At 39.4% G+C, this 288,358-nt stretch overlaps 3 protein-coding genes across 5 annotated transcripts; 2 read left to right on the top strand and 1 right to left on the bottom strand.

The window, feature by feature from the left end:
• The first annotated feature begins 10,752 nt into the window (after positions 1-10,752).
• On the top strand, positions 10,753-113,598 carry LOC136874282 (uncharacterized). Of its 2 annotated transcripts, none has more exons than XM_067147913.2 (3): positions 10,753-10,886; positions 88,742-88,871; positions 113,039-113,598. In XM_067147913.2, the coding sequence occupies exons 2-3, from the start codon at positions 88,745-88,747 to the stop codon at positions 113,347-113,349; spliced, it is 438 nt and encodes a 145-aa protein (XP_067004014.1). In that variant the 5' UTR covers positions 10,753-10,886; positions 88,742-88,744; the 3' UTR covers positions 113,350-113,598. The 2 variants fall into 2 exon arrangements, with proteins under 2 accessions (XP_067004014.1, XP_067004013.1); XM_067147912.2 differs by lacking the exon at positions 10,753-10,886 and adding an exon at positions 76,906-77,064.
• A 7,075-nt stretch (positions 113,599-120,673) lies between these two features.
• Rrp4 (exosome complex component Rrp4) lies at positions 120,674-152,147 on the top strand. 2 transcript variants are annotated; one of them, XM_067146812.2, is made up of 6 exons: positions 120,674-120,987; positions 125,473-125,716; positions 132,427-132,561; positions 138,597-138,773; positions 148,769-148,897; positions 152,025-152,147. In XM_067146812.2, the coding sequence occupies exons 1-6, from the start codon at positions 120,842-120,844 to the stop codon at positions 152,106-152,108; spliced, it is 915 nt and encodes a 304-aa protein (XP_067002913.1). In that variant the 5' UTR covers positions 120,674-120,841; the 3' UTR covers positions 152,109-152,147. The 2 variants fall into 2 exon arrangements, with proteins under 2 accessions (XP_067002913.1, XP_067002914.1); XM_067146813.2 differs by lacking the exon at positions 138,597-138,773.
• Positions 152,148-184,921: 32,774 nt separating this feature from the next.
• On the bottom strand, positions 184,922-282,219 carry Nulp1 (Nuclear localized protein 1). The gene is made up of 10 exons (XM_067146811.2): positions 281,929-282,219; positions 276,912-277,100; positions 259,730-259,935; positions 246,295-246,380; positions 240,990-241,117; positions 240,673-240,866; positions 239,466-239,894; positions 229,858-230,107; positions 210,848-211,029; positions 184,922-185,300 (listed from the first exon to the last, which is right to left on the bottom strand). The coding sequence occupies exons 1-10, from the start codon at positions 282,070-282,072 to the stop codon at positions 185,117-185,119; spliced, it is 1,992 nt and encodes a 663-aa protein (XP_067002912.2). The 5' UTR covers positions 282,073-282,219; the 3' UTR covers positions 184,922-185,116.
• Positions 282,220-288,358: the final 6,139 nt, after the last annotated feature.

Below are 288,358 nucleotides of genomic sequence, written 5' to 3'. Positions count from 1 at the left end.
TAGATTAGGTACCATCTCGGCATTTGCCTGGAGGAGAAGTGGAAAACCACGGAAAACCACTTCCAGGATACCTTTCCTGACGCCAGCCCAGTGTGAAAGGAACTGTTCACTACTGTGCATCGTGTTCATTGTAGTCGTAATTATTTATGTTATGTGAACAGGGTGATTAGACAGCCCCATTTTCAGACCATTGTCCGGAGATCCGCGTGGATTATTTAAAAAACCGAAATGTCCTCCTTTTTTATTGAATCTGTTTATTTTGGGGTAATCTGTTTTACTGCGTTTTTAAAGTATTCTTCATTATGCGACGGCATCATCGATATCGTACCACTTTTCAAATATCGTGGGCGAGATACTGGTCATTCTCCCCTGTTGTATCCCGACGCAATGTCTCACGCTACAGGACAATGAGTGTCAGGCGCTAGACAAAAGTCTGCTTTCGCCTAGCCTGTTTTATATACCAGCTGTACGGATGAAACAATTCATTTAAACTGTAAGCGGCTGCATAACTCACTAACAAAATATAAAAGTGCAATAAATTACCTTGATAAAACAATGTTCTTGTGTTTAAAAAATAGGGCCGCCAACAGGCAGTTTCGAACCTGCATTCTTGCAGTCTGTAGTCTGTTGACAACCGTATATGTAGGCCTATGTACTGTTAATTGTATTTTATTAATTTAAGAATTTGGTTTATTACCGTCTTAAAATACACGGAAGCGGAGTGAATTGGCGCGTGAACTTATATATTGGAAAGCGCCGCGGCCATTTTTAATTGGCAAAAGCCAAAGATTCCTGCGGGCAAGGGAAGTATTTCATCTGGAAAATCTTGACAATTAATAGATTTCCGTTGACTTTTAAAGAAATGCAAGATGTTTGCTGTACTATTGAGACGATTTGGAAGACTGAATGAATATATACATACAATATTGTTAAAAAACGGAGATATTGGACACAAATGTAAAACCACGTATCACCCCTCACCCCTTTAAATTCGGAATTTTTAAAATTTCTTTTAAAATAGTATTTATAATATATGAAAATAAATATCTGAATGAATATAAGTACAATATTTTTCACAGAAACTGAGAAAATCAACAAAAATAAAATTACATTTCACCCCTTTAAAATAGGAATAGGCTAAATTCATACAAGGCGACGACCATAGGAAACTGGGAAAAGACCAAGAAGGAGAAGAAGTATTGAAACAAGTTATGTAAAAAACAAATTCCCGCGTCGTATTGTCGCTATCAAGAAACAGCGTATTGACTTGAATGTATTTAGAGAAGTAACGGATAACGCCCCGCCCCACCTCTAGCACTGGTTAAGTCAATAGGAGAGTTAATACTTTGATTATAATCAGGGCCCAGATTTTGATGGCCTAAAATTAAAAAAGTGACCTAAATTCTGACCTAAAAATTTCAGAATTTGCCTTAAAATGTGTGAGAAAATTACTCAAAAATATCAAGGAAAGCAGCAAGATTTGTAACAGGGGATTTCAGGAGAAAGAGTAGTGTATCAGAAATGTTAAAGGAACTTGGGTGGGAAACTTTAAGTAAGAAAAGGGAGAAAACTAGACTTACAGGATTATATAGAGCCTATACAAGAGAAGAAGCATGGGGAGATATCCGTGAGAGGCTTCAATTGGAAAATAATTATATCGACAGGACCGACCACAAATATAAAATTAGAAGGAATTTTAGCAGAAGCGATTGGGGTAAATTTTCATTCATTAGGAAGGGTGTGAAGGAGTGGAACAGTTTATCAGGGGTAGTGTTTGATCCTTTTCCAAAATCTGTACAGATATTCAAGAAGAGAATAAACAGCAACAGAGAAAATAAATGAAGTGTTAGAGGGCATTCGACCAGTACAGGTTATTGTAAATAAACAAATGTGTGTGAATAAATTAATTCCATCCCCTGGTCTAAGGAGTTTGGACAGCCAAAGTAGGGGACTGCCTGTAGGGGTGAAGTACAGTGGGGACTTCGAGGGCCCTGGGACCGTTACGGTAGCTGTTAAGGCCCTTCAGGAACTCTGAAAAGTGGTGGCAAAAGGGGCTCTGGTTAAGACGCAGCAGGTCGTTATGCTACTTAGGTTCCAGAACGGGTATTAAAAAAAGGTAAATAAATAAATAAATGCAATGTAAATATTAATCTTATACCAGTTGTATAGTATCATTTGAAGTAATTCCACATACTGTATATCAGTTGACTATATTTGTAAGTAGTACAGGAGATATTATAAGTAGAATTTTGTAAACAATATAAATTTATTAAGGATGAGCTGTGTGTTTAATAGAAAACATTGTTAGCGTAATTGTATAATATTGTATTATAGGAAAATTTTCTTCTCTTGTTAATTTAATATTTAGTGCTTGACAATAATGCATTTTAGTGTACCATTTGCCACCGAGATAGACACCTCATTTGCAAATAAAGAGATTTTGATTTGATTTGATATATTTACCTAAAATAGTAAATATTTGCTTTGTCCATGTTACCTTTAATTCGTAATGGAGTTATGGAGTCTTTGTTGTAGGTGGCTGCACATCGTTTCCATAAATAAATAAATCAGTCCTCATGGATAACAGATTTATTCACATACAGTTTTGGTACGCTTAGCGTATAAGATATATCGGTTACATCAAACAAGACACGGGACGTGATGCTCATACACACTCGACGCCGTTCCAGAGTCTATACAACCTGATGCAACGTTGCATCGTGCACGAGGGTGCGTTCTGTATATGGGGCCCCTACGGAGAAAAGTTCACAAATCGAATGGACGGGCAAAGCGAACTCGTCGTCCTGGGTGGTGATGACGCATCGGGCAAGTCAGGTGTAAAAGAAGTGCTAGATTGACTGGGTGAAGTGGGGGAAGCAGATGTTTCAGGTGTGTTGGTGCAGGTAGGAACAGCAACGTCTATTTCTATGTATGCAGGTTTCACACGGTTTGCACTCACTACTACCTTGTTTCCAATCATTAGTGTCAAAGTCTTCTCATTAAGGCTGACTGCAGGGTAAGGACCAGAGTATGGGGGTTGCAATGGAGGCTTTACATGGCCAGCTCTCAGAAAACATTGGAGGCAGTTGCCAAGTCTTTGAAGACGAATACTTTCTCTTGACTATGGCGGAAGGCAGGGACAGGTCTGAGTTCAGCCATTAACTTCCTTAGATGATTTGTAAATTCAGGAGGGTCAACTGAAGAAGAAGAACTGGGCGAAGACGTAACCATTTCTCCATGGAGGCGTAGTGGCTCCCCAAAAACTAGTTCGGTGAGGGAAGCTTTCAGATTTTCCTTTAGAACCGCACGCATGCCAAGTAACACTAGGGGTAAGGCTTTAATCCACGTTGCATTGTGACACATCAGCGAAGCTTTTAACTGTCTACGAAGACGCTCCACCATGCAGTTAGCGTAGGGGTGGTAACTGGTCGTACGGATTTTCGTTGTACCAAATTTCGTCATATGTCTGCGAAACAGGGTAGACTCGAACTGTCTTCCTTGGCTGGTAGTTATGTAGGTAGGAAGACCAAATCGGGAGATCCAACCACTTATTAGGGTATCGGCTGTTCGGCAGTGATGATGCGCATGGGCAATGCCTCTGGCCAGCAAGTAAATCTGTCGACAGCAGTGACGAGATAATGATAGCTTTGGCAAACAGATAGTGGACCAACAATGTCCAAGTGAATGTGGCTGAAACAGCCTGTAGGTGCTCCAAAATTCCCCAAACGATATATATTATGCCTCGTCACTTTATTATGTTGACATGACAGGCAAGCACGAGTTCAGGCACGAGTGTCTTTATGAATAGGTGGCCAAACAAATCTATCTGAGACTAGATGAGAAGTGGCTCGAATGCCTGAGTGACTTAACTTATGGACATTGTCAAAGAACTTGCATCGAAAGGGAAGTGCCAAGAATGGACGGGGTTTTTCAGTTGGTGTATCGCATATAATGGTAGGCGTGATGCCTGGGAGGGTTACTTTTTATAATGTCAGCGACGTACCACCACGCAATAAGGCTTCGAGTTCGTCATCGCCCGCTTGTGATAGAGCCAGCGCGGCGTTGTCATCTTCTTGCGAGATCGCTTCAAGACGGGACATTGTATCGGCGACAACGTTATCTGCATCCTTTATATGCTGAATATCAGTCGTTAACTGTGATATGAAGGACATATTAAGTTGGGCGGGCGGGGGGGGGGTAGTTTTTTCTCTGCGATGAAAAAATGCATAAAGCAGAGGCTTGTGGTCCGTATATATGGCGAAGTGCTGTGCCTCCAGTATATAGAGGAAATGCTGGAGAGCCTCGTACACAGCTAACAGTTCCCTGTAACAGGTCGGCCATGTTATCTGACGCGCTGAAAGCTTCTTGCTGAAAACGCTAGGGGCTGCCAATGATGTCCAATTTTCTGTTGCAAATATGCTCCAACTTGAGTATTTGATGCATCAGTAAAGAGACCTAGAGGCGCATCTGGCAATGGATGAGCGAGTTGAGTGGTTTGCGCTAGGCTTTCCTTGCATTCGTGGTAAGCACGTTGCACTTCTAGAGTCCAGAGAACAGGTTTAGAACCCTTAAGCTTAGATTAGGCTAGGACGTTGATCAACGGAGCTTGCAGTTCAGCCGCATGTGGTAAGAAACGTCTGTAGAAGTTGAGCATGCCCAAGAACCGACGGAGGCCCTGGACAGTCTCCGGCAGAGGATATTCCAGGGGAGACTGGATTCTCACTGGTGGAGGTTTTTTTAACCGCCCTTTGAGAGCCGATGGCCCAAGAAGGTTACCTCACTTGCACCTAATACGCAATTGGATGGATTTATGACCACACCGTAATCAGCTAATCTCTGTAAAAGTATGCAGAGATGGTACCTATGCTGTTCAGCATCCCGTAAAAACGCCAGGACATCGTCAATATATGAGAAACAGAAGTTTAAATCCCTAGTGACCTCATTGATAAAACGCTGGAAAGTTTGTCCAGCATTTCGTAACCCAAATGACATATTGGGAATTTCAAATAGACCGAAAGGTGTCCTTATGGCTTTTTTGCAAATGTCACTAGGATGAATTGGAATCTGTTGGTAGGCCTTTATAAGGTCAAACGTACTGAAAATGGTTGAAACAGCAATGTTATGGCAAAAATCTCCTATGTGTCATACCGGGTAGCGATCGGGTACTGTCCTTGCATTCAACGCCCGGTAATCGCCACATGGACACAATGAGTTGTCCCGCTTAGGTGCAAGGTGCAAGGGTGAGGACCAGGGTCTATTAGAAGGTCTCGCTGTACCTCACCTTACCATGTCTTGGAATTCTTTCTTCGCTATCTGCAATTTTTGAGGTCCCAGACGACGAGGTCGACAAAAGACCGGTGGGCCTTCGGTTGTCCTAATGTGATGTACAGTATTGTGATTAATATCACGTTGGATCCCAGGTGGGCGAGTAATGGAGTGAAAGTCACCGAGCAACATGCTAAAAGGTGAGTCGGTGGATACTGCAGCAGTCTTTACGCTGGCCTTTTCGATATAGGCTACAGATACCTTATCGCGTAGGCCAGTGGTGCCGTCGAGGATGCATATGTTACGGCCGTCAGGGAGTAAGTTATAGTAAACCAAAAAATCGGAACCAATAGTGGCTGTGCTAACATCAGCGATGAAAAATTGCCAGCGAAACTCACGACGTAAACCAAACCGGGCGAATTGGCCGTGCGGTTAGGGGCGCGCAGCTGTGAGCTTGCATCCGGGAGATAGTGGGTTCGAACCCCACTGTCGGCAGCCCTGAAGATGGTTTTCCATGGTTTTCCATTTTCACACCAGCCAAATGCTGGGGCTGTACCTTGATTAAGGCCATGGCTACTTCCTTCCAACGTCTAGCCCTTTCCTATCCCATCCCCGCCATAAGACCTATCTGTGTCGGTGCGACGTCAAGCAACGAGCAAAAACGTAAACCAAGGTTGAGGTTCAGGGGAAGACTACTATACGTCCTGATTGTACTACCATTTGCAGCGCTCAGCTCATACCCGGAGGGTTTGCAAGTGATTCCCAGAAGCTTACGCGGGAAACAGCAAAGGTCAGATCCGGTATTAATCAGAAATTTTGCTTTGGTATTCTGATCAAAAATAAACAGACGGCGGCCCGATGTAAAACAGACGACTGCCGTCTTCATTTGCTCTTCGTTCCGTTTTCCGCCTGCCAGGAACAAGGACTAGTAGGCTACATTTTACAGCTTTATCTTGGAACATTTTGTGGTTCCAACAGAGCCGGCCCTGTGGCGTAAGGGAACGGTCGCGGCTTTTAGATCTCCTCCTACTGTGACTCCTGCCTCGGGGCTGGTTACGGGCCAGGGCATCGACTTTAAGTGTCAATTTCTCCATTTGGGCAGCGAAAGTGTTCGATGCATCTGTAGCATGTACGGCCAAGTGGCTATATAGTGGTGTGACATCAGGTGAAAGTTCCAAGATCTTGTCTGCAAGCTCTGCTCTATCAGCTAGAGGCATTGACTGGGCTTTTAATATAGCCTGCAAGTGATGCGATAGTCGATGCATGAAAAGTTGTTTTGATACACTTTCGTCATGAAGTGAGCTACCAGCTAATGACTTTAAGTGACGTGAAAACTGTGATGGTTTCCTATCACCGAGTTCTTCGTCACCAAGAAGTTGGCGAACGCGCTGTTCTTCGGATACTGAAGTTCAGATTTTAGTTTTTCGTAACGTCCTTTGGCAAGGGGGTTAGTGAAAATGTCTTCTACCTCGGCTCTGACCTTGGTGTCAAGTTGTGAAATTACGTTATAAAATTTAGCCTGGTCGACCGTAATGCCTGCGAGCCTGAAATGAGTCTCAATTTGGGTGAACCAAACAGTTGGTCTGTCATACCAAACGGTGGTAACTTGGCAGAGATTTTGGCAATTAGACCAACACTGCTAGACGTAGTAACGGCACCAGCAGACTCGTGCTCCTGGAACCGTGCTAGTAATGCTTCATTCTGCTCTTGCAAAGGCTTCGGCAAAGAAATAAGTTTTTGAAGTTGTTTCTGTAAGTTGTTATTTTTCTTCCTCTAAATCTTTTGACCGATCCTCCGCCATAATCAAGATAGGCACACAACACAGGGGCAAAAAGTAAAGGAATTCTGAAAATACCGCACAATATTACAAAGAAGTAGTCAGAGGTACGACGTGTAGCTGTGTTTGTAAGTGAAAGAAGATTTGTGAGGATGAATAACACAAGAAAAAATTTACAAATAGCTTGAGACAGACTTATAAGTTAGCTGGAAACATGAAATATTATGTAGGGAGCATATGGTAAGAGATTCAAATACGTATAAACTATGATAATAAGTTAACAAAATAATCTTGTGGAGATTACACGTCGATTTAGGTTTTATATGAAGATATTAAGCATAAACCATGAGTTCCAATGTCCATTTTAAGTCTTGAGAAATGTCCATATAATGCGTTGTATGTTATGCGGTACCTGTAATGTAACAATTTAAAAACCACTGAAAGGCACGATTACGATTTATAAAGAAAGGTACAAAAATACAATCAGTTGTAATGCGTTAGTAGGCTAATATGAAGGATGTGTACATGTTTGAACAGCAAATAAGGTAAGTCTGTATTATAGAGCAGTCTGTGTCTTAGGATTTGGCGTTTGTCGAACTGGTTTCATACTCCGAAAACGTGGTAGTTCCAATGTAGTAAACAGTCTAATGCTGCTTTGAAATAAAGTATGATAACATACTGTAATCTGTGGTGAAGACGTGGTCCAAGATAGGTTATGGTATGCTCGTGTGCTCTATACACGGGGTCACCATTTATGGAGTTTTGATTGTAGGCGGCTCCACATCGTTTCCATAAATAAATCAGTTCTCATGGATAACAGATTCATTCACACAGTTTTGGTACACTTAGCGTATAAGATACATTGGTTACGCCAAACAAGACACAAATAGGTGCAATGCTCATACACACTCGACGCGGCCGAATGGCGCTCGTTCCAGAGTCTATACAACCTGATGCAATGTTGCATCGTGCACGACGGTGCGTTCTGTGCGTGGGGTGAGTTCATTCTTCCGGATGCCGCCACGGAGTGAATGCCATTAATCTGTCCTTAATAATAATAATAATAATAATAATAATAATAATAATAATAATAATAATAATAATAATAATAATAATAATAATGTCCGCCTCTGTAGTGCAGTGGTTAACATAATTAGGTTCGATTCCCGGCTCTGCCACGAAATTTGAAAAGTGGTACGAGGGCTGGAGCGGGCTCCACTCAGCCTCGGGTGGTCAAATGAGTAGATGTGGGTTCGATTCCACCTCAGCCATTCTCGAAGTGGTTTCCCGTAGTTTCCCACTTCTCCAGGCAAATGCCACGATGGTACCTAACTTAAGGCCACAGCCGCTTCTTTCCCTCTTCCTTATTTAGCCTATCGCTTCCAATCTTCCCATCCGGCACACAAGGACCCTGTTCAGAATAACAGGTGAGGCCGCCTGGACGAGGAACTGTCCTCCTCCCCAGTTGTATCCCCGACCCAAAGTCTCACGCTCCAGGACACTGCCATTGAGGCGGTAGAGGTGGGATCCCCCGCCGAGTTAGAGGGAAAAACCGACCCTGGAGCGTAAACGGATTAAGAAAGAAATAAAGAAAGAAAGAAAGAAATAATAATAATAATAATAATAATAATAATAATAATAATAATAATAATAATAATAATAATAATAATAATAATAATAATATTTTTTGCTATTGGCTTTACGTCGCACCGACACAGATAGGTCTTATGACGACGATAGGACAGGAAAGGGCTAGGAGTAGGAAGGAAGCGGCCGTGGCCTTAATTAAGGTACAGCCCCAGCATTTGCCTGGTGTGAAAATGGGACACCACGGAAAACCATCTTCAGGGCTGCCGATAGTGGGGTTCGAACCTACTATCTCCCGAATACTGGATACTGGCCGCACGTAAGCGACTGCAGCTATCGAGCTCGGTAATAATAATAATAATAATAATAATAATAATAATAATAATAATAATAATAATAATAATAATAATTGTTACACAAGGGTAGGAGAGAGGAGGATGCGGCAGACCCGAAGGACCTGGACAAATCATGACCTCAAGAGAAAATTTAAACTTTGAGTGTATTTCCAGAAGAGTTCTTTTGTTTCTTTTTTCTTTCTTAATGAACGATAGCAAGAACAACAACGGGTAACAAGAATAAATATTTGGAAAAAGTTTTAACAACGATAAGTAGTGATAATTTTATAAACCTAACTTTCAGACTCTTTTTTGTTTTTGTTTTTTTGCTAGTTGCTTTACGTCGCACCGACACAGATACGTCTTATGGCGACGATGGGACAGGAAAGGGCTAGGAGTGGGAAGGAAGTGGCCGTGGCCTTAATTAAGGTTCAGCCCCAGTATCTGCCTGGTGTGAAAATGGGAAACCACGGAAAACCATTTTCAGGGCTGCCGACAGTGGGGTTCGAACCTACTATCTCCCGAATACTGGATACTGGCCGCACTTAACTTTCAGACCTTCATTATCATCTCTGGGGAGAATGAGCTCCCAACTCCCAAGGCCTTTGCCAAGCTAAGACAAATATTTGGTACACTGTACAACCAGAAAGAGTGAACTTCAATTTTTTTTAATGCTATTTATTCGGGGCGTCGACCTAAGAAGATCTTTTGCCCCTACTTGCACCATATGTTATGAACCTGCGTGTATTTGGAAATTGCGGAAGTGTAAAGTGTTGAATGTAAGGAAAGGAACATTATGGACGACACAAACACCCAGTCCCCAGGTCAGGGATATTAATCATGTACAATTAAAAACCCCTGACCCGGCCGGGAATCGAACCCGAGGCCGCCGAGTGACGGTGGACGCGTTGCCCTCTACACCGCGGGGCCGGACAACTTCTTATTTAATAATAATGTTATTTTGTCACGTCCCTCTAGCTACTGTACTTTTGATGGTTTCAGAAATAAATGTAACGAATCGCTGAAAATGGCAAAATAATGAGGAAAAAGTGAAAAAAAAATGACTTTAAAGTAAAAATGGCAAAAAATGACGAAAAATTAATAAACATGCATTTCTGTATTTGGTCCCCCTGTGTGTGGGGGTGGTAGAATAATACCCACGCCATCCCCTGTCTGTCGTAAGAGGCGACTAAAAGGGTCCAGGGGCTCACAACTTGGTTAGCGTGGGTTGGCGACCACGGGCCTCTTAGCTGAGACCTGGCATTGCTTCCACTTACTTGTGCCAGGCTTCTCACTTTCATCTATCCTATCCGACCCCGCTTGGTCAACTCTTGCTCATTTCTGACCCCGACGGTATTAAAGCACTCGACGTCTAGGGAGTCTTTCATTTTCACGCCCTTCGTGGCCCTTGTCTTTCTTTGGCCCATACTTCCATTTTTCGAAGTGTCGGATCCCTTCAAATTCTTTTCTCTCTGATTAGTGTTATACAGAGGATGATTGCCCAATTGTACTTCCTCTTAAAACAATAATCACCACCACCGCCATCTGTATTCTGGGGGCCATAATCACGATTTATGTATTAGTTAGCAATGTGTATGATTCACGAATTAAAGGATGACATGTTATCAAAGTCCGGACTCTGGTTATGATAGATCTGAACTAGTTTTGCTGCATCGAGTGACGATATAATATTTGTCACACGATTAAAATCGGACATACGTGTCATGGTACTGCGATCCCTGTCGAGGATAAGCAGGAAATGCTCAGTTTAAGTGACAAGTTTGCATGATCGGGGCAGTTAAATTGACGGCAGAGGAGGAGAAGTCCACTTATAACCCACACTGCACTAACCATACAGAGCAGAACACACTGCGGTGACGCATCCCTTCGTGACTCCTTTCAGTGTTTCGTTCCATGAGTAGGTAAGTGATCTACAGAATTTTCTACGTCTTAAGTTGTGCTGAGTAGCTCAGACGGTAGTGCGCTGGCCTTCTGAGCCCAACTTGGCAGGTTCGATCCTGGCTCAATCGGAAGGTATTTGAAGCCTTGGCGTCTCCAAAAACCTTAAAACAATAATAATTATTATTTCGTTATGCCGATTCATAGAGCGCGTTGGAACTTGTTCATTGTCTTAATGACTTTCGCCCTCCTATTCTTACAAAATCTCTTCATGAACTCACTGTGTTGATTCTTCCGTTCTTATGACCATGCTGCTAGTTTTTACCACAAATGTGTGTTTATTTACCCAGGTCTTGAAGACTTCACGATTTTTCATTCTGTGTTCCCCGATGTTCAGTTCATTCAGGTCTCTTCTTGTTCTCTCCAGCCAATCTATTCTCCTGTTTTGGGAATTTATTACATTGAATAACCTTTTTGTGAGTCTATTATTATCCATCCTAAAAATGTGTCCAACAAATTTCAAACCCCCAGCATTGATGAAACTACCTGTGTAACTATAGAGGACTGCAGTTCGCCTTTTGATCAAAATTCCATTTTGTTGAATGGGGTCGACAATTTTTCTAGAAATGTTATGTTCTTCTTCTTTATCTGTTTACCCTCCAGGGCCGGTTTTTCCCTCGGACTCAGCCAGGGATCACACCTCTACCGCCTCAAGGGCAGTATCCTGGAGCTTCAGACTCTGGGTCGTGGGATACAACTGTGGAGGATGACCAGTAACTCGCCCAGGTGGCTTTACCTGCTATGCTGAACAGGGGCCTTGATGGGGGTGGGAACATTCGAAGGGATAGACAAGGAAGAGGGAAGGAAGCGGCCGTGGCATGAAGTTAGGTACCATTCCCGGCATTTGCCTGGAGGAGAAGTGGGAAACCACGGAAAACCACTTCCAGGATGGCTGAGGTGGGAATCGAACCCACCTCTACTCAGATGACCTGCCGAGGCTGAGTGGATCCCATTCCAGCCCTCGTACCACTTTTCAAATTTCGTGGCAGAGCCAGGAATCGAACCTGGGCCTCCGGTGGTGGCAGCTAATCACACTAACCACTACACCACAGAGGCGGACTCTTGTTTTTCTTTCTTTCTTTCTTCATCTGCTTACCCTCCAGGGTTGGTTTTTCCCTCGGACTCAGCGAGGGATCCCACCTATTCCGCCTCAAGGGCAATGTCCTAGAGCGTGAGACATTGGGTCTGGGGATACAACTGGGGAGGATGACCAGTACCTCGCCCAGGCAGCCTCACTTGCTATGCTGAACAGGGGCCTTGGTGGGGGATGGGAAGATTGGAAGGGATAGACAAGGAAGAGAGAAGGAAGCGGGCGTGGCCTTAACTTAGGAACCATCCCGGCATTTGCCTGGAGGAGAAGTGGGAAACCGTGGAAAACCACTTCCAGGATGGCGGAGCTGGGAATCGAACCCACCTCTACTCAGTTGAGCTCCCGAGGCTGAGTGGACCACCTTCCAGCCCTCGTACCACTTTCCAAATTTCGTGGCAGAGCCGGGAATCGAACCCGGGCCTCCGGGGGTGGCAGATAATCACACTAACCACTACACCACAGAGGCGGACCTCTTGCTTTTCAATATCTGCAATTTCAGAATGACCTCTTAAAATTATGGTTTCTGATGCTTAGAACTTCCGGTAGAATAACTGTTTTGTAATGTTTCAATTTATCATTACGTGACATTACTCGTTCATTGTAGTGTATTATTATTATTATTATTATTATTATTATTATTATTATTATTATTATTATTATTATTATTATTATTATTATTATTACGGTAATATCGTGAATTTGCAGAGGTGTAATAAGATGTCGGTGTGAATGGGTGGACAGAGAAAAGATCATATCATAATTTTTTTTAAACAAAATTTGAAATTGTATTTCTTTCCGTCCGCCTCTGTGGTGTAGTGGTTAGTGTGATTAGCTGCCACCCCCGGAGGTCCGAGTTCGATTCGCGGCTCTGCCATGAAATTCGAAAAGTGGTGCGAGGGCTGGAACGGGGTCCACTCAGCCTCGGGAGGTCAACTGAGTAGATGTGGGTTCGATTCCCACCTCATCCATCCTGGAAGTGGTTTTCCGTGGTTTCCCACTTCTCCTCCAGGCAAATGCCGGGGTTGTTAACTTAAGGCCATACTCGCTTCCTTCCCTCTATCCCTTCCGATCTTCCCATCCCCGCAAGGCCCCTGTTCAGCATAGCAGGTGAGCCCACGTGGGCGGGGTCCTGGTCATCCTCCCCAGTTGTATCCCCGTCCCAGAGTCTGAGCTGCAGGACACTGCCCTTGAGGCGATAGAGGTGGGATCCCTCGCGGAGTCCGAGGGAAAAACCGACCCTGGAGGGTAAATAGATAAAGAAGAAGAAGAAGTATTTCTTTCCCCCTTTTTTTTTTTTTCTGACCTTTAACTTTGTTCAATAATTTGAACGAACAACAAATAATAGTTAAATGGAAAAACAAAGAGCTCGTCAGCTCTGACCACAACAGTGAGTCAAAGTCACACATGGAGAAGGTTCTTGATACAATAGTTTACAAATGAATGACCGAGCTCGATAGCTGCAGTCGCTTAAGTGCGGTCAGTATCCAGTAATCGGTAGATAGTGGGTTCGAGCCCCACTGTCGGCAGCCCTGAAGATGGTTTTCTGTGGTTTCCCATTTTCACACCAGGCAAATGCCGGGGCTGTACCTTAATTAAGGCCACGGCCGCTTTCTTCCAATTCCTAGGCCATTCCTATCCCATCGTCGCCATAAGACTTATCTGTGTCGGTGCGACGTAAAGCAAAATAGCAAAAAAAAAAAAAAAAAAAAAAATGAATGAGTATGGAAGCTCTAAAGAATAGAGTCCTTTCAAAGGCACCAGTTTCTTATCCGAATTTGACCCTAGATCAAGTCTGAAAACAGTGTTTACTGTCATATCAGTTTGGCAGTCTATTACACCCTCGTCCATAATTAATGACACTTTAAACATAGGCAATTGGTGCCCATTCTAAATGGTCTTAGTGTTCAAAGGAAATCGGCCATGAACAAAATGCTAGGAGGCGAAGCACTTGCACTCCTTTTGAAATACACTTTGAATAGCACTTAAAATCCTATATGGGCTTATGGCCCGAAGTTACGGGGGCTAAGCCTATGCTACAGAGGGTGGCTAGATGGAGAAAAAATAGATTTTGAAAATCATAGTCAACCCCAATATTCAATGGGAATTAATAGAGGGTGAAAACTCTTTATTCCCTAAGTTACATCTTTCCCAGCAGGGATTAGAATAGAGTCCTTAGACTTGCCTGAAAATTTACATTTAAACAGCGGTATTATACTTTAGAAATTTACATTAAGGAAGAATTTTGAAATCTTCCCCTCAAGTTAACTTTTTGGAGCTATCACATTTTTAAAAGACGTCTGCCATTACATTGAGATGATGGGCCTTCCGACGACGGGCAAGACTGCCCCCGCCTCCACTAATACCGTATGCACTCTAGACTGGAGAGATGAAAAAGACCACATGCCCCAAAAGCTCGCAGCTTTTATAGCAGAGGGGAAGTTCCAGCACTCTCTAGGCAGAATGCCTCTACACACCCCCAATTATAATTGGCTACAAATATATATATACACAAATATCTGATTGGCTAATAATTTAAGGAAGAAGGAAACCGTAGTAGCGCTGACAACTTCAGCAAAAGAAAAAAATCTACAAACTCTTCAGATTAACAAACACATAGAATTGAATTTTCCCTTGAAAATTAACTGTCCGTCCTCCCACCAGAGGGGGCACATAAGTCGATAGTAGAGGAATCTGAAGATTAAAGGTCCAACTTCTTCTAATACATAATTTCAGATTGATAACACAAATGGCCTTCTAAATTGCGCTCACTTTTAATCCACGGAGAAGGTGTACCTCTAGTAAAATTATTATTATTATTATTATTATTATTATTATTATTATTATTATTATTATTATTATTATTATTATTCATGTTGTTGTTATACCGGGGGTACACCTTCTCCGTCCAGTTAAACTGCACGCCTTCTATAACGCCATCTACAACCTGTGACAATAAAGTTCGGTGAATGAAGTCAGAACGGTCGATCCGGCAACACTGGCGACACACAACGCTGCACCTCCGTAGCAGCAGGTTTTGACCACCTGCTCCCAACGTTGTTCAGTTGAGCATCGTGTGTGTGCCGTGTAAGACCTGTTTGACTCAGTGCGTGTTTAGTGCGTTGGTTCTGAACTGCGAACAGGAACATGAACGACCAAAAGATCAATGTACAGTTTTGTTTTAAGCTTGGTAAAACACCGAAAGGAAAGCATGCGATGCTGGTACGCGTTAATGAAGATCAAGCACTGTCTTTGAAGTGTGTGTACGAGTGATTCGCCCGTTTTCGAGGAGGCCGGGAAAGTGTTTCTGACAACCCCCGTAGCGGAAGACCGGCGACCGCCGTCAGTGACGAAAATATTGAGAAGGTGAGGACATTAATCACGAACGATCGGCGATTAAATGTGCGCTTGACAGCGGATGAACTGAAGATTAACCGTAAATCCGTGAGACAAATCGTTATCCAGAAGTTGGGGAAAAGGAAAACGTGTTCTCGCCTTGTGCCGCATCACTTGACTGACGATCAGAAGCAGGCATGATGAGAGGCTTCACAGAATTTTGTCGAAACGGCGGAAGCGACACCAAATTTCTTGAACTGTATTGCCACTGAGGATGAAACCTGGTGTCTCAGGTACGAATCTGAAACGAAACGGCAAAGCATGGAATGGCGTTCTCCGGGATCCCTTCGTCGGAAAAAGGTCAGAGCCAAAAAGGCATGCATCAAAACGATGCTCATCACCTTTTTCGACAGTCAAGGCATTATCCACAAGGAATTTCTACCTGAGGGAACGACGTTGACTGCTGCACGTACATTGACATTTTGACCCGTTTCATGAAACGTCTACGCAGGGTACGACCGCAGTACGCACAACAAGTTTCGTGGTTTTTTGTCCATGACAACGCTCGCCCACACACAGCCAATATCGTTAAACAGTTCATGGAAAAAAAGGGGGTGGTGCAACTTGATCATCCCCCATACTCGCCAGATGTCAATCCTCCAGACTCCTTTCAATTCCCACGACTCAAACTCGCTTTGAAAGGAAAGAGATTTGACAATATTCCTGACATCCAACGAAACGTGACGAGCCTTTTGAACACCATCCCAATGGAAGCTTTCTTGCAAAGTTTCCAGGACATTCATCGCCGATCTCAGAAGTGCATAGTTATGGGAGGGGACTATTTCGAAGGACAGTAAGGTCACTGCCGTGCATTGTTCATCTATGTTGATAGTACAGGACTATTCACCGAACTTTATTGTCACAGGTTGTACGTTATTGAACTTAAACTAACGTAATGCAACTGTTAGATGTCTCTACCAGGCGCGTATTTTCCTTGCATGCGTTATAATAACGAAGAACTGTCTGAAGTACGATTTAGGTTGTTTCAAGTCAGGTATTAACGATTTTATCTCTCAGAAGTTCAAATGTTCCGCGCAACTATACTAGTTCTGTTGCTTGACGACGTGTGGTGCTGGTGTAGTCTCGTCATCTATTCCACTCTAGAAAGAAAGAGACAGCAAATCGAGAAGTTAAGGATGTAAGGCATTCAATCTTAAAATTGCAATCGGTGGCAGACATAGTTCTGTAACCCTCCGAATGATGTTGCTGCAAGTGAAACTTGGGCAACCGAGCTCGATAGCTGCAGTCGCTTAAGTGCTGCCAGAATCCAGTATTCGGGAGATAGTAGGTTCGAACCCCACTGTCGGCAGCCCTGAAAATGGTTTTCCGTGGCTTCCCATTTTCACACCAGGCAAATGCTGGGGCTGTACCTTAATTAAGGCCACGGCCGCTTCCTTCCCACTCCTAGCCCTTTCCTGTCCCATCGTCGCCGTAAGACCTATCTGTGTCGGTGCGACGTAAAACAACTAGCAAAAGAAAAGAAACGTTTTCAGACTTTGTCACCGCATACATGTGCTATCCTCTGCCATCTGTTAGCAACTTGGAGAAAGTCGGCATGTCCAAGTTTACAGCGAACGGGTCCCACGGATTTCCCCCTAGCGAGAATCCAACGTGACGAAAATGAAATGACCGGTGCCACTGGGGTAACTTACCTCCAGTGCTTGAGTTGTGACTGACTAGTGAGTTCATTCATTGTGTGTTTTGCTGTTTCTGTGTGCTGTTCCTGTGTTATTCGTCGTTTTCGGTGTTTTATTATATTTTTTGCATTAACGACGGATGGGTCTAAAACTGATATACTATTCTAAATCTGTTTTAAAAGCCATTTATTACCCATTCGTTTGATGAAAAGATTGAAATAGTTAAAGCCGGGAGACTTCTCCCTTCCCTCGCAAATTTAAAAACAGAGAACAAGAATTGTGTTCACACGTTCAATCCAGAAACTTACAGTAAAACTGTTTTGCTCTGCGGCTCTGATTCACTAAACAAATTATTCTGTTGGCCTTGCTTATAGTTTGTTGCTGAAAATTTCCCTTTGAACAGCAAGAAACGTGGATATGGACATCTAAACAATCTGCACACTGCTAATGCGAGGCACGAGAAATCAGATTGTCACATCCACGCATGGATATCATTAGGTACCTGTGGTAAAACTAGGATAGATTTGAAGTTGGATAAGCAGAAGCAGGAAAATGTTCTAAGGCACAACGAAGCCGTTAAGAAAAATAGCGAAATTCTAAAAGAGCTGACTGCGGTGACATGCTTTTTGGGAAAGCAAGAATTACCATTCCGCGGACACAATGAGGCTAGTGAATCCAACAACAGAGGGAATTACATAGAAATAATAAAACTGTTAGCCGAATTTGATGAAAAATTAGACAGTCACTTCACAACAGCGAGTGTATTTACAGGACTCGATCAACTCATTGAGAACGATTTAATTCAAAGCATCTGCACCGTAATGACCGCTGAATTAAATATTCAGGTTGGGGAAGCTAAATTCGTAGGAATTATGATCGATGAGACTTCTGATGTTTCGAACTTTTCACAGTTACCTATTGTCCTCAGATACGTTTATAATGGTGTTGAAAGATTTGTTGGTTTCAATAATGTGAGTTCTCATGGGGCAGCCAATGCATTGATGAGACTTGCGATTGTCTGGATAACTTTGACTGCCGCGAAAAGGACGTTGCGCAAACTTTCGATGGAGCGACGGTGCTTGCAGGTCAGCTGAATGGTGTGCAAGCTAAGTTAAAAGAAGTAGGCCTAGTTCCTGAGGCTGTATTCACCCACTCCTACTGTACGCTCACAAGCTTAATTTAGTTCTCTCTCAAGCCGTGTCATGCACAAAATAATGTCGTATATTCTTTGCAACAATGAGTGGTTTTGCGACATTTTTTAGCAATTCTTCTAAGAGAACTAACCTGCTGGACAGTATCCTTTAAGAAGAGGTTTCGTAAACTAGCTCCAACAAGGTGGAAATATTAAAGCCGTTAAGTACAGACCAACGCGGAATATCGTGCTCCTCTCCAAGAGCTTTACGAAAGTATTTTGGAGGAACCTGGGAACTGGGATAACAATACGATTAATGAGGTAAGCGGGCTTCTCGCAAAGTTAATGGAATTTCAGTTCAATTTTCTTCTGAATATTTTTAGTGACATATTTTTATTGACTGATGTTACATATAACATCCTTCAATCTAAGACCCTAGACATTGCATATTGCACCAGAGAAGTGAATTCTTTACAAATTAAAGTATCTATAATGAGAAACAGTGGATTTGCTAACATCTGGGACAGAACAGAAAAGAAAGTTGATCCACCAAGGAAGAGAAGAAAGGTAGAAACTTTATTTTCGGTTAAAGTTGAGTAAGTTATAGGGGAGTTTACCTGGAAATACATGATATTATTCTAGCACATTTAAATTATCGCTTCTGCTCATTTGGAAATCTGCCCTTCATTGAAATGATGATTGTAATTTTTTTCTGACGATTTTCCTGAAGAGCAATTCAGTAAATTGATTGAAGTTTATGGAAAATATTTTTATATGGCAAGACTTAAATTGAATTGGGGGCAATGTTCACTTCCGAACAAATAAAAGATAAGACTGTGGCTCAAATCTAGAAATTCCTAGTGACCAGTGGTCTCCACAGCAGTCTTCCCAAGCTTTATAAGTTGTGCACGTTGATTACAACTATTCCCGCTACATCATCATCTGTAGAACGCTTTCGCTGCCCTAAAGCGAATAAAATATTTCGCCCGCAATTCTCAAAGTCAAAGTCGTCTCTCTGCATTAGGAATGGTGTCTATAGAAAAGGATCTTCTTGTTGAGATGAAAACTCGTGAGGACTTCTACAGTGACGTCACCAAGAAATTCTGCAAAAACAATCACAGGATCGAGTTCATCTACATGTAATTAGGGAGAGTAGAATTGAAATTTATTTAATACATTATGTTACTGTATGGCTACTAGTTACATGCCTCAGTGGAGATTCCAGGATACGCCACTGGTCAGTACCATCGGCGTAAGTACCCCCTCTGGCGTGATTAAAAACAATGAATACTTAAGGGAAAGTTGATTTTCTGCGTTGGCTAACCTTAATTTTTGAAGATTGTTTTGTTCTTGTGTCAAGGTTGTCAACACTTTTGCGCCCCTCCAACTCCTGTTTATGTCAACCAATCAGAAATTTTTGTGAATATCTTCTGTAACCAATTAAAATTGGGGCTGTGTACAGGCATCCAGCCTATCTGTAAAGAGTTCTGGAAACTTCCTCTCGAAATACGATAAAAGTTGGGCGCTTTAGAACTGTACCGTCATCTCCATCGCTCCGGTTCATTGTGTGCGGCGTGTACTTAGGGGGGAAGGGGCCGCATGTCGGCGTTCGGAAGGCCCAGCAACTCAAGGTGATGGCAGAATTTTCTTAACATGTGGCAGCTCCGGAAGATAGCTTGAGGGGAAGGTTTCAAACTTCTTTCATTCATGTAAAGTCCTAATTTCGTGATTTTCGGGTAGTCTGAGGACTCTGTTCGAATCCCTACCGGGAAATATGTAATGTAAGGGAACAAAGAGTGATTACCTTCTGTTGATTCCCATTCAACTTGGTATGGAGTGACTAAAGTTTCTAATCCTCTAAAACTCTTAACACACTCTTGGAATTTATGTTTTTCATTTAGTCACCCCCGCGTAGAATAGGCTTACCCTCTGTGTCAGTGGGCCATAAGCCCACGTAGGGTTTTAAAAACTTCTAGAAAGGGTGCAAGTGTATCGCCTCCAACCCTTTTCTTCATGGCCAATAATGTTCAACCTTTTTCTTTTTACATTAAGGCCATTTAGTATGGGCACTTATTGCCCCTGTTTATGTTCCGTAAAATATAGTGAAAAACTGTTGGGCAGAAGATAAGCCCCAAAACAGGGGTAAGTGATTGTAAATACCTTATTTGAAGATTTTCAGGTATAACCTTGTGCACTATAAGAAATGTATGCCTCTGAGAGGCTGGATTGTATTAATTTTCGAGCTCAGACTCCTAAGTTATGCAAATAAATGGAGCAAACATGCTCTTATAAAATAGTCTACCTGTTTCAGAGCTATAATGCTCATCCCTTCGTGTATTATCATGTTGATAATTCTCTCTAGCTTTGTACCTGATTGTTGGACTTTAAGTCATTGTTATTGGAGGTGATGAGCTCATTATTATATTGTTATTGATAATTCATATTTTCTATTTATCAAATTTTAAAGTAAAAAAGGATAGAATAAAATTTCAGAATTTCGTGCATTAATGCTCTGGTCAATTCCGTGTCCGCCCATTCACCCGTCTGTGACCCATGATATTTCCGTATCAATTATTATTATTATTATTATTATTATTATTATTATTATTATTATTATTATTATTATTATTATTATTATTATTATTATCATCATTTCATTCTTAATCTGTTTACCTTCCAGAGTTGGTATTTCCCTGGGACTCAGCGAGGGATCCCACCTCTACCACCTCAAGGGCACTCACATGGAGCGAGATAATTGGGTGGGGGTTACAACTGGGGAAGAGGACTATTATTATTATTATTATTATTATTATTATTATTATTATTATTATTATTATTATACCGGAGGTACAACAGCTCCGTGCATTTCAAACGAGCGCCTTTTAAAAGGCCATCCGTGAAATGAACTGTGAAACTTGCAGTGGAAAATGTTTGAACGTTTATCGGCAGATGTCTATACTGTCGACTTATGTGCTCCCTCTGCACAGTGCGTAATTTCAGGAATCTAGCCGCCATAAATCGTATCTCGGAAACTTATGGACCGCCTTACATGAAACTTAGTATGTGACTGCTATTATTGGAGATAATTAAGTGTGTGGTCAATCAAGAACAAAGAACAAATTACTACGCCAGGAATAGAATTAGTAATCTTTGTTATTTTAATCATTTTTCGTTATAGCTTTAAGAAATTAAATAGATGTTAATAGTGTGACATGCTGTTTAGTATGTTTAAAACAGATACAGGAATACATGTACTTGCCAAACAATTTATTCATTAGATGCAGTTACATCAGAATCGCTATCGTCACTGTCATTATCCCCTTCGGCAGAACCAGATACAGGAGGCTCAGACAGTAAGTTGAGAACTTCTCGTGAAAGCGGAATCAACTTCCTCCTCCTTGATTTCCCTAAGCTGGTAATATAAGGGTCCGATGATACAAGCAGTCTATAGAATTTCCTATTATCTTTATTCCTGGTCTCCTGGGCTTCCTCGGAGAGTTGAGCAATAGGCATAATACAGTATCTAATGACCTCCTGTCCATGACCCAAGAGTTTGTGCAAAGTTACAGGCATGTAGTGCGATTTGTATGTTTGTAAGTACAATTGTATAGTTTCCTTTGCGTACATGCCAAATGTCACTTTATCAATGACATACCTACACGAAAGAGTTTCTACGACGACATGTAGATGGTTTATTAAATTTATGTATACTCCAGTAATATCCGTAGAAGTGGAAGCCTCTCTGAAGAATCTTCTAGCGGTTTCCATCATTGGTATTGCCAGCACTTTGCTTCGGATATCAACCAATAGAAGCGTTTCTTCCCTGAACTTCTGTGGTGAAGTCATCTACAGTATTTATTTATTTATTGCATGTGTATTTTAGGCTTTAAATCAGTGCGTAAATGTATTGTGTTGAAAGAGAGTTATGCGATAAGCCTAGGTGCGTGATTTTTTCTTTAAGATTAATACTGTGATGTTTTGTAGTCATCTGCAGTATTTATTTATTGCGTCTGTTTTCTAGCTTTCATTGTCTAGATAAATGTATTAAATGCAATTAAATACATCCCAAAAGTGGCTCCTGTAAACCCCACGTCACCTTTAGTTCATAAAAGTAATTTGTAACTTAGTTTATTCAGCCTTTTGTCTTGAACTTACATACTGAATTTCACAAATTTATGTGCCGCCGTTTTCCCGTGATGGCGTTCAGCGGAGCCGTTTGATATGGCAACCCTGTTGTCATAAGAGCAATACTGTTTTCTTAACATGGAATGAGCTACAGTACTGGCAGGCTCATCCTGACATTGTTGTGATGCACGTCCTTCTGCAAGGCTCATTCTCTGCTCGAACCAACTTTTGTTGTACTTCAGCAATCTGTCCCTTTTTCTACTATATTTTGTCCAGCGTGATCGAATTTTAGCACACAAAATACAGACAGATTTCTTTATTGACTTGGATATATCCTCGGAACAATATTCAAAGCCTAAATGTTCAATTTCAACATTCGCAGTATCATCGTTCTGCTTATATTCCCTGCTGTTCCTCAACAGCTCGAAAAACGACCTCCAGGTTACAGTGTACATGGCTTGTGAAAAAAATTACTCTCATGGTCGCGCCTGGTCGCAGCAGAAAGTGACAGTTTTCTATTCATTAAAGTATAGATAACTCATCCAAAAGACTTTCATTGCGGAAATCAAAGGCAATCCATTTTGAAAGTCAGCTCAAATTTGTATAATTAGATAGTGCTTGGACACCGTGTACCTGAATTTTAAGTGCATATTCCGGACAACAATATAGTAATTTTCAGAAAATGCTACATGCTATATAAAATACATACCTTCGTCTAATATAATCACATTGCAAGCTAAAGAAATATTTTGTTCTGACGTCTTTACTGAGCACTCACATAATAATAACTGCGCGCTCACCTCGCCAGAATATGATGCCCTAACGGAGGAGAGCCACTTTAGGCCTTCGGTGAGAATAGATAATCAGACAGCGCGACTTTTCAATATTTAATTACTGTACCCAAGAGTCTTATAAACACGACTCACAGAAAATGTGCACCAAAGACAAGGGTTAAAAATATCATTTTTGGCCGGCTGGTTGCTAGAAATTACCCACTGTGCTCTGGTGCGAAGATGAACAATTTATTTTCAAAGTAATTTTGTGTGTAAAGGTTTCCTAAACTGAAATGTTTGTAGATTGTTTTTGGTGTTCTAAGGTTTCTAGCACTTCTACCTTTTCCCGCCGGCTTAAAAAAATTAACCAATAAGGATTTTTTATAATTTACCAATAAGAATTGTGGGTGTGTCCAGGGCTTCGGCCCAGAGTTTTCTGGAACCTTCCTCCCCGCTATAAAAGCTGGGACTTTTCGGGCCACCGAGCTTGATAGCTGCAAACTAGGAACTCTGTAGTGTTTTCATCATCATAACCATCATCTCTAAGTACGAAATAAACCCACATGAAGAATGTTTAACATTAAAATATCAATGAATTTTGTTAATAACACGCTTACTAATCATTACACTTTTTTTTCAAATTTCTTTACGTCGCACTGACACAGATAGGTCTTATGGCGACGATGGGGTAGTAAAGCACCAGAAGTGGGAAGGAAGCGGTCGTAGCCTCAATTAAGGTACAACCCCAGAATTTGCCTGGTGTGAAAATGGGATACTGAAAACCATTTTCAGGGCTGGCGACAGTGGAGTTCGAATCCACTATATCTCGAATGGAAGCTCACAGCTGCGCGGCGCCCCTAACCACTCGGTCAACTCGCTCGGTCAAATAGTACCAGCAGAAGTTATGTGGTCAACGGCCTTGTAATAATACTCAACATGGCTTAGCTGTGTTGATACTGCTACACGGCTGAAAGCAACGGGAAACTACAGCCGTAACCACCTCCCGAGGACATGCAGCTCTCTCTGTATGAATGATGTACTGATGATGGCTTCCTCCCGGGTAAAATATTCCGGAGGTAAACTAGTCCCCCATTCGGATCTCCGGGTGGGGACTACACGAGAGGGGGCGATCATCAGGAAGATGGATACTGACATTCTGCGAGTCGGAGCGTGGAATGTTAGAAGTTTGAATCGTTGTGGTAGGTTAGAGAATCTGAAAAGGGAGATGGATAGGCTAAAGTTAGATGTAGTTGGTATAAGTGAAGTACGTTGGCAGGAAGAACAGGATTTTTGGTCAGGCGACTACCGAATTATCAACACGAAATCAAACAGGGGTAATGCAGGAGTTGGTTTAATAATGAATAAGAAAATAGGGCAGCGGATAAGCTACTACGACCAGCATAGTGAAAGAATTATTGTCGCCAAGATAGACACCAAACCAATGCCCACCACAATAGTGCAGGTCTATATGCCTACTAGTTCAGCGGATGATGAAGAAATTGAAAGAATATATGAGGAGATAGAAGATTTAATACAATATGTAAAAGGTGACGAGAATCTAATTGTGATGGGAGACTGGAACGCAGTGGTAGGCCAAGGAAGAGAAGGTAGCACAGTAGGAGAATTTGGATTGGGACAAAGGAACGAAAGAGGAAGTCGGCTGGTTGAATTCTGCACTGACCATAATTTAGTCCTCGCCAATACTTGGTTCAAACACCACAAACGACGGCTGTATACGTGGACGAGACCTGGAGACACTGGAAGGTATCAAATAGACTTCATTATGATTAGGCAGAGATTCAGAAACCAGGTGTTGGATTGCAAAACTTTCCCAGGAGCAGACGTGGACTCTGACCACAACTTGTTGGTCATGAAATGCCATCTGAAGTTGAAGAAATTGAAGAAAGGAAAGAATGCAAAAAGTTGGGATCTAGACAAGTTGAAAGAAAAGAGTGTGATGGATTGTTTCAAGGAACATGTTGCACAAGGACTAAATGAAAAGGCCGAAGGAAACACAGTAGAGGAAGAGTGGAGAGTCATGAAAAATGAAGTCAGTAGGGCTGCTGAAAAAATGTTAGGAAGGAAGAAAAGATCAACTAAGAATCAGTGGATAACTCAGGAGATACTAGACCTGATTGATGAACGACGAAAATACAAGAATGCTAGAAATGAAGAGGGCAGAAAAGAATACAGGCGATTAAAGAATGAAGTGGATAGAAAGTGCAAGGTAGCTAAGGAAGAATGGCTGAAGGAGAAGTGCAAGGATGTCGAAGGCTGTATGGTCCTGGGAAAGGTAGATGCTGCATACAGGAAAATCAAAGAAACCTTTGGAGAAAGGAAATCTAGGTGCATGAATATTAAGAGCTCAGATGGAAAGCCACTTCTAGGGAAAGAAGACAAAGCAGAAAGATGGCAGGAGCATATCCAACAGTTGTATCAAGGTAACGATGTAGATAATTTTGTTCTGGAACATGAAGGGGCTGTTGATGCTGATGAAATGGGAGACCCAATTTTAAGGTCAGAGTTTGACAGAGCTGTGAGTGACCTAAATAGGAACAAGGCACCTGGAATTGATGATATTCCCTCTGAATTACTGACTGCCTTAGGAGAAACCAGCATGGTAAGGTTATTTCATTTAGTGTGCAAGATGTACGAGACAGGAGAAGTCCCATCCGATTTTCGGCAGAATGTTGTTATACCTATTCCCAAGAAAGCTGGTGCTGACAAGTGTGAAAACTACCGCACTATTAGTTTAGTATCTCATGCCTGCAAAATTTTAACACGTATTATTTACAGAAGAATGGAAAAACAAGTTGAAGTCGAGTTGGGGGAAGATCAATTTGGCTTCAGAAGAAATGTAGGAACACGTGAAGCAATCCTGACTTTACGTCTGATCTTAGAGGATCGAGTGAAGAAGGACAAGCCCACGTACATGGCGTTCGTAGATCTAGAAAAGGCATTCGATAATGTTGATTGGACCAGGCTATTTATGATTCTGAAGTTGATAGGGATCAGATACCGAGAACGAAGAATTATCTACAACCTGTATACAAATCAGTCTGCAGTGATAAGAATCGAGGGCCTTGAAAAAGAAGCAGCAATCCAGAAAGGAGTGAGGCAAGGCTGCAGTTTGTCCCCTCTCCTTTTCAATGTTTACATAGAACAGGCAGTAAAGGAAATCAAAGAGAAATTTGGAAAGGGAATCACAGTCCAAGGAGAGGAAATCAAAACCTTGAGATTTGCGGATGATATTGTTATTTTATCTGAGACTGTAGAAGATCTCGGGAAGTTGCTGAATGGTATGGATGAAGTCTTAGGTAAGGAGTACAAGATGAAAATAAATAAGTCCAAAACAAAAGTAATGGAGTGCAGTCGAACGAAGGCAGGTGATGTAGGAAATATTAGATTAGGAAACGAAGTCTTAAAGGAAGTAGATGAATATTGTTACTTGGGTAGTAAAATAACCAACGATGGCAGAAGTAAGGAGGACATAAAATGCAGACTAGCACAAGCAAGGAAGAGCTTTCTTATGAAAAGAAATTTGCTCACTTCAAACATTGATATCGGAATTAGAAAGATGTTTTTGAAGACTTTTGTGTGGAGCGTGGCATTGTATGGAAGTGAAACATGGACGATAACTAGCTCAGAAGGAAAGAGAATAGAAGCTTTTGAAATGTGGTGTTACAGAAGAATGCTGAAGGTGAGATGGATAGATCGAATCACGAATGAAGAGATACTGAATCGAATTGGTGAGAGGGGATCGATTTGGCTAAATTTGAAGAGAAGAAGAGATAGAATGATAGGACACATCTTAAGACACCCAGGACTTGTTCAGTTGGTTTTTGAAGGAAGTGTAGGTGGCAAGAACGGTAGGGGTAGACCAAGGTATGAATATGACAAACAGATTAGAGCAGATGTAGGATGCAATAGTTACGTAGAAATGAAAAGGTTAGCACAGGATAGGGTGGCATGGAGAGCTGCATCAAACCAGTCTATGGACTGATGACTCAAACAACAAATTTCGAATTGTATCCTTAATCAGCTGGTATTAGTGTTTCATAATATCGATGCTATATTTTAAAAAGACACCCGAGGATGTAAGAAGTAGTACTTGTTCGTAATATCCACGGCCCGCATTTTGATGACCTAACAAATATCGAAAATGACCTAAAATCCTCACAAAAGATTTAAAATGTGTGAAAAATGACCGAAAAATATAAAGGATTTTTTTTATTATTTTAGTCCGTTTACCGTCGAGGGTCGGTTGTTTCCTCAGATTCAGCGAAGGATCCCACCTCTACCGCCTCAAGGGCAGTCTCCTGGAACGTGAACCATTTGGTCGGGCATGAACTGTGGAGGAGGACCAGTACCTCGCCCATGAGGACTCAGCTGCTGTGGTGAAGATTGGCCTTATAGGGGATGGGAAGTTTGAAAGGGATATGTAAGGAAGAGGGAAGGAAGCGGCCGTGGCCTTAAGTTAGGTACCATCCCGGCATTTCCCTGCAGGAGAAGTGGGAAAACCACGGAAAACCACTTCGAGGATGGCTGAGGTGGGAATCGAACCCTCTCTACTCAATTGACTCCCCGAGGCTGTGTGGACCCCGTTCCAGTCCTCGGACCAAATTTCAAATTTCGTGGCAGAGCCTAGAATGGAACCCGGGCCTCCAGGAGTGGTAGCTAGTCACACTAACCACTACATCACAGAGGCGGACAGGAATACACATATTTACTCAAAATATTAAATACGTGCGTTATCCACATTACCCTTAACTCGTAATGAAGTGAATAAATTCGTAAGTGTTTTCAAATAATAATAATAATAGTAATAATAATAATAATAATAATAATAATAATAATAATAATAATAATAATAATAATAATAATAATAGATACAGAAACGCGTGACAACATAATTAGTCCTCTTTTAAAAGGCAGTTGTTACAAGCGAAATACGTGAGCATCTATCTGTCATCCACTGATATTCTGGATACTACTTGTGTGTCGCGACCCACTTGTTGCTGAATGGTAAATCTTTAACTACTGCCCCCACTCTGAAGAAATTTTCACTTCCATCTGTTTCTCTGTCCCTAAAATGTAAAATTTTGGCTCACCCAACAACCTAGCGTTTTATTTTTCGCTCGTTTCTCTGGAAGAAGTCATTTTTCTGAGTTAATGTCCAACAATCGGGCCCATCATAGTAAGAATTATTTTCCTCTTGAACTGCAATAAATCTGTCAGTACTTGGGATGTTTTCTTCACATCCCCTTCGTTCGCTGTTCACAGGTTCAAGAGAAGGTCCAAAAGAATAGTCATGTTTTCTGTTACTGCAAACTGATACAAAATATTTCACTTCTCTAACTTGTGAACCACGTGCACCCCTTGCTCCTACAAACTTGCTTGACTCGGCAGTACAAAACAAGTGTTTATACTTTTAAAATTATTTAAAAACAACGCAATAATTTAGATGTAAACATAGGCTAGTTGTTTGCTGCTACGTTGGCATTAACAGCACTTGGTGCATTATGGATACTCTTAGATTGTCCTTGGCAACAACAGTTCGTTTTCAGAAGGGTGGGGAAACCAACGGCTACTCTATTATATTCCAGTAGCCAAAAATGAGGAAGGATAAGACAAGACTGATAATTTGAGGTTGGCAGTGTACAGAATCTTCAAGCATGTGCTCGTACGCATTATATCTATAAAAACGTACTGTAACGAAAGCGGACAAATAAGCTTGATTTTAAGCCATAAGCCAACACTTCACAGGAAATAAGACAGGAATATTTCGAATAATATCCAATACATTTCTTGTTTCTTTCGAGAAAAGGGTCGCAGTCCACACAAAAAAAAGCACTGAAAACAATTACTTGCTTACAATTACCTTACGGGGAACTGAACCCGCAGAATTTCTTGTAAAGCTTTCGAATGGTCAGCCCCTTATATTAGCCTAATCTTAGCTGGTTGACACAATAAGGGAAAGTGTGGTAGAAACTAGTAATATTTCCACTTATCTCCTTAATATCACTGCTGTAAAAGATGAAGAAACTCCTTTGTTACACGTTGGAGGTGGTAATTAAGACTGCCTAAAGATTGTTCCTCCGATAGACGTCTAAAGACTCATTGTGTTGCCGCAGTTACAGTACAGTTATAACAAGCAGTCATGCACGATATGTTCACTCACAGAAACTATGGGCAATAGTACAGAAATTTCTTAAGAAATATGGTCCATATAGCTTACAGCACTGTATTTACTGGGAAAAAATTATGAGCAATATTTCTCGTATAAAGATTACATCACAGACATAATCTGAGATGAAGAATTGTGTCAGAAAAAAGGTCATGGACATACAAATGAAAGGTAACAATATTTCAAGGCGTGTCTAAAGCGGAAAGGCATTCCCGGAAGAACCGTAGGTTGCTAGTGAAAATGTTGCAACCTTGCATAACGCGCTGCTGTCCTCAAAAATACGAAAGTCACGAAAGAATCGATTCACTCATTCTATTTTCGTAGAACACATTTATGATATAGGATTTTTTTTTAATCTCAGGAAAAGTCATGAAGGCTCTAGGAGGGGTGCAAGGTAAAGGCTTCCACAAGCTGCAAGGAATTCAGTCCATTCGATAATGTACTCATTCATTCAGAATGAAATGTTCTCCCCTTAGCTGCTGGGTTCCGCAGCGGTAGCCTGAGAGCATCCATTTATTTCATTTCATTTCATTTCATTCATTCATTCATTCATTCATTCATTCATTCATTCATTCATTCATTCATTCAATCAATCAATCAATCAATCATTAATGAATGCTCTCTCCCCAGTCGGCGGCTATCCGTGACTAGGTGGGAAGAGTTTTTATTCATTTCTTCATGCACGAACACAATTCAATCATGACATAATTCATTCAGTAATTCATGCAGTCATTGATTCATTCAATTCATTCATAACGAATGTTGTAATTAATTCTAGGATAATTGTGACACAGAAGTAAGCAGTAATTCAACTTAGACAGGGTAAGATTCATGTTGTCCTAGACTTCACAACACTGTTAACGTATAGGACAAAAATTTATTATTAATTAATTTTAAAAAATGCAATTTAGAAATTCGGTGGAAATATATATAAATAAAATCGTTACGACCGTGTGTCTCTAAATTGACTATTTTGGCGGAATTTTTATTCAGTTATCCGTTTCAGGTGTAATAATGACAATTTGCATAATTTTTAGCTTTGGTGTCTGTTTGTCTGATTTCTTATAACTTGAAAACTACTGGATATATTTCTACCATTCATATTTAGAATCCACATGTCCTTGGGTAGGTTTTAGGGCAATATTGTTTCTAAATCCCTGAAATGACTGGGGGTTTATACGAAACCGAAACAGTGATTTTGCACCCCCACAAAATATACACAACCAAACTTAAGGGAAATCTATCTGCCTTAATGGAAATAAATTTCTAAAACATTTTTATTATTAGCATAACTTCGAAACGAGGATTAATAAGGGAGATATCATTAAGGGACTGTTTTTCACTCTAAGTTCGAGCGGACATTTGTTAAGCCTTTTTGTCGATTTGTCTGTTCGTCCGTTTGTTTGAGTTCTTACAACTGGGAAACTACTCTATATATTTCTACCAAACTTAATGTCTGTCCTTGGGTAGGTATTAGTGTCAATATTATTTCTAAATCTCGGATTGGTTTGGGGGTTTATACGAAGTCGAAACAGTGATTTTACCCTCCCACAAAATATACACGATCAACCTTAATGGAAAACTACCAGCCTTAATGGAAATCAATTACTAAAAATGTTTTTCTCATGTACACCTTTTCGATAGAAGGATAACACCAGGATTGGAGAGGCAGGTTATTATTCTTTGTTTTGTTATTTCGTTGTGTATAACTTCACAATGGTTGTACATTTTGCCGTTTCGCCGAGGAGGCGTGTTTAATAGGGTTTATTTGCAACTATTCAATATTTTATGTTTTATTTCAATGTTTCATGTTTTCTATTTTGCCTTTATTTGGTTTTGACTACATGCTATCTCCGTAGGGATTAAGGTTGCAAAACTGTAAATCTGGAGAAAATAAAGATACTGATACTGATAGGAGTTATCGTTAATAGATTGTTTTACAGGCTGTCATGTAATTTCAAGCTGGGTTGAATGGTTACCTAAAGAGCCAGTTTACTCTTTTCGAAGGACAGATAATAAGAGAGGTTATCATCAACGATTGGTTTCATGAATCTTCCGCCACAGTGCCACTTCCCCTTTCAGATGAACAACAATATGTAACAGAGAATTAGTTAGAATTACGCACAACTTCGGACCAGGAACCGTATCGTTATAAACACTGTGATCTACCCCATTCTCTGTCTCCACTTTGTTTAGCTTTATCGTACTTCACGTTACAGCCACGTGCTTTAGTAGAAGAATGTCAGTTTAACATGCCGTATTCAACGTTTGAATACGCGCATGTAACTTCGCATGGATTCATTAAGGAATCGTGAAATCGATCACCTATTCCCGTGCGAAGAACGGGTACATTTGCTAGTAGTTAATAAGTTTAATTGTAATGTTTAATGTTCAGTCGAACCTCCCTTCTGCGGACACCGTCGGTGCCGAGGAAGAATGTCCGTTACGAGAGGTGTCCGCTAAAACAAGTTTGTAAAAATAATCGAACATTTTAACAGCAAAGAACATCCACCGTAAATATAAGCATACACATCTTTGTTTTTATTATTCCAAGTATTTCATAGAGAGTTATTATAATGAGTGATTTTACATCATTTACAAACATTACAGCTTCGTGAAGTAATCGTGAAGCTTCGCAGCGTAAATTTTAGCACATGTTTTCTTTTCTTTTCCTTCTCAAGTTGACTACCTGAGCTCGACCTTATCAGAGACAATCCTAGTTATGAATAGAATGATGCAAGAAGGGAAGAAAATCCCCAGATAACTTGTGAGTCAACAGACTCTGGCAGCATTTCTGGGCAATTAGAATTTTCGGAATATGCCTATACACCACTAGGTAGAACTGAATTCCGATGTACCTTCTTTCCCCTTGCACTCGAAATAGTACAAACATTCAAAAAGGATTTTCTTATGTCTGAAGAATGGTTTTAAAAGAAAGGATGGCATGTGGTCCGGCGTAATAAATTGTCCTGCAACGTGTAAAGGGTCCGCTTAAGTCAAGTGGACGGGACAAATGGCGATGTCCGCTGTCCGGAGTTCGAGGTGTCCGCTTAAATGAGGCCAATTTAACACTTGTCTTATGTAAAATAAGATCGGTTCCGATGAAAATTGTCCGTATAGTGAGGTGTCCGCTGAATAATGGTGGCCGTTAGAGCAGGTTCGACTGTAGTAATAGATAAAGAAAAAGTAATAAGGAAAAGAATGCATGTATCGAAATACATTCTCGATTAAAATAAATGATTACTCCCTCCCCAATTTCAGGAAATCCGAAAATGGTGGATGGGAGTGGGATCGTAAAGAATGTGACAGGGGCCTGCCTGCCAAAATAAAAATTCACGCCCCCCCCCCCCCCCCCGAAATACAATATAAAACCTATGAATAACTAATATGAATTTAATTATAGCAGGTAGAAGTAAGGCAATATATTGTCAAGTTATATGAATAAAGGGATTATTCGTTCTTGTAAGATTAGTTTAATAGGCTTTTTGACTGTCTCAATAGTTTAACGGCTAAACTGCTGAACTGCCAACCATGAACCACTTACATGTTAGTGCTTTAATTGGTTTCATTTTTCAGTAACTTCGACCTATACTCTGCAGCCGATACCGAGGTCTCAGTTATAATAATTTATATGATTACAACACAGATAATAAAAATGTTCAAATAAAGTGCACTACACAACAAGAAAGTATCATTTTATAATTATAATATGATATTTTGGTATCAATTTTCACTGCTGCAATTATTTTTAAAGAACTGGGTGCTGGTGTTTTTGAAGAGCGTCTCGCGGTGTTGCTAGAGACTCTTTACAGCTATGTTGTGTTACACTCAAGACAATAAACTGCTGATAATGAAACTAAGTGGCAATTCCTCTACGTACAAATTGTAAACCTTGTGTTTTATTTTAAATTCATTTTCCATTTAATTTGTTCAGAGAAGATGATTACCTAGTTGTACTTCCTCTTAAAACAAAAATCACCACACCACTCTTTCGGCTGATTCTATAAAACCTGACCATTTCCATACAGAATGGCATTAGACTAGATATACAACCTGTGACGACAAAGTTCGGTGAATGAAGTCAGAACGGTCGATCCGGCAACACTGGCGACACACAACGCTGCACCTGTGTAGAAGCAGGTTTTGACCACCTGCTTCCAACGTTGTTCAGTTGAGCATCGTGTGTGTGCCGTGTAAGACCTGTTTGACACAGTGCGTGTTTAGTGCGTTGGTTCTGCACTGCGAACAGGAACATGAACGACCAAAAGATCAATGTACAGTTTTGTTTTAAGCTTGGAAAGAAACCGAAAGAAACGCATGCGATGCTGGTACGTGTTTATGATCAAGCACTGCCCTTGAAGTGTGTGTACGAGTGGTTCGCCCGTTTTTGAGGAGGCCGGGAAAGTGTTTCTGACAACCCCCGTAGCGGAAGACTGGCGACCGCCGTCAGTGACGAAAACATTGAGAAGGTGAGGACATTAATCATGAACGATCGGCGAATAAATGTGCGCATGGCAGCGGATGAACTGAAGTTTAACCGTAAATCCGTGCGACAAATCGTTACCCAGAAGTTAGGGAAAAGGAAAACGTGTTCTCGTCTTGTGCCACATCACTTGTCTAACGATCAGAAGCAGGCACGTTTGGAGGCCTCACAGGATTTTGTCGAAACGGCGGATGCGACATCGAATTTCTTGAACTGTATTGTCACTGAGGATGAAACCTGGTGTCTCAGGTACGACCCTGAAACGAAACGGCAAAGCATGGAATGGCGTTCTCCGGGATCCCCTCGTCGGAAAAAGGTCAGAGCCCAAAAGTCACGCATCAAACTCGCTTTGAAAGGAAAGAGATTTGACGATATTCCTGACATCCAACGAAACGTGACGAGGCTTTTGAACACCATCCCAATGGAAGCCTTCTTGCAAAGTTTCCAGGACATGTGTCACCGATCTCAGCAGTGCATAGTTATTGGAGGGTACTATTTCGAAGGACAGTAAAGTCACTGTCGTGCATTGTTCATCTATGTTGATAGTGCAGGACTATTCACCGAACTTTATTACCACAGGTTATATATTATTTTTTCGCAAGGAGTCTGCGGGGTCCCTTAAATGCCCAGGCCCCCCTACATTGGAGGCCCTGCAGACCCTAACGTTACGCCCCTGGATGGGAGTATTCTATTCTATTCTATTCTATTCTATTCTATTCTATTCTATTATATTCTATTCTATTCTATTCTAGTCACTAGCTAGAACCTCGCACTTGATGGGTTAGAGTAGTTTGCTCTATGCAAGACCGTCTTTGCCCCCAGGAATTAACCAGGCACTCATTTTTATGATAGGATGAGTAAACCGCAGGGCCATGAGCACGTCCGGAATTGAAAACTCGTTTCTTAAATTCTTTGATTTCCTGATGAGGAGTCGAATCCACGTCCTTCCAAGCGAACCGAGTACGCCTTTACCGCCTCGGCCAGATAGTCCATTTTATGATCCCGCTATAATAATAATAATAATAATAATAATAATAATAATAATAATAATAATAATAATAATAATAATAATAATAATAAAGACAGGGATCAGACAAGATGATCGCTTATCTTCATTACTGTTCAATCTTGTTCTAGAGAAAGTAGTCCGAATTTGGGAAAAGGAAACAAAAGGGGTTAATATCGGCAAACTAGTTGAAGATCAAATTCACATCAAATGTTTGGCCGTCGCAGATGATCTAATAATTCTATCCAATAGGCAAGAAGCAATTCAGTCCCCCGAAAAACTCCATGCAATTGCATCTAAGTATGAACTCCTAATCTCATGAGAAAACCCGATACTTGAAACGATCTCCTCGATACTTAGACAAACAACTTGTGATAACTCAGTTTGGCAAAATCCCTCAGGTAAATAATTTCAAATTAGGGGAAATCATCCCAACATCCGGACTAAATCGTGAAGTAAACAGAGAGAGAATTTCTAAATTATAAACAGCCTATAGAATCACATGGAGCAGGTACAACAAAAAATCATATCTCTTAACTCTAAATTAAAACAAAATAACATTGCATTTATGCCTGAAGCATTATACGTAACAGAAGCCTTGATGGCTGGAGGCAGATCACTAACCAAAATTATAGAAAAACAACAAAGGAAATGCATTAGGAAAATCTTTGACTCAGTATGCATAGAAGGAGTGTGGATGAAGAAGAGTTCTCCTGAATTATACCAGACTTCTGAGAAAATATCAGACACTGTTAGAAAAAGACAACTGAAATTTGATGGCCGTATTCAAAGAATGGACAATGAAAGACTTAGTAAAGTTATATTTATTATGCCTCCTCACTAGAAGTCAAGAATAATTTGATAATTAACACTGAAAAAGACCTTCAAGAAATCGGCCTAGCAGGTGGAATTATATGGGGCAGGCCTAGCTCTAGAACTCTGGTTAATAAACATCATTTTGCTGAAAAATCCAAGTTGAGAACCACCACCGCATGGAAGGAAGAACTAAAGAAGAAACAGCGAGAGGATGAAGAGATTTTCGGAAGAGAAGAAAGCAAGTTCATCTGCTAAATAAGTTCAATCGCGCTCCTTAGTTGGGCACAACGTTGTAAAAGAAAAATTATTCGTATGGCCCCTGCTACTGTGATCAGGCATTTTAATTTGACGCCAGTTACGCTCCCTGCTTGTCAGTTTCGACGTTCCGATTTACCAGATACTCTCTCGGAGAGCAATAGAACAACAGCGGTTCAGAACCAGTGCGGGCGATTTGAAGTTTGCTGAATCAGGACTTTTGATTGGTGTAGACGACATCAGGGTCAATGACCTACCAGTCCTATGCTTGCCGCGGCACTGATGAAACGATATTTGTTTATTCTTTATTACAAACTAGCAAGATACCCGTGCTTCGCTACGGTATTATACTGAAATTTATAATTGAATGCTGATTGTTTTAGATATATAATCCGCCGAAATTCGCGATCTGACTCGTTTTCTGCGAGAATCCGCCAAAATTCGCGATCTGACTCGTTTTCTAATAGATTACGGTATGTTTCCTCACATTTTTTAATCTTTCTTTCCAGCAATCGATTTCGTACTTCCCGGGCTAGGTCCAGATATTCCATCCCGTCATTTGGGTCCCTAAATCTTTGCCATCTTTTCCTATAAGCGTTTTTAATATGGATCAAATCCTTCAGGAGATCCGGCGTGGTGTCGTCTTAGGTGCCTTGGCGGTACTGAACCCGCGGCCGGACTGCATTTTTAGTCATTACCCGTCCAGGACCATTTTCCAGGGGGGTCCGCGCATTTGCCAACGGTCCAGAACATTATTATTATTATTATTATTATTATTATTATTATTATTATTATTATTATTATTATTATTATTATTATTATTAAAAGATGTTCTGAACCCCACAGCAAGCTGCAAGATCGCTACTTGGCGGTAAATTACATCTGCTGCCAGTGTCATTGTTACAATGTGACCAGCACCATCGTCGCGCGTAGGCAAGTGTGCGGGATTTCTGGCGATACCAATGACATACTTCCGTGCATTGTTGACCTTATTATAGAGGTGAACAATTTGACGGTCCATCTCATTCCTATCGTTTATTTCAAATGTGTTTAAATTTTTATTTACATGCCAGGAGGATCTACTGTAATCTAAGAACGTTCTCCGAAGGAAAAGATGGCTGTTGAAAACCAGCCCAGGAAAGATTAAAAATGATCGGTTTATGATCAGAATAAGTACATCGAAACTATATAGCCTGTTTCCAGTCATTCGACAGGGTCAGGAATGGAATGAATAAAGCCCCATCTAGCAGCGACAGCCGAAGCACACCTCTGGGGCAATGATCGTTGAATGACAAATGAAATGAAATATTGGACAGTGTTGCTGGAATGAATGATGAGAGAGAAAATCGAAGTATCCGGAGAAAAACCTGTCCCGCCTCCGTTTTGTCCAGCACGAATGTCACATGGAGTGACCGGGATTTGAACCACGGAACCCAGCTGCGAGAGGCCTCTCACCTCCTTTTACACCCCACCCCCGTTAAGTTTATTTACACCCCCCCACCCCCGCCAAAAAAAATAGAAGACGTGTTTCTTTATGTTTAAAAGATATTCCAAACATCAATGTTCACATCTGTTACATTCAGTTTTGAGATATAAGTATCCCCATAAAAATAATTCACTTTATTTTCACTTCCTTTCACACTCCCCTCCCCCCCACCCCGTAAGTGAATTTTCCGGCGAAATATACTTGTTTCCTTAATAGTAAAGGATCTTCTAAATAGTAATTATCACGACTCTAACTTCTTCAGTTTTTGATTTATGTGTCTTCATGAAAGGAATTCAACTTCTTTTCACTCCCGCCCCCCAAACGCGTTTTTCTTTGTTTAAGGAGATTCAAATACCAATTTTCACGTCCGTAACAACTTTAGTTTCTATTAGATGTATGTATTCTCATACAATTAATTCAATTAATTTTTCAATTCTTTCACCCCCCCCGCCTTCATTGGATTTTCCGAGAATACGTGTTTCTTTACTTTTAAAGCAGATTCCAAAGCAGATTTCACGTCTGTAATATCTTCATTTTTGAGATATCAGTAGCCTAATTAAAAGAATTCAACACCATTTTCAGTCACTTTTACCCCCCCCCCTTCCACCCAAGTGGTATTTCCGAAAGCTGAAAATACACGTTTCTTTATTTTTAATAGAGATAAAAATACCATTTTTCACTTCTGTAACATGTTAAGTTTTTGAGATATACTGTAGAAATTCGCTTTTTAAAATTTCACCCCTTTTTATTTCCCCTTACGTGGAGTTTCCGAAAACAAATCACCTATCTTTCTTTACATTTACATGAGATTCCAAATACCCACATTTTACGTCTATAACATTTTAAGTTTCTCAGATATTCTGTAGATATAGTCTTTCAAAAAATTCACCCCAGTTTGTCACTCCTGTTTAACCCCCATTAATTGGATTTTCCAAAAACAAAAAAAATACGTGTTTCCCTATTTTTAAAGGAGCTCCCATATACAAATTTTCAGTTCCGTAATATTTTCAGTTTCTGAGATATATGTATCCTCATTAAAAGCATTCATCCCATTATTCACCCATTTACACCCCTCCTATTGGGATTTAAAGAAAGCAAAAAATACGTGTTCTTGTATTTTTAAAGAAGATTCTAAATACCATTTTTTACATCTGTAAACTTTTTAAGTTTTAAGATGTAGACACACTCATTTTAAAAATTCATCCCCCTTTTCACCCTCCATTATTTGGATTTTCCAAAATCAAAAAAATACCTGTTTCTTTATTTTTAAAGTAAATCCCAAATACCAATTTTCAGGTCTGTAATATCTTCAGGTTCTGAAATATAAGTAGCCTCATTAAAGGCATTCAACCACTTTTTCACCCTTTTCCACCCTCCCAATTGGGATTTTCCGAAAACAAAAAAATACATGTTTCTTTATTTTTAAAGGAGATTCTAAATGCCAATTTTTACATCTTTAAACTTTAAAAGTTTTGATATATAGATAGACTCATTTTAAAAATTCACCCCCTTTTCACACCCCCCATTAATTGGATTTTCCAAAAACAAAAAAATATATATTTATTTATTTTTAAAGGAGATCTTAAACACCAATTTTCAGGTCTGTAATATCTTCAGTTTCTGAGATATAAGTATCCTCATGAAAGTCATTCAACCACGTTTTCACCCCTTTTCACCCCTCCTATTGGGATTTTCCGAAAACAAAAAAATACGTGTTTCTTTGTTTTTAATGAAGATTCTAAGTACCAATTTTTACATCTGTAAACTTTAAGAGTTTTGAGATATAGATGCACCCATTTTAAAAATTCACCCCCTTTTCACCCTCCCATTAATTGGATTTCCCCCAAACAAAAAAATACGTGTTTCTTTATTTTTAAAAGAGATCAAAAGTACCAATTTTCATGTCTGTAATATCTTCAGTTTCTGAGATATAAGTACCGGTATCCCGATTAAAGGCATTCAACCGCTTTTTCACCCTTTTGTGCCCCTCCTATTGGGATTGTCTCAAAGCAAAAAAATACGTGTTTCCTTATTTTTAAAGAAGATTCTAAATACCAATTTTCACATCTGTAAACTTTTAAAGTTTTGAGATATAGATTCACTCATTTTAAAATTTCACCCCCCTTTTCACCCCCTTAGCGACGGAATATCCAAAAATCCTCTCTTAGCGAGCACCTACATCTTAATATGAATATATCTCCAAAATTTCATTTCTTTATGTCCAGTAGTTTTGGCTCGGCGATGATGAATCAGTCAGTCAGTCAGTCAGTCAGTCAGGACAAGCTACTTTATATATATAGATTGTGTGGAACTTCATGGGGTGCTTCAGCGGACACATTACGACGCACTGGGCTTGGCCTCGTGTATTCTGCAGCTGAATACTGCTCTTCAGTATGGCTTAACAGTTGCCACGTGAAGAAAGTCGATGTACAACTTAACACCACCATGCGTATCATCTCTGGTACTCTGAAGCCTACTGCAACGCACTGGCTGCCAGTCCTGTCCCACATTGCTCCACCAAGCCTGCGACGTTCAAGAGCCCTTGTTCAAGAATATAATAAGATCATCCAATCCAACTCTACCTATCCACAGAGATGTTGCAGATCTCTGGAGACAAAGGCTGAAATCCCGTAAGCCACCAATGAAAACAGCTAAGAATCTAATGGATGCTGGTTTCAATATAAAAGAGGAATGGAAAGAGCAATGGATTATTCGTACAGCTCCGGAGTGGCCAAGCCTCTTTAATCCAAACCATGCCCCAGCTGGTTTCAGTTTGCCAAGAAGAACGTGGGCATCACTAAACAGGTTTCGCACTAATTGTGGAAGATCTGCATTCTCCCTTCACCAGTGGGACTTCAGGGACTCTCCAGCGTGTGATTGTGGTGCTTTAGTCCAGACCATGCATCATATAATGGACGAATGTCCTCTGCGTGCTTATGGTGGAGACCGGAAAGACTTTGCTGATGTCTCAGAATCCCTAGTGCAGTGGATAAACAATTTAGATATCCATGTGTAATTCTTCCCTACTTACCATGTATTCTTTGCAGGTTTTTCTTTTGTATAATATTGTATATACTTGTCCATTCTGTAAATTCCATACGCTTAATAATAATAACAAGCTGCGAACTGTTATGTAATCTAAGAAATTAAAGGTAAATCATTTCCTCACTATTGTTATATCGTAGTTTTGTTTAACGGTATAGCTTTATTTCTCGTCTCCACTTCTGTGCTATGCGGCTTCTTTGTTATGATTGTATTAAATAGAAAAGCACACAATGTGCATGAATATGCACTTATTCGCTACAAAGTATTGTGAGAGAACAAGGCCTCTTCGCGCACTCCAGGGCGTGGTAACGACCACAACATTTTTCACACCATAGGCACACACATTCATGGTTCGGTTCGTGAAAGCTAACTACAACACATGCCTTATGATGGAAACCATGGACCGCTGCACGAGTCTCTGTATGTCTGAGATCGAAGTGACTTTAGCACTAATTGTCTGTTGTCATTGCATCCGTTGTATAAAAGTTACTTCAAATTTCCGTCTTCTTCGATTTTAATTCATGTAACAGCTCTTGATATTCTTTTGTGGATTGTCGAGTCATAGTATGCCGTAGGTTCTCAAAGAAAAGTTCTTGAGTCAGGTCATATACAAGTCTTGAGGTGTGTTTGGATACGCATGGTACTCTTTTAAGAAAAGTTGCTTTCACACTTTCTATCTCTTTTAGTTCTTCCTTTTTCAGGAACGTCCACATGATTTTAATACCGTAGGTCACGATTGGTTTAATTTGAGATGGAAAAGTTTCAAGGCTGTTTTGTTCGATAGTTGAGTAAGATGACGTATGTCGTTTATTGCTACTATTGCTGCCAGTCCTTTCTTTTATGTGAGCTGCACATGTACTCCCAGTTGTCTGGAAAGTCATTCCAAGATATTTTAATGTAATTACAATTCTTAAAAGTGATCCTTCGTAACTGACAAGAGGGCATTCCCTACTCGTCACCGCCGATTTCGCTCAAATTTATAGAACATTCAGGGCTTGGCTAGAAATGAAAGTATCCGAAGTGGGAACTCGAGATGGCCAAGCGTATAGAAAATAAAAATAAAAAAGTTGACGCGGCTCTCGCACCGTATAAGCCACTTACGTTAGTGGGCACGCCGAGCAGTAGTTGGCGTAGCGGTAAGAGCTCGGACTGATAATACGATGGTCGTGGGTTCGACCCCCCCCCCGTGTGGAGACTGTTTTTCTGTCAACTTTTATATTATTCATTTTCCAATTACGCAAAGAGGTGAATAATTCATCATCATCATCATCATCTGTTTACCCTCCAGGTTCGGTTTTTCCCTCGGACTTAGCGAGGGATCCCACCTCTACCGCCTCAAGGGCAGTGTCCTGGAGCTTCAGACTCTTGGTCGGGGGATACAACTGGGGAGTATGACCAGTACCTCGCCCAGGCGGCCTCACCTGCTATGCTGAACAGGGGCCTTGTGGAGGGATGGGAAGATTGGAAGGGATAGGCAAGGAAGAGGGAAGGAAGCGGCCGTGGCCTTAAGTTAGGTACCATCCCGGCATTCGCCTGGAGGAGAAGTGGGAAACCACGGAAAACCACTTCCAGGATGGCTGAGGTGGGAATCGAACCCACCTCTACTCAGTTGACCTCCCGAGGCTGAGTGGACCCCGTTCCAGCCCTCGTACCACTTTTCAAATTTCGTGGCAGAGCCGGGAATCGAACCCGGACCTCCGGGGGTGGCAGCTAATCACGCTAACCACTACACCACAGAGGCGGCGGTGAATAATTAATTTTATTTATTTATTTATCATCATCATCATCATCTGTTTACCCTCCAGGTTCGGTTTTTCCCTCGGACTCAGCGACGGATCCCACCTCTACCGCCTCAAGGGCAGTGTCCTGGAGCTTCAGACTCTTGGTCGGAGGATACAACTGGGGAGAATGACCAGTACCTCGCCCAGGCGGCCTCACCTGCTATACTGAACAGGGGCCTTGCGGGGGATGGGAAAGATTGGAAGGGATAGACAAGGAAGAGGGAAGGAAGCGGCCGTGGCCTTAAGTTAGGTACCATCCCGGCATTCGCCTGGAGGAGAAGTGGGAAACCACGGAAAACCACTTCCAGGATGGCTGAGGTGGGAATCGAACCCACCTCTAATCAGTTGACCTCCCGAGGCTGAGTGGACCCCGTTCCAGCCCTCGTACCACTTTTCAAATTTCGTGGCAGAGCCGGGAATCGAACCCGGGCCTCCGGGGGTGGCAGCTAATCGCGCTAACCACTACACCACTGAGGCGGACTTATTTATTTATGTATACGCAAAAGGCACAGAAAAGGTAAAAAAAATTGGGATTTCATTGTCAGACTTTTTTCTACCTGTGCCAAGAATCTATTGTTTGTGTACAGCCGCCAGGAGCAACCTTCACTTAGGTGAAAACGAATATTACAGTGAAACGACTATTCGCGTTTATGGCACATTCCTCAAGGAGGGGAGATAACCAGTAGAGGAGAAAAAAAAAAAAAAGAATTTATGTTTGAACACGTCGGGAAAGTTCGCAACTCCAAATTTTCTACAATTGTGTGCTCATTAAAAAAAAACCTGACGTCCTATATGGCTTCTGCATATAAATAAATAAAATAAATTAAGCCGCCTCTGTGGTGTAGTGGTTAGCGTGATTAGCTGCCACCCCCGGAGGCCCGGGTTCGATTCCCGGCTCTGCCACGAAATTTGAAAAGTGGTACGAGGGCTGGAACGGGGTCCACTCAGCCTCGGGAGGTCAACTGAGTAGAGGTGGGTTCGATTCCCACCTCAGCCATCCTGGAAGTGGTTTTCCGTGGTTTCCCACTTCTCCTCCAGGCGAATGCCGGGATGGTACCTAACTTAAGGCCACGGCCGGTTCCTTCCCTCTTCCTTGCCTATCCCTTCCAATCTTCCCATCCCTCCACAAGGCCCCTGTTCAGCATAGCAGGTGAGGCCGCCTGGGCGAGGTACTGGTCATACTCCCCAGTTGTATCCCCCGACCAAGAGTCTGAAGCTCCAGGACACTGCCCTTGAGGCGGTAGAGGTGGGATCCCTCGCTAAGTCCGAGGGAAAAGCCGAACCTGGAGGGTAAACAGATGATGATGATGAAAATAAATGAAAAGTATAAAAATTGAGAAAAATATTCTCTACACTGGATGCCGAACCCACGACCAACGAATTTCTAGTCCAAGCTCTTACCGCTACGCCAACAACTGCTCGGCGTGCGCGCTAACGTAAGTGGCTTATACAGTGCGAGAGCCGAGGCAACATTTTTATTTTTATTTTTATTTTCTATACGCTTGGCCATCTGGAGTTCCCACTTCGGGTACTTTCATTTCTAGCCAAGCCCTGAATGTTCTATAAATTTGAGCGAAATCGGTGGTGACGAGTAGGGAATGCCCCCTTGTGAGTGTAACTGTTGGTGCTCGTCTTCCTTCCTCCCCTTCTAAAAACCATGACTCCGTCTTCTGTTCATTAATTTCTAAATTGTTTTCTTTGGACCATTTTGACAGGCTGATGATTGCTTATCCACTTCTTTCTTATTCTTGCCACATGTTCTGTGAACGTGCTTTTCCCAAACTGCTGGGATTAGCCAAACTTTACCTGTCCTTTATTACTTCGTTACGTTGTTTTGGTACATGTCCACGTTTTTAGTGCTTCTTCAACTTGAATTCCTTTCTTCCTATCCCAAACCAACGTTAAACTTACCTTTGAAGAGTATAGGTCGCGGGTCTCGAAATTATTTCATTTCTATCACAGCTGTGCTCTCATATAGTCCGAAAATTGTGATTGCTGTTCGGCCTCATTATTTCCAGTTATTATGGAAGAATAACCCAGTACGGAATGTTCCGTGGACGGGTACAAGTAATGAAAGCAATGAGCTCGAAAAGAAGAAACAAAAATGAGTACATCGAGGGAGTTGGCCGTGCGGTTAGAGACGCGCAGCTGTGAGCTTGCATTCGGGTTCGAACCTCAATGTCGTCAACCCTGAAGATGGTTTCCCATGGTTTCCCGTTTTCACACTAGGCAAGTGTTGGGGTTGCGCCTTAATTAAGTCCATAGTCCCTTCCTTCCCACCAAGCTCGATAGCTGCAGTCGCTTAGGTGCGGCCAGTATCCAGTATTCGAAATTTCGCAGAACAGTATATAACGCGTACGGTTTGACATTCGAACGTAAACCGTACATAGGGGCTGAAACCCATTAATGTAGAGGTCAAATCAAACGGTTGGCAACGCTGCTTATGGTCGGCTCTTAACTACAGTTTTATCCGATAGCTAGCTAAGTGTGCTCCCAAGCTTTCTTCCTTATGTTTTGTCGTTCACAGATCGATGGGATAGGAATGGGAAGGAAGGGGTTTTTTTTCCTTTTTTTTTTTTGACAAGTTGCTTTACGTGGCACCGACACATATAGTTCTTATCGCGACGATGGGACAGGAAAGGCCTAGGATTGGGAAGAAAGCGGCCGTGGTCCTAATTAAGTTACAGTCCCAGTATTTGCCTGATGTGAAAATGGGAAACCACGTAAAACCATCTTCAGGGCTGCCGACAGTGGGGTTCGAATCCACTATCTCCCGACACTTTATGGCACATTCAAGAATACAGCGACTTCGATCTGTGTCTGGCCTGCTTCCAGGTGGCCGAGTATTCTACCCTGTAAAACGGGGTCTAAAAGGCGTCGTTGTGCCATTATGTTGTCACGTTCACTACGAGGATACACTCCCGCATACTTTAACAGGGCAAACACGACTGAGGGAATATGGGACGCAGGCACTGGCTGTGTTTATCTTGCGGTTATGCCGCTAGTCAAACCAAGGAACACTCCTTTCCTATACAGAGCGAACATGTAAGGTTGGTAGGTGCATATGTCGTGCGATTTGCGGTCTATTTCCTGTTACCCTGCTTACTCGTAACTTATGCTTAACTTTTGGACACTAGTGTAATTTGGATAGCTTATATAAATAATTTTCTTCCCATAACATTGAATTATGTGATGTTGGAGCTATGTGTACCTGTACTGATAGTGGACAGAGTTGATGTGAACTCAAAATGGGTAAATTTTTCTCTAAAAGTTAATTTCGATGTTGTTCCAAATATACTAATGTTTATATTTTATGTTCTAAGTACACCTGGTTCGAATGCATATGTTGAAAGAGTTTTCTCAATTCTTAAAAACAAATGGAATGATGAAAGGAACAGATGTCCAGCAACTCTGATAAAGTCAGAATTTGGAGTCTCAATTTCAAATAAAGAAAAATACGGGTTTTAAACATTTTATGTAGAAAATGAAACAGCAAAATACTGTACAGTTTGTGCCTGCAATGTAACTAGAGTACAGCCATCCAGAAACCCTAATCATCATCATCATCATCATCTGTTTACCCTCCAAGGTCGGCTTTTCCCTCGGACACACAGCGAGGGATCCCACCTCTACCGCCTCAAGGGCAGTGTCCTGGAGCTTCAGACTCTTGGTCGGGGATACAACTGGGGAGAATGACCAGTACCTCGCCCAGGCGGCCTCACCTGCTATGCTGAACAGGGGCCTTGTGAGAGGATGGGAAGATTGGAAGGGATAGGCAAGGAAGAGGGAAGGAAGCGGCCGTGGCCTTATGTTAGGTACCATCCCGGCATTCGCCTGGAGGAGAAGTGGGAAACCACGGAAAACCACTTCCAGGATGGATGAGGTGGGAATCGAACCCACCTCTACTCAGTTGACCTCCCGAGGTTGAGTGGACCCCGTTCCAGCCCTCATACCACTTTTCAAATTTCGTGGCAGAGCCGGGAATCGAACCCGGGCCTCCGGGGGTGGCAGCTAATCACGCTAACCACTACACCACAGAGGCGGACGCAGAAACCCTAATCACGAGTGATAATCGGAGCATATCAGAAGTCACGAAAAGGAACCCAGTGGCAAAGAGAGTCTTCCAAAATAAAAATAAAAGCATCTGCTGGCCAACAAACATACATATATTCAAACTCGGAAGACTTTTACAAAAACCTTTGTATGGAGCGTGTTTCTGTACGGTTGCGAAAGCTGGAAGGCAGGAATAGTAAAGACTAGAGGCAATTGAAATGTGGATCTGGAGGAGGAGAATGCACAGGATAAGTTGGACTGAAATGAAGAACTCCTTAGAAAGATATGAGAAAAATGGAGTATAGTACCTGAAAAAGAAAAGTAAAATGTACTGGTCACATTCTGCGGAATGAGGAGTTCCTTTGTAACATCTTTGAAGAAGTAATTACCAGGAAAAGTGGAAGAGGACGACCAAGAATGTCTTATTTCAGGAACCTGCTTCTGAGAATGAACTGCAAGATCAACACTAAGTTGAAAAGACTGGATCACGCTAGACATCTATGGCTTAGCCTTTAGAATATGACGACCGGGCGAGTTGGCCGTGCGCGTAGAGGCGCGCGGCTGTGAGCTTGCATCCGGGAGATAGTAGGTTCGAATCCCACTATCGGCAGCCCTGAAAATGGTTTTCCGTGGTTTCCCATTTTCACACCAAGCAAATACTGGGGCTGTACCTTAATTAAGGCCACGGCCGCTTCCTTCCAACTCCTAAGCCTTTCCTATCCCATCGTCGCCATAAGACCTATCTGTGTCGGTGCGACGTAAAGCCACTAACAAAATAAATAAAAAATAGAATATGATGATGAAATTATAACTCACTTGTCAGTGTTTTCTTGAGCAAATGTCTTTATGTCATGTCGACATGACTTGTCCATTATTGGCATTTCATAACCATGCCCCTCCGCAACATACGACAAATTGATTGACATCGGTATAATTGTCAAGTTTTGGAGCCTCTTTTTAGAGATGCAGTTTAAGGGGATCTTGCAACCAGTTCGAGCTTCTAAATTGTTCCACTACTTGTTGAACGCATGTTCAAAAAGTCAACTTTCCGGATAGCCCCATATATAGAAGGTTTGTCATACGAAATTATGCTTTCATCGGCAGAGAGTTAGAGAAAGCTTCTTTGAGAGCTTTCGGAAAAGAAAGGCAGTATTTGGAGAGAATTCCACTCAACGGATGGGATAGTATTCAGATGACGGTCTCGAGCACTTAGGGTTATCGTGACACAGCTTCAATCACGTGGACTGCTTGAGCACTTCTGTAGAAGCACTGACTCATCGAAGTACGGTATCCGAGAACATAATAAGTTAATGCTCCAGAAGTTAAGTGATGTCGGCCATTACCCAATAAATGAACACCAACCACTACCAGCAGGATAGTTACAATTTCTATCCTGCCCAGCATCCACAATGTAAGGGGTTCCTTCTTTCTTTTCTGTCTTCAGCAAATCCTTGAAAGGTTGTATCAATCTCGTAAAACTTGTTCTGCCCTGTTTTGCTGTTATTCCCATCTCTGTCATATCTTTATACTTTGCATACGCTGATTATCATTCTTACTCTTGCAAACACGATTAAAAATTTGTTTTGTGAGTCTGGCAGTATCCATCATCATTATGTGGCCAAAGAACTTAACTCTCCTCTTCCTCATTGTATAAGACATTCTTTCACTTTCTTTCTTTTTTTTACAGAGGTCTGCATTCTTCCTGTGTCTAACTCCCCATTTACAGTCTTTAATGGGCCCCGATTTTTATTAGAATTGTTCTTTCCGTTATCTTTAGCTCTTCTATTTCTCCTGTTTTCATGGAGAACGTACACTCTAGATTTTATGTTATTAACATTTTTCTTCGAAAATTATATCCTAATCATTCCGTAAATTCAATCCTCAATGCCGATGTGAGGCTGGCTGCATCTTCTAACCAGGAAGTTCTAATAATGAAAACAGAAACAAAAGAAAAATATAGTTTCATGTAGCTGTCGTAAGTGTACGGATTAATGCAGGTCGGATTTCTGAGATATGCGGGTTTGTGTGTCTTACCACTGGTTTTGTGTTTAACAATCCTAATTGTCGTACATTTACGTTGACAAAGTTTACTATACAAATATTATTTAACGACAGAAAACTATTAAAACGTATTATACGCATATTGTTATTTGAGTATCAGTCCATAGACTGGTTTGATGCAGCCCTCCATGCCACCCTATTCTGTAATCTTTTCATTTCTACGTAACTACTACATCTTACATCTGCTCTAATATGCTTGTCATATTCATATCTTGGTCTATCCCTACCGTTCTTACCGTCTACGCTTCCCTCAAAGACCAATTGAACAAGTCCTGGCTGTCTTAGATGTGTCCTATCATTCTGCCTCTTCTTCTCGTCAAATTTAGCCCATCTCCTCTCGCCACTTGGGCTCTGCCATTGGTTTTTGTGGTTTTCCTATAACTGCATAACCTTTGGTGGTGCTATTTGAGGATCCAACCAGCCTCTGGGCTGATGACTTAACAGACTCCTCTCACGAATTCCATTCAGTCTTCATTCGTGATTCGATCAACCCATCTCACCTTCAGCATTCTTCTGTAACACCACATTTCAAAAGCTTCTATTCTCTTTCTTGTTGGGCTAGTTATCGTCCATGTTTCACTTCCATACAATGCTACGCTCCAGACGAAATTCTTCAAAAACATATTTCTAATTCCTATATCAATGTTCGAAGTGACCAAATTTATTTTCTAAAGAAAGGCTTTCCTTACTTGTGCTAGTCTGCATTTTATGTCCTCCTTACTTCTGCCCTCATTAGTTATTCCACTACCCAAGTAACAATATTCATCTACTTCCTTTAAGACTTCATTTCCTAATCTAGCGTCTCCTCCATCACCTGACCTCATCAGACTGCTCTCATTACTTTTATTTTGGACTTATTTATTTTCATCTTGTACTGCGTCCGCATGACTTCGTCCATACCATTCAGCAACTTCTCCAGACAAAATAAAAATATTATTGGCAAATCTCAGGGTTTTGATTTCCTCTCCTTGGATTGTGATTTTCTTTCCAAATTCCTATTTGATTTCCTTTACCGCCTGTTCTATATAAACATTGCTATTTGCTTTACGTCGCACCGACACAGATAGGTCTTATGGCGACGATGGGACAGGAAGGGCCTAGGATTGGGAAGGAAGCGGCCGTGGCCTTGATTAAGGTACAGCCCCAGCATTTTCCTGGTCTGAAAATGGGAAACCACGGAAAACCATCTTCAGGGCTGCCGAGAGTGGGGCTCGAACCCACTATCTCCCGAATACTGGACACTGGCCGCACTTAAGCGACTGCAGCTATCGAGCTCGGTATATAAACATTGAAAAGGAGGGGGGACAAAATGCAGCCTTGCCTCACTCCTATACGGATTGCTGCTTATTTTTCAAAGCCCTCTATTCTTATTACTGCAGAGTGATTTTTGTACAGATTGTAGGCGCATTATGCTGGTGCACTACAAGCATAATGATTTATATAAAGTAATTCTTTATGCAGCTTTACTACGGAAGGAATAACACATCACTTTTTTCATTAATGTGCAAAATGAGCTTGGTGCTCTTTAAATTTCTCCTTTATTAGTGGCTGAATATTTGATAAATACACCCTTTTATCAACTGCTGTGATCTGTCCTTACACTTCATTGTGTTCATTGTAGAAAAACCTACTTTGTATAAATAGAATGTAGAAAAATAAAAGAGAACTTTCACAGTCTTTGCAGAAATACCTGCAAATTTTTTACGAAGAGAAATACTGAATAATGAAATGTATCTTCGAGCTACAAATCTACGCCATGACTCAACTGACCAATTCATTTTCTTCCTGGACGTTTAATTCTGCTGATTGAAGAACAGATGGAACAAAGAGGTCCCATCACCCAGTCGGTTGAAGTCAATTGAATTGTTGGGAAATACTTCTCACCGAGCGAGGTAGCCGTGCGGTTAGGGTCACGCAGTTGTGAGCTTTCATTCGGGAGATAGTGGGCTCGAATCCCATCGTCGGCAGCCCTGATGATGGTTTTCCGTGGTTTCCCATTTTCACACAAGGGAAATGCTGGGGCTGTACTTTAACTAAGGTCATGGTCGCTACCTGGTCCTATCCTTCCGCCGTCGAAAACCTTCGATGTGTTCATGCGACATCGAACATGTAGAAAAAAACTTCTCAACATTTCTACGCAATAAATAAAAAGTGTCTGAAATTAACGTTGGGGGATTTTTGTCAAATTTGTAACACTTTGCGAGTTCAAACATGGTGGATCGAGCTCGATAGCTGCAGTCGCTTAAGTGCGGCCAGTATCCAGTGATCGGGAGATAGTGGGTTCGAACCCCACTGTTGACAGCCCTAAAGATGGTTTTCCGTGGTTTCCCATTTTCACACCAGGCAAATGCTGGGACTGTGCCTTAATTAAGGCCACGGTCGCTTCCTTCCCATTCCAGGCCTTTCCTATCCCATCGTCCCCATAAGACATATCTGTGTCGGCGCGACGTAAAGCAAATAGCAAACATGGTGGTTCTTTGTATTTATATTAATTTAATATTTGATGTACCCTGAGAAATCGTTTCTCCCGAAAAAGCTGATTTTGTCTCTTCAGGTGAGGATATCTACATTGTTTGCCTGTATGCTTTTATTCAGTGCATTCATTGTTTGGAACATCTCGGCAAGGAAAGCAATCATCTCTAAGGAAATTGGTATATTCACTTTCTTGAGACAAAAATAAGAGGACCGGGCGAGTTGGCCGTGCGGTTAGGAACGCGCAGCTGTGAGTTCGCATCCGAGAGATAGTGGGTTCGAACCCCACTGTCGGCAGCCCTGAGGATGGTTTTCCCTGGTTTCCCATTTTCACACCAGGCAAATGCTGGGGCTGTACCTTAATTAAGGCCACGGCCGCTTCCTTTCCATTCCTAGGCCTTCCCTGTCCCATAGTCGCCATAAGACCTATCTGTGTCGGTGCGACGTAGAACAACTAGCAAAATAATAATAATAATAATAATAATAATAATAATATTAATAATAATAATAATAATAATAATAATAAAAGGAAAAGTTGTTCTTTAAGTTCATACAATCTTGAGAGTACGTAACCACGAGATAGCCCTCTCACTTTTGTGTGAATAAGCAGTGTATTTAGAATCCATTAGAGAAGAAAATGATCTTGTTTTTAGGGTCGTTGCCTTTATGAAATTAACCATTTTATCACTTCCTGCAAACTTCTGAAAACTCAAGAGCAAGTATTCTTTTATGAATAAAACAGTGTGTAAATATTATTTACAGGTTATTTTGCTTTGTTAAGACCAAAAATCATTCAATCAATCAATCACTACTGCCCAGGTGGCAGATTCCCTATCTGTTGTTTTCCTAGCCTTTTCCTAAATGATTTCAAAGAAATTTATTGAACATCTCCCTTGGTAAGTTATTCCAATCCCTAACTCCCCTTCCTATAAACGAATATTTGCCCCAATTTGTCCTCTTGAATTCCAACTTTATCTTCATATTGTGATCTTTCCTACTTTTAAAGACACCATCCAAACTTATTCGTCTACTGATGTCCTCCCACGCCATCTCTCCACTGACAGCTCGGAACATACCACTTAGTCGAGCAGCTCGTCTCCTTTCTCCCAAGTCTTCCCAGCCCAACATTTTTGTAACGCTACTCTTTTGTCGGAAATCGCCCAGAACAAATCGAGCTGCTTTTCTTTGGATTTTTTCCAGTTCCTGAATCAAGTAATCCTGGTAAGGATCCCATACACTGGAACCATACTCTAGTTGGGGGTCTCACCAGAGACAAATATGCTCTCTCCTTTACATCCTTACTACAACCCCTAAATACTCTCATAACCACGTGCAGAGACCTGTACCCTTTATTTACAGTCATATTTATGTGATTACCCCAATGAAGATCTTTCCTTATATTAATACCTAGGTATTTACAATGATCCCCACAGGGAACTTTCACCCCATCCACGCAGTAATTAAAACTGAGAGGATTTTTCCTATTTGTGAAACTCACAACCTGACTTTTATCCCCGTTTATCATCATACCATTGCCTACTGTCCATCTCACAACATTATGGAGGTCATTTGGCAGTTGCTCACAATCTTGTAGCTTACTTATTACTCTGTACAGAATAACATCATCTGCGAAAAGCCTTATCTCTGATTCCACTTCTTTACACATATCATTGATACATATAAGAAAACATAAAGGTCCAATAATACTGCCTTGAGGAATTCCCCTCTTAATTTTTACAGGGACAGATAAAGCTTCACCTACTCTAATTCTCTGAAATTTTGCGGAACCTGACAAGGAGGGTGCACCATCTATGCAAATAATTAAACAAAACTGATATGATAAACCCGATACATCAAAATAGTAATTGACTAACCCCCCAAAAAACTTGATCTTTTGTTGTTTGAGAACTGTTCTACGAAGCACTCATCATGAATGAATCTAACAAATGCTATCAAATATGTTTTATCTGTGACGTCCGTAGACTCATACAACTCATACATATTAAACCTGATTGGAGTACTTCAGTGGCTTTAGACTCAGTATTTTCTGACATAGGCCTACCGTAAATGCGCCTATTAATAGTGTTTCTGAAATGGAAATTTTCACCACTTAAAAAAAAATCTTCACCAAACATTACTTTTATAATTTCAGAGCGTGCAAGTAAAATTTTAGACTCAGCTGTTGAATAGGGTTTCATATTTATGCAATTATTTCAGCCACAGCATGGCTCGCTTCTTGTGCTTTGTCAGATGTAGTGCACCTGTCCAGGGCTCTAGTGCATAACAATTTATATTGATTGGCTTATAAAGTGGCTGTAAGAATTTATTCGACGAGACCCTTGGACATTCCCTGGAATCGAAAGCCATCACCCCTACTTGAGTTTCCTTCGGCTTGCTCGAGAGCTTGGGTTCGTGGTATGTCCGGAAGGGGGCTTAAAATATTTAATTCTAAGTAAGGGGAAAGAGTCTCGGATTATCAGAGGGATACGAACACATTACTAAAGAAGGAATGCCGTCTATTTTTTTAAAAAAACACCTTTAATTAACTAAGGAAAACACTTGAAATTTCATTACAGACAGATATGCCGAAATATTTATTAACACACTACACTAATTATTAATCAGGTCTGAACTCGAATGTCCTTTTCTGTCCTTTTCTCAGACCGGCATTCATCATTTCATAACCTTTACATCATTAAGCACACTGAAAAGGGCGTCCCCTTTGAATTATTTAACACACGAAAATCTTATTATATTAAGCATTTTACACATATGTTATTTACAAGGGCATATCTTCTTACGGCGCGAGTTATATCGCCCAATTCATTCGAATCATGTTAATTGAGCTTGTTTAAATGTGCGAGTACCCTTCGAAATACATGATAGCTATGTCACAGTCTCTATGCTAATGACCTCGTCTGATTTATTACACGGAGTATTTACCCCTTATAACGCCTGTTTCATAGGGATTTACCTAGGCGTTAATACAAGTGACATTACATTTCAACGGCGTTCCTAAAAACAACAGGCATATCAACCAATAACTAATAAATTGCATCACCTAACATATAAGATACACACTGGAAGAAATAACACAACACCTTGCATTTGCTTCTCCATGCCAGAGAAGAAAAAAAAAAACAACAACAACACAGGATCTTGATACAGCTCCGATTTGTTACCACATGCGGGTAACAGTCTTCTTCGAACCCTGGGTTCTCGAGCCCAGGACTTCCATGATTTGTTACCACATGTGGGCAACATTCTTCTTCGAACCCTGGGCTTCGAGCCCAGGGCTTCCATATGTGGGGTGTACAAAAAAAAAGAATCTAAAACCCTATCCTGGTTTTTATCTTAATAATAATAATAATAACAAAGGTGGAAGGAGTTCATTCATTTGTCATACCTAGGATATGCACGACGGTGTCTTTATCTTGAATTGTGCACGTTTCGTTCCACTATATAAAGAAGGGAGAGTTGGACATCACATTTCATGCAGTGGCTAGCGAGACCCTCTCATTCCCCCCGGCCATAAACCTGTCAAGGGTTCGGCTCGCTTGTCTTTTATTTTCTTTTCCTTCACCCACATAGCAAGGCTATCCCCTTACTTGCTATATTCAAATTCTCGTATTATCGCAAAAAAAAAACCCTTCTTGCTGCAGTTCATTGACACTCTCAGCGCATTACTTTACATATGCCTTCAGCCATCTTATCCCTGTGCCGGCATTTTCCAAATGTCTCTTCTATCGGAGAACACATATATGTACACACCACTGTACTTTCAAACGAACTCACAAATCACATACCGTCCCTTCTCCCCTCATTTCCCGAAACAGTGCACATTTAACCAGAGGACTCTAGCCTTCAGAATAAAAATAAATACAATAAAAATGATTCATGGTTAATCGCATCTATAAATTCAAGTACACCCCACACTTTGTTTACTGCCGTCTTGTAGTATGCCGCCTTAATATATATACAGGAGGAACTTCTATCATCAGGTGACGTATCATCCTAAATTACTAATCAGGAAATTTGTGAGGATTCGTCGCAGTTACACTCAGCCTTGGACGATCGGATCACCTAATGAAACTTTATTCCCGTTATTTACATTACGTCACCTGTAAATTATACTAGGGCCTTATTAATTATCATGCATTATATCCCCTAATTAATAAAATGAGTGGCTCCGGCCACGAAGAAAATCTCACAGGAAAATCTTATCAACTATAATCCCTGAAACCTGCGTTATACTCAAGGTATTTACATGCAAATGAATTTTATTTCCCTACAAGTGACTAGCTATCGAGATAAATGAAAGAGTACTTATCACTACTGCGACTCGCTGCCCTCAGGGAATACATCCATCAGCTTAGGCCGTCATCGGGGCGTTGAGATCGGCAGGGTTGTCCATGGTCTTCATATTCTGGTTCGTCCGCATGCCGACTGGATCCTCAGATGTCGTTGGAAGGTCCAGAGTATACCTGACGTTTTGAAGTTACTATACAGCCGACCTCTCACCAGCCCTGAAGTTCTCGTAGGTCATACATGCAATGAGGAAGGATTATTGCGTTATGAATGCACTAAGTGTGTCGTGCATTTAAACCTGTCTCGGCTATAGATACTCATATGTATATTTAAGTATCCTAGCCCTAGATTATTAGTCGGTCCTGCAGCTCGACACCATTGCCTTCCCTTGCACACACTAGTTCTCCATAAATATTTTAGTTGACTCTAGGAGCACCACGCGCTAGACGGACGCACTCACAGGGTTTGAACATACGTGTTACTATATCTTTTTATATCGGTCATCAATCGACCCACTCCACTTCACTGATATTTAATCCAATGTGCAACTCACTGCGTTAGAGCGAATACGGCGGACACTGCCCGGTCTATAAACCAATGGCTGAATGCCAATCACTAATGTCGTCGGTTCGAATCTCACTACAACACTGTGATCGAACTATATCCTGGGCACCACGCGCCTTTCTGACACATAATCCGAATTAAAAAAAAAAAAATTCACATCCAGCTCATTACAGGCTGCATTAGAAGCATGATCAATATCTGGCTTGCAACGCACTGTCGCTCACTATAGGTTGTCACTGACTATTACATATCACTGTTCGATGAAGAATTTCCACAATGTAAAACACTAATTGTCCCTAATAACTGTTCACTCACGAATAGACATGTCGATCACACCAAAGACACAGAATGTACTGGGTTACCCTGGTCTCCTGCCTCTCGCCTATATGGTGGAACGAATTATTTCTGGAGGGGGAATCAGTCCACGCCCCCTTGTCACACCTCACTCCGGTGGCAGGTGTATTTACACTTTGAATTTAGTATCAAATTAAAGCGTGTACATCCCGCTTTTCGTTGATCATTTTTCATTGCGAATTTTTCACGGGCTCGCCTGTAATCATGAAAGCGTCATTACCAATTTAAAGTAGGTGGAGCTTGACTCCGGGGATTTTTTAGATTTCCTGGTCCTGTCAGAGCCGGGCATCTGGTCTTTCTCACTTCAAGATATTCGCTGCCTGCGCAATTCCCATTAACCTTATCATGTAGAATGGTTCTCTACATGATAAATCCCCATAAAATCCCCTCATTCATTGAAGCTGTAACTTGAAATTATCTATCGAGCATTTCCGAGTAATTAATATTGATAGCCTCGTAACAGTTGAAAGCGATACACTGGTACCACCAGATATTTAGGGGAATACGTGGGGTGATATCGTCTAGAATGTTGGGACGACTTCCTTGGGGCTGCTTCGTGGCCTCACCTCTCAGTCATGTGACATCCCGCTTGCTCCAGCTCCCTCGCTCAGAGAGAGAAAGAATTCCACTTACGGGCGCCTGTACTCCCTGTTTTCTCAATTACGCGCAACGAGAGGAGAGGCGCGTGACTCTACGGGGGGCGGCTCGCATCCCGGAACCGACAAGATTATCCCCGTTCGGCGGCTATTTGACGTAGAACCGCGCCGAAAACGGCATATTCTTTCTGCAGGATGTCTCCATATACGTATGACGAGGTCATGAACGGTCACAGTAGTACAGTAGCTTGTTTTGTAAAACTTGCGTTAGGCTTCTTGAGACAAACTATATATTAAAAGAGTTTACTAAAACAGCTTTGACAAATCCGTCCGTCCGTTCAACTGGACTGATTTTGCTTCATTTTTGTTTTATTCTTCGTAATTACCTACCGCTGAATCATAAGACATTGATAGGTCTCTAAGTTCAGCCAACTTTGAGTACCGGTAATCATACAATTAAATCATTAAATGATCACTCCAATAATTGCCGGCGAAGGCTTACCCTAACCCTAAATACAGGTTGCTAAGCGACTAACACTTTCCTTAATATTCTGATATACCGGTACGTGATTTTCTTCCTAAGTAATGTCATTGCCTGTAGCCATGTTTAATTGCTACCTGCCAAGCCAAAGAGTATACACTTCCTCTCATTACGGAGTATTCCCTGCTGGATACTCCTTGATTCTATAACCTTTCCCAGCTTCTAAATAGATTCAACAGATGACAGAGCGTTCGTAATAACTTACATACTGCTACGAGAAAAAAGTCTACGTACAAACAGACCCCGTCATGACATACACCTTAGACATTATCTGGGAACACCTATCGAAGGATAACCTAGCTACACTAGAAAGAGGGAAGGCCCTGTTATCGAGTTATCTGATCTATTTATGACTAATGCTGCGGGGCAGGCAGAACAATATGACCACGACAGGCATATGAAGACGAGTTATCTGACCTATTTATAACGAATGCTGCGAAGCAACACGCGTCATGTAGTATTGTTTGAAAATATCCCACTGGTTTACCTTTAAAGTGGTCTGTCTGTGTCCATTAGGTCATTAGCCCAGAGGCTGGTTGGATCCTCAAATAGCACCACCAAAGGTTGTGCGGTTATAAAGAAACCCCAAAACCCAATGGCAGCACCAAAATGAGGCGTACTAGGCAAGATGACGAGTGAGGTAGTTTGCTATTACTTTCCTCACTGGGTCAGAAAGTACTATTGCAGCACGACTGACCCTATGAGCAGCACCTTTCATAACACTCAGATACACTAGTCGTGCTCTGAATGTCATTACTAAGCACTACCCATACCCCAGCAACTTCCATATTGTCACAGCCATGGATGTTGACTGAGACATCAGTGGAAGCTACACTTTACTCTGGTCTGTGCCATATTTGAAAATTAGTTTTTAACTTACTTGCTTCATTTGACAGTCATCTCCAGAGATAATAAACTGATACTGCCCTACAACACTTGTACATTTACTCGTAGATGAAGAAATTTATAATAACTTTTGAAGGAAAAGTATCCGTCTGAATGTCATTACTTACGGTGAGCATGGGTGGCGATTTCGGTTAAAACAATACTTTTTTGCATTTATATCTTAATAATATTTGGAGTTTTATTTTGTGTAAGTTTCATTTAGCTTGTCCAATACGATACATATATCAAGAATGAAACACTCTACAAGAAAATTGAAAAACTCACAGATACTATGCGAAATACATTATTACGTTCATCTTCTCTGATTGAACTCTAATAGATTAACCAAACTAATCATTGACTTCTTCCGTAACCACAAAACATAACCCAACTGATTTATTATTATTATTATTATTATTATTATTATTATTATTATTATTATTATTATTGCTATTTGCTTTACGTCGCACCGACACAGATATGTCTTATGGCGACGATGGGGTAGGGAAGGCCTAGGAATTGGAAGGAAGCGACCGTGGCCTTAAATAAGGTACAGCCCCGGCATTTGCCTGGTGTGAAAATGGGAAACCACGGAAAACCATCTTCAGGGCTGCCGACAGTGGGGCTCGAACCCACTATCTCCCGATTACTGGATACTGGCCCAACTGGTTTAAAGAAACTGAACAAGGCCTAGTAGAATTTAAAAAATTACAAAAAAAATTCAACATTCGATCGAACAGCTAAAATAATAACTAAAGACGAAAATTTAAGGTTCCAAGACAAATCTACATTAAAAGCCAAAAGTGTTATCTCGGAAGACGAGAGGAAACGGAGATCAGAAAGAATGGAGATGCTTGGCAATAAGAAAAGAACAACACACGGAGAAATGTTTGATTCAATGTACCCCAAAGAAGGGTGAAACGAAAGAAGAGAAGAGATTGGCCAACTCTTAACTATTTTAAATCGTGTTGCTGTTTGCGAGCACTAACGCAGAAAATTTTTACTCTAGAAGGCTGTGCTTCGTCTTGAATTATAGCGGAAATTATGTTTCATATAGTGGCTACGTTGGTTGCCATGACATCGCTTCCTGTTTGGTATTCAGTGCGGTACCAACGTATGGAAGCACTTGTTTTGTAACTATTTTTTACCTACTGCATTATCTGAAATACGACTACATTTTCTTACAAGAATCCCATTTTCTCAGGAAATGATTTAGTTAGATCTTCGAATTGTATACTACGTATTCATAACATTATTGCGGTAATGTGGGCCTACAATGATAGAGGTATGAAAAATAATTATACCATTCAAATAATAAAAAAATCACTGAAAGCATAAGTCATTAACTTATAAAATCTTATATCTTGCTTTATACTAAAGGTATATTTGAGAAAATAGATCAGTAAGCGTACAAGATATGCATCCGTATCTTGTAAAATCGTCATTAAGTTACCTCAACCCGTTCCAGAGAAAAAGGGAAAAGAATTGATTAAATTTAACATTAGCGGTATAGTGCCTTCATACCCACTTACATTGCTTTTTAAAAACCCTTTCATCTTGGTTTGTGGTGCCACATTTGTTTCTGCAATGTATTAAAGTTATTTCCATCCATACGACCTCAGTAGTTTGGGATTAGCCCCTGTTTCGTCGGCCAAGTGCCCTATAGGTCTTTAAATTTTTTGGAGCTCAATCTTCGACTCCATTCCATTTGTACTCGGGCCGTTTATTTAACCTGTTATTTTTCACTAAGGCCCTGTAGGTTGGGCACTAGATACCTCTGTGTAATAAGATTCTAATTGTAAATAGTGCCTTGTAAGGCCAGTGATTATTAGGTTTTCATGTTATGTTGCCTTGAGTAGGCTTGGAAAACTGAGAGCACGTTAGCTCTTTTCAAGTGTTGTAAAAGCGCCTCTGGAAGGCTTGATATTGTAAGTTTGGAGCAAGTGCTCCATGTATTGAGGGATTTCTGCCCTTGAGTAAATTTGTGCTCTTTTGTAAATTTGAGCTAGGAGCTCAAGAATTGTAAAGCGAGGGGCTTGAAGCAGAGACTCTTAAACTGAATTTTCGTGTCTTGTCTAAAATTTGTCATTGTACCTGACGTTTCATTGTTATGAAAATTTGCTAAGGTTGAATTTAAGAAAATATAACCTTCAGTTTAAGTTTTAAATTCTTTTCTTGACATTGTAGTTAGACCCATTCATCCCGGCACCTTCGTTCATCTCTGCGTTCCACGGGTAACCCCGTAACTATTATTATTATTATTATTATTATTATTATTATTATTATTATTATTATTATTATTATTATTATTATTATTATTATTATTATTATTATTATTGAAATTAATAAACTTCTGTTATGGTATGTGCTTTATTTCGTATAGAGGATGAGCATAATTACAGTAATACGTCTGTTTTCAATCTGTCGCAGCACACTACGGCTCATTCCTGGCACATCGGTTGAAAAAGCCTAATGAAATAGAGAATGGCAGCAGTTATAACAAAAAGAGTAGGCCCACAGTATTGAGGGACTGCAAATAACGATAGTAATCCCTTCAAAGAGGAATAAACTGCAGCAGAAGGGACAGAGGGCATCTCAACAGTCAGTCAATGTAATGTAATAATTGATAAGTTCTAGGGACTTTCGTTACGTAGCCCAGAGGTTGAATTAATCTATATGCTTCTACTACTGACTTCATGCCCTTGTACCGGTTGTGAGTATAGTAGTATCAATTATGGGATACCATATTTTCACCTTAAAACTTGATTTTGAGTCAATGAGTCTTTCATTTTCAGAAAACTCATTAAAGTGAATTTTCACGTACGGACAGCGCGATCGCCTCTCTCTCCCCCCACCCCTCCTCCTACTCTCTCTCTCTCTGTCTCACACACACACAGTCAACCAATGCCCACCAGTATTTTTAAAAAATTCTCCGAGATCTCACTGCACCATGCGTCTGGTATTATCCGACGTGGCCAGCTTGTACCAAGCCATCAGGAGAAATCGTTCTAGAGTGTTATCGTATCATTATTCTTCAAGACAACAGCGCCCAAATGTTGCTAGGATCGTGCAAGAAGTGTTATTGAAGAAACGATGGGAGGTTCTTGACCATCACTCTACAGCCTTGACTTGTAACCTAGCGACTTCCTTTTGTACGGACCTCTCAATAAATTTCAGAGCGATGATGAACTCGAGCAGCAACAACGGTCCGACGTTTAATGAAGGAGTGTAATGCGTGTCTGAAGGTACAAGGTGACTTTTTCTCGTACGATTGTACTGTATTTTGATTACTTAAACAAGCGCACACACCAGCAGATCTTACAAGCAATACTTTCACACCATTAATCACCGGGACTGGAGCATACGGAATGGTGTTAGTAGCATCTCTCTGCCACTGCAAGAGTCAGACACTTCAAAACAAATCGATAAAAGTAACAAACTGGTTTTAGCTTACCGGTATATTAAAAAATACTGTGCACTGTAAATATTATTTCTAACCAGAAGTGTATCTAGGCTTATATTAACTTCATTGTTTTAAATCATAGGAATTTTGAATTATAAATCATATCATATGTGAAGAGTCATGAAATGAAATGAAATGGCTTATGGCTTTTAGTGCCGGGAGTGTCCGAGGACAAGTTTGGCTCGCCAGGTACAGGTCTTTTGATTTGACTCCCGTAGATGACCTGCCCGTCGGGATGGGGATGAAATGATAATGAAGACGACACATACACCCAGCCCCCGTGCCAGCGAAATTAACCAATGGTGGTTAAAACTTCCAACCCTCCCGGGAATCGAACCCGGGACCCCTGTGACCAAAGGCCAGCACGCTAACCATTTAACCATGGAGCTGGACGTGAAGAGTAATAATCCTGATAACTAAATGCTGAAGTGGCCTTTTTGAATTAGAACAATTTGATGGTGTTTTGCATCGTTAAGATTATTACTTCATCTGGTAGCTAAAGATGTTTAACTTTCCATAGTTTATTGTTCGGACTTTTTTTCTCAATATGGTTTCCCGGGAAATGCATTATGACCAAACGCCACCACCTCAAACATTAAATTAAAGTTTTGCTTCAAGTGACTAACCGCTATTTTTGAGTATGAATTCCACTTTTTTCAAGTTATATGCTGTTATCATCCACAATATTGTTTTGGAAAATTTTTAAGAACAATTTATGGTGTAATTATAACGTTTAAAACCTCCTGTTCTATTTACGTCTTAAAATTGCAGGCAATTGTGTATGAGGTATGTGAATGAATATGATCAATTAAATAGGCGCTAAAATTTTGTTGGTTGGCCATCTAACGTAAAACAGGAAAGCTAAAGGAACCGTATTAAAACATCAAAATAATGACCAAGCACCATTATCTCAGATTACGACAATATATTTATATCACTAATTTTGATACACTAATAAGAAAAACAGATTGGTTGCCCCAGTTGATTAGTATATAATGAATAATTATACACCAAGATAGAATCAACAACACCACTAGTTAAAATGGCAGAAATACTGTTCTATGGGTACATCCTCCGTATGAACAATTCAAATAAAGAATTCTGAAACTACCGAGCTCGATAGCTGTCGTCGCTTAAGTGCGGCCAGTATCCAGTATTCGGGAGATAGTAGGTTCGAACCCCACTGTCGGCAGCCCTGAAGATGGTTTTCCGCGGTTTCCCATTTTCACACCAGGCAAATGCTGGGGCTGTACCTTAATTAAGGCCACGGTCGCTTCCTTCCCACTCCTAGCCCTTCCCTGTCCCATCGTCGCCATAAGGCCTATCTGTGTCGGTGCGACGGAAAGCAACTAGCAAAAAATAATAATAATCTGAAACTTTACAAAACCAAATGCTAAAAAGTTGAGATGGTTCCAAGAATGTGAGAAAGATCTGATACAGACCATAATCTCAGAAAATAAAATCAGGAAGTGGGATGAATTAGTCAGATGGTCAAAAGCTATCATAGTTTTAAAGCGGAATCAGAACCCAGAAGATGGAAGAGGCCGCTGTCAAAAGAGCGAAAAGGCACTGATCGATGGGCTATAATACCAAAGGCGACAAACAAGATCTAGACACTCAATATGAGATTCGTGGTTAACACGTAGTACACATAAGCTCAAACCGAATGTAAAATGTATATCGTTGGCGAAGAAGCCAAACCTAGTATGCCACAAAGCTCTTCCTGTCCATTATTTCCCTTAAGACTGGTCACACCTCCCAGTCACATATGGATATGCAGTCAATCAGAACAATGTTCGTTGCGTTCATATTCCTATGCGAAAGTGTAAGGACAAATTCACCTTAAATACAGTATACTGTAGAAATGAGTACATTTGTAGCGCAAATATACATTCCTACAGTACGGTTTGGTAAGAACATTGTGACATACGAGGTTTGATTACTTCAACGACGGTGTTACGCATACCAAGTTGCTGAACATCTTTGGATAGGTTAATAGAAGGGAAGATTATGCGACTAGAATGTCGGTTTAGTGCCCCAAATTTGTTTGAATTATTTTAGTATTTTATCATTTTGTTAATGCTCACATTAATTCATTCAGTCATTTCAGAAATATCAATATATATAAATGGATTTGTGGAGGGGTATGTGTCTGTACGTCCCAACATAGCTCTGGAACACATGGAGCACGGTACACATATGACTTCGTATCTGGGAAAAACAATACTATGAAAGTAAGATACCCGTAGTACCCCTAGTGATGGGAGTGGATGATATGTAAAAATCATCGAAAACTACCGACATTAATGTCGAATCCATAGTTTTCGGGGTCGCTGTGATTAACTGTGACATTCTGGATGCCATTTAAGTCTAAGTTCACCCTCTATCGGTGTGGGGATGAAAATGAAAATGTCCAAAATGACCGAGATTACACAGTTTTCGGGGTCGCTAGGCTGATTGGTGTCAGCACCAATGACATTTGGAATCACGCACATAACATCTATGCCGGGCTGAGTGGCTTAGGCGGTTGAGGCGCTGGCCTTCTGAACCTAACTTGACAGGTTCGATCCAGGCTCAGTCCGGTGGTATTTGAAGGTGCTCAAATACGTCAGCCTCGAGTCGGTAGATTTACTGACAGGTAAACGAACTCTTGCGGGACTAAATTCCGGCACCTCGGCGTCTCCGAAAACCGTAAAAGTAGTTAGTGGGACCCAATGCCTATAATAATAACAACACTATCATTACATTACATCTATATCGCGAAGCGTAGATACGTACAGTTATCTCTTATTTTTATTATTTATTTGAAGGGATCACGTACTTCCCGGACAATCTGGGCTGCCACAAGGACAAAGTTTAAAGCGATACAAAATAAACTAAAACTCAAACAAAATTAAACACACATAATAACAACTCTACTGCCTCGGTGGTGTAGAGATTAGCGTGATTAGCTGCCACCCCCGGAGGTCCCGGTCCGATTCCAGGCTCTGCCACGAAATTTGAAAAGTGGTTCGAGGGCTAGAACGGGGTCCACTCAGCCTCGGAAAGTCAACCATCCTCGAAGTGCTTTCCCGTGGTTTGGCCACGGCAGCTTCCTTCTCTCTTCCTTATCTATCCCTTGCAATCCCCCCCCCCCCCCTCGCAAGGCCCCTGTACAGCATAGCAGGAGAGGCCGCCTGGGCGAGGTACTTGTCCTTCTCCCCAGTTGTATACCTCAACCCATCGTCTCACGCTCCAGGACACTGCTCTTGAGGAGGTAGAGATGGAATCCATCGCTGAGCCCGAGGGAAAAACCGACCCTGGAGGGTAAACAGATTAAGAAAGAAAGAAAGAAAGAAAGAAAGAAAGAAAGAAAGAATAATAAATCTTCTTCTACCGCTTTTCCCACACCTGTGGGGTTGCAGGTGAGAATTGTGTAGTACTGGCCCTGTTTTACGTCCCGATGCCCTTCCTGACGCCAACGCTTTGTGGATGGATGTAATCACTATTGTGTGTTTCTCTGGTAGTTGGTTGTGCGGTGTGCTGTGTTGTGTGAATATGAAGAGGAGATTGTTGCGAAAACACAAAAAACCAGCTCCAGAGCCAGAAGAATTAATCAGACGAGAATGCAATCCCCTAGCCTGGCTGGGAATCGAACCCGGGCTCCTCTGAACGGAAGGTCTCAACGCTGACCATTCAGACAAGGAGTCGCACATAACAATAACTCTAAAGCTACAAAATAGTTCGTAAAATATTAATCAACGTCACAGTAAAGAAATCTACAAAGCTTCACTTCACACATAAGTAACAGCCAATACAAATCCTGAAAGTAAACATACAAGAACGTTCCCGAGCAACACCGGGTACTACAGCTAGCATACGAATCCCAAGTTGACCGGTAGAATAACACCCGCGGTAATCCCCTGCCTGTCGTAAGAGGTGACTAAAAGGGCTCCCGGGGGCTCAACTTGGGAGCGTGGGTTGACGGAGACGGGACCCTCAGCTGAGACCTGGCATTACTTCCACTTACTTCTGGCAGGCTCCTCACTTTCATGTATCCTATCCGTCCTCCCTTGGCCAAGTCTTGTTCTTTTCTAACCCCGACGGTATTAGAGCACTCGAGGCCTGGGGAGTCTTTAATTTTCACGCTTAAACCTTCATTTTTAAAAGTGTCGGAACTTTTCCATTTTTCTCTCTAATTAATATTATATAGAGGATGGTCGCTTAGATGTACCTCCTGTTAACACAGTAATCAGAGGTTAGGGCGCGGATGTTTATCACATGCTATATTTTCTTCTTTATATTATTTCCTTGAAAATTACAACTTAAGCATTACGGTATTTTATATACGGTGACTATAATTAGCAATTCTTACGGGTCATTTAAAGTTATATTTGGCCTTTGCTTAATGATTTTTGACATTTCCCTGCAGTTATGATCATATTTCCCAGTGAATATTCGTATTTCGGTCATATTATTATCTTTTTTATTCCACATTCGCATACCTGCTTGCAGTCGTCTCAAAGACGGATTTTTCACATCTCCTAATTGTTTTCTATAATTTCTTACAATTATATATTTCTTAGAAATATACAGTTGCTCAAGGCTTGAGACAGCGTGGATGGGAGGTGCACGAGGAGGTTCACTGCATCTCTACCGATGACTCTAATCGGAGGGCGGACATCGTAGCCATCAACAGAGAGGACATAAAAGCGATGGTCTTAGATCCCACCATTCGCTTTGAAAGGGACCTGGATCAGGCTCGGGATGTGGACCTAGAAAAGCAAGCTATTTATATTCCATGCTTGCCTTACCTTTCATCTAAGTATAAAATACCTATCGATCGGTGGATTGTCAGAGGCCTGCTATTCGGAGCAGGAGGCGCCCTCCCTAGTCAGACATCGAACTTCCTACAAAACTTGAAAGTTCCATTCTGCGAGTTAGAAAAAATAGTAATACTGAACCCATGACCTTTGTGCCCTAAGAACATTATGCATTATATAACAATTAAACTAAAAGTGGGATTCTTGATAGCATGGATTTGACACGTGACGAGGGGGTGATTACCTTCGGTCCCACGCTCTGGGGTACGTGACGTCAACCACACGTGTCGACGGCGGAAGAATCTCAAGTAATTTTTATGAACTATTTCGAAGCGCGTGTACCCGGCGTGACCACGCCAAGTCAAAAAAATATAGTGCCTATCAAAGGAGGTCAATCATCTCACAAATCGAACCCGTAAAATTTTTAAATGTCCATGAACACTACCGTCAGAAATGTAGCAAGCATGTAGTCACTTTCAAAACTCTTGAAATTGCAGTTTAGGTAAGTCAGAAAATTTATAGAAATTTTTCTTGGCGGCAAAGGGAGAGACCTGAAGAGAGGGGGTAACTGCTATAAATATGAAGGGACGCCATGACGAAGCTTCCTTCTCCGGCATTTGTGATACAAAGCGGACGAAATTGTTGAGTTGCTCCGCGAAATCAAATCAACGAAAGTAGACTGAGTTCGACTGCAGATTTTAGCCAGTGTGGCTAAGTCTTGACTCCGTGGGGAGATAGTTTTCTTGAGAGAAATAAGTGTATCAGATAGGACGGTCAAAGTACCGAAATATTCTAATGTGATTGAGTAATTCGTGTGCGGGAATAATTGAAATCCATCGTGTGCGCCCAGCAAACAAGTGAAGGGTATTTTCTTTTTTTTTTATGCTTTATTCCAGGAAACCTGAAGAAACATAATGAGATGTACAGCCATGAATGTAAAGATGGCTAAATAAATGCCAGGGTCACAGGTGAGCCCTAAGACGAATACTGGCGTGGACATGAGGTAGGTGGCTTTCCATCTTACTACCTCTTATATCTTGTCTCGTGATTTCTTGTATTTGAATGGGGATTTACGACGCAGTGGTCACCCCTACTAAGTTTTGTAAATGTGAGGGTACGACTAAAAGAGTCATTTGTTTTATTTTCCACTTGGATAAAATTTTGAAGTCTTGCGAGTGCCATATAATGTTGTAAAAAGTTATTGAATAGGATTCCGAAGTGATATCACGTCCAATGTAGATCGTCATCCGTGTGAGTGTACTGCCTGTATTTTGTGATGTCAATGTAAGATGTTCATTCGATGTAAAATTCTTCTGTCTCCAACCTGACGTTAATAATAATAATCCATGGTCACTCATTTTCAATCGAGTGGAAGCGCGCTGTCGGGTGAGAACCTAGGGGATGAATTTGGTCACGGAGAGAAACGTTTTTCTATGCCCATTTTAAACTGTGTCTGACTGACAATAAAAGATCTAGTAGAATGTTTCAGTCATTTCTCGTAAAAATCAAGTTATTAAACACGATATCATTTATGCAAAGTTATTCGTGAGTAATGCATTGTGCGATATTAGATGTTGGGATTTCTAGCGAGGATTTTATTCCAGTTCTTTGTCGATGATAATTGTGGAGCTGGGAAACAGAGGTTAGTTTGTGAATCAGGTTGGACCTGTCATTGAAGCCGGGATACAGAGCCCGAGGAGTGTTTTATATGAGTTGAGATGAGATGTGCGAATCAGGTTAGAGTCCTGTCATTGAAGCCGGGATATGATAACCCGAGGAATATTTTATAATGTTGAGAATGGAAAGAAATTCATAGAAATCCATAGCAGTATAATAGGCAACGCGTATAATTAGTGTGGGCATCTTGAAGCATATCTGTGCATTTTGTTGGTTAGAATATCGTATTTGTTTAATCATGTCGGCAGAGTTTAAAGGGAGCAATTTGAGAAGTCAGTCAACTGTGAATAAACCAGGTGGTTCTTGTAACTGCCAAGCGAGCGAGGGGGGTGAGACACCTCCGCTATCTAACGGGACAGTGGAGTTGAGATTGTACTGTAATTCTCGGCCAGGGATATGTTAAATGCTGGATTTAGTTGAAATTTCATAGCCGGTATTGATCTAAGTATTGCGAAATACTGTAATTGGGGACGGAATGAACATTTGAAACCATGAACTTTGAGTATAAGGAACAGAGTAACCCAATTTCAGGATTGTCCAAAATATAGAGCGATGGTCGTGATGATCGATTTGTCTGCGAGGGGTGTGCAAAATTCAGTGATGACGAGATATGACATCGTAATTATATGGCGAGTTGTTTGGTTTGTACGTAGATTATTAGGATATCCAAGTGTTAATAACGGTTAGGACTAGATTAGATTTTGAGCATAATATCACGAGATGAGATATATAGCTGGACCTGAATGATGTAACAAATTCTTTTCCAGCCAGATAAACATCGCAATATTGAATTTACATCACAGCTGCGTAGAAAGTTGTGAAGAAACCAGAGTCCGCGGAGATAAAATTTACTGTTCTTTAACATTTCGATAAATCATTTAAATTTATTAAATTATTAAATTCAGTGAAACCGCATTTTGAAATAACTTTAATCAAGCGAATAACTTGGAGATGCATTCTGGAAATTTTAGTTTGTTTTTCTGGGGAATATTAACATGTAAAGTAACGATTAAGGGGACATATCCGAAGGAAATGGATTTTACTGCCACAAAGTTTGTGAGCATTGTTGTTGTTGTAATTATTGAACTTTGATTGATTGAGCAGTGAATGTGCTGGGGATAGTAAAGTGGAAACTTTGGTCATCAACCGATGTAACTTAATTGTGTTTAGCCTTCAGCCTAGAAACTTGGATGGTCAGGGGGTCATCAACCTCAGTGACTTAGATTAGGGCCATATGCCATTGTAGCATCATTTCCTTGCGGTCATCATCCACAATGACTTTAAAGTAACTTAGAAGATTAGATGTCGGTCCATGACATAGACGCAGGTCACATCGATTCAATTAAGGGTCCATGCCGTAGAACCACTGTGTGGCACACACCGATTGGACGGCCTTAATTATACTCAGAGTCCAGAGTTCGTGTTACGAGGGCTGGACCATAACGAATCACTATGATGGTACATGTGGTCTCACATGGAAGCCGAATTTAGGGATTTCCAGACTTTCCTTTCTTAAATGATTAATAATTGAGATAATGGTTTCTAGTAAGATTGCCCATCAGGCAGTTACGTTAAAGTCTCACACCAGTGTTCTGACATTTATGTAAAAATGATTGTGGTGTCCAGTGGACACAATTGACTATGACATCGTTGACAAAGTAAATTACTTCATTTCCCTGAATAAATAGGAATATTTTAAATAGACCTTTCATTCCAGTAGATAGATTAGAATTAATGAACCCTACCTTTACCTCAGCAAGTGACGAAGAACCCGAAACGACCCAAGAGACAGATCTCATGAGCTTTGCTGATAGGTAAGGAAGGTAGGTATCCCTCAATATGGACCTAAAGGGTTCATTAAAATGGCGCCCAACGTGGGGCTTCAGTCACGTAAGACAGGGCCTAAGTACATCGAGAGAAGAACTACAAGTTAAATTGGTTGACATCAGTGAAACGATGACCAATTGTAGGATTGTTATACGTTGGTCGACCATTAAAATGGCTTCCAACGTGGTGGCATCAGTCACTTAACGATGGGGCATTAGTCACGATAACGATGAGGGAACCTAAGTCACGATAACGATAAGGATATTGTGGAAAGATCGTGTACTAGAGGAAATAAGAAATAATGTTGAGGCTATGCCACATTATGGATGATAGAATCGTGCGCCAGAGTTGATAGTGAACTCGAAGAAATAGATAAACGCCCGATGAGTAAGGCTAGGAGATACCACTATGAGAATAATTTATCTACTGAGTGAAAGGTATAATTTAAGTGTGTTAGTGTAATTTCCCAAATTTTTGAATACTGGTTTGAGTGTTTTGGCTGATCACTTTGATCGAGTGAACATTGCAGTTCACGTTTTATTAAATAAAATCTTTAGAGAATGTTGCATTAACAGTGTGATGTGTTAGATAGGAGGATGTTGTGATGTTTATCGTTGTAGTCTTATTATACGCCGTTGAAGTCTCGGGCTCACCGATGACCTATCTTTTTCTGTTAAATACAGTATGTTTATGCAGGAGGGAGAATTGGCCCAAGGGCAGGTGGTCCAAATGATGAAGGACTTTATGGAGAAAATGGAGGCCGAGAGGAAGGAGTGGAAGGACTTAAGTGAGAATATTAAATCTATGAGTGTAAGGTGGAATAATAAGCTAGAGACAGTGAACAGTAAGTTAGATAGTGTAGAGGCGTGTAGGAAGGGTATGATGGAAGTCGTTCAAAATGTTGACATTAAAGTGCAGGACACTCAGGATAGTTGTAAGGAAGCTAGCGTTGATATTAGGAAGGACATTGGTGAATTTAAACATAACATTGATCAGCAGTTCATAGAAACTCGCGAGCTACATCGTGTTCTCAGGGAAAATCGGGACATAAGTAGAGGAGACCTCGATAGGCACGTCAACGGAAGTAGAGATCTACATAAGCAGTTGATGTCAGATCAAGCTGAGCCTAGGGCTAATCTGAAGACAGAGGTAGAAGAGGATATAAGAAATTTAGGTACGACTCAGGAAGAAACGCCTAGGAGTATTGAGGAGGTACAGGCAGACTTGAAGGAACCAAGTGAAAATATAAAGGCGGATGCGAAAGACTCGAACAAGAAGTTAGAAACAGTGGAGGTTATATTCGCCCGTCTACTTGAATATTTTACTAACATGGAGTCTCCTAAATCAGCGCCACAAGTAGTTACGCATGTGGAAAACCAAGTGGATGTCGTAATTCATATCCAAGAGAGTAGACCGGAAATGGATGTTTCGCAGGCAGACATACAAGAGAATAATGGGCCAGGGTTTGAAACCATACTAAACCAGAATAGTAAGAACGTGGAACAACCTAGCTACCTGTACGGAAAGTGGAATAGGCGCCGTGATTCATGTAGGAGGAACCAGGGTCGATGTCGGGAAAATTCTTACCAAAGACGCAGACGCCGTTGTGGAAATGAAGCCGATAGAAGGTGGAATAATTACAAATCCAGACATTCTGATCTATGGCATGGGTCTGAAGAGGAAAAAGCAAAACCTAAACGATTTGGTACCAATAAGAAGAAGAGGCCTAAGATAAGTAGAATTGATGAACGTTCAGACGAGGATGCCAGTGATGACGATTATAGTCCGTCAAGAAAAGATAAAGCAAATGCGAAGAAGTGTAAGCCAGCTGCTAAAATGAAGAGGATGAGGATGATGATGAAGAAGATGTGTAAACCAGCTGCTAAAACGAAGAAGATGGGGATGGTGATGAAGAAGAAGTGTAAGCCAGCTGCTAAAATGAAGAAGATGAGGAGAATGATGAAGAAGAAGTGTAAGCCAGCTACTAAAATGAAGATGATGAGGAGAATGATGAGGAAGAAGAACGGTAAACCACCAGCAAAAATGAAGAAAGTCAGTGACAACGACAGTAATGAGGACAGGGATTTGCACCCAGAAACTTCGCATTTTGATGTGAATGCAAGTTCGTCGAGAAGTTGGAAGGACAAACCACCTAACTTCCAATAAGTCAACTACAATTCACTGGAGATCTACCCCGCAACCCCGAACTCTCCAAGCAACCAAGAAATACCAGGAAGCTGAAGGCATCAACCAACATCCGCACACCAGAAGATGACCAACTGCATAAGAGAGAAGAAAGGAATTTATGTTCAAAGGTCATGTTTCATCAGACGTCAAAATTAGAAATTTCGCCATCTGGAGTACTTAAAGGAAATTCCTTGTCACTGTGCGAAAGGAATTCGTGTCTTGGGGGAAATATGAACCCATGACCTTTGTGCCCTAAGAACATTATGCATTATATAACAATTAAACTAAAAGTGGGATTCTTGATAGCATGGATTTGACACGTGACGAGGGGGTGATTACCTTCGGTCCCACGCTCTGGGGTACGTGACGTCAACCACACGTGTCGACGGCGGAAGAATCTCAAGTAATTTTTATGAACTATTTCGAAGCGCGTGTACCCGGCGTGACCACGCCAAGTCAAAAAAATATAGTGCCTATCAAAGGAGGTCAATCATCTCACAAATCGAACCCGTAAAATTTTTAAATGTCCATGAACACTACCGTCAGAAATGTAGCAAGCATGTAGTCACTTTCAAAACTCTTGAAATTGCAGTTTAGGTAAGTCAGAAAATTTATAGAAATTTTTCTTGGCGGCAAAGGGAGAGACCTGAAGAGAGGGGGTAACTGCTATAAATATGAAGGGACGCCATGACGAAGCTTCCTTCTCCGGCATTTGTGATACAAAGCGGACGAAATTGTTGAGTTGCTCCGCGAAATCAAATCAACGAAAGTAGACTGAGTTCGACTGCAGATTTTAGCCAGTGTGGCTAAGTCTTGACTCCGTGGGGAGATAGTTTTCTTGAGAGAAATAAGTGTATCAGATAGGACGGTCAAAGTACCGAAATATTCTAATGTGATTGAGTAATTCGTGTGCGGGAATAATTGAAATCCATCGTGTGCGCCCAGCAAACAAGTGAAGGGTATTTTCTTTTTTTTTATGCTTTATTCCAGGAAACCTGAAGAAACATAATGAGATGTACAGCCATGAATGTAAAGATGGCTAAATAAATGCCAGGGTCACAGGTGAGCCCTAAGACGAATACTGGCGTGGACATGAGGTAGGTGGCTTTCCATCTTACTACCTCTTATATCTTGTCTCGTGATTTCTTGTATTTGAATGGGGATTTACGACGCAGTGGTCACCCCTACTAAGTTTTGTAAATGTGAGGGTACGACTAAAAGAGTCATTTGTTTTATTTTCCACTTGGATAAAATTTTGAAGTCTTGCGAGTGCCATATAATGTTGTAAAAAGTTATTGAATAGGATTCCGAAGTGATATCACGTCCAATGTAGATCGTCATCCGTGTGAGTGTACTGCCTGTATTTTGTGATGTCAATGTAAGATGTTCATTCGATGTAAAATTCTTCTGTCTCCAACCTGACGTTAATAATAATAATCCATGGTCACTCATTTTCAATCGAGTGGAAGCGCGCTGTCGGGTGAGAACCTAGGGGATGAATTTGGTCACGGAGAGAAACGTTTTTCTATGCCCATTTTAAACTGTGTCTGACTGACAATAAAAGATCTAGTAGAATGTTTCAGTCATTTCTCGTAAAAATCAAGTTATTAAACACGATATCATTTATGCAAAGTTATTCGCGAGTAATGCATTGTGCGATATTAGATGTTGGGATTTCTAGTGAGGATTTTATTCCAGTTCTTTGTCGATGATAATTGTGGAGCTGGGAAACAGAGGTTAGTTTGTAAATCAGGTTGGACCTGTCATTGAAGCCGGGATACAGAGCCCGAGGAGTGTTTTATATGAGTTGAGATGAGATGTGCGAATCAGGTTAGAGTCCTGTCATTGAAGCCGGGATATGATAACCCGAGGAATATTTTATAATGTTGAGAATGGAAAGAAATTCATAGAAATCCATAGCAGTATAATTGGCAACGCGTATAATTAGTGTGGGCATCTTGAAGCATATCTGTGCATTTTGTTGGTTAGAATATCGTATTTGTTTAATCATGTCGGCAGAGTTTAAAGGGAGCAATTTGAGAAGTCAGTCAACTGTGAATAAACCAGGTGGTTCTTGTAACTGCCAAGCGAGCGAGGGGGGTGAGACACCTCCGCTATCTAACGGGACAGTGGAGTTGAGATTGTACTGTAATTCTCGGCCAGGGATATGTTAAATGCTGGATTTAGTTGAAATTTCATAGCCGGTATTGATCTAAGTATTGCGAAATACTGTAATTGGGGACGGAATGAACATTTGAAACCATGAACTTTGAGTATAAGGAACAGAGTAACCCAATTTCAGGATTGTCCAAAATATAGAGCGATGGTCGTGATGATCGATTTGTCTGCGAGGGGTGTGCAAAATTCAGTGATGACGAGATATGACATCGTAATTATATGGCGAGTTGTTTGGTTTGTACGTAGATTATTAGGATATCCAAGTGTTAATAACGGTTAGGACTAGATTAGATTTTGAGCATAATATCACGAGATGAGATATATAGCTGGACCTGAATGATGTAACACATTCTTTTCCAGCCAGATAAACATCGCAATATTGACTTTACATCACAGCTGCGTAGAAAGTTGTGAAGAAACCAGAGTCCGCGGAGATAAAATTTACTGTTCTTTAACATTTCGATAAATCATTTAAATTTATTAAATTATTAAATTCAGTGAAACCGCATTTTGAAATAACTTTAATCAAGCGAATAACTTGGAGATGCATTCTGGAAATTTTAGTTTGTTTTTCTGGGGAATATTAACATGTAAAGTAACGATTAAGGGGACATATCCGAAGGAAATGGATTTTACTGCCACAAAGTTTGTGAGCATTGTTGTTGTTGTAATTATTGAACTTTGATTGATTGAGCAGTGAATGTGCTGGGGATAGTAAAGTGGAAACTTTGGTCATCAACCGATGTAACTTAATTGTGTTTAGCCTTCAGCCTAGAAACTTGGATGGTCAGGGGGTCATCAACCTCAGTGACTTAGATTAGGGCCATATGCCATTGTAGCATCATTTCCTTGCGGTCATCATCCACAATGACTTTAAAGTAACTTAGAAGATTAGATGTCGGTCCATGACATAGACGCAGGTCACATCGATTCAATTAAGGGTCCATGCCGTAGAACCACTGTGTGGCACACACCGATTGGACGGCCTTAATTATACTCAGAGTCCAGAGTTCGTGTTACGAGGGCTGGACCATAACGAATCACTATGATGGTACATGTGGTCTCACATGGAAGCCGAATTTAGGGATTTCCAGACTTTCCTTTCTTAAATGATTAATAATTGAGATAATGGTTTCTAGTAAGATTGCTCATCAGGCAGTTACGTTAAAGTCTCACACCAGTGTTCTGACATTTATGTAAAAATGATTGTGGTGTCCAGTGGACACAATTGACTATGACATCGTTGACAAAGTAAATTACTTCATTTCCCTGAATAAATAGGAATATTTTAAATAGACCTTTCATTCCAGTAGATAGATTAGAATTAATGAACCCTACCTTTACCTCAGCAAGTGACGAAGAACCCGAAACGACCCAAGAGACAGATCTCATGAGCTTTGCTGATAGGTAAGGAAGGTAGGTATCCCTCAATATGGACCTAAAGGGTTCAATACAGATACTGAGGGTCACGCTGCAAATCATTCACTTCCATCTGTACTTGAGAACGTGATTGACATTTCTCCCCCACTAACCCCGGAAAAAAAAGATAACAGCTTCAACGATTAAATCTTCATTTCTTGATATCTTTAAACTCCACTGAAATTGAAACTGTATTCCGGATCCAAATGGTCACCCTCATTGGAGGACGGATGATTTATTTCTTTAATAAATCTCTCTCTGTATGTGAGTTAGGGGGGTAAGCGTTATAGAAAGAGACAGATACGTAGAAAGCGACAAAAAGATGAGCCTCAATTGAACTCTAATGACTTGAAATATTTCAAATATGCCCCCAATAACATCCTGCGATGTTGAACGGTCTCTTTCCCGTTACAAGTCAATGTGACATGAAAACAGAAGATCGTTCCCATTTGAAAACTTTAAAATGTATGTAATTTGCTATTGTAATTATTTCTGATCGCCCATCAAAATGTTACATTTATTTCATTCTGTGCAGATTCCAGAGTTACCTCTGGATTGAGTAATTAAATACATTCAAAACACTATATAATAATAACATTTACTATTATTACTTAAGCCTATTATTATTATTATTATTTTTTTTTGGTAGGGGTTTTACGTCGTACCGACACAGATAGGTCTTATGGCGACGATGGGATAGGGAAGGCCTAGGAGTTGGAAGGAAGCGGCCGTGGCCTTAATTAAGGTACAGCCCCAGCATTTGCCTGGTGTGAAAATGGGAAACCACGGAAAACCATCTTCAGGGCTGCCGATAGTGGGATTCGAACCTACTATCTCCCGGATGCAAGCTCACAGCCGCGCGCCTCTACGCGCACGGCCAACTCGCCCGGTATTATTGTTATTATTATTGAATGTGTTAGATTAAAAAAGTATGTTTTCAATATTTTAATTTAAACAGCGGCAAGATTTGGAAGATTCCGAAAATGTTACCAAAAAATGTTTGAAGTCGTATTTATTGTCATATTTTAATACTTTTTAGGTCATAAACATCCGGGTCCTAGTAATCACCGGCACCACCTCTCCAAGTTGATTGTTGTCGATTATGAAAAATGAAAAGAGAATCTTAGGATCCTCGGATTGAAAACTGGTTTAGAATTGAGTTTCATCGAAACTGGTCCAGTTGATTAGAAATTATTAGGAACCCACACACATATGTACAAGGTGTATGATGCGATGAAAGTAGGCTCTTCCTTTCCTCGTAATGAGAGTACGTAACAGAAGAAGAAAAGTGGTGGTAGAAGAAGAAGAAGAAGAGGGAGGAATATCTAGTAAGTAGAAAAACGGGGGCAGGCGGTCTTACAGTATATATAACAGGAAGGTGTGTGAGCACATGAAAGTACGCAGCAGAGAGGGAGAACACTTTTACCTCGTAGACTAGCGGCTCAGGCCTGCACCAAGCATCACTCTCTCTTTGACGACTGCAGGCGATCGACAACAGCTCTCTCGTCTCCTTGGCTCCGCGCGGCAACAAACCCACACACGACGGTGAGTATTCTGAAATAGCATATTACATTTCATTAAATATAACCAAAAAAGAACAAAACAATTCTTTTAAAATATACGGGTTCATTTGCATAAGAAATTATTGAATAATTTTAAGCTTAATTTCATCGCATAGTCAAAACCACTCAGTGATATATCTTTCGTGCCTAGGAGTTTAAGTCATGTTATATCGGGTCCTCATAGTACAAGTCACCGGTTTAATTTTCGACGGTTAGCAGAAAAAAACGATTATAAAAAATTCCATTTTCTGAAATATGTTGATGTAGGCCTATTCAATTAATTCAACAATTAACACTGTCTCTGTTTCTAAAACTTCAAAACAATGCAGCTACTTTTGACATACACTATTTAGCCCTGGCACGAAAGATATATTACAAAAAAAGAAAGAAAAAAAAGAAATGGTTCTGACTTAACCTAGCGTTGAAATCTCTGATCCGGTGATCAATCAATTTGCTATCTTCAATCATCAACAGCAATATTTTCATATTCCCGCTATGTTCAGGGTCAGGTTTACGGAGTTGGATGTTGCTACAAAATATGCGTGTTTGCATGTTCAGTAATCACCAATTTAGGATTTATTTTTAAATATTTAATAAGAGCTATAGATACTCGAAGACCCGTGTTGCTTGTGGTGGTGGTGGACATAGAAGACATATACAGTATCCCCTACCTGTTGTAACAGGCCAATATAGGGGGTAACCACCAGGGCTCTGTATTTGAGGAATTGGGTTCACTGTCATAGAGTCGCTAGCTGACTCTGGCATTGTTTTAACGTATTTGTATCAAGCTACCCACTTTTATTTTTTCTACCATACTTTGAATTTAATTTATGGAATAGTTGTTCTTCTACCTGGCCTTTTCCCAACTACACGCAGCCGGCATTAATGTGGATTAAGCTCACTCTTACAGCTGGATGCCTTTCCTGGCGCCAATATTTTGTGGAGGGATGTATTCAATATTACATGCTTCTTAGGTGGTCCGTAGTGTGATGAGTTTTATGCAAGTGAAAACTTGTATTAAGAGGAACACTTCCCCAGCCTCCGATTTGCAGGAATTAAATAAATACGGTTAAAATTCCTGGCCCGGCCGAGAATCAAACCCGGGCCCTCTGAACCGAAAGCTAGCCAAGGATCCGGACCATTTATGGAATAGCTGTTGATAATTTTAATTACCGGTAACTGAAGTTCAGAACTTCTTAATGGAGTCTTAATCACAAGAAATAACTATAGCATATAAATTCCTATATACATTCCATAATATTTATTATTTTCGACCATTATGGTTCTGTTAATAGAAAATTTGAGGCTGTGTGGATTGTTTCTCAAACCATGGTGGTGGTGGTGATTATTGACTTCTTTCACAATTTGTCTTCCATCCTACCGACACAGATAAGTCGTATGGCGACGATGGGATAGGAAAGGGCTAGGAGTGCGAAGGAAGTGGCCGTGGCCTTAGTTAAGGTACAACCCTAGCATTTTCGTGGTATGAAATTGGAAATCACGGAAAACCATCTTCAGGGCTACTGCCAGTGGGGTTCGAACCCACTATCTCCCGAATGCAAATTCACAGCTGCGAAACCCTAACCGCATGGCCAAATCTCTCGGTTGATTATTATTTAAAGAGGGAGCACAAGGGAGGGGGAACCAAAGGAAAAATAGAAGAATTCCGACCTTCGAAGAATAAAGGTATCAGCAAAAGAAAAGAAGGAGCAACGAAGGGAGTGAAAATGAAAAAAAGGCGTCCTAGACCTCGCAAACCTAATACAGTCGAGGTCGGAAGGGAACAAGTGTTGACCAAGGGAGGACGAACAGACAAGGTGGAAGTGAGGAGTTTGACACAAATAAGCGGAAATGTGCCAGGTTCAGTTAGGAGAATTGTGGTCGCCAATCCACGCTCCAAAGCTGAGAGCCCCTGCTCCTCCTTTAAGTCGCCTCTTACGAGGCTACAAGCCCATCCACAGGAGAGTCCTCAAATCATGTGCTACAATTGTTTACTACTAGCATTTTTACACGTGTCTTAGGACTTCCCGAGTTGATTGCCGTCCAAGGGAGCATATTTTGTTTACTCTGTAGGATTTTATGTCCTAATGAGAAATAACAAGATATTAAACAAATTGATCGAGTAATTTTCCAAACTGAAAGAAATTAATCGATGCATTTATTTTAGATTTTCAATAATCGAGCATAACGTTCTTGAGGTGCTGGTTGATCGTATTCAATGAACATTATTTTCATAATTTGTATCCCTCTATATAAAATACAGGGGCTGCCTGGCCGAGGCAGTAAAGGCGTTCTCGGTTCGCCCGGAAGGACGTGGGTTTGAATCCCCGTCAGGAAGTCGTAAAATTTAAGAAACGAGATTTCCACTTCCGGAGGTGCATATGGCCCTGAGGTTCACTCAGCCTACACCGAAAATGAGTACCAGGTTAATTCCTGGGGGCAAAGGCGGCCGGGCGTAGAGCTAACCCCTCTACCCCATCACGTGCCGAGGTTGCGGTTAGTGGAAGCCTTTAACTCTCCAAGGGCCTTCATGGCCTATACGGAGATGACTTTGCTTTGCTTTGCTTTGCTTGCTATATAAAATACATGTTTTGTCTGTATATTGCTCAGAATTTAAAAATAATGGTGTTTCTATAACGGTTGTGTCCACAGCAACAAGGAAATGCACGTTTTAATTGTCTGTCTATCTGTACGCGCATCACGAGGAAATGGCCAAGGAGAATTTAATGAAAATCGGTATCTAAAGTCGGGGAATAATGCGCTACAATCTAGGCTGTAAATAATTTTATTCACGCTGAGTGAAATGGTAGTTTAGGAGAAGGCCTAAAATTTAATTCTTAAATAGGCTTTCTATGTTATTAGTGGCCCTGTCGTTAAATACTACATAACTTAAGTTATAAAGAATTAAATTTCCGATAATTTATGACTTATACAGTTTTACCGTCCCGAGCATTGCTGCATGGAAATATTGTTCAATCGTGTTCACTGGTGATGGCTTTTGTCATGATTTTCATATGGTGTAAAACCGCGAGGTCATTGATCCATATCAACAAGGAAAATTGTGAAGATAATTATAAAAAATGAGAAAAATCGTAGAGGAACGATTGCTTGAAGAATAAAACCAGAGAGATTCTTGAACGAAGGAAGGGCTCCCTTTATATTAAATGTCCTAATATCACAAAGTCGGAAGAAAACTGTGAAAGGCTACAATATCGAAAGCTCATAAAACTGTTTTGTTTGTGTTTATTGTGTAAATGAGCCGAACAGCTAGGTCATTGGCGCTCATAAAACTGATTAACAATAACACTACATTGACCATCGTTTGATATTATGTTTCTCTTCTGCTGCCACTTATCTCCGATAGATGGGATTACTACTGCGTCCCGAGTAAAACATCATTCCTGAATATTGGCGGAAAGTAGCTTAGGAATTAGATAACTTTGAACATGCTATGTGATTTTCCGTCAACGATGGGTTCTACAGCTAGTTATCTTATAAATTTGAGTAGATTTTAAATTATTACTTGTTATTTTCATCTTTCTCCAAATTTCCCATATCATTTAATATTGGCTTCGTAAAAGTATGTTAATCCTTATTTTAACGTTGGAATCATCTACTGTACATTTGTTATTCTTTCTATCAAATAATTGTGTTTATCTGTGGATTGTAATGAGATCACTGGATTCCGTTCCCCACACAAAAGGTCCGCAGGCAAATTAGTTTGTTATCTTCAATGTTCAACTGCATATTTCTGATATCGTCAATGTTAGGTTTACGGAGTTGGATGTTTCTACAAATCGTTACCACTTTTGATCAACAACAAACTGCTGGTTTGTTGCTCGTCAGTTTCAGCGACTTCGGCTACAAAGCGGTAAAGACGTGTTCTAGTATTAATGCCAGTTTTCTCAAGATGTTGTGAGTTCTTTCTAACAAACAGAACTCCTTCGCTGTACATGTTAAGTCAACTAGAATGACGGAGCTTAAAATGCATAATGCAGTAGCTAGAATTTCGCCAACATGAGGATGAAATTCCACAATCCATCTTGGACAAAAGCCGATTTTCTACGGTGCTTAATTTAATACTGCAAGTGTAACTCAGACAAGTATAGAAAGTAAATCAGGACTGTCATAACAACAATAATAATACGGGAGTGTCGCTTTTTTTCCTAGAGTGATACAACATACACCACATAAGAAGGTCGCAAGCGATACTCATCTAAAGTGTGTGCTAAATTTCATAATTGCATGAATCATGCTCTTGAATAATGGGCCATTGTGCTAATGTGTGACGCGTTACGAAAGAGAGATCCATGGACAATAGAAAGCTTTGGAATAAAAATAATGGAATCATGGAGCGGAGTGAACACAAGAAGACAATGGGATGCAGTGCAATCGACAATGTCGGAGTTCAGCTTTTGAGCATTAGTGAAAGTCGTACGTAGCGCGCATACAGTAATGAGGAAGGTAGCATTCACGCCAATGATTAACACTGTCGTGTACGTTTAAGAATGAATTACAATAACGATATCTGCGCAAGAGGGAGTTCATTTATAACAATCGGGAAAATGCGTATATTAAGTGAAAGCAGCAGAAACTGTATGCGTTTAGAAGTTATAATGATTTCCCTCCACTGCAAAAAAATATGATAATAATAACCATGTGTATACGTATGATGTAAATAATTTACATGATAAATTTTTCCTGAGCTGCACAACAGTATGTCGGAGATTTTATCAATGCAGTGCAATGTTTAGGCATTTGTAGTTTAGAATGCAAATTCACTGAGGCGTGTAACGAATATACTCCACACCGAGCAACAGCTCTGATATGAGGTTTGCATAAACACTAGGGGTCCAACCTATTCGAACCTCTTCATTTTTGTTACTCTCGCTACATTATGGAAGGGCGAGGTATGCGACACTCCTATTAGCAAAATTAGTGCCTATTCCAACCTATTACTTCCTAGACATCCGGGCCCTAGTAATGATGACTGTAATTTTAAGGGGTCTAATATCCAGGTCTTTATTACAAAGCATATTATAATAATAATATAGATCAAACGTACATTCATTAATACAACAAATTCAAACCATGCTAACGAGCGAGTTGGCCACAGGGTACGTATCATCTTGCTGTAAGCTTGCATTCCGTAGACGGTGGATTCGAGCTCCAATGTCGACAACCCTGAAGATAAATTTCCGGGATTTCCTATTTCACATACCAGAACTATACCTTATATGTAGCCATGGCCATTATCTTCCCACTCCTAGAACCTTTCCTGTTCCATTGTGACCTAAATCTTATTTCGTATGTTAGTGTGGCGTATATCAAAACAAAATACCTTCCTACGATTAGCATGATTTGTGCCTTCGAGTGTAATAAAAAGTGTTGCAATTACACTTCGTAACCCAACGTGGAAACCAACGGAAAACTACCTCAATACTCATCTGGCCTAGTATACCTCAGTTCGGCTCCGCCATCAGTTTTTGCGGCTTTTCTATAACCATAAAACCTCCAGTGGTGTTATCTGATGATCCAACCAGCCTCCGAGATGCCCTAACAGACAGATAACTCATAATATAATGCTAAGGAGAAGTCAGCACTTCTCGCAAACATTAGTGGAACGTTAAAATTTTTCGTCAATTTTCAAAATAATTCTTCTGAATGGAATTCGATTATTTCATCTGTTAAAAAATCAATTTAAGAAATGTTCTGCGGTTTGATTCTAAATGTATTTGCTTCCAGGACGGAGTTCTAAAAATCATGACCCGCAGGGTGTAATGCACTCAGGGCTGATGAGATTTCCACGACACATTTTAAAATCTGAATGGAATGGGGAAGCTTTTCGAAGATCTGCGTATAAAGCAACTCTTGTTCCTATTAATGACACAACTCTTACGTTTTAAAGCAAACTTTTACCGAGTAACTTGAATTTAAACTAGGTGCTTTTCAACAGAAATTGAAAATAATCGGCTTTTTCAATGCACTTTTGTTCAGAACGGTTGTTTACTTTCGCTTTATTCACCACATATCGGAGGCAATCTCGGCTTCAAACGGGATGTATCAAATATAGCGCATTCTCAGTTCTAAGAAAACTGAAAGTTTTAGTGGCCATATAAAGTCCTGTGTTTAATGTGACATGTAGAATGGAAAGTTCGAGTAGAAAGTCAGGAACATGAAATTAAAGCTATTATTATATCTTCAAGAAATGTGTTAGTGAAATCTACGACCAGTTGTTTGTAATTAAGTTTGAACGGTCAACAAACAAATGCTCAACATATAAGGTACTCAGACTTAGATAGGTAGTTCTCAAAATAGCGAGACAAAGACTCCAATCAACATGAAAGTGACTTGCAATGCCATTAAACGAATGGTGACCATCAAGATTACTCAAAAGCTGTCCGTAAATTTAGTTACTGACCCTACAGGCGCTGTCGACTGGCCGTTGGCTTTCTGTTCCCAAGATAATGGCCTTGATATTGGCTGAAATCCTTTGCATTTAACGGATTTAAATGTGACAAACTCGTTTCAGTACATTTAATAACTTATGTGGGGGGAGATACGTATACCCCAGCGTCTGTTAAGACGAGCGAGTGGCCGCGTGGTTTGGGGCACGTACAGTAGCTGTGAGCTTGCATTCGGGAGATAGTGGGTTCGCATCCCATTGTCGGCAGGCCTGAAGATGGTCTTCCTTGGTTTCCCATTTTTACACCAGACAAATTCTGAGGCTGTACCTCAATTAAGGCCACGGCCGCTTCCTTCCTACACCTAACCCTTTCCTATCCCATCGTCGCCATGAGACCTATATGTGTCGGTGCGACGTAGCCTAAAACGAATTCTAAAAAGAAAAAGTAATTTAGAAGAGACGTTTAATATAAGACTTATTTAAACAAAAATTTAGATGCATGAATATTACCATTGTTAACTGTAAAAAAACTAGTAAGCATCTAGTTTCATGTGACTAACGATATCATAATCATAGTCACGGTACATACTGTTTTACATGGAATCCGAATCACTCAGAAGTGACTTTTCATGTCAAATATCTCACATGAAATGGCCGGGATTCGACCCGTAGCCGCCTTGGTGAGTAGCCAGTCACTATGAGTTAACTGTAAGATGAGTCTAGAGTGCATTCGTATTATCCCAGAGCGAAGACTAGGAGTAGTCAGATGTGTTTTGTTCGATATCTCTAAACATAACTGACAAATGTCTTCCGTTAGTGTTTGTTAATGCTCCGTTTATTTTCTTTTTCAAGTTACCTCTCAATAGGAGCTATTGAAGAACATGCAATAGACTGTTCTTGTAGAAAGTATTTATATTACGTTCAGACAAATATATATAGATATAAGTTTTGTGTATTATTCTTCGTCCTTCTTTGACAAATGTTGTGATTCCATTCGATAACTACCCTCTAACGTGGATTTATTGATTAACTAAACTAAAGATTGATTCATATGCCATCAAGACAATATGGCATTTTCTGACCTACAGAAGACTGACAAGACTTAACAGAGTCAAGACGACTTAACTTCGAAGAGCCCTACAAGTTTCTAAATTCGCTCCATCACGTTTAGTCAACGCCTTGACTGGAACTCCATCATTCACTGACGAGCTGATGTCATGGCACAACCTCCACCATACAGAAGCAAGTCGGAAACTCGTGAAGGAAAATAAGAGGAGAAAGGAATGAAATACCCCGCCTTCTACTCATGTCCAACCAAAACTACCGGAGTGTGGAAAGACAGCAACTTCTCACTTCACCACGTGTACACGACAACGGGTATCCACGAATTTCATTACAAAATTTGCCTGCGATATGATACGCACAACATGGATTCTCTCCGCCTTTGTTCACTATGCGGGCAGCACGGCACCCTGTATCACATGCTGGACAGCATCAAAAGAGTATTGCCCCTGAGTTTTTATGGTAACGACAAAATTTTTGTGTGAATATTAAATGTTTAATTTTCTTGCACACAGTGTGTTTTATAAAGTTATTTATTCGTTGTTTATACCGATATTTCGCCATTAAACGGTAGTAGACATTAAGAAATCACATTCATATATAAGGAAAGCAATTGATGAGAAGAGTATAGAATCATTGTTAAAGTGGTTTCTATCTACTTACTTAAATGTTCAGTGTCGAGAGCTTCGTTTCTAAGGGTCCCGTGTTCGGTTCCTGGCCCGGTCGGAGATTTTAAATGCATCTGTTTAATTCCTCTGACACGGGAATTAGGTGTTTATGTTTGTCCCAACACATTCCTCTTCATACACGCACTACACACCATACTTTTCTTTCACAATTTTTTGCTTTACTTCGCTCGACATAGATAGGTCTTATGGCGACGATAGGATAGGAAATGCCTACGAGTGGTAAGGAAGCGGCCATGGCCTTAATTAAGGTACAGTCCCAGAATTTTCCTGATGGGAAAATTGGACACCACGGAAAACCATTTTCAGGGCTGTCGACTGAGGGGTTCGAACCCACTATCTCCCGGACACATGCCATACTAACAACCACCACATTCCTCCACATAGAAGGTCAACTGGTCGTAAAATAGAGCCAAGTTCGTGTCCGCAACCCCACACAGGTATGTTAAAAGAGACAGAAGAAAGAAAGAAAGAAAGAAGAAATGGGCTTGTCCCTAATAAAATGCCTTTGTCTATCCCCTGACAGTGTGTGGGTGTGTGGTGTATATGCTGTGCATATTGTAAAAATGTAATTCTTTGCGCATAAGTAATAAAGAACTGAGAAAGAGAGAGTTCTTGAATCGAAGGACAACAGGCGTGGTGGTAAATGCAGAACGAATGACGTCATAATAATTCGATCATATCTCTGAATAGAACAAGTGTTCTAGCAAGAAAGCATATTAATTTAGTGCTGGTTATTAGAGATAGAGGACAAGGAAGGACATCCACTTTCCATGACCAGCTGCTGTGGGTGGCTCACTTGAGCAACTTTCATTTTCTGCAAATATCGCTTGCGCCTCTGCAGACTTTCACCGACATGACATCACAATTAACAAGCATTAACTATTACCGGTGACCAGTGGTTGCACTGACTTTCTAAATCAAGGTGCTCTGAGACAGGGAGAAACGATACGAAAAATGTTATAAGACAATTTCCGTGATAAATGAAACTCAAATAAACAGGATATCTGCACCAGTCTTCTCAGCCCTTATTCTTGGCTTTCTAAGCCGAGGCCGACATATTACCGTCAGATAGCTCCTCAACTGTAATCACGTAGGCTGAGTGAACCTCGAATCAGACCTGAGATCAAGTAAAAGTCCCTGGCCTGGCCGGGAATAGAAGCCAGCGCCTCCGGGTAAGAGGCAGGCACGCTACCCCTACACCGCGGGGTCAGCTCTCTATGCTAAAGTAATTGTAATCGTACAGATTATTTGTTGAAAAAGTAATTTGTAGTTGTTAATTCTCAGGTAACTGTAATCCAGCCCAATTACTCTTTCTTATACTTTTCCCTTCACTCGACATATCTACGATTACATTCTAATCACCTGCCAAAGGCTAGTCTATGCCAAAAATAATTGAAACTTTGATAGAAATGCTGTGTAAAATGGAAAGTGAATTGGTATTTTCTCCAATCAATAAAACAAAACTCATTTTTTGAGACTCATATTTTTGACGTAAATAAGTTTTATGGCTGGGGGTTATCCGAAAATTTGTGTAACGTGGTGCGACAAAATGTGTGACAGAAGTGTAACCATAGCAACCGTGCAGGCTGTGTCTTATGGCTGGTTGTCATTGGAAATTAGCAGTCGTTGATGGATGACAATGACCGGGAGACATATTTATGATTATTTGATTTTCGTAAAGGACAAAAATCGTTTCTTTCCATTTTATATATTTTTCGAGAGGTCTGTGGCTGTCCAAGGAAATTTCACTCTAATAACATACTTATTCAAGTAGAGCCGCTTTAGTAGCTGACGTGATAGCTGACGGTTAACTGTTGAGGATCCAAACAGCATTCAGACTGAGGACTCAACGTACATACAGATCGTCAAAGCCCAACAATTGTGGGATGATTCATTCAAAGTTACGGTCTCTGATCATGGATACCCACACGCACTCACACACAATCGCCTGACTTGTAATTATTTAACACACACAGTGCAAGGCCAATCATATCAAAGCATCGTTTCTTCATGTCTGTTCCCCCCTGCCAGTAATTAAGTGTAGCACTTCCTCTATGGCTGTTAACAGTCACTTCATCCGTGGTTTGAATGATACGCGATCTTTCCAATTAATTTATAAATGTTAGGTTCTTCAGTCTGCCGAAACCAATTTCCAGTAATAAATGTATAAGTGACCTGAAAAAGAAACAACTTAATTAAAATAGACTAACATGTTTCGATCTTGAAAGAACAACATCAGATTCTATCAAATCTCACTCAAATATTTAGAAAAATATAAACATTTGTTTATTTCTTTTTAAATACTTATGTACTTGAAATCTGGAACTTACCTTAATGAAGTTCTGATATCTAAAGAACTTCTACGGGACAAAATTCCGACACCCCGGGGTTTGTCAAGAATTACCATTTATTATTTTTAGAGAACTACAGGTACAGAGCTAAGTGGGACAACAAACCAAAAGAATTGCAATTACTCTGTAACCAGCCATCGGAGAAGGTATATACTCAGAAGGAAACTCTGAACAACCTCCGAAAGTTTGCCGATGGAGTTCGGCTTCACCATGTATATAAGAAAATACAGAGGTCCAATAACACTACCTTGTGGGACTCCCCTTCCCACTTAATCACTACAGGATCAGATAATGCTGAACGTACTCTACTGTAATTCTCTGAGTTCTATTCTCTAGAAATGTATCCACCCATTTAGTCACTTTTTGTCTACTCCACTAGCCCTAGGAACTGAATAAGTATTTACAAAAATATTGTTCATTATTATTTAATTGAAATGTGATGTCCGCTTTGCAATATAGTTAATATTTCTTGCAAAGAGTCTTCAAATGTAAACCCCCTTCTTGATATCAAGAGCCACAAAAATTGAAAAAAAAAATGAAAATGAAAACCTACAACCTGTTTTCCAGTCATTGACTGGGTCAGGGATGTAATAAATGAAGCAGATATAGGCTTTTTGTACGATGGGGTCGCCACTCCCAAAGTGATTTATTAATGAATGATAGATGCTACGAAATGAGAATGGAGAGTGTTGCTGGAATGAAAGATGACAGGGAAAACCGGAGTACCCGGAGAAAAACCTGCCCCTCCTCTGCTTTGTCCAGCACAAATCTCACATGGAGTGACCGGGATTTGAACCACGGTATCCAGCGGTGAGAGGCCGACGCGCTGCCGTCTGAGCCACGGAGGCTCCCCACAAAAATTGATCCCCTTAAATTTTATTCTAATCCAATAAAGAACAGATGACAATAGGAAACACTGAACTTTCATAGATAAAGCGTCGATAATATACTCATCTACAATATTTACTGAGTCGTAAAAAGACATTTTAGGAGTTATGGAAGTAGAGGACAAATGAATAGGGTGACAAAATGCGACAGTCAACAAAAATTGCGAGAAAAGGAACTCTCTTTCTCATTCTTGTGAACCAGGCTTCATGGCTGTGGATATCTAAAATAATTACCATCCTGAGAGTGTTTTCACTTTTGTTTCAGACCATGAAGTTCTTCCTGTGTTTGTCTGTGGCTGTCTTGGCCGTTTCGCTGTCTATGGCAGCGGAAGAGAAGAAGGAAACCGAGAGACCTAAGACCTTCCAGAGGCTCATCCCAGCCGACGTGTTGAGAGGTAAGTTACTGTAGAAGAAACAGAACTTACTAGTTTGCAGGGACGAGTGACTCAGACGGAAGAGCGCTGGATTTCTGCGCCCAAGTTGCCGGGTTCGATTCCGGTTCAGTCCGGTGGTATTTAAAAGTGATCAAATGAGGCAGCCTCATGCCGGTAGATTTACAGACACGTAAAAGAACTCTTGCGGCACAACCTTTTGGCACCTCTACGCCTCCAAAAGCCGTAAACGTGGTTAGTGGGACGTAAAACCAATTATTATTATTATTATTATTATTATTATTATTATTATTATTATTATTATTATTATTATTATTATTATTATTATTATATTGTTGATGATAGTAGTAGGAGTAGTAATAACAGTTTACTATTTACGGGGACGATGGGGGTATTGGTGGTAGTTTTAAGGGAAAGTACGACGAGATAATTATCTTCTCTTTAACTTTTAATTATAAAAAGAGGAATACTTCGAAGAATCAAGATAACGGCAAAAGAAATGCAAGGGTCTCGATCAGCATGGAAATGAAATACTTCCTAGATTTTGTAAATCTAATACGACTTAGATCGGAATGGAGTAACGATTCGCCCTCCTAAGTGGTGTATTCAGCTAGTAATTGTCCTCCTGTTCTCAAGACAGCAAGTTCAATCCTAGCTGAGGACGGTGATGTTTGAGGATATTTAAATTTTACAGGCCTATTTTCGCGTGTATTTTTGGCACACTAAAGAACTTCGGCTGACAAAATTCTGGTGGCCTGGTGTCTCTCAAAATTGATAGCAATTAATGAGATAAAAATGTATTATTATTATTATTATTATTATTATTATTATTATTATTATTATTATTATTATTATTATTATTATTATTATTATTATTATTACGAAATATTTTCATTATAGCTGTGACACCCAGTATTGGTATTTCGTCCTTAGACGTCAAGGTGAGGCGTGATCGAATATGGTTAGTAGCGGAAGTGAACGTGTAACAAGATTAGAAAGGACATTGGTGTAAAAGTGACGAGATACTTAGCGTGAATAACAGTCCATTGAGATCAAAGACCTTCCATTGTGCTAGTCAGTAAGAAAGTGACTCGTTCGCCTTCTCAGTAGAGCAGGAATATTAATGAACCAGCAGTGCAACATTCTAGCGCGAGAGAAAAGCGCTCCTTGCCAACAAAACAAACAAAAATGAATCAGATACTTTCTTCACCATCCACTGAGATCATCAACAGAATTGTAGGTGGAGAAAAGCTTACATGTTACAAATGGAATTATATAAAACCGATTTTTTCTTAATTCAAATTCAGGCTCCGCAGCACTCAAAATGCACGAAAATATGTAGAGTGATCGGAAACAAAGTGAATCGTGTATATATGTTTTAGAGGGTTGGTCATGCTGATAAATGGTTTGAAAGAAATAATTCGATATCCCGCATCGTTGTAAATTTATTAGTTGCTGAAGGTAGTCAATCTTTTTTTTTTTTTTTTTTTTTTTTGCTAGGGGGCTTTACGTCGTACCGACACAGATAGGTCTTATGGCGACGATGGGATAGGAAAGGCCTAGGAGTTGGAAGGAAGCGGCCGTGGCCTTAATTAAGGTACAGCCCCAGCATTTGTCTGGTGTGAAAATGGGAAACCACGGAAAACCATTTTCAGGGCTGCCGATAGTGGGATTCGAACCTACTATCTCCCGGATGCAAGCTCACAGCCGCGCGCCTCTACGCGCACGCAAGGTAGTCAATCAGATCGCTTCGAGGGCGAATTCAAATGGGCTTCACCAGGCGGTGTTTCTAAACTTAACAGAGCACGAGTCGAAGAAAAACAACTTTGCTAGGGGAGAGATTCGAATACGGGCCTCCAAGTTGATACGATCGCGCCATAACAAGTACGCTACAGTGACACCGGCTGAAACCCACGATGCGTTTGTGTTTGATGCTGATTTCTCAAGCCATACTTATATACATTCCGGGTTGAGTGGCTCAGACGGTTGGGGCGCTGGCCTTCTGACCCCGACTTGGCACGTTCGATCCTGGCTCAGTCCGCTGGTATTTGAAGGTGCTCAAATACGTCAGCCTCGTGTCGGTAGATTTACGGGCACGTAAAAGATCTCGCGTGGGACAAAATTCCGTCTCCACGGCATCACGTAAAAACAATAACATCATTATAAAGAAACAATTGCTTCGTAGAAGTAGATTTTTCAGCCTAAACTTCCCAAATGTCAACAACTTCTCTGCTTTTCCCATGGAACGGGGCGTCTACTCTAAGTAAAGGTAAATGCTTATTCGGGCCGGCAATTGGATCGCTTCGCGGGCGAATTCAAATGGACTTTGTGACCTAACTTGAGAACGGCTTGAAAGCCATGCCGAGGAATCAGCACCAAATACAAACAAATCGTAGCTTTGGTGCGATCCTATTCAAATCCCTTCCCTGACGAAGTTTATTCTTCGACTGGTGCTCTCATGCCGGTCTTAAGCCACAGTGCTGAGCACAGCCCATTGGTATTCGTCCGCGAAGTGATCTGATTGACTAAGTTCAGCAGCTGATAAAATGACAAGGGTGCGAGATATTGAATTATTTCTTTAAAATTATTTGTCAGCATGACCAAACTTCTAACGCTGATTTGCTCCGTTCACGTTGTTCCCTATCATTCTGTAGAAGCAAACAAGTCTGTCTACGGCGCGTTTTATGGAGGTTAAATCATTTTACAGGAATGGAGGGAGGGGTATTTGTTGACTTTTACTGTAGAGCATTAGTAAACGTTCCGGTTGCTTATTGTTTGTTAATGAATATAGCAGGGGCGTTATAGTAACGGCGAGTCGGTGGATATGCTCTCATTGTACGGGAAAAGTCTAAGATAATATTGGATTCTGAGAGGCAATGGCCAAACCACGACCCATTTAGAGATTTAGAATATAGACCACGTCAACATAGGGCACTACACAGTAATAATAACAGTACGGAAACTGCACTGTCTTTCTTCATTCCATCACTCGAGACTTGCACCTTTAGGGTAGATTGTCCCGCTGCATAGCTGGAACAAAGAGGTTGCCTACACATCGGGAGTTTTTACTGAAAATCTAATTATTCCAAGCACCAGTTCCTTTATGCAACCCAACTTCTCAGCTGTATGTACGTGAAGCACGCATAACATAGCATAGCAGCCGTCCCTGCCAATATTAAATCTCTGAGAAGGCTGCGAAACGAACCCATGCCTGCGATGACGACAGTTAACAATTTGCTTTCCGTCGCACCGACACAGGTAGGTCTTATGGCGACGGTGGGGTAGGAAGGGCCTAGAAGTGGGAAGTGACAATGGCCATAATTAAGGTACACTCCTGTCATTTGCCTGGTGTGAAAATGGCAAACCATGGAGAAACATCTTAAGAGCTGCCGGTAATAGGGTTCGAATCCACTATCTCCCGAATGCAAGCTGACAGCTACATGACACACACCACGGAGCAAGTTGCTCGGTTGTTAACAATAATAACCCTTAAAATAAGCAGAGGGACAGTGCTTAAGACACGCAGAACTTTCGAAATGACAGAAATTTGGTGATGTTTGGCCAGACGAAGATGAACGTAGACATACTGAAATATTAAAACTTGCCTACTTGTGGGGCAAGGGTGGCAGGAGACCAAAGCTCAGCTATAACAGTCAGATCAAAGTCGGTGTAGATATTGATAATTATGTGAATATTAAAGCGGGGGCACAGAATGATTATGATGATGATGCTTGTTGTTTAAAGGGGCCTAACATCGAGGTCATCGGCCCCTAATAGTACGAAATGGAATGTCAAATTAAAAGTTCAAAATCATCCACTGACCAAAATTTTAAAAAATGCCATGAAGGATAAATCGATGGACATGAATTTAAAACAATCAGTGGATCCGACTCAAAAACTATTATAAATAATAGTATTACTGACCAAGGGACCACTTCTAAAACACAATCCTGAATCGAGGATGCATGATGTCTAAAGGGGTCCAAAATTCAGGTCAAAGGCCACTCAGAATGGTACTTATCGCTAGGAAAGTAGAACCATGGTATACGTCATGTTGGGGTACTAATCAAAAGGAGCGAAGACTCACAGTGTTCCACACATGATGGTACTACTCGCAAGTATTGTACGTCGTACATGTAACGCTGACGTATGGTGTTTCTCACACAATGGCGCCACTCATAGCCAACGCAAACTTATGGGGTTCCTCACCTACGTGTACTAATCACGGGCAACGCCCAGACCCGTGGTGTTCCTCACATGGGTACGACTCACGGGTACTGGAAACCCACAGTAATCCACCCTCTGCTGCTACTAAGCACAAACCTATTTCGTACCTAATATAGCGGTACTACTCGCAAGTAAAGGCGACCCATGGTGTTCCCCGCGTGATGGTACTAATCAAAAGTAGTTTTATGGTTCTAAGACAAACATTCCTTGGTCGCCCCTTTTAGTCGCCTCGCAGGACAGGCAGGGGATACCGTGGGTGTATTTTTCGTCTACATCCCCCACCCACAGGGGGTAGAGAGAGAGAAAAAAGAAGAAAAAGAAGGGATCCGCCACTTCGACAAATGAAGTAACGGACGAAGAAAGGCAAGGGCCACGAAGGACTCCCTAGCCCTCGAATGCTCTAATACCGTCTGGGTCGGAAAAGAACGAGAGTTGACCAAGGGAGGTCAGACAGGATAGACGAAAGTGAGGAGCCTGGCACAAATAAGTGGAAGCAATGCCAGGACTCACCTAAGGGCCCGCAGTCCCCAACCCACGCTCCAAAGTTCAGAGCCCCTGGGGCGCCTTTTAGTCGCCTCTTACGACAGGCAAGGGATACCGCGGGTGTATTCTACATGTGCGTCCCCCGCCCGCAAGGGGTAAAGCACAGAATAGGATCTGATATAGTTGTTTTGCGATTTAATACTATAACGTCTTCCACCACTACGATCATCATCTAAAAGTTGGTGAGGACGGTTCCTACCGAGCGAGTTGGCCGTGCGGTTAGGGACTCGCAGATGTGAGCTTGCATTCGGGAGATAGTGAGTTCGAACCCCACTGTCAGCAGCCCTGAAGATGGTTTTCCGTGGTTTCCCAAATCCACACCAGGCAAATGCTGCGGCTGTATCTCAATGAAAGCCGTGATCGGTTCTTTCCCAGTCCTAACGTATCCTCGCCATAAGACCTAACTGTGTCATTGTGACGTAAAGCCCATTAAAAAAAGACGGTTCCATCAAACCAGTGCGTGGACAAGTGATCCGAACAACAATTACTATTAGTAATAAACAAGCTTAAAAGCAAGAACCTTGTTTCACGCTAATTAACTTAAATTTACCCGTATATTTCAATTTGATTCAAACAAGATATCATGATTCAAGCTAAACATGTTGTGAATTCATTCTTATAACAAAATGACGATTGATCATTGAAGAAGACAGGCTCACAAAGCTAAATAACTTCGACAGCAATTGCCATCTACGTCATAACGAACGTCCAGAAATTAGCATATGTCTCAAACTCAAGGCGACAAACGCACCATAATAGCTATGCAAGGTCAAAATTATACACCTTAACATGGTTGCGCTAATTGTTTGCATTTGAGCAGATCTGCCCTACTGATCGAATGTTAGGTGACCTTGGTTTTCATCTACGTGTCAAATCTACCATCTCATGATGTAATATTGTCTGGAGTAGAGGTACACTTAGAAAGAAATGATGTGCGAAATGATATTACAAATGACGGTAAGGATATGATGGTGGTGGTGATGATGGTGATGATAAGAAGGACGATTATAATTCTTGTGTGAAGGGGCCTAACGTCGGGGTCAATGACCCTGCTAAAAAGCCAGCATACGGCAGGCTATATTCTCAATAATTAAATTATGCATTCATTTCATTAAAAAAGATCACTAATTCTTCAAAAAAGATGCATATCATAATAAATTATGGCGGTGAGGAACACTTAGGCAAACTTCTCCTCTTAAGGAGAGTCATGACTGAAATTTCCAACTTTCGCAAGTTTCTGCTTATCACCGTCAAATTCCAACCTTCGATACAAAATCTTAAGGGAAAAGTTTGATGAAAATCGTATGTACCAATGTTATCAACCAATCTATTAATTGTATTTTACCATGCAGTTCAGAAAATGCTCCTTGCGTCACATTTTTTTAGCTGAAATTTGGTCAGCTGGTACTTAACACATATATAATTAACGGTTAACCTGCGTTTTGTTTTCAGAAAAGAAATGCAGAAGGTACAAATGTTCAAATTTCTCTTAACTCACAAAATTTGTAGAAATGGATTGCATTGCAATTTCAAAGTTAAAAAATGGTGATATTATTAACTTGAACATTAAAATGCATAGCAACATTTAATTCGTATGCATACTGGAAGATGTCCTGAAAGTTTCATCGGAATATGAGAGAAAAGTTATAGTGCTGAAAAATAAAAAAAGTGAGGAAACAGGAATTCGAGGCGTGGGTTTTCCCTTTAAATGCATGACCACTTCCTTTTTTAAATGATCCTTACGGCTTCAAAAATGGTGATAGGGTGAAAGTAATTACAAATTGTTAAAGAAGTGAACCTTTTGCAAACAAAAAAGTGAACAATCGATATATTGGAAGGAAATGGCCAAAATTTCAGTCATGATTCCCTTTAATTCTAATCGAAAGAGAAAAAGTCCAACCCTGCGAAGAATGAAGATACTGGCAAGAAAAGGGGAAGGGATACGAGGTCGGATTGCACAGTTGAAAGTAGGTAGTCCAATACAGACAGTGATCGCAATGCCTGACTCAGTTCGGGATTTGCTTCAATGGTTTAGGGTCCCAGAAGGAGGTCTTACTTTGGTCACCTATTACGGCCGGCAAGGGATATTGTAGGTGTAATCTACGCTCTCATTCACAATGGGTTCTCATTTTTTAAATTAATTAATTAATTTTATTTATTTATTTATTTATTTATTTATTTATTTATTTATTTATTTATTTATTTATTTATTTATTTATTTATTTATTTATTTATTTATTTATTTATTTATTTATTTATTTATTTATTTATTGAAGTGATAGGCATTTGAACTTTTAAACCGGAATCTACTTTAGTGAATTTTGTCTCGGAACAAAAGTATTATTTTTAGTTTTCCAGTTTCTTGGGATATCCGGCTGTCATTTATGATACCTCAGGATGAAGCTAACACTTCCAATCTATAGACATGGTGCTTCTTTGTTAAGTGGTTTAACATCGTCCTAACAAATCGAAGGTTTTCGGTGACGGAATATTGGGAAAGGACTAGAATTTGGAAGGTAGCGGTCGTTGCCTTAACTAAGGTGCAGTCCCAGAATGTGCCTAATGTCAAAATTAGAAACCACGGAAAACCATATTCAGGGCTGCCGACGGTTGTACTCGTGATGATGATATGATGCTTGTTGTTTAAAGGGGCCTAACATCGAGGTCATAGGTCCCACGGTTGGATTCGAACCCACCATCTCCCGAATGCAAGTTCGCAGCTACGCAACTCAGACCGCACGGCCAACTCGTTCGGTAGTCATAGTGTCACAAGCGAAGGAAAGGGTAACAATCATCTTGACGGTCATTGCCACAGAGTGAAAGAAAGAAAGAAAGAAAGAAAGAAAGAAAGAAAGAAAGAAAGAAAGAAAGACGTCAGTGCCTCGTAATGAAATGAAATAAATGTAAATTAAAATGCAGACCTAAGAGAACTACAAAGAAAAGCGAAACCATCTCTGTACAGGACATGAAGGCTCTTGAAGGAGCACAAGGTAAAGTTGCTCAGTAGGATGGAGTTCTTAGTCATTTACCTAGTCACATTTGCTCCTAGGAATTGATCAGGTACTCCTTTCCGTTGAAGGTTGTGTTAACCTCAATGCTATATGCCCCTCCACAAGTCTTATTTTTCGATTTCCAGTCAGGAGATCGAACCTCGTCCTTCCGGGTGAACGGAGAACTCCAACAGTACCTCGGATAGGCTGCTCTCTAAGAGAAACATAAGCAAATAAGGTTTCAACATGAGTGAATGTCGAGGGAAAGAATTCTACTGAAACCCTCTGCCTCTAACAACATACTGTTTTGTTTGCATTCTGGATGGTATCAGGTAATTTTTTTTAAATTATTTCCAGTAACCATGGTTCGTACTGTGGGTTACTATAGTCACGTCCTAATTCGTGAACCACGGACAACGGCTGAGTGGCCTAGTAAGTGGTCCTGAGAGTCGCGATACCCGTTGCTATGGAATGGAAGTGGGGCTGTCGGACATACAGTATTCTGAATCATGGCTCTCCTTGTGCTCAGGTGGCTAGGACTATACAATCCACAGAGATTCTCATTGGGACTATGTGTAAGTAAGGATAGCATCCTGCTTTACAGAATTTTCACCGTGCACGCTCACAACGTTTTAAACAAGTCCCACTTCCATTTGATAGGCGAAGGACTCCTTGGAAACAACTTGCGGAACGAAATATAATTCGATGGTGAGTTATGAATATAGAACTAAACGAGGCCAGAGAGCTAGTCACAAACAGAGGATTGTAGCGGACGCTTGCAGATTGAAGACGGGAATGTATAACAGTCTATAATGAAGATGTATATATGGCAATAGTCAAGATCTCATTTGTTGATACCATTGGGATGTTTGCTACTATGATGACGGAAAGCCGAACAAGCTTGTAAGTTTCATGCACGCGCTGGGTGATTATGGACTGAGCTGGCTGAACAAATTGGCTCGCGTTGAGTGTAACCTAGAGTTATAACTGCTCTAATTGAGTGACGTCTATGGTATTAAACAATTTGTATCGCTCAAGGTCGAGAATTGAGACCTGCTTCATAAACATCGATTTACCTTCCCACCTAATCCACGAACGCTGGATGCGACTAGGGTTTCGACATAACTGAACGCCAGCTCCTCACCAAGAATGCAAAGCAAAAGCAAAGCAAAGTCATCTCCGTACAGGCCATGAAGGCCCTTGGAGGGGTGGAAGGTAAAGGCTTCCACTATCCGTAACCTCGGCAATTGGTGGGGTAGTGTGGTTAGCTCTACGCCCGGCTGCCTTTGCCCCCAGGAATTAACCTGGTACTCATTTTTGGCGTAGGCTGAGTGAACCTCAGGGCCATGTGCACTTCCGGAAGTTGAAATCTCGTTTCTTAAATTTACGACTTCCTGACGGGGATTCTAACCCACGTCGACCAATCAACACTGATCTGCATTTAGGGCAGTCGCCCAGGTGGCAGATTCCCTATCTGTTGTTTTCCTAGCCTTTTCTTAAATGATTTCAATGACATTGGAAATTTATTGAACATCTCCCTTGGTAAGTTATTCCAATCCCTAACTCCCCTTCTAATAAATGAATATTTGCCCCAATTTTTCCTCTTGTATTATAACGTCCTTCCGGGCACCAAGAATGACAAGGTTATAATCTCGGGATATGGATATGAAATTTTCCAAGTGTGAAGTGGCGTTCCCACGGTTGTGATCATGAAACATTTCAGCTTAGAAGTTCGGCCAGTAAAGCATTTTTAGCCAAGATACAATTTTGTACGAGTTACATCTTTAAATGTGCTGCGGGTCAGTATTTCTCTGACACATGAGGATTATCGCAGGCGCAACGACCATATGTAGATTGCATTATTCTTCAGCAATTAAAAGGAAGACAAGACATTTTACTAGGTGCCTTGTTGTTTGTTGTTCCCCATTTCAACTCTCAGAAGGTGCTTTTTAATTTTGGAATAGCGCATTGTAGACCTAATAAAAAAAAGACGTCCGCCTCTGTGGTGTAGTGGGTAGTGTGATTAGCTGCCACTTCCGGAGGCCCGGGTTCGATTCCCGGCTCTGCCACAAAATTTGAAAAGTGCTACGAGGGCTGGAACGGGGTCCACTCAGCATCGGGAGGTCAGCTGAGTAGAGGTGGGTTCGATTCCCATCTCAGCCATCCTGGAAGCGGTTTTCCATGGTTTCCCCTTCTCCTCCAGGCAAATGCCGGGATGGTACCTAACTTCAGGCCACTGCCGCTTCCTTCCCACTTCCTTATCTATCCCTTCCAATCTTCCCATCCCTCCACAAGGCACCTGTTCAGCATAGCAGGTGAGACCACCTGGGCAAGGTACTGATCATACTCCCCAGTTGTATTCCCCGAACAAGAGTCTGAAGCTCCAGGACACTGCCCTTGAGGTGGTAGAGGTAGAATCCCTCGCTGAGTCCGAGAGAAAAACCGACACTGGAGGGTAAACAGATTAAGAAAAAGAAGACTAAAAAAGACTTTAAATCACCAAGGTCTTCTGAAGACCTTAGAGTTATTTGTGTTTGATTCCTATATGAACGTTATTGACTTCTTTTACGGTTTTAGGAGACGGCGAAGTTGTCCCACTGGGGTTGTTTTGTTTGATCATCTTCAAATATCATCATACTGAACTGGGATAAAACTCGCCATCAGGGGTTCAGAAATCCAACAACGCTCTGTCATCTGGGCCACTTAGTCCTGCAATTTCTATACATTCCGGATGCTTCTGATCATAGCACTTGGTTTTGTGTAGTACTGTTATGGAATTCAACAGTCTATTCCTGAACTTCGGTCGAGAAAGTTGTCTTTGAGATCCATACTGAAGAAGATTTTTGCTATAGAGTTAACAGCAAATAAAAACATTACAGCAACTACCGTAATTGCGGTTTGTACCCACACATGAAGTTCTCTCTCTCTTTCCTAGCGTCTATACTGCGGCTTCTTGGCTGCACCTCTTCTTCCTCCTCCCTTTCCCATCAAGGTCATTATGACGGACAATTGAGGAGTGTCTGTTCAAAAGGCGCTATTTCCACGTAAGGAAGTTGTAGAAAATAAATATAATAAATAATAACTAGAGGAATCGTGCTGCTCCGCAGCATTAGTTATAAATAGGTGAGATAACTCATCTTGATATGCTTGTCCTACTCATATTGTTATGCCTGCCATTTTCAATGGTTTTATGAACATTTAATAAGAAGTGCGTAATGGTATGCCGCACTTCGTAGTCAGAATTCATCCACTATGACGTCTTCATGCCGTCTGTTTAATAAAAAAAAAATCATATATTCGTTCTTTTATCCTGCAATTACTGATGTAAAGCTTGGTATTCTGTCGTGGAAGGCAATGGCATTGTTTAATCGCAGTTCTGTTTAGAACGGTTGCCTTGTGAGCTCAAGGTTAGTCTCGAAGGAGAGTGCTTTGCCCGGCAAAGAACTTTTTTATACATGGCTTTCACTCTTCAAATCAAATCAAATCAAATCAAATCAAATCAAATCAAATCAAATCAAATCAAATCAAATCAAATCAAATCAAATCAAATCAAATCAAATCAAATCAAATCAAATCAAATCAAATGAAATCAAATCAAATCAAATCAAATCAAATCAAATCCAATCAAATCAAATCAAATCAAATCAAATCAAATCAAATCAAATCAAATCAAATCAAATCAAATCAAATCAAATCAAATCAAATCAAATCAATTCAAATCAAATCAAATCAAATTAAATCAAATCAAATCAAATCAAAATACTTTGTTTGCAAATGAGGTGTCTACCTCGGTGGCAAATGGTACGCAAAAATATATTGTTCTCAAGCACTAAATTTTAAATTAAAAAGAAAAGAAGACATTTTCCTAAAATACAGTATTATACAACTTACATCAACAATGTTTCTATTAAACGCACAGCTCATCCGTAATAAATTTAATTATTTACAAAATGTTACTCATATCTTCTGTACTTACACACATAATCAACTCATATACATTATGTGGAATCACTACAAAAATACTGTACAACTGCTATAAGATTTAAATTTAACCCATTTTGCTATCTAACGTGCATTATGATCTGCTGTAACTTAACCAGAGGCCATTTTGCCACCGCTTTTCAGAGTTCCTGAAGGGCCTTCACAGCTAGTGTTACTATTGCAGCTAGGTTATCCTTCGATAGGTGTTCCCAGATAATGTCCAAGGCGTATGTCATGATGGGATCTGTTTGCACGTAGTCTTTGTTTTCTTAGCAGCATGTAAGTTATTAGGAACGCTCTGTCATCTGTTGAATATATTTGGAAGCTGGGAAAAATTAGAGAATCAAAGAGTAGGCTATCTGGCAGCGAAGAGTATTCTTCCGTAATCAGAGGAAGTGTTTACTCTCTGGCTTGACTTGACAAATAGTAATCGAACATGGCTGCATGCAATGGCATTACTAAGGATGAAAAATCACATAACTTATATCCGAATATTATCCGATTTTCGAGCTGGAGTGAAGCACCGAGGTCAACTGCAGGGAACCTTGTTCGAATGATCTCATTTTGTAAATAATTATACTGTCGATAGCGTTGCTAATTGGTATATTAACTTGTGAATGAGCAATTAAATAGATGAAAGTGTTAGTCGCTTAGCAAACTGCAAAGTACAGAATGTATTGCAGGTTAGGATAGGCCTTCGCCTGCAGTTATTGGAGTGATAATTTAATTATGTAATTGTATGATTAATCAAAGTTGGCTGAACTTAGAGACCTATCAGTGTCTTAGGATTTACCGGCAGGTAATTCCGGAAATAATGAAACAAAAATGAAGCAAATAGGTTCAGTAGAACGTACGGACGGATTTTCCAAAGCTGTTTAGTAAACTCTTTTAATATATAGATAATAATATAATAAAAGGCACATGGGACGTACCCATGATCGGATATGGTACACTTTTAAGGAATTACATCTTTCTGGTCTGGATTGCTCATGACTTTCTATAGTATTCAACTACTGCATTGCCTGTCCGACTCGTTGGCTGAACGGTCAGCGTACTGGCCTTCGGTTCAGAGGGTCCCGGGTTCGATTCCCGGCCGGGTCGGGGATTTTAACCTTAATTGGTTAATTCCAATGGCATGGGGGCTGGGTGTATGTGTTGTCTTCATCATCATTTCATCCTCATCACTACGCGCAGGTCGTCAAATAGAAAGACCTGCACCTGGCGAGCCGAACCCGTCCTGGGATATCCCGGCACTGAAAGCCATACGACATTTCATTTACTGCATTACTGCCTGTGGACGAAACACTAAAACAAAGTTTTGAAGTGGAAATAGCACCTACTGAACAGATACTCCTCCGTTCGCATCCGTGCATCCGTTCTTTGATGTGATCGAACCACCGTTTCCTTCTGGATCATAACCATATCACCTAAAAAGTGCTACCCGCATATTTTCTGTAATATACGCGACTCACATCAATTGTTTCCTGACATGCTAGAGCTTCATAAGGCTCTGGGACCAAGAGAATATTTCCACGTCGTTTCTATGGAAGGCTTGATCAACACACGCACATGAAATCAAAATGTATAACTTAATAAATTAACTCCAATAACGCCATAGTTCAATCCAGATTTCATTAGAATATCAGAATAGGCTGAGGTGGGGAGTAAAATTCAATTATTGCCCATACATACATCTTCATTATAGACCTTTTTACCTTTTCGCGTTCAGTCTGCAAGCCTTTGTGAATTCACTAAACGCCTCTATCTCAGTGGCCTCGTTTAGTTGCATACTTCTTATCTTTGAGTCTAACCATCGTCGTACGTCTTGGCCTGCCTCTACTTCTCTATAAATTTCAAGGTAGTCTAGTTATGGCAAGTCAATAGAAGTCTACTTAATACCAAAGGTCACTGGAGCTTCTATCTGCACTAGACCACAAACCGGTCGGTGAGAAAGCACATAAAAAAAGTGTTCAAGACAAAGGCATGCACGCTCACAGTTACTAGCTGTCTGCTAGCTCAGGGTGTGGTTGCTCGAGAGATAAAACCTAAATATTTTCCTCACGAAAGCTGAAATTTATTTTTCACGATGTATCTCAAAATGAAACTATATACCGTAGGCGCTTCTAAGCAAAATGTGCTGCCCCAGAGTTCAGTTAGAACTAAAGAGGTTACACAGTAGGTTAGAACCACTACCGAATGAGATGGTTGTACGGTAGACTATGAGAATGCTACTCCTTCCACAAAGTATGCACATAATAACAAGAAAATCTGAGCCCGTGGTTTTCTTCAACATTGTTCATATTCCACAAGCTGTGATCTCCAAATTTAGCTTTCTAATTTTCCACGGAAATTGTTGGTTCCAACAGTGAAAAATATACGTAGAAATTAACTCAAAGATCAAATAATATTATAAGAGTACTGGTACTGAGATATTAAACTGTTTCAGTGAAGACAGAACGTAACTTAATTCGTTTTGAGTAATCGTAATAGTATTGGGGGGAAGACAGACAGACAGATAGATAGATAGATAGATAGATAGATAGATAGATAGATCGATAGATAGATAGATAGATAGATAAATAAATAAATAGATAGATAGATGGATAGATAGATAGATACAGACTTATCTTGAAGAAATCAGGGTCAGTTTCTTACACTTAACCCGTGCGTAATTATACACGCTTTTGCAAACAATTACTGGTATTTAACAAGTGCAATTACTTGTTTAACCGATGGCATCCTATCTCCTGACGTTCGAACCGACACAAATAGGTCTTATGGCGACGATAGAATAGGAAAGGGATGTCAGTTGGAAGAAAGCGGCCTTGGCCTTTAACAAGGTACAGACTCAGAATTTACCTGGTGTGAAAATAGGAAAGCATGGAAAACCATCTTCAGGGCTGCCGACAATTGGGTTCGAAACCATTATCTCCCGAATGCAAGCTCACAGCTGCGCAACACTAACCGCACGGCCAACTCGCTCGGTGATAGATAGATAGATAGATAGATAGATAGATAGATAGATAGATAGATAGATAGATAGATAGATAGATAGATAGATAGATAGATTTCTTGACGAAATTAGAGTCAATTTCTTACACTTAATCCGTGCCTGATTTTACACGCTTTTGCTAACAAATACTGGTATTTAACAAGTGCAATTGAGCTCGATAGCTGCAGTCCCTTAGTGCGGCCAGTATCCAGTATTCGGGAGATAATGGGTTCGAAACCTACTGCCCGCAGCCCTCAAGATGTTTTTCTGTGGTTTCCCATTTTCGCACCAGGCAAATGCTGGCGCTGTACCTTAATTAAGGCCACGGCCATATCCTTCCCATTCCTAGCCTCTTCCTATCCCATCGTCACCATAAGACCTATCTGTGTCGGTGCGACGTAAAGCAATTTTTAAAAAACATTAAAAAATATAAAATAGAAACTGCAATTACTTGTTTAACCGACGGCATCCTGTCTCCTGACATTCGCACCGACACAAATAGGTCTTATGGCAACGACAGGATAGGAAAGGCATAGGAGTTTAAAGGAAGGTAATCGTGGCCTTAATTAAGGTACCGTCCCAGCTTCTTCCTGTAGTGAAAATTGGAAACCACGGAAAACCATTTTCAGAGCTGCCGACTGTGGGGTTCGAACCCACTATCTCCCGAATGTAAGCTCACAGCTGCGCAACACTAACTGCACGGACAACTCGATCGGGAATAGACAGATAGATAGGCTTCTTGACGAAATTAGAATAACTTTCGTACACTTAAACCGTGCCTGTTTTTACACGCTTTTGCTAACAAATACTGGTATTTAACAAGTGCAATTACTTGTTTAACCGATGGCATCCTATCTCCTGACGTTCGAACCGACACAAATAGGTCTTATGGCGATGATAGGATAGGAAAGGCATAGGAGTGGAAAGGAAGGTAGCCGTGGCCTTAATTAAGGTACAGCCCCAGCATCTTCCTGGTGTGAAAATGGGAAACTACGGAAAACCATTTTCAGGGCTGCTGACAGTGGGGTTCGAACCCACTATCTCTCAAATGCAAGCTCACAGCTGTGCAACACTAACCGAACGGCCAACTCTCTCGCTCCTGACGTTCTACTGTAATTCATCTTTTTTTTTTTTTTTTTTTTTTGCTAGGGGCTTTACGTCGCACCGACACAGATAGGAAAGGCCTAAGAGTTGGAAGGAAGCGGCCGTGGCCTTAATTAAGGTACAGCCCCAGCATTTGCCTGGTGTGAAAATGGGAAACCACGGAAAACCATTTTCAGGGCTGCCGATAGTGGGATTCGAACCTACTATCTCCCGGATTCATCTATTTTTAGTAATATGTCCGCACTCTTGACATTAAAGAAAAACTGGTCCATGAACTCCCTAGTGGTGACTGCTCAAAAGACCTTATTCGGCAACCAGTCATACAATATTATTATGAATAATTAATCATTGATTGATTGATTAATTAATAAAAAGGGAACGTAAGTAACAAAACATTTTAAATGTGTATGATCCTGATTAATCCACTTTCACACATAAAGCGAAGTATGGCACCTGAAGAGGATGATCAGATGCTTAACTACTACAACGTACCATTAGCTAGTAAAGAGCAGTGTTGAAACACCACTTGTAAGAGCTAAAGTTAACGAAACATTCGTCAGTGATTTTCTCATTCTCTTAAGGCACGTTGTTGTTGTTGTGTTGTTGTTTGAGCCGTCAGTCCATAGACTGGTTTGATGCTGCTCTCCATACCACCCTATCCTGTGCTAACCTGCTTGCCATATTCGTACCGTGGTACCGCCAACACTTCCCTCAAAAACCAAATGAACTAGTCCTGGGTGTCTTAAGATGTGTCCTATCATTCTATCCTTTTTTATCGTCAAATTTTGCCAACTCGATCTCCTCTCACCAATTCGATTCAGTATCTCTTCATTCATGATTCGATCTACCCATCTCACCTTCAGTATTCTTTTGTAACACCACATTTCAAAAGCTTCTATTCTCTTTATTTACTCGTATGAGCTAGTTATTGTCCATGTTTCATTTCCATACAATGCCACGTTCCAGACGAAAGTTTTTCAAAAATATCTTTCTAATTCCTATATCAATGTTCAAAGTGAGAAAATTTCTTTTCTTAAGGAAGGCCTCCCTAACTTATGCTAGTCTGCATTTTATGTTTTTCTTACTTCTGATATAGCTAGTTATTTTACTACCCAAGTAACAATATTCATCTGCTTCCTTCAATACTTAATTTCCTAATTAATATTTCCTACATCACGTGACTTCCTTCGAGTGTATTCCATTACTTTCGTTTTGGACTTATTTATTTCCATCTAGTACTCCTTCCCCAAGACTCTGTCCATACCATTCAGCAATCTCTCCAGATCTTCTGCAGTCTCAGATAAAATAACCGGCAAATCTCAGGGTTTTGATTTCCTTTCCTTGGACTGTGATTCCCTTTCTAAGTTAATCTTTGATAAGGACACGTAACTGAGCATATACGATTGTCGTTCTTGATCTGGATGCATATGATGTCTCTAAGGTCGAAAGGAGGGCACCATATCGCCACGGAAGTCTAGGAAGGATGTAATAAAAAAGTAAACTAATTAGGAGCTGCCTAGAGATTACCAAGTTATATAAAATAGTCAGTAGTTATGACACGACACGACACGACAGGAAATGCGCCTAACTTCCTAGAGTACCGTACACAGCCTGTAAATCGCTAAGAGCGGTGAAATCCACTTGCCCACCGGTACTGCAACATCACCGAGGTGAAAGTCACTGGTGCCTGCCAACTTCGTGAGCCGAAAGCTGTCAGGTAGGAAATCACCTACTGCCCGTGCCTGCCTTACTTCCGAGACCCAACACTGAACTCCCCAGATCGGCCCCCTTCGGAGAGTTTTGGGAATTGTAGATTTTCATAGTGATCTTGAGGATAATAAAGTCTTAGTTTCTAGGCTGGCCGTGAATCTCTCATAAATTTATATACATTTTCATTTTATACCTATCTTTGGTGGATTGTTAGATTTCGATTTCCATTTACTGGGATAGATTAATTATCAAGATGTAGGTTTCTGCATAGTCATAGACGAGTTTTACTAATAGGAAAAGTCCTCCCAGTTTAAATTACTGCATTGATGGGGTGAAGGTTCCTTATGGGGAACACTGTCAAGTACTAAAGTGTTAATATAAGGACAAATTTTCATTGAGGTAATCACATAAACGGGATTGTAAATAAAGGGTACAGATCTCTGTACATGATTATGAGGGTATTTAGGATTTGCAGTAAGGATGTAAAGGAGAGGGCGTATAAGTCTCTGGTAAGATACCTGTTAGAGTATGGTTCCGGTGTATAGGATCCTCATCAGGATTACTTGATATGAGAACTGGAAACAATCCAAAGAAAAGCAGCTCGATTTGCTCTGGGTGATTGCCGACAAAAGAGTAGCGTTACGAAAATGTTGCAAAGTTTGGACTGGGAAGACTTGGGAGAAAGGAGACGAGCTGCTCGACTTAAGTGGTATGTTCCGAGCTGTCAGTGGAGAGATGGCGTGGATTGGCATTAGTAGACGAATAAGTTTGGGTGGTGTTTTTAAAAGTAAGAAAGATCACAGTGTGATGATAAAATTGGAATTCAAGAGGACAAATTGCGGCAAATATACGTTTATAGGAAGAGGAGTTAGGGATTGAAATAATTTGCCAAGGGAGATGTTCAACAAATTTCCAAATTCTTTGCAAATATTTAACTGGGTAAACAACAGAATCCGCATTTTTCTTATCCTTAGGAAGACATTCAACTGTACATCCATTGATGATGATGATAATAATAATAATAATAATAATAATAATAATAATAATAATAATAATAATAATAATAATAATAATAATAATAATGTTGCCTACTCATCCCGAAGGCTGGTTCAGCTATACCATCACCTGTCAAAGATGGCCTAGACGTCACTGAAGTGGTTACGAAAGAAAAGAAGAGTGAGGTAGTTTCCCGTTATTTCCTTCACTAAGCCAGAAGTTACTAAGTTACTACATATCAGCCTGCCAGTCCCACTGAAATAAGCCCACCAACTAACCCTATGAGTGACATTTTCACACCATTCATAACAAGGACTGGCTGCATAAGGCTTTGCATTAGTAGCATCGCTCATACCTCAGTTACTTTCATATTGTCAAAACCGAGGATGAGGCTGAGACAGTTCAGTTAAAGTAACAAATTTGCTCTAGCCGATACCAGAAGACATAGTGCACTGTAAACACTAGGACTCGCCAGCAAAATAATAATAATAATAATAATAATAATAATAATAATAATAATAATAATAATAATAATAATAATAATAATAATAATAATAATAATAATAGCACTGAGCGAGTTGGCCGTGTGGTTAGGGGTGTGCAGCTGTGAGACTGGATCGGGAGATAGTGGGTTCGAAACCCAGTGTCGGCAGCCCTGAGTATGGTTTTCCGTGGTTTCCCATTTTTATTTTTTATTTATTCACGAAGCACATGATGCAGCTACACTGAGCAAATTTCACTTGCACTGTCAACAGACTATTTAACAAACGTAAACTTTCATTATAAAATATAACAAACATAACAAAATATAACAAGATCAGGTACACAGCCTACTAATAACAACTGTCCAAATCGAAAACCATGAGAATGTCCATGTTCATAGCCAAGTCGTCATGGGTCAAGATGACGGTATAATCCCTTCACATCAACTTATCTTTAAGAGACTATTTACACCCCTCTCGAATATGATTTTATTTGATGCTACATCAAGTTCTTGTCTCCTATTAATATTGTTAAAGAGTGTTGGGAGGCGGATTAGGAAAGATCGTTGAAGTATTGAGTGCTGAGTGTGGGGAATGTGGAGAAGGTCTCTGGTTCTGGTGGAGCGGGAAGGAACACGGAGAGAGAAGAGTGAGACAAGATGTTCTGAGCGGTAATGCCCATTTAAGATCCCGTGGAGGAAACTCAGGTCAGCTACCTGTCGCCTGATGTGCAGCGGTGACATATTAATTGCCATTAATACCTGCTGCGTAGACAGATTTCTGAGCTTGGGGTTTCTGTTCCTTACAATTGCATCAAAAAAGGACACTGCTCTGTCTAACTGGTTAGTATTGAAGGGGCCGGCTGTTGTCCAAATCGGAGAGCAGTAGTTTAAGAGAGGTAGAATGATCGTGAGGAAGAAGTGACGAAGAGCAATGGTGTCAGAAATTTATGTGAAGGGATAGAGAATGCCTAGTAATTTCATAGCCTTGGTTGTATATGTTTCTGTGTGGGTCTTGAATTGTAATTTTGTATCGAATATTACACCTAGGTCACGCTGTTGCGTAACTACGGTGATGGGCTTGTCGAACAGGTAATATGATGTCGGTAGAGGAGATGTTATGGTCATGTGGCTGCATTTTTTGTGGATTGAGGATAAGTTTCCAAGTACGGCACCAGTTTCACACCAAGGTAAATAATAATAAATCAAGCGGTACCTTGATTAAGACCCACTACCACTTCCTTCCCACTCTTAGCCCTTTCCTATCCCATCGTCACTGTAAGACCTATCTGTGCCAGTGCGATGTAAAGCAGCTTGTAAATAATAATAATAATAATAATAATAATAATAATAATAATAATAATAATAATAATAATAATAATAATAATAATATCGTATGGATTCGGTTGCTGATTGTAAGTACTGTACTAGGTCACACCAACGAAATTTTGCTACGATCAGTGTTACTAGAAGCGAAACATATCTTCTCATATGCGTTTTAAGATTCTTTTAGTTTAAAACAGGAACCGTATGAGCTAACGAATTTTCAGTCTTCAAAAAATCACCGAGCTTGACCAGTATTTAACTCGCGACTTAGAACACAACACTTGACCTAGGCGAAGTTGTAAGGCGTACTTGGTTCAACCGGAAGGACTTTGATTCGATTTTTCGTCACGAAGTTGTAATATTTAGAAACGAGACTTCGATTTCTGGAGAGGGACATTGTCCTAAGGATTACTCAGCCTTCAACTGAAAAGAGCACCAAGGTGGAAATGCTTATCTTTCACTCCTCTTGAGGTCCCTATGGTTTGTACAAGGGAGGATAACTCTGAAATGAAAATCCACAGTTTGTTCCCAGTCATTCGACCGCATCAGAAATGGCATGAATGAAGCCCCCATCTAGCTGCGAGAATAGGAATTGTGCCAGCTGCTGAAGCGTGTCGTACTCCTGTGGGGGCAATGGTTCATGAATGGCAGATGAAATGAAATGATACTGGAGAGTGTTGCTGGAATGAAAGTTGAAGGTTGAGTAAACCTTAGGTCCATGTCCCTCTCCAGAAGTCGAAGTCTCGTTTCTAAATATTACCCGGAGAAAAAGGTGTCCCGCCTCCGCTTTGTCCAGCACAAAGCTTACATGGAGTGACCGGGATTTGAACCGCGGAACTGAGCGGTGAGGGACCGGCCTAGCTGCCGCCTGAGTCACGGAGGCTCTACGATTACTCTTGAAATATCACTGTATTTTTAACACATCTATTGATTTTTATACAGGATCTTTTTTGAGGTAGTGACAGCTGTAGTCAATGTACTTCCATCATTTTTTCATCAAAGCTTCGCGTTAGATGAAAGGCAAATTCATTCTACCTTACATCATCGAATTCCACATTGCCCTTTAAATATTTTCTTATACTTTGACATTAGATAAGAAGAGAGAAATAATTCATAACAACTAACAGTAAATGATTGAAAGAGTTGGTTATCTAAAACGGAGGGGCTGAATTTATTCCGGCTCTGAGTCACAAACTCCATCTCGGCGGTGGTGGTGATGATTATTATTTTAAGAAGAGTACAACTAGGCAACCATCCTCTATTAACACTGATCGGACAGAAAAAATGGAAGAGATCCGACACTTCGAAAAATGAAAGTATCGGCCAAAGGAAGACAAGGACCACGAAGGGCGTGAAAATAAAAGACAACCTTGGCCTCGAATGCTCTAATACCGCCGTTCGGAAAAGAACAAGTATTGACCACGGGAGGTCGGATAGGATAGATGAAAGTGAGGAGCCTAGCGTAAATAAACTCCACCTCCCAGATGAGTTAACATTTCCACGTGGATAATCCTCGCGTGAGCTTTGTCCAGGTTTATAAAAAAGTAATGTTCTCTTACGGGTATCAGGTATTTCTGATATATTATAAAGTGGTTTCACGATAACTTAATCCTGGCGCGGCAGATCATCCCACCAGCAGCTATTCAATTATGTTCTCGTGCATAGATCTTCCCAGAGGATATGATTAATGCTACCGTCCATGGAGTGGGGGATTCAATTTAGCAGTCTGAGGATCGTTACGTATTCAATTATTTTGCTTTAGTAAGAAGAAACAAACACCTAAAGTAATTTGAAGGCTGCTAACTAACTTTTATATGGTCTAATTCATTCGCATATGGTAAGGAATTGATTCTGTAGGCTATCTATTTTCTCAAATGATCGAATTATTTGAAAAAAATGTCAACGTTAATTGTGTTGGATGAATGTATCTTCCTAACATGCATCATCATACAGTATAACGTATTGCTCCTTAGAACCGTTTACATTTCAAATATTTTCCTTCACAAACATTGAATTCAAATTTTCAAATTCAAATTTATTTCCTTTACCTGCATTTTACAGAATAGGATACGTCACAAAAGCACCTTATGCTTAAGGATACAGTATATATCATATGTTAGACTAGGATAACATATTCTGTAGCTACATATATATAATCTATTGTTATTATATAAAACGCTAACGTGTATGTTTGACAAAACTCAAGCTCTTAAACCAGAGGGGGTTAAAAGGCTCAATTTGTATCAACATCTTCCAAATCGCCTCAATAGTGCAGGAAAAATCTTGCATTTCTTAAAATTTAACGGAAATATACAGTATCCATCGTGCAGTCACGAGGATTAAATGCATAGCGTCACTGTCGCTAGGCAAAGTGCATAAGATAGTCAATGGAGCCATTTCAAGTCCATGGCGTAGGAAGCTATTTTCGGTTCCCGACACGAGGAGCCACATTCAGTAGGTAATATCCGAAACTGCTTGTCTGTGTGTATGTGTGCGATGCCCAGCCAAACATATGGCAATCAGAGATTTGAAATAGTTAACAGAGGCGTATTGTTAAATGTTTATAGTTTCAATTACTTATTTATTTATGAGTATAGCTAAATATCTACTCGAAATTCATTTCATTCACTTAAAATTTTCACGTATGGCTGTGTCAAGAGCAATTCTTACTCTGAGAAATGAAGCTGTGAACGTCATCATCGACATGACATGTAATACGGATGCTGTCAGCTACAAGACAGAGCTATTGAACAACTTGGAGTCACCTGGAGTACCCTCGAACATTTTGGAGTTGAAGGTTGTGACACCGATTATCCTTCTCAGGAATGTGAATCCTCCTCGCTATATTCATCAACAAGGCACAAGGACAATCGCTTTAAGTTGTAGGACTCGATCTTCGGAAACGGTGCTTCTACCATGATCAACTGTACGTGGGTTGTTAAGGAGTTGGAAAGACAAACACACTATACATCTCAGCTCCAAATGGACGGTCACTTACCATAGTTTATCCGGAAACTCTATAAGGAAAAAATAGTGTGGTCTTTCATATTGTTTTAATGTTATATGTACCATCCACCAACCTGGTATCTTAGGCATTGAAAGTACTCAATCACTACTGATCTGCATTTAGGGCAGTCGCCCAGGTGGCAGATTCCCTATCTGTTGTTTTCCTAGCCTTTTCTTAAATGATTGCAAAGAAATTGGAAATTTATTGAACACAAAAAAATAATATAATTCATGCAATTTATGTAAAAACTATGTGTGTTAATATAGTTAATATATATATATATAGGTCTAATGTTCTTTTACTTTTAAATAAATGGTTTAAAAACATCTAACGGCTGAATTAATAAACGCGAGCGAAACTGCGGGTACATGCTAATATTCTGAAATCTTGTTGATTTGAAATCCACACACACCGTATCTTTTCGTGAATGAATCAGAATTTCCGTGTAACAGTGTAAAACTAACACTTCAAGTTATCAGTACACAAAGTTCAGTTCTATATTCTTGTATATAATTTAGAATTTAATAGATAAATATAAAGTGATAAACTATATATGTACAATTACATGGTATATTTGAAAATCATCACACTTCACCTACAGAATATAATACATTGTTTGCTAAAATTCTAAAATCTTTTCTTGAATATGGAATCTGACAGCAGTTTAATTTCCTGTGGGAGTTTATTGAAAAATATTTTTAACAAAACAGTAAGAAAATGTTTGAAAACTGAGCTGCGAACGTATTAATATATTGAGATATAATTAGGCTATATCGTCTGTTACTGAAGGTAGTTATCTGTTGTTTGTTTTAGATTTCCCTGGTATGTGCTTCGCTTCTACTCGTTGCGCCACTATCGAACCCAACAAGACCTGGGACCTGTCTCCTTTCTGCGGCCGCTCTACATGTGTTATTCCTGAGGGAGATCCCAGCGGTCGTCTCCTGGAGCTGGTAGAGGACTGTGGCCCTCTGCCAAAGCCCAACCCTAAGTGCAAGCTGTCCGAGAAGACCAACAAGACGGCCCCCTTCCCTGACTGCTGCCCTATCTTCGAGTGTGAAGATGGTGCTACACTTGAATACCCAGAGATTCCTACTGTTCCTCCTCCAACTGAAAAGAAGGCCTAAGATCTTCACCTCCTGAATGAAGAGAGCACACGCCACTCTGACATTCGCAGAATATGACTGCAATCTTCAAACAAAATTCACCACGTTCATCCACATCTTATTTTCTTCTTGAAGACACAAACACAAAGTCCATAAATTAGCTTCTCTTAAAATTGTATTTTGACAATTTTGTAGTATTCATAATGAATAAACCTGTAAAACGAAATGTATATCTTTGTATAAGTGAAATATAATTCGTATGAAACATAACCAACATTTATTTTTAGAGAACATTGCTCTAAAACTGTACCCTTTAAAGAATGTGCAAATAAGTAGAAAGTAAAATCTGTGGAGAAATACTAAAAGTACCTACATAATAATATATTGAATGGGTCTAACTACGACATCCAAAATTGAATTAAAACTGTAAAAGGTTATATTTCTTTTCCGAAAACAAACTTAACAATCTTTTTCACTGAGTGAACATAACAACACGACAGGTACAAATAGCAATCTTGAAACAAGATTAGGAAAATCCAAGATTAGAGAATTTTACAGATTCTGGGCTTCAAGCCCCTAGTTTACAAATTGACCATTTCAAAGATTGTCAAATCTTTTCAAAATACAGAAATAACTGATATGAGAAATATGGATCGAGGATATGTAACAAAACATGGCGTGTATCTTAGCAGAAGTGGGAAAAAGCAGCTATGTAATATGATAACGAAAAAATACAACAGACCCCAGGAACAACTATTATGAATAATGCCATACCATTGCTGTTTGATAAAGATGAGGAAGTTGCAGAACATTTGCAGGTAATGCAAGTATAAGAAGAGTTGAGGAAGTAGTTGAGGTGAGCGCTACCACTAAAGAAGGATGCCCAGGAGAAGAAAATCAGCTGAAAGGAATTAATATGATTCTACCTCAATCACCAGATACAGCAATACCAGAAAGCACCGAGTACTCAGGGAAAACTCGTGAGGAAACCATTGAGCTCGTTAGTAGCAGTCACTTGGAGGAACGAGAGAGGGGTTACTGGAGAAGCTGAATGTTGGACCACCATCAGGACGAACTGAAGGAGGGCAAGCTAAACAATCAGAAATAAGAACGTCAAGTAGGACAAGGAAACGACTAGTATTACTAGAGCAGGATTTTAAAGGTAAAGGGTAACAATAGTAATAATCTAAAGTGAAAGCCAAATTTGTTCCATCAGAATGAAAGAAAGAAAATTCTAAGTATGGAGGTTCTGTTGGCAGATAACCTACAAGGGTATGATGTTTTATGTTTAACTGAACATTGGTTGTTAGAGGATAAGATTTCAAACTTTTTATTAGAAGGTTATGGTCTTGCAAGTAAGTTTTGTAGAAAGAAAATGAAGTGTGGAGGTTTATGTATATATGTGAATAATAATATCAGATGTAGGCAGTTGGCTAAATTTGAATATCTGAATGTAGAGGAGCATTTCAAGGCTAGATTTGTTGAACTAGTAGATTGTAAGTTAATACTTACAGAAATCCTTCTAGTAATGTTGAAAATTGTTATATAATATTGAAATTATTTTGGATGACCTACAGAATAAGAACAAAAATGTAATAATCATTGGCGGCTTTAATGTAGATATTTTAAAGAATAATGCTGGGCGAGATAAGCAAAGGCTAGAAATATTGCTTTCCTTGTATGGTCTAAAAGCAGTAGTAAACCAACCAACTAAAATATCTGGGGATACCAAGTCAGCAGTATATCAAGTTGTATTGAATAAAGATATGTGGAATCATGAAATAGAAGTTCATGATACAGGTTTTTCAGATCATTTTGCCCAAATTGTGCATCTAAATTTTAGGGTAATAAGAAACCGTAATATAAAAAATAACAATGCAATTTACAGGGAAGAGTGTATATAGAAATAAATCAACTAATGAGGCCTTCAGTGAGTTTTTGGGTTTGTTCAACTATTATTATCAAGTGGCAATACCACTCAAAAGGGTAATTGTAAAGAATTATGGGAATGGGTGGATTTACAACAGGAATTAGAAATTCAAGTAGACAATTAAGAATTTTAAACAAATGTGTAAAATTAAGTAACACCTCATCTGAATTGGAGGATTATTATAAGAAATATGAGAACTTATATCGAAAAGTTTTGAAGGCTGCCAGAAGACTGCATAATGAGAATGAGCTAAAAATTCTAATAACAGGTCTAAATGTACGTGGAACATTATGAAACGGGGGAAAGGTACTCTAGTTCCAATAAAAAAGAATATTACTCTTATAGATGAAAGGAAAGAAGTCAGTGATCCAAAAGAAGTTGTAGAAATCTTTAGTGACTATTTTCTGGAAGCAGTTTTACGGAAAATTTTCAAACATCAATGACAAGAACAAACTTGAATACAGTTCACAGGAATGTATCATCCTTGTTTCTTACTCCTGCGATTGAGCAAGAGATAGAGAAGGTAATAAAACAGGTGGGTAAAAAGAAGTCTTCTGGTTTAGATGGTTATTCAAACTACCTTATTAAATGCTGTTACCAATACATAATCAAACCTCTCTGTTATTTGATAAATTTGTCACTAACCACGGGTAAATTTCTAGACAAATTCAAGGTAACCAAAGTTGTTCCGATACATAAAAAGGGTAGTGAAGAAGTTGCTGGTAACTATAGACCTGTCTGCCTCCCATCTGTATTCTCCAAAATACTGGAAAGAATTATGTAAGATAGACTATTATCATTCTTAGAGAAGCATAATATATTAGCTGGTTGCCAAAATGGCTTTCGTAAAAACAGACCAACTACCACAGCATTCATTAACATTATTGAACGGAAATATGGCACACTAGATGGGAAAGGTGCATGTTTAGGTATTTTCTTAGACTTAACAAAAGCTTTTGATATAATTGACCACAGCTTGCTTTTAGAAAAGTCATACATATGTGAAGTTCGGGGAATGGCCTATAATTGATTCAAATCATTTTTAGGTGATAGAAGACAGATTGCTGAAATATCATATACCGGTACTGATTTTAGCAAAAATGAAATTAAGAATGTGTATTCCTGTGCCAAAAGCATAAATCATGGTGTTCCACAGGGGTCAGTTTTAGGTCCATTATTATTTTTAGCATTTATTCATGATATAGTCCAAATTGTCGATGATATTCAAAGAGTGCAATTAACTTTGTTTGCAGATGATATCATTTTTGTAGCTGATGAAAGTTCTGAAGGGTTAGAATTAAAGGCAGGCAATATAGTGAGTAATATCCTGAGCTGGCTTGAAGATAATAAATTAATCTTAAGTAAACAGAAAACTTCTGTGATTAGATTTCACCACAAGATTAATCTAAATACGGAAATTTGTCCAATATCATTTGGAGAGACCATAGTTGAGTATTCATCATCACAAGTTTCTTGGCTTGTGGATGAATGAATCATTAACCCGGGTAAAACATACAGAGTTTATAGGGGAAAAGCTAAGTAGAATTTATTTCATGATAATATCCTTGAAAAATAGTTTTAATTTAGAGGCCTGCCGAATAATGTACTTTGCATATGTCCATCCCATACTAACCTATGGAAACATTTACTGGGGGAATTCACGATATAGAGAAGTTATCTTTAAGTTACAAAAGAAAATAACTAGAGAAATGGCCGGTGTCAGCAGGAGGACAAGCTGCAAGAAATACTTTAAACTTTATTGTATTTTACAATTGCCTAGCCTTTATCCCTTTATAGGGCATAAGATCCTCTGACAACTTATAATTATTTTTTGCGTTTTTATGATTTAATACAATGCATGCTATTAGTAGATTTCGATTTTACAATTATTTATGACCATTTGATCAGTCAAAATGGGTGGTACATTATTGTACTAGTGCCCTATAACGGTCATGTAAAATCTAAAGTGGGCATGGTACAATAATGTACCATCTCATTGTCCTGAAAATGTTACAGTAGATTATGAGTCCTTCATCACTTATATGATAAAGGAACTCAAAAATAAATCATGACTCATCACTATATCATTTTATTGAAAAATATCAAACAATACTTTCAAGCAGAATTTTCTTTTATGCATTGATGTTTTACTTTACATGACATACCGTACTGCACTAAACATTTTTCCTTTATATCCACCTTTGGCTCATAATCTTGTTGAAACTGGGCATTTTTAAATTCATCAGGTGTTTTACACAATTTGGTCCAATGATATTGATCTGCTGGAGTATGATGATCATCTTCCCCTGATTCAGATGACGACTCAGGTACGATAGTTCCTGCTGGCTTAGTTGTGTAACTAGCAGTTTGCATGAAGTTTGGGTCCACTATAGAATCATCTGATGAGAAATCATTAGAATCCTCCAATACTGCAGACAAGAATTAAAAGTTTGAACTATAGTAACTAATACTGTAAACTAATAAATTAACAATATAAATCTAAGCCTGTTACCAGACAAAGAAAAGGTCAGGAATGAAACAGTGACCCATCTAGCTCTGAGTTATTGAACTGGGCTGACTGTAGAGGCCTGGATCTTCGGTTTCAATTTCAATCAATTTCAGCCCCATAACCAGTTATGTCATGCATTAATTCATTCAATAATTCATTCATTTATTCATTCACTTATATTCTGGAGAAAAAGAGCCTGACCTTCACTTTTCCAGAGAAAATTTACATGGACCGATCGAGACTTGAATCCAGAAAAGACAGTGAAAATCCAATATCTAATCATCCAGGTCACAAAGGGGCTCGATGAACCAAGTAATAACATTCTAAAATGACAGACTAGGGCAGTGGTACAAATTATTTAGAAAAAATCATGTTTACCTTCCACACTAAGACCTATAACCTCGGTGTTTCTGTGCCTCTTACATCGTGAATGGGATGGTGTTACTGGAATACCATCTTTAGCAACGTCATCTTCTCCATCATCCGACTCAAAGAATTGGTTTTTGGAGACAGAGATCAAAATATCTTCTATTTCATCTTTAGACAGACCCTTCATGATCTACCAAAGAAAATATTCCATGACATAACTTGACTGAATTTATTGTATAATTTTTTGTCTATAATTGCAAAAGGTAATTATGCGTAGATCTATCAGTAAAGGTCTGGTTTCAATATTATACTATAAATTATGTTACTATCACTCCCAATTTTATTGTGAGAATACGTAATATCGTGGAGTTAAAATTGGAGGTTAAGTACGTCTCTGTATTTATATTGCAATACTTCAGTATTCGTAATATAATATAATTTTATATACGTGTGTATGGTTATCTATCTTAACAAAAATATACATACCTTGGAACTGTAAGAAATCCTTTACTTCCTTCGAAATTCAGTTGTAAAGCGAAGATGAACACAAGTACACGCTCACAGGTAGACCTCCAAACGGGCGTGGTACAAATGTGTACCACTTCACAATCACATGTCACAGGAAAGAGAACAGCGGGTTCCTAGACCTCAAAGTAGCAGGCAGCACAACCCACAAATGCTGGTACCTCATCCCACAGTACACACTTGTACTACGACACAAAAATTATATCGTTAATATTAATAGGTGGTACATTATTGTACCAGGCCCTATAAAGGGTTAAATCTTCCATACACTAGTATATATGAAGGAGAATGTAAACAGTTTTACCATAAACTCAGATGTACATAGGTATAATACTAGAAATTAGACACAGTCTGCACATAGAACCACACAAAACTAAGCTCGATGAATCAAGTTTGAGTTATGCAGGAGTACATTTGCTTAATAAATTGCCAGACTTCATTAAGCATATAAAACCGTGTTCAACATTTAAGAAAGATTTATTCAAATGTGTTTCTAACCATGGTTTTTATTCTATTGAAGAATACTTAGCTCTTGAAAATTAACTTATGTATTGCCTCTTTTTAAATTTATTTATTTTATCTGTGCTGCTTTACCACATTGTATATTTCTGTTTATTTCTCATGGCATGTATATTACTGTTTTATCCTTTGTTACTGTAAATATGATTATTGACGTGACGCATATCATTGTATGATCAGTTGGACGAAATACAATACAGTACAATACAATACAATACAATACAATACAATACAATACAATACAATATAATGCAATGCAATACAATACAATACAACTTGCCAGAAGTATGTTGACTGATGAATGAAGCTAGCAATTACGTAGATTTGAGCAGTAATGGAAATAATTAATAATTGATAACAAGATATTAAACAAGTTATTTACCACGTGGTTGATTGAAAGTCTGAGTTAATTTGTACAAGTAAGGAAGCAGATGAAGTAAATTTTTGTTTGTTAGGAAATGATTATGTCAGAACAACGTTTACTGAATTATTTTGAGTTTTGGAGCCAGTGGAGGCCAAATTTTGATTTTGTTATTTTTCCAGCAGACAATCTATTGCCTATGGAACTGAAGAACAATTCCAGATCAGATCCAATATTGTTTACGTGAAATGTTAAATTTTGGAGTCAGCACGAATGTTTTGTAATTATATTTTAAAGATTGCTTACGTAATAAATGTAAAACCTGTGGTTTGGATTTATGTTTCCCTTGGTCGTCAATCTTAACCCTTTTAAATGTCTCTAAAGAAGGACTGCCCGTGGGATTCCTGTGCACAGGTGAGCTGGACCGGGAAATAGGGGTCAGTATTAGTGCATCATCATCATTATTATTATTATTATTATTATTATTATTATTATTATTATTATTATTATTATTATTACTTGTTGGGTGCATTGACGAGTAAAACACTCATGCTTTGATCGTGCAGATCGCACTTCGAACCTACATCTCCTAAAATTGCATAGACCTGGCTTACGAATTACAATGCGATTACAGGTGTTAGTGATCTCACCTGTTATATTAATACAACATTGTGAATATTTCATAATTACAAGGTACAGGCGATCGGGCGAGTTGGCCGTGCAGTTAGGGTCACGCAGTCTTGAGCTTGCATCTGGGAGATAGTGGGTTCGAATCCCACTGTCGGCAGCCCTGAAGATGATTTTCCGTGGTTTCTCATTTTCACACCAGGCAAATCCTGGGGCTGTAGCTTAATTAAGGCCACGGCCGTTTCCTTCCCAAACCTAGGTCTTCCGTTAACCATAATTGCCATAAGACCTGTCTGTGTTGGTTGCAAAGTAAAGCAAAATAGAAAAAAAAATAGCAAGGTACAGACATATCAAGTCTTTGCATAACACGGGTCGGTTGGAGGAACAGTTTGCCTCTTTGAGTGACGTCATCGGAGCTACATTACGGCCTGTACATCACGAAGGCATTTATTACAGTAGTTACATATTCTCTTTGCTTTATGTCGCTACTCTTTGGCTTCTTAGAGCACATGTTTTGTTGTTGACGCCTCACGCCTGCATGATACATAGTACTGTTTATCTCTTTGTGCCGTTTTGACGTATGGTTGCTAGTTGCGTTGGTCTGTGTTTTTGTTTGTCATCTGCGTAATAAAATTACAGAGTTATAAATCATCTATTTAGTGCAGTTTTGATTATGGGGGACGAAGATGAAGAGTTCACTTATACTAGAATCCGTCTCGCTAGTCAAAGGATTGATAGCACAATTACATCGGGCAGCGAGACCCTACCTTTACTATACACACCTGGGGAAAAAATAAAACAAGGGACAGGATTTATGAGGTGCGTATTCCCATTAGTTTTACGCCTAATTGAATATGAAACTTAGGCCAGGTGTTACAATTTCAAGAGTTCCTGTGCCGGAACTTTAAGGTTAGGTAGGTCCCTAACCTATAGGTGAAGTTGTGTATCGGTTGTTATTATTTATTTAAAACATATGAAAGCGAGTGTTTCCTTTTATCAGTGTCTATTCATGATTAGCTAGTTGAAGGGATTCGGTGTAATATTGGTACTGTTGTTATCTGGACCATTTTCCAATTATACAGTAGTAATGTGCCTTTTTGGATAGTAGGTTTCTGTATTGTAGGCGTAGTTGATGAATGTCAGGAAAATTTGAATTTTTGTTGTTGGACATCGTCAAATCAGTATGGCAGTAAAGAAGATGAATTAATTGCATGTACATACATACATCTTCATTGACCGAGCTCCATAGCTGCAGTCGATTAAGTGCGGCCAGTATCCAGTAATCGGGAGATAGTGGGTTCGAGCTCCACTGTCGGCAGCCCTGAAGATGGTTTTCCGTGGTTTCCCATTTTCACACCAGGCAAATGCCAGGGCTGTACCTTAATTAAGGCCACGGCCGCTTCCTTCCACCTCCTAGGCCTTTCCTATACCATCGTCGCCATAAGACCTATCTGTGTCGGTGCGATGTAAAGCAAATAGAAAAAAAAAAATAGCACATTCATTCATTGTGGACTGCAAGCCTCTATAAATTTGCTAACCGCCGTCGCAGTCCTCTATTTGTAACTAGTTCTGTGGCCTTGTTTAGTTCTTAGAAACTTAGTCTACCCATTGTTGTCTTGGTCTCCCGCTACTTCTCTTAACTTCCTCAACAGAGCCCATTATTCTCCTAGGTAACCTACCCTCAATTCGCCTCACATGACCCCACCACCAAAGTTGGTTTATGCATACCATACAGCTTCATACATGAAGTTTATTCCTAACTTATCCTTTATCTCCTCTTTCCGAGTACCCCCTCTACCATTGTTCCCACCTGTTTCTACCAGCAATCATTCTCACTGCTTTCTTGTCTGTTACTTCTGTCTTATGAATAAGATATCTAGTCCGGCTCCATTGCTAAATGGTTAGCGTGCTGGCCTTTGGTCACAGGGGTCCCGGGTTCGATTCCCGGCAGGGTCGGGAATTTTAACCATCTATTGGTTAATTTTGCTGGCAAGGGGGCTGGATGTATGTGTCGTCTTAATAATTTCATCCTCATTACAACGTGCAGGTCGCCTACGGGAGTCATGTCAAAAGACCTGCACGTGGCGAGCTGAAGTCCTCGGACACCTCCTGGCACTAAAAGCCATACGCCATTTCATTTTTCAATAAGATATCCTGAGCCCACCCAGCTTTCACTCCCGCAAAGCAAAGTTTGTCTGAAAACAGACCAGTGGAAAGGTAGTTTGTTTCTGGGGCTGACGTTCTTCTTGCAGAATACTGTTGATCGCAACTGCGAGCTCCCTGCATTAGCTTGCTCAAACTAGATTCAATCTCACCAACAATACCACCATTCTGGGAGAAAACGCATCCCAAATACCTGAAATTATACACCTGCTCGAGCTTTGTATTCCCAACCTGACATTCATTTCTCTTAGATTTCTTACCTACTGACAACACTTTAGTCTCGGAAAGGCTAATTTTCGTATCATACTCATTGCACCTATTTCCAAGTTCCATAATAGACTGCAGGCTTTCTGTACAATCTGCCATTAAGACCCAGTCTTTAACATAGGCCAAACTGCTTACTACATTTTCATCTAACTGAATCCCTCCTTGTCACTAAATATCTTTCAGTACATGATCCATGTAAACTATGAACAAAGGTGAAAGATTACACCCTTGTCTAAACCTAGTAAGTACCTTGAACCAATTACTCATTCTACCATCAATACTCACTGCAGCCCAATTGTCGACATAAATGTCTTTGATTGCTTTTTAATAATCTACACTTAATCCCATCTCAGTGCCATATTTTAACTATGTTTTTACACATTAATAATCAAGATTCAAGTAAGACTTATTACATTAGTTTCCCTAACTTTTATTATGATGCTGCTGAATTATAGGCTGTGTACTTCTAAGATTTAGGATTTTAGCAAGACTTACTGTACTAGTGTCCTTAAGTTTTTATTAGTATATCACTGAACCGTAGATTATGTACCTTTTCAATCCACTGAAGATGACCCAAAATAGGGATCAAAACAGGTATGGTTGATAGGTAATGTAAAAACTACATCTTCATAGATGAAGAATATAATGTATTGAATAGGAGGACTCAGTTAAACATGTATAGGCCTATTGTAAAATTGATACTGTCAATACGAATATGTTGATATCATGCAGTATCAACTACAATACGGTAGCTGTTGTCAAGGCAAAATGACACAGGCTAATGTGTGTCTGTACTCCCAAAATATCTGAAGGCTAGGGGGTGGTGTCACCTTCAACTTTCCTCCCTCTCTTGTATTGTTGTTATTAAAGCCTGTATGTTGTATTCCAGTGTACTCAAACTTCTGTTGTCTGGCAGTAACAGTCTCCAAATTCTGCTATTCTATAGGCCCTCTTTTTCTCTGTTGAAACAGTTGTCATAGTTTATTATTTCCGTAGCTTCTCGGTAGAGATGAGAATTATACTGACACATAGTAGCCAGAAACGTGGTTTCCTCAAATTTCACCTCATGATCGAGGAAACAGAAAGTGTGCTCTGCCACCGCAGATTTTTCAGGTTGGTTGAGACGACAGTGTTGTTATGTTCTTTCAGCCTGGTGTTTATACGTTTGGTGGTACCAATATAAAGCTTCCTGCATGAACAGGTATTACGGTACTCACCTGTGCTGGAGAGAGAGTCCCGAAGCATAACTGCTGGGGTATTTTGTTCATTGTTGTAAAGGCGGTCTTGATGTTGTGATGCTTTAAAACCTTGTCAATTCTATCCATAATCACTGGGAAGTGTGGAAGGAATGCCTTTCTCACGTGTGTCTTCTTGTTTCTTCTCAGATCATAGAGAGGAGACTCAACAGCTCTCTTGATCTCTATTTTGCTGTATCTATTAGCTTGTAAACCTGAGAAGAGGTGCTCTGCTTCGCTCTGGTACAGATCTGGCTGACACAATTCCTTGGCTCGCTTAAACAGTGACCTAATCATTGCCCATTTCTGTTTAGGATGATGGTTGGAGTTCTTATTGAGATAGCTGTCGGTATGTGTAGGCTTTCTGTATATTGTGCAGGCTAGATGATGCCCTTCCCCATTCAGAAGCACGTCCAGGAATGGAACTTCTTTCTCTATCATGAAATGGATTTTTGCATGGATGCTGTTGAGATGTTGGAGAAATTGGAGCAGTTAATCTTCCCTGTGTGGCCATAGAACTGAAGTGTCATCAACAGAGTGGTACCATCTGGAAGGGTTATTTATCACTTCTTCCATTGCAGACTTCTCAAATTTTTTCCATGTAAATATTTGTAACGATTGGACTTAAGGGGCTCCCCATTGCTACTGTCCAAAACATCTGGCATCCCATTGGAAGTATGTGGCCCATAAGCAATGGTTGAAGAGAGTCGTGACGTCAGAAGGGAACATTTCAACTAGAAGTGACATTGTAACTTTGAGCGGCACATTCCGTTATGCTCCATTGTCAATATAATCGGCTCTCCTACCTACAATCTGGCTAGGTACTTAGCTTCATTACTTCAGGGACACATCAAGCAAACGGAATCTCACATTAGGAATTCTGAACATTTTGTTAAACTGCTGAAAGGGATAAATAGTAATAGCACTGACATGATCGTCAGTTTCAATGTTGCATCCCTCTTTACCAGCTTGCCACTCAAAGCTACAATTTCACTTCTAGCTGAAAGTTTCCTTTCTGACATCACAGCTCTTTTCAATCTGTGGTGGCGATGGCATCTTGAGATGAAATTTGAGGAAATCACAGCTCTGGCTATCATCTATCAGTATTTCTCATCTCTTCTGAGAGGCTATGGAGATAACGAAGCATGACAACTGTTTCAGTAGGAAAAAAGAAAATCTACATATTAGCAGAGTTTGGAGATAGACTCACTGCAAGGCGATAGAAGTTTGAACACACTGGGACACACGGGGCAGGCTTAGTAACAAAATATTAAAGAGAGCAGAATTGAAGGTGGCACCACCATCTATACTCCAGATACTTTAAAAGTACAGGCATACACCAGCCTGTGTCATTTTGTCTTGACAAGGTTTACCATAGTGTAGCTGCAACATCGACACTTTAAAATATTTACATGGTCTAAAATAAAATAAAAACCAGTTCAAGCTTGTCAGTTGACCTCTGTCGTGAAAGCGTGCACTAGTATATAAACCTGTGTTGTTTCCATGTGTGGGTATGTTGATTTTTTAACTGTTTTCATGCCTTTTTGTTTTGTTCTTCTTTTTGTATTATGTGTAACATCCTCTGCATGGTTCATATTTAGTTGTGCTTTTAAAATTACATTTTGATTTGTTTTCCTAGAGGTCATGGGACATACATGGATGATGATAATGACACTCTTAGAGCCTCAGTAGCAGGAGTTGTTGAGCAAGTTAGCATGCTTGTGTCTGTTAGACCATTAAAGAATCGTTACAATGGAGAAGTAGGTGATGTAGTGGTTGGACGAATCACAGAAGTTCAACAGAAACGTTGGAAGGTTGATACAAATTCCAGACAAGACTCAGTCCTGTTGCTCTCATCTGTAAATCTTCCAGGTGGAGAATTGGTAAGTTCTTTGTACTTTCCGTGTTGTTTAAACAATAGACAGACCTTCATCACTTTATAATTATGTCAAATTTAATGCAAGACATAAAAGTATAAAGGATGTGGAACTGCCATCACCTGCGCATCATGTCTGATGGAGAATCGTTTTCTGATTTCTAATATGTTTTATTTACTGTGAAATAGCAAGTTCTCCGGCCAAAATCATAATTTTGTTTCTTAGTATTAAACAACATCACCTAGTATTATTTGCGCACTATCCTTGATAACAAGGGGCACATCAATCAATCCAGGCCCATGTAACATATCAAGTTCCAAAGAATGCATTATTGCCACTTTTTTTCATATGCTGGTATGATCATGTGATTGTTAACCAGAAATTTGAATTGTTGCAGCAATGCAAATACCACTATAAGCTCCTTAATGACCCTAAAAATACTGCAGTATATATATCATATGGCTTTACAAGTACACAAAAAAATCTAATATCAAATGGAAATGTCCAAATTTGACAACCAGTCCAGAGCACTCAGAGTCACTTGGTGTAGAAGCCTCAGATCACCGTTAAATGCTCGAAGTGGGCACTCCTTAACAATGTGTTCCATTATCTGCTCCGCCGCTCCACAGTCACAGTCAGCAGATGAATGGAAACCCCATTTCTTCAACATGTAGCCACACCTCCCTTGACCCGTCCTAATTCGGTTCAGCTTCGACCAGGTTTGACGCAGCAGTTGGAATCCTTCAACCTTCTTTGTTGGATCTTGAACCAAGTGAGCGTTGTTGGGTGGATGTTCATGCCAACGTTATCGCCACTCAGAGGTCATGTTGAAAGAACTGATACTTTTAAAATCAGTGATTTCAGACGAGTTGTTGGTGGGTGTTATAGGGCATCGTACAAGGGGGAGTTCTTGTGAGAAGAGATCTTCTTGAGCAAGTTTACCTTAGCTGCTTTCCTCCTTAGATCTGGCAGGGCAATATTAGCTAAGACAGGTAACCACTGAATGGGAGTAGATCTGACAGTATGATAACTCACATGGCTTCATTAAGCTGGACATCAATCTTTGTTGTGTGAATGCTGTTTTGCCATACAGGAGCACAGTATTCACCAGCAGAATACACAAGATCGAGTGCAGCAGTGCGTAGGGTATTGGCGTCTGCACCTCAGCTACTTCCGGCAATCTTGCGGAGTAGATTCACTCTGGAGCCAAGTTTCTTAGATAACGTGATGCACTGTTGTTTGAATGTCAAGGACCGATCCAGAGTGATTCCTAGATATTTGGGATTGAAGTTATGTGGTACTTCGGTTCCGTCGAAAGTCACATGTAGCAGTGCTCAATAAACATGGAGTAGCTATGCAAACATCAGTGTGCAGCTGCATCACTGCCATTTGAGAATGAGACAAATAAATGCAGCTTACTGATGCAGCGAGGAGAAACAGGTAATTATGCCACTCCACTGATATTGTCATGTGCTATCACCTTTTTTTTTTTTTTTTTTTACAAATTGAGAAAAACAGTGATGGAAACACATGCAGTGTTAGTGCAAGTATATCATATGACAGAACTGTGTGCAGATTTAAGTGTCTGTGATTTTTATTTGTGGGAAACTTTAAAACAAAAAGTGTTCAAGAAGAATCCGTGTACTTCTGAGGCACTATAGAATTAAATCCGACAACTGATATGCAAAATTTCAGAAGCAGAGAATTGAGAATTTTGGAATCTATTGCGCTGATGCGCCGTTTGTATTGAGAACGATGGACATAATATTTCACCTGCTGCTTTGTTGAAAGATAAGGTCTACATTAGTTTTCAAACTCTTAACTAATAATTTACACATACTGTAATGAAACCGAAAACCCGCGCACTCTATTTCAGCTTACCAGTGAGTCTAGCAATGGATCACAGGCATTATGTTCCCCCAGCGCCTCCTGGATAGTGTGGAAACTTTTCGCTGCCTCTCCCTATATATGGAATGTCAGTTTGATTAAATAATAAATCCAAACTCTGCCATTAGAAAACAACTTTTCTTTTCCTGCTGACTGTGTTTGCTTATGTATTCTAACAAAAGTATTATACATACTTAAGGAATTAAAAACCAACTTATCTTGATTCTACTAAAACTTAATTTTTTTACAGAATTGTGCTTGATGTATTAAAAATGATTCTGCTAAACAGTTACTGTATTTACTCGACGGTATGCCCTTCCTAACACCGACCACATCAGAGGAATTAATGAGATGAAACGAATGACGTGATATTGTGACCGTTCATGACCTCGTCATACGTATATGGAGACATCCTGTAGAAAGAATATGCCGTTTTCCACACGGTTCTACGTTAAATAGCCGCCGAACGGGGATAATCTTGACGGTTCCGGGATGCGAGCCGCCCCCCGTAGAGTCACGCGCCTCTCCTCTCGTTGCGCGTAATTGAGAAAACAGGGAGTACAGGCGCCCGTAAGTGGAATTCTTTCTCTCTCTGAGCGAGAGAGCTGGGGCAAGCGAGATGTCACATGACTGAGAGGTGAGGTCACGAAACAGCCTCAAGGAAGTCGTCCCAACATTCGAGACGATATCACCCCATGTATTCCCCTAAATATCTGGTGGTACCAATGTATCGCTTTCAACTGTTTCGAGGCTATCAACATTAATAACTTGGAAATGCTTGATAGATAATTTCGAGTTACAGCTTCAATAAATGAGGGGATTTTATGTGGATTTATCATGTAGAGAGCCATTCTACATAATTAGAATAATGGGAAGTGCGCAGGTAGCGAATATCTTGAAGTGAGAAAGACCAGATGCCCGGCCCTGACAGGACCAGGAAAACTAAAAAATCCCCGGAGTCAAGCTCCACCTACTTTAAATTGGTACTGACGCTTTAATAATTACAGGCGAGCCCGTGAAGGTTTCGCAATGAAAAATGATCAACGGAAAGCGGGATGTACAGGCTTTAATTTGATACTAAATTCAAAGTGTAAATACACCTGCCAGCGGAGCGATGTGTGACAAGGGGGCGTGGACTGATTCTCCCTCCAGAAATAATTCGTTCCACCATATAGGCGAGAGGCAAGAGACCAGTGTACCCCAGTATATTCTGTGCCTTCGGTATAATCAACAGGTCTATTCGTGAGTGAACAGTTAGTATGAATACTCGGTGTTTTACATTGTGGAAATTCCTCATTGAACAGTGATATGTAATAGTCAATGACAACACATAGTGAGTGACAGTGCGTTGCAAGCCAGATATTGATCATGCTTCTAATGCAGTCTGCAATGATCTGGATGTGAATTTTTTTAAATTCGGATTATGTATCAGGGAGGCGCGGGGTGTTCAAGATATAGTTCGATCACAGTGTTGCAGTGAGGTTCGAACCGACGACATCAGTGATTGGCATTCAGCCATCGGTTTGTAGACCGGGCAGTGTCCGCCGTATTCGCTCTAACGCAGTGAGTTGCACATTGGATTAAAGATTATTGAAGCGGAGTGGGTCGATTGATGACCGATAAAAAAATACATTAACACGTATGTTCAAACCCTGTGAGTGCATCCGTCTAGTGCGTGGTGCTCCTAGAGTCAACTACAGTATTTATGGAGAACTAGTGTGTGCAAGGGAAGGCAATGGTGTCGAGCTGCAGGACAGATTAACAATCTAGGGCTAGGATACTTGAATATATGAGTACCTTTAGCCGTGACAGATTTAAAATGCATGACACACTTAGTGCATTTATAACACATTAATCCTTCCTCATTGCATATTTGACCTCCGAGAACTTCAGGGCTGGTGAGCGGTCCGCTGTATAGTCACTTCAACATATCAGGTATACTCTGGACCTTCCGACGACATCTGAGGATCCAATCGGCATGCGGACGAACCAGCAGATGAGGACCCTGGACAACCCTGCAGATATCAACGCCCCGATGACCGCCTAAGCTGATGGATGTACTCCCTGAGGGTAGCGAATCGCTGAAGTGATGAGTACTCTTTCATTTATCTTGATAGCTAGTCACGTGTAGGGAAGTAAAATCATTTGCATGTAAATACTTTGAATATCATTTGAGTATAACGCAGGTTTCAGGGATTATAGTTGATAAGATTTTCCTGTGAGATTTTCTTCGTGGCCGGAGCCACTCATTTCATTAATTAGGGGATATAATGCATGGTAATATTTCATTAATTAGGGAATATAATGCATGGTAATTAATAAGGCCCTAGTATAATTTACAGGTGACGTGATGTAGATAACGGGGAATAAGGTTTCATAATATGATCCGATCGTCCAAGGCTGAGTTTAAATGCTACGAATCATCACAAATTTCCCGATTAGTTATTTAGGATGATACGTCACCTGATGATAGAATTTCCTCCTGTATAGATTTAAGGCTGCATACTACAAGACGGCAATAAACAAAGTGTGGGGTGTACTTGAATTTCATAGACCGCGATTAACCATGAATTATTTTATTTTATTTTTATTCTGAAGGCTAGAGTCTTCTGGTTAAATGTGTATTGTTTTCGGGGTATGAGGATGAAAGGGGCGGTACGTGATTTGTGAGTTCGTAAGTTTGAAAGTACAGTGGTGTTTACATATGTGTATTCTCCGGTAGAAGAGATATTTGGGACGGTGAAAAATGCCATCACATGGATAAGATGGCTGAGGTCATATGTAGGGTGGCACGCTGATAGCGCCAATGAATCGCAGAGAGAAAGTTGTTTTGCGATAATATGAGTATTTAAATATAGCAAGTAAGTGGATAGCCTTGCTCTGTGAGTGAGGGAAAAAGAAAATAAAAGACAGGCGAGCCGAACCGTTTGACAAGTTTATGGCCTGGGAGAATGAAAGGAGCTCGCTGGCCACTATGTAAAGGGATGCTTTCAGTCCTCCTTTCTTTCCATAGTAGAACGAAAACATGCACAATTCAAGATAAAGACACCGTCGCACATATCTTAGGTATGACAAATGAATGAACTCCTTCTACCTTTGTTATTATTATTAAAATAAAAACCGGGATAGGGTTTCAGGTTTTTTTGTACACCCCACATATGGAAGTCCTGAGCTCGAGGCTCCAGGGTTCGAAGGAGACTGTTGCCCACATGTGGTAACTAATCGGAGCTGTACCAAGATCCTGTGTTGTTGTTGTTTTTTTTTTTTTTTTTTTTTTTTTCTCTGGCATGGAGAAGCAAATGCAAGGTGTTATGTTATTTCTTCCAGTGTGTGTATTATATGTTAGGTGATGCAATTTATTGGTTGTCGGTTGATATGCCTGTTGTTTTTAGGAACACCGTTGAAATGAAATGTCATTTGTTATATTAACGCCTAGGTAAATCCCTATGAAACAGGCGTTATGAGGGGTAAATACTCCGTGTGATAAATCAAACGAGGTCATTAGCATAGAGAATGTGACATAGCTATCATGTGTTTCGAAGGGTACTCGATAATTTCAACAAACCTCAATTAACATGATACAAATAAATTGGGCGATACAACTCGTGCCGTAAGAAGATATGCCCTTGTAAATAACATATGTGTAAAATGCTTAATATAATAAGATCTTCGTGTGTTAGGTACTTCAAAAGGGGGCGCCCTTTTTTCAGTGTGTTTAATGATTTGAAGGTTATGAAATGATAAATGCCAGTCTGAGAGAAAGACAGAAAAGGACATCCAAGCTCAGACCTGATTATGAATTAGTGTAGTGTATTAATAAATATTTCGGCATATCTGTATGTAATGAAATTTCAAGTGTTTTTCTTAGTTAATTAAAAGTGTTTGTACAAATGACGGTATTCCTTCTCATTAGTAATGTGTTCGTATTCCTATGATATCCGAGACTCTTTCCCCTTACTTGGAATTAAATAGTTTAAGCCCCCTTCCGGACATACCACGAACCCAAGCTCTTGAGCAAGCTGAGGAAAACTCAAGTAGGGGTGATGGTTTTCGATTCCAGGGAATGTCCAAGGGTCTCGTCGAATAAATCCTTACAGCCACTTTACAAGCCAATTAATATAAATTGTTATGCACTGGAGCCCTGGACAGGTGCAATATGAGTAACTAAAACGGATTATATTTACTTTATTTGTAGGCCCAAAAGTCATGTTCACCATTTATTGACTTTTTACATTTAGAAATTCTGCCTTCAAACAAAAATAGGCAGTATACCTCAAATACATTCATAAGTTTGTTAAAGAAGAGTGTAGAATGTTTGCATGCACAATTTATAGCTCTTTATAGCCAAGAAGTCTTGTTCACTGCACAAAATTTGAGGTTATCAGAAATTGGACCCCCCTTTACGTTTTTTGGCTGTAAAAGTGGAGAAAAAGGGGGTCTAATAGTGAGAGTAAATATGGTATATTGCCTTTATTTGTACAGGCAGAAGTAAGTAAGATTGCTCACCATCTTTCAACTTAAAATAGCCTTCAACAAAAAAATGAATAAGTTTTAGTTGACTGACTTTGAAACTTCATTTAACTTGCAAATACAGAGATGAGAATTGGGAAGGCTCTCAACACTTTTCAGAACTAGTTCAGGAATTTATGAATGATCTATTTCCATTCTCAGAATTCATTGTTCACTATTGTTAGCCATACCGTCCTTAACAAGGTGTACCATCAGACATCACAAGGGGATTTAATCAAAATGTGCCCCTGTTACATTATACTCTTATTGTTCTGTGTTTCCTCCATAATGTTTTTCATACTTTAATTCTCTTCTTTCAGAGGAGGAGGTCAGCAGAAGATCAACAAATGATGAGGAAGTATCTTCAAGAAGGTGATTTAATTAGTGCTGAAGTCCAGCAGTTATATATGGATGGTTCCTTGTCTTTGTATACAAGAAGTTTAAGATATGGAAAAGTGAGTATCAGTGAATTGAGGTTGTAATGTAGAAGTGTATGGCTCTGCAGCTTGTCACAGTTTCTTTGGTTGGTATGACATATATTAAAGACAGAGTAAAGGTGGATTTTTTCTTCAGCTTAATGGAAATTTTGCTCTTGCAATTATGAAGTTATAAAAATGCTATGTTTATAAGTGACTAAAATTATTACTTTTCATGAAGACCAAAAGATTTGCAGCTTTTTAAAAAATTTCTTTTATATACATTGTGATTTTGAGTAATAGGAACAAACTGCAGGAGACGATCCCTAACAAGGAACAAAAAAGGTCATATGGACATGTTGGGAATGCTTGGCTTCTATGTTAGAAACCATTTACTTTATTTGTTCAGCATTCCTGTACAGTGCAATGGAGTGCACCACATGTTCTCATGAGGCCATTGTTAGATGTGGTTTTTTAAATGACCACGATATGCTTCAGGACATGCGCCGTACTACGCGCAGCAACGGAGACTGCCACAGTTATTAATTCAAATGTGCCAGCCTGCATCCGAATGATGTCACAGCCAGCGTGAATGCATTTTTCCAGTGTCTGCACATCCGAGATGGGCTCCGCATACATGACACCTTTTGGGTGATCCCACAGGTAGACTTCTAAAAGGGTTGAGGTCCGGAGACTGGGTGTGCCATGCAACTTGACCTTCTCATGCGATCCATCATCCAGGGAAACATTAAGGAGATGCCTCTGCACAGTAATGAGGAGGTGGAATACCATCATGTAACAACTACATAACCCTTCATAACCATCAAATGCACCTCTTCCAGCATGCAAGTCACGGTCACCTGCAGGATGATCAGATATGCCTTGCCTGCGAGGGTGTTTTGAGGATGACTGGTCCACAAGACAATTGCCAGTAATCCCCACCTGCACATTGAGGTTGAACCAAGGCTAATTTTTCACCGCCACGTACTTCGGGGACTCTGCGTGGCACGCAGATGAGTGTTATGGAGATTGACGATATCACTCGTACTGCAAGAAATAAATCTTATAATTAATCAATATTGTCAGCCTAAACAAGATAGGAGGTCTTAATGATTGAGTGACTCCACCTTTACAATACAGTACAATATTATTCCTTTTTTAAACTTTATTTTTAAAAAGGGGCATATTTCGTCTCTTCCTTGTGAGACATCTTCAGCCTAAAATATAAGGTCGATGCATAAGTTCATGCGGTTCTTATATTTTATTTTATTTTATTTTACTGTCACTGTCATGCACTGTAACTCACAATCGCTCAGTGATGTATTCACCTCTACTCTCTATGACCTGCCTATGTTTAGGTAGCAGTTGAATGCCTCGCCTGTAGAACTGTTTTGGTTTTGACTGGAAGAAATCTGTTAGCCATTGGTCAAGAGAAGCTTCGTCAGGAAACACTTGCCCCTGAATGTGGTTAGAAAGAGAGCAGAAAAGATTGAAATCTGAGGGGGTAAAAATCAGAGAAATACAAAGGATGAGGAAGAGGTTCCAGCCAAGTTCAGGCAATCATACCTTTGGTCAATTGCGCTGTATGCAGACAAGCGTTATCATGGAGCAATAAACCTGGTTGTTGTCTTTGTCTTTTGTTGTCAATAACAACGGCAAGCCATCTTAGCTGGTCACTATACACAGCAGAGGTAATCGTTACATTTTAAGTTCATGGTGAAGAATGCCATCTCTGTTCCACCAAACACATAACATGATTTTCTGTGGATGGGCGCTATCCTTGGCACAGGGAGTGGTTTTTTTTTTTTTTTTTTTTTTTTTTTAATGGGCTGAGCCACTCTTTCCTTTTCTTCATGTTGACATGCAGGCACCATTTCTTGTCACCGGTGCAATGTTTAAAAGGAATGCTTCATGCCTATCACAAGCCAACCGGTGCTGGGTAAGCAATGACGAACAGATGTTTACTCATTGATTTTTGTTACTGTCAGTGAATAGAACCGATGATTGAAATCCCAGAGTACTGGGGGCGACAAAACCATGCTTCCGGAGGAAAGACCATTAGTAATAAGCCCTGTACACACATTGCAGACGGGTAGTAGCAGTTTTCATGGAGAATATTCTACTCGGTCTTCTGGCATACACCATGCCTGGTGCTGATACCTGGGTCATCTTGATCACATCTTCATCCAAGGCTGCTGTACTGTACGTACCCTTCGCACCTGCTCTTCATGGACACCCATTCCCGTAAACGAGCCTGTCTCATATAAACGGCAAAATACAGTTGCAAACATTTTATGGCGTGGTTGCCGTCAAGAGCAGATACATTAGAACCTCGATTATACGTTCCCGGAAACTACGTTTTCCCGTATTATTCGTTTAAATTAGGTGGTCTCGCGAGCATTCTAATTAAATCACGTTGTAAAAATCCCACATTGTCCGTTCCTCGAAGAAACTATTTCCCGGATCAACCTTCCAGAAATTTCAGTCCCATCAGCGCTAAATCCTCGATCACACGTTTTTCAAGAAAATGCATCTCACGAAAGGACGGCTACGGCATACTCACGGATCTTGGAGTTAATGTCTCGTCATTGCGGTAATTTGAGGAAGTACTGTACTGAAAAACTGATCGGCGGCGAACTTGCATAAGGGACCATCTTAGCATCGCATTCGGGTGGTATTGTTTAGAGAATCCGTGGAAATCTAAAGCAGAGAGTGTCTACAACAACTGGAAGGAGACAGAGCGCATTTCAACAGCTCTACTTGAAGACGGAACGAATTTCGTCAAATGTTCGTACTTGGAAAACGTCTACATTATGTCCAGGGTTAGATGTTTTTGCTTTTGTTTTTAACTTTTTCTTTTCAAGTGTATCACCGAACAGGTTTTCGGCATTTCCCTCAGGGCACTGTATAGTCACTGGGCTTTCAGGCAGGAATTGAAAGTGCCCCTTCTTAAGTAACAGAAATTTACAGTAGTATTTTAATATTATCGTACACGATTATGTTATCGAGACCAGAACAGATATTGCACCTTACATACATAAAGCCATGGGAGGTTTTGGAATTGCCTATTACTGTTTTCGTCCTAATATAAGACTGGGAATTTCACGTTTTTGTGTTAAAATGTTGTAAACTTGTAAAAACCGCAGACGTTTTATTTGGGCATGTTACATTTAAAGCTTTGTATCATTTCGCAGTTGTACCGACTTGTACAACGAGCATCCTTTCCAGCTGAGCTCAAGGTCGTGAATAATCGTAATTTCGGAAGTGTTAATGATATTTTTTCTCTTTCCAATTTGATTGTGATTAGTGACAGGCAGAATTGAATTTAATGCATCTGAGAACTTGAAGATCGATACTTACATTCGAAACGATATTCTCAAGTTCAACATAACCTTGAAATGCCAATGTAGGCCTAATTTACGTGGTACAAGATTTCCATAAACTGACTACGAATAGTATACCCGTGACCATATAATGGAAGATAAAAAAGAGGATTTTGCCATCATGTTGGACGCTTTTGTATCTAATGTGCTTTATTTTTATTAGATTAATTAAAAACTACTTGTGGTCGATTGTTGTTTGGCTTGCCGTTACGGGTATTATATTTTTCGAAGAGTTTGGCTCCGGCTGATCGAAGTTGCTGAACTGAAAAAGGTTTTCAGAGCAAAACTGACAAAAGTTTTCCCGGTAGAACTGAATGTAAAGTTTCGAGATTTAAGTCGCGTAGGCCTACCGGTAATTAATATTTGAAGCTGGCCCCACGGTCTAACTTGTCTGCCTCTCACCCGTAGGGCCCGGCTTCAATTACCGGTTCCAGGTCAGGCAATTTTACCTCGATATGAGGGCTGGTTCCAGGTTCACTCATTCTACGATTACCTTTAAAAGAGGAGCTATTGAATGGTGAGATGGCGGCCCCAGTCTAGAGAGCCTGGAATAACGGCCGAGAGGATTCGTCACACTGACCATGCGTCACCTCGTAATCTGCAGGCCTTCGGACCGAGGGTGGTCGCTTGGTAGGCGGAAGGCCCGTAGGGGCTGTGGTTTAGGCGTCTTTGCAAGATTATAAGTATATACATATTTCATTTTTGTGATGTTTAGCCAAATTGTTGATGGTTCATTCGTTCCCGGATTTTCAGTTTTCCCGTGTTGTACATTTTTTTCCGTGATCCCTCCAAAAACGGAGAATTGAGGTTTGACTGTACTTTACCTGGTACAGCCATGCTGCCAACTGCCATTTGCCTCTCCGTATGTAAAGACCCTGTCAACCTGTTCCTGATTGGAATACCCGGCAATTGTACTCTACATCCACTCTAGGTTGAATTGGCAACAGCATTGAAGCAGTACCACCCTCTAGTGTGGAACCCAGGCACTTCTGGACGCATGTCTGTTAAACTTCTTCTCTTCCTTATCCCCTTGGGGATTACCTCCTGCAGTTGATTCCCATTGCTCAAAATCATCCTGGATAATAGGGTCCTTATTTTATAACTGTGCAGAAACACCACTCAAGCTCCTGCTGGCTGGTAAAATACTTGTCATATCTGCATGGTACTCTGTATCAAATTGCAGTCATAGAAAGCTATTTCTGGTGAAACTAAAGAGATTAAAACATAGCAGATATCATAGTAACATCTTGTAGTTCTGAAACACTTCTGACACCACCTAAACGGGTTTGCAGGCACTCAGCGAAACTAGTTATTTTCTGTGTGAGAGTTAGTGACACCAGGAAATTTGCAAAGAAATTGAAATCAGCACTCCTTGGCAGTTGGATACTTTGTATAGCATTTCAAAATGAAAACATGTTGTTCTAATGCAAACATCACTTTAAGGAACACCATACTAAAAAAAAAAATGTTGATACAGAATCTGCACTGCCAAAATAAACATATTAACACAGGAGTGATGACAACAATACTAATCTCTCGATAAAGTCAATAAGGCGACTTCATTTATCGGTTCTCCATGTTAACATTTCATCATTCCCCTATGCTGCTGGCCTGATTCTGCAGTTGACTTCACCACTACACCTGCACATGGTGAGGTCACCATTCGACTAACATTGTGCTTAAAGTTCAAGTGAGCGTTCGGTATATCTGTGAGGGTCTACAATCTTCAATTAACTGGAGAAAGAAGCTATTCTGAGGATTTTTGTGAATGAAATGAATTCTTCTGTCGTAATTATAGTAAATTCCAATCATTCACCACTGATACGCACTGATATGGCTGTCACCCAAGTGGCAGATTCCCGATCACTTGTTTACCTAGTCTTTTCTTAAATGATTTCAAAGAACTTGGAAATTTATCGAACACCTCCCTTGGTAAATTATTTCAATCCTTACTTCCTCTTCCTATAAATGAGTATTTGCCCCAATTTGTCATCTTGAATTCTAACTTTATTTTCATATTATGATCTTTCCTACTTTTAAAAACTCCACTCAAGCTTATACATCTGCTATTGTCATTTCAAGCCATTGCTCCATTAATAACTCAGAACATTCTGCTTAGTAGATCTATTCATCCCCTCACCCCCAAGTCTTCCCAACCCAAAGTTTGCAACATTTTCTTAACAGTACTCTTTTGTTGGAAATCACCCAAAACAAATTGTGCTGCTTTCCTTTGGGTCTTTTCCAGTCCCCTAATCAAGTAATCCTGGTGAGGATCCCATACACTGGAATCATACTCTAATTATGATCTTACCAGTCACTTATATACTCTCTCCTTCACATCCTTACTACAACTCCTAAATACCCTCATAACCATATGAAGAGATCTGTAACCTTTATATCTTGATTAATGTGATTACCCCTATGTAGATCTTATATTAACAGCTAGAAAGTGATCCCCTTCAGTTACTTTCACCTCATCACCACAGTAGTTAAAACTGAGTGGACTTTTCCTGTTGGTGAAACTTACAACATGACTTTTCACACTGTTTACCATCATACCATCATGTTATTGACTGTTATCTCATCTGTTGATGTTTGATATGTGTTTCTTTCTTGTCATCTGTTAAGTTAAATCTTGTTTTTTAAAATGCTTCAGTTGTGTATATAGTATGATATCTTTTGTATTGACAGTTATCTCAAGGAGTTCTTGTGAAAGTATTTCCAAGTTTGGTCAAACGTCGGAAAACCCACTTCCACAATTTGCCCTGTGGAGCAAGTATTATTCTCGGGAACAATGGCTTCATTTGGCTCTATCCTACTCCGCCTAACATGGACGGTGGTGGAGGATATACACAAAACTTAGCTGAGGTAAAGAATCTATAATATTGAAAGCTTAGGTAAGATCTGGAATATTTACCCATATTTACTCGTGTATTAGACCCACCCTGGCTTTTCAAGACAAAGAAAATGAAAGAAATAAATCTTGCATACAAGACCTCCCCCCCAGTGTAATTCGTCAGAGAAGAACAATGATTCCACTTCAAAGCAGCTAAAGGCCTTACGCAGCTCTGATGACCGCACATATTTGTGAAATTTTTTGTTCGTACAACCCACGCAATGAAAACACGTCGAAGTCATGCGGTACATCTGTGTTTCGTAGTTAAGAAATGTCCACCTCTGTAGCGTAGGCCTACTGCGGCTCTGATGACGTCGCACAAATAGATGAATAGTTTCATGTCCGACCCGTGCATTGCAGGCATGCATCAGTCATGCTATATGTCTGTGTTTTGTAGTTAAGAATGTCTGCCAGCGTAATGTTTAGCACAATTAGCTGCCGCTCTCGGGAGTTTGAGTTCGTTTCCCGATACCATGCTGCCAGAGATTTACGAATGGCAGAAAGGTTGATATGCGGTAAAAATGGTACATGCATCTCCCCTTCACTGGCAGCATGTCTAAAAAGAGCTGCACCCCCTCGGGATGAGGAAACGAGTTTACTTTAGTTGAGAATATCCATGGTTGTTGCTATTAATATAGCAGGCGACATCATAAACAAAGTGATCGTTTAATATCTCGTAACTCGGGCCAATATACATACTTTTTGGGAGAGAAGTAGGTTTAAAACGTGATTAAAAAAACACCCAATCATAACTATAGTTTTACTTGCCAACGTACCTAACAAATAATAATAATGACCTGTACAAACAAGACTTTTTCAGAAAAAGCATTGTGACTTTTGGGACTTTCCGGGAGGTGAAGTGGACAACTGGTGCAAAGTGATCGGATGAACATCATGCTCAACACAGCGAGCTAATGAAAACCTACTGGATCTATTGAAAACTGAGTAAACGCCAGAAAGTATAATGAAACTTATTGTGGTCCCTAGTTGGCCGATTAGTGAATAATAAAAAAATAAATTATAATAATCATCTTATGTTTTCGCTTACTTTTAACATTTTTCAGAGATGCCAAACAAAACATACTAGGGTGTGCATTAATAAAAAATGGAGACAAGGAACGTACATAATTAAACATGATGAAAAAATGAAATGGCGTATGGTTTTTAGTGCCGGGAGATCCCAGGACGGGTTTGGCTCGCCAGGTGCAGGTCTTTTGACGTGACTCCCGTAGGCGACCTGCACGTCGTGATGAGGAGGAAATGATGATGAAGACAACACATACACCCAGCCCCCGGGGAAATTAACTAATGATGATTAAAATTCCCGACCCTGCCGGGAATCGAACCTGGGGCTCCTGTGACCAAAGGCCAGCACGCTAACCATGTAGCCATGGAGCCGGACATTAAACATGATGATGATAAAACGCATTATGGCACACCTGTAGATATCCATAAATGCGGCAAACTTTCCTGTTATTTATTTTTATTCTTTCTGTTGTGGAACGTTTGGCACTAGCCGGGCAATAGCATACCTAAACAATGCGGTCTCTCTTATCTCATTTACACTTATTCAAGTAAATCCTGATGGGATAAATGTAGAGAATAAGCATGAAATATACTTTAAAATAAGGGTCTGGCTTTCAAAAGCCGCAGTTTTCAGAAGATTCTTCCAGTCATTATGTATTACATTCGGAAGTACAACTCGTAACATATGCTAGTTATCAGCTGGTGGTTTGGCACACTTTCTACATGGCTTTGTTCGAAAGGAGTGGCTTCTGCTAGATATACACCAACTGGGAGAGACCATCTAGAAACCATTTTGGAATATTCACACTGTTTGGACTCTATAGTCGGCAAAGAAACTATTTTTAAAAGGTTCAAAAAGACGGGACCTCGAATGCTCTCGCTTGCTGGGTTGCTGCTGCTGTTATGGCTGATTAGATGGCAGTGAAGATGGCGTCACTTGGAATGACGACACGCCGGTAGCAGGGAAGTTGGCAGCACAAGACGATAATTCAAATGAAAGCAATGATCAGGTTTACTGTGTGGTAGGCCTACTGCTCAACTCACAGAGACAAATGATTGGTTATTAAGTTATTTTGTATCAGTATTGCTTAATGATACCCTTTTCTCTATGGGATCGAGTATGAAGCGAGACAAATCTACATAGCGAGTTTTTACGACCGTTTCCCCTTCCTGACGTCAACCTCATCAGTGGAATTAGTGAGATATAACGAATGTCGTGATATAAGAGTAATTCAAACTTATAGGTGGGCCGGCGTAAGGTTGCACATGACAGCTGCGCACAATGTTGGTCACACTGCAATGGCGCACAAAGCTGATTGCACGACACGTGAGTTTTTAAAAACATGGGAGAAATGCTTTCAGTGTCATCGCGATAATACACAATGCAAATGAAGTCGGCCAACAAAAATCGAACTTTCAACACACCGATTAAGTTTACAATTTAAAAAATTCATCACACAGAATGATTCGAGATACATATACTACGAAATTCTTATTATCGCGATGATAGAAAATACGGCAGAAATCAGCCGACAAGAATCTCACTTTAAATACACCTATAAATGTTAGAATAATGTACACCGGTGCTAAGACAAAAGGTTTCAAGTAAAATCTATAAAATTTACGAAAATTCAGAAACCTATTTTCATACCTGGTTCATACAGGTAGAGGCTCGATACCTTCCAGATCACTGCTATCACTACCGTCGCCTTTGTTGTTATTGTTATTGTCCTCTAGGCAGATCATCAACTCCTGACGTCATTAATGATGCCATGTAAGGCTATTGCCATTGCCGAGTTAATGAATGTTTCGACATGGCTAAATTTCTTCCTCCACGAAGCCGCATCCATTCCAGCAGTACTCTCCTGGAACAGTCCTTCCACTTCAGTAGTTGTGAAGGACTTGTTATTAGTGCGTAGACCTACGTAATGTTTCACTTCACCCCATACCGAACCAACTCCATTAGGTTGAAGTGACAGTGGCACGGCGGAAACCTAATAACCTCGTGCCCTTGTTCCTTCGCTACCTCGTCAACTAATTTAGTCATACACATTTGCGGGGATATTTCTTTACTGCAGCCATTCCACTAACAGTTCTTTACGGGCACTCAAAGTAGGGGTCTTGTCCATTATTACAGAGTGATAAGGTGCATAATCCGTAACAATGACAGAAGGGACTTTGAGCTGTAATAATAGTCATACACGTGTCTTCGTATTGCATCAGCCTGGAAATAATTAATTGCTGTTACAGGAGATAGTTTCATTCGTTTCTTTCCCGGAGTGCTGTGAAACAAGTCCCTACTACAGCCCCGTTTCTGCTACTGCTGTGTTCCCCAATCCCTTTTTCCTTGTGTTCTTGGAGGCGAACACCTGTCTAAATAACAGCATGCTTTGAAAGCCCTAATGTTGATACATGCGTTCCACAACTTAATCTGCAGGAACAGAGAGGCGGTTATACAAGCGTACGAATTTCCTCTCCCTCGTAAAACTTGCGAGTTCTCCCCACTAATTCTAATGCCTGACTGTTAAGGGCCACTCTGCGGCACAAAGGATTATTACATCATGGTTCATAACTATGTTGTCGTTTCCATGACATCGCACTGCATTCGTTAAAATAAAATTTCATAATTATCTCACAAAGAAAACAAAACTTTCATAAACGCGCAAATCACACCTGACCACGTGCTGGCTATGACAGACGAAACGGCAACACTTAAATACAGTAGTCAAGCTAGATATAGATGGCACCACTATACTACCCATATTGCCAACAACAATCAACTGAAAATAGTTCGTATTTATTTTGTGGCTTGCTTAAACTTTATAATATCTTTTTAAATGCTCATATTTGTGTAAGCAAATAAAATATTATAAGCACTATATGGAATGAAATACTAATTAACATTAATGAAATGATTAACTGTATCTGACATAAAAAGTAGTAGATTGTTTATTCTGATTGACAGGTGACATTATTCATTTCATTTTTGTAGTGGTGCCAACATGTATTACAAGTGTCAAGTGCAACCTTGTGCCGGCCACCTATACTATATTTCCTTCATATATATAGACCTAGACCTAAAAGTCGTGTCCATTTATTGTCTTTTTGCATTTAGAATTGCTGCCTTCCATGAAAAATAGCTAGTATAACTCAAATACATTCATAAGTTGCAGATCAGTAGTGATTGATTGTTGATTGATTGATTGATTGATTGATTGATTGATTGATTGATTGATTGATTGATTGATTGATTGATTGATTGATTGATTGAAGTTTGTTAAAGAATAGTGTAGAATGTACAATTTATAGCTCTTTATAGCCTAGAAGTCGTGTGTTCACCTGCACAGAATTTGAAGTTATCGCATAATGGATCCCCCCTTTACTTTTCTTGGCTGTAAAAGTGGGGGGAAAAAAGGGGTTCTAATACACGAGTAAATACTGTAAATCACACTTTAGTTATCAAATCTTTTCAAATTTCTATGCAAGTACAGTACTGACCATTAATTTCAATATGTATACACTATTTTTGGTTTGTCCTTTTTATTTTTATAATACTCCTTTTGGCTTGATTACAGTCTTGGATAATTTGTGTTAAAATGTTTAGAATTGGAAAGCCAGAGTTAAGTGGTTCGATCCCTGATTACCAAGTTTTCAAATTTGTTTTGAGTTTATTTCCATACCACATGCAAATATTGATGTAGTACTTTAGAGAAAGTCCTGAATTTTACCCTTAGACCCAAATAATTTCAGTTCTTCTCAATATATCTGACTTTAGTACCAAATGGGCTCCTCATCCACAGTTGTCTGATGATCAAAAATGTTCTGTGGCCTTAAAATCAGTCTTCACTCCCTTTGTTACTTTATATTCACAACTTTTTGTTTCATCTTGTATTTGAGTTCTTTTTCTCGGCATATTGAAAATTATTCTGTAATTGTCCTCAGTGCTCATATACAGTAATTAATGTTTCAGAATGAGTTGGTTTAAATGGCTGGCCTTCATTGGCTGCAGGAGGAATTTTGATAGAGAATTCAACCTCCCGTCAAGTGCATAAGATCTGACAGATACATCAATTTCTGAATTGTATTATTGCAGATATGGAACAGTTCTGTATTGCTACAAGACTGGCTCACTCCCATCCTCATACCACTTTACAAAAAGGTATCAACAAGGAATTATCGAACCATCTCACTAAATATCACATGCGTGTAAAATCTTGCTGTGCATCATAAATGAACATCTGAAGCCTTACATTAATTATCTGCTTCCATCAGAACTGGTTTGCCTGGGGTCGATGACCTTAGATGTTAGGCCCCTTCAAACAACAAGCATCATCATCAGAACTGGTTGGCTTTGTCTAGGAAAGAGGAGCTAGGGAAGAGATTCTAAATATTCATCAGTTGGTTAGAAGGTACAAGAATTCAGTATTCTGTTGTTTCTGTATTTCGTTGACTACTAAAAGGCTTTTAATTTTATTTTGTGGATGAAATTGTGGTGTATTCTACAGGAAATGTGAATTCCATCTTATCTCATTTCCCGTATAAAAGGCATATACCATAACAACCTGGTCAACTTTCAAAGTTTCTAAAGTTGTAAGACAAGGATGCATCTAATCACATGACTGTTCAACATCTATTGTGAATATATCATGAGGCACAGTGTAGACAACTGAAGAGGTGGGAAGAGAATCAACAACTTGCATTTTGCAGACGTCACCACACTCGTAGCCAGCAGTGTAAAGGAGCTTGCCAGGGTAATGGATTGTGTACAACAAGAAAGCGACAATCTAGAGATCAGTTGAATCAAGGCAAAACTAATGATCGTCAGCAAAGGTGCAGAGATTCAGCTACCTTCAAAGAGTTGGTCAGTTTACTTATCTGGGTTCAATAATCAAAGATTCAGATAGTTGTGGAAAAGAAATCAAGCGTTGCATCTTGCTGGGACATATAGCTATGGCAAAATTAAAGATGATCTGCCAAGATAGGGCAGTGACAATGATTACGAAGAAAATACTAGTCCACTGACTTATATACTCGATTTTCTTGTATGGATGTGAAACGTGCACCATAAAAGCTAAAGACAGAAACTGAATCAACATCTTCAAAATCGGGTGCTGGAGAAGGATGGTGCGATGAGATAGACAGCCAGGCGAACAAATGATTGTCATCCAGGAAGTTGGAATAGAAGACTGTCTAAGTGCTAAGTTGTGTACCAGAGAATCCTGCAATCCTTTGGTCACATTATGAGGAGAAGAGTGACAACCTGGAAAACCTTATTGTCCATGGAAAAGTTTATGGCAAAAGGTCATGAGAACAGGTCGCAAAAAGATGGGTTCATCAAATAAGAGGTCTGGGTACTCAGTCATGAGTGAAACAACTAGAGAGAGAAAGATTGCAGGGCATGCCAGATGTGGTGCTACTGCTCATTTATCACATCACATTGAAATAGTCGGGAATTTGTTGCTAGAGGTTGGGTACCTCGTAACCAACACCTTAGAACACGACTGCAAAATTTAAACCTAGAGGTATTAGAGATGCTAAAAATGCAAAGACCGAGCTTGATAGCTGCAGTCGCTTAAGTGCGGCTAGTATCCAATATTTGGGAGATAGTGGGTTTGAACTCCACTGTCGGCAGTCTGAAGATGGTTTTCCGTGGTTTCCCATTTTCACACCAGGTAAATGCTGGGACTGTACCTTAATTAAGCCCATGGCTGCTTCCTTTCCACTCCTAGCCCTTTTCTGTCCCATTGTCACCATAAGACCTATCTGTGTTGGTACAATGTAAAGCCAATTGTAAAAATAAAAAAATTAAAAAAATGCAAAGAAACCATTGGAATTATAGAACCACTCAACAGAAGAAATGCTCTAGGATGCGGTTGCATCATATTGAAGGTGTAAGAGGAAATTTTTCTCGAGAAAGGTATGCGAACTACATACATGTCAAAATTCCTTGTCCCAATCGTCAGAGGGCTGTCACATACATCAACCGGGAGTGATTCACTTATATTTACTGCCAAGTAAGCACACATAATAGTGAAAACTTAAACATAGGGTGTATGTGGTTTTTATATATATATAATCGTCGTGCTAATTCAGATAAGTTCTCGGCAACTATGAGATGGGAAAAGACAAGTGGTGGTGATTATTATGCCTATTTTGTTTAAAATTTGTTACAAAACACTCAATTTTAGAAGTATAGATGCTACAAAATGTTAAACTTGAAAATCAAAACGCTAAATGTCTGATTTTTATACTCCGCACGGCCTTACTTCTAAATTGAAGTTTCGCAAAACAAATGAGCATCGCCTTCCCTCTGTTGCCAGCGCGCTACGCCAGCGAGAACAGCTGATGCAATATGACCGCGGTAAACAGCTCTTTTAAATTGTAATACAGTACTCAGAAAAACGAACGAATATGGATTGAAAACAAATTCACAAGAACTACACTTTCTAACAATATCTGGCACTATAAGAGAATATATTATTAACAATAAAAGAGAATGAGGAAATAACACATCATTAATGGCTAATGGCTGGCACAGAAAGGAGGTTATGGCCTACAAAGGGAACACTACTGATCTTAGAGTCACTGGAACCCTCCAACAATATGAAAAACACACTAAATATTGAAGGAAAATGCAAAAGATCGCGAACTGTACCGAATACCAAACACGCTGAGCGAGATAGGTTAACCACGTGGCGAATGTAAATATTAGAGTTGGCAACTAAGTTTCGAGATCGTGCTCTGCCGATATAAATCGATATGAATGGCAGCTTGGGATTGGTTGGATGTCTATGCTTCAGCGCATAACCACCAGACAGAGCCAAAATCTGCTAAAACGTCAATTTAGAAGTAGAGCCGTACGGAGTATAAATGCTGTGTTGTATGTTTAGTCCTCAGCCCGAAGGCTGGTTGGATCCACAACAGCTCGACCATCAGCTGTCATAGATGGCCTAGGCATCACTGAAGAAGCGTACTAGGGAAATGAGGAGTGAGGTGGTTTCCCGTTGCTTTCCTCACCGAGCCAGAAGTTGCTACTGTCCGCACACTTTATCTTGATGCATTTGTGTACGGGGTGAGGAGTAAGGAGCGAGCTGTCCCGGTATCGATAGTGCTGCCTGGTGCTGCCAACTGAATGAAAATGAAATCTGAATTGAATCGAGAATATGATCGATCAATATGAAATTTCTAAACCGTTATCATCTTAAGCCAACAACTATGTCACATACACATTATATAACATTATAAAACATATCTCTCGATGCGACTCTTGTTCCTAGCATTAATTCTATACTTTGACTTTGATGTGTAAACAACAACAGTACCAGTACGTAAAGTTTACGCCAGATGTCGCACAACGATGCTTAAGCGATTCATAGTTTGTGTTTCAAAGGTTGCCAGTATGAATCTCGAAGATCGCCGAGGTCGACCGATTCAGCACTAGGATGTAAATGCACCAAGATAAAGTGTGCGGATAGTATGACATATCAGTCTGCCAAGCCCACTGAAATGCATGCACCAACCGACCCTATGAGCAATATTTTCACACCATTCATAACAGGGACTGGCTGCAGAAGGAGTGGCATTATTAGCATCACTCATACCACAGTCACTTTCATTTTGTCAAAGCCAAGGATAAAGCTGAGACAGATCAATGAAAGTAACAAAATTGCTCTAGCCCATACCAGAAGACATAGTGCACTGTATATACTAGGTCCCGCCAGCAAAGGCATTTTTAAATGCTATAAACCACAAACTTTAATTATCTACCATTTCTAAAGATGAGAGGAGAATATTGAAAGGTGTGGAAAACACGAGAGAACAAATATGAAAACCTTTTCTGCTGGGGACTATAAAATAACAAAAGTGTACTGAATGGAGTGAAAAACACCAGACAACAAAAATATGAAAACGTTTGCACAGGAGCTGATAAAAATATCAAAGTATTATTGCAGATCACACTCTTCCTAAAAACAAATGTTATTAGAAACCTTTTATTTTGGAAAAGTGGGTTATTAAACATTATTTTCAGGTCACACTCTTACATAATGAATTGGAGGTTACACTCGACCACGTGCGACTGCGGCTTTGGCTTCCATTTTGAAATCGACAAACCTTTGATTCGACCAACTCAAATGATAGAGTTTCAACATTTGCGGTATCTCTGCGCACTTAAAATTGCTGGTGCCAGTCCACTTTCTGATAGATTTAAATTTTGTCCCCATTAGTAAGGAATTTCACAACTTTTTCCAAATCCACATGTAGGCTGCCACAAGACAAATATGCACCATGCTAGTCAGCTTCACACTATTATGTTCCTCATCCAGATGTATGCTATCAGACGACAAATATTCGCTACCTTTCACTGTACCACTCAACACAAAATCATATCCTAATTTCTGAATGGAATGCAAAAAAAAAAAAAGCACAAACAGGCTCATTGTGTTATTCAGCAATCTCGCTGCTAACTGGCAAGCAAAACTGAACATTACTGAGGCTGACGGCTCGCTCCCCAAAGGTGCAACTTATCCTATGAAGTTCTGGAATTCAAGCCTTTTTCCCATTATCATGCAACCCTAGTGAGGGCTCTTTCTTACCCGAGTTGGAAATCCCATTCCTTTCACAACGGATGATAAATAACAGTTTCAGGGCTACGAAAAATGTGATCATACTAAGTAGTAACAGCGAAAATTTATGACGTGATAAGTGAGGTATTTTTATAATTTAATACCAGGAGAATTTACGACGCACTAAGGGGGGAAAACGTGTTCATGAGGAACGCACTAAAGAGGTTTCACAATATATAATTTTTCATGTAAATATCTCCCAAAATTCCAGGGTTGTCTTATACTTGGGCCATCTAATATTCAGACCGATACACTGTTTATTACTACTTATAAATTTATCTGTGTATATAACCACGCCCTATCCCTGAATTTTCTAGGCTGTACCTCGAGAAGACAGAGAGGCAATTGCAAGGTTACGTAATTGCATCCTTGCCCTGGCAAACAGCAAGATGTTGCTGTATGATACTAGTATCCAGTACGCATTTGAATCATCAAGGAAATACGAGGTAAGTTTCAGCCATAAGTTATACTGTATTCTTGTTGGTGCAGTAACTACTCTTCTGCTCATTACTACCAGCTAAAACATACAACATGCATTTTCATATGAAAACTGGTGTTTAAAAGAAGTAAAGGAACTTATCTTACTATGAAATGTTGTTAATCCCAATATAACTCTGTAGAGTTGCTGCCTTAGCCATAGCACCACCCTCTTTATCTTCTAAGAAGATAGCTTTCCTTTGCTTAACAAGTTATTTTTGTGGAATTCCATACTCCGTGATGGATGTAAATTTGAATACCCTCACAAAGATATTGATAAGATCAACGGACAGAAAATTATTCACCCCTGGAGAAATCATTACAAGCATCATTTAATACCATGTAACTCCACCTCTGGACTTGATAACCACCTGGATGGAATTTATGCTTTGTCAGGTTGTGTTGGAGAGGAATTTGGGGTCAGATAGATTGATTAGGAAGAAATTAGATGCTCTTATTTACAATTTGCTTTACGTCATACTGACACAGATAGGTCATATAGCGACGATGGGATAGAAAAGGCCTAGGAGTGAGAAGGAAGCAGCCATGGCCTTAATTAAGGTACAGCCCCAGCATTTGTCTGGTGTGAAAATGGGAAACCATGGAAAACCATCTTCAAGGCTGCTTCAAAATGCAGGCTCACAGTTGCGCAACCTTAACTGCACGGCTACTTGCTCGATAGATGCTATTTGAAAGGGATGTTCAGGTGGTAGGGGCCTGACTCCTTGGCTGAATGGTCAGCGTATTGCCCTTTGGTTGAGGGGGTCTCGAGTTTGATTCGCAGTCAGGTTGGGGATTTCAATCGCTTCTGATTAATTCTTCTGGCTCGGGGACTGGGTATTTGTGTCTGCCCCAACATTCTCCTCTTTGTGTTCAGGCAACACACCACACTACCAACAGCCACAGAAACATGCAAGGGTAAATCTTTCCACACAAGTTTGGCATCAGGAACAGCAGCCGGCCATAGAACAGGGCCAGATTCACTCCTGCAGCCCCGTAGGTATGGGGAACGTGGTAGAGGAAGTAGTAGTTCAGGTGGAAGGGATTGAGGTTCAATACTAGATGGTGTCTTGAAGCGAGTTAGGGATGGCTCGATATCATTAGGTGATGAATAACCGTCTTTGTACTGAAAACGACTATGACAGAGTGAGCGTTGGCCACATTATGTCCATGGTTACATGTTGTTGTTTTTCCAAGTGTATCGCCAAAGAGGTTTTCGGCACTTCCCTCAGGACGGCCACAATTTGAAATAGACATTTCTTAGAGGGGCAGAAACTGAGGACCCTGAACAGGGCGGATGTTTCATGGTCAGTGAAGATACAGTAGAACCTCGATTATACGTTCCCGGAAACTACAATTTCCCGTATTATTCATCCAAATTATGTGGTCCCGGATCAACCGCCCAGAAATTTTAGTCCCATCAACGTTAAATCCTTGATCACACGTTGTTCAAGAAACTGTATCTCACGAAAGGACGGCTACGGCATACTTACAGATCTTGGTGTTAATGTCCCATAAATGCAGTAACTTGAGGAAGTACTATACCGTACCGGAAAAGTTATTGGCGGTGAACTTGCATAAGGGACCATCTTAGCATTGCATTCGGATGGTATTGTTTAGAGAATCCTCAGAAATCATAAAGCAGAGAGTGTCCACAACAATTGGAAGGAGACACAGCACGTTTCGACAGCTCTGCTTGAAGACGGAACGAGTTTCGTCAAATGTTCGTACTTGCAAAATGTCTACATTGTTTAAACAAAATTAAAAATTATACTCTTGGACTTTTATGATAGTGAAACATTGGTTTTTGTTCGCACATGGTTCAATGTTTTTTAGATTCAGAGGACTTTTATCAAGAGGACGTATATTCATAGTTTTAAGACAGTTGGTGCTATTTTTTAAGTTTAAGTCATAGGTTAATGTTTATGGATCCCGTTTTTAATTAGGTCTTGCCAGCTCTGTAAAATTTGTATGTACTTTATGCATTGTTTATTGTAACTTTGTCTATGTATATTTTTCTTATTTTTGGGCGATGATGATGCACACCAGCATCGAAACCGGTACCGAGTATAATAAAATGTTATAATTTTTCTTATAACATTATATGGTATTGAATAGGTGGACCTCTCTTGTTTCCATTAGATTCTCGGTTCTATACGGAATAAACATGAAGTTTTTAAACTTGAATGACACACCATATCCCAATTCCCGCCTTTCTGTCACATATTTATAAAGTTTTTTCAATTTCTGGAAACTGTTCACTCAGTCCACGAAAAGCTCTGCAATCACCACTACATGTTAATAGCACATTTTTCTTCTTTCTCCAATCACAAATACATGACTTGTCAATATCATATTTCCTACCGGCGGCACAATTTCCAATAATTTTGGCTTCCCGAACTACTTTCAGTTTCTCATTCACAGTAGAAGATCACAAACGCTTTGTGGAATACACATTGATACTCCAAGAACGTGTGTGAGACTGACGCCAAGCGCAGAAGTAGCGCATATTGAGAACGGAGAGAGCATTGTTGCCAAGACTCGCACCCAATTTTGGAAGCAATATTTTTGAAAAAAGACGTGCGGGTAGTATTCGAGATTATACGGTGGGTTAAATTACACTACTAAATTTTCGACGTGATCTCGTACGTATGTATGTATGTATACACCTTAGTCCCGTTTACTGATACAGGGTTGGGGATGGATCTCTTACTTATGTTCTTTGAAGTAGATCTCACAAAAAGGAAGTCTGACTTTTCAACTCCCAACATTGCACCCTATAAAATATTTGGCAATGGGTGGAATGTTTCTATAGTTCCGTACATCTTGGAAAGTATAATGCACCAATCTAACAATTCTTTGAAATTATCATACCTTCAAAATCTGCAGCAACATAACTAATGACTGCTCTAGTGTCCAACATCATGGTATATATATGTGATATATGAGAATGAAGGGGGAATCTTGCAACAAATTGGAAAAATGCGGTATTATCTGCATAAGCAGAATTAATGGTCCATTATTTATTTTTTGAAAGATGAGTAGTTGTAAAGAGTTTTGGAGTTCTTCAATGCTAATTTTGTTTCCGCTTTACAGGTATCTGAATTACTCAATCCTGAGCCAATGTTGGATGTTGCAGTACTTACGCAGCAGAGGCTACTTATGCAAGAAGATGTGTAATGAAATTGATGGTTGTAATAAAGTATATATTATTTTGTACCTGAAAATTCTGTCACTGTGGTCAGCAACAGTGAAGTTAATTAAATCCCAAGTTATTTCTGCAGAATTAATTTGGCAGTGTTACAACAAACCTGTTCCTCTTGTGAGCAGTTACGCTCAAAATATCAATATTTTGTTTTATTATTATTATTATTATTATTATTATTATTATTATTATTCAAGATAACAAATTGCACATTTGTCATCCATCATTTTGTATTGGAGGCTGATGAATGATTTATTACTAAACAAAAGTGAAGTTAATTAAATCCCAAGTTATTTCTGCAGAATTAATTTGGCAGTGTTACAACAAACCTGTTCCTCTTGTGAGCAGTTACGCTCAAAATATCAATATTTTGTTTTCTTCTTCTTGTTTCGTATAGGCCAGCTAAGGACCAAGACATTCAACTATTGCATTTTGGAATGGGTTTTGATGTTTGCCCAGTAGTTGCGCATCCTCAGGCTGTGTTGCTCCTTCCTCTCCTTTGTCCAAAGGGCGCCAGTCTTCTTTGTTGGTAATCTGTCCTGGAACTTCTTATGTTTAAGCATCTTCCTGAGTGCTGTACGATCCTTTAAGATTCCTTCTGTTATTCCCAGTTCCTGTAGATCTTTATTCACTTCCATCAACCATGGTGACTTGGTCTTCCTATTTTGCCAGTAGCTGAGAATCCGGTTGGTCAACCTGGTAGGATGCATCCTGTAGACGTGCCCATAGAATGCTAGGCGTCTCTTCCTTGCTACATTCGTTATTCTTTCACAGTACTTGTAGAGCTCTTGGTTAGGCCGTCTTTTATAACTGTCCCCTTCCTTGACTGGCCCCAGTATCTTCCTCATTATCTTTCTTTCCTGGATTTCAAGTTTTTCCATGAGTCCCTTCCTGTTGAATGTTAAACATTCTGAAGCATATAAAGCTTCAGGGCGGATGACTGTCTGGTAGTGCTTCATCTTAGTATTACGAGAGAGACACTTTTTATTATACGTATTCTTGGTCAGTTGGTAGGCCATTTCAAGCCTGTTAACTCGAGTTGACAAAGCTGTTCCTTCAGAGAGATTGGATTCCAACCATTCTCCCAAGTACTTAAACCTGTTGGTTTTCCTGATCTCTCCCTGTTCCAGATGCAACGTACAAGGAGATTCACCGATGTTTGTGATGAATTGTGTTTTTTCGAGAGACACATATATTTTGTTTTATTATTATTACTCAAGATAACAAATTGCACATTTGTCATCCATCATTTTGTATTGGAGGCTGATGAATGATTTATTACTAAACAGAACAAGAACATAATTTAAATTTTCTTATACATGCATGATGCTTTATTTCCTCCTCTGTTAAGAAATATTAAGAGGCACAGAAGGATGAATTTTTGCCCTACATTGTTATACTGTATTCCCATTATCATCCTATATGATGAGAGATTTAATTATGTCAGTGCTTGCAGTGAAACTTCAAGACCTTTAGTATTAGTATAAGTGTATTTCTACAGCTAGTAATGTACATTTGCTCATCGCCATTACCTAAGATGTAATTACTCTCTCGTGCTAAGCATCAGAATGTCATATAGAACTATAAAAAAGAGGATACTTTTTCCCCCAAGATGAAAAAACTGGACAAAAAATTCTTACCTTAGAGACCAGTAAAATATCAAAGTACTGTATATTGTTTCAATGAAATGTTATTAACTGTTAATGCAATGTAATATTAATGGTACTGTTAGAAATATTCTTTATAGGGGTTAATTCTTGAAATACAAGATTGATTGAAGCCGGAAATATTTGATTCATGTACATTATTTTGTTAATAGATTTCTTGATAATATTGTTACCTTGAAAACTACTAAACTACCTTCTGGAAATGTTGCATACAGCTAGCTTATTTCAATTAAATTTTTCTTATCCAACTGAAATTTGTACTCAACTATTGCAAACCATGGGCAAAAAATAGGCTGTATCAGATGGATCATGCACTGTATAAAACTCAACCATAAGGATTTAATTCTTAAAAAAGAATGTATACACTGACACAAGTTCCCACAATACTGGGCAAGAATTAGGAAGGTAGTTATTGTGGCCTTAATTAAGGTGTGGAAATGAGAAACCGCAGAAAAACACTTGTAGGGCTGTCACAGTGGGGTCCAAACCAAGCTTAAAGTTATATGGTGTACCGTATAGCCAACTTGCTTGACGTAATAGATACAGCAAGTTAATTTGTTTAAAACAGAAGCAACCGCTGTTCTTCATTGAATATTTACCATTCCGTAGCAGAGGTTGATAAACTGCACCGCCAATCAGTGGATGAGTCGGAAAATCCAGAGACCGAGCAATATCAACATATTATCTAACCTTTACAAACAAATTTGCCAATCCAGGGGATTAGACTAGAGTTTTTACAATATAATTTACATCATTTCCTTGCATTGTAATAAGGCACCACCCACTGAATAAAATAAGCAATTTTTTTATTTATATTGGTTTATTTTCATTATACTCTTGAAGTTATCATGACGTTGGAAGCAATATAGTATTCTTTGTTTCAGTGATTAGTAGATTTTATAATATATTGATTGGATTTCAAGATTTCTTTTTCAAAGAGGTAAAGAATAAGAGCTGACACTAACCGTAAAACAGGTTGCAGTTTTTGTGCAGGCCCCTGTAACTTTAACATACAGTAGGGCTACAAAATTATGTTGAAGGACAAGAAGCTCATCATTAAAAGCATCCGTAAGTCCTAGTTGTTAAATGTAATAATAAGACACACACTTCATGACTCAAAATATAAGGGCATACTTTGCAAGTTTATAGTATGAACTTGATTCTTTTTAATTATACTTCAGTGTTAATCACGCACCAATATTATCACCATCCCATTCTCCAATTAAATTGCTTAAATTTTAGATCCTAATACAATGAGTGGCCAAAAGTCATGGGAAGACGCTGAATTGATGTTAATAACAAGTTGCTCCTCTGGGGAGCCCTCAAAATGGCAGCAGTATGGCAAGGCATTGACTCTACAAGGTGCTGTAATCATTCTGGGGGGATCTGGACCCACACATCTTGCACTGCTACCCACAGTTGGTCTTGTGCAGTTGGTGTGGGGTTCATGAAGTGTACATCAGCATTGACAGCATCCCATAAATGCTGGATTGGATTAAGATCGGGGGATCTGAAGGGCCAATCCATGATTGTAACTTCACTCGAGTGCGCCTCCAATCACCTGCATGCCACCACAGAGCAGTGACATGGCGCATTGTCCTGTTGAAACATGGCATCTCCATCAGGGTACTGTAGGACTAGAAAGGGATGCAGATGGTCTGAAAGAATGCCCACATAACATGCACCTGTCAGCAATCACGGCAGCCGAACAATGGGGTCTATTTTCGACCATGAGAACGCCACCTGGACACAACCTTGTTGACGCGCAAGACATTCATAGCTTCGTGGGGCATACACCACACTTCTCATACGCCCATCAGCTCGATACAACTGGAGCCGGGATTCATCAGACCATACCACACACCGCCATTGTTCCATGGTCCATTGCCGATGTTCGCGGGCCCATGCACATCGTTGAGCTCTGTGTCGAGGTGTCAACAAAGGGACACGAGTTGATCGTCAGCTGGTGAAGCCTATGTGGTGCAGTTGCCTCCATACAGTCCTGGTAGAAATGGGTTCCTGACTCCCAACATTCAACTGGGCAGTGAATTGACACACAGAAGCCCGTCACGTGCTCAGTATGGCTCTGCGGAGGTGACATAATATCCATTAGTTAAACACCTGTGGTCTTCCCGTGCAGCAGTTTACGTGGGTGGTAACATTCTCTCTGCGATATTGAAGATCCACCCTTGACACAGTTGACCTTGCAAACCCGAATTCGCATGTAATCTCCACAATGCTATGACCCGTGCGTTTATGATCATCCCAAGTTCAAAGTCGGTTAACTCACAACGTGTTGCCATCTTCACGACACTGGTATCTGTGACAGACTGCTCAGCTACGCCGCAACACTCGGGGGTCATACACGGCACATTTTCTAATGGGACATCCATTTGGCCACTCGGTGTATACTGAACGTTCCCACACACTTAAAGCAGGCGCTGCCTAACCAAGACAAAAAGGGCTTTTTTGGTTTACCTGGAAGAGCGTGGATCGGATTCTTTATTGGGAAATCAGAAAATGTGGAAACTAGGTTTCCACTTCTGGAGAGGCATATGGTTCTGAGGTTCAGCATGCTCCAAATACGAGTACTGTAGTAGGTTAATTCTTAAGGACAAAGGCAACCAGGCATAGGGCTAACCATTTTATCCCAGTTGGTGCTGAGATTAAATGTCACTTCCCCAAGAGCTTCTTCACTCTTTCACTCCCATTAGTGTGAATCTTTCAAATGAAGTAGTTCGGTCATGAAGTAATGAAGCGTGAAGGAGCTGCTCACTATGTCATTCAGCCGCGACTTCGTTCACTGTGTCTATGAACCTACTATGCTGGCGTAGCAGGGGGAGAGGTGATACTCCCAGGTGGCAGATAAGGGGATCCTAACCGGCTTGCCGGCAGACTGGAGCAAAATAAAATAACTCTCGCTGATCAAACACACAACCCCCTGTGGGTGGGGGACACAGATGAAGAATACACCCACGGTATTGCCTACCTGTTGTAAGGGGTGACCAAGGGATTATTGAATTAGAACCTTGAGACTACTTGTAATTAGTACCATCACACGAGGAACACCATGGCTCGTCTTTACTTGTGAGTAGTACGTTAGGTACACAATAGGTTTGTGATTAGTTGCAACAGAGAGTAAATCAGTATGGGTTTTATGGTACCCGTGATTAGTACCTTGTGAGAAACACCACAGGTCTGGGCGTTGCCTGTGATTAGTACCACCACAGGATAGTACGAGTCCCTGTAATTAGTAGACCTATGTGAGGAACACTATGGGTTTGCGCTGCCTATGAGTGGCGCCATAATGTGAGAAATATCATATGTTTGCATTACCTGTGAGTAGTACCACAATGTGTGGAACACCATAAGGCTACGTTACTCATGATTAGTACCGCTACATGAGAAATACCATGGTTCTTACTTTCTTAGCGATGAGTACCATTATGAGGGACCGTTGACCTTGATTTTGGACCCTTTTGGACAATAAGCATCATCAGTTCAGGATTGTGCTTTGGAAGCAGCCCTTTGGTCAGTATATACTATTGTTTTAAGATAAAGCTTCATAATACTTAATAATATTACCAACAGATGGCAGAACTATGTAATTATGGACACACAATTGCTTACCTGCTTACAGCATCTAGATGATAGTGGATAGGCACAAGGAAAAGATAAACAAAGAAGCCTGTCTCATATAAAGAAGGAAATACTGTACATGTAAGAACACAGTTGCTTGATGATGATGCTTGTTGTTTAAAGGGGCCTAACATGTAGGTCATCGGCCCAAAGAACACAGTTGACAGGTAGGATAGGCCTGGGAGTGAAGGGATAATAAATGGAGATAGTGGGAGAGGGAACAGAATGAGTGAGCGAGCAAGCCACAGACACTTCGAATGAGTTACGAATGTTATGAAGTGTGAGAACTGTGAAGTATTTGAACTACCAGTTTATTGAAATTGAATTGTTCATACTTCATAGGAGTTCATTTTGAACAACTCGTTCACAAGCTACCCATCACTACCTTCAGTTGCTGATATGGAGATGGCTTGGTTTAACTTTGCTATTCTTTTAAAGACAATTTATTTACTTACGGTATTTATTTTTAGCTTGATTTTCTTTATCCAGTTGGTTTAATGCGCTCTATTACTAGCTTATCAGATCTGTTGTGAGTTTAAGATATTCCCACTTGTAAGGACTAAGAACATATGTGTTCAAAATCCACAAGTATAGTTGTGTTGTGTGCAGTTATTAGGGTCAAGGATTGGGATACATGTTCTTTCAAAGGGCTAAGACTTCTTTGCAGCTGCAATTTCCTTTCCTCAGCAGTCCTTTTCATCTTCAAGTAGGAAGAACACCCCATCTCACTGACCATATTTTTTCAGTTTCTTGGTTGTCACCTTTCTTTCTTTCTTTCTTTCTTTCTTTCTTTCTCTCTCCTTTCCTTCCTTTAGATCTTACCTTCGAAAATATTTTGGAAAAGAATATTGTGTGTATTAAGTGTCCAGTGAGCTCTGCTTTGCATTTTCCTGTTACTTAAACTAATTGTCTTACCACTCCTATTTCTTGCAGAATCATCTCATTGTTCTTCCTGTCAGTCCAGCTTGATCTCATAGTTCTTCTACGAAACCATATTTCCGCTGCCTCGAGATGAGCTTTCTACTGTTTTGCTGATGTCCAGGTTTCACATGCTTTTGTCAAGACACTCCATATAAAGGTTTTTAGGAATTTCTTCTTGGTGTGGATGTTGATGCGCTTGTTCAGCAGAAGGCTATTTTTATTCTGGAAAGTGTTCTTCACCAGTACCATTCTATTTGTTACGGAGTTTCCGTGGTTCAGAGAGAAGTGAAAGAAGGTGTGGGCCTGAATGGGTCTGTCTACGATATCAAAAATTAAATTAAAACTTTAAAATAAAGGTTATATTTCTTTTTAAATCACAAACTTTTCACTTAGTGAAATAACAAAGTTACAGGTACAAATAGTGGTTTGGAAATTACAAGTGCTGTGCTCCAGCTCCAAATTTACAAGTTTTACAACATTGCAAATATTGCGTTTAGACGAGGAGAGAAATCTCCTAATTCAAGAGCACTTTCCTCCAACCGATACAAATTTTACAGCCTTCCGAGGGCACCCCTCAATATTACAGCAAACTTAGAAAAGAGCCTACATGCTCTCCAACATTATCCAAGCAAACTGCACTCCCAATTTCTTAAGGCCTACTCGAGGCGACATTACACCAAAAATCTTACAAATTTCGGGCCTCTCTAGGCCCAACTTACACTTTTACAATTTTTACACAGGGGTATCAATTACCCAAACTAGTTGGTCTTCGTGGAAAGAAGAACAGGTTAATTTACTGGCCTGAACACAAAATGAATGAAGGCGTACACTTGCACTCCTAGAAAATTAAATATAAAACCCTAATTGGGCTCTCGGCCCGATGATGCAGAGGCTAATCCCAAGCTACTGAGGTGACTAGAATGAAGGTTAATTAAACGCTTGACAGAAAAGAGAAACAGTTACAAAATCATAGTCACCTCAAACTAAGTTGAAGGGGAACTCGAGAGGGTAATGCACTCTCTATTCCCAATTTACAGTTTAAGACTTTATGAAATTTTACATTAGCCGAAGGAAAATTTACATTTTAGAAAAAGGTGGTTACATAGTTAGAAATTTGAACCTTCCCTCGTGTAAGTCTGCGGTGGTAGCTACAAAGAGATATGACTGGTGGCCATTACCTTGGCTGATGAACTGCCTGGCAAAGAATGAGGCGTCCCGCCTCCTGTCTTGACGCGCACACACACACACACACACACACACAGAAATTCGGTGATCAAAAGACAAGGTAGCCTGAAAAGCCGCAGCTTATACACCCAAGGGGACGGTTCGAGAGGGTTTTGGACTAAATCCGGACACACCCTCTCAATTTTATTGGGTTAACCAAAACCCTACAAGAAGCCAGTGATTGGCTGAAAAATAATTACAGGAAATAGTGATTGGCCAGATTCAAAAACTGGCGGAATGAAAAAGAAGTGTTGCAAACCTTGAAATAACAAAATAAACAAAAGTTAATTTAGTTGAGAAAACATAATAACACAAAACTTCAAATCATTAATTCTTTTACCTTGCACCAGAGTGCATTACCTCAGTTTTTTTTGTAATGAAATGTATGGAGAAATGTTTAAACTTCTTGACGAAAAACAAAACAAATAAAGTTTAGGCAACTTCAAAATAACACACTACTCAATAATTCACTGGTGACATCTTCTGGTCAATGTCCCAACTTCATGCCGTAGCTGTTTCACGTTTTGTTCGGGATATAGTGTTCCTTAAGGCGCTTCTTTTAAATGAACCTCCCGGTACAGACCTCCCCCCTCAAAGGTCCTTCCTTGGGGTGACATAGAAGAAATTTGAAAGCAGAAGATTTGCACATAGAAATTTTTATAGGTGAGAAAAATCTTTCTGAAAGTCAGTTTTTAGAAAATTAGTTTGGAAAACTACATTTGAAGTCTTTTGGCCATCATAGAATTCTTGGATTTGACGGCAAGACGTACTGCCTCTGCCAATACCCAGGTGAGGTCGCCCGGACCCCCCCAGTACCCTCAGATACACCTCTCGCGCTACTATGAGAGGGGTAGTCATGGTGATGGTCGCCGCAGATTAGATGTTCATGTGCAGTCCCCAGATGAGTTAGTGGTAGAGTTACCGCACCTCAGCCCTTGCCGGAAGGATGGAGCTCCTGCACGCTGTTCAGAAGGAGGCCTCACTAGACTGGAGTGGGCCCATTCCCCACTTCGGTATCACTCGCCAGATGTTGAGACACAGCTGCCGACGGCTGAGGGGGTACTGTAACAATAATATCTGGGCGACAGAGATTGTTTTGCTGGAGCATGCAAGTACAATTTTTATTTGTTGGAGGCAGAGGGGCGGGCGGTGTTGATGTATAGTGTGTGTTAGCAATGTGAGGATTAAGGAGACGGGGCTTGGTACTGGCTAACAGGAAATTTCTCGGAGGGGAAGGTTTTACAATAGTGAACATAATACCTACTTATTATAATAGGGGCAGAAGGCCACCCTATTAAATTAAAAATTCCTTTCTTCAAAGAAAAATAACCTTCGACTCCTGCCAAAATTAGGTGGCTAATGGAAAACAGCAATGAATTTACACTAGTTTCTCCTGAGAAAGGTCAACCCTAAATGAGGAGCGTTTTTTCAAAACTCGACATTTGCAGCAAAAGTCATTTTTCTGGAAATGTTTTTTTTTTATTTCCACCTAGAAGCATATGCATGAAATATTTCAAATTTTTCTCGATGTTAGTTCCAATAGAGACAAGCATGATAACTGAATAGAACTTACTGAAACTTAAGGTGGATGAGGTAAGATTAGAAGATAATTTTCTCAAGTTTTTTTCAAAAGTCGATATATGCAAATATTCTGGTAAAATGGAACTTAACATTAATACTCTAACTGAATGATATGCTTTTGTTTATGGAATTATTTACTTATTTTTATTTTCGTTATTTTGTGAATAATATTTTTTGAAAATTTATTTATTTATTTTTGAGCTCCATTGTCATACATTTTTAATATAGGCTACTTGGTATTGTAAGCTTACATAATATTAGATTCTAATATACTTAGCATCAAGCAGTGTAACATAAAACAAAATAAGGTATTAACCTATAATATTAATCCTATTGTAATGAATGAACACATTAATATCACACAGGTTAAATTAAAGTTAAGTCTTACAAAATAAACTCTACTCAATTAATATTTAAGAACTCATCAAAACACATAGCCATCAGAAGGCTGTTACTTGTCTTCTAACACGACCCTGTAGTAATCCACAGCATCATCCGGTATTTCAAAAAACTTCAACAGAGCTTGAACATCCTTCTTCTTTTCTTTGCTCACCATATTTTTCTTTGGTAAAACAGGAGATTTTCGCAATACTTCATTGCTGGATTTTATTTTCAGAACTTCACCTTTCACTGGGTATGCGAAGTAAGTATCCTGTACTGATATGGAGACTCTTTTATGTCTCTTATTATCTGTGATAACACGTTGACTATTCATTTTAAATGGCAACCTAGCTCGTAGTACCTTCTGTGAACTCTCTTTTAGATCTTTGATTTCCCAGTCCCTTCTCAGAATTTTAAGGGTGCCATGCTACTTTAAGATATCATAAAATTGTTTGGGAGACAGTATGTTTTCCCGTCTTCTGTAAGATTTCTCAATTCTGCTGAACACACTGTCTGGAGCCATGTAGCTGTGTCCCCGAATAGGGAAGAAATGTATAATATTACTGAATAATGTGCTTTTTTCCAAGAAAGCAGTAAGTGTGGCCAGGATGACACTGTTTTTGTTCTGGCTGCTACAAGAGTCTGAGAATAAATGTATCGTGGTAGGGCCATCTTTGTGCAGTTTCTTTTCCAGGTTCAAAAGAAAGTCCAATAAAGCTGAAGCAACTTGGTTGCAACCTCTTGAAGATTCTGTTTCTACCCAAGTATAGAAAAATATGTCTTCCTTTCTCTGCTCCTTTGAGTGAATCATGATGCAGAGATTGTATAACCATACTTGTCTAGCATAGAAAACCTCACTCACTGATAACTTCGGAATTGGTTGATTCTGTTGCACGTCAAAACATATCTTGATGACACCTGGGTTTTCTTCTTTCATTATTTGATAAAACCGCTTTTCATAAAGTTTATGCAATCTATAACTTGTCCTCAATTCATTCTTCTTCTCTAGGCATGTTTCTGTCTTTATTTTCATCAGACTAATTTTACAAGTGTAGCAGGTTTCAGTGTGAGGAGTTTTGAATGACAGATTGAAACACTTATAGAATCTATACTTGTATTTTGACAGTGAGCACAGTTTCAATCCAGAACTTTTCCTTTCGTAACAGAATGTCTTCCACATCTTATTGACTGAGAGATATGACGGTAAATATCCTCTCTTAGACTTTCCTCTGCCATGTTGGCTCTCTCTGCATTTATACCTTTTGATATGATTCTTAATGGCAACCGTTATGTCCTTGTGTTCATTGCCTGTTCTGTTACCACCTCGATTTTCCTTAGGTAACTTCCCAGTATGATGAAACCTACTAGTCAGATAAGATAATCTGTCCTTTGACATGCCAGAAATTCCTTGAAAAGTTGCAGCACAGACAGGAAGTATTTCACCAGTTTTCTTCCTAATGCTGTACTTCACAGAAACGGTTTTCTTCTTCCTGGCACTTTCAGTGTTCACTACCCTGTGCTGAGGTGTGGAAATGTGCATATACTTCAATAGAAACTTGTCTTGATCAATCTTGTTTAAAGAAATCACATGATGATGGAATTCTGTGATATCTTCATAGCAGAGTTCAGCAGCTTTGCATTGTTTCATTGTATTAGTTTCTGTACTTGTAGGCAAGTTTTGAGTCCATGAATGCATTTAAAATTAGGTTCGTTTTTAGTTCTAGCCAGCTTTCCAGGTACTCTCTTCTTGTATCTAGACTTTCTTCCACCGACACATTCCTGAACCGGCATGCCAGCTTCAGAACCATCAGATTCATTATTCATACTGTTGTAGAGTGAAATAGTTCCTCACACAGTAGCTTGCTTAAAACTTCTCAAGAAGTGAGTTTTATTCTGTCAACGACAACTAGAGGTCTAATCGCGGGAACATGTGGCATGCAGTTCCAAGAATACATCCTTTCAATAAAGGAGTCCAGCATTCCATTGTTCCACAGAATAACACTTCCGATTATCCACGAGAATGCCACGTGATTAATAGTTAACCGCATTTATCGAGTTTTGCTTTAACTTTCCGAGAGCATATATCGACTTCTGCAAAAACCTAGTGACTTCAACCACTTCTACACGGCAAATATCGACTTATGCAAAGGATGATTGCACAGGATGGTGAGCAAGGTCAAACTGATACATTAGCATGCATAACTCAATTTCGAAAATTTTTGCATTTATCGAGTTTTGAAAAACCGCTCCTCAAATATCCTCTCCGTGGCTGGGTTACTGACCAATAATGTAACTGGTGTTAGAAAATCTAGAATGAAGCACGGCCCATGGAATCTGGGGGCAAGCTTGCCCACAGGAACAAAATTTTTAACCATGACCATGACCTGATCTCCGACCTTTAAATTGGTGGGCCTCCGTCCACGATCATATCTTTCTCTAACCTTTTCATGGGAAGCCTTTAAGTTGTGTTTAGCCTTCTTCCATAGATGTCTAATATTCTCGGGATCTATTGTCTCTAATAATATGTCATTAAGTGACCAAAGATTAGAGAGCGGCGTATTAGGAACAAACTTAAACATGAGAGATGCTGGAGTGAACTTGTGCGACTCATGAACCACCGAATTTAGAGCAAATGCTAACCAATGCAGGGACGTATCCCATCTGGAATGATCTTCATGATGGAATGCAATTAAGGCAGAGCGGAGATTGCGATTGACCCGCTCCGCCAGAGATGGATGAGGGTAATAAGCTTAAGTGGTTATGTGTGAGATAGACAGGTCAGTACAAATACGGAATAAGTTAGATGAGAATGCCTTAGCGTTATCAGAAACTATATATTGACAAGGACCAAAAGAAGCAAAAATAGTATTCAAACAAGAAATAGTAGACTGAGCGATAGCCAGCTTAGTCGGAAACAACCAAGAAAATCTAGTGAAACCATCTACACACACCAGAATAAATTAATTTCCATTCCCCTTGGATTGTGGGAAAGGTCCGACGTAGTCTATATATAGACGTTCCATGGGGCGCGACGCTTGATGCGATGACAAGAGCCCTAGCTTAGTGGACAAGGTGGGCTTGCTAAGCAAGCAAGATTTACAAGCTTTTACCAATTCTCTAATTTCACCGTCCATACCTTTCCAAATAAACATCTCTCAGATCTTTTCCCGAATTTTTAAGATGAATAAATGCCTCCCTAATGAGGTCTCATGATAGTACTTGAAGATCATAGGCACAAGCACAGCTGGAACTCCTACTTTCATCTTTTGATCGTGCCTTGAAGGGCAACACAAAACTCTATTTCTCAACACATAAGGGACTACAAGTTCTCCAGAAGAAACGGTTTCCATTATAAGAGCCAGCACAGGATCTTCACATTGGTATTTTTCAATATCCCGAAATAACATAGGGGTATCAGTTAGAATAGCATTAATACCCGAAGGTATGGGAGTGGGAAGAGAAGAACTATCTTCCTGTTCGGCAGTCTCCACTTCAGGAGGAAACATGCGGCTTAGTCCATCCGCAACTACATTTTCAGATCCTCGAATATGCGTCACATCAAATTGCAAGGCAGAAATCCTCATGGCCCAGCGGGCTATATGACCTGTACGACGGGGCCTAGCTAATACCCAACTTAAGACTTGGTTATCCGTTTCGAGTTCGAATTTGACATGTTCCAGATAGAGGTGGAACTTCTCTAGTGCGAACAAAACTGCCAAACCCTCAAGTTCATAGACGGAATATTTGGCCTCTTGAGCCGATAAGGTCCTAGAACCATAGGTGATGGGTCGCCTTCCAAGTTCCATTTCCCGGAGAAGGACAGCAGCAACCGCTGATGACGAGGTGTCTGTTTGGACAATGAATTTCTCCGAAAAATCTGGCATTGCTAATACAGGGGCGTTACAAAAGCTAATTTTACATCTTCTAAAGCAGCATGCTGAGACGGCCCCCATTCAAATTTGACACCTTTCCTTCAGGGTAAGTTCAAGGGCGCTCTCTGTTAGCGAAGTTAGGAATAAATTTCCTGAAGAAATTCACCATGCCTGTAAACCTGGCAATGCCTTTGATGTCCTTAGGAGGTTTGAAATCATGGATAGCCTGTGTTCTGGAATGATCGATGGAAACACCATCGGGCGACACAATATGTCCTAAAAACGACATGGAAGATTTAGCAAAAGCTACCTTAGATAACTTCACAAGCAACCCAGCCTTACGAAGGCGATTGAGTACTTCCTTTAGATGATCTAGGTCAGGGATGGCGAACCTATGCCACGCGTGTCACCTGGTGACACGCGAACACGATTTCGGTGGCACACCACATGCACATATTAACGTTTTTATGTATGTCGTGTACTATAAACAATACATATCTCGTGCATCGTATAGTCATAGTGTTTCAGTTTTAAGAAATAAATACCGAAAATCTAAATTCTAGTTCTATTCGGAAGTGCATTATGGCAACATTGCAACAGTGATAAGTCCAGAAGATGCGGCTGGCGAGCCATTCGCTGACCCACATCAGTCAATTAGTGAAGTTTGTCTTGTGTGTGGTTGTCATCAACGCTTAATTATTCTTAGTATGTAACTGTTTTTTTTTTTGTTTTTTTTTTTTTTGTAAGACAAATAGTTGCCAGGAGATTATCCCAGTTTCCAGATTTGGAGAAAATATCTCACTTTATTTCAATACCTCATATTGGACAAATGAGTGTTATTAAGGTGTTTTTTTTTTTTTTTGCTAGGGGCTTTACGTCGCACCGACACAGATAGGTCTTATGGCGACGATGGGATGGGAAAGGCCTAGGAGTTGGAAGGAAGCGGCCGTGGCCTTAATTAAGGTACAGCCCCAGCATTTGCCTGGTGTGAAAATGGGAAACCACGGAAAACCATTTTCAGGGCTGCCGATAGTGGGATTCGAACCTACTATCTCCCGGATACAAGCTCACAGCCGCACGCCTCTAACCGCATGGCCAACTCGCCCGGTAAGGTGGTTCTGAGTGGTTAAAACGGACAGCTTACAAATGGAGTTGATTGAATTTCAAGAAAGCAGTGTATGGGTGAACAAATTCGTGCATTCGTGAAAATCGAATGAGCTGTTAATGCTGAATACTCTCTCGATAAGCCGGAGAACGTATTTTCAGTGGAACAGCCTACACCAAATGTTTTCGGCCATGAAGAAACGTACTACGACGCTACTTACTTTGTTTTGGTCATCGTACGCCTGCGAGCAGCTATTTCCTACAATGAACATTGTGAAGTCAACATTTAGAAACTGTCTTGGTTCAGACCTAAGTGCTTCTTGCGTGTTACTGAAGACAAGTTGTGAACCTAACATAAACGACATGGATACTAAGATTCAGCACCAAGTTTCACACTAAAGTTGAGAATGGTACTTCACTTAATGTCCCTTGGCAATATTAGTATTTTTGATTTCTATATCTGATAAATAATAAATAAATAAATAAATAAATAAATAAATAAATAAATAAATTTCGTGTGGCTATTTCTAGCCAAGTGCAGCCCTTGTAAGCCAGACCCTCCGATGAGGGTGGGCGGCATCTGCCATGTGTAGGTAACTGCGTGTTATTGTGGAGGAGGACAGTGTTATGTGTGGTGTGTGAGTTGCAGGGATGTTGGGGACAGCACAAACACCCAGCCCCCGAGCCAATGGAATTAACCAATTAAGGTTAAAATCCCCGACCCGGCCGGGAATCGAACCCGGGACCCTGTGAACCCAAGGTCAGTACGCTGACCATTCAGCCAACGAGTCGGGCTCTATATCTGATAATACTTAATGACGAAGTGTGTTACAATGGTCGCTTATTATATATCTTTTTTTACAAATACTGTAATGTTAGGTATTCTTAAAACTTACATATTTAAAAATGTATTTTTGCGGTATTGGCAAAATACGACCACGGAACATGCAATCAAATGTATTATTTTACAATATGTATATGTAAGAACGTATTATGAAACATAATATGGAAAGGGACAGAATTCGGGGGGGGGGGGGGGGGGGATGTAGCCATTCCAAAGAAAATAACAAGTGGCACAGTAGACAGTTGAGAATAATAAACCAGACTTAAAGTGGCACACTAGTTGGAAAAGGTTCGCCATCCCTGATCTAGGTGTTCTTCAAGGGTCTCAGAAAATACGACATCATCGAGGTAGAGATACAGGTATTCAAATTTGATGTCCAAGAAGACCCTATCTAGCAATCTAGTAAGAACAGCTGCTCCCGTGGGGAGCCCCAAAAGGCACACGGTTGTACTCATACAAGTTCCAGTCCGTGGCAAAAGCTGTTAGATGTTTCGATTCTTCCGCTAGAGGTATCTGGTTGTATGCCTGATTAAGATCAAGGATGGTGAAGAACTTGGCTTTCCAAAACCATGAAAAACAAGAGTGAAGAACAGGAAGGGGCACAGATTGTAACACCACCTTACGGTTCAAAGCCCTGTAGTCAATTACAGGCTGAAGCCACCTTGGGGTTTCGGCACAAGAAGAATGGGCAAAGAATACGCCTAGAAGGTCGAATTATACCATCCTTTAGCATCTGATCGATGATTTCCTTATGAGCCTTCTTTTTAGGTGGAGATAGCTTATAACGTGGAAACCTAATTGGAATCGAATTCGTAACCTGAATCTTGTATTCGATAAAGTCAGTAACACCAAGAGTTTCAGAAAAGGACTGACACAATTTACTAATACTTTCAGCCTGCTCCTCAGGTAGATGTCTAAGATCTAACGTCATCTCATCCTGGGTAGGTGAAACAGAAGAACATGATACAGATTTACATGTTAAAAGAGGAATCTTACAATTGTTAGCGAATTTGAAGGTGCGCAACTTGCTCTGAATGTCAAGCACCAGACCAGTATAAGTCATGAAATTGGCCCCCAAAATTACAGGGCAAGGCAAGTGTTTAGCTACAAGTAACTTCACTTTCCAGGCAAACTTTGCAAAATGAATTTTAACAAAAATGAAACCTAAAATTTCTAATGGAGATGATTTAGCCGAAACGCATTTAACAGAAGAAGAACAATAGTCTGGAAACTTAAAAAAAGTTTTTAATTTAGAGTACCATTCTTCCAAAATCTAATAGAGTGGTGATGGGTCCATTGTTCACTTCAATTTTAAGGAATGGCACACATACAGGGGTCTCTGCTGCAATTCTGAGGCATTTTTGGGGCCAGAGCTGTTACTGGGTTCAACAGGGGCTGAGTTTCAGGAAGATGAACATACTGACTCAGCCGATGACACTAGTCATTTCTTATCAGTAAGGCCCGGATTTTTAGGTGGCATAAACCTTCACTTTAGGTTCTTTGAATTCTTAAAATAGGTTATTTTAGGTTTTGCCTCCAGGCAGCAATATTTTTTTGGTTTTCGTAGTTCTGTAAAATTTATTTATGTACTTATTTCACAAAAGTTTAAATTGTCGTATTCCTAAAAATACACAGAGAATACACTGTATGGTTTGTTTTGTAAGTTATATCTTTTGGTACTGCAGTAAATAACAACGTACATACCCAAATTGTCTGGTGTAAATGATTTTCTGTTGTCACGTAACACATTCTTATATGACGAAAAAGTTCTTTCAACGGAACATGACGTCATTGGAGCGTAGTACATAGATGCTAATGCATTAAGTTGTAGGGGTAATTTTCCTGAATACTTTTCACCCTGTAAAACTGAATTGATGACTTTCATATCTTCAAAACCAGGATTGTGTTGAAGAATCTTCTGCAGCTTCGAAGAACATGCCACTCCCAATGACCCAGGTATTTCTCTTCTGGGAACATTGCCATTGATATTCAGGGAATCTTTAAGTGGCAAGGTTGCACCTTCAAACTGGAGAATAGCTTCTGGTATAAAACAAAAATGTGTCTTAATATATGCTAGGGAAGCAACGAGGGTCAGGCACTCGAGCGATTTCTTGGCCTTTGCGATGCAGGAAGCTTCTGTTTCATCCAAGTCATTGACGGCATTTTTAATTTCTTCTAGGTGCTCAGCATAGTAAATAGCAGCAGATAGCCGAGTTCCCCAGCGGGTAAGTATCGGCTCAGGTGGAAGAGGTGTTGTTGGTAGTTTCTCTTTGAACAACTGTATACGTGTTGGGGCTTTGAGGAAAACTTTCTTGACTGAAGAAACCACGCTGTTGACGTCACTGAAGTTGCTTCTAATCTCCTCCGCAAGGCGGTGCAGGCCGTGGGCCAAGCACGTAACGTGTAGCATGCTCGGGTAGAAGGACTGAAGAACCTGCCTTGCCTTCAACATGTAGGCAGCACTGTCTGTCACTAACAAAAGGAACTTACTATCTTGATTCTCTGCTGGCCACAATATGCGTAAAGCATCCCTCACAGCGCAGGCTGTTGTGCTGTTGTTAGTTTGTTCTGTTTCTTTACAAAGAATTAGATGAGCGTTACCTGGTTCATTTTGATCCAGCTTACCTACTACCACATTCACAATGAAGCGACCGCAACTGTCAGATGTTTCATCGACAGAACACCAAATATAGTGATCGCCTATATCTTCTCTTATTTCATCTAATGTCTTCTAGTAAACAGGAGGCAAATAATTCTTCCTTAAAGTGGATTCATTAGGTATACTGCGGCCGCTGATGTCTCCTAAGAATGTTTTCATGGTCAGGTTACTCAGTACGTTCCATGGGACGTTTGCAGACACCAACGCCTGACATAGGCGAAAGTTAAAATTATCTTCAGGCTTGCCAACTGTGGAAGAAATAGACGTTTGCTTACTGTTGTTGCTGGACTTATTTCTCCTCGCTACGCTAGCCACATGAGCAGCTGCAGATTTATGCTGCTCAAGATGGAATTTCTGCTCACATTTAACCTGAAATGAAGAATCCAAGCGAGCTAGGGTATTGCAATGCAGGTTTTAGATCAGTTACAGGAAACTTACTTCTTTGGAGCATGCCTGACAGAAGACTACTTGACCATCTGTAGTGAAGTGTCCATCTGTAGCAATCCATTTTGTGCGATTTAGGCATTGTTTCGCCATACAGCAATTACAGTTAGAAAATACTACAGGAACCAGTCACCACACATTCTGCCGGCTGTACTCTCTATGAACGACTGGAGGCGAAACTGTTTACGTTCCTCCTGACCTATCAGATGCATCAAGGAGCCATCAGATGTCACATATGTAGTGGGAAGCGTGGGGTGTGGTGTATTTAACGGTAGTAACATGAACTATCTCTGTCCTACTGCTTGTAATTGTGGTGGAAATAATTTTACAATGCAGGGAAAATAACTTTCTTTATTTGAAGAAGGTAAAACAGCTATTTAGGTTATTTTAGGTGTCAACCCCTCATTTAGGTTTTTTTAGGTGCAATGAAATTCACATATTCTGCTCCAGGAAGTGTGAAACGAACAAATATATCAAAATTTGTGAATTAAATAGCGAGGAAAAAAATAAGTTAAAGCCTAAAAATCCGGACCCTACTTATCAAGAGTTCGTGGAGGTTGCACCAGAAGTTGAGCAGGAGGGGGTGCTATTGACATTAGTGCAATTCTTGGCGAGGTGAGTAAACGAACCACAGTTAAAGCAACCTTGACATGACCCTGCTCCATTCTTTGTCCCACTAGTTTTTATTAATGGGCATTTATTGCACAGATGTTCCGTTGAACCACAAGCTTAACATTTGCGGGTGGTGAAAGTTCAGCGAGGTGGAGACCGAGAACTGCTAGAAGATGGAGGGGACTGCTTCGCAACTCGCAAGGTGTCAGCATACCTTACTCTTTCTGCTGACATAGCCATAGCCTCTAATTCAGAAAAAGTTTGGGGACGAGATGCAAAACATAGGTAAGACCTATAGGGCGGGGAGATACCTTCAACAATAGTTTGCACTATTTGATCTTCAGAAAAATGAAGTCAAACACCCTGGTGTAAAATTTAATGTCTTGGATAAAGTCAGCAAGATTTTCATCCAATCGTTGTACCCTAAAATAGAACTTTTGGATCAATGATGACATTGATCTAGCCGGAATGAAATTTGCCAGGAGGTGGGCGTGGAAGTCCTCTATGGATGATCTATCGGCTATAGCTTTAACTATTTTGTCTGAAAGGACTCCTACGGAATATGGATACATGATTTGAAGTTTTTGAGAATGTGATAGGGAGAACCCTAACGCATGGTCTTGAAATTAAACTAAGAACCTTAAAAAGGAAATAACTTCATTCGTGGAGTTAACTGATAATTTAGAAATGCCTTTCAGCAACATAGCCAAAGGGGGAGGCAGACTACTGAAACAAGGTGACATGATAGGTCATGGCATAGAAGATTGAGAGGTCTCAAACACAGCATTATTCAAAAAGAAAGGTGGAATTTGTCTAGGATGAGACTCAGTTTCCAATGGGGCAGATGTTTGCTGAGTCGCCACCAATTTCCTACTTTCAGTAGATTTACTAGGATCTTCCTCAGTTGCCAAGTTCATAGAATGGACTTGGTCGGTTTTGGGAGCAGCTGCCCCAGTCAACAATTGACTAACTCTATTTGATATATCTGATGGGCAGTAGGTCCCTAGCCCTGTTATAGAAATGAAACAGTCTAGCCTGTACTCTCTTAAGTTGATTAGCAGATGGATAGCTTACTTCAAAAAACTAACTACAGGCGCTAGCTCGGTGGTATTGTCAGTGATGGTGGATAGAGCCTCATCAATTTCTTTTTCGCCCAAAACTGGGATACAAATAGATAGTTGTAAAGATTCTTTAAGTTTGGCAATATCTACCACAACCGTGCCTCCAGATTGGACCTTTCTAATGAGGAGTTCATAGATCAATACCTCCTTGCGCAAGTACCCGGGAGCGAGGACTTCTCAAGGACCAGACATGTTGACAGAAAAGTTAATAATTTAGAAAAATTCCCAGCGACCAAGAAAATTCTTAGAGTTTGAAATAGATCCTACTTTTAGCCATAAAAAGGGCTTAATCTAGACCCCTTCAATCACGCTCTGCTACCACTTGTTACGGAGTTTCCGTGGTTCAGAGAGAAGTATGAAAGAAGGTGTGGGCCTGAATGGGTCTGTCTTCGATATCAAAAATTAAATTAAAACTTTAAAATAATGGTTATATTTATTTTTAAATTACAAACTTTTCACTTAGTGAAATAACAAAGTTACAGGTACAAATAGCGGTTTGGAAATTACAAGTGCTGTGCTCCAGCTCCAAATTTACAAGTTTTACAACATTGCAAATATTGCGTTTAGACGAGGAGAGAAATCTCCTAATTCAACAGCACATTCCTCCAACCGATACAAATTTTACAGCCTTCCAAAGGCACCCCTCAATATTACAGCAAACTTAGAAAAGAGCTTACATGCTCTTCAACATTATCCAAGGAGACTGCGCTCCCAATTTCTTACAGCTTACTCAAGGCGACATTACACCAAAAATCTTACAAATTTCGGGCCTCTCTAGGCCCAACTTACACTTTTACAATTTTTACACAGGGGTATCAATTACCCAAACTACTGGGTTTTTGTGGAAAGAAGAACAGGCTAAATTACTGGCCCGAACACAAAATGAATGGAGGCGTACACTTGCGCTCCTGGAAAATTAAATATAAAACCCTAATTGGGCTCTCGGCCCGATGATGCAGAGGCTAATCCCAAGCAACTGAGGTGACTGGAATGAAGGTTAATTAAACGCTTGACAGAAAAGAGAAAGTTACAAAATCATAGTCACCTCAAACTAAGTTGAAGGGGAACTCGAGAGGGTAACACACTCTCTATCCCCGATTTACAGTTTAAGACTTTATGAAATTTTACATTAGCCTAAAGAAAATTTACATTTTGGAAAAAGGTGGTTACATAGTTAGAAATTTAAACCTTCGCCTCGTGTAAGTCTGCAGAGGTAGCTACAGAGAGATATGACTGGTGGCCATTACCTTGGCTGATGAACTGCCTGGCGAAGAATGCTATTTAATGAGGCTACTTATATTCCAGAACCTGAAGATGTTACAGACCTGAAAATTGGTATTTGTGATCTACTTTAAAAATAAAGAAACAGGTATTTTTTCGTTTTTGGAAAATAGGGGGTGAAAGGGGGTTGAATTTTTAAAATGAGTGTATCTACATCTTAAAAGTTTAGAAGTTTACAGATGTAAAAATTGGTACTTATAATCTCCTTTAAAAATAAAGAAACATGTATTTTTTGTTTTCGGAAAATCCCAATAGGAGGGGTGAAAAAGGGGTTGAATGCCTTTAAAGAGGATACTTATATCTCAGAAAGTGAAGATATTACAGACCCGAAAATTGGTATTTGGGATCTCCTTTAAAAATAAAGAAACTTCTTTTTTTTTTTTTTTCTTTTGGAAAATCCAAATAGTGGGGGTTGGATTTTTAAAATGAGTGTATCTATATCTCTAAACTTTAAAAGTTTGGACATGAAAAAATTGATATTTAGAATCTCCTTTAAAAATAAAGGAACACGTATTTTTTTGTTTTCTGTAAATCCCAATAGGAGGGGAGTAAAAGTGTGCATAATGGGTTGAATGCCTTTAATGAGGCTACATATATCTCAGAAACTGAAGACATTACAGAACTGAAAATTTGTATATGGGATCTCTTTTAAAAATAAAGAAGCGTATTTTTTGTTTTTGGAAAATCCAATTAATGGCGGTTAAACAGGAGTGACAAATTGGGGTGAATTTTTTGAAGGACTATATCTACAGAATATCTGAGAAATTTAAAATGTTACAGACGTAAAAAGTGGTATTTGGAATCTCCTGTAAATGTAAAGAAACATAGGTGGTTTGTTTTTGGAAACTCCACTTAAGGAGAACTAAAAAGGAGGTGACCGGGCGAGTTGGCCGTGCGCCTAGAGGCGCGCGGCTGTGAGCTTGCATCCGGGAGATAGTAGGTTCGAATCCCACTATCGGCAGCCCTGAAAATGGTTTTCCGTGGTTTCCCATTTTCACACCAGGCAAATGCTGGGGCTGTACCTTAATTAAGGCCATGGCCGCTTCCTTCCAACTCCTAGGCCTTTCCTATCCCATCGTCGCCATAAGACCTATCTGTGTCGATGCGACGTAAAGCCCATAGCAAAAAAAAAAAAGGTGAAATTTTAAATGAGAATTTCTACCATACATCTCAAAAACTTAACATATTACAGAAGTGAAAAATGGTATTTTTTGTCTGTATTAAAAGTAAAAAAACGTGTATTTTTAGTTTTCAGAAATACCAGTTCGGTGGAGGGGGGAGGTAAAAGTGACTGAAAATGGTGTTGAATTCTTTTAATTAGGCTATTGATATCTCAAAAATGAAGATGTTACAGACATGGAATTTGATAATTGGAATCTGCTTTAAAAGTAAAGAAACACGTATTCTCGGAAAATCCAATGAAGATGGGGGTGGGGATGGTGAAAGAATTGAAAAATTAATTGACTTCATTGTATGAGAATACTTACATCTAATAAAAACTAAAGTTGTTAAAGAAAAAAATGGTATTTGGATCTCCTTTAAAAACAAAGAAAAACGTGTTTTGGGGGGGAAATCATCTTGGAGGGCGGGAGTGAAAAGGAGTTGAATTCCTTTTATGAGGACACATAAATCAAAAACTGAAGAAGTTAAGAGTCGTGATAATTGGTATTTAGAAGATTCTTTACTATTAAGGAAACAAGTATTCTTTGGCCGGAAAATTCACTTGGGGGAGGGGGAGTGTGAAATGAAGTGAAAAAAAGTGAATTATTTTTATGGGGATACTTATATCTCAAAACTGAAGGTAATAGACGTGAACATTGGTGTTTGGAATCTCCTTCAAACATAAAGAAACACGCCTTTTAATTTTTTTGGGGGGGGCAAATAAACTTAACGGCTGTGGGGTGTAAAAGGAGGTGAGACCAGTTGATTTGACTGTTCATAACGTAGTTATAAGGAGCCTCCGTTGCTCTGGTGGCAGCGTGCCGGCCTCTCACAGCTGGGTTCCGTGGTTCAAATCCCGGTCACTCCATGTAACATTCGTGCTGGACAAAACGGAGGCGGGACAGGTTTTTCTCCGGATATTCCGGTTTTCCCTGTCATCATTCATTCCAGCAACAGTGTCCAATATCATTTCATTTCAATACTGTATTATTATTATTATTATTATTATTATTATTATTATTTTACAACAGTCGTACCCATCGTTCACTAGAAAAGAACAAGAATGGTTTTCCCTAATAAACGAGAGGGCTGCAGCAAAATATTATGCTTTTGTTTACCATTCCAGAAGTCAGTTGTCAGATAGTTTAGATAGCTTTCTGTGAAGCAGGCTGACACATTTATGATATTTTGTGACCTTGGATACGTTGCATACTATATATCCTCCTAGATAATAAATCAAACACTCCTTTACAAGAATATGGATGACCTCTTACCAGACTGGGAGAACAATTTAGGTCTAATTAACAGTGATATCCTTCAAGAGCAGTATACAATGTGTTCGTGCAAGTTGAAAGAGTAGTGCTTGCCGTATTTTATTTTGTGCATTTTCTACTACAGACTTATTTGTCTCTTCTGTCTTCTTAGCCAGTGTTCTCATTTGATTGACAAATGAAGTCATATCACTTCAAATTTGGGCTCACAATTACTACCCGATGACAAGGCAAGTTTGGTTGGGATATAAATACTGTAGACTGCAACATGTGTAAATTCAGAAAATCTATTGTTGAAGGGTAGTCGTCACAATTTAATGAGTGTAGCATACCAAAGTGCCGTTCTAGTGGAATTTGATTAAATTTGGCTGAGCACACACCAGAATCAATTATTCCATAAATACTCAGACACCTGTATGGTGCTCTCAATTGTTACTCTTAGGGATTCAAGAGTTCTTTCTAAAGCAAAAGTATTGTTCTTCCCACTGAGGTTATCTCTCCATTTGATTAAGGTTTGATGCCCTATTGAATCTTTATAAAGAGCCCCTGCTGGTGTAGAATTATTTGATACTATTAGGATATTGAATTCCCTAGTGAATGTTTCTGTCGGTTCACTGTCTTCGAATCCCTCTGAGTTTATCTGTTTTCATTTATTTAATCGTTTCGAGAGATATTGTGGCAAATTGGGGAATAGATGATGGACAGCGGCAGTTTTCAGTTTCCGTCTATCTCTAGAAATTTCTACCTGTTAGCCTTGTATTACAAATGAGTCTGGTTTAACAATAAATTCATCAGAAAAATGTGAATCGCACACACAACACTTATCAGAAAGTGTTTTGTCTTTCCAGGGAATCACCTTCTTTCCATTTTGAGAAATCTGCTTCATTTTTAGGTGGTTTGAAGAAGTGTTTACCTTTCATAGTTTTATAGCTAGACTTACAGCCTGGAACGAAGCAAGTAGGCATTTTTTCCTCCTCGGTATGTTTGTAAGATTTATAAACTCAGCACTATAATTATATTAAATAATTGAAAACCATCACCAAATCACACGCTTTTCACTTTCACGTAACAATAATGCAATATACTTAATTTTTTGCCTTCACAGAACAACACTACTGAACATAACCATATTACAACTACAGATGCCAACCCTCAGATAGTAACGGTGCTGCTCCTTAGCGGACGATTCATCGCAGACCCTATACTAGCCAACAGGGAACAACTTAAGAGATCACACTTTCTCTTCCACTTGTTATACTTACGCTAATAAAGCTCTCAGCAGACTGCAAAGGAGGGGAACTTGTGGCGCCGAGAAGCGCATAACGGCAAATTGTTTGGTGGGAAACAGACTCGCAGTGCAGGTGACCAGGCGAGTGAGAATCCACCGAACAGATAAAATAATGTCCCTGTATAAACTGACAAGCACACTGAATTAAAAACACACATAATGAACTGATAAAAGTTTGTACAAACATTTAATGTTCCATGGTGGATGTTGTCTTCTTCTTCTTCTTTGTCTTCTTCACACTGTCTTTATATTATACTATCGTACTTGCAGGCAATTAATAGCCTTAAAACCTTAACCGATTGTCGCCCATTATTTGAGTACATAGCTTCACCCGATATTAATGCAGGTCTGCCGAAGTATATGTTCCCAAAATCTGTATTAGCACTAAAATTTTAAACTTTAGAGTGTTAAGACTGGACACGCCTGAGTAACTGGACAGTTGGGGCATCACCAGATTTTGGTGGCGATATGGGGACATATAAATGGCAATGTACTACGAGTATTTTCCTTGTTGAAAAGTAAAAGAAAAAGCAGGGGAAAATCCTCAATTGAAAACTGTAGCTCAATACAGATATCCTGAAATATAGGTCTCCGGTGATGTTAGATTATTAGAAGTGTGTATATAAATGTTAAGAAATGGTTTTACACTTCTTATTAATATTAATCAATTCATTATAATTTTAAAAATTAATAATATTGAAAAGTACGATTCAATAGAATCTGATAATGTTCTTTCAAGAACAAAACATGTCATTCTGTTTTTAATTAATGGTATCTTTTTCAGATATAATCTGTTATTATATATTTTACCTTTCAGCTATTTTCTAAATTGATTTTATCCCAATTTAGTTTCGATAGACTGAAGAACCTCACAGTTACAGATCTTGCATTCACATACAAATCACATTGTAACAAAAATAGTCTATGCAATATGTATCTATGCATCTTATAATACTTATCCATTATTTACGATGGCTACAGTAGTTTGCTCGCTATGCCCTCCAAGTGCCCAGCAATATTTCCATCTCATGACCGTAAAAACACTTCTCAACATTACCCACTGTTAAGTGTATAATATCCTTCAGAAATGAGTAACTGTCCAATTCGTCAGAGATTTGTAGTGCTGTTATCAACAGACATATTAGCGTATTAGGTTTTCTTTGTGTTGAGGGGCCTTCCCCTCTGCCCTCCATTTCCACACAGATCATAAAATTCTGGTAAAAAAACAAAATACCGTATCCAGTTAGTTTTTCTTTTTTTTTTTTTTTTGCTAGTTGCTTTATGTCGCACCAACACAGATAGGTCTTATGGTGACGATGGGACAGGAAAGGGCTAGGAGTGGGAAGGAAGCGGCCGTGGACTTAATTAAGGTACAGCCCCAACATTTGCCTGGTGTGAAAATGAGAAACCACAGAAAACCATTTTTAGGGCTGCCGACAGTGGGGTTCGAACCTACTATCTCCCGAATACTGGATACACTGGCCGCACTTAAGCGACTGCAACTATCGAGCTCGGTAGCTAGTATTTTTAATAATACAGTGTGTTTAGTGTTCAGATATGAACAGGATGATCATCATAGTAACTCTCCATAGTTATCAGCTCTTGGACTTAAACCTTCACAGGATTGCCACTGATATTTCCCCTATTTTTCATTGCATCAAAAAAAAAAAAAAGGTACAGGGCAAAAATGTTTAAAGTAATATTTTAAACAAATTTTGTCATGAGCAACTTTCCTGTAAAAGTAACCTTACCAGAGAGACATTGCTTTTATATTTCAGGTTCCCTCTGAAGCCACCCTCCTGGTGAATTAAAAATAAAAACATGTAGCTAAGATTCTACCAGTCCTTATCCAAAACAGAAATACTAAGTTTAATTAAAATTCACCTATCCATTTTCCCATGATTCTGCAATAGATAAACCAACTAAAATTAAGCTGAACCCGATATCAACCATTATTTTCCTATCCAGTACAAAAACTTAGTATCAGGTTAATATTCAAAAAGTACGGACAGAAAGATGATTTGAGAGGAGACAATAAAGCAAATTCCTATACTACAAAAGATAAATTATTGTTCATCCAGTCCTTTCTGAATTGCTTGACGATCAAATCCCTCACGTCATATCTAGATTGAGCTATTAAGATTATTTCATGTCTTCGAACAGACTCATTCCTATAAACTTATTCTTTTACTTGAATTATGTTTTTATTTGGAACAGCCTCACTGAAAATGAAGGTACAAGGGCAGACTGGATAATAATGCACATTATTTTGTTTTTCCACAATGTTTAATATGTACCAAAACCAAACAAATGAAAAAAGAATTTGAGTTTGACCTACTTTTCTACATAGTTACCAAGTTTCTCAACATATATTCTCCCATCGTGGTACCAGTTTTAATATGCCCTGTTCACAGAAGTCTATTTGGTTGGAGTATAGCCATCAGCGGATTGATGATTTCACTTCCGCATCTGTCACAAAGTGTTGGCTGGCCAGGAATTAAGACATGGGACCAAACAGATTAAAATCAAACAGTGCCAGGTCCAGACTGTATGGTGGATGCTGTAGCACCTCCCACCCAAATTTGGGGAGTTTCTCACGAATAGGAGCAGCAACATGGGGACGGGCATTGTCATGCAGAAGTTTGACACCATCAGCATTAATGTTGCGGTGTTTGTCACAAAGTGCACAACGCAACTTAACCAAAGTTTTAATGTAGGCTGCAACATTCACAGTGGTCCCGTGTTCAGCAAATTTCACCAAACATGTACCAGAGCACTGTCACAAGCACTTTACTAACACATACCTGCCAACTTTACAAAACCAAAAATCAGGAGATACAATTGGTCAAAACTGCTTATTCTATACGTCTTGCACAATACAGGAGTACTATGGTACATATTATAACACTTATTATTTGAAACCTGATTGTTGCTATATGAGGCTACAAGGCTTAAAATTACACATCACTGGGCGAATTGGCCGTGCGGTTAGAGGCGCGGGGTTGTGAACTTGCATCCGGGAGATAGTGGGTTCGAATCCCACTGTCAGCAGCCCTGAAGATGATTTTCTGTGGTTTCCCATTTTCACATCAGGTAAATGCTGGGGCTGTACCTTAATTAAGGCTACAACCACTTCCTTCCGACTCCAAGGCCTATCCTATCCCATCATCGCCATAAGACCTATCTGCGTCGGTGTGACGTAAAGCCAATATCAAAAAAAAATTCTACATGTCTATTCCCTCACAGGAAGTATATGAGGGAGATGATCGGTCTCTGATAAGCCTTCCGAAAATAGTATGAACTCATGGTCAACACGTGTCAACCAGTCATGCACTTAGATGCCAGTATTTAGCAAATGCATAGATAATATATTGCATCACACGCCCGCATGATTATGTGAAGTACAATGCTATTTTTATCAAGTAATAAATTAAAATTTGCTACAATTGTCTCTAAATGGCTCCTAAAATCTCTAGAAAAGTCACTAGCCTCTGTTTTTGAAATTCTGTCATTAAATTACTACAAAAGGCTCCAATTCTAGCGACTAGTCTCTACAATCAACTAGACTGATGTGAACGAACATGAACATGCACGCGACAAGAGACTAACAATCGAAGTACACGTCGTGATATACAGGTATTATAAACATCGCACATTCGCGTGCATTTCTTGTATTAATAAACATAGATATTTCATTTGAAGGCAGCCAATGAGCGAAGGACTTCTGGTCACTGACGTACAAAACTGAAATGGTGGGATTTGAAAACAAATGTTTGAAGTTCACAAAAAAATAAGCTAACATCAGGAGAAATAATAGAATAATCGGAAGGCAGGAAAAACTATCGAAAATCGTGAGTCACCTGCCTAAATCGGGAAAGTTGGCAGGTATGCTAGCAGATTGAGTCACTTTGAATTTTTTTTCATATTGGGGAACCAGCATGTTTCCACTCCATAGAGGCCTGCTTAGTTTTGGGCTGCAGTGGTACGCCCACAACTCATCACCAGTGACTATTCCTTTCAGAAAGTCATACCCTTCTGTGGTGTAACCCGTTAAGTGACCCATGCTTGTCATCATTCGCTGGCCTTTGTGGTTGTCTGTCAGTTTCTTAGGCACCCAGCGAGCACTACCTTTACGGAATTTCAACGTGTCATGAACAGTGTCGTACACCGCACTGTACAAAATGTGGAACGTCTGCAATAAGGTTCACAGTCACATATGCTGGTCGTTCAAAATTGCTGGCTTAATGGCGCGGACATTCTGTGGAGTTGAAGCTGTTTCCGGCCACCCGGAGCGTGGCCAATCAGTAAGGTTTACATGGCCCTCTTGGAAGAATGCACTCCACCCGGATACATTGCTACGGTCCCGACAGTCGTCCCCATACACGCCACGCATGTCCCTGTGAATTTCACTCTGTGCATGCCCTTTGGCCCACAAATATCGAACTACACTTCGCTGCTCTTCACATGTGGATGACAGTAACATGCGCGCCATGTTTGTTTCATAGTTCAGGCTTCTCTGCACATGAAATCAAAATTAAAATACCCTCTGTAGCACAAACTTCAAACTGTCCAGCTGAATTACCACGGGAGAAAAAAATTATTGTGCATTACTTTCCGATCTGCCCTCGTATAAAATGCATTTGGGTGTATTGAGACTACCATAATAATGGACTATATGAAGTGTCAAAATGAATCAAGACAAAGAGAGGGCAAAATGGAGGTCAATGGTGTAACCGTCCAGGCTTCTCCAGCCATACTAATTTAGTGTTCAATCCTTTTACGCGATATCAATCGATATCAAGATTATCCGCCAACGGCAATTATTCATATGACATACTAAGTCAACTTCAATCATTTGTAAATAAGGCTTTTGGAATCATATTGTATTAGAATATCATTTATTATTTAAATGAATATATTATGTAGGATAGGAATTCATTATGTATTGTAAATATGGTCAATATGTTGAGACATAGTTGGTGTCATTTCATCTCATATTTGTGTACACGGAAAAGTTATTCTTGAAGCGGGGAAGTTGGATGACTCACGGGTTAAACTCGTGAGCAAAGGTAGTATACAGCGACCCGCGTGCGAGGCTAACAAGCGAGAATACTACATCATCGCCACGCCTACTGGTTACTTGTGAAGAATGAAGAGAGGGAGGTGATAATTCGATCTACAAATCAGATGCTTCGTTGTATTGAGATTTGGTGTTGAGCTGTTACCAAGAGTGGGGAGAGCCCGGGGATATATTAAATAGCGCAGAGCAACCCTGGACTCACGACACTACCAGAACCACAACTACTTTATTATTTTTGAGACAGTGAGTGGTCGCTTCGAGACATAGTTATTTTTCATACAGTGTGTTGTCGCTTCGACACAGTACTTAGCTGCTATGATGCTGTCGGATGAGGGTGAGACGAAACAAGCTTACGTATTGTGATATATTCAGTAATTATTCTGGACGAAGAAGTACGTTTAGTTAAAGTCCGCGGAATTTGGTACAAGTCTGTATTCGACAAACTTGACCATATCGGTCCCCAGTCTGTATTTTATCAGTAGAATAGCTAAGTTGGATTGAGATTTTCTGCTAACATGGAAAAATTCATATCTCTGAATTTTCTCCTCCTACGATCAACAGTGATCAATTTTCATAAGTACAGGGCCAATGTCTAATTTAAAGACTAGGCAATTAGGGAGTGCTAGTCCAGACAGCCCAAACCATATCACAGAAGGAAGGATGTCCATGGAGCCAACTCTACAATGAGAAGAGCAGAACGAGTAACCACGGAATCCAGATGACCACAACGGAAGCTGTAATTGGTGAGCCTCAATTAGGTAAAGCAAGAAACAGTTAATTTCAGTAACGTAAATTCTAAAATCCCTCCAAGCTTTAAGGAACTTTTCTGATTCATTTCATTTTTGTATAATAAATTAATTTTATTATATATTGCGTTAATTTTTTTTCTCAAGCGATACTTAATGGTTAATTATTTAAAATCCTACCCCTGTGATTTAAGTATATGTCTCTATGCTAGTAAATATAAAGTTTGCTTTACAGTTTTGTTTAAAACTGTAACGCTGGTGCCCAAACATTACATAGAGAAATGGGAAACCATGGAATGATAATTTGATTCTATTTGCGTGGCAATTTGTGGGCAAGCCACATATCGTTTATATTTATATTCATGTGTCCCCAGGTATTAACTTTCGTCTCCTCTAATGAGAAGAGTAGGAGAGTGAACAGTTACAATGGTCTACTGCCCGACCCAGGAGCTCCCGGACAAGGGCAACAGGAGAAGGAAAAGAACAAGACTGGTTTTGTTTGACTTGTCTCTCCTCCTACCAGAAATACTCTGCAATTCATTAAATTAGTCAGTTTTATATTTATTATTCTATGCTCTCCAGGGATTTAATGTTCCATAGTACAAAGTCCTTTTCTAAAGTTACTACAGTGCCATGTTTTTTTGTATATTTTGTATATTCTTCCTTTGTCATAATAACTGGCATTCTCTAATAAATACTTCACTGGGTTTGTCCTGTTTGTGATCTCACTGTTGCATTTCAGACTACATTTTAAGGTGTATTTATTGAGTTTTTGATTGTGTGTTCACAGAATCATACATGTTAAACCAAAAACTCTTCCCTGAAACCAAATACAGAAAACTGGATTTAATGGTTTTTGTTCAGACACTCCTCAACTGTGGCAATGAGGTCTGCATTCTTGTTTTACATGCACTGCTGTCCAGCCCCCATTTTCTTTACTTACTAAGATAACTAAAGTCAGTGGTGGCATCTGAGTGTTTTATAAAATGTTTGAAGCTGTTCCTTTATACTGTGACCTCTTCCACCCCTCTTACAAGGAAAGCCTAAAAAACGCAATCCTTCAAAATTGGTCGCATAAGTAATTTAGAAAGTGTAATATTAAATATACTATCCTCCGTGGCTCAGACAGCAGCGCGCCGGCCTCTCACCGCTGGATACCGTGCTTCAAATCCCGGTCACTCCATGTGAGATTTGTGCTGGACAAAGCGGAGGCGGGACAGGTTTTTCTCTGGGTAGTTTGGTTTTCCCCGTCATCTTTCATTTCAGCAACACTCTTCACTATGATTTCATTCCATCTGTCAGTCATTAATCATGGCCCCAGAGGAGTGCGACAGGCTTCAGCAGCCGGCATAATTCCTATCCTTGCCACAAGATGGGGGCTTCATTCATTCCATCCCTGACCTGGTCATTGGCTGGAAAACAGGTTGTAGGTTTTCATTTTCATTTCATTCATTCATTCATTCATTCATTCATTCATTCATTCATTCATTCATTCATTCATTCAATATTAAATATAATGTATGTTTAGTTATTCAGCAACTGAAAATTTAGCAATTTACTTTACATCGCAGCGACACAGATAGGTCTTATGGCAACGATGGGATAGGAAAGGATAAGGAGTGGGAAGGAAGCAACCGTGGCCTTAATTAAGGTATCGCCCCAGCATTTGCCTGATGCGGAAATGCGAAACCACGGAAAACCACCTACAGGACTGCTGACAGTGGGGTTCGAACCCACTATCTCCCAAATGCCAGTGGGTTTGGACCCAATATCTCCCAAATACAAGCTGATAGCTACGTGACCCAAACCACCCAGCCACTTGCTTGGTAACTGAAAAGTCAAAGAAACAAGTGTTGGTGTAGAGAGAAATAAACAACCACATACAGAAAATATCTAGTTTTGTTATACAACATTTAATTTAAGATTTCAACAATCATTACATTACTCAGGGTCTTTTGAATATAATTACACCAGAGGGAGGGGGCACATTAATAGCTTACTGTCTTTATGCACAAGAGTAACAGAACTGTCTGCAACAGAAGAAAAGGCTAGAATGTTATGAATGGATACTGAAGTGGTAATACACATCAAGTTTCAGGTCTGTTCTGTTCGTCATCTGTGTCATCCACAACCACGTCAAATTCTCGCACAGGAATATTGGCTAAGACATGACCAATAGCATCCATAAGCATAGTTACACTATCTCTCAAGTTGGCTCCCGCAGATGCTACCGCACCAGCTGCTGCATCAGCATCTCCACCAGCATCATCCCTTCAAATAAAATAAACAATATCAGACACATGGAACAAATTATGAACATGGTAACATAAAAACAGAGAAAAAGTTGTTCAAATCACCAATGACCTGCATTTAGGGCAGTCACGCAGGTGGCAGGTACCCTATCATCTTGATTCACAAGTTTCATTTCCGTATTAATAGTTCACTAATATATAGATAAGAAAGGTTCCACCTTATCAATACAATTTTATTATTAACTACAGGACCGGTTTCGAGCCTAAACAGTCATCATCAGCTGTACATTGATACCTTTACATATGTCAAATAATAGTTAATGTGCCTTTCTAAATGGAGAAGCCATGGGGAAGCATTATGTCCAAGCGTCCAAATTGGGCATGTTTGAGAGTAAAATGTTTAATATAATACAATTCAGGTACTTAGGTGTGGAGTTATCTTTCAGGCCTAAAATTCATTTGTGGAACTTAACTTAAACTTAATTCTAAATTACAAGTACATTAAACACTTTAAAATACATAGTGCTTGTTAAAATCACATATTAAAATACACAGTACATGTTAAAATCCTTTTATAATAATGTCTACAAAACACTTTAGTTGAAATGAATTTATACGTCTTGCGTAAGTCTACGTTCTTGTTTTGATTCCAATATAGTTACAGAATAAATCAGTGCTTGCGTTCATAGGCAGTGCTCTCTTAGGATGTCCTGTTTTGTGTTAAAATGTCTCCACTTGTATGGGTGGTAAAATCCTCTATTATTAACAAATCCAGTATATAGACAGAGGTAAATATGTGCAGCTGTGATTGGCATTATCTTTAAGTATTGGAGTAAATTGTGGTCTAGGTTGTGCGTAAGTATTCTGATGCAGAGTGGTGGCTCCTTCATCGTCTATAACTCTATGCTGATATATGATACAGTACACGCCAGGCAGTCAAATCCAACGCAACCCAACCACAACAGCAATAGTAAGTACATATTCATGATAACACACACACAATAGGCATTCCTTCAGTTTATAACTCCACCCATACCACTTTTCCGTCTTTTACAGACAACATATATCAGCATATTTTCGTCGGAAGGCAGTATTTCTAAACGTAAAAAGATAAAAAATGGTGAACACGACTGTTAGGCCTATGGTACATATAAAAGCCCATTTTAGTTACTCATATCACATCTCATTAATTCCTCAGGTGAGGTTGACGTCAGGAAGAGTATATGGCCCTAAAAAACTTGCTACGAAGATTCGTCTCACTTCATACTCGATCCCGTAGAAGAAAGGGATAAGGGTATCTTGTTACCATATAATTAAATATTGATACAAAAGAACTTGATGGCCAGTCATTTGTCTCTGTCAGTTCAGCAGTAGGCCTACCACACAGTAAACCTGATCACTGCTTTCATTTGAATTATCGCCTTGCGCCGCCAAATTCCCTGCCTTGCTACCGGCGCGGCGTGTCGGCATTCAATGTAACGTCATCTTCACTGCTATCTCTCGTCAGTCGCGGCAGCCATGCTTCATACTTCATTCTCTTTGAGCCATGCACTGCAGTCAAGAGCATACGAAGTCCCATCTTTTTGAACCTTTTAAAAATAATTTCGTTCCCGACTATAGAGTCTAAACAGTGTAAATCTTTTCCCAGTTGGTGTATATGTAGTATAAGCCACTCCTTCCAAATAAAGCCGTACTGTAGAAGGTATGCCAAACCATCAGCTGATAACTAGCGTATGTTATGAGTTGTACTTCCGAATGTAATACATAGTAACTGGAAACATTCTTTTGATAACTGCGGCTGTTGAAACACAGACCCTTATTATTAAATATATTTCATGCTTGTTCTCTACATTTATCACATCAGAATTTGCGTAAACAGCTGTCCATGAGATGAGACAGACCATATTGTTTAGGTTAGGTATATTATCGCCCTGATAGTGCCAAAAGTTTGACAGAAAAAATATAAATAAATAACAAGAAAATATACCGCATTTATGGATACCTACAGGTGTGGCGGTAATGCGTTTTATCATCATAATGTTTAATTTTGTACGTTCGTTGTTTTTTTATTAACGCACCCCCTAGTATGTTTTGTTTGGCGTCTCCGAAAATCATTTTAAGTACGTGGGGATATACAATTATAATTATTATTATTTGTTTGGTATGTTGGCGAGTAAAACAATAGTTTTAATTGGATAGCTTTTATCACGTTTTAAACTTACTTCTCTCCAAATATACACCTATATTAGTCCGAGTTACGAGATATTAAACTAACACTTTGTTAATGATCTCGCCTGCTGTATAAACAGCAACAACCGTGAATATTTCTCAACTAAAGTAAACTCGTTTCCTCATCCCGAGGTGGTACAGCTCTTTTTAGACACATCCTCAGTGGAGGGGAGTTACATGTACCGCTTTTACCGCATATCAACCTTCCTGCCATTCGTAAATCTCTGGCAGTACGGTACCAGGAATCGAAGTCAGACCTCCGAAAAAAGCAACTAACTGTGCTAACCATTACGCTGGCGGACATTATTAACTACAAAACACAGACATATAGCATGACTGATGCATGCTTGAATGCGCGGGTTGGACACGAAGCTAGGCCTATTCATCTATTTGTGCGATGTCATCAGAGTTACAATAGACCTACGCTACAGAGGCGGACATTTCTTAACTACGAAACACAGTTGTACCGCATGGATTCGACACGTTTTTCATTGCGTAGGTCGTACGGACGAAACTATTCACAAATTTGTACGAAGTCATCAGAGCTGCAATAAGACTTGCACCCGCTTCGAAGCGGAATCGCCATCGTTCTCTGACGAATTACGTTGGGGGGTCTTATAGGCGAGATTTATTTTTTTCATTTTCTTCGTCTCAAAAAGCCATGGGGGGGTCTAATACGCGAGGGGGTCTAACACCCGAGTAAATACGGTAATATCATTCCAAACCATCTCTTCACCGATAGCTCAAAACATTCCACTTAAAAGTCAAAGAATAATACTAGATTAAGAAACTCCACCTATTCAATACATAATATTTTTCTTCTTCTTCTTCTACGACCGCATAGGATCACTTTAGTCAGTCCAGGTCTCATTGAAGGGATTGTTTGGGCTTTGCGGTCCTCCCAGTACTTCTTCAGGCACTCTGATCTTCATGCCCTTTCCTCAGTTGAAAATATGTGTGTTGTTGGTTTGTTTTGTGTAAAGCGGAGGTTTGTATTCTTGAGTTTTATATTCAATTTTATCTTATTTGTGGTGTCTTCTGTTGTAAGACCTATTTCCTTCACATCCTCTCTTACTTCTCTGATCCATTTACACCCTGTTGTGTTTTTTTTATTTTTTTATTTTTGCTATTTGGTTTACATTGCATTGACACAGATAGGTCTTATGATGATGATGGGACAGGAAAGCCCTAGGAGTGGGAAGGAAGCGGCCGTGACCTTAATTAAGGTACAGCCCCAGTATCTGCCTGGTGTGAAAATGGGAAACCACGGAAAACCACATTCAGGGCTGCCGACAGTGGGGATCGAACCCACTACCTCCCAGATGCAAGCTCACAGCTGCGCGACCCTAACCGCATGGCCAACTCGTCTGGTAGTGGTATTTTTTGAGACAAGATTGTGTTGTACTAGTTGTTTCAGAAGTCTCGAATCCTGCATCCTCATGACATGTCCAAAGAATCACAGTCTCCTCTTACGCATAGTAGCTGTAATGGGTTATAGCTCTTTGTACACGACTTTGTTAGGTATTATCCGCCACTGCCCACCTTTTTGGTATTTTTTGTTGACGCAGGTTCTTCCAATCCTCCTTTCAATTTTCTGAAGTCTGTCAGTCTTTGTTTATTCGGGTAATAAGTGTTTCTGCTGCATATGTAGCTTCCAGTTTTATAACTATGTTGTAGTGTTTTATGTTTGCATTTATTGACAAACATTTCTTTTTGTAGATATCTTATTTAGGTTACATGTTATTACTTCTCCAAGATATTTAAATTGAGTTACTATTTTGATTTTATTACCATTTATAGTAACTTCTTTTAGTTGTGTTCGTTTTTGGGGCATAATTTCTGTTTTAACAAATGATATTTTGAGGCCAATTCTATTTGCAATGTTTTGAAGTTCTGACATCTGGGTTTTTGCTTCTTTTATGTCCACTGCTAGTAATGTTAAATCGTTGGCGAAACTCAGGTAATTTGTTTCGATTTTTCGTCCAACCTTTATTTTTGGGTAACATTTCCCAAACCATTACCTCATTACCATTTCTAGAGCACAATTAAATAATAGTGGTGAGAGCCCATCTCCCTGCCATAGTCCAGTTTTAATTTCAAATGACTGATGTTTCACCCCTAAACTTCACTTTTGATTTGGTGTTAGTGAGAGTCAATTTTATCATGTTTATTAATTTAGGGTGTAGTCCATACATACATACATACATACATACATACATACATACATACATACATACATGCATACATACATTATCATTTTAGACTGTTATGCCTTTCAGCGTTCAGACTGCAAGCCTCTGTGAATTTACTAAACATTGCCACAATTGCCTATTTGCAACTAGTGCTTTGGCCTCATTATTAGTTCTATACCTCTTATCTTTAAATCATTAGAAACTGAGTCTAACCACAGTTGTCTTGGTCTCCCTCTACCTCTCTTACCCTCCATAACAGAGTCTATTATTCTCTCTTTATTTTTTATTTTTTTTGCTATTTTCTTCACGTCGCACCGACACAGATAGGTCTTATGACGACGATGGGACAGGAAAGGTCTAGGAATAGGAAGGAAGCGGCCATGGCCTTAATTAAGATACAACCCCAGCATTTGCCAGGTGTGAAAATGGGATACCACAGAAAACCATCTTCAGGGCTGCCGACAGTGGGATTCAAACCCACTATCTCCCGGATGCAAGCTCACAGCTGCGTGCCCCTAACCGCATGGAAAACTCGCCCGGTCCCATTATTCTCCTAGGTAGCCTATCTTCCTCCATTCGCCTCACATGACCCCACAACTGAAGCCAGTTTATGCGTACAGGTTCATCCATAAAGTTCATTCCTAATTTAGTATTTATCTCCTCATTCCGAGTACCCTCCTGACATTGTTCCCACTTGATTGTACCAGCAATCATTCTCGCTACTTTCATGCCTGTTACTTCTAACTTATGAATAAGATATCCTGAGTCCACCCAGCTTTTGCTCCCGTAAAGCAAAGTTGGTCTGAAAACAGACCGATGTAAAGATAGTTTTGTCTGGGAGCTGACTTCCTTCTTACAGAATACTGTTGATTGCAACTGCGAGCTCACTGCATTAGCTTTAGAACATCTTGATTCAATCTCACTTACTATATTACCATCCTGGAAGAACACTCAACTTAAATATTTAAAATTATTGACCTGTTCTAGCTATGTATTACAAATATGACATTCAATTCTGTTGAATTTCTTACTTACTGACGTTAATTTAGTCTTTGAAAGGCTAATTTTCACACCATACTCATTGCACCTATTTTCAAGTTCCAAGATATTTGACTGCAGGCTTTCAGCACAATCTGCCATTAAGACCAAGTCGTCAGCATAGACCAGACTGCTTACTACATTTCAACCTAACTGAATCCCTCCCTGCCATTTTATACCTTTCAGCAGATAATCCATGTAAACTACGAACAGCAAAGGTGAAAGATTACAGCCTTGTCTAACCCCTGTAAGTATCCTGAACCAAGAACTCATTCTACCATCAATTCTCACTAAAGCCCAATTGTCAACATAAATGTCTTTGATTGATTTTAATAATCTACTCTTAATCCCATAGTCCCCTAGTATGGCGAACATCTTTCCTCTCAGTACCCTGCCATATGCTTTCTCTAGATCTACGAAACATAAACACAACTGCCTATTCCTCTCCTAGCATTTTTCAATTACCTGCCGCATACTGAAAATCTGATCTTGACAGCCCCTCTGTGGTCTGAAACCACACTGGTTTTTATTCAACTTCCTCTCAACTACTGATCGCACCCTCTCTTCCAAGATGCCAGTGAATACTTTGCCTGGTACACTAATCAATGAGATACCTCGATAGTTGTTGCAATCCTTCCTGTTCCCTTGCTTATACATAGATGCAATTACTGCTTTTGTCCAATCCGAAGGTACCCTACCAACACTCCATGCTAATCTTCCTACTCTATGAAGCCATTTCATCCCTGTCTTCCCACTATACTTCACCATTTCAGGTCTAATTTCATCTATTCCTGCTGCTTTATGACAATGGAGTTTATTTACCATCCTTTCCACTTCCTCAAGCGTAATTTCACCAACACCATTTTCCTCCTCCCCACGAATTTGGCTGTTCGCAACACCACCAGGAAGATTTCCTTTTACGTTGAGAAGATGTTCAAAATATTTCCTCCACCTCTCCAGTGATTCCTTGGGTTCTATTATGAGTTCACCTGAATTACTCAGAACACTGTTCATTTCCTTTTTCCCTCCCTTCCTATCTTTATTACTGTCCAGAAAGGCTTCCCTGCTGCTTGACCTAGCCTTTCCAGCTTATTACCAAAATCTTCCAAATACTTCTTTTTGGATTCAACAACTATTTGTTTCGCTCTGTTTCTTTCATCTACGGTATCTTAAAATTTTAAACAGAGATTCTCTATGGATGCAATCATAAGGTTTCTGGATATATACAAATGTTATCACCATATCTCTGTTTCTTCTCCTATTAGAGTCCATTATCAACTTAAGACTCATGATCTGATCAGGACAGCTCTTTCCTACTTGATATTCTCCTAGTTCTTTCTCAAGTTGTAAACTTATCCTATTATAGATGATTATTGAAAATATTTTGTATGTCCTGTCTAGGAGTAACCCCATGTTTTGAGAAGCCAGGCTCTGCCTGTCACAAGTCAGGACAAAGGGCGAGTGATAGAGGAGTAACACCTCTTTAAAAAACCTTGGTCCAACTTACCCGGCTGGTAGTCCCATGTAAGGGTCCCTTGCCAGGGTTATGGCGAACACCTCAACGGCAGTGAAGGCGGAGAAGAGGGACTTCGGAACGGTGGAACTGAAGGAAGGTGCAACCCTCCTATTCTGGGTAAATAAAATAGGAACTGCTGCCTTGCAGTAGAAGTGGGAACTTCAAAGGCTAAGGGAAGAAACCCCAACAGAAAATCAGCCTGGTGCCTCAGGCTTAAGATGGCAGCCCCGTCAAGGCACTCGGAAGCAGTGGGTTAATCACTCGCTCTTCTTAAATAATCTGATTATAGAAACCGAAGCGAAATTACAAAACCGGACGGATAATCTGACGACAACCTTTGGCATGAAGAGGATAACGAAAATTGGTTTCTGGAATGTGAGAACCCTGAGGGAGAAAAGCAGACTAAAACAAGTGACACAGGAAATGAAGAACTACGGGCTGGACATTCTGGGATCGAGTGAGGTGAGGTGGCCAATAGCCAATACTATGCACCTACAGAACAATCGGAGTTGGAAAGAAAGGAAGAATTCCACCAAATGTTGCGAAATACCACAATGAAAAAATGTAAGAAAGATATTCTCATAGTTATGGGAGACTTCAATGCGAAGGTTGGCTCAAAAAATGAAGGACTGAAACATATCATGGGTATACACGGTCTTGGCGAGATGAATGAAAATGGGGAAAAGTTTACGGAATATTGCGCCAGCCAAGACTTGGTGATAGGTAGCACGGTGTTCCCACATAGGCGGTGTCACAAGATCACGTGGTTGTCTCCTAATCAAGTCACGGAAAACCAAATTGATCAGATTGCGGTGAGCAGGAGGTTCAGAAGGAAATGTTAGGAACAAGAGAGGAGCGGACATTGGCAGTCCACCAGAAGTTCAACACTCGGCACAAGAAGTTTGATGTTGTTAAGTTAAAGAATCAGCAGACGTTGGGACAATTTAAACTGGAACTTAGCAACAGATTCCAGCTGTTGGAATCCGAGACAGAAAAGGATGTGGAGACTGTATGGAGCGAGGTGAAGAACATCTTTGTGGAAACAAGTGAGAAGCAGCTCGGGTACAAAAACTACCTGCGGAAGGAATGGATATCTGATCAGACCTCAAGATAAATTATAGGAAGGATATAAAGGCTAAGCTAAATATATGCAAAACTAGACAGCAGAAGGCTCAAACACGAGCTGAATATTCAATAGCAGATAAGGAAGTAAAGAGGAGTGTGCAAAAGGATCACAGGAAGTGGATTGATGAGCAGGCTGAGAAAGCAGAACAGGCGGCCAAAAGGGGTGATATAAAGGAGCTTTATGGTATCACAAAGATGCTTTCGAAGAAAGGTTTTAATAAAACTACTCCTGTGAAGAACAAGACAGGCGAGATCCTCACTACGTGCGAACAGCAGCTAAGTAGATGGAGGGAACACTTTGCGGAAGTTTTTAATAGAGATGTGGGACTGAAAAATGAGCAGAAAGGAGAAGAAGGTGAGGAGGAAGCAGAAGGTGATCCAGGCATCGGCCTTGACTCTCCAACCCAGGGTGAGATACGGACAGCATTGAAGCAAATGAAAAAAGGGAAGGCACCAGGTCTGGACAACATTCCAGCGAAAATACTGAAAGCAGACCTTGATACTACAATCAAAAGTCTTCTCAATCTGCTGGAGAAGATATGGAAAGAGGAAAAAATACCGACCGACTGGAAGAAGGGGCTGATAGTCAAGTTACCGAAAAAAGGGGACACAACAAACTGCAACAACTGGAGGGGTATCACCTTGCTCTCTATTCTGAGCAAAGTGCTGTCGCGAGTCATCCTGAATCGCATAAAGGATTCAGTAGAAAGATGACTTCGAAAGGAACAGGCAGGATTTCGACAACATCGCAGCTGTGTGGATCTAATCAATACACTTCGAATCATCACAGAACAGAGTGTGGAATGGCGGAGTATCCTCTACCTCGCATTCGTGGACTTCGAGAAAGCCTTTGATTCTGTAAATCAAAGAATTATGTGGAAAACCCTCAAGGAATACAGAATTCCATCAAAGATTATCAACATCTTGAAAGAGATGTATGAGGGGTATAAGTGTCAGGTTCTTCATGAAGGGAAACTAACAGAGAAGATAAACGTCAAGTCTGGAGTGAGACAAGGGTGTGTTCTTTCTCCCGTTCTTTCCTGCTGGTCTTAAACAGTGTGATGAAGAAGGTAATAGGGGGACGAAAGAGGGGTGCTCAATGGGGGATGAGAGACAGGCTTGAAGATCTTGACTTCGCAGACGACATTTGCCTTATGGAGCAGCTGTACTGGGACATAGAAGATAAACTGAGTAGGTTGCAGAAGGAAGCGGAATGTGCAGGTCTCATGATCAACACAAACAAGACCAAAGAGATGAGAATTAATTCGGATGTCATGTCCAGTTTGAAAATAAATGAAAAGGAAATTGAGCGAGTTGAATCCTTCCTCTACCTTGGAAGTATAGTTACAACGAATCGGGGAGCAGAGGAAGATGTTCGAAGCCGTATCCGGAAGACAAATGGTGCGTTTGTCCAGCTCTATCCCGTGTGGAAGAAAAGAAACATCTCTAGGAAGACTAAGCTTTGCTTCTTCAACAGCAATGTAAAGTCGATTCTTCTATACGGCTGTGAATAATGGAAAGTTACAAAACATATCAATAACCAGCTACAGGTGTTCATAAATAGATGTCTGTGTCGCATAACAAATGTGAGGTGGCCAGACATAATCTCTAATGAAGATCTTTGGACCGTGACCAATCAGCAGCCGATTGACATCCAGATCAATGAGAGGAAATGGCGCTGGATCGGCCACACATTAAGGAAGCCGGATGGAGCTGTTGAGAGGGCAGTACTGGACTGGAACCCTCAAGGCACCAGAAAGCGAGGTCGGCCAAAGACCTGGAAGAGGACGATCGAAAAGGAAATCGCAGAGGTTGACAAGACCTGGAGCGAAGTGAAGAGAATGGCCAGGAACCGTACTGTGTGGAGAAATTTCGCCAAGGCCCTATGCTCCAGAGGGAACAACAGGAAATAAGTCAAGTAAAGTCATGTCTAGGAGTGAGATTCCCCTGTAGTTGTTACGGTCGGTTTTGTCCCCTTTTTTGTGCAGTGGGTGAATGAGGGCTGTTGTCCAGTGTTCTGGCAGTTCTTCTTTAATCCAGATAGAGACAAGTTGTTGATGGAGGGCAACTTTTGCTGATCTTCCTGCATATTTCCAGATTTCCGCAAGGTCTGATCATCTTGTCACCGGTGGTGGGACGTTAATAACGAGGAAAGTGTCAATATCAAGATGTGATCATTTAAGTGTTGTCTTGTCATTATTCTGAAGTTTTGTAAAATTTCCATTGCGAAAACAAAGGAACATTCAAAGACATTTTTGAAGAAGTCAATGAAACATTTGTTTTGTATGTAAATGTTAATAAGGTTTTCAGTATATTTTGATATTCGAAATCTACTGTAGTTGTGCTTGTTGTAACTTGCAATCTGTTAAACTTTTGTATCACCCTGTATTTGCCACGTGGAAGTTTCGATAATGAAATCGCTGCGTTTTGCAATCGAAACCGCTAGAACTCGTCTATATTTGGTAAGCTATTTCTATTGGTCGGAATAACTACCTTCTTCATTGGCGAAAATTTTGGATCGAATTGTAGTAATCTTTCCTGACTGGCTGTTTGCGTGTTTCTTAATTTCCGGCTTTTGGCTCCTCGGTAGGATCAGGACTCTTGTCCGTGTCTTTGGTTTTCGCATGTCCACCCAGCCAGATGCACTTTGGTTGTGGTCCCGTCAGCGGCTCCAGCCACATCAGGGTAAGCACGTTTCCTTTTCTTGAACTTCAAATTGACATGTAAATTGATTTGCTTCGGAGTTTACCTTAGACCCTGGTTTTCACTGTTTTGATTTGTGATGCCTTACCTCGTCAGCTGGGCATGCCTTTTTTATTTTGGAGGCAATTTCCTTTCATTAACAGTTTTAATTGTGTCATGTAAAATTTAATTTTCCATCCGGGGTTGCCTCCCATAGTCCTGCTTTGATTTAATGTACGCTGTTTGGAGCTAAACGTCTCTCACTGATGTGTATTAGGAAGGCAGCAACTCTAAAAGCCCCTGCATTAGATTTTATATTCCTTATCAATTTTCCTTGTAAATCAAATGTAATAGTCTGTAACTCTCCTATTTTCCTTGTAAAATTGTCACAACTGATTTTAAATTTCCTGTTAAATTTTCCTTGTAAATTTTAATTGCAGAAGTTGATCTCATTTTCTTAAATGTAATCTTGATATTTTATCGTTTGTCGCAGAACAGATTCTTGTGGAGATTAACTTGTAATATAAAATTTTGGTTTTCAGAAGAACCATAGATAGGAACCTCGTGGTTTGTTTCTTCTTGATTATTCTTTATTGATCATGTTACTTTATTTTAAATTTCTGTTGTACAATTATTATGTAAAGCTTTCCTTATTTGTTAGTAAATGCAGACTGAAGGGTGACCCGTACACATCTATTTCCCTACAACGTCATGTAAGATTACAACCTCTTACGGATCCCAATCTGCTTTCCCACATCCTTTCTCTAGTTGTCATGTTGGTAATCCTGCTTATCTTTGCTTCTAGCCATGTGTGTGTTTTCAAAACTTGCGATGTTATAACTGGTGTCTTTTCGGTTGACATATGTTACATGTAACAAGCTTTAATAGCTTCATTTCTAATAAAAATATAATAAATGATAAATTGTATTGAATAGGTGGATCACTTGTTTATAATATTTAAGTTCATCTTAAATATTCTCTATTTGACATTACGTTCCTTCAAGTTTATTACCTTGATTTTATACGTGCTTTAAATTTATGTTACCGGCCCAAAGGGTGGGAATGACACTTCTCCTGGCGCTTTGTAGTTTTTTAATTTATCCACATGGCATGGCTGCAACGTCAAGATCGGAGCTGGCCATGTGGATCGTCTACCTCCGTTTGCAGACGACGGCTTAAGAAGTGTTTGGTAGACTTCTCTGGTGGTGTTTTTTTTGGGGTGTTGGTGTCCAAATGAAGGAGTTCTGAAAGTTCCTCACAATTTAGAAGCATGTTGAAATATTTAGCCAGAATTTCTGCATTGTCTTTATTGTTATGAGCCAGCTTACCATTTTCTTTCATCAGTAGAGTCAGGGGTTCATATTTTTGGAGCTGTTTTCTGAATGTTTTGTAGTAGTCACTTGACTGAGTTTTATTGAATTCTTCAATTAATTGCAGTGTGTCCTTATGATGCTGTCTTTTTATTCTTCTTAAAGCTTGGGCAGTTTCTTTTCTCTGTTTTACTAGATTTTGATAGGATATTTCTGATTTTTGGGACTGATGTAATAGCCATGCCTGATGTCTTTTTTCCACTGTTTCATCACAGTCACTGTTCCACCACTGGTGTTTTTTACATGGTTTAATTGGAGCCAGTTCTTCTGCAATTCGTTTAAGGTTGTGTACTGAGCCTTCAAGTTTATCTGTGATTTTTATTTTTTCAGTTGCTTTTTGGTAATTTTCATTGTTGATAAGCTGGGTAGGATCTATTTTTCTTTTAGTTTTAGGGGCTTGCTTTTGTTGTCTCTGGGGAATGAGTTTAATTTTTATTTTAACTATGTAGTGATACGAACCTGTGTCTATTCCTCGAAGGACTTTGACATTATAGATCTCTTTGTGGTGGTATATGTCCATGCAGATGTGATCCAGTTGCCATTCTCCTTTAGTGTAGTCAGGGTGTTTTCAAGTTTTAAATTTTTGAGGTTTTCTCTTACAACAAGTAGATTTTGAGATTAAGTTATGGTTTCTACACAGGTCAACTACTCTCTCTCCATTTTTGTTTTCTTGTGTGCTGGCCATTTCCGATGATGTCAAGGTATTTTCTTTCTCTGCCTAGTTGAGCGTTGAAGTCACCTATTAATAATGTTACATGGTGTTTGGGGATGTTATCTATGATCTGGTCCAATAGGTCCCAAAATTCTTGTTTCCTCATGGTCTTTTGAGGAGTTGTTGCTTGCTTGCTTGCTTGCTTGTTGTTTTAAGGGGCCTAACATCGAAGGTCATCGGCCCTGAGGAGTTGTTTTTATCATTAGTGGGAGCATGGACATTTATTACAGTATATATTTTATTAGATGCCTTTAAGGTAAGCGTTGAGAGTCAACCTCGCACATTTTCCTTTCGACTTTTAATATAAGAAGCCACAATCACATCTACCTACTAATACAAATATATAGCTACGTTTCTAATGAGTACTTGTCCTCGCTCCTAAGTGCTTTAAGAAATTTGCCGTCTTATCTTTTCACATAAGATTAACAACTTCAAAGAACAACTTTGGATTTTAATTTAACCACCACTAAGAGTGACTTTTATCCTAAATATTAAGCTATTATAAGCTCCTTATGCCATCTCCAGAATAAGGCACCATATTTTACCAGTTTTCATTTCAACGTAGCAATTTAAGTATTCATTTTGAACTTTCAACTCACTACTTGTTACCACATTTAAAAACAAGACCTTCGTTACCCCAAGTCTATAATAAGGACTGATAAGACTTTGTCATACGAGTACTTATAACTACTGTCTTCCACTTGCTAGTCTTTTTTTTAGACATTTGTACCTACAAGAGTATCCTCTTATTTATATTTTAGACCTTCGTTAAAAACTACAAATAATAACAATCAGGATCCTTATTATTAATTCTTTCAGATACGAGATTTTTCGGCTGATGATACCCTCATTATGGGCAAAACATGTCCCTGTATCTAATATGTTAAGATCTATTTTTTAAATTTAAATTAAAAAAACAATCTTATGTATTGAATAGGTGGAATTTATTATCTAGTATTATTCTTTGACTTTAAGTACATTTCAATACGGACCATAACATGAGATTTGTAACATGTAACATTCCACTTAGTCGAGCAGCTTGTCTCCTTGCTTCCAAGTCTTCCCAGCAAAAAGTTTGCAATATTTTCATAACACTACTCTTTTGTCAGAAATGACTCAGAACAAATAGTGCTGCTTTCTTCAATCTTTTCCAGGTCTCGTATATCAAGTAATCTTTGTGAAGATTCCATACACTAGAACCATATTCTAACTGAGGTCTTACCATTGACTTTGTCGTCGAGTCCTAGTTCCCTTAGGGTTTTGAAGATAGATGTTTATTCACAAAGTCGTATGTCTTCTGGAAGTCGACCAAGGTACACACTGTCGGGCTCAGATTTTACTATACTGGTCTTGAGATTTTGTATCTGTTCAGTACAGGATCTTGATGCTCTGAACCTTGCTTGGTATTCCCCTAACTCGATATCTAGCTGTCGTGTTACATGCCATTCTAGTATCTTGGAACAGATTTTATATGTGACCGCAAGGAGTGGTATTCCTGTATAGTTGCCGGGTTCTGTTTTGTTCCCTTTCTTGTGGATAAGGTGGATAACGGCTGAGGTTTTATTAATAAAGGGATATCTTTGGGTGAAATCTCATTTCTCATAATCAAAACACACAGGAATCTGTAACTACTGACAGGAGTTAGTGTACTACATAATGAAGGGTTGCAAATTATCAACAACAACAACCACCTGGAATAGGAATCATTCGTTGGTTGGACGGTAATCAATTTCTTTCATACTTTATGTTAATGTCCCTTTCTGACGCATTAGTTTTTGACGTTTATTGTTCCTGAATTGTAATTCATAGTTAAGTGTCCATTCAAATCCTGTTTCACACAGACTAACTATAACATAAAATAAAAACAATTTCCAGTAAATGAGATAATAACCAATAAACATTCAATTTTCTTTAACCGCTTTAGAGAGTTAAACAGAAACAAATGGCTTGGAGGAAGTGGATAGACAGCAATAGTACAGAGAATTGGCAGAAATATAAAGAAGCAAAAAAGGTATGTAAGAAAATAGTACAGGAAGAGAAACAGAAGAGCTGGGAAAGTTTCACAAAAACCATATTCTGATTGAGGTGAAGAATAGTTTACGAAAAAGGAAAGATACAAAAATTGTAAAAACTGAAACAGGACAGATATTGATGCAAAGAGAGGACATACTAAAAAGATGGGAAGAATACATTTCAGAATTGCTAAATATTAAATACAGTGCACTGGTAGATGAGAAGGAGCAAGAAGAAACAATGGGGAAAGAAGAAGAACAAGAAAAGGAGATATCAATGTTAGAAATAGAGGAAGCCATACAAAAGATGAAGAGCAGTAAAGCAGCAGGAGTGGATGAGGTAACTAAGGAAATGATAAAAGCAGCAGGACCAACAGGGCTCCAGTGGCTGTATAGATTTAGAATAATCTGGAGGAAGAAAGAGATCCCAGAAGAGTGGGGAAAGGGTTTAATTATGCCGATATTTAAAAAAGGTGATAAAAAGGAATGTAATAACTACAGAGGGATCACTCTTATTGCCCATGTAGCTAAGATATTTGAGAGAGTATTGGAAGGAAGACTGAGGAGGAAGCTAGAAGGAGAAATGGAAGAAGAAGAGTATGGTTTTAGGAAAGATAGATCAATGTTTGACCTGATCTTTACATTAAGACATAATATGTCATATTATGATGGAGAAAACATGGAAGTTTGGAAAAGACATAGTGATGACATTTATTGACATTGAGAAAGCTTATGACAATGTGCCCAGACAGTTGATATGGAACACATTAAGGAAAAAACAAGTTAACAGAGTGGAAGTGCAAAAGATAAAAGCTATGTACAAAAAATGTGTTAGTAGTGTGAAGACTAGTATAGGAAAAAACAAAATGGTTTAAAGTTAAAACTGATCTCCGAGAGGGAAGTATACTATCCTCCATACTAATCATCATAGTCACGGATGAAATTCATAAGAACATTAAACAGAGATTGGGAAGACAGGCAACAAAAGCCATGTTGTTTGTTGATGATATAGTGCTATGGAGTGAGGATGAAACAGAAGTGCAGATGTATGGAATCAAGAGATAGAAAAATTTGGGATGAAAGTAAGCACAGAGAAAAGTAAAACATTAGTGATGGCAAGGAGAAGGAATAATGTAATGTATACGGGTGATTGTTTATCCGCCCTGTCAATATATTACAATATTTGATTTTTACCTTGTTTTATATGTACATGTTTCGGGAGCCTTAATTCCCTTGATCAGCATTACACGAGGAACAAGGAAGAGGAAAGATAAAACTGAATGGTAAAATTCTGGAAGTGGTTAAAAATTGTGATCGCAGAAGATGGAAAGATAACCGAGGAAATTGGGAAACGAATACAACGAGTAAACAGCTTCTACCAAAGTGTAAGGGGTATTTTGTGGAACCAAGATGTCCCGAAGAAATGTAAGAAAGTATTATATTCAACCTATTATGAACCCATACTAACCTATGCAGCTGGATCATGGACAACAAAATGAGAAGAGAGTAGAATACAGGCAGCGAAGTGGCATTCTCTAAAAACATTGGAATATTTTTCCTAGCATTCCTAATAATTATGAACTGAGGTCAAACCAATGCTGCACATCACTGTGTAGTTGCCTTGTCAATACTGTGACCACCAACCAACGGCAAAAATTAATGTTATGCACATGGTGCCGAACATTTTGTATCCTTTCTCCCCAAACTGCTCCCATGTAAATATGTCATTATAAGCTTTGTAATTTCCCAACTTTTCAATAGAGTAACGTCAATATTACTGTGTAGCTGCCCTGTCAATACTGTGATCATCAACCAACGGCAGAAATTATTGTAAAGCACATTGGTACCAGACATTGTATATTTTCTCCCCAAACTGCTTAAATGTAAATATAATTATAAGCTTTGTAATTTCCTCAATTTTCTAATAGAGTAGCATCAACGATTAATGTCAGACCACCACTGCTGGACACTGTTAAAATGCCCTGTGGTTTTACGCATTGGTGCTGACTACTTGTATCTTTTACCTTAGACTGCCCCCGTGTAAATATGTTTATGTTAACTCCATATTATTAATGAACATTGTTTTTCTCATTGAAATTTTAGTAACATTTTCCTAACATTACTGATAGTCTAACATCAATATTTCATATAGACCACTGCTGCTGCACACTGTTAAATACCCTGTGGTCTTACCTATTGGTGCCAGTCACTTATCTTTCCCATAGACTGCCCCCATGTAAATATGTTATTACTGAACATTGTTTTTTCTCATTGACTATCCCTACTGTAATACGTCAATAAAGGCGAAACATGTCTCATAAAGATAAATTCCGAATTGTTTAAACTAATATAACTTTTGGCTCCTGGCATATCATTTTTCTGTCCAATTGTCCTTGCCACATAGCCATTCCGTCATTATTTCTCTGGTCATCTATGCTTTCCTATTCACTTTCCATTCAATGCCAAACTTCGTAATGTCCATGTTCTTAAAATACCTTGGTTTTGCTGCTCTGCCTATCACAAGGGACTTCTTCGGGTCTCCGCTTACACTTGCACATAACTAGACCAAAAGACGCTCTTTTGCAACTTTCCTACCAGTACAACGATCCCTTTGAAACACAAACTTTTGTCAGGTAGAGCATGGAAAAATAATCACATTTCATCAGCATTCAAAGTATTTTCCAGAGAATATCTGTCTATGATTGAAGGTATTTTTTCCTGCCACTTTTCAACAATCTCCATATTAACAATGGATGATTCTCCACAAATTGCTCCGTCTCTTTCTGAATCTTTCTAGCCAACCATTCGAGGCTTTGAAATCTCCAATACATAATTCTGCCATGAATTCTATCGCTTTCGCTTGTATCATTGGTCTTGACACAGGGACATTCTGACTCCTTAGTTTACTGAACCACTCTAGCATTGCCTTGTTGATGAGAGCTCCGTTACCACTTTGAAACAGTTTAATGCACTCTTCATTGCCACTTAAATGCCACTCTTTCACTAATTCCTCTTGATTTTTCACAATTTCAGCTGCCCGTGTCTTTCCAATCTTGAACACTTCAGACAGTGTATTCACACCACACTTCTCACATTTATGATAGTCTATTACGCCTACATTTTCTTTTAGAGTTAAAAACTTCTTCGGAGCCATGTTAAAATACACCAACTTACTAACGTAAAATTGAACACATCAAAAGCCCGAGTCAATTAAAAGTAATCTGACAGTGAAAGTACGAATTCCAGCGTTGTCGAGCATGTCAGATCACACAACTTCAGGGAGTGACAGCATAGCTTAGTATTGCCTTCCAAGGATGTGTACCACCCGCACTGCAAGTTACGATGCCTGCAATTCTTGGAAGTACCGCCTGTGCAAAAAGTAAGTGAATTCTGTACAGGACACAAATATTTTTGAAAAGAAAGTGTCCATTAGGAGAGGTTTAATTGGAGTTTCTAGTGACTATGATGTATCCACAGCTGTAATAGAGGGTGTCCATATAAGAGGGGTGAATTACTCATACACAACATGGGATTTAATTATGGACCTAGAAAATCATCTGCTAAGGTGGGTTGTCCATTAAGGCATGTTTTACTGTATTTTCTATTCTTTTACTCACAGTTTTGACAGACTGAAGAACCTAATGGTTTAAAGAAAAAAGAGATAAGACAAGAGTTAGGGTAAGAAAGAGGTTGAAAGAGTAAAAGATGAAACTATTAAAAAAACAATATGGGCTGAGTGTAACAGCAATGCTACAAAAATTATGTACAGTAAGTAAAGGGATAAAAGGACTGAAATGTTAACTGAACAGGAAATGGAGTTAACTTTATAAAGTATTTACTGCGTCCTCCTATTCAATAAATGTATCCATCTTTTGATGGAGTAATTCTAATCAAACATGTTTCGGCTCATTTTGAGCCATCTTCAGTGAAAAAAATGTTTAAAAAATTATGCGAATTAATGTTAAAAGAGTGTCATTAAAACATGATGAGAAAGAATATATAAAAACAAGTGAAACATGATGAAGCTAAAACAATAAGAGGTTGTAGCAAGGTTGAGAACCTCTTAGTCTGAAAGTACAGTATGTCACACTAAAATGAGGATGAAATCACAAATTAAAACTTGAGAACAGTCTATGTTCAATGAGTCACAAGCTTGTGTGGTCTAGAGGACAACAAAAGTTAAGACATAGTGTGAGAGAAAGCAAATGCCAGGTACAGTGTTGAGTGATTCAATAGTGGAAACCGTCTATCAAGTCCAAATCTGTAATGGAAAGAAGGTAAATGAATGTATGTGAAAAGCTTGGGGTAATAGAAAAAAGATAAACAAGAAGAAAACTTAAGACTTACTTATTAAATAATTGCCCTCTTGAATGACCTGACCTTCAGATTTAGAGGTCTCGCTTCCACTAGTTGTGTTTGTAGTTGACTCAGCTGTGTTTGTGTGATTGGGAGAAGGAATGAAAGCAATAAGGAAGGGAGGCACTAAGCCGGTGGGGAGAGGGAGAGAATTATTATTGATTTTATTTTTTTTGCTTTACGTCGCGATACAGATAGGTTGTATGGTGACAATGGGATAGGAAAGGCTTGGGAATGGAAAGGAAGCAGCCATGGCCTTAATTAAAGTACAGCCCCAGCATTTGCCTGGCGTGAAAAATGGGAAAACACGGAAAACCATCTTCAGGGCTGCCGACAGTGGGGTTCGAACCCACTATCTCCTGGATGCAAGCTCACAGCTGCGCGCCACTAACCGCATGGCCAACTCGCCGGGTACAGGTGGTGTTGAGTTGGACAGCTGGAAGCAGGGTTCGTTTTTATTACAAAATTGTTGGCAAATAAATTAAATGAACATATCGAGTAAAATGTTATTTTTTTCATCAACTTATTTAAATTATGAGAAGGGTTCCTAAGTTGATCTATTTTGATGTGGATGCTCTCCAGAATGTTGAGCAAGGTGCCTTATTGTTCATAACGTAGGATCTTTAGATCTTGATTGTCGTGTATTCGTGACTGGATTCTGTATGATGCTCACTCATAACTAAAAAACGATTATATCTAAGAGCATTGTGATGTGCAGCATACCTTACTGCAAAGTTGCGTTGCAGTCTGTTTGACCAATATAGCTGGAACTGCAGGATTGGCATTCTAATTTGTAAACTCGAGCGTTCAAGTATCTCTAATTATTATTATTATTATTATTATTATTATTATTATTATTATTATTATTATTATTATTATTATTGATAGTATGCGGATTGAAAATTAGTCTGGAGTTGGTATGGGAGGTTCTAAACGCTATTTTGAGCTTATGTTTTTTTTTAAACATTAGAAATTTGGTAAATATTATTGCTGTTGAAAGTGAAAGTAGAGAACTTCTCTTTAGGAGCAGAATCTTTTGCTAGGGTGGTCTTAGGCCTGCTCTTGTATCTATTAACGATTCTATTGACAAAGTCTCTACAGAAGCCATTGTATTCTGCGATATTGTGAATGGTGTTTTATTTATTCCTCGTAATTTTTGCGAGATAATGGAATAGTCAATGCCTTGAGTACCATACTATTGTAAGCCCCTTTCTTATGTATGTCTGGGTGTAGAGAAATTTTATATCTTGTTAAGGAAATGGGGGTTAACAAGAATAAAACTGTAAGGAAATAAAGGACAACTAAGTTTATTGCAGTTAAGATATGAAAGCAGACATCCCTAGAAGGCTGTGGAGAAGAAAATTTACAGGAAAATATATGGCTGAGAAATACAGTAGAACCTCGATTATATGTTCCCAGAAACTACGTTTTCCCGTATTATTTGTTCAAATTACGTGGTCCCGCGAGCATCCTATTTAAATCAAGTTGTAAAAATCCTGCATTATCCGTTCCTCGAAGAAACGATTTGCCGGATCAACCATCCAGAAATTTCAGTCCTATCAACGCTAAATCTCGATCATGCGTTTTTCAAGAAACTGTATCTCACAAAAGGACGGCTACGGCATACTTACGGATCTTGGTGTTACCGTCCCGTCATTGCAATAATTTGAGGAAGTACTGTACTGGAAAAGCGATCGGCGGTGAACTTGGATAAGGGACCATCTTAGCATTGCATTCGGGTGGTATTGTTAGACAATCGGTGGAAATCATGGTCTAAAGCAGAGAGTGTCCACAACAGTTGGAAGGAGACAGAGCATATTTCAACAGCTCTACTTGAAGACGGAACGAATTTCGTTAAATGTTCATACTTGCAAACGTCTACATTATATCCAGGGTTAGATGTTTATTTTTTTTTTACTTTTTTTCGAGTTTATCGCCAAACAGGTTTTCGGCATTTCCCTCAGGGCACTGTATAGTCACTGGGCTTTCAGGTAGGAATCGAAACTGCTCCTTCTTAAGCAAGACAAATTTACAGTAGTATTTTAATATTATTGTACACGATTATATGATATCGAGACCAGAACAGATGTTGCACCTTACATACATAAAGCCACGAGAGTATTTGGGATTGCCTATTACCGTTTTCGTCCTTATATACGACTGGGAATTTCATGTTTTTGTGTAAAAACAGCAGTCGTTTTATTTGCGCACGTTACATTTAAAGCTTTGTATCATTTCGCACTCATACCGACTTGTACAGTGAGCGCGCTTTCCAGCTGAGCTCAAGGTCGTAAATAATTGTAATTTTGGAAGTGTTAATGATATTTTTTCTATTTCCAATTTGCATTGTGATTAGTGTCGGGCAGAATTGAATTTAATGCATCCGAGAACTTGAATATTGATACTTACATTCAAAACCATATTCTCGAGTTCAACATAGCCTTGAAAAGTTGTTGTAGGCCTAATTTATGTAGTAAAAAATTTCCATAAACTGACTACTACTACTACTGACTACTACCAGTGACCAAATTACAATGGAAGATTTTTTAAAAAAAAGTTTTCGCCATCATGTTGGGCGCTTTTGTATCTAATGTGCTTTATTGTATTAGATTAGAGAATTAAAAACTACTTGTGGTCGATTGTTGTTTGGCTTGGCGTTACGGGTATTAGATTTTTAGAAGAGTTTGGCTGATCCAAGTTGCTGAACTGAAAGAAGTTTTCAGAGGAAACTGACGAAGTTTCGCTGGTAAAAATGAATGTAAAGTTTTGAGATTTTTAAGTCTCATCCCGGTAATTAATGTTTGAAGCCGGCCCCACGGTCTAACTTGCCTGCCTCTCACCCGGAGGGCCTGGGTTTGATTACGGCCAGGCCAGGCACTTTTACTTCGATATGAGGGCTGGTTCCATGTTCACTCATTCTATGATTACCGTACCTTTAATTGAAGAGCTACTGAATGGTGAGATGGCGACTCCAGTCTAGAGAGCCAGGAATAACGGCAGAGAGGATTCGTCACACTGACCATGCGTCACCTCGTAATCTGCAGGCCTTCAGACCGAGGGCGCTCACTTGATAGGCAGAAGGTCCATTGGGGCTGTAGTCTGGTTTGGTTTCCTCACACCTTGCCTCCAACTGCAAATGGTCTAGAGCAGGGCCATCCAGCCATTGCGCTCCGAGAACGCGCCCGCGCTCGGCGAGCACTGGGCAGTCAGACTAGCGCTCCTTCCCCTACCACCAGTACAGTGTGGCAGCGAGGAGACCTGAGACGGACGATGTTCGGACCGCGCTGACTAGATACAGTACGTACGTACGTACAGTCGTGCGTCCAACGGCTTTTGTGGGTTTGTTGACATATTGATAGAGCTGTTTTGTCATAACTAGGGTATTGCATATACAAATCGAAAGGTACTCCGATGTATGGAATAAGCAGCAAACAAAATCAAGTGTTAAGTAAAGAATACAGTAATGTGATTTATTCAAAACTGAAATTTGAACATATCTGAGAGGAAAATTCAACAAAATTATACCAATATGAACAGACAGTACAGACCTTGAGTGACTTTTACTCAGTCGTTTTTATGAGTTTTTACTTTTGGAGCAAACAATCTTCTCCAAATTGAGTAGGCCTACAATATTTCTAGACACAGCTATTCTTAAGCAATTGTGCAAGTTTCTATCGCTCACCGTTGCATGATGTTTACTTTTGGTCAGCTTAAGAACTGAAAAGAAACTCTCACAAATGTACGTTGAGCCGAACATTGACAGAACTCCTGGTGTTTCAAACACTGGATCGCCGCCATTAGGGTACGTCCAAGATACACGCTGGTTTTCTTAGTCAGACAGTCGGCGCCGAGTCGGCATAAGTATATCCTTTGTTGCTAAGAGGGACTGGCCATAATGCTCCTGTGCGCTGGAAGCCTGCGCACTGGTAGTCTGACTCAGATGTTTAGCGGAATGATTATTTCATTCTGGTTTCAGACAACCTGCCGCGCAGGCTGTTGATTTTCATGTTGAGTGTGTATGACATTTTGTTAACGATGGATATCGAGGAAGAATAGGGATTTTGTGGTAATTTGCCCAGTTCTACGTAAGCCTGTGTTCAATTTTTAACAAAATAAAATAAAACGTATCCGAAATCATTCTGAAATATTCGAAAAATCTCTTTTCGTCGGCAAGTAACTGTGGAGAAAGGTGTTTGTACTCCCCATAAATAGATCTTAATTCATTAATTGGATGTATATCATTTCTCATTCGTTTTAACTTGGTTGTAACATTGTCACTTAGCAGCAATACAGCTGCAGTCTGTTCTCTTGTTAGTTCCATGCTACACTGATCAGTTGTCTCATATCTTTTCTCTTGTGGCAGCTCTGTCTGCGCTGACAACCAGCTTTCATAATGGCCACATCCCGACTGCCGCTCGGAGTCAGACAGTCAGCGCCGACTGTCTGACTCAGAAAACCAACGTGCATCTTGGACGTACCCTTAAGGTACTACCGCTCTCAGCCATTTTTAATTTTACATAGCTGAGGAACCTGTGCGTAGACCACGTAAAGCAGGAGCTCCATCCGTCGTTACACTCGTCAACCGCTCCCATTTTAATCCCATTGACTCAAAAACACCCTCCATTGCTTGGAAAATATCCAAAACCGGCAGTGGTGTCTTTGAGGGCTACCAAGTCTAGGAAATCCTCGGTGACTCTAAGATCGTCATCCATCCCTCGAATGAAAATAGCAAGCTGAGCTGTGTCCGCAATGTCCGTTGATTCGTCGAGGGCGATGGAAAAGGATACAAAATTTGCTGCCTTCTCCATTAAGTGCTGTTCCATATCAACGTCCATATCGTCTATTCTGTAAGCCATAGTTTGAGGAGAAAGAGAGACTTTTGTCAAATTTCTCAACTGGCTCCACAGGACAAATACATGTATTCGGCACTCCTTGATTACATTCCCTTCCGTGAAGGGTTTCCCAGCTTTGGCAATTCGCAGCGAACATTTGTAGCTTGCTCGTAAATTGGATCCACCAACCTCACTCTCTTCAATCTCCTGTCAGACAAAAATATGGCAAGTCACAATTTTTGTGTTCTTCACATACTAATTCAATCATTGCTTCATTCCCGTTTGTAAACAGGAATTTTAAAATAAACAATAATACTTACAGAACAGTGCTGCTTTAAATTTTCTTTCAATTCTTCCAACTTCGATTAGCGACTGACGTCTGTCAAATCACCGTAATCATCCATGTAGTAGGCACTGTAGTGCCGTTCCAAATTGTGTTTTTTTAAACACATTAAATCTTAGTGCCACACTATATATTTGGTGTGCCCTTTATAAGCTGTACAGAAAAATGAAATATCCCATTCTGCTTTAAAGGCTGCTGCTTCACCACTCCTCTTTTTTTTTTTTTTTAATGATGATCAGTCATGACAACTGCGAAACTGATTTAGTTACACGCTGTCAACAAAGCGCTTCGGCGTGGCGGGCAGACCGCTCACTCAGCCAGCCAAGCTCCTTCCACCACTACCAAAACTACCTTTCCCCAAAGCGCTCGGAGCACTGGCTTAGAGCACGGCCAGAGCGCTAGCGCTCGGGGAGTGCTGTTTGGATGGCCCTAGTCTAGGGCCTTGAAGTGTGATAAAGAAAAAAAAAACACTCAAAACCTTATAAAACCCTATGTTGTAGTCAACAGTGAATTGTTGAGCTGCAGAGCTATACTAATAGCCACAGGGGAAAATTAAAAAAAAAAATCAAACAAAATTTGGATTATTTAACAAGCTGCTTTACGTCGCACTGACACAGTTAGGTCTTACGGCGACGATGGGATAGGAAAGAGCTAGGTATGGGAAGTGGCCGAGGCCTTAATTAAGGTACAACCCCCAGCATTTGCCTGGTGTGAAAATGGGAAACCATGGAAAACCATCTTCAGGGCTGCCGACAGTGGAGTTTGAACCCACTATCTCCCAGAAGCAAGCTCACAACTGCGCGCCCCTAACCACATGACGAACTTGCCCCATAAAATTTAGATTAGCAGAGTTCTAAAATTCCCTATTCAGCAAGAAGAGGTTTGCAGACCAAATTCATGATAAAAAGAAGAAAGCTGCATATGAGTATGCTAAAATGATAGGACCTTTTGATGTGAGTGCATCTGTAGAATTTAATAGAAATAGAGAAACATCAAGTGAGACTATACTGTTTGTAACAGTCAAATCCAAGTCATAGTGTGTATTAACAATGCAAACATATTTAAATGTACAGAATTTCAAAAATAAATATCCACATTAAGATTTGAACCAAATAATACTCTCCCAAACCAAACAACAAAAATAATGTGTCGAACTTACATCAACTGTATGTCGAAATCTGGACCAGCAGGCTCATTTGGATTGAAATTGGGTAAGAGAGACCTGAAGAACATCGAAAGTGCATTGGAGTGTTGATACATCCTTGGCCGCTGAGGCCGAGTGTATATGTTCACTGAATCCAGTGGTGGTAGCGGATCAAAGCTCATAATTGGTCCAACATCCTATAAATAATACTACTATTATCACAATCATTAATCCAAAGAACAGCATGAAAAAGAATCACTACTTAATAAACAGTTATACATTAGCATATCAGTGTGGCTGAAAACTTGTAAGATATTACACAATAATGTACAGTCAAATAATGCTGGTATATTATCTACTTACATCTAGATATAAATAATGCTAAATACATATGGTACATGAGTCAAACAAAAAGTGTGATTGTAGGTATAAGACCGTGATCCTGGCCAGTTTTGTTTCATGGCAAGAAAGATACTATTCCAAACAACATAACAACTTTCAGCCAAGATATCACAACACATTGTGCAAGAGTCATACACTGTTGGCAGCAGTGTATTTGCCATCCTATCACAAAAATGCAAGTGAGCTAGGAAGAACAGAGCATTGTTGTGTGTTTAAGAATGTTGGATACAAGAAGATGCATACAAAGAGGAAAGCAGTGTATGGCAATCATTCTATGAGCCAGACATGAGTGCATATGTGAAAAAAAGGTTTCGTAGAGGGATGTAGTTCACTAAGTGACAACCAGCCAAGACAACCAAAGAAAGCAAAACAAACACTGTAGTGGCACATGTACATTAGTTGATTCCAGGTAACCAGTGTTTCATTGTGGATGATATTATGGCAACTGTTGAATCTGTGTCATGGTACCATTTTATCACATCGTCACCAACAGGTTGTAATAATGGAAAATCTGCACTCAGTAGGTTCCCTGTTACCTTGATGATGGTCAAAAAGAGTTACTGCTCTGCAGCATCTGCAGTGATACTAATTACACAAAATGACTTGGTTTTTTGTTATGTATTGTGACAGGATATGAGATGTGCTGACACTAATACCAGCCCAAAACAAAGAGGCAGAGCTGTCCTAGGAAACATGTTGACTCCCTGTCACCTAAGAGTGCAAGACCATATAGAACAGGGCAGTTAAGCTACCTAATGAATGACATTATTTTGCGATCTATATGTGCATTCCTTATTAAATTTTATAGACAAAGGAGAAACTGTGAAACAGATTGCAGAGGATGATAAAGGCAAAATTCTCTTGATTGCTCTTGGAAGATACAATTTTGCTCTATGGCAATGTGTAACCACATACTGACAATGCAATCCAAGATACACTGCTGAGCCGTATCCGACCGGCCCATAATAGTAATTGGAATATTATTTGACCAAATATGTGAATTTTATTTATAAAAGATACAGTCTAATATGTTAAAGCATCGTATCCCAAGATAGTTAATACCGGATGTTGAGCAAGACTGTAAGTCGCTGGATGTTGCTTCATATTTCCGTATGACCGTGAGAAAGTAAGCGTACCCACGCGCGGGCAAGGATCGACACGTGTATTACATGCTGACCAAGCAAGATATTTCAGCCAATGGGAACTTAAGGATTTGGCAAACCTGGAGGCTACACCGCGCTAAATATTAATTCCAGGATGACCAACATGCTCTGTGGATAAAGTCAGTTTCTGTAGACAATCGGTTTTCCACAGTTTCTGAAGTTAGATATATTTGGAAATGTATTATAGAAATTGGTGGAAGAGATTTGCTAATGTTTGAGCTGTGTTTTATAAATATATCACAATAAGTATTGTATCATCATACATGACGAATTCTCTGATTGGTGGTTGGTTCAGATACCCGGGAACCCCAACATTATTAGCGTCACCGAAGCCTCCTCAGTAACCCAAGCTCTGGAGAGCGTCACTCTGTAGTTGAAATTTGAGCAGTACGGATGTACTAACTCGGCATTCTGTAGGAAAAGTTTGAGCAGTGCGGATGTACCAATTCTGTGACTGGTGGTTGTAATTAACGTGGCGTTATTCCAGAAATTGTAACTGGTTCTCATTGATGCTTCAAATTGTGCAGTCGTAATATTTACTGTGCTTTGACAGAGTTTACTTTTAAGCGATAAAGACGGTGTAGTGACCGCTGAGTAACAAGTGTGGTGGAAACGTGCTAGTGTTTCACTATTTCGCGACGGGCGCGTATTCGCGTGGAACTTCCGTACCGAACCGTGGGCTGCTTTTTAAACTATTTTTTACCCTTTTAGTGAAGTGTGTTATATATATGTGAATCAGTGTGTTAGCTGATCTGGTAAAAGAAAGGGTATTTCGGCTCGCAGCATTAAGCAGCGAAGAGATTATCAACTATAGTCTTCTGTGTTCCAGTGAATTGTTTTCCAGCAAGATGATGGATGCACCTGCAGAGGAAGGAAGCGCATTCCCACATGTTAAGGATGTGATTATCATGGTGTAGATCCCAAAATTAGTGGGGATGTAAGCTGCTATCCTGGTTCCCCGAGAGTCATCATAAAGTAAGATGCACGTATTATATATGGCATGATATGTAAGTTATGTTAAGGTACTAGGGCAGTGTAGATAGAATTTTCAGTTTCATTTAAAGTAAGCCTGACGGCATGTATTTGTTTAATTTTGTCACTATGGTAGATTCGGATACGAGATTAATGCATGTTTATTTTATTTTTATTTTGCTTTATGATTAGGTGTTTGGGAAAATGAGGGATTGATAGGATCAGTTATTGTTGTAAATATAGTACTTAGAGTAGGATATTCCGAGTTTTCCTTAAATATAGGCTAGAAGGGCTAGATCGACAGGTTCATTTTTATATTACGTCAAACACGTATCAATTCATTTTATTTCGGTTATTCAGAGAGACAGGTATAGCTATTTTGCATGATGCATGGTTTTTCAGAAGCTGCCAGAAGGAGCTGCAGAACGTCGTCGTTAAATTAAGATCTTTGAAGTTAAGTTGGATTCTGTTTGCCTGATGGTCTGCCAAGGACTCGAACAGCGTCTCGTTATGTGGAAAGGCCAGTAGAATTCATGAGGAATGATGAGATAATAATTGCATGCTTAATTATAATGTATTGGTGCAGGCTGATTCTATGCCTGACGAGATAGAGAGAAATTGTGCAGATGTGTGTACCTGCTTAGCGTCTTCTGAGTATATTGTGATCAGAATGGACAGTGTTAATTCCAGACTATTGAGTCTGATGTTGTTAAATGGCCCAAGCATGCTAAGAAGCGATTAATATACGGGAGTTTCCGTGTAGTTGATGATGGGCGTTATCTCATGGCAAGCTGATTCCTGGCCTGTGTTATCGGCATGTGTGAAAGAGACAGTATTTCCTTGTGGCGGCCACGGGAGACAAAATCCAATCTTTAGCGTAGTGGAGTTCAATATTTCTTTACAGCTCGTAATCTACCCGGAAGTACATGACGGATGACCGCGCTATTGAGCGCTCAAACGCAGCAGAAGGAGGCAATGTTGCCCATTGCTTTCTTCATGACATCAAGGATTATTTATATGTTTTTCTCTTACAGGATGGTTTTACGTTATTATTTTGTGATTGCATACCTTGTCTCGTTGTTTTTAAAGGGAACAGCCCGAGTGCTGATGTATCGTTGGTTTATCTAGTTCTGTCTAGATCTTTTGTAGTGAACCGGGATTCACATTAGAAGCAGTGTAGCATTTAAGACTTTACTCGATATCCGATGTATATATATACGTTTAGTTTGATTATTTGAATTATTGTAATTATAGTGTAGGATTTGCCCCTAGTATTTTGCATTACTTACATAGCGTCCGGTGCGTCTTAATTATTTTTCTTTCCGTCGTAAATTTTCATATGATGTAACTTTGATTTTACGGAAATAGTTTGACGACTCTCGGGAGTAACTTAATTTTGAAACCGTATCGTTGGGATGCGATAGTGTGAAACTCCATACCGAAACACCACATGGCAGTGTTTGCATACACTTGTTGCCATACAACATAAACATTGGACTATGAGAAGATACTCAGTCTTGATTTTTATATATGTTCTTTATTGAACTTGTTTTTCTTTTAATGTCAAATTTGTATTATCACTCATTTAACGTTTCTGATTTCGATTTATTTTATTACTTTGAGTTCATTTTTTTTACAAGTTATTATTTTTTTATTCAATTATTTTCGTGTGATTTGATCGGGGATATTTGTTAATAAATCCATCTTACCCCCTATGATTGTTTCTCATTCGTGTTATACCTCCATTTCCTGTCATTGATTGCTATTATAGTGTAGAACTTCGACTTTTATCCTGACCCAATCGACAACCAACCCACACTCTGCCCAACCCTGAGTTAGTCGGATGTTCACACAGGAATGGAGGCATCGTCCTAGAGGGTATTTACCCCTGGGTACGGTACACTGCAGCAATTCAAGTAGAAGTGCTCATACATCAATGATATGGCGGCTACATTTCAACATTGATTCAAGCAGCAACCCAGGCACTTTTCCACAGACACATCCTTTGGTTTATTTCATCTAGGATATGCATCTCAATGGAAGCAGCAACCTAGCTAGTTCAAACTTAATGTATTTTTCTACCAGGTGTTCAGTTTTCTTAATGACTGGCTCTCATAAGTTCCAACCACTATCATAAGGATCTCCATATAGTAAAATGTTTGGCAATATAGGACATTACTCATAATAGAGAAAAGTTTTCATGTACCCTCTACATGGAACCTACACAGTGGTTGTATGTTTTGCAATATTTAGCAACAAGCATCACATTCTAAAAGTCTGAAATCACTTTGCAGAAGCAGACATACCGTATAATCCTGAATACCACCCACACTTTTTTCCCCAAAATATTGGGTGAGGGTCGTATTCAAGCTGTTCATTCTCGTAAATATTTACTACGTTTACATGGAGTACTGAAATAGATTTGAATGCAGTTACTGTACTCAATATACCACATGTAAATGGGCATTCAGGTCTTATTGTGTTTTAGTTGCGTTCTAGAAAACAAGATTGATTTTTTCTCAATACGGTTACAGTGGCATGTAAACATGAAATGTAAGGTAACGAAATACGGTAAATCAAAGAATATGGGTAAATATGCGGTAAATATGAAAGCCGCTGCTGCAGATGCTCGATCGTCATTTGTTTCACAAGTGTTGCTGGCATGCTGGGTGCGCGAATAGCTGATCTTGCGGGATATGTTACTTTGCGAGAGTCGAGACTGCTGGTTACGGAAGTCTACCTCGCTCACATTCGAGTCCCGTATCTGTCCCGTGAGAGTGCTGTCTCGATAGTAAGCGATGGATTCAAAACGGCGTCTGCGGTCATTTACTGTGCGTGAGAAACTTGTGTTTCCTGAAATTGAAGAACGAATCTAAAAATTTGTGATAGAAAAACGTGAGTTAGGATATAGTGTTTCTAGTGAAATGTGTCAATTGAAAGCACTAGAAATCTCAAAAGAACTAAAAAACACAGGGTTTTAATGCAAGCCGCGGATGGATCCGAAACTTTTATCGGAGAAAGGGATTGTGCATTCGGAGACATAGGTCTATTTCACAACGTCTCCCTGGGGCGTATGAAGAAAAATTAACGGCCTTTCAGCGTCACATTATTCATTTGAGGAAGAAAAATTCTTATTTGCTGCCGCAAATTGGGAATGCTGACCAGACACCTATTTTGAAATGCCGTTGGAAAATACAGTGGATACGAAGGGTTCTAAAAGTGTAACCATCAGAACAGGTGGTAACGAAAAGCAACGATGCATGGTAATGTTGTGCGTATTAGTGGATGGAACCAAACTCCCTCCACATGTGGTTCTGAAAAGGAAAACACTTCCGAAAGGAAACTTGCCGTCCAGTGTTATTGTTAGAACTCCAGTCTGGCTCGATGGACAGTGCGTTAGTTAAGGACTGGGTGAATTGTGTTTGGCAACATTGCCCGGGAGCTTTGTTACAAAAACGAAACATGCTTGTGTTGGACAGTTACCGAGAACATACAACTGATGCCGTAAGAGATATGATGAGGAAAGGAAAAAACCATTCTTGCGATAATTCCCGGAGGACTCACTTCTATTCTCCAGCTGTTGGATGTGTGCGTGAACTGGCCTTTCAAAACTGCAATGAAACAGTTGTACACTGAATGGATGTCTGATGGTGATCACGCGTTGACACCAACCGGACGAGTGAAAAGGCCTGAAGTGGGACTAATATGCAGCTGGATCAAGACCGCATGGGCGCGATCTACTGTACAAAAGCTTTAAGGAATGTGGAATTTCAAATTCAGTGGACGGTACTGAGGACAACTATTTGTGGAAAGATGCCAGCGATGAAAGTACTTATGGTGAAACTTCAAGTGACGACTGTGAATTGTGAATAATCTGAGTATTGGACCAATTTTATATACGATTTTTGAGATGATTTTATTAATTGTAAGCTGTTTGAATTCATATTTGTGGTGTATTTGAAGAAAGTCTAATAGGTATGTAAGTTATTTGATTTTTTATTTTTTTCCATATTTTGCCATCTCAAAATTTAGGGTGCGGGTCTTATTCGGTGGCGGGTTTAATTCGGGATTATACGGTAATCCCTTTGAATAAATGGTATAGTAAATTGTAATTCTTCCTCTTCCCAGAATGTTATTTCAAAAACCTGCTTCTTAGGATGAAGTGCAAGACCTAAATACTCCAGTACTGATCTCAGGATATTCATATTTTTGGTATGAAGAAAAACGATGCACATTTATTTGCTGCTTTCTCTTTTTTGATTGCATCATTATCTGATCGTGTTAATCAAATTAAATTCTTTGGATGCTGCTTCACACCTTGCTTTTGTACAAAAGATAGAACTTTTAATTTGAAAACTGTGGTAAAACTGCACTTCTTGTTTTCTGTACTATTCAATTCCATAATTTAAACACAAAAACCTCACAAGGCTACTGCACAAAACATGGGTCACTACCAAAAGGAAGCCATTATGGCATTGTTGGTGTTGTTGATTCACTGAAAACACAATTTTGTGCTGTTATTGCAGCATTATGAAAGACTCCACTGCAAAGTTCTTCCTTGACAAACTGTGGCAAGCTTTTTTTCTTTTTTTTTCTTCGTCTTGAAAAGTCAGTGCGGTGTGTAAGGAAGTCTAATACACGAGTAGATCCGGTATAACAATGTATCAAATGAGGCCCCAAGTACATGTGCTTATCATCACAGCTTTTCATCCTACAATATGATGTTGTTGGGGACGGCGTTGACGAAGCACCGAAAACAGTCGATGAGGAATATAAAAGTGCATTAGAAATTATAAACATTCTAAAAAAGGACAATGAGACTCTTAAAGTTGAAAATCAAGAATTAAAAGAAAGACTGCGATCGCTAGAATTTGGGACTGACCATTCATCGAGTGATATACCGGTACAAGTAACAAACTCGAGCACGTGGTGTCAAGTAGTTCGTGGATGGCCGGCTAAGAAGAAATCTACAACTGAATTTCCGGAAATAAACATTAGAAATAGGTTTTCTGCCCTAAATAACCTAATCATGGAAGAAAGTGATCGCGCGCGTGAAACCAAATCATCGCGATCCGTTGCCGTGCCGAGTTTAAAATTTAGGCCTAGAATTCAGATTCAAGACCCAGTTAGGCCTAAATCAGCGAAGGTAGCTGTGTTTGGTGATAGCCAAGGAAGGGGAATTGCGGGAGTTATTAACGACGAGAATATAGCAGCAACCGGAGAAATATATCCAGGAGCTTCTATCAGCAGTGTTGTGGAAAACGTAGAAGCAGCAACTAGGAACTTCGGGAGCGGCGATGCAGTGCTTATCATCGGTGGGACGAACGACGTAGCTCGCGACGACGCCAAGAATGTAAGATCACAACTTAAACATACACTAGGGAAGCTGACCCACACTAACGTTTTTGTAGTGAACGTGCCCCACAGGCATGATTTGAGTAGAGACTCGTGTGTGAACATTGAAGTGGACAAGGTCAATACAGATATTGTTAAAATTTGTAAACATTTTCGGAATACTCAGGTTATTGAATGCAGCAGTTTTGAGAGATACTGTTATACAAAACATGGCCTCCATCTAAACAATTCAGGTAAACGAAAGATAGCAAATATTGTTCTAGATTTTATTAATCTTAAGATATGTACTGTAAAACAGGCAACTCCCTTGAGTTATAATACTGACCAGGAAAACTAGTAGAAAGAGCCAGCTGTACTTCAAGCTGGCTCAGTCAACTAGAAAAAGAAACTCAGGATAGTAAGGAATTTCAAGTTACCCAATTGCAACAGTCAAGTTTTAGGGAGGAAGGGGGTCTGAGATTGCTCTTGGTAAACTGTCAAAGTGTAGTAAATAAACAATTACAATTCGGTACATTGATGGAATCTTATGAGATTCCAGAAGGGTACACAGTCTATCGTAGAGACCGAGGAGATAAAAAGGGAGGGGGGGGTGTTTATTCTGGTGAAGGAAAATTACTGTTCACATGAATGGTTTACCGATGAAAGGGATGAAATATTAGGGATAAAATTAGTTTGTGATAATATGAAGGAGGTGGGAATTATAGGAACATACAGGCCTGGAAGAGAGGAAAGAGACATGGAAATCTTTGAAAAAATAATAGATTATACTCATAAAAACAATAATAATGATATGTTAATAATTGGGGGAGATCTAAATTTGCCTGAAGTTGAATGGAAAGGAGCTGCAAGTGAAGCCCATGAACAGAAACTGGCAAATAAGTTAATTTGGGAGGGGGGATTTACACAAGTAGTACAAGAACCGACTCGTCTCAATAACTTACTAGATGTATTCTTGGTTAAACCATGGGAAATTGTTGATAAAACTGAGGTAATTGAAGGAATAGGAGACCATAAGGCTGTAATAATGGATGTAGGACTCGTACCAAAAAGGCTTAATAAGAGGGTTACACAAGACAAGAAATTGTACAGAAATACTAAAGTTGATGAATTTGGGACTTACCTTAAATCACAATTCAGTTGTTGGATAAGTGAAGGGAGTAACGTGGATACACTTTGGGCTAAATTTAAAGGAATTATTTGGGAAGGAGAGAAGAGATTTGTACCTGTTAAGAAGGGTAAAATGACCTCAGACCCTGTTTATTATACAAGGGAAATAAGAAAATTAAAAAGAAAATGTAGAATAGTAAACAGGAAAATCAAAGAGGGTAGGGAGAGTAGAGAAACTAGAAAACAGCTAATGAGGGAACTGAATAGAGTGAAAAAGGAAGCAAAAGAGAATTATATGAATGGCATACTTCAAGAGGGTAATGACCACAAAGGGAAATGGAAAAAGCTGTATTCATATATCAGGAATCAAAAAGGAAAAGGAGTCCAAATTCCTACAATGGTGGGAGAAGGGGGTGAACACTATTTAACAGATACTGAGAAAGCAAACCTATTTAGTAGGGAATTTAGAGATTCAGTAGATGGTTGTCAAGAGTTGGAAACCGAAACAGAAGATAGAGAGGGAGAGAGACAGAGGGAAACAAGAAGCTTCTCATTCACAAACGAAGATATTTTCAGAGAAATCCAACTGCTTCAGCAAGGAAAAGCTGCAGGAAGTGATCAAATTACTGGGGAGGTATTAAAGACAATGGGGTGGTACATAGTGCCTTATTTAAAATTTCTCTTTGACTATGTCATAAATAATAGTGTAATACCAAAGGAATGGAAGGAATCTATAATAATACCAATTTATAAAGGAAAGGGTGATAAAAGGAAACCAGAGAACTACAGACCAATCAGCCTGACCAGTATAGTTTGTAAAATTATGGAGAGTTTAATATCGAAGTACATCAGAGGGATATGTGATGATAAAAATTGGTTCATGAGGAGCCAGTATGGATTTAGAAAGAAATTTTCTTGTGAGGCACAACTGGTGGGATTTCAGCAGGACATATCAGATCAGTTGGATTCAGGAGGTCAGTTAGATTGCATAGCCATAGATCTTTCCAAAGCCTTTGATAGAGTGGAACATGGAATATTATTAAAGAAATTGGAGGGAATAGGATTGGACGTAAGGGTTATACGTTGGATAAAAGCATTTCTAAATTCAAGGGTTCAGAAAGTCAAAGTAGGAAATAATGTATCGCAGGAAGAGAAAGTTTGGAAGGGAATTGCACAGGGTAGTATAATCGGTCCGTTACTTTTCTTAATATACGCAAATGATTTAGGGAACAATATAACATCAAAAATAAGATTGTATGCAGATGACATAATTGTTTATAGAGAAATAAACAACATTGAGGATTGTTCAGAATTACAAAGGGACCTTGAAAGTATCCAACAATGGGTTGAAGAAAATAATATGAAGGTTAATGGAGGCAAATCAACTGTTACAACTTTTACAAACAGGAGCTTTAAAACTGAATTTGAATATACTTTGGATGAGGTAGTTATCCCAAAAGATGGCAAGTGCAAATACTTAGGTGTGAGATTTGAAAATAATTTGCACTGGAAGGGTCATATTGATGACATTGTTGGGAAAGCATACAGATCATTACATGTCATAATGAGGCTACTTAAAGGATGCAACAAAGAATTAAAAGAAAAAAGTTACTTGAGCATGGTTCGCCCATTATTGGAATATGCAAACAGTGTTTGGGATCCTCACCAAGAATACCTAATAAAAGAAATAGATAGTGTGCAGAGGAAAGCAGCAAGATTTGTAACAGGGGATTTCAGGAGAAAGAGTAGTGTATCAGAAATGTTAAAGGAACTTGGGTGGGAAACTTTAAGTAAGAGAAGGGAGAAAACTAGACTTACAGGATTATATAGAGCCTATACAGGAGAAGAAGCATGGGGAGATATCCGTGAGAGGCTTCAGTTGGAAAATAATTATATCGGCAGGACTGACCACAAATATAAAATTAGAAGGAATTTTAGCAGAAGCGATTGGGGTAAATTTTCATTCATTGGGAAGGGTGTGAAGGAGTGGAACAGTTTACCAGGGGTAGTGTTTGATCCTTTTCCAAAATCTGTACAGATATTCAAGAAGAGAATAAACAGCAACAGAGAAAATAAATGAAGTGTTAGAGGGCATTCGAGCAGTGCAGGATATTGTAAATAATAAATGTGTGTGATTAAATTAATTCCATCCCCTGGTCTAAGGAGTTTGGACAGCCCAAGTAGGGGACTGCCTGTAGGGGTGAAGTACAGTGGGGACTTCGAGGGCCCTGGGACCGCTACGGTAGCTGTGAAGGCCCTTCAGGAACTCTGAAAAGTGGTAGCAAAAGGGGCTCTGGTTAAGACGCAGCAGGTCGTTATGCTACTTAGGATCCAGAACGGGTAAAAAAAAAAAAATAGTAAATAAATAAATGCAATGTAAATATTAATGTTATACCAGTTTTATAGTATCATTTGAAGCAATTCCACATACTGTATATCAGTTGACTATATTTGTAAATAGTACAGGAGATATTATAATTAGAATTTTGTAAACAATGTAAATTTATTAAGGATGAGCTGTGTGTTTAATAGAAAACATTGTTAGCGTAAATTGTATAATATTGTATTATAGGAAAAATTTTCTTCTCTTGTTAATTTAATATTTAGTGCTTGACAATAATGTATTTTAGTGTACCATTTGCCACCGAGGTAGACACCTCATTTGCAAATAAAGAGATTTTGATTTGATTTTGATTTGAAATCTTCTATAGAGCCCTATAAAAGTAAGTGTCTTACTAATGATAGAAACTAATTTACAGAGTGTAGAATTCACATATGTAGAATAAATATAGTGTCATTCTTTTCTAGTATAATTCATGAACAAATGGCAGCAGATTTTATGGAGAGGGCCAGATTGTCTAATGTGAATGGCATATCCTAGAACCAGATTCGATAATCAGATTTACATACGAGTTTTTAAAAATATTAGTTTGAGTTGCAATGACTTGAATACTTGGGAAATATTTTGAATCCTATAACATTCCCTTCCACAGATCGGTTGAATAGTTATAACTTAAGCATTATATATTATCTGCAGTTTCCCCTGTAAGATACTTTCTAATATTATACCCACTATCATCAAACATGGATCAATAATGACAGCCATTAAATTTGTTGAAAATGGTCATGAAGAAAGTCAATATTGATATCACAAATTAAATTAAGACATCATTAAGAACTTAAATAACCCCCAAAGGAATTATGAAATTAAAGCAAATAAGTGACATATTTATGCTTCAGCATGAAATAACACAACATTCATGCACAAACTGATAAGAGGATCTGCAGAGTTTTGAGAATGCTTCATCATCTGATGTGCTCAACCCAAATGGTTCAATCCTTTGTACCCTCCACTGGTATATCTGAATTGCAGCTCTAGGTAAAATTACTGTTGGCTGTTAGAAACTATGGATGAGTTCTTTGATTGAACGGGCATGTACACTAGTGAATTTAAAATATATCTATCATTTCAAGAGTCATATCTTCTTAATGTGGGTACAGCATATAGCCTTTGGTTTATTACTGTACCTGTAAACTTCTCCTGATGTTTTTATGCAACATATTTCAATACAATGAAACAAAAATAATTCTAAATACCTTTCATGCCAGTCCTATAATGCTGAACAAGTTATGAAATTTCATACATCACCGTCACTTAGAACCATCTCCCATTGCTCAAGTGTGGTTTGTAATTCTCTTCCATCTTTGTTGATTGACATAAATCATATTCTTTCAAATAATCATCCACTTCTCCCTTTGTTTGCCTCATGGTTTCAATTCATTCGTCATCTCCAGCTTTGTTTTTCATTAGGTCTTCCATACTCTACATCACTCACCAGTCATATCTTTTTGCTATTTTCTTGGGATTTTTTTTTTTAACACGTCCAAATCATCGTCTTGTCCAGCTCCTTGATTGATCAGCACTGTGGCCTTTGTTTCAAAGGTCCTGGGTTTGAACATTTCTTTTTTTTTAAATTCCTCATTAAGTTTCGCTGAAGTTTGCTTCACCACCTCTTTTACATCAAACTAAAGATACTGAAACAGCCTGTCAGGGCTTTGGATCAATGTGGCTTTAGCAACCATAACTTTACAAAAAAGGAATTAAAAATTAACTCCCTTTGCTGTGCAAGGACCCAACAGACCACAGATTGACAGCTTTTACAGGATGCTACATTGAAGGCGGATGAGGAATTTAATGTCCCAACGGCAGAGAGAGTGGAAGAACCTAGTGGAATAAAGCACGAATAAAAAAATAATTTCGGACTAACAATCCGTTCTTACCTTGGAATTAATTTCCTACCTTGTACAATGTACAATTTCAATTGCAGAATGGAAAGTCTGCTGAATGAAAGCACTACCCCAGGTGGTAGCTCGGAAGAGAAATCCACCATTGCATTATGCAATGCATCGGGACCTAGGGTTCTGGGGAGTCCCAACATCTGCAATAAGGGTGAGTCGGAGCATCCTTGGAATCCTTTCAGACTTAAATTTAAGAGGAAATTCTTTGCAGGCACTCTTAATGTAAATTCCTTGCTAAAAACCAGCAAACAGAAAGAACTAGAAATTTTCTTAGATAGACATGAAATCCAGATCTTAGCAGCTCAAGAGAGACGGTTTATGGATGAGAATGTAACAGAAACCAAAAATTATAGAATCTTTAAAGGTAAACCAGCAATCAAAATTATGAAAGGAATGCCACTACTAGGTACCACCTTTTATGTCCATAAAGCAATAGTTGATAATGTTATGGAATTCAAATCTAGTTTAGAAAGGTTATCTCTTCTCACACTTAAATGCAAGAACAAAAAGTATACATTTGTTAACTGTCATGCACCAATAAATGAAGATAATAGCAAGAACCCAAGTAAAACTGAAGAATTCTGGAGTCTTCTAGATGATGAAATGCCAAAAATTCCAAAATCAAATGTTATTATTCTACTAGGTGATTTTAATGCACAGATAGGCAAAGAAAAAGTTTTCAGCAAAACAATGGGGGCATATCCGGCACACAAAAGAACAAACAAAAATGGCATGAGACTAATTAATCTCTGTAAATCCTTTCACCTAAAATTAATGTCGACCTTCTTTAAGAAACTTCCAAGAAAGGTTAAAACATGGGTGTCCCCAAACCCGATGTTAGGTGAGTTTCAATTGGACCATGTAGCTATTTCTCAAAAAAGTATTAAGGAAATTATGAATGTTAAAGTAATAAGAAGTGGGGAGTTTGACTCCGATCATACCTCTCTAAAATTAAGCTAAAGCTTCTACCTCGCAGGAATCAAAGAAGGTCGAGAAAATTAATGAAATACAATTTAGATAGGCTCAAAATTACACAAGCAACTATAGAAAACTTTCAGGAAGAAATTAAAATAACTCAGCATGGCAAATGGTCAGAATTATCTAAACAGATTAATAGTGCAGCGAAGAAAGTATTTGGATCAGTTAAAACTAAAAAGAAAATATGGTGGAATAACGTATGTGAGGAAGCACTTATGGAAAGAACGAAAAAGTGGAAAAAATGGAAATGTTCCGGAAAGAATGAACACTATGAGCTATTTAAACAACAAAGAAAAGAAACAACAAGAATAATAAGGCAGGTTAAAAGATCTTTTGAAAAATCACAGCTAGTAGAAATTGAGAATAATTCTGTAAGAAATAACTCCTGAAATTTCTATCTGACCTTTAAGAATAACCTGAAAGGTTATCAATCCCGGAGTATTTGCTTCAGAGATGCAAATGGTAATATTGGCCTTAACAATGCCGAGAACTGTGAGATTCTTGCAAAACACTTCGAACAACTGCTGAACTGCCCTGAGCCAAATCATAAATTAGAATATTCAGAAATTCACGAAAATCTAGAAACTGATTCACCTCCAACAGTGGAAGAAATTAAGGAAGCATTAAACATTCTTAAAATAACAAAGCAAGTGGGGACGACTCCATAACAGCTGAACTTTTAAAACGGGCTGAACCAAAAATTATAGAAGATCTACAAATAATCTTTGAAGAAATTTGGGAAACAGAAAAGATCCCAGAGGATTGGAAAGTGGCTCTAATACACCCATTACACAAGAAGGGTAACAAGCAAATGTCAACAACTACAGAGGTATATCTCTCTTGCCAGTTGCTTACAAGATATTTTCAACAATACTACTAAACAGAGTAAAATCGACGCTGGACAGTCAATTGGGTGAATATCAAGGTTGATCTAGAGACGGAAGATCTTGCTCTGAACAGATTTTCTACCTGAAATCTATAATTCGACACAGATTAATAAACTCCAAAGACATAGTTGTAACATTTATTGACTTTAAAAAACCTTTTGACTCTGTTGATAGGGAAACCCTAGATAAAGTAATCCAGGAATTTGGAGTTAAAACTAAATTGGCAAACCTAATTCGTGAAACACTTACAGACACTCGAAAGTAAAATTTATGGGTGAAATATCTCGACCTTTCAAAATAAAAACAGGTGTCAGGCAGGGCGATGGTCTATCTCCACTCCTTTTCAATTGTGTCATGGAGAAAATTGTAAGAATTTGGAATGAAAAACTGAAAGAATCCAAAATATTGCCACTCATGCTAGGGAAGAAGAACAAAGGTGTTGCAATAAATTGCCTAGCATTTGCAGATGACTTTGCCATACTTTCAGAAAGCCTTACAGATGCAGCAATGCAAGTCAATCTCCTTGAAAAGACAGCCAACATGACAGGCTTGAGAATCTCTGCCAAGAAAACAAAATTTTTGACAAATATAAAAAGTGCCCCAAAGTTTTTAGTAACGGATATTGGTCAAATAGAAAAGGCAAAGAAATTCAAATATTTGGGTGAGACAATTCAAGAAAATGGTTTAGAAAAATCTGCTATAGAGGAGAGGATACAAAAGATGGAAAGAGCTTACGGTATAACTAAGAATACTTATAACAAAAAGTGCTTATCAAGAAAACTTAAAATAAAGCACTACAACACAATAGTGAAACCAGAATGCCTTTATGCCAGCGAATGTCTAGCACTGAACTACAAGCTCGATAAATTAGAAATATCAGAAAGAAGAATTATAAGGAAAATATTAGGTCCTCTAAGAATTGCAGAGTTTTGGAAATTAAGAAGTAACAATGAAATTTACCACAACATGGCAAACATATCAGAAACAATAAGAAAAAGGAGATTGCTATTTCTTGGACACATTTACAGAATGGTTGACAATAGACTAACTAAACGAATATTCAAGTAACTTTGGGAAAATAAATCAACTAACAACTGGATTCAAAAAGTCAAGAAAGACCTGGAAAGGAACAACATATGAGAAGAAGAATTATTGGAAAGAAAGATTTTTAGGAAGAAAGTCTTACAAATGGAAGGATTCCAAGTGGGGAAGGAAAAGAAAACAGGCACAAAGTGGACTGAAGACAGGAAAAAGAAGCACAGTGAAACAATGAAAGAATACTGGAAGAAAAGGAAAGAACTAAAGAGGAAGAATTGAAATTGTAACGTGGTCCTTAGAAGGCTGGAACACAAGAAGAAGAAGAACCACCTTGAACTTCAGATAAGTGAACAAAGTGGAGGTAAAAACAGACTAGGCTAATACCAATGTAGTCTCAGCTTACAAAATATATTTTAAGTGGCCTATCTGTATCGTTCAAGAATCCCTACTTTAGCAGTGTCTGGTAATTTTCATAGAATAAGAGAAGAAAATCCTAAATTGGAAATTGGTTAAGCAGATTTCAATTCAGCACACCAAAACTCTTTAGGACATTGTTCAAACTTATACTGCAATATAAACAATTAGTTTTACAGGCCTGCATTAATTTAGTATTGATGGTGATGATTATGTGATCATAATTACTGCTGTTTTTAAGAGACTTTTATGGAATTTAATGGGAGTTTATAAATCTTAATAATTTAAAAACTATTTCATAAATAAGCTTGCTCCTTACAGCTTTTAAAACCCAATCCTTAAAAAATTATATTTTTCTTCAGTGAGTTTACACCTGATAGAAATGACCAATGATATTACATTGGTTTAATATTACAGACACAGAGTGATATCATACAATTTACCCATTATCATTGTTAAAACCAACTTTTATGATACACAGAAGAGTTTCATGTGATTGATCTTTCAACAAAGAATAATTCAGATTTACCATAGTTTCAAAATGTTACAACATTCCAAATGTGTATGTTTAACAGCAAGCAATAAATCAAGCAAATTTTAAATAAAATTAAAACAAGCACGACACATTACTTGGCCAATCTACAAGAAGAAATCTCTCTCGATAAATGCAAAATTTAAACACTACAACTCCGTTATTAAGGCTGAAGCAACCTATGCTAGTGAAACCTTATTCAATTTGAATACGAAATCAACTACAGATAAATTACAGAAAATAGATAGACGAATAATTAGAACAATTCTGAACAAAAAACACCAAGTAGATGGACAATGGCGATTACTACCCAATGAAATTATATTGTTCTTCAGTGAGTTTACATCTGATAGAAATGACCAATGATATTACTACCCAATGAAATTATATTGTTCTTCAGTGAGTTTACATCTGATAGAAATGACCAATGATATTACATTGGTTTAATATTACAGACACAGAGCGATATCATACGATTACCCATTTTTATTGTTAAAACCAACTTTTATGATACACAGAAGAGAGACTGAGTCTATAATAGATACAATGCGGAAAAGAAGAGTTGCTTTTTTCTGTCACATATCACGACTACTAGAGACTAGGATACTCAAACATTTATTCAACTACTTTTGAAAAAGTAAAACTATAAATCACTGGTTCAAAAAGTCCAAGAAGATTTAAATGAATTAGACTTGGCAATTCAACAAATTGAAAACAGAGAAGAGAAGAGGATCCTGAGAAATAACGATGCGAGACTTAAACTGAAGACCTATACACGCAAACAGTACAACATAACTGACAAAGAACGGGCAGCCAGGTCAGCGAGAATGAAACATTTCTGGGAACAAAAGAAGAAAAAATCAACCAAATTTGTAACCAATATTCATAAGACTTGACTTTATATAGATTGATTTCAGTGCTCCAATGTGGGTGTAAAATTAAATAAATAAATAAAAAACTGCTTTTTGTTTTGTTTGTTGGCTGAGAAGGATTTCTATGGCTTTCTATTCCAAGTACGAGAGAACTAGTCAGAAATCAAGCTGGCAACTAATCCCATGATGACAAAGACGAAAAATATTATAAACAATTGTTTACGAAATTAAGAAATGACTTAAGTCGATAGTCCCTCAAAATCAGTCACTTCAAAATATAAATATATTGAAAATGAATGTCCTTAGGACTTGAACCACTGACTTTCTGAGTGTAACTTGGCAGGTTCAATCCTAGCTCAGTCCGATGGTATTTGAAGAGGCTCAAATATATCGGACTCATGTCAGTAGCTTTACTGGCACATAGAATAACTCCCGCAGGACAGAATTCTGACAAATCGACATCTCCAAAACCTGGAAAAGTAGTTAGTGGGACAAACAACCAGTACAATTTTTTTCTAATATCCAATTTCTAAATGGTAAAAATGGCAATTGGGCCAGGACTTCTATCTTATGGGAATTTTGTGCACATTTGTGTTCATGTGCAATTCATTTTTGTTTAGAAAGGTTAAATTTTTGTTTGTTTAGTTTATTTTTGTAACTTTATATTTCATTAATTGCAGTTTTAATGGATCTCTCTAGCCTCAAGTCATTACTGAGCAATCACTTTATATGTCAGGTAAATTTTGAAATTTCCAAGGATGAAAATGCTCATTATAATAAAAATTCACTTCACCTAAACTGTCCGTGTAGAGAATAATCTTTCTTTCTTACAAAATGTTACAGCCATTCAAGATATTCTTTTCATGTAATAAATAGGCTCCTTCTTTTTATTATTGTGAAAATTTAAACTTGACTACTTACTGCATAAACATAAAGCATATTGAAAAATTAGACCAACTGCTTTGAAGGGTAATAAACATTATGTATATAATTACATTCTACTTACACTTGGAATTGTTCCAGTGACTTCCTTGATGTCGGAGAGAATTATGTGTCGTAATACATTCCGAGGAGTTGCTTGATATCTCTTCCGGCGTTTCTCTTCACAGTCTTTGATATATCTTTCTCCAGAATCAACACGATCCAGCACTCTGTGCACGTTTCTTTCTAACCATGGCAAAACATCAGGATCTTTCCATTCATGGTATGTTCGACACACATAGAGTTGCACAAGTTGCGAGAGAGCAGGGCTCTGACTGCAAATCAAATGTGCATGACTTATATGCCAATTATGTAGTAGTACACAATGAGGAGAAATTGTCCACGGGTCCAATCCAAAGAAAACCCTTGAGGAATGGACAATGGGTAAGACCTGGCAAGGAAGGAAAAGAAAGCACAAAATCACTTACTGATTTCATGCAAGGAACTGTTTTCAGACTGCAACCCGGAGCTTGTTCAACACAAGATGGCGCATCACAAGCCCATACATTCAACTCGAGGGAAATAAAACACAAACACAAATCACCTCAAGGGATATTCCAAGAGAAAATAGCACACAGAATAATTATGAAGCAGAGAAACATGAAAACACTAACAAGTTACATTTTAAATCTTCTCTCTCCTGGTGTTAAAACAAAATAATTTCTAAATAAGTACTACAGATATGTTTCAAATTATACAATACATTTTCAAACACCTTGCTTTCTTAAGTCCTCTGACTATCAGAAAAAGGAAGATTGGACTAAATGAATATTTTAAAAAAGACGAAGCAAAGTTACCTTCTTATAGGCCATGAAGACCCTTGGAGGAGTGGAAGGTAAAGGTACCAACTTTTGGTGTAGGCTGAATGAACCTCAGGGCCATGTGCTTTTCCTGAAGTGGAAACCTTGTTTCGTACAGATTATTTTTACTTCCTCACAGGGAACTGAACCCACACCCTTCCGGGCGAACCGAGCATGCATTTATGGCCCCAGCCCAGGAAGCCCCTAAATGACTATAGTGACAATTTTTTAAAACAATTCTAATTATGATTATTTTTTAAAACAATTTAATCTTTAAAATACTTCTCACTCTGAAACACATTTCATGTCTTCAGTTAACCCTTCAATGTTGAACATTTAAATATCTCATTTTGTAACAAAGAGAGGTGATTGAAATGCAAGCGCTACAAAAGTGCAACGGTATAAATAAATAAATAAATTAATTAAAAAACCATGGCCATACAGCCCATTAAGGGCCTTGGCCTGCCAAGATAACTGCAGTCCAGTCCGATGGCCAGCAAATGTTAGGAGTGCCACACAGTTAGCATAACAACATTCTCAGGAACTGCCCTTGAAGAAAATGTTTCATGCATGGAAATTTGAAGACTGCCAAATTTCAAAAAGGGGCAATAAGAAAGGGAAGAAAGATTTGAACACTGTTCACCATCTCAATTCAAAAAGAGAGATCACCTTCAAATTTACAAACTGATTATTATGATATACTAGCAATTAATTTGCCAGAATTATTAAAAATCAATGTTCACAAACAAAATTTGATGAGGCTTGGAGGTTTGGCCTAAGTTTAAAATTTACGGGTATGGCTGATGAAAGGAAGGGCAACTATCAAGCAAAATTGAAGGACAACCCAACATTAGGAACAATAAAAGTATAAGGATTGGTTAACCCGTTAAGTGGGGAGGTCATATACGAGAAATTCCTGCATAGTGGGGAATCATTTTCAGTAAAATTTTTATTTAAAAAATAAATCGTTTTTGCCAACCTATACACGCTTAAATATTATATTATGTTAAACTTAGCATAAAATTATACATTGCAGTGTAAATTGCGTTATTATTTACAATTAAAACGATTTTTCAATTCATCCAGTTTCAGTGCAAAAATTGCATATGTGCCATTTCATATCTAGGCCTACTCCCATTCAGAGTATTATTTGTGTTGCTTATATTAATTCATCTTTGAAATGTGTAACACACAAATGAAAAATTATCAAATACTCCACATAATACAGACACATTCACTCAAATATCATGTTTTCCTGAAATAAAATAGAAAATTGTACTCACCATGTAGGCCTATAACTTGCTATTGTAGAGGGCAGCAAGTAATCCACGAGTTTATTCGTCACAATTTTGTCACCACAGTACATAAAATTATACTACACTGTTCAACACTATTTACACTAATTATTTACACTCAATAACTATAACAAATTACTGAAGAAAAAATTGAAAAAACTATTTCAGGATGGTCACTGATAGTCGCCGGCACACAGACTGTACAGCGGTCACCGAGTGCAGACTACAAGCTTCTCAAATTCCCCGAGCATGGAACCTGAAACTCGCTGGCATATGTGCAATGATCATACTTCAGCTGTATGGCATAGCCTGAAGCAAGGAGAGGGGCACAAAGCGACATTGCATACTACACAACAATACTGAGTACCAGGCCGCTGGCCTTGCGCCACACAAACAACGCATCTCTTATTTGCGTGCAGTCTTGATTTTGAGGCTGGAATGAAGTCTGGAAAATGCCTTCCCGAGAATCGAGTTGACAAGTCAACGGGTGCGGGTCTCACTGATCGAATTGGCAAGGCTGCGTTAGGAGTAGCGTTCGCATACTTCTGAAATGGTTTCTGCACAATTTGAATACGAAACTCCAGCTGTGTGAATTTACCGCCGTGTTTCTTGTATATCACAAAAGCATTAAACACTGTTATGTCCAGTAGGTGTCTAAAAATCTTGTGGTAATATTTCTTCATTTTTTTTTTTCTCGCCGTACTGTATGGTACGATACATTGGTCCGATAAGTCCACCCCTCCCATTGAGTCATTGTACTCGATACATACGACCGGCTTCTCTTTGGTTTCTCCTTTCTTGTTTAGAATAGTGCGCATTTCGGCGTCATGAATACTACTCAGCATGCAGACGTCTCTCTTGTCTTTCCACTTCAAGGCCATGAGTTTGTTTTTATAGGCAAAAGCCACCTCCCCTTTTTTCAACTTTTTTCCCATGACGTCCTTCGGAAGATTTTTTCTGTTAGATTTTACAGTACCGACAGCGTCTGTCTGAAACTCATTGAGCTGATCAAAGAGTTCCGGGCTACTGTAATAATTATCTAGAGCTATGAGGTATCCTTTATTTAGAAGAGCAAACACAACTTTCGAGGGCTTGGTATACTGAGAAATATCTACCCCACAAACCTCATTTACTAGCTCAGTTCCCTTGCCTGTGTACCACAGGATATTCCACACATATCCTGTTTTAGCCTCACATAATTTGAAAGATTCCATACCGAAGCAAGCTTTCTTCTTCGGAATGTACATTTTTCACCCCAAGCGACCTTTCCAAAAGAGTAAACTTTCGTCAATCGATAGACGATCATCTGGCAAATAGGAAATTTTAAATTTTTATACAAGAATGTCTAAAACTGGCTTCACTTTGTAGAGTTTTGGGGATACTTGCCAATCGTAAGCCTCATTATCTTAGAAATGTAAAAATTTCAGGAGAAGGAAAAAAACGTTTCTCGGACATGGTCTCGTAAAACACGGGCGTAGCAAACAATCTATTACGTGAAAAATAATGAGCTTCGGCTTTTGAATTATACCCCGAAGAAAAAGTATCCCAAATAAGTTTTATTTCTTCCTTGTTAGTAGGAACCCAATCCCCCTCCCTGCTTCTTCTTTTCATTTTATCTGTTCCTATACTAGCTTGTATTGACTGCTGAAGCGTACAGATTAGTTTGCTCTGAAATAAGTTCGCACAGTTCATCATCAATGAGATGCTCATATATTTCGTCCGGTTATTTTAAATTTAAAAGTTCGCCCTGAATTCCACTTTGGTATGTAGCTGGAAATCAAGATCTCCTACATCCCCTTACATCCCAGTCACTAGATGGAGTAGGAGGCAAATCACTCTCACTTTCTGACTCGCTACTCTCATCAGAGCTTGAACTCGACACCTGTCCACGGCCTCTAGGCAGCAGACCTACTCCGACGGAAGCACTCGTGCATGGAGCATCTAATAGAGGAATAGTTTCACCATTACTATCTAAACTAAAATCACTGCAACTATCTTCCTCACCGAGTTTGAGAATATCCCGTATATCATCACTCGGAAGATCTATAATTCTTTTGGACATGTTCATAAGTAGGAAACGCTACATGCAGAATTAAAACAATAAATCACAAGATAAATTTATATACAGTGAAACCTCGATTATCCGTTCCCCGAAACTACGTTTTCCCGTAATATTCGTTCAAATTACGTGGTCCCGCGAGCATCCCATTTAAAACCTGTATTAAAAAACCCGCGTTATCCGTTCCTCGAAAAAACGATTTCCCGCATCAACCGTCCAGAAATTTCAGTCCCATCAACACTAAATCCTCGATCAAGCGTTTTTCAAGATTTCGAGAATGGACGGCAGGAATCGAATTTGCGAGTCTAGCGTATTTTAATTTCGTCGGATATCTTGTGCGATCATACTTACGGAACATTCTGTACCAGGCTAACAATGAAGGCCTCCGCCAACTTGCGCTTTGTTAAGAGCTTTCTGTTGAATGTTTCCTTCAGTTGGCTGTGTTACTAGCTGGTGAAAACCAACAATTTACGCAGTCGAGTTTCGGTTTGCTTACACAGTACAGTACTGAAATGGCGCGACCTGTAAAGCATGTGAAAACCCTGCAAGAAAAACTTCAGATTATAGAGGAAGTTGAAAGAAATCCAACAGAAAAAAAAGTTGACATCGCGAAACGTTTAGGCTTATCTGCTTCGACACTGAATACAATAATAGGGAAAAAACAAGAGATACGTGAACAAGTAAAAAAATGTGGATCCTCCGCAAAGAATAGAAAAACGGGGAAGGAATCGAGATATTCTAAAATGGAAGCAGTTCTCTTTTCTTGGTATCAGCAAGCTCGGGCGTCGAGAATTCCTGTGGATGGTAACATTTTGCGCGTAAAAGCTCGAAGCATCGCTGCAAGAATGGGTATCAACAATTTTTCTGCTTCGAATGGATGGATTTCCCGGTTTAAGGAGCGTCACGGGCTGGTGTATAAAAAGCTCGCCGGCGAGAGTGCTGCAGTTGACGGTTCGGCTGTGGAAGACTGGGGGAAAAATCTCCCAGAGCTGCTTGAAGGATACGAACCGAAGAACATCTATAACGTGGATGAAACCGGCCTATTTTTAAACTGTTTACCGGATCGCACGCTGGCTCTTAAAGGAGAATCTTGTCATGGAGGCAAAAATGCGAAGGACCGCATAACTGTTTTGCTGTGCTGTAACAGTAACGGGTCAGACAAACGTATCGCTATCGTTATAGGCAAAGCAGCAAAACCGAGATGCTTTAAGAACGTGAAGAAGTTACCAGTGCGATACTACGCGAACGGTTAAGCTTGGATGACCACAGACATTTTTTGGATTTTCTTCACGGACTGGATGCTTCTATGGGTGCTCAAGCGAGAAAAATAGTTTTGTTTGTAGATAACTGTGCCGCCCACCCGCAGGAACTTTCTTTCTTACGAAATGTGAAAGTTATTTTCTATCCCCCGAACTGTACCAGTGTCCTTCAGCCTCTGGATGCGGGGGTGATAAAGTGCTTTAAAGGGTATTACCGCAAGCAGCTGGTGGAAAGGGCTGTGTGTATGTTGGACGCCGGGAAAGAAGTGAAGACGAAGTTCAGTATTCTACAGGCAATCCACTTTGTTGTGTCAGCATGGTTCCACGTTTCGCCCTCCACCATTCAAAATTGTTTTCATAAATGTGGCTTTGGCGAAAGCAGAGACACGAACGACACCAACACCTGCAGCGAAGAACAACTTTTCAGTGAGGACTGGGAGAAGCTCGCGCCGAGAGATGTTAACTTCGAGACGTACGCTACAGTCGATAGTGAGCTCGCCACTTGTGGTGTAAAGAGCATAGAACAGCTGTGTGATGATGCTACTGCCACAGCCAGTGCAAGCGCCGTGCATGAGATCGCGAGCGAGGGGGAAGACAAAGACGAAATTGAACCCCTGCCAACGTTTGCAGAAGCATTAGCCGCCTTTGACAAAATTCGCGACTATATTACTGCGTATGACACAGACAGCAGCGAACTACAGAACGTTTTAAATATTGAGGGAGCACTGTACCGTGTTAAGGCATGACAAAACAAAAAACAACTGACGATTAAAGAGTTTTTCACTACAAAGTGACTACTGTATTCTGTGACTGAAGAAATGACAATTTAAGTGTTGTGTGTGCATTACGTAACCTATATGTATGCGATGTGACACTTTATTTTTGTGAGTGCGAGAGTGTTTCATTACATCTTCTGGGATTTAATGTATTTTGGTATCATTTTTGTATTTGTGCGTTGTGATTAGCTTACTTGACTATGTGACTGGACGTGTTACAACCTATGCTTATTTACGTGTTTTCAGCTATCTTTCCTAGCTATAATACCACAGGTATGTTCATGTGAACTGCACCAGTAATTATGCCTATCATGCAAGCCACATTTCTCGCCTGTTTATCGGTAAAAAAAAAAATCATTAATGGAAAGTACCGAGGCCTAAAACATGGGTGAACTCGAAGTTAAATTTCGCGCCGTAAGTTCGTAATACAGCACGAAAACCTTTACTGATAAATAAGTTACATTGTTCTTTTTTAGGTTATTAAAACAAAGTCTTCTAATTTACATGAGACTGTCATCAGATAACGATTACTGTAAATAACTGTACCTGTTCCAGTTAGATTTAATCAAGGTGAAACAAACAGAGGTAGCTACCGTAGACGTTTTAAGTGACTGTATTATAATGTTTTCCCGATCGGCATAATAACTCCGATACACTCTCCTTGCAGCAATAGTGAAACTGGAGTCTCAGATGTGTTTTTAAATTCCTTAGATATCCAATATAATTCTGATAACTTATTTAGTAGAATATTTTTCGATGAGCTTGACTGATGAAAGTTGCTGGCCTGAAAGACGTTTTCACGGGAACGTGACGAAGTTTCTCGGTAAAACTGAATTTAAAATATAAAGTTTTTAAACTAATGTATTTAATGCAGGCGTTTTTGTACAAATAAAATGATATATATATATATATATATATTTCATTACTGTGAAGTACAGTCAAACTGTTGACGGTTTTAATTCGTTCCCGGATTTTCCGATTTCCCGTATCGTACGTTTTTATCCCCAGATCCCTCCAAAAACGGAGAATCGAGGTTTCACTGTACCAACAAAACAACTTATGAGAGCGGACAACATTCACGCCGAGACACGCAACACTACGCTCCACGTGCCACACTGACTTGAGCTTCTCGCCAAGCGCCACATAGGTTGTTCTTGTGCTACGCAGCTATGTAGCAGAAAACAAGGGGATTCCCAGACGAGAACTGCTTAGATACACGAAGGTGAAAAAATTTCTGTCAGATGGCAGCACATCTCGGAACATATGGAGAAAGTTTCAAACCTACAGCTTATTTCGTAACGGAGATAAAAAATAAAAACTTACCGTGCTTCACATGACGCGCGCCCCACTCTACGAGTTAAAAATAACCTAGCTGACCTTAAGAAACTCAACAGGAAATAATTCTGGAAACAACTACAGAGATCTTGCTCATCGTTCTTACAAGAATCAGCAATGATTACATTCACTTACTAAATTGTGCTGGTGTTAAAAAATTAAATGAAGTCAGATAGGGATGAACACATAAGTGAACCACACAGCTGAAAATGATGAAAAATGAAACTTAAAAAATATTATTTAGAGCAGAATATAGACAATTCTGGTGATGGCAATACACTTAAGAAAATGGAAATTGCAACACCATGAAGGCATTGGTTGTTTGTGTTGATTTTCAAGATATGGAACGATGCCATGTAGGTAAGTAAACGATCAAAGTTTCAGACCCATTGGATTGTTCCTACAGGTCTCCCCACGTGATTGGTTACGGAGGAATCAACTCCAGAATATGGACTCTGGTGTAGCGTAGTTGACTTGCAGTCTGTGCAGTAAAGGAGTTCCCCGTCAAACATGCCTTGACAACAGAGAAGAGCACGCTATCAACAACTGTCGCTGTTTGAGAGGGCTCCGATAATTGGGCTGTGTGAGGCTGGATTATCGCTAAGGACTGTCGCTGCACGTATTGGCCGACAGGCATCTACGGTACAACGTGTATGGCAGCAGTGGCCAAATGAAGGTACCCACACTCGTAGACCTGGCACAAGCCCAGCGCGACAGACAACTGTGAGAGAGGATCGCTGCATCATTCGGATGGCCCGGATGGAACCCCATGCAACAGCAGTGCAAATTCGAGCAGCTGTGGCACCCCACGTTACACAACAAACAGTTGGTAATCGCCTGCGTGCAGCTGGCTTATGAGCCTGTGTCCCTGCAGGTGTTCCATTGACCCCACAACAGCGACTTGTAAGGCTGGCCTGGTGTCGAGAAAGATCGACGTGGGTCGACATATGGCATAGGGACGTCTTTAGTGATGAATCGCGCTTCTGTCTTGCCCGCAGTGATCGTCAGAATCGTGTGCGCCGACGTACCGGGGAGAGGGGCCGCCCAGATCTTATTGTCGAGAGGCACACAGGGCCAACACCAAGCATTATGGTCTGGGGAGCTATTGACTTTAATGTGAAATCACAATTAGTGCTTGTTGAGGGCACTATGACTGCTCGACAGTACGTTGATAGGGTACTCAATCCAGTGGTTGTACCTATGATGGCGAACGTTGCTAATAGGATGTTTCAGCAGGACAATGCCCGGGTTCACACTGGACGCATCTCCAGAGAAGCTCTCCACGACATCACAACCTTAGAATGGCCCGCCAAATCCCTGGACCTCAGTCCTATTGAGCATGTGTGGGACATGATGGGTCGACAACTAGCCAACCGTCCTCGGCCACCCACAACTCGGGAACAACTGACCCGTGCAGTGCAGCAAGCATGGGATACAACTCCTCAGGAAGCGATCCAGGGCCTTATTGACTCCATGCCTCGATGAGTACTGCAGCTTGCGGTGGGCACATCCTGTACTGATTGTTGTCCAAACTTGCGGTCAGAGGGACCTGAAAGTGTAATCATCAAATCACAACTGAACACTCGTCCTGCATGTTCAATTGCAGCAATGTAGCACCACTCCTTCTGAGTGTTGCAATGTCCATTTTCTTCAGTGTACCATATCACATCATATCATATCACATCACACTACTCTAATAAGAGGTAGGGGTCTGATCCATCAAAGAAGGATGACATCAGCAAAAGGTACGGAAAAATTATAAAAGGCATGAAAATAAAAGCCTCTACAGAGCTTAGAAAGCTAATATCATTGGTGTCAGAAGAGAACATGAGTTGACCAAAGGAGGTCAGTTAAGAAAGATGAGAGTAAGGAGACTGGGCACAAATGGAAATAAGGGTCAGCTAGAAAGTAAGGGGATGATAAAAATGAAGTAATATATAGTAGCCAAAAGATAAAAAAATATTTCATCTAAATCATGTTTCACATCTTAACAACTGAAATAAACATTCACTGAAAAATATGAATTATAACATCAAGTGTAATTAACAAAGAAAATAAAAATAGAATATCTTACAGAAATAAAAGGAAGAAATTAATGACGTTACTCACCTCGTTTGTGCTCGAACTCCAAAGAAATCATGACTTGCAACCCGAGGATCTATTAGGATAGAACATTTATCCAAGAGAAGGGTAAGCACTCCTGGGAACATGATGAGAGCACTCTGTAGAAGTTTATCTGCCATAGTTAACTCCCCAAACTCTCCACCTCCCACAACATGGAAATGGGCTAACGCATGAGAAAAAGCAAAGTTTGGAAGCTGAGATAAGTTCTTGCTTGATTCCCATTCCTCAGCTACAGTCACAAGCCAGGCATATTTTCGAGATCGGAGGGCATAAAAGTCTATGCATAATATAACAGCCAAAGGATCTCCTTCGAAGTCCAATGAGAGAAGCAATTTACATAGTTCCAGAGCAGTGCGATAACATGCTCTCTGCCCCACAAAAGTCAAATGCTTGAAGAGGGCAATGAAGAGAGCCCTGAAACAAAATGATTTGGTTGTACCTGAAGTTTTACACGCACATGTGCATGCACACACACAAAAAGAATTAGCGAAGCACACACAGCATAATATTTTGTACATTCGTCCTTAAGCAACATATTTTATTTCCATAATACATCAACTCAATGTTAGCATTAGTCATTCATATTTAGGACAAGCTGTGTTTTAGCCATTATAAGTTGTTATTATTAAGACGATAGGTTCTTCAGCAGCTGAAGATGACCCATTAGAAGGGTCAAAACCGGTACTGTATTAGAATGTTTTAAGTGCTTTATAAAGAATAAATGTATTGATTAGGTGGAAAGTTCCTATCTTTATATTTGCAAATGCTCATTGTACATCGAAGTCAGAAGCCAGTTCCACTGCTGGAAAGATATACATAATTTATGTGAATTCATGAATTCATATTCACTCCTAAATCTGAGATCCTTTTTACAATTCTCATTCTGTGCCATAAAAGTAATGGAAAATGATTTTTTGAAAGCACTTTCTTGATGCGATCAATATAGCCTAAAAAAAGATTAACAAAATCTCAAAAAGTTTATATCACGAGATAGTTTTTGTGTAAGCTGAACTTAAATGAAATACTTAAATGTAGTAGTATTAAATACCATAACATTAAAAAAATTAAAAACCTCTTAATTCCTAGTCTTTGCATCTACAGTTGGATGAGAAAAAGTCAACTTCTAATGGCATACCTTTCACTTTTACATAACCATATTTTAGTTTCACAAAAATTCAATATTCATTCTTACCTGTTTTCCTGTCTGCGATAATCTAGACGACAATTTCCCTTAGCCATACTGAACAGTGGATGAAAGGCACATTCAAGGCAATATAACGCCCGTTCATTGAGCTCTGCTGCCATTTGCAGGTCTTCACTCATTTTGCACAAATCTGATAGTTGTATTAACGCATCCACATGGTATGGATTGGAATTAATAAGCATCTACACAAACAACAGCCAAATTCAGATATTGATTTGTAATGCTTTTACATATAATACCTGCCCAGTTTCTCTAATGAATAAGAACTTATTCACTTATGGGTAACGGGTATCAATAATTCTTACCACTATATTATCTGGATTAAGACTGTCTACAGCTTCTAAAAACTTCTTTTCCACTTGCTGATAGTTGGCACTGTGTTCATAGCAGAAGTACTGTACACAGTCCTTTTTTTCCATACGCATTGATATACCTGCAAGAAACATATTTCTGTAGGGTTCAATGTTATATTTCAATTTTTACCCATGATTGAAAGAAAAGGACAAGTACTAAACAGATAATAATTATATCACATAACAGCAGATCAGACATGAGAGAGACTACAAGACTGGAAGGTGTACAGTACAAATTTTGTAACTTAAAACAGGAACCATTGAAGGATGACAGTTTTGCCACCTGCCTCATGGTGTTGTGGAACATGAATGGGATTCCCTCAAACTAAATGTCTTCTTCGCAAGAGCGAGTGCTGTGTGGGAGGACTGCAAGTTCAAAAGAGGTGGCTATAAATACTACACTACATGGCTGCATATTGCATATAGTAGTGTTGTTAGTTACGAAGGTGATAACTGTGGTGACTTACTGCAAGTGAAAGCATGATCAGTTATATTTTTAAATCTGGCAGAAGTGGTCCAGCCATCCATTCATGTTTCTGTCACATCCAATGTTGCTTAACTATTTTGTATAGTTAGAATCATTAATGAAGAAATTTTAAATTTATTTATGAATGACATTGAGATGTGATGTATTTTAAATTCATGTTGATTTTGATTGGGAGGGGAGCAAAATGTGTAAAAACTTTAAAACTGTGAGGTCATCTTGTGGTTGAGATTCATGTCATGTGCATGCTGTGGATTCATCTTTGTCAGTCAGGAGTTAGTTTTTTTTTTTTTTTTTTTTGTCTTAATTAGAGATTTGAAGGAAGTCCTTCAGGGTGAGGATATGATTGGGCTTTAGTTTAGCATGTCTTGTTCATAATGTCCTATTGTGAGGTCTGTTTGTCGGTAGAATTTCTCAGTCAACTTGATCATGTGGTCCAGTAAGTACCCTGTGCCAATGAGGTCATATAACTGGATGATAGACATTCCAAATGGTAGCTCAGTGGCCAGTCGTAGCATCCAGTTTTGTACTCACTGTAGTACAACTATCCTGTCCTTGGCTATGAATGTAACAGCGGGAGTGGCATAAATAAGTGCCAGTCTTATTAGTGTCATATATTTTAGTTTTACATTGTGTGTAGTGAGTGTACCTTTGATGTTAGTCACTGGATATAGGTGTCATATGTTAGCCTTTGTTTTGTTAATTACATCTTTGGTGTGTTTTAGTGTAAGCCTGGTATCAAGTGTCACTCTCAGGTACTTTAGTCTGTCTGCCCATTGAATGTGTGTGTTAAATAGCTGTACGTGCCATGATGGCCGTTGAGAGCTCCATGCGAAGTGAACTGCTTGTATTTTCTGTAAGTTTAAGTCAATTCTGTTTTGGTTGAACCAGCATTTGAGTCCTGTAATGTGCTTTTGTATTCTTTGTACTACATTTTTTGGGTTGCATGATTTGGTGAGGATGGCTGTGTCATCTGTAAATATAGCAGTCAAGTGTTATCTGTACAATTTGTTTTAGAGCCTTACTGATAGAGTCTTTGGTGAAGAAATTGTAGATTCTGAAGTTCGTGAGATCATTGTTTACTTTAATGATGGTGCTGTCTGCAGTCTTTTGGAGTGCATACATCTTGTCTCTTATCGTCTCGTGAATAAATTTCTGCAAGTCTCACCAGTGCTTACGGATCTTATTTCAATGGTGGCAAGTGCGGGGGTGGCAGAAGTTTGGGCAGGGGTGGTGGCAGGCTGTAGGGGAGAAGTGGCAGTCACTGGGAGATGTATAATAGTCTGTCGAAGAGGGGTAGTTAGTTTTGAGATACAGTATTTGATCGTGATTTTAAGCTGTACATTTGTCATTTAGGTTTCGTTGAGTGGAAAGTGGTTCTTGGAAATGATTCCTGGACTGTCGGGATAGGGTAGGAAGACTGAGGAGGGTATGGTGTGGGGTAGTGGGAGGGAGGTTTCAATACGGAACTAATTATGTTGAACTTATTAAATTACAAGAGTCGTGTGGAAAGAATCTTCATGGTCAATTAGGGTTCGCAGTCATGTTCTGTATTTCTTACTTTGTCCCAGCTGCAGCAGTAGCTCATGTCCACCTCAGGAGAGCCCTGCGACACAACAAAGCTAAGTTCAGGCCAGGTCCTATTTTTAGTAACTGATCTATGGCATGGCTCGAGCTGTTCTACGTGTGGGTGGTTCAAGAGAGATTTGTTTAGAGTGGGGGGTGGGAAGCAGCGAAGGAGCCTCTGCTCTCTCAAACTGGCACTACTTTGCTCTGTATTGCTTCTGGATGTAGTGCAAGCACTGCTCGAGCCCAGTCGCTGAAGCCCCACAGATAGCACCAAATATCCTTGACAGTTCTGTAGGCGGGCAGCAGTTGTGGCAAGTTGACCGTCACAGAATTTCCCCGTGGGACTCAAACCCAAAGACAACAGGCAGCACTATCTGTGCTTAAGAACCTTATGACGATTAAATCAGCATCAATGAGATCTAGACCTAGGAACTCACCTAGAAGTATGGCAACCAAGTCATGTGATCAGTGGACAGACAGTGTAGCAGCTCTATGGTGGTATACATGTCGTTCCATTTTCACATCTCAATGCAGGATGCCTCTGTCTCCTGACCTTACTGTTCGGGATTTTCTTTGGGGTATGTTAACACTTCCAACACTATGCCTGTACGGGACACGGGTGCACTGCTTTCCTGGTTGTGGACAGCACCCATATGTCTCTCGTGTGTTTATATGCAGCTGCACGTATCCCATACGGTTTCCGTCCCTTGCTTGGAGGTAGTAGTTTATCTAGGGTCCACTAGATGCAAAAGTTATCAGGAAGTTCAAAATGAAACGACAAATAGTGTTGTTTCTCCTTGCCGTGATCTCTACTGAAGCACTCAGTACGTGGTGTGCTGCACGCGCCAAATCTGTCACACTGTTAACTATGTTACGGTATAAACATGTCCTCACGCCAACTCAATGATAGTGATATTTTGGATATTTTATTGGGAGAAGTGGGTTCAGAAATAGATGACAGTGAAGAAAATCCTGCTTACGAACCAGATAACATATCAAGTGATAGTTCAGGTAAGATTTTTATTTATTACCTACTTTTGAACACAAGTTTCTAGCTGCATTATTTTACTCCACGTACAAATTATAGAAATACTTTTCTTTTAGATGAAAAGATTCAGGTTGAGGATTCACCTGTAGCACAAACATCGCTAGAGCATCCGACCCTGATGATGACGGGTCAGAAACAGATGAGCAAACACCTACCATCTTCCAATCAGTATCTGCTCAGTTATGTGCAGGGAGTGATGAAATAGATCGTTTTGTCATTTTTTTTGGTGATGATGTGATGAAAAATATAAAGACAGAAACAACCAGTTATGCAGGTACGACAACTGCATCAGGGCAAACTGAAGGAAACTTCCATGTGGCACCAATGGTCTGCAGTAAAACTTCAAGAAATTTATTGGTTTTTCAAAACCATTTTGCATGTGTGTGCTGTGAGGCTACTCAAACTCAGTCTATTGATCCCTTTTATCAAACAGGATTTGCCAATCGATTGTTGAGTTGTGATATGTTTTCAGGAATTTTATTTATGTTACACCAAAATGCCAATGCAATCTTTATCAAGAAGGGAGAACCTAATCATGACCCTCTACATAACATACGGCCTTTTTTTTAAATTAAAAAAAAAAAACTTTTTGGTGCTCAAGAGCATTTCCAGGTTTTTTCAGTCTTATGAGAATCTAAAAACAGATGAGGCTGTATGTCCATTCTGTGGTCAGACAGGGTTTAGGGTTTATATGAAGAATAGATCCAATAACTACGGTTTGAAATTGTACGTACTTTGCAATGCAGCAACAGGCTACGTACTAAATTGCGAACTACGGAGGTTGTTTCTGATCTCTGGAAATGACTTGGAGTTTGCACTGTAACAGTTTGACGCGCAAGCAAGTGACGTGGGGTGGGATTATTACAACCACCCTTTGTTTGTGCGTGTGCAGAGTTCACAAGCTTGAAGCTCAAGCGATGCCAAAGAAAATGAACCTCATTGGGAAGGATACATTATGGCCCTTTCCGATGCCAACTATAGCTATCCTGCTATTATTGAACAGTGCAGGAAGAGGAATTTTACAGTGACAAAGAAAGGGATAAACTGCGTCTTGAATAAGAAAGGAAAAACTTGAATGGGATTAATTCCGAAGGACAAGAAACAAGCGAACCCTCGACCTTCCCCAAGCCATACTCCAGAGGTCATAAGAAGGTGTAGACCCTTGTATCCGAAAGCAGCCCAGTTACCCAACAGGCCATAGCAAGTACGTTGGCGACGACATTAAAAATAGTTACCATAATATTCAACCAGGATTTAAAATTAGAGAAACGGGAAAAGGGCCGGGTTCACAAGTTGTTGGATCACCACATTGCGGAATGGTGCACAAACAGTAGGAAACTCTATGAGAACTACTTGGCAGGTGAAAAGTGGAAATTGCAACAAATCCCATGTGATTTACTACTGGGAGAAGGGTGAAAAAGGTCAGACAAAATGTTATGCAGAATGCAAAGAAACTTTCTCCAGGAGATTTATGATTATTACTGGGTACTGCTATAATGGGAAGTTAAAAATCTGCCGTGTTGCTAAAAACGCAAAAGTTAACCCCCTACACTATCAAAATTAAGTCCTGACCCCAATTTACCAAACTGAGATCTCAGCTCTGTATGGTGCAGACTCAGAGAAGGTGTGGGTGCATCAAGATAAAGCGCCTAGTCATACTTCCGATTCAACCCTCGTATTCTTAAAGAGAATGGAACAAGAAACAGGAATATACACTGTACCCTTTAGTAATATCCCAGTGAAGTCACCTGATGCTTCTCCCATGGACATTTGTGTGTTTGGATTTCTGAGGAGGACACTGAAAACAGGCGTCCTTGTGCTGTGGAAGGCTTATGGAAAGCTTGTGAGGAGGAGTCTTCTTCAGAGGAAACTGAGGTGCAGAGCTATATGAAGGGACATCAGATAGAGCACAACCAATGGTGGAGACTTGGCTTTATTTAAGTTAAGGCCCTTATGAATTTTGTTTCCAGAGATTGGAAAAAATCTTGTTATATATATGGAGCCACAGGGAGTGCCAACAGCAGCATCCAGTCTCTCTTACTTTTCAGTAAGGGCTAATGTATCTATATGCACCCTATTCATCAAACAAAGAAGTGAAAACGTCTTATTCATAACTATTCATTCTAAAGCTTGTGAATGTGAAAAAAGAAATTTACCTGTTTTTCCAACATGAGGCCAATTTTCTTTAGGAGAAACTAACCATGTGCTTTTAACATAAGCTCGTCCTCGTCCTCTTCTTTTACTGAAAACAAAGATACTTATAAAGTGTGATACTACAGAGGAATGTTGGAAATACAGTACAGTAGATTAGATAAATAAATAAATAAATAAATAAATAAATAAATAAATAAATAAATAAATAAATAAATAAATAAATAAATAAATAAATAAACAGAGAGATAAACAGGTGTACAAATTAACAGAAACTGCATTGAGTTGGCAAAAGAAAAGCCTTTCAGAAAAATATGGTCAAATGATGAGATAGAATGTTAGGATACAACCTGAGACACCCAAGTCTTGAACATGACAAGAGTAGATGCAGGCTGTGTTAGTTGTACACAGATGAAAATACCATGAAGAACTACATTAAAAAACAGACACTACTGCTCAAAAAACAAATTCTTATATGTAGTCAGCTTAATATCAAGCAGTACTTTTAACCAGATACACCTTTTAGATAATGTAGCTAGCTGAAAGATACTCTTCCTAGAGATGTTAGCATCAGTAGTCTTTTCCACAATTGTCTTCCAGAGGGAGATTTTTAATTTTTATTTTAATTACTGTATGGATAGCTGATATTCACAATAAAAAGAGAGTGCGCACAATAAGATTAACCCGAAGAGTGCTACGCCCACCTATAGATGGGCTGACGCGGCCGGTCCAGTACTGCTACGCCCGTCTATAGACGGTGCGCGAGAACTTTATTTTTTTTGAGTTTCCCGGTTCACTCGAGTCCCAATTTGATCTCCGACATGTTCTGCCATCTATTGGGCATTATGTAGAACTAATTGATCACAGATTATAGCTTCGGGAAGTACCTCAAAGAGCTTTTTATAGATGTCTGTGGAGTTCACCTGCGATGTAAACAAATATGGCGGAACAGCAATCTACTGTAGTTGTTCTTGCAGCGATGTTATTTCGGATCAAAGAATCTTTCGGTTATTAACCACAGCGGAAAGTGATGATGGAAATGATGATTTTAATGAATTGTTAAGTGATTTTGAAAGTGAGAGTGATACAGAGAGTGCCGAAAATATTGTGAGAGAGAAACAGAGCCTCCTTCTAAACGAAGAAGAAAAACACGTTGAGTTAAAAAACTATTTTATCACTATTTTCGTGGCGGACGGATTACTTTTCTCCACCAGACTTTCAAGTAACTGTGACAGGCTCTGAGGGCCAAGTAGTGTTTGAAGACAACCCAAAAATCATTGATGTTTTTAAAACTTTTGTGCCAGTGGAGTTGGTGCAGATAGTTGAAAAGCGGCATCACAAACAACCAGTAGAAAACATTTAACTATCACCACATACCTGGTTTAGAAAGTATTTTAAAATATCAACTTATGTACCTCTAAGAAGTTTCACGTATTAGTTGCCTACAGATTTTGGGAAATATTATTATTTTGGACTCTTTACTTTGTATAATGTACGCATAGGCACAAAAGTGTAATTTTGTTTTCTCTCAAAATAATATTGAACATAAGTGTAGGATTTTCCATTTGCATTTAGATTCATAAAGAACCAACATTTGTAAACATTTTAAGCTAATAACCCCACTAACAACTTAAAAATTGTCAAATGGTAACTCAGCACTTAAAAGGTTAAAGGTTAAGTCATTGTCAAATGCCTTACTGTTAACAATTCACCAACCTGATTCTTACTAGGAACGAATGAACTGTAGGAATGAAGAATGAAGCTTTGTCTGATCCCAACACTACCTAGGTACTTTGAACCAAGAACTCACCCCATCAATTCATTTCAGAAAAAATCTTCATAAATGTCTTTGATTTCCAGATAAAATGCCAACAAAGATTCTCTTGTACTCCAACCTGCACCTTCTCTATATCTACGTAACATACCAAATTTTTCGTAGGTTACAATTTTCATTTCGTGTTGATGTATAACTAATATAATAGAGTTTGAGGGATGTTCCACCAATCAACACATTGTAAAATATATTAAAGTGCCAAGTAGTTTATGTCTTTGTGCGCATTTCATTTCAATGTGTATATATTTCATTAAGTTTAATTAGAAACTAGACTATCAAGTCCAAGAACATTCTTAAAGCGCCATGTGTTTCATATCATTATATGTGTTTCATGTAGATTTGTATATATTTTCAACCAGTGCATATGTCTCCAGTGTTCCGTGTTCCATGGACACATGACAGTTCAAACCAGAACTAAGAACTTTAGTTCCAAGTATCGCATACCATGTGTATGTTACAACTCAAGATGCATGTTTTGCAACCCATTGATGTATTTTTAGGCAATCGCCATTATGTGTGTAATTTTTTATTATGATGTCTTATGTCAACCAATCGAGTTGTATGAAGGCAACCCTAATGATGATTGTTATTAGATTCCCCTTGATTTGATATTCAACATGAACTGATGATGACTCCAAGGGAGTCGAAACCGGTCTTCGCCCAATAAATTTAATACATTTTACAATGTGTTGAATGGTGGAACATCCTTCAAACTTATTATATACCATATTTATGCGAATAATCCTCGTACCCTAATTTTAGGAAGGATCATTTTGAAAAAAATTAAATGAACTAAAATTCCTTCCATCGAAGAAGTAAAGTAGGCATAAACAAACATTTAATATCACTCTGAGGAATGGAATGAATGAAGCCCCCATCTAACAGCAAGGATGGGAATTGTGCTGGCTGCCGGTGCCTGTCGCACTCTTCTGGGACAATGATTAACGACTGACACATGAAATGAAATGATATTGGAGTGTTTTGATGGAATGAAATAAGACAGGAAAAACCGGAGTACGAGGTCCACATGGTCTTTATGTAAATATGAACATGTCATTTTGCGGATATAACTCCTTTGTCTGAACATATTTGAGATGACAAAATACATTATCACTGCTATAAAATATATTTGCCATGAAAATTAGCAAGTAAGCCTAGGTATTTCATTAATCTGAACTTGCAATAGGCTCGATTCCCTGCAGATTGGAAGATTTGTTGTCTCTTGCAACACTAGAATCCCCTCCTAAATTACTTACAAATTCGTCACACTCCACGTCTCAAACACTTTTTACACACAATTTCTTTTTACTCGGATATTAACATGACCGGTGGTGGATAATTCTTTTAGTGAAATGTAAACACTTGAAACATACACACTGGCAAACACTGATGTTAGTTTTGTGATACAGTAAAACCTTGTTAATTCGAACTCTGAGGCGCAAAAATCTGACTTCAAATTACCTAATTTCGAATTAACTGCCAACTCGTTCTCAGAAATGCCAACCCTTGCCATGTCACAAAATGTTTAAGACCCGTTACTGCATACAACTAACACTGATTCACAGTTTAAACCAGGGGTTTCCAATTAGTAAGGGCTCGAGGGCCACATTGGAAACCTTAGGTATGATTGCGGGCCGCACTTTAATATTAGGCCAATTTTCGTAAAATTCTAAAATAGAACAGAGGTACCAATATGAAATAATGTTCATAGTTCAATTGAAATGAAGGTTTGATAATTTTAATTGCTTAAAACACTATTGTACATCAGCATAAAGGAGTGAAATTAAAAATTAACACCATTATACCCAGGATAATTGAATTCTGAAGAACAGTACCCAACAATGACAGTACATTTGAATTAATATTTGACGAATGACAAACTGAAAAAAATGCCATAAGAATAACAAATTAATAATGTAGTCAAAACAAAACTTAAATAAGAACAATTTAGTGGTTGATCAGCTGCATCTACCTCCAGCTCTGCTGCTCATCTCAAAAGATGCAGCAAGGAAGAATCTGAAAGTCTACTTCTGCATTGATTTTTAATGAATTTCACTGATGAAAAAACACTTTCACATATGTCCGTGCTCCCAAATATTGAAGTAATTTTTAGTCCAAATTGTCTTAATTTTGGGTATTTTTCGCTGGGTAGTAGTTTAAAAAAATGTGATCCCTTTTCTTGTATTGTCTGTAGGAACGTATCGGCTTGTATATTGCACAGCTCAAGTTGTAGTTGTGGTTCTTGTTCCTCGATTGCAGCACCAAGAGCATTCACGTAAAGTTGTATCCTCCTTTTCAAAATTTCAGTTTCCTTGAATCGTGTGTTGAATTCTTCAATGATCTCTTGAATGTGTGGACTGAAATCTGAAAAATGTATGGTTTCTTGGTCCTTCTCTGGCGCTAATTGTAAACAGCAGGGGAAATGAGTCAATTCATTGTTTTCTAAAGAAAGTTTGAAAATTTTCAATTTATTTCGAAATCCATTAACAGTCCCACCATATCTGACATCTCATGGTTTCTTCCTTGAAGATTCAGTTTGAAGGTGTTAAGGTGATCTGTCATGTCTGTTAGGAAAGCTAACTGCTTTAAAAAATCTGGGCTTTGAATTTTCTCTTCTAGTTCTGAGGTATCTGATGAGACAAACTTATTAAGAAATTCGGGAATTTTGTTGCGAATTGCAAAAAAGCGCCAATTTCCAGCAGAAACTGTTATTTGAATTTTCTATGCAAAAGGGCTCGATTTTCACCTCTTAACATAGTAATAATTGTAACCACAAGCTCAAAAACTTCCGTTTTCTTAATTGATTTCCCACACAATGCTCCCTGGTGAATGAGACAGTGGATCATTGGACGTGTTACGCCATTTTCTTTTAGAAATCCCGTCAGTCCTGTCTACACCTGTCATTGCTGGTGCTCCGCCTGCCACAATGGCTAAACATTTACTGAAGCCTCCAACTCTGTTGTCAGTTCCTTCAACAGCATCAGTGTCCCTCCCTTTTATTGTTCCTTGAAGAGAGCAGATATCAAATAGCTCCTTTTTACTACTGAAGTCTTCGAAGATGGTGCGTCCATTATTAGTAGCTGACTGATCAGTGCTTTCCTTAACCAATTTAATGAGCACTTTTTCTACTTGTTTTCCCATATCAGTGACCCTTCTCTGTACTGTTTGGTTGGAAAGCGGCACTGATTCAAATTTCTCAGCCATTTTAGCATTTCCAAAAGTCTTTGCCATTTCCATAGCGCACTTTCTAACAAGACTGCCTTCAGTGAACGGCTTTTTGCCGTTGCAAGTTCAAGCGACACTGCGTAGGATGCGTACAGAGAAGACTACTGATTTTGTAAGACTTTACCAAACATACCTGTTTGCTGTTTTAATTAGTTTGGAAGTCTGCAACCAGTGTGTGTCGAGCTTCTTCCTTATATGCTGCATACTTTTTCTCGTACATTGTTGAGTAATGTCGTTTAACATTGTACTCCTTCGGCACAGACACTATTTGCATGCAAACCAAACATTGAAGCTTCCCACTGCTGTTAGTAATTAAATAGTCACTCTCCAGCTTTCCTTGTAAATTCTGTTTATATTTTCAATTTTGGGTTTCACTGAGCTTCCGCTCATTTTCTATTCACGTAAAAGACGCAAGCACTTTACACTCACCACTAAACAAAACCTCCAAAATAGACAGTACAGTTACTTGTGAAACTTCACTACACCTCAAGCAAACGCGACTGAGTGTGTGGAGACGGGAGGAATAGCCAGCAAGCCCTGCCAGGCGAGTCTCTTGTTGCGTGAGTGAAGGGGATGGAGGTCCGTGGAAGGGCCCATGTCCGCTCTTGCCGCATCCTGCACTGTGAGATACGCTGCGTTGCTCGTAGAACAGCTCACTTAATTCTTTATCAACTTTGTTCGCTTATTTTTCTGCATTCTTTTCAGATCATCCCCATGCTGTTATGAGTGTCTTTTATACATTTCATTAACATTAGCGATTAGAGTTCAGTTTCAATGCAGTTGGAAGCGGTTTCACATGAATGTGAAGATTCTTTGTATCAAGTAGGCAGTGTATTTCTACGAAAACATGTTTAGACAGTTTGGAAATTAAAAAACAGTTGAATGTTCCACATCGTATACGTCTGCATGACAATTCAAATGTTTTTATGTCATCATTAAGATATGTATGACAATATTCAAATGTAAGTTATTGAAAAAATATTCTCAAATGTTTAAATATTGATTTTATATTAATTGTGCCAAGATATACATGCAAGTGAAAATGAAATCCATACGAAAATATATGCTCTCGCAAGAAAGAGGATTTTTCATTTTTTAAAATAAAATCATCTATTCAGATCACGTGAATACATAAAAACAGGAAATATTCTTAAAGTATGAATTCGTCCTGACTTGGGCTAATTTACTGAATGAGCTATGAAATATTTTTTTGGTACATTTTCTTCAAATTTCTTTAAAGAAATTTTTTTTTTCTAAAGCTCTCGCGGGCCGCCTTTTGGAAACCCCTGGTTTAAACCTTTCAAATGTCATGAAAAAAAAAAAATATTCCTAACATGTATCCAACAAGGTGCATTTACAGTATTCAAATAATGCACTTGGATAACTCAGTGGCAAACATAACCTCACACAACAAAAGAAAAAAAACATGATTCAAAGACAAGGACAATTTATGCTGGCTCCCCTGTGCAAGTGCTTTATTTTTTGGATTACTGTACTGTTTGCATTTTTAGATGCCCTGTAATTGCACGGAAAGTACCTGACGCCCTTAAAACATCGTGGCTTATCAAGCTTTCCTATGACGAGGGGAGGAAGCGTTTCCCTTTCATCTACATTGCAACGCAGTACAGTGACCGCATCTCCTTTAGAAACGTCCGTTTTTGGCTAGGCATAAAAAAACAATGCAGTTTCATTGACAGTATTGTTCAGTGCGTACGAATTGATTATAATTATGAGCCATGCTTTTTCGCGAACTGTTGGCATCACCAGTGTTCGCGGATACTGCTTCTCCGCACACTTCCTGTTATGTTATATTGTGGCGTTCCTTAAAACGCTGAATACAAACGAATTAAGATTTCACTCGAACTTAGCAACTATGAAACACGGTCGACACACTGAAGTGAAAGAGAGTGCAGAAAGCTACCCTAGCATGTTCCGGAAGACGCATTATCGTGAAACGGAGAAATTTTTAATTTAAATTACTCTGTAAGGACTTTTTAAAATGTAAATGCAGTTTTAAATTAAAAGTCTGAATTGTTTTCCGTTTAAATATGACATATGGGGGCAGTTTTCTTCCATCTGTGGTTACACAAAGCGTAACTGTACACCCACCATGGAAAACTTGCCAACCTCGACACAAATAAAACCTGCACCCCAATTTCGTGCCTAATTTATTTTAAATATGCGGGGATTATTTGCATAAATATGGTAAATCGAGCTAGTCATGGTTGAATTACAGGCCAGTGCAAGAGAGATTTTTGAAATGCAAAGACATTCTAGTGTTACAGCTCCAACTCCATGCTTGGTTGTGCTATTTCCTCTCATAACACTTCTCAATTTGGATTTAAGCTGTCCGTAAAATATCTTCATAAAACTATTATGTATGAAACAAACACTGTTGTGCAGACCAAACAAAGTAATATTATCCAAATACTCATCCATTCCATACCTCTCAAACTACTCATTTCCCACAGGACCAGCATTGCCAACCCATCGAAACAAAAATCTGCTATCATGCAGATATTAGTTGAATGAAAATGTGGTAAATAACAATTTACCTGAAATATAATGAATTTAGTTAACTTATGTGTATTTGTATGCCTCTAAATCCTATAAGGAGTAGAATAATCACATTTATTCACTGAATAGTGCAACGTACTTCCACTCATGCAGTACAGGGATCAAAATACAGGGTACTCTTAAAACATGACAACTTTTGGAATATGAAAGGAAAAAGATAAATAACATATAGACTATATAGAGATAGTTCCATCTCAAGAAATAATTCACAGACTCAGTCAAGAATCCAACTCTGTATCCTTTGGTAATGTGCAACCAGAGGCAGTCACTATGCCAAAAGAATGGTTACTTTTAAAAAAAATATTTTAAAAATCACTTACCAAATTTGGAAAATGCTCTCTCTTGGGAGTGTTGTCTTAGTATCTCCAGAGATACATTCAAAAACAGTTAAAATGTTGTTCAGCTAAAAGATGAAAATGAAAGATGAAATGAAATGATATTGGAGAGTGTTGCTGGAATGAAATATGACAGGAAAAACCGGAGTACCCAGAGAAAAACCTGTTCCGCCTCTGCTTTGTCCAGCACAAATCTCACATGGAGTGACCTGGATCTGAACCACGGAACCCAGCGGTGAGAGGCCGGCGCGCTGCCGCCCGAGCCACGGAGGTTCTTGGTACCATTCCGATATATAATATTAATCAACAACCAATTTTACATTCATATTTTGACATGGCATCTGAGCTTACAGAGTACTTTTCACTATTTTTTATACCAAAATGTTGACATAATTCACCAGGAAACAGTAATTCAGGGAAACAAATGGAAACAGGTAACACCTCCACTCAAAGATGTAGAATCAAAGACTGGTCATCTCCAATACTATCTGATATAAGGGCTTTGATTGGTGCAACAACTTATTTGCGGAATGACTCTTATGCCTTTTTTGTGCTAACATGCTGCAGCGATTAAAATTCAATATCATCCTACGGACCTCTGAGATGGAGTACATCCAATATTCAAGGTAAGTAATTAATATTGTGTACATATGCATTTTTATAGCTAGTGTTCCATAATTCTGGAAGAGTTTTAATTAGCCATATTTTCAGTCTGCATACAGACACATAGCACTTATGCCCGTATAGGGTTAAAGAGTATTTTACACAAATTTTTACGAGTGGATGAGGAAGGGTGATCAAGAACAGACTTTAGGAGAGGAAGATAAGCGTCCATCATTGGAGCTGATATACTCACAAGTGCTTCAGAGTTTAAATCTCATACTTTACGCCATCATTAAGAGTTTCAAGAAGACATTAAAAATCCCTGTACTGAGCATGACGAACTGTGGAATGGCGGGAATGCTGATACAAGTGGAGGAGATGCATCAGACACTGACAGCAACGAAAGCAGTAGAGAATCATCTGATCCAGATGAATAGAATATTATTTCTGGAAGTAATTTCACAATATGCACAAAATTTTAACGAAGGTAGTATTTAAACAAGTTTGTTAAAATAAGTTTCAGTTATAAGATGTTTTGACTTTCTTTAGGCCTAGTGTATAATTATCTTTCTGCAGACTAGTTCAGTAGTTCGATAATATTGATTTCAGTATATCAGGTGAACCAGTATATGTGATTCAACAATACCGTGAATGTTTTAAGTCAATAACACTACAATGAGACATTTTCCATAGGTTCTACTTGTGTTAACAGCCATTGCTACTGACTGAAACTGTTTTAATGTAGCGCTACTGCCAGAATGCACAATGTGCATGAATTTGAGACATTCAAAAGTACAAAACTTTGTTAAAGATCCCCTCTCATCGCCATAAGACCTATCTATGTCAGTGCGACATAAAGCCAATTGTATGTACATACAGTAAAACCTTGCTAATTCAAAGTCGTTGGGACTTAAAAATTGAACTTCGAATTACGTGATTTCAAATTAACCGCCAATTCGTAATTCAGAAGTACCAACCCTTGCCGCATTACAAAATATTCTAAGGCCCGTTACTGCATGCAGTTAACCTTGATTCACAGTTTAAACCTTTCAAATGCCATGGGAAAAAAACTATTTCCAAAATGCATCCAAGAAGGTGCATTGAGAGTACTCAAATAATGCAATTGGATAACTCACTGACAAACATAACCTCTCGCAACGAAAGAAAAGCACGATTCAAAGACGAGGAGAAATCTATGCCGGCTCCCATGTGCAAGTGCTTTAGTCAATGGATTACTGTACTGTACTGTATAAATTTTAGATGCCGTGTAGGTAGCCTACTTGCACAGAAAGTACCCAATGCCCTTAAAACATTGTGGTTAATCGAACTTTCCTACGACGAGGGGAGAAAGTCTCTCGCATCCTTCTGCATGATAACACAATACAGTCACTCTATCCTTGTACGATTTCCCGCAATGGCACTTCTCTCGTACTTCAGAAATGTAAACACTTGCCGCGTCACAAAGTATTCTAAGACCCAATAATGCATGCAATCACCTTGATTCACAGTTTAAACCTTTCAAATGCCATGGAAGAAACTATTTCCGAAATGTATCCAACAAGGTGCATTTACAACATTCAAATAATGCACTTGGATAAATCACTGACAAACATAACCTCACACAACGAAAGAAAAAAGATCACACGATTCAAAGACTAGGATAAATTGTGCTCGTTCCCCTGTGTAAATGCATTATTTTTTGGATTATTCTACTTTCTGCATTTTTAGATTCCTTGTACATGCGCAGAAAGTGCCAGACGCCCTTCAAATATTGTGGCTTATCAAATTTCCCTATGGCGAGGGGAGGAATTCTCTCACTCCTGTGTGCATTGCAACACAGTACAACCTTATACGATTTCCCGACTGGCACTTTAATACCATAAGAACGTTTGGGGTCAGCAATATTGTTCGGTGCCTACGAATTGATTAAATGAGCCACGCTTTTTCGTCACCTGTCGGCATTGCCAGTGTTCGCGGATTTTGTTTCTCCGTACAGGCGCACACTGCCTGCTGCATGATATTAAGGCGTTCAGATTCAGATTTCACTCGAACTTAGCAATGATGAAGCACATTGCAGACACACTGAAGTGTGTGAAAGGGCAGAAAGCTACCCCTGCACATTCCGGAAGACGCGTTCTATCAGGACGCGGATAAATTTTGAATTTAAATTACTCTGTAACATACAATTGTTTTAAAATGTAAAGGCAGTTTCGAATTAAAAGTCTGAATTTCGGTAATGGGGCCGACATTGTACTTCGAATTACGAATTATCCGTATTTTGAATTAAACAATTTAAATAACATGCAAAACCATCTCTCATGTTTCCGGGAACGAGAGCTTCTTCAAATTAGGCGGGATTTTGAATTAACCGATTTCAAATTATCGAGGTTCTACTGTATATTATATATACCCCCGCTCTCTCCACCAACACTATGGATTTTTCATGAACAGTACCACTGTGTCAGTAACGGAGTAAGGCACTAGCTACGACAGAGCATCCTCCTCCGTGCCGTGTGCATGCCACTGCAGTGCACTATAGTGATACAGATCGGAGAGCCTATTCTGAACCCCTACATTCATTTGTTCCTCACATAATAATAGCATCGTATATATTCACACACAAAAAAATTAAAATGCAATGATTACACAATGAAATACAGCATGGCCACACTTCATCTAGAGTGACCACAAACTTCTCCCGATATCCAGCCAGATGATGTTCGTACAGCTTCTTGCAGTTGGTTTTCCATTCCATGACATAGCTGGATTACAAAGTGAGAATACTGATCCTCGTGTACCATCTTGAAATGCTCATGAATGGCACAGCTTATAGATGGTTGTGGCACATGTATGTTTTGCCATTTAAAGTAATTATATTTTAACAATGTTTATGGTTTTTATAATTGTACCAGGACGTACACCCCAACGCCGCGCATTTAAATCATGCGCAAAAAAAAAAAAAAAAAAAAAAAAAAAAAACTCCTCTACAGGAGAAACAGCGAACTTGAAACTAGACCTATTTTAACCTTTACTCAGAAGATGTCACCACTGCAATTCGATGTAATTTTGTTATTGTGAAGTTTCCAGTACTGTGTGAATTTCAACTTGTTTTTGTTTTCCGTTCATCAAGAAGTTTGGACATTCTCTCATAGATGTCACTGCTAGAAAACTATAATCATGCACCCTGGTGCGAAGTGAAAGAACTTTTTTGCAGAAGTTTTGTATTCATAAGGTTTTTTTTACTAATTGAAGTTCATTTATTTTTTGGTTGGCAATATTTATCTTTTCTTTCCACCAGTTTTGAATCCAGCCAATCCCTAAGTTTTGTAATTAATTTCCATCCAATCCTGTATTTCTTCTTCGATTCTGAGTGTCACTTTTAAATATGACCAATAAAACCCTGTGGGTGTATCTTGATTATTCATAAAAGGTCTCGAACCTTCCCCGAGGGTTTATAAACTGCGGATTTTCATGTGTCTTGGCCATTTGATCACCATCTAACTAAGTGTGTGTGTGTGTCAAGCAGGAGGCGGGAGGTGCCTCTTTCATTAGGCAGCAGTTCTTCAGCAAGGAATGGCCATCTAACATCTTACTTTTTTGCTAGCTCCACAGTTTAACCTGAGGGAAAGGTCCGAAACCTTAACTATGCAACCAACTTCTCTAAAATGTAAGTTCTGCCGGCTAATGTAAAAATTTCATAAAATCTCCAACTGTAATTTGGGGATAGAGAGTGACGTACCCTCTCAAGCTCCCCTTCATATTGGTTTGACGCGACTATGTTTTGTAACTGGTTTTCTTCCTTTCCGTAATGTCTTAAATTATTCTTATACAAGTCACCTCCATAGTTTGGGAATAGCCCCTGTTTCGTTGGCCTAGTGCCCCTTAGGTTTTCAGACTTCATATCTGGGAGTGCAGATACACGCCTCCATTCTACTGTATTTGTGTTTCGGGCCATTTACTTAACCTGTTCTTTTCTACAACGGCCCAATAGGTTGGGTACTAGATACCCCTGTTTCAAATTTTGTAAGTTGTGCCTTGATGGCAAGTAATTGTAATTTTCTGATATTGCCTTGAGTAGGCTTGGGAACTGAGAGCACGTTAGCTCTTTTTATAGTGTTGTAAAAGTGCCTCTGGGAGGCCTGATATTGTAATTGCTGGAGCAAGGGTTCCATGTATTAGGGGATTTCTGCCCTTAAGTAAAGTTGTGATCTTTGTAAAGTTGAGCGTGTAGCTCAGGAATTGTAAAGTGAGCACTTGAAGCCCAAGACCTGTTTATACCACCAATCTTGTCTTTCCTAGACTTGTTTATTGCTACTGGTACCGTTACATTGTTATTTGTTGATTTTTTAAATTTAAAAATATATATATATATATAACCTTTGTTACAGTTTTAAATTAACTTTGATTTTTTTGTTAGACCCATTCACCCCGGCACCTTCTTTCACCTCTGCTGGTCCACGAGTATCCCCGTAACAATTTTTACTGATAAGAAGATTACTTGAATGTTATTCTGATCTAAGGAATTGTACTGCAGAAAGGGGCAAATATATGCTGTATATGAAGTCAAAGACAGTGTACTGACTGGAGGGTTTAACTGTTTAACTTTATTAAAATCCACAGCGCATGAAGTGAACTCAGTCATGAGTAACACAATGACAACAAATATTTCTACAATAATTCTCACATCATTTCCAGACCCTTATAACAATCAGAAAATATGAAACATAAAAATCAGCTGTATTTGCTTATTTTGGTTATACGTCTTTTGCAAGCATATTTTCTTTCTTAGGGTCCTCTGAAAAAATAAAAATAAAATTTTACAGTATAAACCTTTCCTCTGAAGCAATATAATCATACTCATCATACCTTTGTTCAGTCTGTATAATTTTGGAACCAAATATCCTCCGTAGCTCATTATTAGGATTCAGGTTTTTGTGCTTGATGCTCAGAAGAGGCCGTCCACCAGGTCGATCTGAGCCGTTAGTATATACATGCGAATGAAGAACAAGGTGGTCTATCAAGGCATCATCCTTCTCAACAGCAAGGAGATGATCCACATTTTCCTGACCTACCTAAAAACCAAATAAGAGGTTTAGATACACTTAAATGACAATATCTCCTACCTGTTCATGCGTTTTTAGTCAATTCACACGTCGGCAGAGTACATCTCCTGACATTTGAACATAGTGTATAATGTTAATTGCTAAAGCAGTCAAAATTCCATAAACTTAAAAGTCTACCATATATCCTCTTTTTTTTTACCCTTAACATTGAAATTTAGTAAATAATACCTCTCTGTAGATGTTCTAAAGAAACACTATCACTGTTTTCCAAGTTACTAGCCTACATACATGCATGAATTGACCAAATGTGCCAATGGGGAAGACAGGAAATATGGTTCATTAAGGTGGTCTTAAAACGCAAAATGTATTGAATTTCAGCCTGTAAGTTTTGCATTCAAGATTTTTCTCATACCCCTGCAAGAATAATTTTGAAGTAAAATGGGTTAACAACAGTCTACGAAGAATGTTATTATGATTTAGGGCTGATAAATAATGCAGGCAGCGGGACCTACTGGTTTACACAAGTTATATAGGCTGCTAAGGTGTATATGGAGGAAAAAAACAAGTACCTGACAGGAAGGTATGTGACAATTATCGAGGAATTACACTCTTGTCACAAGTAGCCAAAATATTGGAGAGAATAATAGAAAGGAGGATGAGAGGAAGTGTGGAAAGAAATACAGAAGAAGAGCAGTATGGATTTCGACAGGGCAGGTCAACGATAGACCCTATATTTACCATGAGATCCCTGATGGAAAAACAGTGGGAATATGGAAAAGATCTGGTGATGGTATTCCTTGATCTAGAGAAGGCATATTTGTACGATAGTGCTAATAGAGAAAAGGTGTGGGAAACCCTGGAAAGGAAAGGAAGTGGAAGGCAATCAAGGGAACTAGTGAAAGCTATGTATAAAGCATTGTTCCAGTCGTTTCCAGACTCCAGTGGGGAGAACAGACTGGTTTAGAAACCAAACTGGACTAAGACACTTATGTTTATAATGGTCATAGATTAAATTCTAAAGGAAACAAAGGCAAGATATGGAGGGGATATGAAAATATTGTTGTTTGCAGATGACATAGTGATCTGGGGAGTCAACAATACAAAAGTCCAAATCCAACTAGATGCTTTAAATGACAATATTGACAAATCTTCATTTTCATCTTTTTACCATCCAGGGTCGGTTTTTACCTCGGACTCAGCGAGGGATCCCACCTCCACCGCCTCAAGAGCAGTGTCCTGAAGCTCAGACTCTGGGTCGGGGATACAACTGGGGAGGAGGATCAGTACCTCACCCAGGCGGCCACACCTGCTAGACAATATTGACAAATATGGTACGAAAATCAGTGTGGACAAGAGCAAGACAGTGGTGGTGACAAGAGGAGAAAGGGAAGGAAAAGGAATCACTGAAATGTCGTATGGCTTTTAGTGCCGGGATATCCCAGGACAGGTTTGGCTCGCCAGGTGCAGGTCTTTCTATTTGACTCCCGTAGGCGACCTGCGCGTCGTGATGAGGATGAAATGATGATGAAGCCCCCTGTGCCATTGGAATTAACCAATTAAGGTTAAAATCTCTGACCCGGACAGGAATCGAACCCAGGACCCTCTGAACCGAAGGGCAGTACGCTGGCCATTAAGCCAATGAGTCGGACAAGGAATCATTAATATCAGGGTACAAAACCTTGAGGTTTCTAAATCTATATATATATAAAATAAGAGTTTTGTCTGTACATTGCTCAGAATTTGAAAAGAATGGTATTTCTGTATCAATCATGTCCACAGTAACAAGGAAATGCACTTTTTACTTTTCCGTAATTTCTGTCTGTCTGTCTGTCTGTCTGTCTGTATGTACACGCATCACTACAAAATGGCCAGAAAGAATTTAATGAAAATCTGTATGCAAAGTCGGGGAATAAGTCAATACAATCTAGGCCATAAATAATTGTATTTACGCTGATAGAAATGGTAGTTTAGGGGAAGGCCTGAAATTTAATTTTCAAATATTTATGTCATTAGTGGTCCCATCGTAATGAAAATTGGTATTCAAAGCCGAGGAATGAGTCCCTACAATCTAGGCTATAAATAATTTTATTCACGCTGAGTAAAATGTTAGTTTAGGGGAAGGTCAAAAATGTAATTCTTAAATATATACGTTATGAGTGTTCCTATCTCAATGAAAATTGGCATGCGTAGTCAGAAAATGAGTCAATATAATCTAGGCTATAAATCACACTATTCATACTGAGTGAAATGGTAGTTTAGGGGAAGGCCTAAAATTTAATTCTGAAATATATAAATTATTAGTGGTCGTATCGATAAATACTACATAACCAAAGTTATATAGAATTAAATTTCCGACCATTTATGTCTTATACATTTTTACCGAACCGACTGTGATAACACAGATATTCATGAAATTGTAATTTTGTTGCTAAGTCCATATCAACGCCGAGCCACGAGAAAATGGGTTACCAGAATTTAATGAAAATCGTTATGTAGAGTTGGGGAATGAGAAACAACAGTCTAAGCTATAAACAAATGTATTCACCCTGGATGGAATTGTAGTTTAGAGGAAGGCGCCTAAAATGTAATTTTTAAATACCTATGTTATTGGTGCTATTGAAAAGTATTATGCCTGTTGCTCATGGTAAAATTTTCTGTCAAATTTATTGTACAATAATTAAATTTTATAAAACTTCTGTTGCTCACGGTCAAATTCAAGTTTTACAAAACCTTTGATAAAACTTTTCATAAAATAGGACATGTTCTATTCCGTAAAATTAATTTTAGGAAACGAATCAATCAGTGAAGCTGACATCACGATGATGCTGGCGCTACGTCGTGAGAAGATTGTGAAGCTCGATTGTAAACAAACATTTCTTTCTAAAATGGCAGGATCCGGTTGGACTACGGAAGCTGTTAGCGTTTTACTAGACGAATACCAGAAATATCGTTGTTTGCACAAAATTAAAACACCACTTTACCACAACAGAAATGCAAGAAGAGAGGCAGTAAACACAATCACCGAATTTCTATATGAATGCTGGTCTTCTAACCTCAAGTAATTTTCGACCAAGGACAGCAATCCTCTACCTCCTTCTCTTCTTTTGATCCAATCCCGAGTCCAGCATTTCTTGGCATTTCTTTTCTTCCTTTTTACCACTGTACAACATATAATTGCAGCTAAAGCAGCGAGTTTTGCTTTGTTTGTTGGAGCCATACTCTCAAACATACGTAAGTTGAACAGCTGATTCTTGATTTAAAAGTTTATCGATAGATGGCAGCACACGCACATCTTAGTTCAGAAATTAATTCATAGATGGCCATCCTGATGCTTCCACGGATTTTATAAAATAATTTTACTGTGAGCAACACAACTTGTTTTCACCAAATTTTTATAAAATTAATTGTATAACAAATTTTACGAAACATTTTACCGTGAGCAATAGGCAATACATAACAAAAGTTATAGGGAATACAATTTCCGATCATTTATATTTTAATCAGTTTTACCGCACCGACTATGGTAAGAGTGGTATTTCAGAGACGGAAGAAAACAATGTGAAGACCTACAATATCAAAAGCGCATAGCATTGATCAACAATAACATTACATTGACCATTGTTTGATGTGATGTTCTTTGTCTCTTATGCTGCCTCTCAACTCTGATAGATGGGATTACTGCTGCGTACCGAGTATAACAGCCTGACAGAATATTAGCAGGAAATAGCTGGGGAGTTATTTCCATCTGGCCAGTGATTCCCAACGATCTATTCAGAGTTCTTTAATTTCTTCTTTAAAAAAATTATTATTACTTAGCACTCTGTGCTGTAAGGTGCCCCACCAGTTAGGTTACCCGTTGTCAAACTAAACTGATTGGCAGTAAAAACACAACACAGGACAAAGATCCCGTAGAAAGGAACAAAACGGAAGCGTGATAAACACTACACACCCAGAAAACACCAAAAGAACATAGTAAAAGGCAAACTTACCTCCAGGTGGTAGAAAAAATAGGTGGATCAAGCTACCAACCGACAGTGTGTCAAATAAATGTTGCGTGGAAATAAAGACCAAACTTTCTTTTTTTTTTAAAAAAGAAAATATATAATTCATGAAACTCAGATTAACAAATGTTAAATAAATGACATCCTCGTAGTTAGTAATATTTAAAAAAAACTAGGTACCAGAAACCAAATAAAATTAGGTGACATAGGTTTAAAATAAGGAGGCCTTTAGAATTTTAAAAGATTAATTTAAGTTAGGTAAAATAAGGGAAACAGACCTCACATACAACCACAGGAAAAACACAGTTAAACTCAAGAAACACCAAAAGATAAAATTAAAGAAAAATTATTTAAAAACCGCCGGACGGTAAGAAGGTAATGAGAGTAAATAAATTGGTACCTAGAGCTTGAAAAAGACCAAAATTAAGGAATTAAAACACCAAACGCCAGTCGGCAAGAAAGATATAGTCTGCAGGAAGTATTACAAACACCTCAACCTGTTTACTTAGTAACAACCACCAAATCAATTATCAGTGGATTCCATATGGAAAGGATACCATGTTAAAAATTAGAAAATACAACCTTCTTGGTTCACCGTTATTCCATGAGAGATACCAACTCTCTATCCGTTTCACATCAACAAACTGGTACCATTAATACGGTGGGAGTTCCAGTCATGGGATGCTAAGTGCTTTACGTAAAAATTTACCAAGGGAAAGAAAGCCACCACAACAAACGTAGAAGGAAAAGGAAAGAAATCAACTGGGGTGCCCGAGAAACAGTAAATGCGCAACGGGGTGACAAAAATACTGAAACAACATCAGACAGGGTAGTCTCCCAACATAAAAATCATCACCAACATCATTCCTTTTCAAAAAATCAACATCCATTACCCCGGCAACAAAAGCAATTGTTAAACCATGGGAGAACCAATCCCGAAGGAAGATCCAACAATGGCACCAAAACAATGGAGGCCAGAAGGGCAAAGATCAAACGCAAAACACGATTAAAGCCCCCCAAAAAAAATAAGGTAAATAAATTAAAATAAACCAGCATAGCACAAATAATCCCTACTGGATCTTCCACGTATTACTCCACTTTTAAAACCAAAATAAATTTCAGAGCAGCAGTAACATCTTTACGGTGTGATGATAATAATAATAATAATAATGAAAATTTTACACCACTGCTTTTCTTTGGAAATTACCCCAAGAAACACTTAAATTCCATTACAAGAAATGTTATACACTAGGTAACTGAATTAACAAGGACTTTTCAACCCGATACTTTGTTTTGGAAGAGCACAATAATTTTACCCAACAGTGAAAAGGTCCACATCATTATAATCGGAACGCACAACTTGATAGTTAATAAGTTTCCTCCGAAGAAATCACACGAACAGTTTTCGGTTGATGAAAATACCAAAATAACAAGGTTGACTTACGGTTGGTTGGTTCTTCAATCAGTAGAATGATAATTCATGGCTCGGCCATGTGTACTTTACCAAGTTGGAGATCTTCCTTGCAGCTTTTTAAAACAATCACTCACTACGAGGTTACAAATACAGGAAAAAGAAAATATTTTTAGGGTGTGGGGCACATCCCCACATCCTTACGATTTACTATCCACCGTCCATGATGATATCCCAAAGCATCGCCTTGAGTACAGAACGCCAACGACCTTTAGCCATGTTTACCAAGCCGCAACTGCCTGCTCGCTTCGCTTCCCTCTCTCTCGCCCCAGAGAGAGTGACTACATCAAGATGGCTGACACCAAGCGCTGATTGGCCGGAGCAGCTTCAAGAAGAAAGCGACAAATAGTTCTCATCATAGCCGTAGATGGCGGTAACGATCAGAGCTCACATGCGCTCGCTGAGTTAAACATGAAATATTGTGAGAACTCCGTTGAAAGCAGAAGAAAATTAGAATACAGTTTTCTACACCGTAATAGGCAAACTCAAAACGTTGGTGGAAAGGAGACAAACGAAACCTCGGTTTCAGCCTCCCCCCCTTTAAGGGTTACATATCTTCTTACATCACTCCATGACGAAGTCCAGTGTATGAAATTAAGCTAGATTTTAAGTGTTTCAGTCCACAACAAATAAAAGTCACTGGTACCAAGTCCATCTCCAGATTGTCATAGCATGCAGAAGTTAAAGCATTCCAAAACGGGCAATGTACATAGCTCAGCACCAATCAACCATTAAGTTCATTAAACACCATTCAAGGTCCGGAAGTTATAGGATACGATAAACTTACACAGCGCCACAACACAGTTTTTCTTTTGAAATTCACCATCTCCAAACAGTTTAAGGATTCAATTTTCCTACATGTTTTACACCAAGTTCGCTTTAGATTACCTTTCACATACAGTTTCATAGCAAACGCTTTACCATAACCATTCCTGAGTTCATGTGGAATCTGGAAGTTTTTAAAAGTTTTCACATAACCAGAATCAATGTTCTTCGCTTGCAGACTTCAATCACCAAACACGCCTTGTTTACAAGAGAAGTTCAATGGACCTTTAGAAACCAGTACTTTAAGTTCACTACAGTCCAGGGTAGATCACCTAACATTTCTTACAATACCCTTCCAACCTTTAAACCAATTTTCTTTATTAAATCGGGTTGCTAATAAAGAAACGCACCATCAAGATTGTTTCAATTACAGTGAAATGGCCCGTAAAAGAAAAAACAAGGACCAAAGGGAGGGAAGAAAAATGCAACGTTGGTGAGTAATCATACATACGGTGATAAAATCCAAAATATCCAGGTCACGTGATAAATTAGGTTGGCACAAGTGTATATCTTAGGCTTGAGAAGGTACCAAGAGCAAGGAAAAGGAAAAAAGGTAAAGAAAAGGAAGAGAACCTTACTAAACAGAATATTCTCCCCAAAAAAAATAGCAAGGAGCAAAATTACAATAACAGAAAAGTCACAAGCATACAATCGGAGCACAATCAAAGTTTCCGATATCAGAAGGAAACCACCTAAAATAAGGTCAATTAAAATTTACACAAATCAATTAAGGGGAATTAAAGCCCTCAACGAAGGAGCACACTTACACATTAAATACAACACGGTAGTAGGCTACGCACAGACACAGCTTAACCTAGGAAAGGAAAACTAAACGAACCCCAATTACTCACTTTAGGGAGTTCCAACAAGATGAGGAGACGGTAGATACATGATAGCAAAAAAAAGAAAGTACCACGTACCTCGAAAAATACAGTTTAGGAAATAGGCAACATGACCATGCAATTCCACAGAACTGCCACAGAAACGCCGCAGAACCACCCACAGTGGGGCCAACTAAAGGCTAGCTTACTAAATATACTACAGAAATCTTCCCGAAAATTAGTAATACTCAGGTTTACAGGGCCACACAAGAAATAACATACATAACCCAGTAGAAGGAAAATATGAAACAGTATAGCGATCAGAATAAGTACACCAGAATGACAAGTTTAGCAAAAAACAAATCCATGGCAACAGGGTAAAGGTTTACTCAGAAAGAGCAAATTGATAGAACGGACGGAGACATCTAGAGCTCAAATAGATGGAGGGCACGCGTTCAAGTTGGTCATCAACGACCAAACTATCAACAGCATCAGGTAACGAGTAACCGGGATGGACAGAATTAAATTTCACAAGACCATAGCAGTACCATGGGAAAAACATAACAGGAGAGGTTTTGAGAAAATAAAATTTCACGAGTTTAGAGACAAGCACAACCCAAAGACCAACCAACGTCCGCTAACTCCAGTTATTTCCCACCCGGACAGCTAATCAAATTAAAAGGAACGTGAAATACGCCTCAGATCAGTTGACCAGCAGGAAGAAGGGGAACCATGTCCTACACAACATAACCTACCAGTAGCCCGTTAGGACCTCGACACAAATCGGACTAAAGATAAGTGACATCACCCTGTTGCTCAACAGCAGACAGGTACCTATCTCCATTTCCCAAGGAGATGAGGTAAATAAAAGAATAAATGGCAGAGACGAGGCAGGACGATAGAAAAAATATTCCATAAGACTAGGAAGAAGGAAGGAAGGCTACCCACAAACCTCATGATCCTTTAGCGGAAGGACGCTAGCATACATCCAGAGTATCCTCAAATAATCCCATACTTATTCGGAGAAACACCGAACGATAGATGTTAAAACGACCATATCGACAAGCATCGAAATCCACCAAGCAACACCTAGAGCGGTAGGTCGACATAAAATGAACTTATAGCAATAATAAAGGAATACATGATGACGTCAGAGAAACAGGTTATGCATGAAAACAAGGGAATGGCAGAAACAAAATACAACAGGAAACCAGTTTCCTAAATCTACCTTCATACAATACTACAAGAGTCGCGTGCAACCTAAAAACAACAATTCCCAAATCTACCAGGACACAGGAGAAATCAGAAGGCCGAACAATCTTCCATCAAGTGCCATAACTACCCAATAACGACTACACAACATCAAAACGACAATAACTTCCAAAAACATGTGCCAGCCCATCAGGGATAAAAAGATCTCACAATCTTCAACACCATGTTAAGAAGTCAACATGCGACCATCAAAATTTTACACATCAAACAACACTTCGGTACCGAAATAACACCACCAGATACAGGCCCAACACCAAACCTATCGCGGCTAAAGAAGAAGAATTCTCAGGTTAAGGACCTTACTTTGACAACCAAACGCTACAACAACAGGTAGATAAGGTAGGATACTCGACATACTACAAGAGCACACAACTCCCATAGAACAGCACAGAACAGGAAACAGACCAAATAATTTGAAACAAAGAACCTGGCGAAGAAAGCTTCCAGAGGAGCACAGAACTAAAAGATGATCGTGGGGCAACAGAAAACAATAATGAAAAGGGAATTTCCAACAGTTATCAAATTGAGTACGAAGAACTATTAGGAACAACGAGCTAGCTACGAGCCAATCTCAAAAGGAATTCACAACTCCCAAAGACATGGGAATAGTAAGGAACAGGACATTAGATGAATTAGCAAGGGAGGAGCACCTATTACCAACCGTCAGGCAGTGGAGAACCAGGAAGACGCAAGTCCATGCACAAGGCAAACAGGTTACCACTCTCAACACCAATCAACAGAGCTCCTTCACAACTAATCACATCCGCCAAAGATTTAACATAAAGAAGGCTTCACTGACATTAGAAGGGTTTTTCAACCTACACCATTTAACAAATGATATTACAAGGGAAACCAAATCCTGGGATGACACCTTACTATCAGCAGGAAAGAACAATCTTACAGTAGAAATGAAACAAACAACCCAGAGACAGAAGAACCAGAGAAACCAGAGATAATGATAATGTACAACATCTCGAAAGGGAGCCCTAACCCCACATTGCATAGGCAAATCACGATGAAAATCAATAGCTACAGATTATGCAGACTTAATTTTTTTTTGGGAGAACAATCCAGGGTTGTAGACAAACCCAAGCTACCCTAGAATGGGAACAAGAAATAGAACCTAGCAGGGCACGGAAAGATAGCACAAGCAGAACGATTTTAACCAACAAGTTTTAACTTAACACGGGTAGATAGACTAGAAATTCACCATATAGCGGAGCTACAAGGTCTGCATAAGATAATAAGCTTCACATGCCAAGTCCGTTTCATCACGAAAAATCAACAAGAGACCTTACAGGATAATTTTCCCAGACCTATCAAAGGAAAAACTCACACAGGAAACCATCATAAGCCAGGGAATCAATACAGAGATTAAAAATCAGAAAATATTACACGGTTTACACACCACCCATGAATTAACCCTAATTAGCCCACTAAAGGTAGTTCTTAGGCGCATCTTTAAACCGTACACCACATCCTACCAAAGGTTGTACCAAACACCAAAATTAAAGGGAAACCAAAAGGGAAACTACACCTTAACCAGATTTGATTTGAGACAGATGAACCCGCCTAATTCTCTTAGCGATGGGATCACTAACTAACACTGATACAGGGGACAAGAACTGCAAAATGGTACAAGGTCCTTGGTACCTGGGAGCCAGTTTAGCAGTAAATTTTTTGATAGCTTTACTAATTGGGTAGCATTTAATGAAGACTTGGTCTCCAACCTTCAACCTTGTTGTTTTTCTACCCTTGTTGTACCGTTTCTTAGCCTTCTCGTACGATACAGACAGATTTTTCCTCGCTTCATCCCAAATTTTCTGAAGATCATTTGGCTTAGACAAGTCAGGAAGAAGATCATCGATTCCAAGTAGGTTGGACATGGGCGAATACGGAGGGTAACCAAACATCAGAGACATAGGCGTCTTACCATGAGTTTCGTGTAAGGCTGAGTTGAACGCATGGGCCAACCAGTGCAGGCAAGAATCCCACTTGGACTGATTGTTATGATGAAACGCAATCAAGGCGGACTTTAGATTCCTGTTCATTCTCTCAGCGTAAGATGGGTTAGGATAGTATGGAGTGGTAGTTACATGTGAGATGCACAACTCAAATAAATATTTCCTGAATGAATGGCTGGTGAAAGAACTGGCATTGTCGGAAACTAAAAACTTGGGAGGACCAAAGGACGCAAAGATAGAGTTCAAACAACTGATAGTCGTTCGAGTGTCAGTAGATCTCGTAGGGATAATCCAGCTGAATCGAGAAAAGGCATCAATGCACACGAAGATGTGGGTGTTTCCTAAGGTAGAACGGGGGAGCGGACCCAAGAAATCGATGAAGAGCCGTTCCATTGGGCGAGAGGCTTGAGAAGAAGATAAAAATCCCACACGGTTGTTCAAACTCGGTTTGCTAATAGCACAGGCTTGACAAGATTTCACCATGTTTCTAATGTCATTATCCATCTTTTTCCAAATGAAGATCTGTCTAATCTTTTCCCTAGTCTTGAACGTACCCAAATGTCCCCCAATGGGAGAGCAGTGATAATATTTGAAAATTTCCGGGACAAGGACCCTAGGGACAACAATTTTGAAATTCCGACTCTTTCGACCTTTACAACAAAGAACACCCTTAACAAGAGAGTATGGCTTTACTACAGATCCTCCGTTAAGCTTATCAATGATATCCTTCAAATCTGGATCAGTTTTCTGATGATCAGCAATTTCATGATATAGTAGAGGAAGATCCGAAAGAATGGCATTAACTCCAAAGACGTTAGTTACAACTTCTTTATCATCAGGATTTACATCGGTGCCAAAATTATCTTCAAACATCCTACTTAGGCCGTCGGCGATGACGTTCTCAGAACCCCTGATATGCCTGACATTGAAATTGAAAGATGAAATCCTCAAAGCCCATCTAGTGATACGACCAGTTCTCTTGGGTCGGTTTAATACCCAAGAAAGAGCTTGGTTGTCAGTCTCGAGATCAAAATTAACATGCTCGATGAAGGGTCTGAATTTTTCCAGGGCAAACAACACGGCCAGAGATTCCAACTCATAAATGGAGTACTTGTTTTCTAAGTTGGTAAGAGTCCTGGACACGTAAGCTACGGGCCTACGTCCATCCTCGTACTCTTGTAGAAGAACACCAGCAACCGCTTTGCCAGAAGCGTCGGTTTGCACAATGAACCTTTTTTTAAAATTTGGAATAGCCAAAACGGGAGCATTCATCAGAGCGGATTTCAAAGCTTCAAAGGCTTCTTGCTGAGGACGACCCCAGAAGAACTTCACGTCTTTACGTCTAAGATGATTTAACGGAGCAGCTATCTCTGCAAAATTAGGAATGAACTTCCTGAAAAAATTGACCATGCCTACGAACCGTGCGATGCCTTTGACATCTTTAGGGGGACGAAAGTCCCTAATAGCCTGAGTCCTAGAGTGGTCGATGGAGATACCATCGGAGGAAACTACATGACCAAGGAAAGACATACTCGGCTTAGCAAACGCTACCTTTGACAACTTGACAGTCAGTCCAGCTTTCCTCAAGCGATCCAGGACTTCTCTAACATGTTCGACATGTTCTTCGAAGGTTTTTGAGAATATAACCAGGTCGTCAAGGTAATTAAAGACGAACCTAAACTTAATGTCAGAGAGAATGGTGTCTAACAGCCTCGTGAGAACAGCCGCGCCACAAGATATGCCAAACGGAAGTCTCAGAAATTCATAGAGGTTCCAATCAGTGATGAAGGCGGTCAGTGGAATGGAAGACTTAGACAATGGGACTTGGTAATATGCCTGATTGAGATCTAACACGGTGAAAAACTTGGCACCCGAGAACCACCCAAAACAAGTGTGCAGATCGGGTAAAGGGATGGATTGCAAGATGACCTTGCGGTTTAAAGCCCTGTAATCGATAACAGCCCTGAAACCTCCAGAGGGTTTAGGTACCAGGAAGACCGGGGATGCATAGGGAGAGGTAGATGGACGGATCACTCCGTCAGCTAACATTTGGTCAATAATCTTTTTAAGTTCGAGCATACGAGGAGGTGAGAGGCGGTAAGGAGGGGATCTGACAGGAGTGTTATCTGATAACTCAATCTGATACTCGAGAACATCAGTAACTCCTAGCTTGCTAGTAAACACATCGGGGAAATCATTACATAGAACACGAATACATTCAGCTTCCTCCTCACTCAAATGGCTGAGATCCAATTTATCAATTTCACCAACTCCTTCCGGCACTGACTCGTCTACACAGGAAACCTTGATTGCACACGAGGAAAGATCCCTAAAATTAAATTTAGAATCAGGAGAAAATTTAAAGAAAAACATCCTAGCTTGAAGATCCATAACTAGTCCCGTTTTCGACAAGAAACCTGTCCCTAAAATCATGTTGCAAGACAGGTTAGGTGCCACAAGGCACGTGATTTTCCAGGTGAAATTCCCAATTCTTACTTTTACCTTTACAGCCCCCAGAATTTCCAACTTGTTCCCATTAGCAGCCACACACTTCACACCAACAGGTAATAATTCATCCAGTTTACAAGCACTCTTCAGCTTGGAATACCATCCAAAATTGATCACGTTGACAATACTGCCAGAATCAATCAAAGCTAACAGGGGTTCGTTATTTACTTCCACTTCAGCAAAGGTACCCTGGGAAACACCACAGGTAGAAATCTTATTACACCTTTGGGGACAGATAACCTTAGCAGAGCCCGGAGACCTTCCAAAATTAGAATTTTTATACTTTATTTGGGAAACTCCTAGTCATTGACCTGATTTTGGAGCAGACAAGGGGCAATTATTCTTAAGATGCTGAGCAGATCCACAAGTATAGCAACAACCCCTAGAGTTGCGCTTAACTACAGTACAAGCATTCCTGAGGTGATTCCTAGAACCACAGTTAAAACACTTCTTGGCATTGGCATCATTATACATAGAAGAGTGGACAGGAGGAACAGGTTTGGCAGGAGGAGGTAAACTTACAGTTCTGGAGGCATCTCCATGCTTGACGTCTTCAGCGAAGGAGCATGCAACCTCCAGTTCATCAAAATTAGTGGGGCACTTACTCAGGGAAAGGTAGGACCTGTATGAAGGAGAGATCCCTTTTAAAATTCTTGCCACCATTTCTTCCTCGGGAACAGTAATTTTGAAAACTTTACAGAAAAATCTGAGGTCAAGGATATACGAAAGTAAATTTTCATGAAGGAACTGCATCCGAAAACAATGTTGAGGAATTAAGCTCTGTAACGCCAAGGAGGGAATAAATTTTTTCAACACCGATTCATGAAATTCATCAACCTTAAGTTTTGATGAAATGGCCTCTGAGATTTCCCGTTTCAGAATACCTTCACAATGGGAGAAAAGAGCACGAAGGATACCCAAATCATCGATAGAATAAACTTTACCGGAATCCTTCATTTCTACTAGAAACCGCAGAAAACGAATGCTTTCCTCAATCGAATCTACTGAGAAATTTTTCACCCCATGGAAAAGCTCCTTTAAAGGGTAGTAGGTGGGAGTAAGGCTCATCTTAGACAACAAACTTTCCAGGACGGGAGAGGCAGCACAACATAAGCCTTGGTTATTAGGAGGGGTAACTACATGGTTTGAGGAACACTGAGGAATAGGGTCAGAAGGATTACATTTTTGACTGATTTTTAGGTTATCCATATCTCTGCTGGCAATCATCAGGTCCAGCTCAGCGGAAATGCTAGAGGCAATAGCCAACAATTTGGTGCACTGGGAGATAAACTCGGGTTCAGGTTTAAGCGACAACAAATCATGGATCCTTCCCAAGTAGTGATATACTCTGGCCTTTAAACGGTCAATTTGTGCTTTAGAAGGAGACAATTCCAAGAACTCTTCCCTTATTACTTCTATCTCAGTCAAGGCCTCAGTGATAAAATGAAGTGACTCACCAACATTGCTGGGGCGAACACGGGATGGATTAATGGGCACCTGAATAAGCTCGGAAAGAAGATTAGCACAATCAGCAACAGAACCAGCAGGACTAGCTCCACGTATCGCTAGCTCATAGGTTAACTCTGCCTTACGGAGCTTGTGGGGAAACAGGACCGCTCGAGACATCATGGAGGTACATGAAACAAAATTCCAACGAATTAATCAAGATAAATGCGCTTCTTTTCACAAAAGTAAGTAACCTTTAAGACCATTCGCCTTTTTTCCACCACTCAACTATTTGACACACTGTACGGTTTTCAAGAAAGGGGGATACGACCTACCTACAAGAAATTAACACTAGCACGAGCGTAGTCAACTTAGTAACCACGCTCTGCTACCACTTACTGCCCCACCAGTTAGGTTACCCGTTGTCAAACTAAACTGATTGGCAGTAAAAACACAACACAGGACAAAGATCCCGTAGAAAGGAACAAAACGGAAGCGTGATAAACACTACACACCCAGAAAACACCAAAAGAACATAGTAAAAGGCAAACTTACCTCCAGGTGGTAGAAAAAATAGGTGGATCAAGCTACCAACCGACAGTGTGTCAAATAAATGTTGCGTGGAAATAAAGACCAAACTTTCTTTTTTTTTAAAAAAGAAAATATATAATTCATGAAACTCAGATTAACAAATGTTAAATAAATGACATCCTCGTAGTTAGTAATATTTAAAAAAAACTAGGTACCAGAAACCAAATAAAATTAGGTGACATAGGTTTAAAATAAGGAGGCCTTTAGAATTTTAAAAGATTAATTTAAGTTAGGTAAAATAAGGGAAACAGACCTCACATACAACCACAGGAAAAACACAGTTAAACTCAAGAAACACCAAAAGATAAAATTAAAGAAAAATTATTTAAAAACCGCCGGACGGTAAGAAGGTAATGAGAGTAAATAAATTGGTACCTAGAGCTTGAAAAAGACCAAAATTAAGGAATTAAAACACCAAACGCCAGTCGGCAAGAAAGATATAGTCTGCAGGAAGTATTACAAACACCTCAACCTGTTTACTTAGTAACAACCACCAAATCAATTATCAGTGGATTCCATATGGAAAGGATACCATGTTAAAAATTAGAAAATACAACCTTCTTGGTTCACCGTTATTCCATGAGAGATACCAACTCTCTATCCGTTTCACATCAACAAACTGGTACCATTAATACGGTGGGAGTTCCAGTCATGGGATGCTAAGTGCTTTACGTAAAAATTTACCAAGGGAAAGAAAGCCACCACAACAAACGTAGAAGGAAAAGGAAAGAAATCAACTGGGGTGCCCGAGAAACAGTAAATGCGCAACGGGGTGACAAAAATACTGAAACAACATCAGACAGGGTAGTCTCCCAACATAAAAATCATCACCAACATCATTCCTTTTCAAAAAATCAACATCCATTACCCCGGCAACAAAAGCAATTGTTAAACCATGGGAGAACCAATCCCGAAGGAAGATCCAACAATGGCACCAAAACAATGGAGGCCAGAAGGGCAAAGATCAAACGCAAAACACGATTAAAGCCCCCCAAAAAAAATAAGGTAAATAAATTAAAATAAACCAGCATAGCACAAATAATCCCTACTGGATCTTCCACGTATTACTCCACTTTTAAAACCAAAATAAATTTCAGAGCAGCAGTAACATCTTTACGGTGTGATGATAATAATAATAATAATAATGAAAATTTTACACCACTGCTTTTCTTTGGAAATTACCCCAAGAAACACTTAAATTCCATTACAAGAAATGTTATACACTAGGTAACTGAATTAACAAGGACTTTTCAACCCGATACTTTGTTTTGGAAGAGCACAATAATTTTACCCAACAGTGAAAAGGTCCACATCATTATAATCGGAACGCACAACTTGATAGTTAATAAGTTTCCTCCGAAGAAATCACACGAACAGTTTTCGGTTGATGAAAATACCAAAATAACAAGGTTGACTTACGGTTGGTTGGTTCTTCAATCAGTAGAATGATAATTCATGGCTCGGCCATGTGTACTTTACCAAGTTGGAGATCTTCCTTGCAGCTTTTTAAAACAATCACTCACTACGAGGTTACAAATACAGGAAAAAGAAAATATTTTTAGGGTGTGGGGCACATCCCCACATCCTTACGATTTACTATCCACCGTCCATGATGATATCCCAAAGCATCGCCTTGAGTACAGAACGCCAACGACCTTTAGCCATGTTTACCAAGCCGCAACTGCCTGCTCGCTTCGCTTCCCTCTCTCTCGCCCCAGAGAGAGTGACTACATCAAGATGGCTGACACCAAGCGCTGATTGGCCGGAGCAGCTTCAAGAAGAAAGCGACAAATAGTTCTCATCATAGCCGTAGATGGCGGTAACGATCAGAGCTCACATGCGCTCGCTGAGTTAAACATGAAATATTGTGAGAACTCCGTTGAAAGCAGAAGAAAATTAGAATACAGTTTTCTACACCGTAATAGGCAAACTCAAAACGTTGGTGGAAAGGAGACAAACGAAACCTCGGTTTCAAAGGAACACAAAAATAATAATTTAATCTGTTTTTCTTTTAACTTCTATACAGTTGTAACAATTTCATACTTAAAGCATTTATTTTTAAAGCATTTATTTTAATAAGTCCTACCTCCAGGTTGTCATCACTACTTCTCTGGTTATTTGCATTAGACTTCCCAGCTTTCTTCTTTTTCCTTTTCTTCTTCTTACGACGAACCGCATCTCTCTCCTCTTTCGAACCATCTTCAATATTCACCGCTTCTGTTTCATGATCGTCATCTTCCTTAACTTCTGACTCTGAATGAGAATGTTGATTCAACTGGAAAAGAAAGAGGTCAATACTAAACAATTTTTTACATGAACAGTTTTCCTTAAATGAACAATATAGGTACTTTCCTGTTTTGTTTTTTTCTATTTGCTTTACGTCGCACTGAAAAAGATAGGTCTTATGGCGATGATGGAATAGGAAAGGACTAAGAGTGGGAAGGAAGTGGCCGTGGTTTTAATGAAGGTACAGTCCCAGCATTTTCCTGGTGTGAAAATGGGAAACCACCAGAAAACATCTACCATCAATGCCGACAGTGGGATTCAAACCCACTGCAAGCTCACAGCTACGCAACCCTAACCGCATAACCAACTCGCTCGATAACATCTGTTTCAAATAGAGGCAAGATGTGCTGAAGAACTCGTAGGAAGGACTCAGGAAGTGAATAGTCAGTTTCAGCATCATCCTCTCCCTTTGGGGCTACAAAATGCCAGATTAATTTTGAATAGCCTTCTTCACCTGTTGACAAAATACCAGTGTATGACATGATGGCAGACCAACAGTGTACAATTCTCTCAATTGCAGGAAGCAAAAACACAGTCCTTGTCTCCCAACCAGTCCTTGTTGAAAAAAAAGAAAAAAAAAAGTTTTTTTTTTTCAACAGCAGTGTGCAAGGCATCTGCTTTGTAGACATAGACCAACTTGAAGAAATACTAGGATCATCCACATCTTCCTTGTCATTGGATAAACAATGAAATACTGTGTCTTGCACAGCAAAATTAGTAGTGATAACGAAGAACTAATGATTTGAATCGCTTGAAAATTGTTTAAATTTATCACTGCTTGCCGAGAACTAAGTGGAACTGGAGGGAAATGCGTGCGCAGCATTCTCTTGTCCTACTCCCGGAACACTGTGAATATCAGAGGCGGCGGTGTACATTGTCTATGGCTGCAGTGCATTTTATGTTCACAATCGATGTAAGACGAGACAAAAGTGTGTCCCGGAGTCCTTTGCCCGGGACCATAGACAAGGTGTTATTCACGGCAATCCCGCCAAAAACCAGACAGTGGCAACCCTACATTAGTACAATGTTAATCAGCTCCTAAAAATAAAAAAAATAAAGGTCCTACCCAACAACAAATACCATCACCTCACATTAAAGTTCCATAAGTTTATTATTTTCATCAACCAATTTCTGTCTCGTCTATGGCTTTGACTATACGACAGTAAATGAAGTATGAATGATGCTAGCACCACCATTCCTTATGCAGCCTGTCCCTGTGATGAATGGTGCGAAAGAACAGCTCAGAAGGCCAGTTAGTCTTACCTACACTTCAGAGAGCTTGGCAAACTGACAAGTGATGGCACTTTCTACCTGTGAGAAAAGTAACGGAAAAGTATCTTGCCCATTTCAATCAATCACTGATTAGCATTTAGGGCTGTCATCTAGGTGGCACATTCCGTATTAATTGTTTACCTACTCCTTTCTTAAATGATATCAAAGAACTTGGATATTTATTGAATATTCCTTAGTACATTCTTCTCCCTATAAAATACTTTTTTCTTTTCAAATTTGCTTTATGTCACAACACATACAGGTCTTGTAGTGACGAAGGGATAGGAAAGGACTAGAAGTGGAAAACAAGCAACATGGCCCCAATCAAGGTACAACCCCAGCACTTCCTTGGTGCAAAAACTAGAAATCATTGATAATCATCTTCAGGGCTGCCAACAGTGGGACTCACACCCACTGTCTCCTGAATTCAAACTGACAGCAACATGACCCAAACCCTTATAAATTAATATTTAAACCCATTTTGTACCATTGAATGCCAGCTTTATCTTCATACAAGGATCTTTCCTACATTTAAAAGTTAAACTCGAGCTTATTCACCTAGTAACATCACTATGGCATTCCCCACTGACACCTCGGAACATACCGCCTAGTAAAATTATAAAATTATTTTATTTATAACCACCTATTCAATACATTTAATACATACATGTACCTATTCAATACATTTAATATATACATGTAATGTATTGAATAGGTGGTTATAAATAAAAGTTTTATAATTTTAATATATCTTCAATACGGTTTTAATATGAGATTAATTACATGTAACATACCGCCTAGTCGAGTAGCTCATCTCCTTACTCCCAAGTCTTGCCAGCCCAAAGTTTGCAACATTTCAACACCTGTGTTGTTTGCATCTTGGGCAAGAACGCATACTTTGACAACACAATCTGAAGGGATGCACTATGCCAAAACATGATCCATATTGATGAATAAATAGTCCACCATAGAAATATTTTGGATCTAAGATAGTCTGTACTATAAGGCTCCTTCAATCAAACACTTTTGTCAACAACTTAAGCACATCAACCATGTGTACATTCAACGAAGGCCAAGCCATAGGCCACATCTGAAACTAACTATAAGATATAGTTTCCAATAGCAACAGACTCATCAGCCTAGTCCGCCAAGATTGTATTTCATTGCCAGATGCCAACAAAATAGCTCACAGACCCAATTTAACAATATTTTAAGTGTATATGGGCAAGTGTTTTTATTATGAAGTGAATAAGTTTTAGATTATCTGTTTATTGAAAAAAAAAACAGTTATGTTACTCATGCCATAAACGTAACAAGTGGACGTTAGAATTAATCATTCTATTAGTAATCACATCACTCTGTAAATGTAGAAGATAAGCCATAGTTTTTAAAGTGTTCATTTAAGCATACATGTTACATCCCTTTTATATACATTATCAATTTTAGCTGTATAAGATGATCCTTAAAGGGTCGAAACTGGTCCCATGGTGTACTGATTATAAACTACAACCTATATTCATTTCTATTGAAGAGGTGGACATTCCTTCAATTCTTATAATTGTCAAGTAATTCTGGCGAGAGTCCCATACACTAGAACCATACTCTAATCAGGGTCTTACTAGAGACTAATAACTTACACCCTCACCTATATCCTTACTACAACCTCTGAACTCTCATAACCATATGAAGAGATATGTAACCTTTATTTACAACCTCATTTGTGTGATTTCCCCAATGAAGATCTTTCCTTATATTAACCTCTATGTACGTACAGTGATTGCCGTGAGGTACATTCACCCTCATCAACACAGTGATTAAAACTGGGAGGATTTTTCCTCTTGGTGAAACTTACAACCTGATTTTTCATTCTGTTTAATATCATACCATTGTCTCCTGTCCATCTCACAACATTGTCACAGTCTTTTTACAGTCACTCCCAATCCAGTAACTTATATACTACTCTACATAATATATAGTACGCGAACCTTTTCTTGATCCCAAGTTCCCATTCAGCACTATGGAGCTCAGGGATCAAGAAAAGGTTCGCGTACTATACATGATACAGCTTTCTACAATAGCTGATGGTGATCCATCCAGTCTTTGTCTCAGGACTCAACCTAAATAAGCCAGCATAACAACAGAAGAAAGAGTCAAAGAAGGGGAAGTACCCTCAAAGTCATCACACACCCCCACCTTTCCAAAAGTACAGAATGCACACTTATGAGGTTATCAATGAAAGATAACACAGTAGCCTACCTACTTAACCAATTCACATGCACAATTTAAAATGAACAAAGTAAACTTAAAATTTCCAGAATTAAACTGTAAGAAATTTGGTAGTTCACAGTATGTTGTTGTTGTTGTTGTCATCTGAGTCGTCAGCCCATAGAGTGGTTTGATGCAGCTCTCCATGTCACCCTATCCTGTGGTAACCTTCTCACTGCTACACAACTGCTGCATCCTACATCTGCTTGTCATATTCATAGCTCGGTCTATCCCTACTGTTTTTTACCTCCTACACTTCCCTCAAAAATTGCACAAATCCTAGGTGTCTTAAGATGTGTCCTATCCTTCTATCTCTTCTTCTCGTCAAATTTAGCCACAACGATCTCTCACCAATTCGAATCAGTATCTCTTGATTCGTGATTCGATCTACCCATCTCACCTTCAGCATTCTTCTGTAACACCATATTTCAAAAGCTTCTACTCTCTCTCTTTCTGAGCACGTTATTGTCAACATTTCACTTCCATACAATGCCACAATGAAGTCTTCAAAACATTTTTCCAATTCCTATATCAATATTCGAAGTGAGCAAATTTCTTTTCTTAAAAAAAGGCCTTCCTTGCTTGTGCTAGCCTGCATTTTATGTCCTCCTTACTTCTGCCATAGTTGGTTATTTTACTACTGAAGTAACAATATTCTTCCACTTCCTTTAAGACATCATTTCCTAATCTAATATTTCCTGCATCACCTGACTTCGTACGACTGCACTCCATTACTTTTGTTTTGGACTTATTTGTTTTGTTATTTTTATCTTGTACTCCTTACCCAAGACTCTGTCCACACCATTCAGCAACTTCTGCAAATTTTCTGCAGTCTCAAAATAACAATATCATTAGCAAATCTGAAGGCTTTGATTTCCTCTCCTTGGATTGTGATTCCATTTCCAAATTCTTCTTTAATTTCCTTTACAGCCTATCCTATATAAACAATGAAAAGAAGAGAGGACAATCTGCAGCCTTGTCTCACCCCTTTCTGGACTGCTGCTTCTTTTTCCATTGCCCTCGATACTTATCACTGCAGACTGATTTTTATATAGATTGTAGATTGTTTCTTTAGAAACGGTGAAAAAAGTATCATATTTTTGTTTCGTTCACAATATAACAAAAAAAATATACTTTTTTCACCGTTTCTAAACAATTTGACACCATGTCCAACACCAATATGCTTCACTTGCATTTATAAGGGAAGAAATCAGCATTAAGTACTGGATAAAATACCCAAAAAAATGGCAAAATCAACATATTGACAAACATAACCATACCAGATCATATCGATTGACGTGCAATTTCTTTCTTGCGCCTCTTGAATCAGAAAGATTAGGCTCGATGTCACTATTTCCTTCATCTTGGTTGTCATTCACAAAATCAGTGTCGCCCTGTAATTTTCTTAAAACTCTCGATGACATTTCGTATTAGCTATTGATAACTACATACACATGACTGTCAATTCGCGATTTAACGGAGATAATGTTATCCGAACATGAACATGCATCATACAATCCTAACAAATCTGCCACCCGCCTGCCACTTTGGACCACGCACGGAGCCACGGACACTTGGATCCAAAGCAATCTACAGCCAATTTTACAATTCCTTCTCTCTACAGCGTTGCCAAAAAGTGATATTTGGTTTTTTCGAACATGCGTTCTGTTGAATCGAAAAATGTAACAACAGAACGCATAGAAATGAATAGCGTTACGACTTTTGCAGATTCACGTATTAATAGGCCCTAATAGAGAGCGATGAACACAGACGTATTGAAAGAGTCCAACTTTGAACTCCATGTCTTCACGCGGACTGCAACGCATGGTTTTCACCACAGAATTTGTCACCAACGAGATTACCATCATGCTTCAACCCAGTGTTCCTGTACGCTCTGCGCCTTGTATCGCCCACAGTACCACTTGATTGATTGTAAGGAGAGGATAAATTACCTGAATTTCTATGCAAACGATAATAACTTTCAAGGGACCTTATAACCATTCTTTGTTAAAAATACACAATGTGTTTAATAAATCTATATAAAATAGAGAGCACACACACTCGTCGTTCACCTCATGAAATCGGTTAGTCGCACGTAGCTTATGATAGAAGCCATGGACTGCCATCCTTGTAACTACATGTCGCTGTTCGTAGTTCGCTTCTGTCCATTTTTGCTCCAGCATGGCGTCGGTGGCATAGAATTTGATATTGATTTGGGCTCGTTTCATTCTTCTCTCTTCAATTATCCTTGCGCTTCTTCTTGTGAATGGCAGAACTAGATTGATTCTTAGATCCTCGATATAGAATCGTTCCTTACAAAGATCGTACACTAACGTGGACTTTGTGTTCGTAGGCACACCCAATACTCGCTTTAGAAATCTGGCTGTTAGTTTCTCTAGAGCCCTAAGGTGAGCCACAGATAACTTTTCCCAAATAATTTCAATGCCATAAGTGGCAATTGGGCTTATCAAATCAAATCAAATCAAAATCTCTTTATTTGCAAATGAGGTGTCTACCTCGGTGGCAAATGGTACACTAAAATACATTATTGCCAAGCACTAAATATTAAATTAACAAGAGAAGAAAATTTTTCCTATAATACAATATTATACAATTTACGCTAACAATGTTTTCTATTAAACACACAGCTCATCCTTAATAAATTTATATTAATTACAAAATTCTAATTATAATATCTCCTGTACTACTTACAAATATAGTCAACTGATATACAGTATGTGGAATTGCTTCAAATGATACTATAAAACTGATATAACATTAATATTTACATTGCATTTATTTATTTACTATTTTTTTTACCCTTTCTGGATCCTAAGTAGCATAACGACCTGCTGCGTCTTAACCAGAGCCCCTTTTGCCACCACTTTTCAGAGTTCCTGAAGGGCCTTCACAGCTACCGTAGCGGTCCCAGGGCCCTCGAAGTCCCCACTGTACTTCACCCCTACAGGCAGTCCACTACTTTGGCTGTCCAAACTCCTTAGACCAGGGGATGGAATTAATTTATTCACACACATTTTTTAATTTACAATAACCTGCACCGGTCGAATGCCCTCTAACACTTCATTTATTTTCTCTGTTGCTGTTTATTCTCTTCTTGAATATCTGTACAGATTTTGGAAAAGGATCAAACACTACCCCTGGTAAACTGTTCCACTCCTTCACACCCTTCCCAATGAATGAAAATTTACCCCAATCGCTTCTGCTAAAATTCCTTCTAATTTTATATTTGTGGTCAGTCCTGCCGATATAATTATTTTCCAACTGAAGCCTCTCACGGATATCTCCCCATGCTTCTTCTCCTGTATAGGCTCTATATAATCCTGTAAGTCTAGTTTTCTCCCTTCTCTTACTTAAAGTTTCCCACCCAAGTTCCTTTAACATTTCTGATACACTACTCTTTCTCCTGAAATCCCCTGTTACAAATCTTGCTGCTTTCCTCTGCACACTATCTATTTCTTTTATTAGGTATTCTTGGTGAGGATCCCAAACACTGTTTGCATATTCCAATAATGGACGAACCATACTCAAGTAACTTTTTTCTTTTAATTCTTTGTTGCATCCTTTAAGTAGCCTCATTATGACATGTAATGATCTGTATGCTTTCCCAACAATGTCATCAATATGACCCTTCCAGTGCAAATTACTTTCAAATCTCACACCTAAGTATTTGCACTTGCCATCTTTTGGGATAACTACCTCATCCAAAGTATATTCAAATTCAGTTTTAAAGCTCCTGTTTGTAATAGTTGTAACAGTTGATTTGCCTCCATTAACCTTCATATTATTTTTTTCAACCCATTGTTGGATACTTTCAAGGTCCCTTTGTAATTCTGAACAATCCTCAATGTTGTTTATTTCTCTATAAACAATTATGTCATCTGCATACAATCTTATTTTTGATGTTATATTGTTCCCTAAATCATTTGCGTATATTAAGAAAAGTAACGGACCGATTATACTACCCTGTGCAATTCCCTTCCAAACTTTCTCTTCCTGAGATACATTATTTCCTACTTTGACTTTCTGAACCCTTGAATTTAGAAATGCTTTTATCCAACGTGTAACCCTTACGTCCAATCCTATTCCCTCCAATTTCTTTAATAATATTCCATGTTCCACTCTATCAAAGGCTTTGGAAAGATCTATGGCTATGCAATCTAACTGACCTCCTGAATCCAACTGATCTGATATGTCCTGCTGAAATCCCACCAGTTGTGCCTCACAAGAAAATTTCTTTCTAAATCCATACTGGCTCCTCATGAACCAATTTTTATCATCACATATCCCTCTGATGTACTTCGATATTAAACTCTCCATAATTTTACAAACTATACTGGTCAGGCTGATTGGTCTGTAGTTCTCTGGTTTCCTTTTATCACCCTTTCCTTTATAAATTGGTATTATTATAGATTCCTTCCATTCCTTTGGTATTACACTATTATTTATGACATAGTCAAAGAGAAATTTTAAATAAGGCACTATGTACCACCCCATTGTCTTTAATACCTCCCCAGTAATTTGATCACTTCCTGCAGCTTTTCCTTGCTGAAGCAGTTGGATTTCTCTGAAAATATCTTCGTTTGTGAATGAGAAGCTTCTTGTTTCCCTCTGTCTCTCTCCCTCTCTATCTTCTGTTTCGGTTTCCAACTCTTGACAACCATCTACTGAATCTCTAAATTCCCTACTAAATAGGTTTGCTTTGTCAGTATCTGTTAAATAGTGTTCACCCCCTTCTCCCACCATTGTAGGAATTTGGACTCCTTTTCCTTTTTGATTCCTGATATATGAATACAGCTTTTTCCATTTCCCTTTGTGGTCATTACCCTCTTGAAGTATGCCATTCATATAATTCTCTTTTGCTTCCTTTCTCACTCTATTCAGTTCCCTCATTAGCTGTTTTCTAGTTTCTCTACTCTCCCTACCCTCTTTGATATTCCTGTTTACTATTCTACATTTTCTTTTTAATTTTCTTATTTCCCTTGTATAATAAACAGGGTCTGAGGTCATTTTACCCTTCTTAACAGGTACAAATCTCTTCTCTCCTTCCCAAATTTATATTGCAGCATGAAATAACTATAGTGCTGTTTTTAAAGAAATATTATGGAGGTCTTTAATTCTATATATCGCTTTGATGGCTGTTGTTGTCCTTCCCCTTATGTACATTCTGTAGGAGTTGATTGTCGTTTGTAAGATTATTCCCAGGTATTTGAAGGAATTCGTAATGTTTAGGTCTCTGTTCTGAAATTTAAATTTGTCCTTTGTTGCAGCTCTTCCTCCTTTCCTGGAGATCATCATTACTGTCTTAGATTCGTTTATCTGCAGATCATTTTCTTCTGCCGATGTTTCCAGCTTGTTCACTGCTTCCTGAAGGTCTTCCAAGTTGGATGACCCAATTACCATGTCGTCAGCGTATATGTGTTGTGATACTGTTTCACTGAATTCTACTATTTTCGTAAGTCTGCAGTTGCAATGTTGAATAGTATTGGACTAATCGGGTCACCCTGCATTACTCCATTGGTCTGGTAAATATCTTGGGAAAGACAGAGGAAGTGTGTGATCCCTACCACATACTTAAGTGGAAAAAAAGAACAAGATCAATCAACGAATACAATAAAGACAATTAACTATTAAACACTTTGCACATTTGTGCGCATTTCACTTATTTTTCACTTCTTCTTGCAATAAAGTCAAGGAGAAACTAATTTCATTGACTGAAAGCGTCAGTGCTTTTTGTAAACATTCTTCGAATATTTCACTAACATTAAACCCAAATACGGGAAACATCTGATGTTAACATTAATATTTTTTATAGCGGAGGACCATCTGAAGCTTGCAGTGCAGAAATCAGCGTGACACCCTATCTATCTATCTATCTATCTATCTATCTATCTATCTATCTATCTATCTATCTATCTATCTATCTATCTATCTATCTACATTTAGGGCAGAAGCCCAGGTGGCAGATTCAATATCTAGCCTTGTCTTAAATGAGTGCAAAGAAATTGGAACTTTGTCGAACATCTCGCTTGATAAGTTATTCTAATCCCTAACTCCCCTTCCTATAAACGAATATTTGCCCAAATTTGGCCTTTTGAATTCCAACTGTATCTTCATATTGTGATCTTTCCTACTTTTAAAGTCACAACTCAAACTTATTCGTCTACTGATGTCATTCCACGCCATCTCTCCACTGACAGCTCGGAATATACCACTTAGTCGAGCAGCTCGTCTCCTTCTCCCAAGTGTTCCCAGCCCAAACTATGCAACATTTTTGTAACGCTACTCTTTTGTCGGAAATCACCCAGAACAAATCGAGCTGCTTTTCTTTGGATTTTATCCAGTTCTTGAATCAAGTAATCCTGGTGAGGGTCCCATACACTGGAACCATACTCTAGTTGGGGTCTCACCAGAGACAAATATGCTCTCTCCTTTACATCCTTACTACAACCCCTAAATACCCTCGTAACCATGTGCAGAGATCTGTACCCTTTATTTACAATCACATTTATGTGATTACCCCCAATGAAGATCTTTCGTTATATTAATACCTAGGTATTTACAATGATCCACAAATGTAACTTTTACCCTATCAATGCAGTAATTAAACTGAGAAGACTTTTCCTATTTGTGAAACACACAACCTGACTTTTAACACCGTTTATTATCATACCATTGCCTACTGTCCATCTCACAATATCATCGAGGTCATTTTGCAGTTGCTCACAACCTTGTAACTTATTCATTACTCTGTACAGAATAACATCATCTGCAAAAGCCTTATCTCTGATTCCACCTCTTTACACATATCACTGATATACATAAAAAAACATAAAGGTCCAATAATACAGCCTTGAAGAATTGCCCTCTTAATTATTACATACATACATACATACATACATACATACATACATACATACATACATACATACATACATACATACATACATACATACATACATACATTATCATTATAGACTGTTATGCCTTTCAGCGTTCAGTCTGCAAGCCTCTGAGAATTTACTAAACGTCGCCACAATCCTCGATTTGCAACTAGTGTTGTGGCCTCATTTAGTTCTATACCTCTTATCTTTAAATCGTTAGAAACCGAGTCTAAACATCGTCGTCTTGTTCTCCCTCTACTTCTCTTACTATCCATAACAGAGTCCATTATTCTCCTACGTAACCTATCCTCGTCCATTCGCCTCACATGACCCCACCACCGAAGCCGGTTTATGCGTACAGCTTCATCCATCGAGTTCATTCCTAAATTAGCCTAAATCTCCTCATTCCGAGTACCTTCCTGCCATTGTTCCCATCTGTTTGTACCAGCAATCATTCTTGCTACTTTCATGTCTGTTACTTCTAACTTATGAATAAGGTATCCTGAGTCCACCCAGCTTTCGCTCAGATAAAGCTTCGCCTCCTCTAATTCTCTGAGTTCTGTTTTCTAGAAATATAGAAACCCATTCAGCCACTGCTTTGTCAAGTCTAATTGCACTCATTTTAACGAGTAGTCTCCCATGATCTACCCTATCAAATGCCTTAGATAGGTCAATCCCGATATAGTCCTTTTGACCTCCTGAATCCAGGATATCTGCTGTATCTTGCTGAAATCCTACAAGTTAAGGTTCAGTGAAATAACCTTTCCTAAACCCAAACTGCCTCCTATCGAACCAGTTATTAATTTCG

Source organism: Anabrus simplex, chromosome 5, assembly GCF_040414725.1.
Source record: "Anabrus simplex isolate iqAnaSimp1 chromosome 5, ASM4041472v1, whole genome shotgun sequence".
Taxonomy (NCBI): Eukaryota; Metazoa; Arthropoda; class Insecta; order Orthoptera; family Tettigoniidae; genus Anabrus; species Anabrus simplex.
This window is presented reverse-complemented; position numbering and strand designations above follow the sequence as displayed.

Coding starts and splice junctions, on each gene's coding strand:
- LOC136874282 (XM_067147913.2), top strand. CDS start 88,745: ATGAAGTTCTTCCTGTGTTTGTCTGTGGCTGTCTTGGCCGTTTCGCTG. Junction 88,872..113,038: donor CCCAGCCGACGTGTTGAGAG/GTAAGTTACTGT, acceptor TGTTTGTTTTAG/ATTTCCCTGGTATGTGCTTC.
- Rrp4 (XM_067146812.2), top strand. CDS start 120,842: ATGGGGGACGAAGATGAAGAGTTCACTTATACTAGAATCCGTCTCGCT. Junction 120,988..125,472: donor CAAGGGACAGGATTTATGAG/GTGCGTATTCCC, acceptor TTGTTTTCCTAG/AGGTCATGGGACATACATGG. Junction 138,774..148,768: donor ATACACAAAACTTAGCTGAG/GTAAAGAATCTA, acceptor TGAATTTTCTAG/GCTGTACCTCGAGAAGACAG.
- Nulp1 (XM_067146811.2), bottom strand. CDS start 282,072: ATGTCATCGAGAGTTTTAAGAAAATTACAGGGCGACACTGATTTTGTG. Junction 277,101..281,928: donor ACGTCAATCGATATGATCTG/GTATGGTTATGT, acceptor TTTCTTTTCCAG/TTGAATCAACATTCTCATTC. Junction 240,867..240,989: donor TTAATCCAGATAATATAGTG/GTAAGAATTATT, acceptor TTGTTTGTGTAG/ATGCTTATTAATTCCAATCC.